We start from the raw sequence: 288,358 nt of genomic DNA, 5'->3' as shown, positions 1-288,358 counted from the left end.
CTAGCTGATTTGACTGGCTAACCTATCCTAACCTAACCTAACCGCGGTTAGGTTAATTTCGCGTTAGACCCGTCTATAAATGTGAATTAATATGAAATGTTTATTTCAAAATCAACAGAAAAAAACATTACAAGCATATGGTACCCAAACAAAGTAATTGCATACGTAGTAATAACTTTTTCATAAATACTAGCTGATTTGACTGGTTAAGTTAAGAGTGGTTAGCATACTCTAGTCTATCGCGGTCTGGCTTTAAATTTATTTCTGCGCTTGGTTAAAGTTTTCCCTTAAAGAGTCAGAAATGTGTCGCATCTGTACGGCTACCATCAGTTTGGCACTGACATAAACGCCATAATTAACTTTCTATACATCTCGCTCGTACTCGCATATTAGTGCGAACGAGATGTATAGAAAGTAAATTACGTTCTCGATAGCGTATATGTCTGTTTTGACACTGTCAGTGACTCATGGTACGGGCTCTGAATGATAAACGGCTGGGTAATTTATAACGTTTTTTATAAATTAGTGCGGTAGGCAACGTAGGCAATCAACACCGGGCGACTGCCGCCGCAAACCTCAGGCGCGGGATGGCATTTCAGACGTCTGTCCGCCTTCTGAAGTGTTATTCTCATCGCTCACTCACAACAAATGTTCAGGAAAACCAGTGATATCCTTCGTTATTTTATTATTTCATGTTCATTATTTTGTCTACTTTGTTTCTTTTTTCGGAAATTTCTGAAATCAGAAGTTGGGTATATGCCTTTTCTTATAGGTTGTCACAGATTCCATTAATCGTCAGCGTCCGCTCGCGCAACCAATGGGAACACTTTTTCCACATTCCACACCCTTGTTTACTCAAATACTTCCACCGTCAACATAGATTCGTACTCCAGCCCACGCATTCATATAATAAAGACATTATTTATTGCGAGTTGTTTCTGCAGGTCGGCTGTAAATCTAAATTTATAGCCACTGACTTCCAACAAGGTTAAAGTGATGGTCATTTCGTTAGCAGGCGTTTGAAGAAATTGCTTCTAAATTATGTTTTTTTATTAGTGCAGTTTGAAGATACAAAGCTTTTTGTGTCAGTTTAGTTAGAGTCTAGAATTTGAGTATTGTCAATGGAGCGATACGACGAAATTGCTCGTAATTCAGTTACACAAAAGTTAAAGTACCTACCGGCATTCTTAATTAATTTCTGTAAACAAATGACGTAAGGCATTAGATACGTGTCCATAATGTACTTATGTAATTTATGCTAACTTGTTTACTTTAGATGGAAGTTAATCTAATGTAGTCATCACATAAATAACCTTGGTTCCAAAACTTTCATTAACGTGGAGCATGGGGTGAACTGTGTAAGCCTATGCTTATCTGACTTACCTACCTTTTGTTGTTTAGACAAAGGTTTAAAACTCTTTATAACGAACTAGCGACCCGCCCCGGCTTCGCACGGGTTGACAACTTACTTATACATAAACCTTCCTCTTGAATCACTCTATTTATTTAAAAAAAACCGCATCAAAATCCATTGCGTAGTTTTAAAGACCTAAGCATACATACAGACAGACAGACAGACAGCGGGAAGCGACTTCGTTTTATACTATGTAGTGAAGTGATTTGCAGCCTCATCTGTTATTTGGTTCAGTTTACCCCGTGATTCGATAACGTAGGACCACTAGGACCTAAACCTTTGACCCCCCTTTGTTTGTTTTTGTTCTTCATTCATGACCAATATCATTGCTAGGTACACCACCTACCTGTACCTAGTATTGAGCGCCGAGGAGGTTTAAATTCACGACCATCCGTGGTTTGTGTTTATTTACATGCTAAATAGCGGTTCGAAAAACTCTAAAATTGCGGTTCGGAAATCGACTTTGATTACAATCTGTTAATTGAATTACAAACATATTTATAATTGTTTGTGTTTAAACTATCATCTATGTTTTTTTTAAACAATAAACACTTTGCTCTTGACCCGAATTGTATCCTTAAAATAATGCAGTGAGTAAGTTCGGCGCATCACCCAATGAGTATAATACTGGGATGTTCCCAGTGTATCGCTAACCAGGCAAACGAGCTTCAATTAACTCTGCCAGTTGTTCACAAAAGGCATATAAATAGATTAGTGGCGTCAACATATGTCCGCTCCAAGCTTTAGTCACAGAGGACTGGGCTAACAGAGCAACATCTTCGTTAAATCGCAACAAGTAGACGAGCGTTTTCCAAAAAAAGTGTACATGTCAATCATGTCTTCAAAATATTGACTTCTTGGGCTCATTTTACTCAGAATCATTTGTACATTCACGCCTCATACATGAAAAAATGTGTCCCAAAGTTTTGTATGAAAAATTTTTTTTCCAGTGCGTCACGTTCATACAAATAAAAAAAAAATCATACAAGAATGTGACGATCAGGAAAGGAAATTTTTGGACACATTTTTAGGGTTCCGTAGCCAAATGGCAAAAAACGGAACCCTTATAGATTCGTCATGTCTGTCTGTCTGTCTGTCTGTCCGTCTGTCTGTCCGTCTGTCTGTCCGTCTGTCTGTCCGTCCGTATGTCACAGCCACTTTTCTCCGAAACTATAAGAACTATACTGTTGAAACTTGGTAAGTAGATGTATTCTGTGAACCGCATTAAGATTTTCACACAAAAATAGAAAAAAAACAATTAATTTTTGGGGTTCCCCATACTTCGAACTGAAACTCAAAATTTTTTTTTTCATCAAACCCATACGTGTGGGGTATCTATGGATAGGTCTTCAAAAATGATATTGAGGTTCCTAATATCATTTTTTTCTAAACTGAATAGTTTGCGCGAGAGACACTTCCAAAGTGGTAAAATGTGTCCCCCCCCCCTAACTTCTAAAATAAGAGAATGATAAAACTAAAAAAAATATATGATGTACATTACCATGTAAACTTCCACCGAAAATTGGTTTGAACGAGATCTAGTAAGTAGTTTTTTTTTATACGTCATAAATCGCCTAAATACGGAACCCTTCATGGGCGAGTCCGACTCGCACTTGGCCGCTTTTTTATGTATGAGGCGTGAATGTACAAATGATTCTGAGTAAAATGAGCCCGAGAAGTCAATATTTTGAAGACATGAATGAAATGTACACTTTTTTTGGAAAACGCTCAGACGAGCTAAGTTCCTGTACGTAATAAACCCCTGACAAGTCACGTGAATGACCAGTTTATATAGATGACATGCAGCTAGTATGCGAATATACCTAACCGATATGTATGTAGTAATAACTACAGGTACAAAGGGCCTAGCCGAGATACAATCGTACATCGACAAACGCCAAACGAATAGGAAAATGTATCGGGATGACAGATGCTACAAATAATCACGTGAATATATCCATACATTATTTAACCTTTTCGCAGCCATAGACTTGATATAAAGTCAGTACATTTCGTCCCCCACACCCCACAGGCCACGACTTGATATGTTAAACGGGTTATCTACGTGTTATTTTTGACATGGCGTTGGTGACATTTTATTACTTCATTGACGTGGCGGCTAAAAGTCAAGTTTCTCTGCCAATTCAGCCCTCTGTACTACCGTGTTACTTATTGAGACGATATATTACATTAGGCCGATACGAACTGAAATAGCAAACATACGGGTGCAATAACGTGCATGCGGCATCCGGCAAACAATGTCGAGGCCGAGGATTACGGGCTCGGGCCCACGAAGCCCCACTCGCAAGGATTATGAAGTAATCCCGATTACAATTCACGTAACGATACTTAATAATAGCCGTTTAATTAAATATCCAATTATCCTTCTTATATTTAACAAGGCCATATGGAGGTAGTCCTTAGAGTCCACTTTTCTTTAAATTTGATTAACATTTAACATGTAAGTACCTACAGGCAAAAAACATCGTTATTTTAAGTTACGCTCCACAAGAAATGATTCTTGGTGGAACTTTGAGCAATTCAGATGTGCAAGTTCACTAGAAAAGCAGGAAGTTTTCATAAGCTCGTGAGACTTTTATTTAAGTCATGCAAAACGCCATTGTTGCTGCAAATATGCGATGAAAACTTTACATAAGGGGTGATTTTTAGTATGTATATTAAAATTAGGTCCCTGTTTTATCGCCCGATAAATCGAATGTCAGAACTGAAAAAGACGATTCATTGTTCGCTCGGAAAAGCCACTGGACGGAGTTGGAAAAACTAGGACTCTGTGATAGATACCGTGCATTTAGTTGTACTACGTTCGTATAGTTTCCTATAATAATTCTCTTAAATAAATGCCGTACTTGAAATTTAGTGCTGGCAGGAATTCGTTTACGTCAGCGGCAGTACCGCTTCCGTTCGTGAGAATTCCTGCTTCCAGGATAATTTACGTTTTGCTTACGATTATATTTAATATGCTACAATGTTGCTAAACTCCCATTTATATAGGCGTTTACAATTCATGGCCTGTTTTAAGCTAACATGGTAATTTTACACTATAAATATTTCCTATGGGAAACGGGGTATTCACGAACTGAAAAGAGTCTATTTCGGCTGTAAATGCGTGAATTGATGATACTGTAAGCAATGTGTGTCGTCAACGTCATCGAGTTCCGAGTGAGAATGCGGACTATACCTACTAGTAGCAGTGACACTGTGTAAAGCAAGCGAACTCGAACAAGAGTAGATCGCTATTATGGCGTGTAGACCACAATTAAACTCGTACCACGTCCGTTACTCCTTGAAGATGGCATGTGCAACTATGTCGAAAAGACAGGAACTCATAAAAAGAAATATACCTATATATATACATGGTAAATACCACGTTTTCAATAGTATTTATAGTCCATGGCTTTTAGTTTTAAAATATGAAATAGATCGATTTACACTCAAACGGAACAATGTTAGTGTTATGTGTGTGTATAATCATAACTTATGATTATGAGCCCTAGGCGACAAATACTATGAGCATAGAAAACTATTAAATAACTTGTAGAACAAATATTCGTTCCTTCGTGAACTAACAAGGTAACAAGTTTCTAAGGGAGGGTCACTACCGACCCGGCTAAAGTGGCACTTTATTGTTTCAAATAATGTAGATCAGTGTGTAAACAAGTTTTCGTTTCGTCCCAAGAGCAAGTGATCCGGGTAATTCATACCTATTCAGGGGGTGGCGCCGTATTTGGCATGTGTCGGAGAACGAGAGGAGGGCCGGAGGTCGCGCGAAAAGGCAACCTAATATGCCCGATATTCAGCGTTTGTGATGTACTTCCGCTTCCACTCATTACATTAAAACACAAATTTCCGGCGCAGAAATAGCGCAACCTTATCTGTCTCCAAGATTTTCTTCCATAAAGCTGAAGCGAAAAAGGGGTTCAGTAATTGACTTCCGTTAAATCCCTGTTAAGCCGAAACATCTGTTTCCCGGCTCAACTTTGCAAGCTTTTCGTCGCAGTTATAATTATGAGTCATAATTTATGACAAAGCGAAATTAACATATCCTAATTGTGTTAGGCGGCCTCGGTGCGGATCGGCTCTTGTCGGCCTACGTCAATTTAGGATTATAATTCAATTTAGTTCGGCACATCACATCAGTCCGTTTACCTACTGGATACAAATTACGTATAAATCGTAGTCGTTTACCTACTTAAGCCCTATTTGGCGAGCCAATTACTCACTCAGCATAGTATTTTGTTTTACACTTAACGGGATGTTTATTTTATTGGTCTCATTACACATATTATAGTAATTGATGTCGCTGCATACTTTTAAAATAGTTTACCTTTTAAGGTTGAACTTGGTAACCGATCTTCCAATACAGATTTGTAGCTTGAAGTCTGGAGTTTGTAGACAGAGATATTTTATTAAGTAATCTCAGTTTGTATTGGGTTAGAAGACAGTTCGACGCTTGGATATTGGATTCCGGTACTCTATACATATTTATACATAAAACCGAGCTTCAACAGTAACTTGGTTTGTTTTCACAGTCCATATATATAGTATTTTGCAACCTCAAACAAATACTTAAAACTTCTAAAATTCTACAAATTAGGAGTGATTGTTTGTCTGTAGCGATATGATGACAATTAAGTTTGCAGGGGTCCGGATAACGGATAACCCATATTTGCTCGAGTTTCCTTTCAGTTAGCATGGCTTTGGCTGTGCTCTTGACAGGGAGCCACTGGAGCGGAATACGGCTGTCTATACTCGTAGGGTAATAATTCTTGTTGACCTACTTTTACTACATTCCAACACAATGCCCAATTAGATCATTTCCACAATAAACCTACTCCACAATTTTATCGTTTACCGATTCCTGAAGTGACGCTTTCAAAATAAATGCGGCTTTTGGTATCCATTTCATAGACAATTTGTTTCGTTAAGGAGTAATAATTTTTGGCAATTAAAGCTAAAGGAGAATTAAAGCTAGTTCAGTCGAGGCTCTTCATTCGGTCCTGCGAATCTGCCGTCGTCTGCTAATGAAAAATTATGCGCGTCGAGTCTGCGACTTGATTAATTTATGTTACGTTAATTGCTCATCTACTTAATTAATTTACATGCGTTCATTTAGTAACCTCACACTTATTGCTTGTGTTTTGAAAGCGGTCCCGAGTTAGAACGTTGGAACTGTAGTGGATATAATATAAAATTTGTTTAGGAACAATAAATAAGTACTAAAGGTACTTATACTGCTTCTGAACACCATAAAAGTAATAAGCCATCGTATGTCAGGCATTGTGTCGATTAATAACAGACTTCGCGATGTTACACTTTTCATGAATCAAAACGGTCGTAAAAACGCTATAACCTCGTTTAATTTGTCGCCAGTAAACCCAGTTGTGGCTGTAAAAATACGCAGTTAAATGAACTCCAGCTAATTTATCACGATTCATAAATAAGTGAATATTAACTTTGTTAGATTACCGTGTAATTAATAAGTATCGACCTATTAATAGGCCCGCCAGGAAGTTGTTAGAGTAACCTTGCGACATAAAAAGGGAAGTTATTAGATTAAGTGAAAACAAACACGAAATAATTGAGTAGGCTCTAATCGATGTTTTCGCAAAAAGGTTTGGTATTAGAGAGGCGTAACAAAGCATAAAATAATTTATTTCCTTCTGTCTGGATTATGAAGCTTTCATCCATTAAGCGCGATGACTTTGCTTTTTATCAATATAGCTGTATTCGTTATTTGGTTATTATTTGCGTATTAAAGCTTTGAATATCCAACGGGGTATTTGACGGGAGAATAATTGGTTTCAAGCGTTGTGCTGAAGTATACCGCTACGATCTTCTCGTAAATACATTGAAAGCATAATAAGCATATGATTTTATGAGGTTTCTGGCTTTTGAAGTTATGTCAGCCGTTTAGTCCGTCGACCTTCGATTGGTCATGGCCAGTCTCGAAATGAAATTGATAGTGCTTCCTTTATGTCTTCAGTGTTTATGAACTTTCTTCGATATTAGGTACATAAAACTATAATGGATGAAGTAGCTATTAGCTATACCTAATAGCTGGCATCGTAAATGCGATCATCGTACTGATATCGGCGGCTTTGCCTGGTATTTAGAGAATTAAAGCGATTATTCCGCGTTAACCTGACCGGTCTGAAGATTTGCAGACCAAGCATCTGTTTGAAATGCTCTGATTTATACGCAGGAAATCGCCAGTTGATAGCGCAGTTTGTTTTACTTACGATTTCTTGATTACATTCTTGTAGTTTAGTTTGAAATTGAGTTAAATAGTAGATCAGATCAGATGAGCGAGGAATCAGACAGATGGATGCAGTCCACCCACATTCACTCACATTGAAACATCTAAGTATCTTCTTCGCGCTTATCAAAATGCACGTTGATTTTACAGTGTGTGTTACAAAACAAATATCTAATTTATTTACTATTGGAATAGTAATACTTTTAGTACCTAACTAGTCTAGTAATCTTGAAAACTTTTAATTTTTGAGATATAATTTTCAGGATTGTAAAACAAGGTTTCGTCCTCGAGTTCCTGATTCATTGACCCAAATTGATGTACCTATAGTTCTACGGGAATGTTCCGGGCTCGTCAGTTAAGTTAATTGTATTGCGTGACGTGTCCTTCGCTGCGTCAATAATAGAGTACCTATCGATATATAACCTGTCGATATATAGGTAACCCCATCAACTTGTCACAATAGTTCCACCGAAATAACGCTTCTTTAACAAAATAATCTTTAATAGAAAAAAACCGACTTCTCTAACTACTAGCCTAACCCACTTAACGGTGCTTATACTTTATTTGGTAATATGTATACATTTTATGGTAATCATAGTGGTTGATTTAGTTTAGGTATCATAGTGGTTTTCCGGGTCAAGGTCCGGGTCTGGGTCCGAGTCCGAGTATGGGTCCGAGTCCGGAGTCCGGGGCCCAATCCAAGTCAAATACGAAATTGAAAATCACAAAACGTGTACTATGCGTCGTTGAGGAGTTCTGTTCTGATCATCATCAGCAGTTCCACTTCATCAAATGCCACAGTTTTTAATGTAAATGCTTGATTTTCTGATGAAAATATATAAAATTCTATACGGATGCCTTTAAGATTTGAGAAGTTCCCTCGATTCCTCATGGATACCATGTTCAGAACTCGAGCTTGACAAAATTGTGGCTTAAAAACTTAACTTGCTTAACAAACATAGCGAAGAGGACAAATCGCCAAACGTGAACTATGCGTCGTTGAAGAGTTCTGTTCTGATCATCATCAGCGGTTCCACTTCATCAAATGCGACAGTTTTTAATGAAAATGCTCGATTTTCTGATGAAAATACAAAAATCTCTATACGCATGCCTTTAAGATTGGAGGAGTTCCCTCGATTCCTCGTGGATCCCATCATCAGAACTCGAGCTTGACAAAATTGTGGCTTAAAAACTTAACTTGCTTAACAAACATAACGAAGAGGACAAATCGTCAGACGTGTGCTATGCATCGTTGAAGAGTTCCGTTCTGATCATCATCAGCAATTCCACTTCATCAAATGTAACTTTTTTGAATGTATATGCTTGATTTGTTGATAAAAATACAAAAATCACTATATGTGTGCCTTTAAGATTTGAGGAGTTCCCTCGATTCCTCATGGATCCCATCATCAGAACTGGGTTTTGACAAAAACGGGACCAATCTGTATGCATATACATACAATCAAAAAAATAATTTTCAAAATCGGTCCAGTAATTACGGAGATATGGAGTAACAAACATAAAAAAAAACAAAATTATTATTTTGCTAATCCGCGAAACCACGACCTTGAAGGTGATGTGTAGCTTCTAAAATAATTGATAACTATATACCTAATCTAACTTTGTTTGGAATTATTATAAAGTCTAGTAAAATGATGAGAATAAAAACTTTGATGAGAAAACTTGTTCGTTAGTTGCTTAGTGGTTTTGTATTTCAGTATTTTCAGTTGAAAATGGTCGATCCATGGCAGCTTGGAACTCCAGGGCTGTCTCACGCGTGTGATTGATATTTTTGTAGGAACAGGTCACCCATTTCTTGAAGAACTTTATAATGTCATTTTTTTAAGGTTTTCCGACTGAGTAGGTAATGTAATGGACCCTATAATGGACGTGGAACCGGTAATGGGACATAAAACCACAAATCCTCTAAAATAAGTATCTAAAAGTAGTTTATGAACACTGGCAATATTTTACCATAAATAAGAGTCATAGAGCTGTTTAAGTTTGAATTTTTATTAATTTCGGTTACTTTTTAAGAAATTGGCGTCAACCCAAAAGTTGTCGTGTCACCGAAAAATATAACTAGTAAGAATTCTTAACAACTTCGCTAAGAGAGGTGAGTTCATATATTAAATTGTAATTAATTATAACTTGGTGTAAACTAGAATGTGTTTTGTTAATTGCATTTACCATGAAATAAGGTATACAACACACTATTTTGTGTCTCTAGAGATGTATAAAAAATAATGGTATTTTGCCCAATCCCATTATAGGAGCTCTAAAACTGCATACCTCCTATGATGGGATAACTTACAATTTACATAATGATGCTTGCCATGGCGTAATTTCATGTTTAAATAATACAGAAGTAGGTATAATGTAGTAACGAACTATGTCAGGAAGTCTTCTCGGACTTCGGATATAGTATTTTATGCAACCGTTGTTTAAGAGGGGTCAAAAAAGGCGAGTGGCGTGAAGCCGAAAATTGTTAATAAAGACGCCACGAGTATTTTTTGACTCGGTTAAACAACGTTGCATACAATACTTTTTCTACGACCAAGCACTTACTTTGAAATGCAATGAAATAATAATAAGAATAGATGATGATGATTGTTTAATGTCCTAATGTGATAGGTTGTTCAGTGCGTGGGATTCTTAAGGGGAACGAAAATTTTATTATTTTTGCGCCACGACGCACGGTTTAGGAGATACAGCCTTATAAATATATATATATATTTTTTGTTTTTTTAATATTAATTAGGGGTTTCTTACAGAGGAATGAACATTTTATTATTTTTGCGCTACGACGCACGGTTTAGGAGATGTAACCCATAAACATTTTTCTTTCTTTTTTTTTTATTTTGTTTTGTTTTTCGTGTTTTTTTAAATATTACTTTGGGGCTTCAAAGGGAAACGAAAATTTGATTATTTTTGCGCTACGACGCACGGTTTAGGAGATACAGTATTATAAAGTTTTGTTTTGTTTTTTTAATTTTTTTTTATAATATTAATTAGGGGTTTCTTACAGAGGAATGAACATTTTATTATTTTTGCGCTACGACGCACGGTTTAGGAGATACAGCATTATAAAGTTTTTTTTTTGTTTTTTATTTATTTCTCTTTTGTGTTTTTTTTTAAATATTAATTAGGAGTTTCTTACAGAGGAATGAACATTTTATTATTTTTGCGCTACGACGCACGGTTTAGGAGATACAGCATTATAATTTTTTTTTTGTTTTTTTTTTTATTATTTCTCTTTTGTGTTTTTTTTATATTAATTAGGGGCTTCTTACAGAGGAATGAACATTTTAATATTTTTGCGCTACTACGCACGGTTTAGGAGATACAACCCATAAACATTTTTCTTTCTTTTTTATAATTTTTTTTTTGTTTTTCGTGTTTTTTAAATATTACTTATGGGATTCAAAGGGGAACGAAAATTTGATTATTTTTGCGCTACGACGCACGGTTTAGGAGATACAGCCCTATAAAGATGAAAACTGATGATGATGATGATGATGATGATGATGATGATGATGTGACCAAAACATGTCTATGGTTCACTCATCTGGCAGAAATGACAATTAAAATTAGGTTGGCAACAATGTATTCCATACAATATTTTTTAAGTGGTGATTACACGAAGTATCGTAAAAGTGCCAAAAAGATACTGCGTGTATGCACAAATACTTTTTTGGGGAATAGACTAAAGACTTGTCTTGACAACTATAAGAGAGGGGTTTAAAGGTGTGTGCACGACCCTTTAAATGACAAATAAAAGTACGGGAGTAGAAAAAATTAATATCGTTTTTACAAAATTTTATTTAACATGCCTGTTAGTGTGGTTCAAATCTTGGAAGTTGAATTTGAGCCACTTTCGGATTTCCGATTGAGTTGAAATTTTGGATACGTAAGCAAATCGGATGACAATGCAATATTATGATAACATGGACCTGATCTCATGATGGAGACAGGAGGTGGCCATGGGAACTCTGTAATAAACGCAACCTTATTGTGTTTGGGTTTGTTAGAATTGTCTTGATGAGTATTAGTTGGCTGTGAAAAGAAAAATACATTCTTACATAAAAGCTTATACCAAATATGACTAATAACTAGTTTTTTGCCAAAAATTTATTCCCTGTTCCAATATCTTATACTGATAGGGTATGTCCATTATAGGGGGCCCATTACTGGATCCACGTCCATTACCGGGGTACCATTACTGGAGCTTTGGTGTCCATGACTGGAGAAAAAAGGCATAGTTTTAATTTGTAAATTATGTGGAAACTAATTGCAGTATCTTTGATATAACACGCCTGAAACATAAAAGATGGATAGGATTTTCATCTAAGCGGGTTTTCCACCGCGAGCGGAGCGGTCTCATTAAGGACTTAGTTTAACTCGCAAGACTAAACTACGTACTTGTGTTTCCACCAACAAATAGTCGAGCGGAAATGACAAAATGAGCAAAAAGAGTTGAAATGAGCTCGCTCAGCTCGTGAGAGCGGAGCGGTGTCATTACGGAGTCCGGTCAACTCGCAATGGTAAATTACATAGGCGCGTTTCCACAGGGAAAGAGGTGAGCGGAGCGAGTCAACTAGTTAAAATGAGCCCGCTGCGTCAAGGTCCGGCCGACTAGTTTGAAAAGGACTCGTTGCTGTCTCCGCCCCTCCCTGCCCGCCGCCGCCGGCACCGAGCGCGCTTTCATATTGCTGTGATTGACTGACGAGTCGTGTTTTTTGGCAATGGAGCGATTTATTGAAGCTGTTCGACAATACCCATAGCAAGTAAAGAATACCGAAACATAGATATAAAGAAAGCTGCATGGAAATCTATAGTTGAAGCTTTGAATTCGGAAGAAATAAAAGAGTAGTCTTTTCAATCAGATGTATTAATTTCAAACACAAGAATCTTGGAAAGCTATTCTACCAGTATTATTAAAATAATCGCTATCACTTGATTCCGTATAGCTCGACATCATGTTCAAACACGACCACACGCAACCAGTTCAAAACTTCAACTGAACTCGCTCTCTGTGGAAATCGACTATTCATTTTCTATTTCTCATTTTCCGTTCAGCCCTCTCCGCTCATTCCTCTTTTTCATTTCTCTTTTGCGGTGGGAATCAAACAACTAAACTCTTTGTTGGTGGAAACGCAAACCTATTTTTTAACAACGAAGTCCGCTCCGCTTAGCCATCTCTCGCTCATTACTCGTTCGCGGTGGAAAACCCGCTTAAGCGGTAGAACTTTTGCCGGTATCAGGGAAATATCACAAATACTCCAAATTTCCTCTTAAATGTCCCATGACTGGTGCTGTTACTATAATGCATCTATACATATAATAAAGCTGAAGAGGGTCGAAAGTCTGTACATGGAAGATATTCGAAAAAAAGTTGATTGGGGATACTTAGAATCGATAACAGAACACGTTCCAACAGTTTTTAGAATTTTTGTCTGTTTGTCTGTTTGTCTGTTTATCTGTTTATTTGACCGCGCATCACGTGAAAACGGCTGTACGGATTTTGATGAAAACTTTACTAATCTGTCAAGAAAATCCCTGGCCATATTTTAGGCTAGAAAACTTCAACCCCTAAAAGGGGGGGTGGCCACTACACTCAATTAAGTTATGTTTGCACCTGAATCTTATGGTGCTAACTTAAGAAAGTGGTGCAAACTTTTTTTTGGGTAGGTACTTTGTATAAAAAACAACATTTTTCTTAATCAATGTCAAACATCTTTGCAAATACATATTAAATCACATTTATAGGCGGGTCTATCGCGGGTCTATTGACAATAATTAACATTATGTGAAGTGGGTGGTTTGAAAATATTATGTCTACCCCAAACTTTTTCATACACTTTTCGTCGGGTAGTTGCACAAATCTCTGTTTTGACATTTTGTTGGGACATCAGTTAGCCGCGACCACGACCAGTGAAACCTGTGTCGAAACGTCGGTAAATAAAGGTAATAAAATAAGTTTCGAGATAGGCCCGTCTATAAATGTGAGTTAATATGTGTTCAAAACGCGAAAGTTTTTAAATATTATATGTCTTTGTAAATGTCAAACAATTTAGGACTTGCAATTTATACTATTGTTCTGTGTTTAAGCACTGACAGCCTGGACACTTCGGGCCTTCGGCCCTACATGGAGCTCGGCCTTCGGCATTCGCATTAGATATCCACACCAAAATTTCACGTAAACCATTGCGGCTGTATCCCTGACATAGCCTTGACATAGCCTCTCTACATTTTTTCTATCAAAAAAAATTCGCGCTCGCTACGCTCGCGTTTTTAATACGATTTTCAAGGTTAAGCCTAATTTGATAAAGGTGGCATTCTGGGCATTCTACCGAGCGACTACTACTACGATTTAAGCACTGACATCCTGGACGCTTCGGGCCTTCGGCCCTACGCGGAGCTCGGCCTTCGGCCTTCGCATTTAGACACTCATACCATTGTTCTGTGATTAAGCACGGACATCCTGGACGCTTCGGGCCTTCGACCTTACACGAAGCTCGGCCTTCGGCCTTCGCATTTAGACACTTATACTATTGTTCTGTATTTAAGCACTGACAGCCTGGATGCTTCGGGCCTTCGGCCCTAGGTGTATGGAGCTCGGCCTGACATAGCCTCTCTCAATTATTTTCTATCAAAAAAATTCGCGCTCGCTACGCTCGCGTTTTTCACTTTTAAAGTTAAGCCTACTTTGATAAAGGTGGCATTCTGGGCACCCTACCGAGCGACTACTACTACGACTTAAGAACTGACATCCTGAACGCTTAGGACCTTCGGCCCTACGCGGAGCTCGGCCTTCGGCCTTCGCATTTGGACACTTATACCATTGTTCTGTGATTAACCATTGACATCCTGGACGCTTCGGGCCTTCGACCCTACACACGAAGCTTAAATCTCTGACACTTATACTATTGTTCTGTGTTTAAGCACTGACGTCCTGGACGCTTCGGGCATTCGGCCCTAAGCGGAGCTCGGCCTTCGGCCTTCGCATTTAGACACTGATACCATTGTTCTGTGATTAAGCACGGACATCCTGGACGCTTCGGGCCTTCGACCCTACGCGAAGCTCGGCCTTCGGCTTTCGCATTTTAACACATACTATTGTTCTGTGTTTAAGCACTGACAGCCTGGACGCTTCGAGCCTTCGGCCCTACATGGAGCTCGGCCTTCGGCTTTCGCATTAGATATCCACACTCCACACCAAAATTTCACATAAACCATTGCGGCTAGGGCTTGCAAATATTCGAAACTTTCAGATATTCGAATATTCGACTTTTTCTGACGACGTATTCGAATATTCGAATAATTATTCGAATATTATAAAAAATAAGAAAAGGAACGAGAAATCAGTTTATTATCGTTTTATTCAAAAGTTTTTTTCACATATTGCTAAAACTAAGGATATTTGGCAGAAATCCACTTAATTGACTAGATTTTATCATCCTACTATTTATAAGATGCCCACATTTATAAAAACAAGTAAAACGCCAAAATTAGACGTATTTAATATTTCCAGATAAAACTTATTATAAATGCGTCGTTGCGTGAAATAATATAACTTTAACCATCCAAACACCTAGGTATGTAAGATATTTTTTCAGTAGGTAATTATTTTCCGATTTAAATTAACTTGTAATCACACAGAGGCCTGTAAAAAGGCCTTTAATTTCATTGTATTTTGAATCTTTATTGACTTTATTTGTTTTGGCAAGTTATTATTCCTAATGGTCGGCTAATTATATAATATTGGAATATTTAGGGAAAAAGTTAGTTGAGTACTGGGTGGATTATTCGTCAGCTAAAGGTGCATGGTTAGATTACCAAGTTGGGCAGGTTTGGTATGATTAAATTTGAGAATTGCGATAAGTGGCAAGGTTTAGACTTCAAAAATTCGCTTAACGTACGCTTGTACTGAATAAACAGAATTACCCTTTAACTTAAAACTTACGCACCGTAAAAATAATATACTTTTTGATTTCGTTTTCTTTTAAATTGAGTTAGGTTTCACTGTATTCACGAAGTCTATCGAGAGAAATACAGTAAAAATATTATTTCCTTCGTATTTGGGTACCTACCGTTCCTCATTCACTGTAAATACCCGTAAAACACACAGAAACTGTAACTACAGCGGATGACATAGATTTTTTTATAGTAATAAAAAATATTCGAATATTCGAAACCTGAGCGGCCGAATATTCGAATATCAAAACAGGTCGAATATTCGACAAATTCGAATATTCGAATATTCGAATTGCAAGCCCTAATTGCGGCTGATCTGACTCATTTTTCTATCAATAAAATTTCGCGCTCGCTACGCTCGCGTTTTTAATACGATTTTAAGGGTTAAGCCAACTTTGATAAAGATGGCATTCTGGGCACCCTACCAAGCGACTACGACCTTTTGAGGGATCTCTTCCAGTTGACCTTTGAGCAGATGAGAGGAGAAAGTGAAAAGAGGGTGACAAATGCAGTAATATTCGACCTAAATTCGAAAGTTTGTTAGGAAGTATGGATTTCTATGTGTATATTTCTTAATTTTTCATGCTTAGACTGATTTGAGGACAGAATTGGATGATAATTATTTGCCATGGACATGATTTGGATAGGTACAGTCAAGTACGTAAAAATACAAAAGTAGTACTGTATTGTCCGTTATACGCCTACTACTCAGTGTCGTTTAAATCACGTCTAATATTGGAATAAGGGCGAAAAAAAACTATTGGTTTTGGAGCGTAGTTTTGTTTAGTGTTTAGTTTACCTACGTACCTACCTAATTGTAAAATATTTCATCTGGACTTCAGTCCGCTAATCGTATCCATCTGTCTACTTTACTTCAATTTCCGCCTCCAGGGAAGAGAAAGAGAAATTAGGGATGAATTAGCTTACTGACACAGACCGAATCCCACGCGGGCGGAGCCGCGGGCACAGCTAGTACTAAATACTTATAATCAGGAATATAAGACAAACTGTTATAGTACATGTTTATATTAGGCATACAAAAATAATTGATTACATAAATCTTAATCAAAGAAGTTATTAATAAAGTCATGCTTAATTTAGTTTAATAACCAGGGTTCCATATTGGGGAAACAACTGAGAAAACAACTGGTAGAAATCGCTAGTTAATTTACTAACTGCCTTTACAAAGTTAATTATAAACAGAGATTTTTTTTAATAAAAATTGTATTAGTTAGCATGTCTTAGTTTTGCATGTACTTCTTTTAGCATAGTTTTTCATGTAAAAGCAGAAGTCTAGTTTTAGAGGATACCCCTAAATTTTATGTTTTTAGCAATTCTGTAGAGCGGTCACCACGACACAGGCCTAGCCTAGTGTGGGATCACTGAGCTAGTTATGTTATTTTATCTTTTTCTTTTAATAAACGATTTTTTATTATTATTTTTTTTTGAGTAGGTAAAAGCGTATAAATCTAGGAGTGAAAAAGCTATAATAAAATTTTGGAACTATAATTGGGTACTATTCTACTAGTCAAATCAGCTTCCTTTTTAGAACCGTCAAGACGATTTGCCAATATGGAATTTACTTATATGAAAACGAGTGTAGTGACGTCACGGTTAACTCGCTATCTATGTTTTTTTAAATAATTATCTGTGCTTTATTTCGTGCACGGTGTGAAATAATTTATTTTAAGTAGAGGAAAGTACCCAATTGAGCCTTTATTCTTATGTAAATGTGTTTTATACTGGTTCCTATTATTTTTAATATGCGCTTAAAATATTTTGGGTATAAAGCTATGAGATCCAACATTAGGTAAGTAATTCAATACACGTTTTACCGAAAGGCCGAAAGTTCCGAAAACCCACGAGAATTATCATACCTATTGAAATGTTTTAAACGAGCGCTGTGTGAGTTTAGCAAGCGAAGTTTCCCCTGATGACATACGGAAAAGAAACGAGGAATCGCTTTTGAATTTGTTTGATTCTCTTAATGTGCAACTATCGTGGCAGATCGTAGAAATTTCTTCAATATAGGTATTAAATGAGCATGAATAATTGTTTCAGATCTGTAGTGGAAGCGACTGATGTACAGTTAAACATGCGCGTGGGGATCCACACGGGGCGCGTGCTGTGCGGCGTGCTGGGCCTGCGCAAGTGGCAGTACGACGTGTGGTCCAATGACGTCACGCTCGCCAACAACATGGAGGCGGGCGGGGAGCCTGGGTACGTGATATAGGTCTGATCATATGCAGTGTTCCTAGCTGGTCGACAAGCAACGACCCTTGGAAGTGTCCAAGCTACACGCGGCATTTGGGCGGCTCGGCCTGAAGCGAAGCGAGCGCGGTCAGCCGTTAGCGCGGTTAGCGGGGAAGGGTTGGCATTAGTAGTGTAGTTATCGAAATTTCTTTTTTAATGAATACTTTTAGGAATAGAAGAGTAATCTTGTCTGTTCGTAGTTCTGAGCGCAGTGATATTAAGGTTTTGTTCCACATGGGTGCCTTGTATTTAATTTCTACCGCAAAATATACCGTTATGTACAGTACAGTACAGTTATATACTTATTCTTTTTTATCACAGTCACTCCTGATATTCAAGCTATATTGATTTAAATTTATTTGATGTAGGCACCTAAGCTTCGTGAAGCCTTACATGAACCGAGGCTACATAATGCCCACGCTTAGTTTTACATCCAGTCCGATCGTTTGACTATCAAACGAAAGTAATACGAGTCTGTAACTAGAAGTCATACAATATTCTCTTGGAAAAAAAGCTGTGTTAAGTTAATCCCTAAAATGTCCTACCTATCATCAAACGAACGAAAAGTAATTTGCTTTATTGCCTTTTAAGTGGTAATGTATTATCTAGAATTTAATAGGACGCCAGGGTATCGTTTTAATCGTTTTAAACTAATCGATGACTAACAAATGGATAAAATATAGGTATGTATTGTTTATGAGTAAATTTTGATGTCCGTAATAACCCTAATTAGAAATAAAACACGATACAAATAAAAATAAACAATTCGAATAATATCCATCATTATTATATTTATAGTATGTATTTTATAAATATGTGGTAGTTTATATATATTTTATTTATTTATGTAATTTATAAGTATAGTTTGCTTTTTTTTAACTCACTCAATATTTTTTCTCTCTCTGCACCAATTGAAGGTATCTCTGTTTGGCCCTATGGTTGACTGGTAGAGAATGCCATTTGGCATTAAGTCCGCCATTTGTACATTGTTGTATATATTTTGTGCAATAAAGTTTAAATAAATAAATAAATAAATAAACACTCACTGTAACGATATATAAACTCCATGATGATTCAGAATATATTTTAATAACAAAGGACTGTATAAAAAAGCTGCCTCTCAACATACAGAATTGAAATGCTCTCAAACAATAATCAGCTCCATCTCTCTCCAGTTCAAGCACTATTTGCATGATCATTATCCTTTTATTTGTGTAGGAGACACTGCAATTGCAGAAAAGGTTAACTTTCTTTTTAATGAACATCGAGTCAAAGTCCCCTTTGTCAGTGACTTTGTAAGAACACGCCTTTGTAATGGAATACGCATTCGCGACTTGAGAACTGCGTATTTTGTGTTACAATAAGACTAGACTTCTAAGTAATCGATATCAGTTAAAAAGAAAACCTTGATTGTGTAAATGCGATTCAATTCAATTCAATTCAAAAATATACTTTATTCATGTAGGCCTAGCAACAAGTACTTATGAATAGTAATTAGGTATTACATAGGTACATATTATCTTAATCTAATTATCAGAGCAATTTATTGATGTTAATATTATTCCATAATAACATTGGATTATCATACATATCAAAAACACTAAGAATTTCACAAAAAGATCGTCAAACATAAAAAAAAAATTATAAAAAATCGGCCAAGTGCGAGTCGGACTCGCGCACGGAGGGTTCCGCACCATCAACAAAAAATAGAGCAAAACAAGCAAAAAAACGGTCACCCATCCAAGTACTGACCCCGCCCGACGTTGCTTAACTTCGGTCAAAAATCACGTTTGTTGTATGGGAGCCCCACTTAAATCTTTATTTTATTCTGTTTTTAGTATTTGTTGTTATAGCGGCAACAGAAATACATCATCTGTGAAAATTTCAACTGTCTAGCTATCACGGTTCGTGAGATACAGCCTGGTGACAGACGGACGGACGGACGGACAGCGGAGTCTTAGTAATAGGGTCCCGTTTTTACCCTTTGGGTACGGAACCCTAAAAATACCAGTCTAGACTGCTTGAAACTGTAATTTTTGCCAAACACCTAATTCAGCTATAGTTAAACGTTGTTTAATGCCAGTCAATTGTAGACCGGCCATGTTAATGAACACATACGAGTTGGTCCTTTGATCTGAAGAATCCATCAACGATTGACATAAGCGTATATTACTTCCTTTCCACGACTGATGTCGAATGTCGATTATAGTTGTGATGTAGGTACTTTAATAGGTAGTACAGTTGTATTATATTATATTATTACCTTTTTGTTACAAGGCGTCATCCAGTCTTTTGATATTTGAGAATATAATTATTATATTAATCAAAATTACAAATATAGGTACTTATTTTACTTTAGTCTTTTAAGGAATTCCCAATAACTTACTCCTACTACTGTATCAAACTCTGTTATGCCAGCGACGACCATAGCTACCGGAGATTATCGTTTATCAACCATCGTTTTTTATATAGTATTAATTGTAGATTTTAGTTTAATAGTTTAATTTTATTGTAACATATGGAAACTATTTCTGGAATAAATAATTTCATTCATTCATTCATTCATTTCATTTCATTCATTCATTCATTTCATTTATACATCCATTCATTCATTTCATTCATTCATTCTTTCATTCATTTCATTCATTCATTATAGTAGTATGTATTAGGTATTCATAATACCTTCGCAGTATTTATTCGGCAGCCGAATCCTAAAGAACAGCTAAATATTTTTGTTAAAGGTTCTGTTTTAGTTAGTTAGAGTAGATTTAGTTATTGATGTCAAGTTATTGCTTTATTTCAGACGAGTGCACGTAACACAGGCTACACTGGAGTGCTTGGGCGGCGCATACGAGGTTGAACCTGGGCACGGTGCCTCGCGCAACGCCTACCTTCGCGACCACTCCATACAAACCTACTTCATCATCCCACCGCCGAGGCGAAGAAAAGTCAGTACACTCTACACCTCTACGTATTTCGTGCCACCAACTCATCATAGCCAGTTAACACTAGGCACCACGCTAATCATCGATTTTAATGTACTTTTTAGCAACAAAGCAGATTTCAATGAGGTCATTCCCGCTATAAAATATGATTCATGCGATCGTTTGGCACCCGAGTATTTAAGTATACCTATGGTGCTAGCGACTGTCATTACCTAAATCCACTTTTGCGTTGTGCCGTGCGTTACCTGCCTTAAACTCGATATGGTCGCAGGAAATATACAGCCATCCTTGGATATAACTGTATAGCAAAATTAACTTTCTAAGAAGACAAGTCTCAGCAAAACTCCCCTAATTTTGTAATATAGACTATTTAAGTATTGAATGTCTATGGTGCATTGCCTGCATGTCGTCTATGCGAGTCCATATGTAAACGTGTTCCAGAATGTTCTCAGCATCATCGTTATCCTCTTGTCTCGGTGTTGCCTTACCTTAACTCTTGGAGCTGTATATAAAATGTATGTTGGTGTAATGTGTTAGAGTAAGGAAGCATTTTGCCGGTTTCCAGATGTGTTTGTCGTCGGGCGTGGGGCTGGGCTCGGCGTCACGACGCAAGCTTTCCTTCAAGAACGTCTCCAATGTCGTCGTTCAGTTGTTGCACTCCATCAAGTTCAACGTGGACGTCCCCTTTTCAAACATGGCCGCCTCGCCACAAGAGCTCAAAGCCAACGCAGCTAGGAAGGTATTTCTTTCTATAACTCTTACAACTTTAATCTGTTTACTGTTACAAACTTCGTCTGACAAATATAGCCTTCAAATATGGCTAGAATAGCCAGAAAAAGTTTGTAAACATGTTCGTACTTTCTTTCACTTTGACGTTTAAAAATTTCGACTGCACTTTACTGGACATGGCTAAACAAAACAAGGCCGGTCTCCGCGGCTTTTCTTATCCTTCAGAATGTTTCGATCGAGTGATTTAAATTCTCGCTTCGGAGGTTCGCTTCTGATTCTTAAAGGTAAGTTGTCTATGTTTCTTAAATTCAATTTTTATTCCCCTATGATCCTATATTTATTTAGCGAAATTAATTAACTCAATAAATAGCATAGAGTGCTAGATTTTTATGAGCAGTACTTTGAATAATCATATCAGGTGCTGGGTCCCATGTGAAGTCATTAAAATTGATGTCTTTAATCGATTGAAGCGCACCTCAACGTGCACCCATTAATTATACCAATGGATGTTCACGTCAAACACTTGAAGTGCATTATCTAGTATCTACTAAAGTACACATTTATTATTGACTATCATGGATCCTATCACCTACACAATAATGTCTACACGATGTGGTAGAAAGAGCATCGCAAAACTTCCCTATTCGTAGTAAGAGTAAAGTTAATTTTGATAGTGTTTATCAATATTTGAATCTCACCACTCACTAGTTCTTGCACCATGCTTTTGACGCATTCTATAATTGCATTTAAAATCAATTAGGCATTGGTTGTAGGCTTCAATGATGTTAATTAGAATTCACAACATTAACCTAAACTCTATACCAGCCATTCACAATCAAATACACTAATTTTAATTTTAAATTTTACTATATATTGTTATTGTCATTTTATGTCCCAATCAATCCATTAACAATTTAAATACATGGCTGTATTTATTGGACCATAAAATTATATTTATTTATATCTGTAGGGAAGAAGGACCAAATGCTCTTTCTCTCATGTAGGTATCGGTGTATACCTTAGCTAAGGTAAAGGTCCCGCTTGTCGAACTAAGGCTTTTGGGGCTACACCTTATGTCGAGCCACTCGACACTTCGATGTTGTAAGCAACGTGTCTCGAAGCTTTTGAAATTGTTTTGCATAATGTGCGGTTCACTGTAAGACTAGTAAATATATCGAGGGAAAGATGCATATGAGCACGTACGGCGTAACATTGAACGGTACGGATTGAAGTTTGTAATATACCGCACATTATCCAAAGGATCGTGAAGGAGGTTGTAGCGGTGTGATCTGGCATGGCAGGTGCTGGACCTGCGGCGCGCGCTGCACGCGGAGCCGGGTTCGGCAGAGGCGCTGCGGCTGGCGGCCATGCGCGCGGAAGACGTGAGCGCGCGGCCCGCGGACCCCTCGCACCAAACCTTCGACGCAGTCATGCACCACGTCCGCTCCACGCACCCCACGGTCCACACGGCCTCATACCTACACACCATGAGCTTATCCACGCTAGCTTTACTTACCTGTGCCGGCTCGCCAATAAACAATGCACTCAAATTATTGAGAATAAATATATCGTGAAGTTGTTTAACTAAATCGCAACCGTTTTGTACTAACTAGATTGTCAAACTCACAATCTACTATCTCGTGAAATATAATAGCCATATAATTCAGCTTTCGAAACCGCTTCACGATGGAACTCCTCAATAACTATTTTTGTATCATATAACTATTTCCTCGCAATTGCTGATAGGTAAGTAATATACCTGGAGAACGCATAAATCTAAAATTGATTGATTATAATCTAAAAATAGCGCAGATAAGCTCGCAAACATTGCATACGTACATCGCACGGAGCGCACAACACGCAAAGGTTATATTTGCCGAGCCTTGTGTGTGCGTTCCGCTCTTGCACCTAGGATTTAGAATACCTATGGTTGGCGATAGGTACTTAGCCGGTAGCCGGTACAAAGACCGTAATCTATTTTCGCCGCGTTTTATGATTTCCCGCTTACGGATAATTATACGCATAACGAGAGTTGACGATCGCGATGGCGTTTGTTTGTGTGAACACATAACCTCGCTTTATGATTTCCAAGTATATAGTTTGGATTTGGATTGATAGATTTCGATAAATTAATGCTGCTTTATCTATTTCAACTTTCGCATTTAAGCTTTTTTGCGAATCTTGCAGAAAATCCTCCTGTGCGGAAATAATCATACTTAAGATAAGTTTGGCTTTGCTTCAAAATAAAACAAGCTTTTGGAAATCCGAGCAGTGCCGGTCCGGGTAGACGTTTTGGAATCCGAGCTTTAAACCCTGTCTCACACTGCACTAAAACTCTGAAAATGTTAGGTAGGTATTCAATGTCACCGGTTAGATCACCATTTTTTTTCTAAATGTCAGCACAGCACAGACGTTTCGTTTTTTCCCCACGTTTCCCCATTTAGTTGCTGGTGTGTTCAAGCTTTCACGTACGTATCTTAAATGTACTTACGCACAAATTGTTAATTCTTCTTTCATGAATTGGCCCAAGAGTGTGAAATTTATTTCCAAGCTCTCATAATGTTATGAAACCAGTATAAAATAGGGGTAGGTACTGTAATGTAATTGTAAGAAATGTCTGGATATACCAGCAACTAATCTGGTACGTCTGCTCGTTGTTTTTCAGATGTTCCGCCCTTGGACATTAGTTCCACAACAGATACTCGCGGGGACAGTAAGCGCACTGTTGTGTATGTGTACCGTTGTGTCACACCTCCACTGGGCGAAGTGCACTTAATTTTCCAAAAGTCTCGATATTGACCTTAAGTAATGTGGTTTCACTTGTTCGGAACACTGAGCGTTGGCACTGTTATAGATAGTCGATGAGGGGAAATAAGAACAAGCTACGTGAGCACTCAAAAATCATTCACTATTCACCATTCCTATTGGGCCTATTTTCTTTCAAAATTGTCGAATTATTATGTGTATTTGAGATAATTTTAAGTTCAGTTTTGTCTGAGAATAAAGCCGAGCGCACTGAACTGTGTTTCACTCGCTGCCCCGACTGCGTAGTCACCCGAGCACTAGAGCATGGCATGACTCCCAACTGTCGACTAAATTGCATGGAGTGCCCTTAATATTAGTGTGTTTCCTATTTCACTTTGTGTTTGGTAATTTTTTCATGAGTGTTCGATTTAGGTCTGATTTTTAGAAGCTAACAGATAAAACGAACTAACAGAGAGATCGCATGTGTGAGAGTAGCATTGAGCTAGAGTTAATGAACTGTCTTATAGCAATTGTTGAATTTAAACGAAACGTGAGTTAAAACGTAAAATTAGTTTAAAATTTTATTAACGGTTGATTAAAAAACAGTCCTTAATAAAGGTGCTCATGATTGGAAATTATAAATCACAAAGTTTTTAGTCTTAAAAATATCTCTCAAAATCCGTCATATATCTATATATCAGTTTGTAACTTCTATAATACGTTACGTTGTCTTTGAGAATTCTTCGTATACATGTTCAGAGTACCTATTCCTCGTAATCGATTAATTCTACAAAACTGTATTTTTGTTTGTAAATACTATGTTTACTTGTATTCTAATGATGTGATGCTGCCTCGGAGCCCGGAACTTTTCCATTCAAAGGTCAGTTGGAGAAATCAGAACGAAGCATCTTGTCGGCATGTGGTGGCCCTGTGTACCCCTCACGACCATCGCCCCGCCCTAACCGTTTGAATGTGCAGTTCCTTCATGTCGCATCATCACATCCCCAAAAGTGACATAATCAAGTCGGTTGCGTTGAACTGGAATGTTTTCACAGAATAAAGTGACGGAAAAGTTCAAGAGGCCGTTGAAAAAGCGTCACTCGTCTGTGTACCACCAGCCGAGCAACCGCGTCAACAAGTACCTGGCGCAGGCCATCGACGCGCGCTCCGTGCACCGCGAGAAGGCCACGCACGTGCACCTGCTCACTCTCTGCTTTAAAGATGCCGCTAAGGAAGGACAGGTACTTATGGCTTATTTTTGTTTCTGATTACAAGTAGGGCGCGAGTTATACCCCTCATCTTTCATTGAGATCTTTAGGTATATTTCGTTATCGAGCGTTAAGATTCACAAGAACCTAGCCGCCGCCATGCCGATGCCGTACAATTGAATCCCTCTCAAAAACGACACACCTTCATTAAACTCGGCATAAACATTCTAGCATAACTTCTATTGTATGGGAGCGCGGCATTTTGGCGGCGGCTACTTGTAACTCTTAACAACTTCTACGTATTTGTATTGACGCTAAAAGATACAAAGTTGAAATGCATAAATAAATAAATAGGAGGTTTGCAGGTAAATATTAGTTCCCTACCTGTCCACTTGCAAAGGTTTATTTATTCAGCTACTATCATAAGGAAGTTGATATCCCCCTACAAACAAGAGTGGGTAAACAGTGGTTGTGGATCCGTGCAAATGTAGTAATTTAATGTATCTAAACTATTCTATGCACGCGCATACATAATAAATTTCTCTCTGGAATAGCATCTTTTACTTCTACGTGTACCTGTCTATCTATTGGTTATCTCGATTGGTTTCTCATTAGAATACGAAACACGTTCGGTGTTGTGTTTCGATACGTGATTGTGGCGTATTGCCAGAATTAAGAGCCAATAAAGTTACGGCGGGCATGTAAACTAGGCTATAACTCAAGAGCGATTCTTCTACGAAATGAACTACTGAGGTATATTATTATGTGCATACGTATCTTAAAAGAGATGTTTATATATTTATACGATTTCTTATGATTGTATCAAGGACGCGTTAGAAATGGTGAGTTGTTTTTGCCTATTTCTACGCTGTGCTGAGTAGGTATAGATTTTCTTAGTAGTACATAATAATGTCAGAGTTGAAAGGCGTAGAATAGAGGTTCGCTCAATTAACAATTAGAGTCTGTGCGGAAAGAGAAGAGTCGTGGAATGTATTGGGCCCCATACATTCCACGACTCTTTCCGAACAGAGTCAAGCTAGTAAATCGAAACTGTTTGACGTATAAATTTCATGCTTTTATTTAAAAAAACTACCTGCATTGTTTGGTACGTGGTCAGCTAATGAAAAAAAAAAACTTCGCCATACATCACTTCTGTCGCTAATTTTCTTCTTTTAGAGAAAATACAAATTACTTCTTAAAATTATTTTAAATATTTAGTTATTAATTATCATTATTAGTCATCATCATCGTTTATATAGGCATACAATCTGCTTCCAACGTTATGTTCTAGTAAAATACAAATCTATAAGAAGACCATATTCGACATGCTTATTTCAACATGACAATCATGAACTTATTTCATGGTGCTTGTAATTCTGATAACATAGGTTAGTCAACTCGGATAGTTTACTCTGACATTGCTTACGATCGACGAAAATTAACTGGTTTTTTTTAACACCATGCACGTTGTGAACCAATTGAGACGTGAAAAATAGTATTTGAATACCATGACTTTGAAATTGTTACAGTATACAACTGTATACTGTAACAATTGTAACAAACAAAATGTGGAAATCTTTCCACATTTTGTTTGCTAAATTTATTTTACGTGGACCGATCCTTATAAGGCCCAGCCTTCATCATCAAGTACATAATACATACAGCAACACCTATACAGGCAATCTAATTTCCAGTATCGTGCATCGACGGACGGTGGTTGGGCGGGCTCGCTCGGCGCGGCACTAGGGGCCGTGGCCGCCGCGGGCGCCCTACAAGCCGCCATACTACCCCGCACCACCATCCTGCTGCTACTCTTCGTCACAGCCTTCGCTTGGTCGGCAGCTGTGCTCGCCCTGACGCTGGCTGCGAGACTGCGGCTCATACCGTGCGATGTCTCCCGTCCGTTCGCCTTGAGGAACGCCATCACAACCTTCACGATTGTGCTGGGATATGCTGTGGGACAGGTCAATGTGGTAAGTAACGTACATCAAAAGGTCACTAAGAACTAAGGGCAACTAGTCTTTTTTACGGTCTTATGGCGTTCCTCATGAACTTTTGTCAAATCTAACAAACCGTTGATGATCGTCTGTTCTCTAATTGATATTTCTGTTTGAAAAATTGTTGTTAGATTGCAAAGTTTTATGAATAAGGAGTTAAAGTGGTCAGCGGGAGTACTCACTCTGCCGCTAGCATCAAAAATTCTGCTTACCTTGAAACATCTGTCATCATTTTGACTTGATAAATGCGATTACTGTTTGTGTATACGATCGTGCTTTACTTGAGAAGAGATTTATTTTCCGATTTCCTCTTCAAACTATTAAAATTGTATTTCAATAATGAATATCTTCTGTTAATTCCAGGTGACGTGTAGAGAGGTAGACGTGTGCCGAAACCTGACGGAGAACGTAACCACTATGGCGGACATCCGAGCTACGTCTGGTGACATAGCCGCCGCGTTATGGAGTAGCACTGATCATCGGGCTTGCCCTGTTCCTCTTTATATCACTTTAGGTATGTAACACACTCTAACGTTATGAGCTACGTTTTCTGGTGAGTTTGGTATTAGGAAGAGTAATGATAGGTAAACTTTGTAATATCAATGTGTTCACCTATTTTATGAGTTGTTGCTAAACATCCAATACGCAAAAATCATCAGTGTGCGGTACAAGTATTTTTGTACTGAATATGTTTGTGCCGTACAGTGTCGCACACTGGTGGAATTCCGCCTTAACACGTACTTATGCGATAAGTATCTAATAGCCGGTATATTAACGAGCACTGTTCTTTAAATGGCTTCAGATGTAGCACCTACAAAAACGTCATTAATTCATAATTATACATTTTAAGTGCATCCAAATAATATAATAATTAAAATTACAGGTTGTTGTCTCAGCATGTTAGCGGTAGCGGTGTTCCTGCGGCTGCCGATCCTGATCAAAGGCATCCTCCTAGCTTTCATGACGGCCGGGTACATGGCCGTCATCATGGCCTACCATAAAGACTTGTTCGACTGCTATGATCTCATGACCGAGTGAGTTGATCGAACGAATGTAAACTACGATTTCAGGCCACCATGGTTATTTAATATTTAACATGTGAAAGTAACTGACAATCTGCTAGCTAGTTATTTATCCACACACCGTAGATATCGTCTACCCTCTTATTGACTTGTTTTTGGGCGTTTTCTAAAATAAATATTGAAAACCCGATTCTCCCAGATCCTGGTGTTTTTGGGTTCTTTCAACTCAGAATCACTAGCATATTCAATCCTGGTGATAAAAAAAGTTGTCCCAAAATTTTGTATGAAAATTGTACATTCCACTAATACGTCACGTTACATACAAGTGAAATTTTTTCTCATACTAAAAACGTGGCGTAATGGAATGGACATTTTGGGACATATTTTTTTAATGGTAGGATGGAGAGTGCTGTCGATTCTGAGTAGAATGAGCCCAAGAATGTCCAGATTTGAAAGAATCGGGTTTTCGATATTTATTTTAGAAAAAGCCCTTTTGCGCTTTAAATTTTACACTGAACACACAACAGAAGTTTCTACCTCTACTCGCGTGTTTTGATTTCGACCTACGAGGGGCGTTCAATATATTCTCGGTATTGATATCTTACAACCTCTTCTAAAATTTCTTTCGTTACTGGCCGCTAAGGTTTATTCATTGACATTAAAAAAAAGTATAATTCGAACCGAGATGTTCTTTTGTTTTTCTGCAATTGCTGAACAAACATGAACATCATGTGGGAATTGACAATGTTAACTAAATTAGAACATCGATGCGTGATAAAATTCTTGACAAAACAGGGTAAAAATCAAAAAACCATAAAAGAGGAAATGGATTGTGTTTACCGTGAGTCTGCTCCTTCTTTATCTACCATTCAAAAGTGGTCAAGCGAGTTTAAACGTGGAAGGGAGAGTGTTGAAGACGACCCTAGACCTGGCCGGCCTGTAGTAGCTACTTCACAAGAAAATATTGATAAAGTGGAAAAACTTATATTGGAAGATGGTCGAGTGAAGGTAAAATCTATAGCACAAGTAACCAATCTCTCTATTGGTACCGTACATGATATTATCCATGACCATCTTAATATGTCAAAAGTAAGTGCAAGATGGGTTCCGCGAATGCTGACTCGGCTTCAAAAAGACATGCGTGTAGCTTGTTGTTCCGATTTTATTGACCTGTGCGGTGAAAATCCTGATGAGGTGCTGCAAAGAATAGTTACTGGAGATGAAACCTGGGTTCATCATTATGACCCAGAGAGTAAACAAGAGTCCATGCAGTGGCACATTAAGGGTTCAGCTCATCCCAAGAAGTTCAAGGTCATCCCTTCAGCTGGCAAGGTCATGGCCACGATATTTTGGGATTGTGAAGGAGTATTACTGATCGATTATAAAGAAAAAGGTGTAAATATCACAGGACAGTACTACGCTAACATTCTACGTCAATTAAAGGATGCAATCAAAGAAAAGAGGCGAGGAAAGTTAACCAAAGGTGTTATGCTTCTACATGACAACGCCCCCGTCCATACTGCTCATATTGCCAAGGCAGCTATTGTTGAATGTGGGTTTGAAACTGTTACTCACCCACCGTATAGTCCGGACTTAGCCCCCAGCGACTTCTTTTTGTTCCCCAATCTTAAAAAGGATCTGCGTGGAAATAAATTTTCCGATGATAAAGCATTGAAGGCGGCAGTGGAGGAGCATTTTTACACCAAAGATAAAAAATATTTTTATGCAGGATTAAAAAAAATAATTGATCGATCTTTTAAGTGTATGAACATAGGGGGGGAGTATATTGAAAAATAAAAATATCAAACTTTTCGTACTTGTTTGTTTTCATTCTCATACCGAGAATATTTTGAACACCCCTCGTACCTTACACATCATTTGTCAAAACACGAGTGCGTGTTATATGCATGTTGCGCGTTGGACGGGAGTTTTTGATACAAAAAGTGCAATCAAATAGTTACGGTTACGAGCATTACAATACAAGTGCGAAAAATAGGAAATTCGAAAGGAGTGGCGATAAATTAAAACCGAAGGGAGTGTTTGAAATCGACACGAGTTGCGAATTGCCTATTCGCACATATATCGTACAACGTTTTACAGTACAGACGGCCGTTTAAATTTTCGACATAGTTGCGTAATGTGCTAATTATCGCACTAGTGCGGTATGTACTGTAAAGAATAGTTATTTTCGATACAAGTGCGAAAAAGAGGAAATGCGAATTATCTATTCGCACGTGTATCGAACAACGTTTTACAGTACATATGGCACTTTAAAGTTTCGAAAACACACGAAAAGTGCTATTTTACGCACTAGTGCGAAAAAGTAGCCCCATATGTACAGTAAAATAATTTATAGCCAATCGAACAATATTGAAACGAATATAGTAATTGCATGGTTTATTCTATTTCAGACCAGGTATAATCGGGTCCGCATACGTGGCGTGTGGTTGGACGCTCGCTCTCGCTCTGGCAGTACTGCTGCACGCGCGACAGACTGAGTGGACGGCGCGGCTAGACTTCCTGTGGCAGGCGCAGGCCAGGGATGAGAAGAGAGACATGGATGCCTTACAAGTATGCCTTATTTAGAAAACTCCCCCGACGTATAAAATACAATACAATACAAATACTCTTTTTTGCACACCCCAGTAAAAGAAAACAATATAAAAAGAAAACAGAAACACAAGCAGAGGTAAACAACAGGCGGTCTTATCGCTAAAAAGCGATCTCTTCCAGTCAACCTTTGGGTAGCGGAAATAAAATGTGTTCTATTCTCCTTCTAACATTCAGAGGCATTGTGACAGGCAAGGAGAAACGAATTATAAGTTATGATATATGCCTCTGAATTTAATAACTTATAATGCCTAATGGAATAAGACAATAATTATGTTAATACTAGCACACGTTTTACACGTGAATCATGAAATGGCGACGTTTCATGATATGCGTAGGAATTTAATGATCTGGCGAATTTTACGATCGGCCGCCGACATAGCAAATCTAGTTAAATGCCGTGTTTTCCATGCGAACGTTTCCTGTTTGCGTAACATTCTTATTGATATTTGTTTTGCCACTCCAGGCGTCAAACAGAAGGATATTATTTAACCTCCTGCCGGCTCACGTGGCGACACACTTCCTAGACAACCAGTTCCGGACCAACATGGTAAGTACTACTCGAGCTTCAATCAAATTGCTATTAACATCCATGCATTTTTTCCATTTGAATGCTTTTTTCATAATTGGTATGTGCTTTCTGTAACATGATGAACTTATTGACCTAGCGAGTTAAACTAGTCGCAAATGTGCCTACATGTGTATAACACTTATATTGATTTAAACTAATACGATGTTGACTCATTACTTGAGTTTAAGTTTATCGCAAGATGAAGTCCCGTTTTACTTATATAAAAGGTCAGATAAATTTATGGTGTTTAATGAATCAAAAAATCAATTCATGGCTTCATCGATATCCATCTTGATTGTGACATTTTATACTTTAATTTTCACTACATTCGCTTTAAGGATAGACATATATAGACACGATGGAATCATGAATTTGCTAATTTTGACTTGTGCTTTTGGTAAATGAATTCACCTTCAGATGAAAAAAATGGGAATATCAGCTTTAAATCATATTTACTAAGTGCATAGTTTTAAAAATATTTGTCTATCATATTTTGCTTCAATGCTTCCTAACCATGGTCTGTGGCTTGCTTATGTGGGGGGGCTTATGCATGTATCATTCACATCTCAGTCTACACGCAACTCATTCATTTTCAATTTTGACGTCATGTTTTAATATGAATTAGTCATGAATCATTCACATTTTAGACTACATGCAATTCATTCCTTGTCATGTTATGATTTATACACGCTGTTCATATTTCACGAGCTGAGGATAATACATTAATGTGCATTTGAGAATTCATTTAATTGTGTACCTTGTTGTCATGGAATAAAGTACACGTTCAATTAGTTTTAGAATGCACATACGGTTGTTTGCCGTGGCAGTACTACACCATCATTCGATGTTAGCTTTTATTATGCTTCGCTGTTAAACAAGCAAGAATAGGGAACAGTGACATAACCATTGGCCGAACTAAAACACGTAAAAATTCAAAACCTAATTACTAACAATTTGATATGAAAACGATGCTGCTATTACATCAAATTCAGTGCGGTTTTAAAAATAACGCACTATTAATTACGAGTATAAAGGCATTCGTTTCAATACATTTTTAATGACCGGATTTTTCAAAAAATGACACTTTTTTAATAAATACACAGCAAGAAGGAAAATATGTATCAAAACCCCGAAAGTTAATATAAATTTATACACGGGGAACACAATAAGCTGACCACAGCCTTAAAACCCCACTCCCCTTCTATCATCCAAACTCTCAGACTCGTAAAATTAACTTTGGAACTGGCCTATGTCACTGCCCTACGCTGGCTTGCGCGCAACTGACAAGTGGCGCCGGCAGGACCTGTACCACCAGTCGTACCAGCGCGTGGGCGTGGTGTTCGCCTCCATCACCAACTACCACGAGTTCTACATGGAGCTGGACGGCAACAACCAGGGCATGGAGTGTCTCCGGCTGCTTAACGAGATCATTGCAGACTTTGATGAGGTAGGTGTATTTTAAAATCACTAGGTAATAGTTTACAATTTGGTGCCGTGACCAGGATATTAGAGCATTTCGCTCACTTCACTTGCATCTAAACCCGTCTATATGGGTGTATACACATGTATGTGTGCGTTTATAATAGTTATAATAGCGATAGTGAAAAAATAAATTAGGGTCACTCAAAGTCAACAACAGATATTAAGGCTGCTAATTGATGTTGGATATTAATACAGATATCTCTTCTTCAGTCGGTCCCTCAATACCGAGGATCGTGACATCATGTCCTTCTGTTGAATACCAGGTTCCTCCATAGGGTTCTGTTCCCCGCCAAGGGCATGGCCTCGTGCAGTTTTAATTGCATAGGTGCCATAATTTGAGAACACCATCTAGTAGGAGGAGAGGCCTGAGGTCTCGAACCTACAGATATAGACATACGCGTAAATAGCTATTTGAATGCTATAATAGAATTACGTGCATAACGAAACACCTCAGTGAGTCAGATTCACTGTGTCTACTACAATATAATATGTAACGAAGAATAAATCAATAAATTAAAACAAAGGATGTTAGTCACGGCCCTGCTGCGGCTTATAGTTTCGTTAGAATTACAATGGAAACGAGTCTAGAATTCGTAATTAGAACGCAATCCAAGGATCTCAGTTTGTACAGGACATGACGACTGATTCAAGGCGTGAACTTGACATTACATATCTCAATGTCGCTTAAAATAGTTTCAAGAATAGGCATTAGTGCAAAAAAACCCTTTTCTAGGCATTTTAAGCATTATTCCGATTGTCTTTCTCCTCCTGCACTTTTGAAAAATGTGTAAACTCTTAATGTAACTTATGTACATAAGCCAACAAAATATGTTATAGTGATTCGCTGTAGTAAATCGAGTATTTCAATCAAACGCCAAATTAATCGATTTATAATAACTTGCAGCTACTGGGCGATGATCGGTTCAGCGCTATAGACAAGATCAAAACAGTGGGATCCACGTACATGGCGGCCGTTGGACTTATCCCTGAGAAGAAGATGTTGGACGACGCTAGCACGCGCAAGCACATGGCCACGCTGGTCGAGTTCGTGTTCGCCATGCGCGACAAGCTCAAGGACATCAACGACAACTCTTACAACAACTTCATGCTGCGAGTCGGTAAGTAACGTGTCTCGTTTGTTAGGCACTTTTGTTGACTCAAGCGAGCTATTCGGCGAACTAAAGTACGAACTTCATGCCTTACGCTGAAAATCTGACATGGATAAGATAATTTCTATAAAAAAGTATAAACAAGACTAAAGCGATGTGAGTAATACAGGGTGTATTAGGTTGAAGGTAGAAGACCTTACCTATATTTTACCGACGGTAATAAAATTGATCCAAGTGTTAAAATAATTAAAAATGTTGTGTTTCTTTTCAGGTCTAAACGTGGGTCCGGTAGTCGCCGGAGTGATCGGCGCGAGGAAACCCCAGTACGACATCTGGGGCAACACGGTGAACGTGGCGTCGCGCATGGACTCCACCGGCCTCCCCAACCACACGCAGGTCACCGAAGAAGTCCACCACTACCTCAAGGACCTGCCCTACCAGTTCGTCTGCAGGGGAAAGGTCAAAGTCAAAGGAAAGGGCGAAATGACAACATACTTCCTGACCGACCGAGCGACGTCCGGCAACGGCACAATCAACCACTCCAACGGTCAACCGCCAAACGGCCCGCCGACCGCCTATGGCGGCGTCGCGACCCCCCTGGCCATGCTGCAGAACTCGGCGAGGAGAGCGGCCCAGCCGAACAGATTGCCGCCTCTGAGGGAGACCTCGGTCGCCGAAAACGAGCCCCTCCTGCCTGGCAACGGACACCAGAGCGACGGGAACAACCACAGAGGCGGCAAGGGCCGCAGGAACAAAGAATCGGAGGAGACTCCCCCCCCGCCTCCCCCGCACGGCGCGTCGGCGAACCCTCGATGGCCGCCGCCCCGGGCGCTCGTGCCGCCGTGGCCGCGCCCGCAGGAGCCGCGGCCCCCCGCGGCGCACAAGCGGCGCCCGCCCGCGCGCCTGCCGCGCCCGCGCTCCAGCGAGAGCCTGCCCCTCGCGCGGAGCCCCCGCGTGCACTCGTCGGCGGACGAGCTCAGCTCCCTCACGCGCTCGCCCAGCCTCAGCTCCTCGGACGAGAGCTACTCGCGCACGACGGACGCGTCGCCGTCGCCGCCCCGCCCGCCGCGCGAGCACCCGAGCCCCGCGTACGACTACCCGCCGGTCCGCTCGAACAGACCGCCCGCCGGCAACATCGCGGAGTTGTACGCGAAGCGCAAGATGGGCCGGAAGCCGTCGCTCGACGACAAGTTCGTCGAGGAGAATATAAATTTCGAGGAGGAGAAGCTTCAGAGAAGTATCATAAATATGCTCGCGTCGGCGAAGCGCGACGGATGCAGTCAGACGGACAAGAAGGATGTGCCCGACCGGCTCGCGCAGCGGACGGGTTCCTTCTCGAGCTCCGGCAGTCGACCCAGTAACTTGAAACATTTGAACCGCGACCGGCAGTTCAGCAAGCGCAGCCCCACCGACGTGGCCTGCGTGCCGCCCTTCGAGAGAGAGATACAGAGGCTGCTCGACGATAAGAGTCTTATCAAACCTAATCCGCCCAAGGCGGAGCGGAAGGAATTGAAATTAGAATTAAGGTGAGGATACTTGCTTCTTGCGTCTGAAACGTTTGCTCATTTCGTTTTAAGACTTGGTAAGGATGCCAATTCACCAGTTTTTGTCGGTTCAATGGACCGCTAATGTTGTTTTCGGAAATGATTTATTTGCTTCCGGTGGTCTAACAATCTAGTGTAATTTTCCTTACCTTTCGCCTTTCCTTTCCTTATCTTATCTTATATTGTCTTATCTTATCTTATTAAATATTGGTTTACTAAAAAAGGTGTAAGTAATATTGTCTTCACTTAGTGCGGCTTTTATTTAAAAATAAAACCCTAAAAAATATATTTTTTACGTATATAATTAAGCTGCGGATGGCTGCGGTCATTAAAAATGAATTCGTAAAAAATGCCGATTGTAATAAGTTTTTGTTATCAAGATAAGATAAGACAAACTTGGTGTCTCCCCTTTTCAGTCAGAGGATACTTTCCAGCCTTGCCGATGAATCTAATTGTATCCTTTCCCATCTTAGAGCGACGAATCCGTGTCTGTCGCCGGTGCGCAGTGTGAGCTGCAACAACAACAGCAGCCCGCTGCGCGCGGTGGGGCTGGCGGCCATCGCGGGGCTGGCGCGCGAGCGCTCCCCGCGGCAGGACTTCCCCGGCGTGCTGCCTACCGACGTGGTGGTGCAGCTGCCCGATCCCATGGACGCGCCGCAGCAAAGGTACCAGGAATAATTTATTTATTTATTTATTTGGAAATTTAATTCAGGCAACAAGGCCCATATTACAAATACCTTAAGCTTTGGATTCCTCCGAAAACGGTGCCGTCATATGACGGCCGTCATATAGCGGCAGCAAAAGACGGCCGTCTTTACGGTGGCGACATGTGGAAAGTACCACGGCGTCATAACACACCGTCATCCACCAAGGTCAAAGCGGCAAATTTGAAAAATGTAGGCGCGATGGGATAACGTCCCATAGAAAATTTGAATTTCGCGCCTTTTCCTACTGACAAGATTTGCTTGATCATCTATAATTTACTTGGAGGATGAAATATCATCAGAAGAGGAAAATAATCGTAGTACGGAATCATTTATTCAAATCTCGTGTCATTTATTCAAAATGGCGTCACCGCTATCTAATAAAACGTTCACGAAACTATCGACACCGTCATGACGGCCGTCATCTTACGTTACGTTGACAATCAACGTAACGTAACGCCGTCTAGGAAACCGCGCCATCTTGTTTACATAGACAACGTTCTAGTAACGTCAGTCAACGCTATATAGCGGCCGTAATATGACGGCACCGTTTTCGGAGGAATCCAAAGCTTTACAGACTAACATACATATGTATTTTATAAACTTAAAACTAAACACTAGCTATTTAGTCGATAAAACGGCGTGGCTCCGTTGCATCGGCTGCTCCTGTGGCGGATAATGTTTCACGCACAATAGGGATGATGACACATGTTGAATTTTATAACAAAGTCTAGTAAAATAGATAGCAAACGAGCAATTTATCACAATAATGTGGATATTAAAATAAAATATTCAAAAATTACAAAAATACAGAACCTATAAGTTTCAACTTTAAGATTTTTGTTAACTTCCCAAAACGATAAAAGTAAGGGTACCATTCGATTCCTTACATTTCATCCAAAAAAATATTGTATAGCAACTATATACATAAACGCAATATTTCACCGACAAAAACGCAATTTTCTTGTTTTGTCCATACTACAAGATGGGCTCCCAGAGACCTTGACGTCACGTTCCCTTGTCATTTTGTATAGGGCGTTTCGCGAGTGAAGTGCGACTGTCGGCCTTTGACTACAATTTTTGACTTTTGTGTTACTTTAATGCAATGGGTCCCATATAGACATTTGATTCTAAAAACAAACCCGATCAATTGATACTGATACCATAAATGAAAATTAGTCATGTAGCCTATTATGTACGTTTCAGCACCTCATACATTAAAATGTTTAGAATAAGCAATATTAAATATAACTAAATAGATATTTTCTCAACTTCTGCTAATCAAACAAATAGTATCCAAGTAAATGTTAAATCGAGTCACCGAATTTAATAAATCTGGTTTTGTTTACAGTCCGCCGTGCGAGAGGAAGATGCCGGCAGACACAGAAGCTCAAAAAGAAAAGCAAGAAAAGGAGATACAAGAGCGATTACACAATCGGGTAAATTACCTTCCATTCAATGACCTATTATTATTTATATTATAAATATAATATCTGGGTGAGATAAAAACTCGAAAATGCGCGTTTTCCCAGAGATAAGATCTAGCTAGATCGATTTTTCGCCCCCGAAAACCCCCATATAGCAATTTTAATCGAAATCGTTAGAGCCCCGAAATATATATACAGGGTGTAATCTAAAACGTGATACAAGATAATCAAACCTGAATCTTTTCATGATTTTGAACAACTTTTATTATGATTTAGATAAGATTTTTTTTTATTGTTAATTTACAAAGTTGACCCAACTTTGTAAATTAACAATAAAAAAAATCTTTGCCATACATTTTTGTTTACCTCTCCTTGACCATTTCTATGGAACAGCTCAATTTTTTTTTAATATTACAAAATTGACCCCATCGTAAAAGTTGTTCAAAATCATGAAAAGATTCAGGTTTGATTATCTTGTATCACGTTTTAGATTACACCCTGTATAAATAAAATACAAGAATTGCTCGTTTAAAGCTATAAGATATATAAAAACTTATACTCACCCAGTACATCAATCCGCAGGTTCCGTTGACGAATCATAGAGACTTAGCTCTGTACGGGGAAAGTCAATCGGAGTGGAGTTCGTCGTGTTCGGAGGGCGAGGGCGACGGCGAGTGCGGTCAGCCCGAGAGCACCGGCTACACCACAGACGACCCCGCGCTAGAGAACGTGTCCATGCTCAACGAGGCCGGCACCGACGCCGAAGCGGCACTCAGCGACGTCAACTCCTGCTACTTCGACCGGGACGACGACGTATCCTCCCGCGCCTCCTCCCGCCTCCTCGACTCCGAAGCCCTGGTCTCGCTGGAATCTCTCAGCGCCATCTACGACTCGGACGAGCCCGCGCACAGGTACCTGGCGAACATTCGCACCGTCAGCGAGTGCATCACGAGGAACTTCGGCCAGCCCACGCACGTCACCGACGGCGAGAGCGACGTCTGATCCCACGTTGGACATTATGTGGCTGGAATTATGAAGCTTCGGGCTTATGTGGATCTTTCGTTTCGACTTATCGAGGAATCTCACTTGTAACTGAACCGTCGTGACATCGAGCGAAAGTGAAGAATGCTCTCTATTTAAAAGTGCTAGTAAAAGTTATTGGAATACTCAAAATACTTTTGTGAATTGTTATATATCGATCGTTTTGAATTTGAAGTATTTGGATGTCGACTTCTAAATATTGCTGACGTGCCTGTTTTAATATATGTATCGTATGTGTGTAAATTGTCAGTATATACCTAACTATTATATCGAGTAAGCGGCGAGAAGCCATGAGATGGCGTCGTTGGGGAGGATGCGATGATCTCTACAATTATAAGGTGCTCTGACTTAGAATAACGTACCTTACTATGGTCTGTCTTGTGATACGTGGTTTAGGAATTTGACTTCGACCGACCAATCTGTGTAAGAGTCAGTGTTATAGACTGCGGGCTGGCCCCTTAACTGTAAATTGTAAGTTGTCTTTCAGTATCAGTCAGTTGTCGGAGGTTAGTACGACTTGTAAATGTGCTTAATATTAAAGTTAGTTATATTTTTTGCATTTCAATTTATAGTAGTATTGTTACCATAGACTGGAAGAATTATTTTTTCTACAATCGTTGTATTGAAGGACTTAAACGTAGATAGACATCATGGATAGTGCCATTGTACCCATCACAATTGTCTTGACCTCTCGTTCATTTAGTTCAGGGTGAGATCTGTTACCGACACCCAAACAACTGTATTTAAAAGCTTCGTCTGGTATGAATTTAAGGTGAGACAGCATTGGCAATTGGCAACAATTGTATCAATTATCCGCCTTGTCGCCAGGCGAATATTCAAAACCAACCCAAACTGCACCGTGGACGAGAGATATATTCGAACCCGAAGGCCACGAAAAATATGCTCCGAGAAAATAGGTACGCTTGACCCTGACGCTGCCAGCCTTCGTTACCATACATCTGTTTTATATATAATTATGTTTGGCGATTGACGCTACTTGCGTCAGTGTTAAGCGTCAAAGATAATTTTATTTGTGGCTGAGGGTGGCTTAAATGTAGCTTAAGTAAAAGAACCGTGAGACTTGACAGTACAACTTATACATAACACCACTAGCGAATATTTGTTGTAGAATATTCTCGTGAACAATCAATTACCTATTATTTGTATAAGTTTCTGTGTCAATTCGTGTAACGATTGTTGTTGACTAGAGTAAACACTGTATAATTATCTGCAATATAAAACTATAATATATAATGTATATTTAGTCTGTAAACATTTGTTTTAGTCGCTTTTCTTGGCTAAGAATGTACTTAAACTATAACGGGCAAGTAACTGCAATATGTGGTGGATTCCGATTGAGGCGATCAGACGTAGAACTAATATTCGGGTGATTGTGGTTTTATTTTCTTTACTCTTGCTTGTATCAAGCACTCGCCTCTCAGGCAGCAACCCGCGTGTGTATTAAAATGGGTAAATTAGAAATGGATTAAGTTTAGTATTCTTTCTAGTTGCCAGAGGTGAACTTTGAGGAATAATAGTGGGCAAACAATCGATTTGTATATAGGAGCACTTGCATCCGGCGAGTCTTGGGAGTTGTTATACTTTGTAAATATTGTTAATCGTCTACATACATATGAAGTGCTATTCCACTTTAAATTACGTAAGTGATATTTTTGCTATTTATATCCTCAGTATTTTCATATTTTTTTGTTATTATGCAGTGCCAAACTATTATTTTTTGTAGTTGCTTGTAATCGACGTTTTATTTATTATTCATTCAATCATGTTATATTTATATGTAAAGGCGATAAAATTTATTGAAAACTAAAACTATACTTACATGAAAAATGAAAATTGAAGATGTTTAAATTAAATCCATAAAATAGGTCTGAACTTCAACATAACTGTAGAATTAGCAAAGTAACAAAAACATAATCAATCCGTTTTAATATGTATCCAAAATATCAAAAATATTGAGAGACAACCGATGACGATTCAAAAGTATTCATTCAAGTAATGGTAAATATTTGAATAAAAAATTCTACTTACTTTTTAAAGTCTTGTTTTAAATAGTATTCAGATTAAAGCTATTTTCTCACCAATGATAGATAATTCATATTATAAATACCTGACTATTATCATATACATAAATACTCAATCATACTTCGTGCACGATTTTTATATCTGGCGTTGATCATATCCTACATATTTAGCTTTAATGTGAATAAATGACAGAGTAAGAAGATTTTAAGTAACTAACGTAATAGCAAATTATAATGTGGTAACTTTTGTGATTATTTATTTGACATTAAATTTTCGCCTTACGTAGAAAGTGTATTGTGTATTTGTTTCAATTCAATTAAGCAATATTAATTACTTGGAATTAAAGTGGTTTACATTACCGGTACTTTATTTTATTTCATGTTTATTAATTATTAACATCTACTTTATGGTATGGGAGCCAATGTACACTTTTGAACCTTATGGTATTGTAATAAGGGTCAAATTGTTTGACATATTTTGTCCTATACTTTACTTTATAGGTACCGTAGCTCATTTATAAATTATAATTTCTTTAGTCATAATTAAGGTTGTCAAGATCCATAGTCGATGGCTAGTGGCATTTTTGAGGTTGAAACTGTTTGTTTTAAGGGACATAGTGAACATGGCGATAATATATTGTTAAATGCATATTGGTATAGGATCATAGAAAGTAAAAAATAGTCACGTGGCAAATTTCACGATATCGCAAGATGTTAATCTTATTATGAGCTCATGAAATCATGAGGTACAAACATCAATGTGCATTTGCGCCGCTGTTCTTTGCCCATTTGCGAAGTTTATTTGCGAATAAGCGGACCAGTACACAAACGTATACCTATCATAACAAAGTTTGGAAAAAACTTTTTTTTCTGACAATCAAAAGATATGCAAAAGATAAATGTGGTAACTATGTAAGTATGGGATACATACACAGTTACTACGTTAGGCTACATACAACTTTGAGTTGGTACCTAGGTAGCAGAGTGAGATAAGCGTTTTCCAAAAAAAAAAGTACATTTCATTAATGTGTTCAAAATATTGACTTCTTGGGCTCATTTTACTCAGAATCATTAGTATATTCACGCCTCATACATGAAAAAATGTGTCCCAAGATTTCCTTTCCAGATCGTCACATTTTTGTATGAATAATTTTTTTATTTGTATGAACGTGACGAACTGGAAAAATAAATTATCCATACAAAATTTTGGGACACTTTTTTTTAAGTGACTATATACGCGTATTGCAATAATTTTTATTAAAACCAATAGCTACTGATTTTTTGTGCTGAAAAAGCAATGGGATATTGATCCAATACCTATGCCAAAATAACTTGCCTGAACAGCGTAGTGACACAACGCATAGGTTCGCGGGCCAGGTACGGCGGGTATGTTATGTTTTCCGCATACTAATGACTTTACCTTGAACCATGAGACGCCATGAGAATATTATCGCGGATGTTTAAACTTGTGTCTCACTTAACACCACGTGGAGTTAACGGCTACCTGAATTTAAACACCATGAACGGTTGGCCAACGAATATTATATTGAGCACTAAGAATTATAGTATTAAAGCACGAGACATTTGAACGGGTGATTCGGAGTACGAGGTAAATGACCATGTGAGATTGAAATCATATATTATACTAAAGTATCAACCAAAACACAGTATTAAGTATTTATAACCCTTAATTAAAGGGGCGTTTTCGTTAAAATGTACTATTTCATGAATCGACTGTAAATATTTCGATCAATGTGGTATCTGAGTAGATTATTTTCAAATTGATAAAACAAATAAAAACAAAGTAGACGTGTGCAGTCTATTTCACAGCATATGTATGCAATTTGATACCTTTGGCCTATTGTAGTGATTCACATTCGATTCGACTATATTTAGGTATTTGATACGCGTGGTGCATTGCATTGTTAAAAATGCAATATGGATGCACTCGGCGTGCTGTTGTTACCTAACTTGATATAGGCAAGTACCTACACTTAGCTCATACTAAGAGTATGTGCTAAGTGTAGGTACTTGCCTCATACTCTGCTAACTTTTATTAAATCAAGGAAGCCAATGAAAATGCAACTTTATAATTACTTATGATGGCGATTAGTTTATGTGTACGTGTACTTAATACTTATATGCAATATTAATTCCAATATATAATAATAATTACTATAATTAGTGCGCCGAGGGCAACAATGGGGGACAATAATTAATAAATATATGTAGGTACTTACATTGAATTCAAAAGAAACCCTTTTATCAAATAATTTGCCTGAAAAAGAATAGGGCAGTTCTCATTGTCATAATGCTTTTTTCTTTTGCACTGTTTCCATCACCCAAAGGTTGTCTGGAGGAAATCACTGTTTTGAGAAACGGGCCGCATTTTATATCTATCAGTTTTATTGTTTAAAGTTTCTTTTACCCATATTACTTAATATTAATTTTATTAGGTACCTATGAGAACTAAAGAAATAAAAAAATAGGTAGGTATGTATTGTGAAATTTGTAGTAGTACTTAGTTATTCGAGAGTTCGAGACTGAAAGGTAGGTCAGAGCTATAAGATGTAAATAAATATAGGTGTTCAGCTGTTTGAGATACCTGCAAGGCGGTTGGCATGGTGATATTGATTAACATTTTGGACCTTGTCAAGGACTAAGCATAGATAATAATCTGCTTAGAAATTGTGGATGAATATTTATCTTTAGTTTTTACATCGAGTTTAGGCTTTTCCGCCAGCAATCAAACTTTAGCTCGAAAGCTCGCGCTTGTGTGGGAGTCGCGTTGATATGACATTCCAACCCTCACACATACAAATACGACAGTTGTACGAGGTGACTGTAGGTTCGTCGAGAAACACCGGTCGGGACAACGCATTGGCAGAGGCCTGACATGGTTTCCTGCGAGTCATGAGTCAGTGCTGCCGTAATCAGGTGCAGTTTCATTCAAAATAATGAGAAATAATCGGTATGTGAGTAAAATAATATGAGTGGATGACGCGGCACGCGGTGGTCACCACCACACGCGCACAGCTGCCTGTCTGACGCCGCCGCCCATTGGCTGCGGGAACCGGTCGCGCCCTCCCCGCCGCCGCGCACCCCTCCCGCGCCCGTCACAACTTACAAACGAATTCTTATTCATATCCCTTGCTACAACCGTTTGAACCGTTGCTGCCGTTGACAGAGCACTCTACGCCCGTATTTCGCGTAATCTTATCGAAATGTGCCCAATGTTGAATGTGATTTGTGTATTCAATCAGTGAATTTTAAATAATCATACAGGTCAGCCGAATTAAGTGTACTGTCTGAATTTTAGCTCTGCGCTATGAAAACGAACAGCCAAGCCAGTGTTTTTGTACTTTTTGTGTCGGTGGTCGAAGAGCGGCTTCGGTGCAGGGTTACCTTTACCATGTGCGTCAGGTAGTGTTTTGCTCGTATTAGTTTGTCCACAAACTAATAATGTTGGCGCGTAGATACAGTGGTGAGCACTGAGTGAGTGAGGCGTGGTGTTTTGGTGATTCATAGTGCGTTGTGAGGATATGAAGGTGACGGTGTGCTTTGGAGCTGTGCGGGTGCTGGTACCCTGCGGCGCCGGCGACCTGCTGGTTCGGGACCTAGTGCGGGAAGCCACTCATCGCTTCAAGAAAGCTACAGGACAGGTCAGTAGCGCTATACTGCTTACGACACACAAGTCTCACAACTCGTCGATCTGGTTCACTTTTTGTACCACGGACGTGTTTTCGCGCGTTTTCCCTCCTTTTGTATTGGTCCGCGTACGATTCGAATTGGCCGTGACGCGAAACGACATAGTAAACAATGCGGGTAGAATGAAAGTTCGAACGTAACGCATTTCCGAATATGCAATCGTCATAGTGAAGTAGAAGTTAAACATACCTACCTGGATATATATTATGAAAAATGTTTGTAATGGAATTTGGTAGTTCCGATGTTAACTGAAAGTAAGTAGTATAGGTATTATGGAAATAGTAAACAAAAACTCAGCATTTAGACACAGGTAGGTACTTTATTTTACATAAATACCGCATATGTCTATACTTACTTAATGACGTGCATAGGTACCTGCATTCCAGTTAGGTTTTGCTCTCATCTAGACCATTGTTTTTGCTTTGCGTAATGATCGTTTGGCTATGGAATGCTCGGTCGTGCCACAAGAACCACTTTCGCGACAATGCAAGTATCTATTCGGAATTATGACTACTCAGAAACGAGAAGGCGATGCGGTCAAACTAGATTGCTGACTAAGACTCCGGTCCATAGATAGACGAGTAAGAAGACATTCACAAATAGTACGTATCTCAGCTACCTGGCTAATTTAATTTCATAATAATGTATAAGTAATGGTTGCAGATGACACACTTTTGAGTCGTTTATTAAGTTATTATATTCTAAGATAGGAGATAGTTGTACGAATTTTACGTAATGCGCGAATATGGCATCTATACTTACATATTTCAAACCTACTCAACTTGTTACTATTTTAGAAACGGTCGTAAAAAATCCGGCTCGAAGGACCAAACCTTTTGACCGGATTTTCAGCTTTATTATTAACACACATTTACCGTTAATTGCAGGAAATATACGCAAATAAACATACCACGTCCTGCTAATGTTGCCAAAGATAGTGAAACTATTTCCTCTTTTCCTATACCTAAGGAATATTCATCCTTGCCATAAATAAGCTTGTGCAAGTTCCATCGGAACTATTCATGCGTGTAACCGATTTAATAAACACTTTAAATAGAAGTCTCTGGAGAGTGGAGCATACTTGCGTATGGTATATAAAGTTGAATTATATGTTCACTACGCAAGTATTAAGTAGGTAAACCAACACGTCTAATACCGTTTGCTTATCCCTAAGGGGCCTAAGAAAACGGCTTCTTATTATCATTTTTATGCTTAGTTATCTTTAAATTACCTACAGTAGGTACAATCTCGCTAAGAGCCGGATTAGTGGAAAATTCGGGATTACTGGTAGTTAAATAGCAAATCTATATAATTTTTATATGTTTTTAATTATGTTTTAGAAATGAGACCGTTAAAAACTTTAGTTAAACTAAAACCTTAATCACTGCCTTACCGCCCTTACCCTTAGGTCACGGTCTCTTACATCATGTTACATAATATATGTTTAACGTCTTCATCAAACAATAACAGAACACTTGTGAGCGTTACGTTCGATTCTAAGACCTTTATCTTCCATCATTAGCAATAGACAATCACTTGCAGCTTGCAGCGCACCTGCCTTCACCGCCACTGGCGTTGCAAAGAAATATGCGATCGTAGGAAGCCCCGACCTTGCGATATAGGTACTGTTGCAGTACTTACTAACGTTTGCATGTTAGGTTAGTGTACGAACCTTACGAGTTCAATGTTTTTACATACTTACTCGTATATCATTATTCGGGAATGTACCTACTTACCGGTATGTAATGTATAACGATGATATAAATTATAAAGTAATACTTACATATGAAATTAGAGATGGGCCAAATAATATGGAGTCTGCCGAATACGAATATTTATCGGTCGAAGTCGGTTCTGATATTACTGAACCGAATATTCGGCCGAATTATTTGGCGTTTGTCGATGTAGATAGGTACGACCAGCATAGACCCCTGGACCACTAGCCGAAGCATCGCACACGAGGCAGAGCCTACCAGCTAGATGGCGGTTATAATGGAGGTCTTACAACTGTTAGATCATGCTTACCAGTTTTATAGCAAATAAGGCTCGCCAGGCTACGGTAAGCTTGTGATTTAAACCTAAATGCTCAAGTCCTAACCTACCTAAATGTTAAAAAGAGTCACGCAACATTTAGTTTCATAATACAAATACCACATCTACCTTCTTACCTGTCGTAATTTTAGAATGATCGCGAACGCTAAATTGCGTTAAGTTAAGGTCCACCTGCTTACTAGTAGCACCAGTTTCCACTAACACGGTTTTAATTTAAACGGAAAAAAAAATAATTGCAGCGGTCGACCAATTTCGAATAGGAGTAATTATTTTAATTCATAATGCATGAATTCCATACATACATCGATTTAGCAACTCAACGTCATCCTTGCGCAAATATGTAGTTAGAATACTTTAATTCGTTTTGGCAAACGTAGCATTTGCCCCTTTCTGCATGATCGGTTGCACCGTTGCACAAGTGACTTCTTTATTTCAAAAAGAACACAAGTGACGGAGACTCCTGTACAGATTTGCGTCGTTTTTGAAGTTGCAGGGCTGAGGTCGACCCGCGACCTAACGAGCCCACTGCCGGTCCACTGGCGAAACAATGTGATAAAATCGACACGCTTCTTAGCAACTTAGCTTAGGAATGTTAGAGTTTAGATGCAACATGCAGTTTACCAGATCAAAGCTGGATTACGCGCCGGAAACCGAAATGTAAAATTATTTTGAGAGAGAGGATTAACTTGAGAAACAAAACATGTTTTCAGGATTTATGTTTAAAGTCACGTACCACGAAAGTTTTGTCATGTTTTCAGTAAGGTAAAAAACCAAAATAAGAAGGTAGACAAAACATTGGTGGGTCTCGCTCGGGGCAAGCCCTGCAGGTATGTGCGGCGCCTTCCTCGGCTATTGTACCGGCACGCGGGACCGGTTCTCAGAAATATGACAGCCATCATAACTCCAACACGTTTCATTTCGGATAATCCATCACTGAAGAGGTATATAATTTGATCTCGTGTCTAGCTTCAAGTTTTACGAGCACTTCTTCGAGAAAAACTATAAAATTGGACACATAACAATAGGACCCATGTGTGATTCGGACGGATTCCTTTAACAGTTTTATTATTCGATAAAAATTTAATGGTCACACATAACAATAGTCCCAGAAACAATAAAATCAACTTCTATAACTTATACTCTTAATTTCAATTTCAAGTTGGAATTTTATTAATAAATACCTATCTGAATCTAAAAGAAACTAAATGATCCATATTAAATCTCAAGCATTCAAAGTGTCCTACAATAAATCTCAACAAGTGATCAGAAAAAAATCTCCGGCCTTGCCGAGCACCATATGTCGAGTTTCCTGTCAGGTCATCAAGTGGATGGATGGCAGGTCTTTGGCCGAACGAAACTCTCAATTTTTTTCTTACGTTTAAGCTGGGCTGATAAAAAACACTACATTTATTAATATTAGCATTCAGTAAAATAGCCTCTACGGCTATCGTAATAAAATGTAACTTGTCGGTAATTATTTTGCTTTCCGACTCGGCCGGTGTACGTTGATAATGGCTTCCACATGTTGCCGTTGTCGGTATATTTTTATTTAAGTGATTTTAAATAACTTAAGGCGAGACTGAAGCGATTCCAGATTTGTGTATCAAAGAAAAAGACAGTCAAGTGTCTTTTTAAGATCTTTATAAAATATTATGCAGCCAAATACAGACCTACACGATGAGTTTGAACGTCGTTTGAACCGGATCGTTTACACCACGCTAAGGTCACTGTACGATAATTAAAGAGGTGGAGGCCATCGATTATTCCATAGGTAAGTTAACTTATCAAGTTATCAAGTAAGTAGGTATACTTGGAGCTACATAATTATGTTAGTTTGCCATTACGAAACATATGTAGTCAGTAGTCAGCTGTGCGATCTAATCTCTACATATTTACATAGAAGTTTGCACTTTGTAGGGCCAGAGTGTTAGTAACTCTGTAGCTGAATAGGTATGTTGTACTTACATATAATGTAAGTACAACATACTTTTCATTACACATAATAGAAAAGTTACATGTTTACATGTAAAGTTAGTTCTAGCCGCGGCCATAAGTAGATAATTTGTCCAAGAAGCCAAATTAGAGCCAATTTTAGTTCAATCATCCCAAATGTCCATAATTTATCATCTTATTAAATTTTGACGATTTTCGCGTATAGTAGAATATAATCTAATAATAGTTTGTGTTGTCTATATAATATATGTATTCGTATTATTCAGTTGAGTTTCAGCAATTTTTAAGATTTCTACCACACTACTTATTCGTTTTAGCGCCACTTGCACCATTCTACTAACCCGGGGTTAACCGGTTAAACCTGACCATGTGGTTACCAGTACAATTTGATACTGAGTTAATGGTTTAACTGCTTAACCTCGGATTAGTGGAATGGTGCCCACATGGGCCTTAGTGTCCGTGCTAGTTCGGCCTCGTTTGGAAGTAAGTACAACGGTCTCTAAAGCCGTTTACGTCTCGTTCGCTTGACCCACAGGACATGCCGCCGCCGCCGCACAAAAACCGATCGTCGTTACAGTAGCAGATGTTGCTCTAATTAGTATACGATAAATGTCAAGCCTTGTTTAGATGTCTCTAATCGTCTTTGCGTTTTACTTCTTAAAGTTTACCATGAGTAAGTGCTGTAGGTATGTAAATTATAACTAGGCGAACTAGAAATTTCAAGAGAACATATAACTGTCGGACGATGGAAAGAGATTTAGGTGTTAATTTGTCTTTCTGGTCCTGATAGTTTAGAGTTAGAGTACTTACGTACTTATTTATCAACATTTTGGTACAGTCCAAGACTACCTCTGAGGTGCGGTATGCTGGAATACACTTTTTACAGCCAATAATAAGTTATACTCGTCCTTATCACTCACAAGAACAGGATAAACCTTAATTAATGAAAGGACGCGGGCGTTTAAATACACATAGGTACCTACTCGTATTTTTGCTAACGCAATTGTATTATTGTTACAAGAGATAAATAGTGGGCGTACCATACATGGTCCTCGTAACTGAGTCATGCACACGTGCAGTGCCGTGTCTTGACTTGTCCAGTAATGCGACAAAGACACCGCACTCGCATTCCTATCACTGCCACCAGATCCTTCGCCGCACCGTTTTGTGTGTAACATTAGACTGGCAGACTTATTGGCATTCCGGGGCACTATTCGTTTAGGAAGTGTTATAAAAAACAAGTCAACTTAATGCTCTCTTTAGACACATACGTGTGCATAGGGGTTCGATTACAGGACTGCTACCAGGGGGCCGATTTTTGAATTTCGATCGCTCGATTTCGTCACTCGAAAATCGGTGGAAAACGGCGAAATGCTAATTTTTGAAATACGAGCGATCGAAATTTGGAATCTATTGGTATTGACCACTCGATTTCAATTCTATTAGTAGAATTTAAATGCCTAGTAGTGGAGATATTAATTAACGAAATACACGAAATCGAGTGGTCGAAATTCAAAAATCGGCCCCCAGAGGGCATGCATATCTGAAAATAGAACTACATGTTTGGTAACAAAAACATGCAAATAATAATGTCATGTCATGTGTATCGCATGCATAACTTACTTATATATCTAAAATCTAAATGTATCTACCGATTATGTATTTACATCGGGTCGCATTTTGAACAAATCTAAGATTTTTTTAACTTTTTGCTGAACGAAAATTCTTGATTAATTTTTGCATTAATATACATATTAGCTATTACCTATCTGTCTTAATTATTTTAAGTTAATTATCTACAAATATATAACCTTTATATAAAGCTGTGGTGGCCGAGTGGATATGACATCCGACTTCCGACCAATGAGTTTTTCAGAACTTATGTACGAAATATCATTTGATATTTACCACTAGCTTTTCGGTGAAGGAAAACATCGTGAGGAAACCTGCATACATCTGCGAAGAAATTCAAAGGTGTATGTGAAGTCCCCAATCCGCATTGGGCTAGCGTGGGGACTATAGCCCAAGCCCTCTCGCGCATGAGAGGAGGCCTGTGCCCAGCAGTGGGACGTATATAGGCTCACAGTATTATTATATAACCTTTAGCATTATTTTACTTTTGACATAGGTAACTGGTAATTTAATAGTTTGATGTGATGTTAGACCGAGCAAAACAGTCGTTAAATATCAATTGGTGCTACTTACCTATAGTGATTCAGGCAGTATGAGTAATTCACGGTCCGGTGTTAAGGAAAACTAACTTGGATTATGCCTACCATAATTTATTATTCACATCGCAGAGCAGAGACACGAAGCTCATGTTTCTATTGTTTTAGTCGAATCGTAACGTAAGCCGATTACAACTTTTGGTCGAGCCGACACCATGAAATTATAATAATTAATAATTATGTATTGGCTAAATTGGCTTACAGATACATATGTTTAGCGATTTATTTATAACTCTTCTTCATTTCTTGAAAGAGAGCTTTCATACGATAAACAAGAAAAATAAAAGGAAAAATGTGTAAAATAGTTTCAAGCGTTCTAATGATTTCATCATGCGGCTCTTTTGAACTTAAATCGCATATCTTTTAGGCATAGCTATCTGACCGATAGCGTATGTAGTAGGTAAATAGGTAGGTAATATAATTTTTTTGAATGTTAAATCCCGTACTCGGAGCAATATTAATAATGGAAACTTAAAACTTTAAAAATATATCCCAAAATGCATCATGAATTGACAGATTTATTTAATCTTTATTGCACATAAGAAAACACACTGTACAAAAGGTGAACTAAAGTAGATTCCCTGTTCTGGAAGTAGGTATGTAACTCCATACCTGATGAAATCCAGACAGGTAACTAGGTAAACAAATTCTGCACAGGCGTTACTTATCTCAAAATCTTTACAAGTTACAAAGCTAATCAAACTTAACTACCGCTTTATATCTTCCAGGTGACCACAAGGAATCAACAGATTCATATCTCAAATTCTCAGACACGTAAAAAAGAAGCAGCAACAATGGGCAATAAAGTGAACAAATATCAACAAAAGTCAACCATTGTTCTTTGAGTGGTTTCCTAAATTTAACATAGAAACACGGTTTTGTCCGGAACCGCTTCAGTTCTCAAGGCCAATTTGTTACGTCGGTCACAGAATAAATAATAGTACTAAGTACAGAACACTCACTCTCTAACAAAACGCGTCTGTTACGATCAGCACAGATATGGCCGCTAGGTGGCGACAGCGCCACGCGCAGCTTATGGCTTTCCCCAAAATTGGGGCTGAACCGATGTACTTTTAGCTACCTGCTGTAGCAAAGCGACGAAATCGCGGAGTGAGACACGCCTGCGTCGGTTTAGGAGTGCTCCTCGCTCTTGTATGCTTAAGAGCCAACAGGAGTGGTCATTTCTCCATACAAACGTACTCGACTGTTTCCTCCGTGGTTTTTGAAGCTAGAGCCATGATTTTTTCAACACAGATAATTATTGTCAATATCTGTGTCGGACCGTTTTGCTTTTTTTGATATTTTTGTTTTTTAAGGCGCTAGAGCCCTTCAAAAATGGGCAAAATGGCCTAATTGACTATGCCGCAATGAGAGGCGTGCTATTCAAAACTGACATCAATTAGTCAAAAAAGCAAAACGGTCCGACACAGATAATGTCATAATCATTTAGATTTCCAAATTTGGTTACGATTGGTTAAGTTTTGGAGGAGGAAACAGTCGAGTACGAAACCTCGATTTTTGATATTTTTACGCAGCATTTTTCGCCTTGTCCTTATCGCACTAGTTTTAGGAGCCGCTTCCGTTAGCGAGACGGGTATATTTACCTAAAATATTTTAATCTTAGCTCCTGTTGGCTCGACCTTATTTCGCCGCGACACGCATTAGCCCTATATTTAAATTGCGTTATTTTAAAGTTAATGAGCTAGATGAGTTCAGGTAGATATGATTTTAACACAATGGACACTCAGCAAACTAATGGCTGTTTGTATGTGTACCTGTCTTTCTCAGGTAGTGGAAATAAGGCTTCCAAGGCCCGCCCTTCGCTGTCGTTAGCGGCCATTTCACACGGAACCTTTCTTTAGGAAGTTTTTTGGATTTTGAAGCGTGATTGTTACAAAAAGTTATCTTTTTTTAACCCCGCTACCAATCCGTCTAGGTCTGATGGAGATTACTTACATTACATCAGGATTCTTTAAAATATTTAGAAAATTTTGATGGGGTAGGTAATGTAAAAACTTGATCACTTGTCTTCTTGTCTATCGTTTGTAGGTAATAGGTAGGTTAAATTCCCTCTCAAAAAATATTAACTTGCACGTATGCTTTATAAACATTTAGTTACCTACCTAATCCTTGTAATTGACCTTTGCCGTATGCAATGCAGATCTAGAATACTGTTTATTATATAAGGTACATGCATACTTTAAAATATTCACGTGTCTGTGTGGTATTTTTAGGGTTCCGTACCCAAAGTGTAAAAACGGGACCCTATTACTAAGACTCCGCTGTCCGTCCGTCCGTCTGTCACCAGGCTGTATTTCACGAACCGTGATAGCTAGACAGTTGAAATTTTCACAGATGATGTATTTCTGTTGCCGCTATAACAACAAATACTAAAAACAGAATAAAATAAAGATTTAAGTGGGGCTCCCATACAACAAACGTGATTTTTGACCGAAGTTAAGCAACGTCGGGCGGGGTCAGTACTTGGATGGGTGACCATTTTTTTTGCTTGTTTTGCTCTATTTTTTGTTGATGGTGCGGAACCCTCCGTGCGCGAGTCCGACTCGCATTTGGCCGGTTTTTTTAAATATATTTATCGAAATAAATAGCGTCTGCCATTCAGTGAAGTTTATTTTAGCGGTCATTTTCATCAAATATGTCGGCGGCCTAATTGCCGCAACCCATACAAAATGAATGAAAAGGGTCGTGGCAATTACACGCAACCGCAGACATATTTTAGAGAATGGCCTTTAGAAGCGTCTCTCATTGCTGAAATTAATAAACTTAAAAGTTTCCATTATTTGAATTACAATTGACTTTCATGAATCATTATTATGTATAACTGTCATTAAATCCACCGCACTTGGTAGACGTCCTCACAGGGCCGGATTAACCCTAAGGCAGAGTAGGCAACTGCCTATGGGCCCCGCCTCGACTAGGGGGCCCCGCCTCGGCTAGGGGGCCCCGGCGGCCCAGCGCTCGTAAAAAAAAATATTTGTTCCAAATAGCCCAAATTCATAAAAAAAAATTATAGTACCTACTCATACCTAATGTCCAATATCAGTTTCTCAGAAACAGAAACATTATATGATTATGAACGTAAATTATTGTTATTTTATAGCTTTTAAAGTCTGTAATGTCGAGCTCGAATTTCAGGCTCACTTTTTACCTCAATTTTTGGTTTGTCTTCGAAATTTCCTCTTCTTCAGCTTCGCCTTTAGCCTCGCTGCGCCAAGCTCGGCCTGCGGCCTCGCTTTTTAATACAATGGACATTGGTTGGCGTCTGTGCTCTAGCTGAGCTTATCCTGAAACACTGCTTTGACCTCGCATGAAGGCACGCCTCACTGGGGAACTTCGGGTTTTTAGGCCCGGCCCGGCCTTTTTAACATGCTTTAAATGCTTTTACAATTATTTCACAAAAAATTTAGCGCTCGCTGCGCTCGCGTTTTTTGCTGCTATTCAGGTTGACTCTGTCCTACATGCTAGCTTCACTGGTGAATGAAGTGTCATTTTAACATGGAAAGTCTATATTATTAGGTTAATTTTAATCATGTGGCTCGGCGTATGGGCTTATGGTCGGACAATCGCTGTTCAGCCTGGCAAAATATTTAACTACCTATTGAGAAAAAAAGGGCTCTCCCCACACTTGACGCAAAAAGGAATCGGCAAAAACTGATGGAAAAAAAGCTTTATGTCCACGCAATAAGAGCGAAAAAGACATCGCTCGGCTTGTTCGGATCGGCTCAACTGACACCTGAAGATTGAAATTAAAATCGCAAACTTACATCCTTGTACTGAACAACTGAACATTATGTATGTAGAATTGACTGTAAGGGGGCCCCGAGCATTGCACTGCCTAGGGGCCCCAACATGCTTAATCCGGCCCTGCGTCCTCATATGATGATAAAACCCAGAGCTGTCTATCATGTTGTGGCGTAGGCGTGGCGAAGATTCAAGGCCCAGATATGCGCGTGGGCATCCAGGGTCCAATTATGAACAACTGACGGTAATCTCTACTTAACCAACTTTGTTGCAGTAGGTTAGGGCTGCCGATTAGCACAACGTGAGCTTTACGATATCCCGTATTATTTCACAAAAGAAATATAATATTTAGCTCTGGACTCTGGTTCGTCTTGAAATAGTGAATACGGGGATTCAGTTCATTTTTCAGGCAGGCAGTAAATAAATGTTATACGAGTAAGAATATCGGGTAAGGATAAACTGCGCATATCGGGTAGACTCTACTCTACCCGGTAGAGCGTTTCACAGTATGACCAATAAGGGTTTGTGCTTGGTTAGGTATATACACAAATTTCTACATGGAAAAGTACTTACATAAGTCTAAGTATATGGGATTTGAACCCAGAAAAAATCATATTCACAAGCAGGATTGCTACCAACTACGCAAAACCGGTACATTTAGTATTTCTCATACATCTAGTGAATCTATCTATCTAATACCTTTAAACGAGCTATTCTTGTTTATTTATTTATATATGTATATGTATATTTATTTATATAAGTATTTATTTATTTATATATACTGGGAAAACGCGCATTATTGAGTTTTTATATGTTTTCCGAGCAAAGCTCGGTCTCCCAGATATTTTATATGAATAAATAGTACAATAAGTATTACTACCTACATATTACCTACTTGTATTATGTGATAATACTAGAAGCTGTATTAATTTTATCGGACATTTTACGATTTACAGCAAAGCAATGAATAATTTAGATAGCCATGATAAGACCGGATTAAACTATATGTAAAATTAATTTTAGTTTCTTAATCTCTAATCTTAATCCTATACGAAATATTTTACGTACCTGGTCTATTTTGTGTAATCCTTTCTTATTCATTAACTTACGCACGTTTTAATTACTAATTACTTTAACACTTTAACCAGTGCTAACTGCAGTAAAATCATTTTATGAGATTAAACCGTTAACTGCGCTTTCTAAAACACTTCTAAAACTTATTTGAAATGTGCCTAACTACCTAGGTATACCTGTAAAAATATCGCTCTCGAAATTAATCTGGCAACGACTCTCTCTAAGTAATTATTTGTATTAATTATTAACGATTATCGTTGTTTTTAGATCAGCAGGGTTAGTTTAGGACTTGGGCCTGGGACCTATTTTTGGGCGCTTTATAAGGTTAATGTACAACCAGCAACAGCTAAAGATAAAAATGTGCTGTTGCTTCAGTGCCTTATCAATCTTATCATCAATGCATTTCAAATTGAAGACTCAGGACAGGAGGCCGTGCCGAACAGCTGCGATCGTGGACATCGTGGCCCACAAAAAATGGACTCGCGGGAAGATCAGCGTCGACTCTTGGGTCAGCATTATGCTGAGGCGAGCCCATTTCGTGGTAAACAATATGTAATTATGTATGTCTAACCCACAAACAAGACATCCTCTAGACTGAGCATAGTAACGCTACCCCCTCTGCCACTCATACGGTAGTTTTACTCCATCTTCGAGTCAATCCCGTGCTGTGATTGGTCCGTGTCTTTGAACGGACCAATCACGGCACGGGACTCGCTCACCTCGTCTCCCCTCACCCCCGTATTTTTGGCAGCATCGGTTTCATGAAATAATTGCTCTAAACTCGGTCTAGAGGATGCCTAGTCTATGGACCTAACCTTATCATGTTACTTTTGTATGTTAAACTATATAGTTTATCACGAAAAATAAATGATTTATGATTTACTCAACCATTTACTGAAAAAAACTAGTTTCAAAATTATTCTACGTTTGCCGAATAATTTCAAGGGGCCACTGGCACCTGTACTCTCTATATTATTTATGAAAACACTGGTGTAAATTGGCAGCCGCGTTTATGATCCAGGAACAAAGCGTGGTCGGCAGCGTTTCAAAACAATGTGAAACAGTGCTGGCGCACACTCCCATTGTTCGGGGTCCTGCGCCGCGACCGTCGGGGTCTACACCTACCACGTAGCCTCGTACGTGCCGACTGGAGCCTTGACAGTCCCAAAACTACTTTAGACATACCACGCGGATCAAATACGAGATAAGTACGACCAAGAGTTTCAAACGGAGTTAAGAATAGTCGTACAGCCTATTCTTAACTCCGTTTGAAACTCTGATGATGAATAAAATACTAGAGCTGAAAAATGTTTCCCAACGTATTTAGGTACATACTTACATACATACTCGAGTCAACTCAATGATACTAGAGTCAATGTCAAGAGTTTCCGAGTGTAAGCAACGTAGATGAGCTTTAATTATTTCGTAAGACTTACGAAATTGATACGTCAACGATAGTCTAGAATCTAGAATTAACTCTTTATTCATAAAGAATGATTGGCGATTACGCCACCGACAAGAGCAAAGCTCTTAAGTTACGATGATGATGATTCATACAAGACCGAAATGATCCCATAAACCTTCGTTAAATTTTGTCCCTTTCTATCAAACACGCGAATGTCAAAATGACAGATAAGGATTAACGATTATCAAGGGCTTGTTAGACTTGACAGGCGTTTATGAAATTTGAAACTGAATTATTAGCAGGGTAGTAGTTCACAACCCGGCAATGTCGCACGGTCCTTTCCGCGAGCCTGGGTGACCTCTTATCGGCATCTAAATTACTTGCTACAAGAAAAAAGTTTGCGCAGACCACTTATCTTATCGCAGCCCATTGTTCGGAGCTTCGCTTCACACTAGATTATGTTCAACGGCAGTTTTGGAAGTTAATTAGGCAATAATAGAAGACGTATGTCGTCTGATAAGTTACCATATTGTTGATGCCCTTGAGGACTTCTTGGCATATTATATTACGAGTATGTACGACAAAGAAAGCAGTGTAACCAGATCCTTGGCAAAATACTTCTCTACTTTTCTTCCGATAAGTGTAGGTAAAGGTCGAAAGTTCATGCCCAAGCGCGTTTTCGTGATAACTGATACTAATATCACGTCTCTTTTGCTGGTAGATTAAAAAAAAATCTGTGTAGTTAACCACAGAATATGTATGGCGAAACCTTTGTAAACCCATAACCATACAATTTTTTTCGGTTGTCAAGTGAAATAAAAAGACATTTAATGTTATCAAATAGGAACAGACACTTGACGCACTCCCGCTTGGTTTATTGATTTTAGTTAATATTTTATTTATCAGGATTGGCCCAATTCCTGATTTGGCGGAATGGCCGATAAGATGAAGTACCTACTTGCCAAGCCAATAAGTTGGTTAATATAACGAATTTATACTTAAACATTAAACTCATTGCGGTCAAGTCGGAGCTGAGGCAAAATGATAACAATGTGCGCACGTGATGACGAAACTCAATTATGTCATGTATTAAGTACGAGTATTAGTAGCCGATTTTGTTCCGTAGTCCTATGTTTGCCTTCGTCGCTCTACCTACAAGTTAACCGACTACCAGGTACCTAATACCTGCACAATTTAATCAGAAGCTTCACTTAAGACAAGCGCTATTTAAAAAAAAAAGCGTTAATACATCTTTGAGAAACAAACGCAAAAACGTAACAGACATAAGTATTTATAATTGCGATCATTAATGGTGCTAACTAGTCAAACATGGCAAGACGCGCCGAGTCTAGTTCTCACTCTCGTTTTCTCCCACGAGCGTCACCCTCGGGTGCGCGTGCGCACCCCACCGAATAAAACTCTAAATAAAATACAGACAGTCGGCAATTACCCACTTTCCGGCCTCCGACAAGGAAAGTGTCCGACATGTGCTTCATTTACATTACCTAAGAGAGTACATAATGCGTCTTTACGTCGAGTTCAGTTTTAGCGGTCAATGGCTAATATATTCTTGAAAAAACTTAGTTTAACTTATATACTTATTTCATAAGTAGCCGAAGAATTTTTCGGTTAAAGATTTTGACATATGTAGTACAGTCGCTGAATAAGCTCATTCACTGTCACTCCTATCATGAGAGTAAGATTTTCCCTAGAAGTCAATACATCTAAAAAAAAAGGTTATTTACAATATTTACGTTATATGTTTCGAAGTGTTGCACCAGTAATATTTGTCTTTTGGTAGGGAGATATATAAGAAGCGACTTCGTCAGTCACCACCAGCCATAGTTTTAGTTTGCTGCGATAGTAAATAAATAATAGGAAACTATAAGTAATAACATATTTATAAGGCAGTGACAAATTATGTCGCCACGTACATAAGAAAAAAAATCTCTTTCCAAAAAAGGCCTGATGAGAGCAACAATCTAAAATAGCATATTTATGCATATCATGCCCACGATGTGGACTAGTTAATCTTAAAAGGCTTTTGCACCGGACTAAGCATGAAAGTTGAGTGATTTGTTACCGTTGCGTTGCGGAATCATAACAAGGTTTGCGTCAACCATAACTTCTCTGCGAATTTCATAACAACTTTACAATTCACAAAAGATGCGCTAACTTCCGTATTTAAAAAAATAGAACTGCTTGAATAAGATCTAAAAAGCCATTCACAGCAAATTTGTTAAGTTGTGTGATGAATTGATGATGAAGTGCTGACCTTGGTCGACAGTATTGTATGACGAAGTTTAATAGTCTAGCACTTCCTTGATGATAGCGATGGTAATACGTAACCAAATGATTTGCCATGAATATGATAGGGGGCCCAAGGCAACGCGTTGGAACGCGAGTATTCTTTTACAGAATGCAATGTATGGTATCATGTCTAGGAGGGTTGAAAGCTGTTCCCACGTAGGTAAGTGCATTATTTTCCAAGCTAATGGAGGTACACAGTACTTCTCCCACAAAAGGTATTAGTGATCGTGTAAACTTTTCTAATTCTTATAATTATGTTTTGTTCATTGTAAAAGCTCGTCATCGTCAGGAACACTATGTACGCTGATGAACATTATGGTAATATTTCATCGAACTATCTCCCATTGTTTCGGAGCGGAACTGATGGGAAAATTAAGTTTCTAATTGCTTTTACAAAGCCGTGGAAATTAAGAAAATAAAAAATAAACAAAACTGGTGTACATTATTTCAAGTTACCAGCGACGTGTCTAAAAATATACTTAGGGGTGGGCTAGAGCTAATTTAATATTTTTTTTTAGTTTTTAACATAATCAGCTCAGTTACTTTAAAAATAGTTGACTATTACTATATATATTATTGCTATATTTTTTTGTGCTTGAGCAAGAGTTCATTAAACACCTCGCCAATGCCAATTACGTAAGCACCTACAACTGAACACCAGCAAAAACGCAAGCTAACATATTTACATAATGCATATTATGGTCGTCAATCTATAAGTAACTGTAGGTACCTACTGTATACGTAGATATATACATATACTGAATATAGCTATTTACCGTATTTTTCGTACACTGTACAACGCATAGAGTACCTTCGCCAAAGTAATCAATGCAATATTTATACGGGATACATAAAATATACACATCAGGTATTTATTATTATAAAATAATCTATTGTCTCTCAATAGCACGGCGAGGCAAGACATCACGTGCGTCGTGATATAGGGGGGAATAATCCCGTAAAAGGCTTTGCCCAATAAGTATGTACAACCACTTAGAGGGCTTCTGGAGATTGACTTTTAAGTGAATTAGTTGTCTATTTATCGATAGTATAAGTAGGAAGGAATATGAAGGTTCATTATAGGATATGCATACCCGATCCCGATGCTACTTTTTATGTTGCTTATTAAATTTATAAGCTAAATATATGTTGAACATGATTTATTTCGACGTAAACAATATATGGAGGAGGCAGTAGGAGTTACATAAAAATATAGATATATTCTCTCTTCGTCTTCACTCTTCAGTATAATTTTCAGTAGAGGATTCCTGCTCCGTCTTCGCATTCAAAAACTTTGATGCGTCGTGTCGTACCTCTGACTCTTATGGAGACAGCTCTTATCACAGAAATTTGGACTGTAACTTTCAGCCAGAAAATTATTTGTGAATATGCCTTTCCCCATTTATCATTCAATTCTGATGCTGTTTTCTTTAAGAAACTTGTATTCAGTCCCTAGGGCTCCGTCGCATGAAATGACTAGTGGTGTAAAAGAGGCTCTTAGGTCCTCTGCTGCTCTGTCGTATTTTAGATGATTCTCTCGGCTGTGTCTTTCTCCAGCTAAATATATACTTTTAGTAACCAGAAGGTATGTTATATTTTTTCAGAACCAGTAGATTTTTGTAATTCCTTGAAAAACTTATCATCAAAATTCAGTCTTGATAAAAGTAGAATAATTTCTAGGGGTAGTTTTGACCATATGGTGAACGATCTATTTAATTTGTTAAAAGATCGGAGTTTTGTATAGGTATGTGAGTACTTAAATCCCATCATTCACATCGAGAATCTCATTTATATGTTCAGATTGATCCTGCGCTGCGTGCGCTAATTTTAGACCTGACTAAAAAGGAATAACTACGTGATCGAGTCATATTCAAGTGAACACCTACATTAGGCACGGCACTTAGTAGAAACGCCGTGGACCTTGAAAACTGCAGTGACAAAGACATTGCGAGTTCACCGGCTACGGCGGTTACAGCTCAGTTAGCATGTGGTGCAGGTGCCCGGTTGTACCCCTTTGTGTGGCAATCGGGACCCCATTCCGACGGTTACCTCCCCCACATGACGCTAATTTTTTGTAGAGCCGACTTACGCCACTACCTTTAGGTTTACAACGACATGTAACTTGACTTTCTAGCTTGCATGACATCTATTTACAAAAGTTGGAACTATGTATGTAAAGGTGCAAACCGATTAGTCAGCACACGGGTAGTAGATTCCAGTAGGTATGCCAAGGAACAAGTTCAGTAATCAGTTAAACGTGTATTGCGTTGTAATAATACCTAACATGTTAATTTCATGCATTCTTATAGTCGTTGAATGCTTCTAAAGCCATCCATCGTAAAGTGTCTGAACTGCCATGTTATGTTAGAGCCGACAGGCATGGCTTAGTTAAGTCGTTGAGCATCTAATGCACGTTCATTAAGCTAGATGGCGCTAAGATGCACGTACAGTTTTGAGGTAGAGTTGGCATAACCATGACCTGCGTCAAACCTGCGTCAACAAAACAAAATTTATTGATACGGAGGAAATGGAAAGTTTAATCTAAAATACCTCTGTAGGTATTGTATTAGGTAACAAGTTGAAGCGACTCTACAATAGAGTCGTATCCCGCATATTTTTGAGCGCCTTCGTATTTATCAAACTCTATTGCCAATTACTATATTGCAGAAACATTGTTGTCATTCGCTAAAGAAGTGATAGAGCCTACATCAAAAGTCCCCAACCTTCTGGTTGTTAAAAATATTTTTACAGTAGATATGGGGCTACTTTTCCGCACTAGTGCGTAAAATAGCACTTTTCGTGCGTATGTCGAAACTTTAAAGTGCCATATGTACTGTAAAACGTTGTTCGATACATGTGCGAATAGGTAATTCGCAACTCGTGTCGATTTAAAACACTCCCTTCGGTCGTGTTTTCATTTATCGCCACTCGTTTCGAATTTCCTCTTTTTCGCACTTGTATCGAAAATAACTATTTTTGTCAATTTTTCCTCTTATCATGAGAACAACACGTATGTAAAAAAATATCATGAGCAATTTTCGTTTTCTTTTCTTAACGAATTTACCACAGCTTTTAGCTTTTACGTCTAAAAAATTACACTATTAAATTTTGTCTTCCCAATGTCCTTGAAATTCGTTTTACTTTAAGGTGGTTGGTCAGCGGGTAGGCACCCCGTTCCGCTAGGTGCGCACGCGTCACGCGTCGCCAAACCTGTGCCGTAACTCTAGTTACAAAACGGCTAAAGTCTCTTTAAACCTCCTACCAAGTTCTTCCCTTTGTTTTGGACTGACAGTGTTGAACCCTCGGTCTTCCGCTCACCATTTCTGCCCACTGCTACACACTTCATTTCGAAATGTAATTATCCACCATGACATTATAAAACACTCTTTTCCGGGACGTTGGTACTTTGGACTTTCCTGAGTTTCCTGTACGATGATTGTCCTGATTTTGTGATCCTAATTTTTCGATGGTTTATGAACTCGGGCGACTGGAAATAAGCTCGCGTCCGCCGTGACTTTAATTTCACCTTTACAGACGTTTCCTGTCGCCTATAATTATTATCTTGAATTACCATCTGAAATGCTAATTGAGTCCTCATATTCTTTTGACATGCGTAAAAATGATTACGCTAATTACGAAATTCACGTGTACTTAACTACTACGAAAAACATAAATATGCATGGGCTCCATGCTCACCAACTGGACTAGATATACCTATGCTAACGAATAATTACGTACGTTTTGCGGAGGCAGTATGGTGACACAGGTGTAACCATTGTTTACATGTCGTTCTAGGTAGTTCGAACACTTCTGAATGGTTCGGTTGGCTACCTCGCGGCCCGGAGGGGGGAGGTGACCTGTCGCCCTCTCCCCGCGCCGCCGCACGCGCAGCACTCCGAACCAGCCAGTTGCTTGCCGCGCAGCCTCCAGTTTGTTTACATCGACAAATTGTGACGTTGTACCATTGTGCAAACCTGTAATTACCTTGTATCGAGTGAAAAAAGTGGGTTCGTTACTGGTGTAGCTCCGGAAAACCTCGTGTTGAAGCTAAAGGTCGTGACACCGCGTTTATTCAGACATTGTAGCAATTGGCTTTTGTTAGACTACATTTGCATACAGTTTGCACCGAATCTGTGAATGCGGCAGCGGCTGAACGAGTAAGAGGTTACTGCATTACAGTTTCCTTGGTATTTCGTTAAAATAAACTTTAAATTGTCATAAATATGTACGTTAATAGTTTTCAAAACATAACAACCTAGAACTTTGCTCTACTCCGGCTCTACCTCAGCTAGAAATAAACAATACAGAATAGAAAAACTGTTTTCCCAGTACCTACCAACAAATTTACCGCATTAATTTTTTGGCGTAGAAATACTTTAGTAATAAAATCAGTTTGTATAAATAAACGTTATAATAGCTGAGCTCTCCGCTGGTGTGTTCAGTGTTGCATGACTGCACGCCAGTCCGATGCTCCTTCATTTGACCCTAACCTAATGAATATTGCAATATACCAAAACACTATAAAACGATATGCAAGTAAAACAAAAGAGCTAAGTACGTCTTTGTTCAGTTTTGCAATAAACCGCTCAACACGAGATAACTTAAATTAATGATTGTAAGTAAGTATACGGAGTATACCTAATATTACGTGCGATAAGCTGTAAGTGGAAGTCCTTTTCCTTTGCACTCGATTGCAAGAATAATTCCAGACTAAACTTGACTGACTAAAACTTCCATGAAACTTTAAGTACCAAAATTTAACGTCAAATATCGTAAAAAAAAACCCAAACCGCTGGTACAGAACACGAGTGCATTTCTAGCTGAATTATTTTATTGGATGACATAGATGTGAGAAGGAAAATACAAGTGATATTGGTGTCATTCCGCAAATGTAGCTGATACGGTATTTCTATGCGCGCTTGTCGATGCTTTTCCTCGCTAATGAGTATCATTGCCACGGCTATACCGTGGCATTGTAGTTTGTAGAGTAAGTAACATAATGACAGTGGCACCGATCTAGATACCCATATCTCTCCGTAGAAAGCAGCTTCGTGGGACCCTCGTTTACATTTACATTATACCTTTTGTGGGAAATGTCCCTCAGCAACATGTGAAACTTTCCTCTAAATATGCTGTTTCACTACCGCCTCATATCAAATTTTCCCTTCGTTGAATAGAGTAACTCCAGCGCTTTAATCGTCAATTGTTTCGTTTGTAACATTGAATACGACCATAATACTCGTATGCTTGGACGGCGCTATCCCATAATGTGCAATTTTTCATATTGTGAACTGCCCCATTGTCTTTTCCGCGCAACACGAGACACTTGTATGCTAATACTTTAATACGCCATTAGTTTTAAATGTCGCATTAATTATGTATTTGCGTTAAAGGCAATGAAGTGATTTCCATAAAGCGTTCTACATCGCTCTGGATCGGGGTGTGTCATTATGAGCCGCGCAATCATCAGACAATACCAAGTGCTGGGCCGAGCCCGTGATTAGCATAGCTGGATTTCAAACCGGCGCCGCTTAGCCATTAGGGGAACAATCACAGACCATATATTTAAATAGACGCAGCAAACTCCGCTTGCGTAGTTATGTTTACCTATTAGTAGGTAAATAGTGCATTGCAGTACACTACTATTTAACCACTTGGTGGTGCCGCGCCGTTCTAACTTTCTTGTCGGAAGGGTTTGCCTCAAAATGACTCATTGCATCATTTTTAACAGAACCATTTTAACTGAGGTTAAAATAGTAATAGGTTATCATTGATAAATTGCTCTCGTCACTTCGGAGTTCTCGCGAACATAAGCTACGTTGCATGAAACTTGCATGCAGCATCGTTTAGTGGACAGATTTGCATGACAGGCATAGTTTTATATGTAGATAAGCTGTACGCAAGCGTGCAGCAAGGGTAGTGACGAAAATGCTACATAAACGAAAAAATCGCCAATCCTGATAGTCCTGATATTCATACTGTTGAGAGTGCTTGCGGCATATAGGTATATGGTCTGTGGAAGCAACGTTTTGCGCGCCACGCGCGCTATGCGTTAATGCCACCATTTTGCCGCCTAATGCGTTGCCGCGTGCGGCAATCATGATGCAAGCCCTTTAACTGGCTGGACAGACCCTCGTAGCTCTTAAAGTAATCAAGGAAATATTTTCAGTTCTAAAAAAACGCTTACACTGCCACACTTGTGCTCATAAGAGTCAGTTCTGAATGATTGTGATGGCTAAATGCCGTTAAATTTTCTGTTCCACCAAATATCATAATTCGCAACATGCATGTCATGTCGTGTTCTTGGTAGCGTAGTTGAGTTAATGGTAACGGGCTGCTGACATGTTCCATCAATAGAGTGAAATTTCATGCAATCCGGGCCGTGAAAAGCAAGAGGAGGCCTTTGGAAATCCTCGAGTTAATGAAATAGAATTTCTATTTCATTAACTATTTAATAGAATATACAAGCAATATCTCTAATTTCTGATGTCATTTCTAATGAGAGATGGTTCTTATATGAAAGTATTAACTACAATTAATAATTTCTGCTGAAATTGACTAATCCTAATTTTTGTAACTCAACTCAACTAGGTATACCTACAGAAAATTTAACGAGATTGCCGATCACTACACTGCAGTTTCACTTTGAGCCAAATTTATGAGCCGTCACCGAGTGTGGGACAAAACACGATGAAACATTGGCAGGAAACGTACACCCAGGCTTTCTTTGTACCACTTGTTCACTGACCATGGTGTGACATGTCCACTCTAATTAATCGCTTTTATTTTTAGAAACAAAATATTGTCATATAGTCAAACGATACCCACTAATCTATACACAAGCGGCACTACTTTCTATTTGCCTAGATAATCTCCTAGCCTAACTGATGTTGACACAAATAAAACGCCTATCAGCATTCGTATTTTAAAACGCCTGCAAGAATGTTTGAAAATTCGAGTAAAAATACCGAACCTAATCACGCCTAAATAATCAATTGAATAAAGCGCACGGCGTCCGCTCACTCACTCCCTTCACTCCTTCGATGGTCATCTAAACTAAGATAAAGTGAACGCACTAATGAAGTAAGAAGCCTGCATGCGAACGATGCATCAGCGTGAAAATTACATCACTTTAGTGCAGGCTCGGCGGCTGGAAGCGATATTCAAACGTGATAAAGCCGTTGCCGAGAATCCCGCGCATTGCAATTTGATCGGATAGATAAAGCATGCAGGCATTGTACGCAGCTATCGTCTAGTCTAGTCGGTGACGGCGCGAGGGGGGCGTGTGATAACGATGGCAGCGATAACGGCGTGGCCGGAGAGCGCGCCGGGTGCTCGCCCGCGGCAGACACCAATTTTTCACCATTTTTTGCGCGTCTAACTGCAAGTGCTAGCGGTATCGTGGTGCGCAGTGTCATAGTGTAATTATGATTTAAGCAGTTCCACAGAAGCCGTTGTCCAATGCGGACACGTTCTTAGCAATTACCCTTAATTGGTAGATTAACAAATTGACATAACTTTTGCTTTCTGGCTTCGTCATCGTCTTGACAGTCGCCGTGTAGTGTTAATGTGTTTTCGGCGTTATTGAGCAAACATTTTAGTGACGTTCCCACTTTTCACTTACATTTTCTGATAAAGTAAACATAACGACTTGTGAAACGGAATCAAAACAGTGCATGAGTCAGTGATTGAAAGTGCGTTACTTAGTTAAGATGAAGGATTCGGCAGCGCGGTGCGAGGACGTGGCGGACAAGCTGGTGCGACTGTTCGGGTGGAGACAGACCTATCCGGTGCAGAAACTGCAGAGGAACATACTGCCGAAGGCTAATGAAGTGGTAAGATTACGGAACATTCTAACATTCCTAAATCTTAATAAAGCTATGTCCCACAGTAAGGTCAATAAGGCTTTACTGTTGTAAATTCATACAATATTTGGTAAATGTAAATTATTTATTGCAATCAGTTTTTTACCCGATCGAAATCAGTTGTTTCTGAAAGGTTCAATTCAACCAAACAAGATTAGAAATATAGTTTGGTCGAAGCAAGTCTAAGACCATTATACGAAATACCGGTGTCCAACTAAGGTAAATACCAAAACAGATACCGTTACGTACTTGCTTCAACCTCTTGATATAATGATGTATAAATTATGCAAATAATTGACTAGTTTTAATACCACATGACTCTTTTGGGGTTAAGGACACATGATGCAAATATATTGTGTAACATTCTAAACAGTGTGAGACAAAGCTTTTTACCACTTTGTCGACGTGATTGATATTTTAATATGTAAGTACACTCATGTCATAGATCGTTTTCTAGTACAGTAAGACGACTTTACCTATCTAAGAACCCACGTAGCCATACTAGCTGTATAGCAAAATAGATACTTATGTTAAGGCACCGACTGTACCAAGGATCACTAGGGCCAGCGGACGACTAGGTGAAACAATAAGGGTTGTTGACATTGCAACTCTAAAAACACGATATGTATACTTGCAATTAGAATCGCCAAGGCATTCACTTTACCATCATGGGCGCCGGCAGCGGGGTGCAAGGGGGTGCACTTGCACCTGTCATGAAAGAAAATACATATAAAGAAAAAAACCGTACAAATGTAGAAAAAACGCCGTCTTCAAAAATTTACCCAGCTAGCTAATTCTTATTGGTCGGAACTATTATTATGACACAAGAGAAACAAATAACTGCATCTCTTACTTCTTTTTCAAATATGCACCTCCCTAAGAGTAATCCTGGCGGCCCCCATGTTTACCATGCTGCATCCTTAGAAACCTACAATGACATTGATTGCAATCACTTACCCAAAGAAACCACGACAAACAAGAACTCTTTTCCGTCACGTCACTTGAAAGATTTATCGCCTTCGTTACCTAGAAAGAAAAAATACATCAATATTAATAACAATCAAGGAAGATGCGCTTCCTAGAGTAAAGTTAGTCTGAATAACAAGGAATTCGAGAACAACAATTATCCACCCATGAGTCTTTCTTGATGTTTATCATGGAATTTAAAAAAAATCGTTCGAAATATTCACTAGGAAATCTTGATCACATCTTGGCGTTTTCCTAGTCGCATATATTATGTATACTAGTGGAGATGGGCGTTTTCCTTTATGTCATTCTTAGTAACTCGAACAGTAAACTATAAGTGCTTAAAGTGATCCGTAAATGACTCTATCAAATGAAGATGTATAACAACTTGAAACGCGTTCTTTTACTTCTTTGATAAAAAAAAAATCTGTTTATTTTCAATCAAGAGGTTAGTTGTTGTTGTTGATGCTTAAGAAAGTATACGATTAATTTGCTTCGAATAAAAAAATATCGCTAGGCAACGACCCAGAAGAAAAAAGGTAAAAGTCACGAAATAAGCTTTTAGTCAGAGCTGGCTATGTGGCCTTTATTAAAGAAGTCGTATGCCCACCATCTTTCAATATAACGCTCGACATATGATAAACATTGATATTAAGATATAACGGTTTTCTTAAAGTTCTTAACCTTTTCACCGCCACGTCAATGAAGTAATAAAGTGTCATCAGCGCCATGTCAAAAATTGCTCGTATACAAACCTGACCAAAACTACGTCTTGATATCAAGTCGTGGCGTGTGGGGCACGAAATGTTCGGACTTCATATTAGACGTGTGCGCCGATTAAAAAATGATCGGCGGCGGGCGGCGTTTGCCAAAAAATCGGCGGCGGCGGCGTGTTTTCGGCGTGAAATCGGCGTGACCTTGACTTTCAGGTTTCTTAAGAAAAATCATTAATTTGTTGTTTTTCTTGAAAATTTGATCATAAATGATCAATTTAGGTTGCTGGTCAGTGAACTACGTATAGTTTTGAATAGACTGTGAGTAAAATAGGGTTTGTAAATGAATATAGCATAGCTGTAATAACTTAAATTTCTCTACTAACTGGCTTGCATTAAGGGATTACCTGGTCCCAATAACCTTCGATCCGATCAGTAACTCTCAATTTTCTTATGATTTCATTGGCTTATCGAGTTATCGTATTAAAAATGACGTACTTTAACAAAACAAAACTCCAAATATCCTTGAAGTTTGCTGTGGACTGCTATGGCTTCTATTTATTGGTTTTCTTGTCGTACAAGCAGTAAGCACCAGGCTCACTGAGACGTATCTTCTTTCTCGTTTTCACATTGCTGAGGATTACGTCCACATGTACTTTATCTCCATTTCGCGTGGTCAGACTGCCGCAATCCGACCTCTTCATAGCGGTCTACGATCTCACACATGCTCCAACTCGAGCACGTTTGCCATTAATTCCTAAATTCATGTGTTTCTCCACATAATGCGTTGGTTAATATGTCCGAAGAATCTAAGGGCTCACCGATGGCATGTTGTGAAGAGCTGAGTGGCGATATTGAGCTCTCTGAGAAATAATGGAGGGGTTTGTTCTTCTATCTGTCCAAGGTATAAGCAGCAGTCTTCGTTAACACTACATGTCAAAAGCGCCAACCTTAACCACGTCACACTTTTTCAGGCTCCACGTTTCGGCTCCATACTGGAATATTAAAAAGACGAGAGCTCGTACCAATCGCACTTTAGTTGCACGTCGAATACCTGTATTCTTCCAGATCTTGTCGAGGCTAACCTTAGCCATAGCATTCTTAGCCATGCCAGCTTTGCGGCGTATCTCGGCGGTGCAACCACCGACACTGGTTATCAACCCAAGTTATAAACTCGCTTTTAATCGCCTTACTTTGGTCTTGGAATGGTTGATCTTAAGACTCCTCTGATAGAACTTTCATCTTAAATTTTCTTCAGAAGAGTCGCCATTTCATGTATTTATTGATGTAAATCCCGTCAGGAAGGCGACAATAGTAGCACAGTTTGTTACAGGAACAATTGCATCGAGTGACAAGATAATGTTGCTTTACCCATTTACAGCTTGCACATTTCCGTGGGGCAAGCATTTGCGCTGTTCGCCAGATTGACAGTGAATCTACAGTGTTGTCACTCTGTCTCGTTCTTCTAGACATTTTTGGCACACGACTTTTTTTAGGAAACCCAGGGTCTCGATAGTTTTCTTACACCAATGTTCTCAGATTTTTGCTTGACTCCACTACATGAGCCCTGTTTTCGTTGCCTAGTTAATTGTAAGTCTTTTCATGATGGAGCATTCTGCCTTCGTATGTGAGGCAATGTGAATTCACAATAAACAGGAAAAAATCCTACTTCATAATTATCGCTCCCTCATCTTTCTTGAATACTTAGGATTACTCAGTTACTTTAATTGGTGTGTCAAATAGTTTGTGCAACTGGCTATTCTGTTTCATTTAATTAATAATTAATGTACCTATATTTGACAACTGTAACATACATTATACAAAAAATCCATATTGTAATCCAAATACCAACTCGGAAATAGCTAGTTAACAACACTCAAGGTCACGCCGATTTTACGCCGATCATTTATCGGCGGCGGCGGCGTGGCAAAAAAACCCGGCGGCGGCGGCGCGCCGGCGCGGCGCACACGTCTACTTCATATCAAGTCAATGGCGGCGAAAGGGTTAAACCCTAAAGTATAGAATATTCTTCTTCGTTGACTAGGGTACAACATTGTACGCAACGCAAGACATCAATACGTCAGTTTCAGTTCCCATTGTCGGCTTCACTTTCTCGCCTTGATCCGAAAGTGTTGGAAAGCACTGCATTAATTCAACTACATCGCAATTATATGACCGTGCTATATACACGCGAGCGGGCCGTTGAACTTACATTATTCAGATTACTTTTTTGTTAAAGTAACATTAGTTTTCCTTAAATGGTCGAGGCAAGTACCTACGTTGTAACATTGTGCATAATTTGTTGCAGCACTATAAATATGTAGTGTCAATAGTAACTTTACTAACCTTACCTAACTCACTGCCACTAAAACTAGAGTAGGTACAATGTACAAAATGTATGTAAGGTTGACACATAGATGCCAGGGGGTCTATTAATTATGACTGACGGTGTGACGTGTCTATCATAATAATTATTTCCAACTTTCTCATAAATCAAAAATGTTGGTTTCTTTAAAAAGTAGCCATACGATACGTCCCTGTCTCTTTGTTTGTTATTTTAGGGTAAATTTCGTGACATGGATCACAAAATATGCCGTGTCACGGATTGTAAGGTTATAATGTGGAATAGTAGGTACCCCACCCTCTATTGCTTTTAACAGGTTTAACGTACCATTACTGCTGTAACTACTATGTAGCCGGTTAATGCATATAGCTGTAGTGAATATTTCCTATTATTAACTATATATACTAAAATAAAATAAAATATTAAAATGTCACCATCTATTATTTTAAATTCCGGTGTAATTAATTAAAGGGGAACCACTTTACAGTTCATTCACTTAACTAAAAGCAGTGACTAAAAGGTTATAATATAATTAAATCGTGACGAGGTAATAGTAATTACTTCAACCTTGAGGTAATCTTCCACATTCCTTAGCGGTATGCTGGCCCACCTACTCAAAAATAATCTAATAGGTTTGAAGTTGAAATGATGATTTGATGTTTTAAGTCTTTTTAAGATGCAATGTCAAAATTGTAGGTAAGTTGGGTCAACTTCGAAAGCAGGATAATTTTGAAAATGGCAAATACCTATAAAACCCTTCTCGTTTCTTCATACTTTAGTACTGCAACGCTACTGCAACGTTTGGCAAGACATCTTGCTTCCTGTTGCTACAGTTGAGAGTGCTTCTAGTTTAGTAGATACATATTTGCCAATTTCAAAATTATTCGAAGTTGCCCCAATGCATTCTTGCATCTTCAGGATACGGAGTTTATATGAGATTTCCTGACATGGCGGGATAATGCCAGTTTTTGTAATAATTTTTAATCGTGGACCATTCATTATTAGGGGGAATTTCATTAATTATGTTATTATTCCTTCCTTCGTTGAGAAAAATTTAGTGTTTACTTACTACCAGTAGGTTTTTAATGGCACATCGCATCGCGACTGAAGCTGTATCTTGTGATTGCGTTTTTGATAGAGTTCCTTGCACCAGTATCTTCTCGGATCAGATAGTCTAGAATTTTCAGCGACGGGCGACCTGGCCCCTATTTCACCACGGTGACAGGTGCGAAAATTGTCGACATCACTGTTACTGACGTCACAGGCCTCGATAGACTACGGTAACCGCTTACCGTCGGAGCGGCGGTGTGCTTGTTTGCCACCAACATATTAATTTTTAAAAAACTCCATTATATCGCCATTAAATAAGTACTTATTTTGCGAAGCTAATGACAATTGTCACAAGAAACACGACAATTGTCACGAAATTCCGACACAGAACTCATTTCGTGTCAAGAATTACCGAAAGTTCTATTAAATCGTGTGACAATTGTCATCATCATCATCATGAACTTCGAAAGAGAAATACCTGTTTTTTGCCTATATAATAAAGTTTCTTTAAATAATACAATGATGGTGGCAAACAGGAATACGCCCGATAGTAAGCGGTAACCGTAGCCCATGGATGCCTGTGACGTCAGCAACAGTGGCATTTGTCGAATTGTCGCACCTGTCGCCGTGGTGAAATAGGGGCCTGATTGTGACCCCATGCGTCATTCGCCATACAACCCGTCATTGTGCGCCCACAAAACGAATTAATTTCCGCTGTACCATCGTTAATGTTCGCTTTATTTGGCCGCGGATCCATCTATGTGTGTCTGGTCAAACTGCAATATATTCTAATAATTAAGAATTGAATAATTTGATAGATTAAAGGTTTCGTCACACAGGCGCGTTATCCAGGCGGCGCGTGAGCGGGACATGAGCGTTTTATATGTAAAGTAAAAGCGGCGCGCCCGCTCACGCGCCACCCGGAAAACGCGCCTGTGTAACGAAGCCTTAAAGACACACTACCAGTAATAAACTGCTACCAGCTACCTATGTACCTTGTAAAAAAATTGTAACTAAGAGGTAATCTCGCACGATATTCGATGCAGATCTTGAAGATCGACCATCGGACTTAAGAGTTTGTGAGTAATTTGCACTGTCGTTTTGCACGGTAAATATCTTCATCTTTAAAGTACTATCCTAGTCCGTTTTTTTAGCATTAGAAAGAACTTGCAAGAAGGTAAGCGATCTTGACATGTCTTTTAATTAAAAAACGCTTTTTAAAAATCGATAGTTATTTGTACAACAAGAGATCAAAGTTTGATATTTCTTCGAGTGCTTATTTTGAGTCCCGTGCAAGCGAAAGATTCTATACTAGATTCACTCGCTACGCTCGTGAATCTAATTTAGAATCTTGAGCGTAGTAAGGGACTCAAAAGCGCACGAGATGTAAATAACTTTGATCTCGTGTAGTTCACAAAACTTTTCACCTCAGCAGTGAGAACATATTAGAGAACCCAAAAAATGTATTCCTTCTTCATCACTTACCTCTATTCACTCATGTTTTCTTAAGATATACCAACAATTAAATTTTCACCTCAGCAGTCAGCAGCTCGAACAAGGGTACTTTGCTACTTAAAAACAGTGAGCAAAATCGTATTTTGCTCACTGGGTGAGCAAAATCGCATTTTGCTCAATTTGTCTCACTCAGTGAGCAAAATGCGATTTTGCTCACTTTTAAGTAGCAAAGTACCCTTGTTCGAGCTGCTGAGGTGAAAAAACTAACTTATGAAAGCAGAAGAATATAAATGATCGTATTAGATTCATAATTGTCACATATTTGCCGTAACTTATTTTTAAAATGTGTTTTTCAATTAAAAGACACGTCAAGATTGTTTACCTTATTTCTAATGCTAAAAAAAACGTTATCTTCTGATAATTGTACAACCTTCTCACGGTTATCGACTTATATCGCTTAGGATTTAGGATCAATAATCGCACATACCTTTATTATTGAATATGGTATTTATGTAACTTACATTACGATTAACAACGGGATTTATCTTTATCATCTATCTCTGATAAGTTTATCTCAAGAATTTACCCCGTTTTAATGGACATTGTTTGTAATTTAGAACTTATCGTTAATTGACAGAACTAATGCATATCTAACAAACGTTAGTCAGAGCTTAGTATTAGACCCAGTTATGTGTTTAACTACATCGCCGCCTAGATTCATATTTGGCTAACAGCGCCATATGTGTTTTTACTCACCTGCCCCCATTAGTATCGTTCATTAGAATGTGTAAGCAAAAGCATTTATAAGGCGTTTGTATGCAGCTTTAACGGTTTTGGTTTTCGGTTTGGTAGCTCAGCAATGTTTGCGTTAAATATCTACGCCTCGCTTTCTGATTGAAAATGTTCTAGACAAAATCTGATTAGTACATGCAAGAGAAGCCCTGTAAACGGCAAACGGCTAAGTATATTAGAAGAGGCTTTTGTAGGCAGGACATCAAGATTAAGCCACTACACGTGTTTAGCAGAGAACATGTTTGAGCCTCAAATTAACCTCAATTAACTCTCCAATTGCTACCTAGACGAGATAGTTATGTTAATTGATCAATAAGTAACAATACGTTTAGGGTTTAGGTAACAAATTTGTCTTAGTTGATGATTTTTTTTATCTGACGAATGCTTATTAAATACATTATTAAACTCACTCACGTGTTTTAAGTCGAAATTTGCACGGCACGTTTTACTCCGGACGAGTCAGTCTGCATCGGTCCGCCAACGCGTGCTTCCGATAGTCCCGATAATGCTTCTCGGTACGTCAGTGACCCGTTATAATATATTTAATATGTCCGTGTCTCGCGGATGTTGTTTTATTAAAACTAGTAATTAAATGTTCCCTGATATATGGCCGTTATGGACTCTGGTTTCCACACTTAGCCCCAAAATATCTGGCCATTGTGGTCCTAAATCCTGCGTCATTTCATTAATTCATTTATAAGATAGAGCCGTTTCGTGTTTACGTTTCGCATGCTTTACAAACCTTGGATTGGAGAAAAAAACCTCAGCAATCGTTTATTTGTATTATGCGATCTTTCTAATGCCGGCTTGGCTTCAGTCATGATGGAGTCGCGCGCGAAGTCGGCCGGCGTGCGGAACGTTCAGTTTTCGAGACTAACGTAAAATGAAGTTTTTAGTCTGCGAAAGGTTTTTGAAAATTTCAGAAACTTACAGAACATTTCGTGCTTTTCGAATAATGGATTTGCGGTGAAATGTGCGGAATGCGTTAATTTGTGAAACTCATGTTAATTTGTGATAAATCCAGTATATTTTTTTGCTATTCAGACAGGGTTATAGAAAACTCCAATTACTTGACTTTGTTTTTGAAGTTGGTACTATGTAGAATTGTACAAAAGTTATATTTTTACCTTGACAGTTATTATCACGCTGATGCTGGTCAAGCTCTAGTGACTTTAAAAAACCGTTTTGCAACGTGAGAGGCGCACTCGGCTGCATTAGCCACACAACCGATATTTGCATAACAATTTCACGTCAAACGGCCTTAAGGCACGTTGGCTTACACTCAACGGCATGTTTGCTGAAATAAATACATGTGACAGAGATTGATTGGCTATATACAACCATGTAGAGATCGTGGGAGCTATTGCTAAAATAACTGAAAGCAGGCTGTTGTTTAAAGCTAATACAATAACATCTGTGTCCTACATTAAGATAAAAAAGTACAACCATCTGGTTGTGAGCGGGTAATTTGTCATATTAGGCGACAGATCTGTTATTAGATAGATTGTACCTACAGTTTTTATTATAAAGCTGTTTCTTATTACCACCTCTATTATTCTGGGTAGCGGTATGGCGTACCGTCAACCGCTACCCAGTAGTTTGATTCTAACAGATCTTAACTATAGTTAGAGTTTATACCTATAGAGTATACTTAGATCATCGATTGTGAAAAATACCCGTTGTAAATGTTAGAGTAAATTATTATCTCCCCCTTTTTTATTAGGTACTTGAAACAAATTTGATTTGATATCTACATAAAGAACATATTACAGGATTAAATTGTCTCATATATAACTAAGTATAACCTATAGTATCTAATTCCTATTTTACTGGAAACTATATCTCTAATCTAATGTGTTTGTAAATCTCTGTGTCAATATTTACAACAGCACTAAGTACAAATATTGGGGTAGGAACACGAACGTATATTTATTCAATAACTTGCCACTTACTTCCAAGTTTAGCACAATGCATACTATGCATAATCGGTCCTTATTGTAACTGGATCAATAAGGGTAACCGGTTAGTATTGACGCATGGCCATCGCTTATCATTCAACGCATAACTCTGCCCATAACTGCATTTCCGCCGCCTTACCCTCTTTGGGAGTGGACAAATTGGAGCCCTTGAATAAACATTACTTAACTAAATATTCCAGTTATAATTAACTGATTTACAAAAAATTGAGGTTTACAATTAGTTACGTTTGTTGTTACTTTAGATTACTTTTCGTCCAAACTTTTTTTATGAATATAAAACATGTAATTTTGAAAGCATCACTAAAATCTCCACTCAACTTGATGTCAAGGTATCTTTCGGGTACCTACATACCTAGACACTGCATGGTCTTCCGTGGATACCAATCCAAGAGATCGCGTCAGTATATAAAATTTGAAAAGTAAAATTGTAGAATATGAACACCCTGTTTTACCAGAGCATCTAATGATGGAATGGAATCCATGAGACGGGTAATTTTCATTCGAAAAGCGTAGCGTCATTTGCGATGCGCTCGGATTGAAAATTGATTTAAACACTTGAATTTAGTTACCGGGTAAAAAATACGAGGTTAATGTTAAGGTAACAGCGGAAGTAAGCATATGTCCGAAGATAGTTCCGAGAAAGCACGGCATCGCGTGCGCTCGCGCAGCTGCTGCAGCGGAATAGACGCGTTCTCGGAATGGCATCTCATGTTGCATGAACTAACATCAATCCACTTCACTGACCATCGGAAGACCTTATGTCTCATTACTATAAGGTTTACTAATGTTCATTTACCTGAGTCTACCACGTAGCATAGCGTGTTAACAGTTTGTTCATGTTTATCGCCGAGAACATTAGACGACATTAACTTTTTTATAGAAAACTTGTCTAAGATTTATCACATGTCTAAGTTTCCGCGCATTCTATTATCGGGGTCATGTTTATACTTTATCAAACCTAAAAAGAGAGAAGTGCTAGATGTTTTATTTATAGCATTGTTAGCTCAGAGCACCTTTGGCCATGAATGGTAGAATGTGCAATTAACCGTACGACAAGTGTATAATATAATGTTAGCAATGAATCAGTTCTTTCAAGAGTAGCATCTGTTCGGAACGATTGACATGGGGCGGTGAAGCGTGAAGGACGAGCTCTAATCCGTATCGGTTAGCTATTCAAGAGTATTTAGGGTACCTATAGGTAGGTTCTGACTTTTAAGGATAGTCCTAATAGCCTAGGCGATAAAATTCAATGTATCATGTAATCCTCTTGCTTCGATACAATAAGTGTTTGATGGAACCAATGATCATTATCCAATGATGAATTGCGCGTTTCACGGCTTTGTGCAAAGTGAGTGAAAACGTGTAGATTACGCAAGTTGAGATTGTCTTGGAGTGTGGTGAAGTGTCGTGGACTGTCGGACGATGTGAACGATGCAGGGGCTGGGCGTGCCCGTGCCCCCGCCGCGGCTCAAGAAGATCGCGCGACTGGCCGCGGCAAGGGAGCGCGACAAACGCAGGACGGTCAGTTGGGTAGGAACACTTTATCATTATAAGTACATACATTGTTGCGATTGTCGCGTGATTGGACGATTGGACACAGCTTGGCGTATCCATTTTAGAAGATGGCACGGCTGACTGGTAGGGTTTGTGCGAGGCAGTGTGACAAACGATTTTATAAAGCAGATTAAACTGCACTATTTGAATACCAGTTTATATCAGCCTGTCAGTTAAACGCAAAGTTCCGAACAACTGACAGGCTTATATCGTCCGGCGGATTGGTAATCTGTGGGCCCCTTTATACACACTATACATTATCAATCAGTAGGTAGATAAATAAAGTTGTTATGTGGCACTACCTAAAAACAGATTAAAAAAGAGTAAGCATGCAATGGCATGTAACTTAATGAAGTTACGTGATATGGTCCGTGTTTCAGATGCTAGTGCCCTTTGCGTTGCATGAAAACATTTTCTCAGTTTCCTGTTACGACTTGGAAAGGGTCTTTGCATAACACGTATAGTGTACTCCTCTAATAGCCAAAAGCCCTCATTATGTGTGCACGTGTAAGCTAGCTTATTGCGAGTATGATCTCGAATTCTCGAACGTCAAAGCTAAAACTAAAACTCTTCTAAAGTACCTAATAGGTAAATATATAATATATAATTTCTGCAAGACAAAGTCGTTAATTTAATTTCTATCAAGATCTCGCCGCTTTTGTGATATCACGGGTGAATGGCTTTGCAAAAAACATCATCGACGCTTCACCGTCTTCGCAATTCAATCCATACATCGCAGATAGATCAATAGATGTTTTCAAATCCGCCTTTTGAGATCATTGGACGGACAAAAGCTGACAAGTGAGACAAAACGAGCGGAGCACGACACAATGTGAGCCCGCATTCACGTCTCTCAATAGGCAGGTGCGTGGGAACGTTCCCGTTCCTGTTTACTAAAGAAATACAGAATTCGAAAACAGACAAACGTACACGTGGCCGTCGGTACTCATACTCACATCAAGAGTTTATCTACTTACTCGTACGTCTATACGACTTGTGTTAAACAGTTGTAAAACCATGCATAGTTCTCAAATGATAACGTGTGGGAACAATTTATCGTAGTAGCGTTTGTAGCTGAACTAGATGGCGCTGTTTATCTACGCCGCCTTACTTTTGGCCGTATGGTAACTAAGAATACGGGCCAATTTAACTCTGTGGTGTGACGTGACGTGGATAGCCACTTTTCTCGTAGCTTATTATGAGCAATAAGGCAAAAGTTTATAAGAGACCTGTCGTTCTGAAGAGGCAAGATTTGGAAACGATAAGCCTGTCAAGCAGCGCCATCTAGTTCAGTTGTCACAGCTATTCTTACAATAACTATGTATTGTATTGTATAACCCCACTCCGTGAGTCTATTATACAACTGTCAATGCTAATTTCGCATTGCTAAAGGTAGACTTCCGAGCAAAGCGGCTCCGGTGTCAATAACGCAGCGACACTGACGCGGCGACAGAGCGATAGTATTATGCAGTATGGAAATGTATGAACTTACTTCCGAGCGCAGCGTCACTGTCGCAGCGACAGTGCCGCCGCGTCGTATCGCCCGGCGATAGGGGCCGTGTTATGTCTGCGCAAGCGCTGTCGCGCAGTCGCTACTATCGCTCGTAGTTTCTTGATGTTTTTGGCGCAAGTTCTTCATGTAACATTGTTAAAATAACTGACAAAAGCTCCTGAATTTTTCATTGTTCTCGTTTAAATAGTTTTTAGGGTTCCGTACCCAAAGGGTAAAAACGGGACCCTATTACTAAGACTCCGCTGTCCGTCCGTCCGTCCGTCCGTCCGTCCGTCTGTCACCAGGCTGTATCTCACGAACCGTGATAGCTAGACAGTTGCAATTTTCACAGATGATGTATTTCTGTTACCGCTATAACAACAAATACTAAAAACAGAATAAAATAAAGATTTAAGTGGGGCTCCCATACAACAAACGGGATTTTTGACCGAAGTTAAGCAACGTCGGGCGGGGTCAGTACTTGGATGGGTGACCGTTTTTTTGCTTGTTTTTTTTGCTTGTTTTGCTCTATTTTTTGTTGATGGTGCGGAACCCTCCGTGCGCGAGTCCGACTCGCACTTGGCCGGTTTTTTATTTATCAAGATGCTATTAGTGCCTTTAACTTTTCTATTTTTGAAAATTGAGTTGGGTAGGCTTCGCTCCATACTATAATAAAAGCGAAGCTAAAAATCGTCATCCTCCTCTTCTTCTAATAATATTTTCATAATTGATCGGTTCATCATATACCAACGCGTCTGCACCAACAACAATAACAACTGCGACTGTCGCCGGTGTCGCGCCGCTCGGAAGTGTATCTGCGTCAGTTACCGCTGCGACACTGACGCAGCGGCTCTGACGCTGCGGCCGTTGCGACAGAGCCGCTTTGCTCGGAAATCCAGCTTAACTGTTGGGTTTTAATTCGTAGCGCGGCCGTTATGCGGTGATTGCACTTGGAGCACGCGATGTCATGCCGAGTGTGTAAATTGTGTAATGATAGGCAATAATAAGTAATCCTCTCGGCAGTGTGAGATTAACGGTATCTGATATTATCCAGTTGGATGACGAATATGACGATACAAACTGGGACAGATCAAAACGCGATTTTACAGCGCAATGTTACAATTTGGCGTTTTCATACAGCAATAGATTTAGATTTATTTATTTCATAATATGAAATTACAAATGAAATACACCCATTAATTACTAATATACCAGTTATTTTATACACATATTGATTGCAGAATTGTTACTATTAAAAAAAAAGAAGAAACATGCATGGAACATGTGGTGTGGTACCCTATATGTTTTTTTTTTCGTCTACTCTAACGTGGTCAAAGGTAATTTACCAAAACTAGCTTAGTGTTAGTATTAGTAGTTCTTTTCATTCCTGTAGACAGTGTAGACATTTCATGTACATATTTAAAACTTACGCTAGTAATTTTAATAACAAAACTTCCGTGAGACAAAGACATAGTAAATATATTAAAAACGGGTCACTCACGTATTTTAAGTCGAAAAACGCTCGAAACATGTCGAGCGTTTTTCGACTTAAAATACGTGAGTGACCCGTTTTTAATATATTTACTTACGCTAGTAGTTAAGGAACCAGATCAAATTGACAGTTGTCATCAGGCGCGTGTGTAACTTGTGCGAGAGTTTCAGCTAACATGTGTTCTCTCTCTCCCAGGGCCCCGAAACATGGGTGGGAGTGCGAGCGCTGCGCGCCAGCTCCGGCGGCATCCTGGACCCGGACGACCGGGTGCGCGACGTGGCGGACGACCGCGAGACGCTCACCGCCGAGTGCGCAGCCCAGGCGCCGGCGCCGCGGGCGGCGCAGGCCGACGGCGCCAGCGGCTCCAGCGCGGGTACCGCGTCCCCGGACATGTTCCGAGTGAGTACACACACATCACTGTCACTATAGGACCTGAATAATATTGTGTGCTAAAGAATAAAGAGAGTGCGAGCGAGACGGCCATCCTATAGTTCGTTTTTTTAGCATTAGAAATAAGGTAAACAATCTTGATGTGTATTTTAATTGAAAAACACATTTTTAAAATAAGTTACGGCAAATATGTAACAATTATGAATCTAATACGATCATTTCTATTCTTCTGCTTTCATAAGTAATAGTTGTTGATTTTTAAAAAGCGTTTTTCAATTAAAAGACATGTCAAGATCGCTTACCTTCTTGCAAGTTCTTTCTAATGCTAAAAAAAACGAACTATAATGAGTAATGATTTACGACTCTGCAAGCAAGTTTACTTAGTTTACTTAGTTTAGTTTACTTTGGCCCCACAATGGCGTACTTACACGACCTACCATCCTTGCCAAATGGCAATAAATCCCTAATCCCTATTAGTTGCTCGAAGGCAGTAACCGTCTCAATCTGGATTAAGGTAAAAAAAATTGAACCATACCGTTCCTACATAAACACAAAAAACAATCAAAAGAATACCTCGGTCTATAAACAATAGAAATTACCTAGAGCCTGTGCGTGCTACAAATAGTTGAATAATACAATAGAGTTCGACCAAGATAAGTCTGCATCGATTTTGATAGCCCACGCAGTGCAAGTGTTATGTATACGCCATAATTTCATAGAAGCTTGACGTTTAAAATAACATTTGCTCTGCGTGGGCTATCAAAATCGCTGCAGACTTTTCCTGGTCTAACTCTATTAAGCTAGGGTACCTATTATACAGTGTGGAAAGATAAGTCGGGCCCTGGAGGGAAACTACCTTAAATCCTTAAGCTGGCTCATTTTACTTAAAGGAGACATTCCTTTATTTTTTAAAAGAAACAAAACTGCATTCAAAGATTTTCTAAAACTCGCTTGCCTCGCCCGGGACTCGAACCGACTAAAAATTCCAAAAAATAAAAACTCGCAATTTTATTCTACTAGTCGATACAGTTAATGTTAATGATAACATTTCTCCAAAAAACATTAGGTCTTAAACTCGTCTGTCGTACAAAATATCCATAAAATGTAATATTTAGTACTCAAGATTTTTTTAGACAAGCCAAATTGAAGAAAAAAAGAAAAATAATTTGAATGCAGTTTTGTTTCTTTTTAAAAATAAAGGAATGTCTCCATTAAGTAAAATGAGCCAGCTTAAGGATTTAAGGTAGTTTCCCTCCAGGGCCCGACTTATCTTTCCACACTGTATATACTTGTCCACACTCACAGTAGGCATCTCGTTAAACGACTACGACTGTAGGTACCTAATATATTTCGTTTGTACAAGAAATATTGTAATAAAATTCAAAAGTTAGTGACAAAAGCATCTTGCGAGTGTTTATTTGCATTCATGGCTCCTCTACAGTCTCTACACGATGGGCCAGCGCCGGCCACTCCAAGGGACGCATTTATGCGTTAGAGGGAGCAAGTGATATTGCTGTCTCATTATACCGCATGGCTGCGTCCCTTGCAGTGGCCGGCGCTGCCCATCGTTTAGAGGAGCCAAAACAATAAATTAAAGTTGTCTCAAAATAATGGGCAAATGACGACGCAATTTACAATTAATCTGTCTCAAGTACGAGAGTAAACTCACAAAATTGAATTTATTATCATAAGACTGTATTCGTAAAATAATATTTTAAATATTGTAATAATGTATCTTAGTCTGTCAAGCCCTGATATGTCAGTAGCAATGTAAAGCAAACAAAAGTATGGTATCCCTAGGAAACGAACAAAAAGCAGTAATGTACATCGAACAACGATGAAATGTAAAGCCCCCTCCAGACTATGCACGCGAATAGCGGTGCGAAGCCGCGAACGTGAGTGTGCAGTCGATTTCGCAGATCTGCGAACTTGACTCCACACGTGCTCCACACTCGCGTTCGCAGCTTCGCGCACGAGTGTAGAGGGGGCTTAACCAAAACAGTTCCACAGATGAGACATAAATGACACGCGATTTTCGAACAATTCAAACGTAGTGTTGCTAACCCACAATTTTTCAAATTTGCCGCCTTTTTCTACTGACAAGATTTGCTTGACCAAGTATATTTCATTTATTAAAGCTTTGGATTCCTCCGAAAACGGTGCCGGCATATGACGGCCGTCATATAGCGGCCGCAAAAGACGGCCGTCTTTACGGTGGCGACATGTGGAAAGTACCACGGCGTCATAACACACCGTCATCCACCAAGGTCAAAGCGGCAAATTTGAAAAATGTAGGCGCGATGGGATAACGTCCCATAGAAAATTTGATTTTCGCGTCTTTTCCTACTGACAAGATTTGCTCGATCATCTATAATTTACTACTTGGAGGATGAAATATCATCAAAAGAGGAAAATAATCGTAGTACGGAATCATTTATTCAAATCTCGTGTCATTTATTCAAAATGGCGTCACCGCTATCTAATAAAACGTTCACGAAACTATCGACACCGTCATGACGGCCGTCATCTTACGTTACGTTGACAATCAACGTAACGTAAAGCTTTGGATTCCTCCGAAAACGGTGCCGTCATATGACGGCCGTCATATAGCGGCAGCAAAAGACGGCCGTCTTTACGGTGGCGACATGTGGAAAGTACCACGGCGTCATAACACACCGTCATCCACCAAGGTCAAAGCGGCAAATTTGAAAAATGTAGGCGCGATGGGATAACGTCCCATAGAAAATTTGAATTTCGCGCCTTTTCCTACTGACAAGATTTGCTTGATCATCTATAATTTACTTGGAGGATGAAATATCATCAGAAGAGGAAAATAATCGTAGTACGGAATCATTTATTCAAATCTCGTGTCATTTATTCAAAATGGCGTCACCGCTATCTAATAAAACGTTCACGAAACTATCGACAAGGTCATTGAAAAGGATGGGACTGGTGGACTGTATTAAATGATAAGATTTTACCTTCGGTAAAGTGTGTTTAATTATTATTTATGTTAATATTTACAAGAATAGAAGACCACAGCGTTTGACAACCAAAAACAAAGAAAAAATAATAAAAACTCTAAAGAGTCTGCAACATCCTGCCCCTCGTGCAGCTAAGCTCTAAGTATTTAAATTAAGCCTTAAGTGGTAATGTTAAGTCTAATTAGTTTTTTGAGGGGACGGCGTAGCGTACCCCCAGCCGTCGCAACGTCCACCACCCTGTTCACGCCATCTCTTCCTGGGAACATATTAGTTACCCTTCCTTTCGGCCATGTTCCTCGCGGCAGGGACTCATCAACTATAATAACTACATCACCTATTTGCAGTTCCTGGCCACGATCTCCCCTTGCATTTAGTCGTATTTGCATTGTTGGCAATACTTCACGCACCCAGCGTTTCCAGAAGTGGTCTGATAACCTTATTGCCTTCTTCCACTCTGAGCGGCCGAACAGGTCACGGTCTTCTAAAGTCGATGGCAGGGTTTGGTTTGATGAACACCCAATTAGGAAGTGGAAAGGTGTTAGGCTGGTTGGATCCTCTGGGTCTGTGGACACGTGCGTCAGTGGGCGAGAATTTGCAATCGCTTCAGCTTCCATCAGCAGCGTTATTAGTGTCTCCTCCTTGGGGAACCTTTCGTTAAGTGTTGCCTTCAGTGCCACTTTTACTGTCCTTACGAGACGCTCCCAACATCCTCCAAATGACGGCGCTGCAGCGGGAATAAAACTCCACCTGATTCCTCTGGTCGCTGCTTCTTGTTGATGATGTATCATCTGAGTAGAATTGACGTAGAATGCGGTTTGCTCCAATGAAGGCGGTCCCGTTGTCTGAGTAAATTGTATTCGGGACACCTCGTCTGGCAATGAAACGTCTCAAACTCATTATGGCGGAGTCTGAAGAAAGGCTGTGTACCAATTCCAGGTGTAATGCCCTTGTTGTGAGGCATGTGTAAAGGGCCACGTAACGTTTCTCATGGCGGCGGCCGACAGTAACATTGACAGGGCCAAAATAGTCTAAGCCAGTAAATGTAAATGCCCGCTGGTGGTGAGCGAGCCTTTGAGGTGGTAGGTCTCCAGTGACAGGGTTCATAGGCTTCGATTTGCGAATCTTGCAGAGTAGGCATTTGTGAGCGATTGATCGGACTGTATCTCGGAGCCTCAAAAGCCAGAACCTTTGCCTTAGTTCATTAATGACGTATTCGTTATTCGCATGACCTGCTCGTCTGTGGTAATACTGTACTAACAGCCGGGCGACCGGGTGACAACCATCTAGTAGGATCGGGAATCGTGATTCAGGGTCGATGTCTTCTACGGCTTTTATCCTTCCAGCCAAGTAAATTAAATTATCTTCTCCCAGAGAGGGCGATAGTTTGATGAGGCGGCTGTTTGAAGGTATCGGTTTCGAGTTGACGATGTAGTTGAATTCTTGAGAGAAACTGTCCAATTGAATCCGTTGTAAAATGTGCCTTTCAGCGGCTTTTATCAGGTCGGCATTCAAGGGTGTGTGAGTGGTGGACGCTGATGAACAGCGCGAGCGGGAGAGAACCGCTCCGCTATTTGATTTCGAATTTCGAATTGAGGCCAAAATGTTACCGAAAATAGCCGCAGCTTGATGTACCCGGGCTGTGGCACGTAACAAACGAAGCCAGTCATTAAAACGTTCAAAATTTGCTGTGACTGGAGTTGGCAAACGTGTATTGATTGAAGTCAGTCCTACCAACTCGTTTGGTTGACATTTAAGTTCTTCGCGAACTGGTGCGACATTAAGTGGCTCTGTGGGCCAATCCTCTCCGGATGGGACTGGTGGACTGTATTAAATGATAAGATTTTACCTTCGGTAAAGTGTGTTTAATTATTATTTATGTTAATATTTACAAGAATAGAAGACCACAGCGTTTGACAACCAAAAACAAAGAAAAAATAATAAAAACTCTAAAGAGTCTGCAACAGTCATGACGGCCGTCATCTTACGTTACGTTGACAATCAACGTAACGTAACGCCGTCTAGGAAACCGCGCCATTTTGTTTACATAGACAACGTTCTAGTGACGTCAGTCAACGCTATATAGCGGCCGTAATATGACGGCACCGTTTTCGGAGGAATCCAAAGCTTTACGCTGTCTAGGAAACCGCGCCATCTTGTTTACATAGACAACGTTCTAGTGACGTCAGTCAACGCTATATAGCGGCCGTAATATGACGGCACCGTTTTCGGAAGAATCCAAAGCTTAACTGGGTTCTCTAATGTGTTATAGGTGAACCAGGATCTATTGAGGGTGCGCCATGTTGCGGAATTTCACTGGAACTAATTTATTCATACTACACTGAATTGTCACCCTATACATGAGTATAACAGCGCCCTCTTGACAATTATCATATATTACTGGTCAGGCTATATTTTCCCAAATTATGGTTGGTTAAACCAATTAGTCAGTAAATAGGAACAAAAAAAAACTATACTTATTCTTTTCATTTGGGCACTAGTACTAGTGTAAGACAAAGATAGTATGATTCTTTCTGTCTATGTTTGAAATGAGACAGTCCTTTGACAAACTATAATAATCTCCCGCGCGTTTAAAAACACAATGCGTGTGACGTGTCTGGCTGTATGGGGTAGTACCATTGCTCCCTCTCTTTACGAAAAAAAATATGTATTAGCGGGAACAGGAGTGGACGCGCGAACTCCTGAAAAATAGTCAGGTTGGAACTTGTTTTTTGTTCGCTGACTAGCAGAATGGTATTATCAACATCGACAAATCATTACGTGTCATGTCAGCAAACAGAAACGAATTCAGGCAATCTTTTTGCTGGAAATTAAATATGGGTTTGTGTTATTCCGATTGTGCTGGTGGGCGTCGTCCACAAGCGGTAAGTTTTAAAATAGTGTGACCCGAAATTGGTTTTCTATAAAATCTACACTTGTACTTCATATTTTTTGCAAATGCTTATCGCATCCCCATATTCATATAAGCATTATGATCATGAAAAATTTAACAATGTCAGTCAAAAAGTACTATATTACGGCCGTAACTAGGTACGTTTTGAAATAATGTATGCCGTTCTACAAGTATGTAATAATTGACTTATAATTAAGTATATTTTTGTTTTGTAAGTATTATCTACAACTATTATAAGTTGGGCACGTCTCATATCAACTATGTATATCACAAATAACTATTTAAATATTCATTATCACCTATATTCGCCGTAGTAATGAATCGGCCGTCGGCGTAGTGAGTAAAACCGTAGATAACGGAAAGTAGGCTAACTGGATTACAGTCGCTCTAGCACGCAGTCGACCGTGTAAGCTTATAATGTACTATTGGAGTTAGGTATAAGTACCAACAAACTACGGATTGGGTAAGCCCAATCCGTAGTTTGTTCATTTTAACTAAACTTGGAGATTGGGTTTTAAATCGCCGCCAGTTACACTGGTTACACTTGAATTATTTGTTTTACTTGCGTAACTAGGGACTTTACAAGTAGTTTATATGATAGAGAGGCTGTAACGAATGAATTGCAATGTTCGCCAATGTTCGCGGTAGGTCCTGAGCAAAGGTCCAGGTGTGTCAGAAGTTTTATTTTAATCTTCTCGAGTTTAATCAAGTCGTTGTACGTTGTACCCAATTAAACCCTAAATTGTTCAAAGTTAAGATAATGAAATTTAAACATTAATCAATCTATATTTTTTTTTCAGGTATATTATATTATTTATTAAAACCACAAACATAATTAATAACAAACTTACAATAAAAAGTAACCTAAAAATAAAACTACCTACAAACCTAAAACTAATACCTAAAAAATAAAAAATAAATAATGTGGGTGACCTAGCCCAATATGTATATATTAGGCTAGATCACCCAGGTCCAGATTATCTACCACACTTTGATGTCTATTTATGATATCACTACCTACACTGAAGTAGACAGCAATTGTTTCTTAATTAACGTAATGTCAGTGTAAGTTAAGACATGTTCATCTTTGTGGCATCCTGTATACAATTTAAATAAGAATTATACTTAGTTACGTACATATATTGTAGTATTGGAATGTTAAGAAGAAAAAAGCCTAAGTAAGAAAAGAGGGAGGTACATTATGTCTGCCGCCGATCTTTTCCGCGTGCCGTATCATTTGCGGTTTAAAATGATATGATGCTTACGAGTCTCGTCAAGCGCGTTAACACACTTAAAACGTAACAGTTAACTAGATTTAATTGTCCGTTGGACGACAGTCGGCGTTGGCTCACAATAAGAAAAACATGTACTTTCTGACTCAGCATCCTAATCTTAGTATTGATCACGTCATCATCACATTTCCTTTTATCCTGTCACCACGTAGGTTAAAAAAGAGCAGTAAATCTTCAGTGTTATCTTATTACTCTTAGTTTATTTCTCTAGCGATTTGTATGTAGTGATTTACGTGCACTTATTGCAACGCCTCAAGCGCATGTTCGAGTTCATTTGTCATATGCAAATCCGTGTAGTTGTTATGTGAAATGGCTCTCGGGTATTTTTGTCACGACAGCTATGAGATATTCATGAGTTTCTTATGGTAAATAGGCTATTTCTGAGTTTGCACTGATGCTCTGTAGTTATTTCTATAGGTAATGTTTTCCTTAATTAGCAACAGATGTAAGCCATTCTTGGTTTATTACGTCGAAATCGAAAACAATTGTTATCCTTCGTTCACTGTAATATGCATTACAGAGTAATCACAGAGTTCCTATACGCCCCAGTAACTGGCTACTGTGCAGTATTGTGCAGTACAAGGTAGTCAATGTAGTCATGCTTGATTTAATATTTGACTATATCTATCAAAACAGCTAAACAGATAATATCGACTTCGAAAATTGAAACCCAACAGTATTTAGGTAAACATGGTGTGTGAAAAATGTAGGTACCTATCTAAATTTTGTAAATTGTTTTTAACGCTACGCTATTTGCAAAAATGAGCACATGGACAGTACACGGGTCTACATAATCTTTATATCCTCAGTATTCAAGAACCTTACAAAATTTCTAGGGCGGCGGCGGCGTCGGCGGCAGTATGCGTGTGCCCAACTCCGAGTCGTGCGTGGAGGTGGGCGCGGCCGACCTCGAGGACGGTGCCAACGGGCTGCAAGTCCGGCGCGGCAGCGAACCCACCCTGCACCAGGACACGTTACCTCCACAACGAACGGTAATAATTATACTACTGTTATGTACCTTTTTTTAAAGAGGGGTAATGCTTTACGCATACCACCCGGTGCGGGGACGGGCCGGGATGGTTATGTGGGACTTCCTGTTGTGGGCTAATGAGACCCACTAAAACCCCTCTGTTGCCGCCTCGCTGCTATACGACCAGGTCCCAGGAACGCCGAAGTACTCTTCCACAACCTCGCCAGCGGCCGTCCGGACTCGGACCCGACTCTTGGGGAAATCACCCCTTCACCTCAGTGACTGTTATGTACCTATTTTAACTCCGAGTCGCGGATGCCTTACCTCAAGTCCGGCGCGGCAGCTAACCCACCCTGCATCAGGACACGTTACCTCCGCAACGAACGGTCAGACAAAAATATTCACCGACATAAAGCGAGCCTTGCAAGCCGTTGCCAGAATTCAGGAGTTGGCATGCTCTTTTTGCTCATCTTTTTTCTCACTAATCGCGGGAGTGGAAAGAATGAGTGGTGACTGCGAAACAGAAAACGGTACAAGATACCCAAACCAGTTAGATGGACAATCTGGTCAAGATTGCAGGAAACAACCAGTTGATATAGAGCTTAACTTGGGGAAACAACAGTAAATCTGTTCTCGAACTACAAAAGTACCAAATTTTATATTAAAGGAAAAAATGGAAAAAGTTTCGCTTTCGGCAGGACTTGAACGCGCATCCTGCACAACCCGTGTGTTGCTCTTAATCAATTGAGCTACGGAAGCCTACCATGCAGGATATCGCAAATCTTTCCATTCCTTCCTTACATAAGTACCTATTATTAAATATAGACTTCCTCTTAACCCTGAGTTTTCATAACATTAAAAGATAACAATATCTCACTTCCAGGCCACAGAGCAGACAAAACGCTGGTCAGCAGCGGTAGTCTGCCGGGAAGACAACAGAACAACACAGAAAGTGCACCCTTTGCCGGATGGTCGACCACCAGACCCTGACAGACTCAATCCCGGACACTTCCAGCGGCAAACCAATAGGCTCTCCATGCAGTTCTCCGGACCTGGGTAAGTGTACCAACATTGTGTCCCATTTTTTTAGTGTTTTTATGCTGTTTGGCAGAAGTGAACACAAGTTCCACTTTATGAAACATTTACACAGGCTGCAAATGCACCAGACATAGGTGCGATAAGTATATTTAGTAAAATACTACATCGCGAGCCTCACTTTAACTTATAGGTTACGTACCTACTAGTAGGTTACCTACCTACTAGTTAAAGTGAAGCTATTTGTCAATTTCACGTCAGAGTAAACCAGACTAAATCCCTTAAGGCCTAGTTTAGCCTCTAGAAAGTCTCGATTTATGCTAGATAATAAATTAATACCAGAAATCACCAACCGCAAGTGTTCTGAAGGTCAACCAATATTTAACCTTTCGTTACAGGAGTGGAATATGGCTAGACGCAGCGGACAGAGTGCAGAGCTACGGCAGCAAGAGCTTACCCCGCGACGCGAGAAGGGAACCCCTCGGGCAGGACACGTCGGGCGACACCCCCCGGGTCGAAGACATGTTGCGATGGGTGTCGGGTGTCAACAACGTCGCCAGCGTTCATCCGCAGGAGCGCCCACTTGATCTCTTACCTGAGGGTATGTTTATGATTCATCTAGAAATTACTAGAGAACCGATCAGCTGCAGCTAGGACACGTCGGGCGACACCCACCGGGTCGAAGACATGTTGCGATGGGTGTCGGGAGTCAACAACGTCGCCAGCGTGCATCCGCAGGAGCGCCCACTTGATCTCTTACCTGAGGGTATGTTTATGATTCATCTAGAAATTTCCATTGCTCCTGAGTTGCCTTCTCTGCGATGTGAGGAGATAATCGATCAGCTGCGGCCAGGACACGTCGGGCGACACCCGCCGGGTCGAAGACATGTTGCGATGGGTGTCGGGAGTCAACAACGTCGCCAGCGTGCATCCGCAGGAGCGCCCACTTGATCTCTTACCTGAGGGTATGTTTATGATTCATCTAGAAATTTCCATTGCTCCTGAGTTGCCTTCTCTGCGATGTGAGGAGATAATCGATCAGCTGCGGCCAGGACACGTCGGGCGACACCCCCCGGGTCGAAGACATGTTGCGATGGGTGTCGGGTGTCAACAACGTCGCCAGCGTGCATCCGCAGGAGCGCCCACTTGATCTCTTACCTGAGGGTATGTTTATGATTCATCTAGAAATTTCCATTGCTCCTGAGTTGCCTTCTCTGCGATGTGAGGAGATAATCGATCAGCTGCGGCCAGGACACGTCGGGCGACACCCCCCGGGTCGAAGACATGTTGCGATGGGTGTCGGGTGTCAACAACGTCGCCAGCGTGCATCCGCAGGAGCGCCCACTTGATCTCTTACCTGAGGGTATGTTTATGATTCATCTAGAAATTTCCATTGCTCCTGAGTTGCCTACTTCGCTTAAAAGCGCCTTCTCTGCGATGTGAGGAGATAATCGATCAGCTGTGGCCAGGACACGTCGGGCGACACCCCCCGGGTCGAAGACATGTTGCGATGGGTGTCGGGTGTCAACAACGTCGCCAGCGTGCATCCGCAGTAGCGCCCACTCCTGAGGGTAAGTTTATGATTCATCTAGAAATGGCCTAGCTCTTTAGGTGCCTATTTTGTTTAACAAGCCTTCTAAATATACCAAGGCAAGTGAAGATAACCCGTTGGGCAGAATACATTGAGCGGAAACTACCAGGTGGAATGTTGTATAACCTAACGATAATGCATGCTTGTAATATCTAGTAAATACCTAAATACCTAATCATTGTAATAAATATGTAATTAATCACATTGATTATTTAGGCAACTTATAAATGTCGTGATGCGTCATATTCAAGATCAGGCATTCACGTAAGGTCGTAGGTCGTAGAGCATTAATGTTGGTATTTTTTAGTATTGAAGACACATAGTTAAATTAAATATTAAGTTTCGTCTGAAAAATACTGCTTACTTAATACACTTAAAGCCCCGTGAGGGCTTAAAATCTTTAAGATCCTATATTTAACCTACCCTTTACCCTTCAGTGGGCAGCACGGAGCGAGCGATATCCGGCCAAGAAGTCCCAGTGAGCCCGAGCAGCAAGCCTGCGACGGCGACGCAAAACGTGTCCGTCACGCTTGTCAAAGGCGAGAAAGGACTAGGCTTCACCATCACCACCAGAGACAATCCTACGGGCGGACACTGTCCCATCTACATTAAGAATATTCTTCCTAAGGTTAGTTGGAAACGTTTCCTTGAAATGGACATTACTATAAGTCACAAAACGTGGCCGTTACGCTTGTCAAAGGCGAGAAAGGACTGGGCTTCACCATCACCACCAGAGACAATCCTACGGGCGGACACTGTCCCATCTACATTAAGAATATTCTTCCTAAGGTTAGTTGGAAACGTTTCCTTGAAATGGACATTACTATAAGTCACAAAACGTGTCCGTCACGCTTGTCAAAGGCGAGAAAGGGCTAGGCTTCACCATCACCACCAGAGACAATCCTACGGGCGGACACTGTCCCATCTACATTAAGAATATTCTTCCTAAGGTTAGTTGGAAACGTTTCCTTGAAATGGACATTACTATAAGTCACAAAACGTGTCCGTCACGCTTGTCAAAGGCGAGAAAGGGCTAGGCTTCACCATCACCACCAGAGACAATCCCACGGGCGGACACTGTCCCATCTACATTAAGAATATTCTTCCTAAGGTTAGTTGGAAACGTCTCCTTGAAATGGACATTACTATAAGTCACAAAACTTCGTGTCCGTCCTTTAAAGCAGGTAGAACCTACACCTACTGCTATCTATTGTCGCTGTCATCGAAGATGTCGTGTATGTCTACATGTGAATGCGATAGACCATAGAACTAGTAATTGCTGCAATTATTTTAATCGGTTCATAGATAATGAAAAATCCAGGTGCATCTCAATCTATGGAATAATGCGCTACTAACGTCAACTATTTGCGAATGGATCGCTAGTTGCTCTCGGGAATTTTGAGAAGAATGGGCGGTTCACATGCAGGGGATGAACGGTTCGCCAGTGTCGTGCTATTCGCCAGATGTTGACAGAGCCTCTTTAATATTGGGTGATACATTTTGGGGAGTGCGCACAAGAACTGCATGACCTGATCCCACCTTCCCCTTTCCATCATCGGACGTCCAGGCGCGGCGAATGCACCCGTTCGCTGTTAATATCCCATTTGTCCGCACAAAACGATTTGCCTCGTCTTTTTTGGTAAGGGCGGCTAGAGAATGGAATGTACTCCCGTCACCTGTATTCCCTGAGAAATATGACCTCGGTCTCTTTAAAGCAAGAGTGAATAGGCTATTACTGAATCGGTGAGCTCTATTTTAGGCTCTGTCTTCACTTTCCATCAGGTGTGACTAGAGCCAATCGCCGATCAGTTTATTATAAAAATAAAAAAACCGGCCAAGTGCGAGTCGGACTCGCGCACGGAGGGTTCCGCACCATCAACAAAAAATAGAGCAAAACAAGCAAAAAAACAAGCAAAAACACGGTCACCCATCCAAGTACTGACCCCGCCCGACGTTGCTTAACTTCGGTCAAAAATCACGTTTGTTGTATGGGAGTCCCACTTAAATCTTTATTTTATTCTGTTTTTAGTATTTGTTGTTATAGCGGCAACAGAAATACATCATCTGTGAAAATTTCAACTGTCTAGCTATCACGGTTCGTGAGATATACAGCCTGGTGACAGACGGACGGACGGACGGACAGCGGAGTCTTAGTAATAGGGTCCCGTTTTTACCCTTTGGGTACGGAACCCTAAAAATAAAGATTTTTTGAATCCACAGGGCGCCGCGGTAACGGACGGGCGGCTGCGCGCCGGCGACCGTCTAGTATCTGTGAACAACGTGTCGGTGTCGGGCCTCACGCAGCAACAAGTAGTATCTCTACTACGGAACACGCCCACAGACTCCACTGTCGACATCGTGGTGCAGCGGCCTGTCAGCAGAACGCAGGTAAGAGGATTCTGTTTTTAGTTAAGAGCCCATCTGGGTGCACACTAGTGCCATTGCTAAATAATCGTGATTATTTAAATTTAACGAAAGATAAACAAACACGGCCGCTTCAACTTTGGACGCATAGATTGACGAATCCAGCAACATAGAAACTAGTTTGATGTATTCAAAAGGTACTTTAATACAAGATACAGTACGTAGCGGTCCCCTTTTTTAAATATCTTTCGTTAAATTTAAATAATCACGATTATTTAGCAGTGGCGCTAGTGAGCACGTTGATGGGCTCTTAAGTATGATACTGGAATTTGATGCTCAATATTGGTCGAACCATCTTCAAAAGGATACCGTTTTCCGTGAGGACATGTTCAGGACGATGCGCTCTCGGCTATTTATAGGCACTGGAAGAATAAAGGTTTTATTTTACTTCTTCTTTCCATATCAAGGTTTTTAGATGTTTCATAGCGTTCATTGTTGTCAACCCTGGACGTCCCGACCATCAGACTTGCAAGACTTACCTTAAAAAGACTATTTATCGTATTCACGGTAACATTTGATTGAGTGTATATTTGTATTAACGTGTAATTAATTATCTTGATTCGCAACTCAAACTTAAACGAATTTGTTTACAGAGGGTTGAGCCCCAGCAGAGTCCACAAAAATACTCAGAAAAGGCGATAGGCATGCCCAACGGCCAGTCCAAACCAGTGGACGTCGGTGACAACGGCCGAGTGTCCAGTATAGTGAACGCCATCAACCACGGTTCGGCGCGGGGCCGGATACCCAAGAGCTCCTCTAAGGACGACCTGATCAAAGACCAGGACAGTTCGCTGCAGGAAGCTCTGAATTCTAGTTCTAACTCTGTAAGTATCCCAAAGCCTGAAGATACTGGAATCTCAGCCTTTATATGACCCACAGTTGAGCACATGCCTCCTCTCATGCAAGAGAGGATGGGGCCATAGTCCCCATGCTGGTCCAAATAGAGTTGAGGGTTGTAAATATCCAACACTTTCCGTTCGTTTTAAGGGAATGGTCGGACATTATATAGATTTGATTAAGTTTCTCTTTTTATCTCACTCTCTCTCTCATCTTAGCATTTATCGTTATCGCATACTTAACTATTCTTTAGGAGCCCAATTCATTGTGGTATGTCCCTCTTTTTATTTTAACTCAATAAACTCAATTATTTTGCAATTATCAGTTTCACAAAGCGACATTTAATGACATTTCTTCATCCTCCCATTTTCAGATCCTTAGTTTAAGAAATCGTCTGATCCTTCGGCTAGACGTACCGGTGCACGACTCGGAGAAGGCCGGGCTGGGCATCAGCGTCAAAGGCAAGGTCACCGTGGGCACGGACCCTCAAGACCTTGGCATCTTCATCAAGTCGGTGCTGAACGGTGGCGCCGCTTCGAGAGATGGCAGGTCAGTACAGATGCAGGTTTTATACTCGTAATAAAATCGTGAATTACGTTTCTTCAGCGGAATCAACAACTGATACAGCAGATACTCTCCGTACATAGCAGATACTCTGCACCATAAGCATAGTCACACTGTGAACGAACGTGAGACCTTTAACCTTTTGGACGCCAATGACCGATATGTCCGCACCGTAGGTCCAACGCCAAAGACCGATTAATCGGTCACAGACCACAGAGCAATATCGACCTACGTGCATATACATAAAGTTCAATTTCAGTTTTGACACTTCAATGACGGGGCGTCTGGGTGACAGCTTTTGTGTTTGACACGGCGTCGAAAAGGTTAAATGGTACAACTTTATCGATTGTTTTAGATTACACACGAACGACCAGCTGCTGAGCGTGAACGGCGTGTCGTTGGTGGGGCAGTCCAACGCCGAGGCCATGGAGACACTCCGGCGTGCCCTGCTGCACGCGAGACCCAGCGTACGTGGCAGCATCTCGCTCACAATCGCCAGGAGAACAGGTAATGTTTCAATTTGGTGCCGTGACCAGGATATATCGTCACATGACAAGCAAAACTCACGAAGTACCACAAGTTCATGGCAAAAAAAAAGAAGTTCAAAAGAAGGTTGATTTTTGTTTAAATATTTTATAGTAATTAGTGACTTTTGCTTGTCACCTGACGATATTTATTTTGCCCCAAAAAGACCTTATAATCAAACGATTGTGGAAGTTGTGGGGAAGTTTTTATTCTTACTATAACTGGTATCCCATGGTATGGCCATGTGTATTTTAAAGGAATAAAGAATTTTGTATTTTTGTATTTGTATTTTGTATCCGTACATAGTTAAGGGCCATCTACATATATATGTTCCCTGTCTCTCTCTCTCTCTCTCTCTCATCGTACATGAATCGTATGAAAACCTTTCAGCGGTCTTAATATGCTAGCGACTTCGTTGCGTTAACATCAATTCCGCGTCCCCATTTTAACCCTTGTCACATCACATCTCATAGCTCATCCTGAATATTCATATTGCAGATAGTATGGACAGCCTAGCTCGGTGGAAAGACGACACGCCGCCCAACGGCAACGAGTCCGGCAACACCACCAACAGCGTCGACAACAACAACAGCTCCCAAAACTTCAACACCGTCATATACAACACCGACAAAGAGAACAAACCCACCGATTACAACCAGAACAAATTCGACAACCACAAAGAGAGAAGCATAGACAACGAACACCGAGGCAGCAAGAAACACGCCTCAATAATCACAATAAATAACAACACGAGCTGGGTCTCCAATCAATCTGACGACAGCAAAGGGTATCTAGAAAGAGACAAAGATACGGTTCCTCACGATCCTAAAAGAGATAGCTTCGAGTGGAGTCGCTTGGACGGTTGGAACCCTGTTATAGATAGACTGACCGGGTTAAGGAACGAGAGCTATTATATGGCGACGCAACTGGACGCGCCGGTGACGAACGGCCATTTTAGGCCTAATGTGGGACATGTGCATATGTCGCGGTCGCCGCCCGCGCACCATAATGTTATTATTGAAGAAGATTATGGAACCACGACGAGGTACTGACATTTTTCTTATACATAGTTTGACCAGGAATTGTCTCATTTCAAACATATACAGAGATAATCGTACTGTCTTTGTTTTACGCTAATACTAGCACCCAAAGAAAGGGATGGGATACAGTTTTTTTCTTATTTACTAAACTAACAAACTATAAAATACTTGCGATCAAAAACAAAAAAAAAACAGTCCTTTTCTGATATTAAATATTAAGAGCCCGCGCAGACAGACAGCGGTCTGGAGTTCCGCGTTCAGAGTACTGCATTCTTTCGACGTGAGTCTTCAGTCTTTACGATAACGCACACAGCAGGTGCTCAGAACGAGGCGGTCAAAGCGGAGTTCTGACCGCCTGCTGTGTGCGTTATCGTAAAGACTCACGTACATTCGAAAGAATGCAGAACTCTATACGCGGAACTCGGAACTCCAGACCGCTGTCTGTCTGCGCGGGCTCTTAATATTTAATATCAGAAAAGGACTGTTTTTTGGTTTTTGATCGCAAGTATTTTATCTGGCAAACCCAGTTTGTTAGTTTAGTAAATAAGAAAAAAATTTGTATCCCATCCCTTTTTTTGGGTGCTAGCATCAGCGTACGATTATCTCTGTATATGTTTGTTTGTAAGTCTCACCTTGTCAGGTTCATAAAGTCTTCTCACGTCGTATTTGGGCGAAAGTGAGGTGACTTTTTACACGATATAATGGCTGTTACAGAGGGAGCACTAGCGGCCCCGGCGAGTCGGGCAGCGAGAGCGGCGCGGGCTTCAGCCGCGACGCGGTGGGGCGCCGCTCCATGTCGGAGAAGCGCCACGCCGCCATGGACGCCAGGACCACCGGCACCTACAAGAAGATCAAGGAGATCAAGGCCATGCACTGTCAGTACACCGAAACACATATTTTATACTCTGGCTAACCCACTTTGTCAGTAGAAAAGGCGCGAAATTCGAATTTTCTATGGGAGGACAACATAATACCCGTAAGATCGGTTTTCCTAGAATAGCGGTGCCGTCATATAGCGGCCGTCTCCATACTAAATAATACGGCTAAATATAGATGTCGTAGTATTTGTATGGAGACGGCCGCTATATGACGGCACCGCTTTCGGAGGAAACCAAAGCTTTAGCGCTTACATTTTTTAAATTTGCCACCTTTTCTACTGACGGAAATGGATTGAAACGGTACTATCGCGTGCGCATACTTTTTTTTATTATTTGGCCTGACATTCCCAACGTGACCGTAGGTTCTAGGTCGCAGGTCGCAGGTGAGGAATTGTATTAACGATTTTTAGCTGCGCAGGATTACAAACTACCCGCACTTAATCTTGATTATTAATTTTTCGCTTGGATCCCCTGTCCCTTTTAGGTTTTATCCAAGTTTCTCCGTTTTACCTATCTATCAATAACTTTTTCATAATAATGAAGCATTGTCAAATGTCCTCCGTTATTAAATTACCTACATATTTATGCATAAATATTTTATTTCCAGCATTACAAGTGGGACCATCACTGGGAATGCGGAAGTCGTCTAGTTTAGAATCACTACAAACAGCGATACAGGAAAACCAAAGGAATCCACGGAACGAGCCGATATACGCGCGTGCGCATCCACGTAAGTATTAATTAATTTTTACGAGTTTGTGAACTTTCCTTTTTAACCATTGACATGGGTCAAATAATTAACTGTCTTAACTATGATATAAATCTTCATCTGGAATAGGTTTAATACTGAATAATGATCAAAATTAATAAAGTTTACAAACTGCTTTACCTACGTACAATACAACTACAACAGTTTGTAACCTGCATGGATAAGTCCATATATTCAATCAATAAGTTTAGATATTCTCGCCTGTTTAAGTAACCGCTTTTCGACTTAAAACCGAGTCTTCATTAGGGGTCGCGACGCAAGCCGCACGTTCTCACCTCTCTCTTTCATATCACTGTATGAGTAATGAAATAGAGATAAGATGTCGTGCTCACCGCCGCGCGTAGTAAAGACGTAGATACCCGGTTTAGTTTATATCGAGTACAGTAAGTGTACTTAATTACCCATATCGCACTACAAGCTGTATCGAAAGGTGGACACTTATAGTTCGTTTTTTTTAGCATTAGAAAGAAGGTAAGCGATCTTGACATGTCTTTTAATTGAAAAACGCTTATTGAAAATCAGTACCTAACTATTGTTTATGAAAGCTGAAGAATATAAATGATCGTATTAGATTAATAATTGTTACATATTTTCCGTGACTTACTTTTAAAACGTGTTTTTCAATTAAAAGGCACGTCAAGATTGTTTATCTTTTTTCTTATGCTAAAAAAAAACAATTATACCTAGCGGCTATGCGGGGTGGGTATTTATTAGGAGAGCTGGTAGTACAGTCGCTGAATCAATAGAGGCATTGTCAAGGCGCCAGAGTGTGTGTTCAGATATTTGTGAGCACCTCGGCCGCTCCGATATATCTGATGGCGACTGTACTACCTCGTACTATAGCTATGTACGTTACGTCAGGCGTGGCTCACTCCGCGATTTCGTCGCTTTGCTATAGGTAGCCAGGACCGGATCTGGGGTAGAGCGAGTGGAGCGGCCGCTCTAGGCGCCGGATGGCAAGGCAAATGAGGAAAAAAAGTGTTAAAAGACGCGAGTGTGGCGAGGGGGGGGAGGGGGGGGGGTAGGAATACGCTTGAAAACTTCAACGAAGGGCGCCAAAACCCGATTTTGCTCTACCCTGATTAAGGGCTCGGGCCGACACTGTAGGTAGCTAATAAATAGTACATCCGTTCCACACCAATTTTGGTGGCTAGCCGTAAGCCGCGCGTGGCGCTGTCGCCACCTAGCGGCCATATCTGTGCTGATCGTAACAGACGTGTGAGAGAGTGAGTCTTCTGTACCTAGTACCATAGAGAAAAAAATACATAGAGTGCTCACTCTATACATCAGTTTTAGTATCAAAAAGACTATTAGCATCTAGCATCGAGTAGCGGAACTATCAGTACTGCTACTTGACAATAGATGTAGCACCGACCGGAAAGTCTTATGCTGTTGAGATAAGACTTTCCGGTCGGTGCTACATCTATTGTCAAGTAGCAGTACTGATAGTTCCGCTACTCGATGCTAGATGTAGACACTGAAATTAATAGTCGGAACTGATGTATGGAGTGAGCACTCTTGTCTTACTATATTTCTCTATGGTCTAGAATAAAATCTAAATGTCAAATAAAAAAAAAACAAAAGGCGCTAGAGTGCGTGTTCAGATATTTGTAAGCACCTCGGCCGCTCCGATATATCTGATGGCGACTGTACTACCTCGTACTATCCATACTAATATTATAAAGGCGAAAGTGTCTGTCTGTCTGTCTGTTACCTCTTCACGCTTAAACCGCTGAATCGATTTTGTTGAAATTTGGTATAGAGAGTTTGAGTCCCGGGGAAGGACATAGGGTAGTTTTTATCCCAGAAGTCATCCTTTAAGGGACGAAAAGGGGGGTGGAAGTTTGTACGGGTAATCGATGAAAAGCAGATTGCATAAAAATAAGCTACCCTAATTACTAAATCCACGCAGACGAAGTCGCGGGCAAAAGCTAGTAGCTAAATATACGTTGCGTGTGTGCAGCGCTGAAGCACTGGCTGACGGAGGGCGGGCGCACGCCGGAGGGCATGGTGCGCGGCTCGCCGCACCAGTCCTCGCTCTCGCACAAGAAGCCCTCGCTGCTTAAATCGCTCTCCAACATGTTAAGGTCAGTCGCTTTTGGAATAGGCTACATGACTAATTTTTTTTATGGTATCAATCGATCGGGTTTGTTTTTAGGATCAAATCTCTATATGGGACCCATTGCATTAAAGTAACACAAAAGTCAGAAATTGTAGTCAAAGGCCGACAGTCGCACTTCACTCGCGAAACGCCCTAGAGTCAGACCAAGAAAAGTCTGCAGCGGATTTGATAGCCCACGCAGTGCAAGTGTTATTTACACGTCATAATTTCATAGTAGTTTGACGTTTAAAATAACACTGGCACTGCGAGGGCTGTCAAATCCGCTGCAGACTTTTCTTGGTCTGACTCTATACAAAACGGACAAGGGCCGTGACGTCATCGCCCATCTTGTAGTATGGACAAAACAAGAAAATTGCGTTTTTGTCGGTGAAATATTGCGTTTATGTATATAGTTGCTATACAATATTTTATTGCATGAAATGTAAGGAATCGAATGGTACCCTTACTTTTATCGTTTTTGGAAGTTAAAAAAACTTAAATTTTGAAACTTTCAGGTCCTGTATTTTTGTAATTTTTCAATATTTTATTTTAATATCCACATTATTGTGATAAATTGCTCGTTTGCTATCTATTTTACTAGATTTTGTTATAAAATTCAACATGTGTCATCATCCCTATTATTGTGTTATAACACTATAAGGTCTTAGTACCTCTAGTTACTATTTTAGTACCTTTAGTTTAGTTTATTTATCTCTCAATACAATGTTCATAGTTAATGTAAAGAATACAGAAGCAATTACTTATCGTATAGCGATCGTTAGATATAAAACAAATAATTCTATTACATTTTATATCATATTCTAGTCTAGGAGTAGTTATATACAGTAGTTTATAATAAAGAAAAAAGTGAACAAGCGCTGTGGTAATTAGCTTTAAGTACGTACTTATTAATTAAACAGCAGTGAGTGTCAAAGAGAGCCAGATTTTTATGTTTTCCGAAATATTTTCCGTTTGTACCTATAATATTAGACTTGTAGCACCTCCTCTATCCATTATTTATACATTTTAATTTAATTACACTAATTAGCTCTTCATTCTAAAAAAGACGCACATTTGACAGCTATTTTTAATTTAAACAGAATCGGCAAACCCCACAAAAAACCGGACACGGAAATATATGGGAGATCTCAGCCAGGGCGAGCTTCGGAAAAGTCGCTATCGAGGGAAGCGCTAGAACGGCACAACCGGGAGGAGAGACTAGATGAAAACACGCACAACAAGTAAGCAAATTAACAATTAAGTAATATATTTATTTATTTATCATACATAAGTCAGAAGTGCATTATACGCATATACATTTTTCGACAAAAAAAACCTGGAGGTTCATAAAATATATATGTAACTGAAAATTGAATAAAAGCAGCCTTGTAAACCTATTCATTGAATATGTACATTGTACAGTCACCTGCAATAATATGTTACCTTTCAAAGGCCGCAAAAATATGTGACAAGCTCTTATGGCTCTACAAATAAGATCGTGTCAGATATTTTTGCGGTTTTCGTTGTGCAACATATTATTGCAGGTGAATGTACCTATTTTTTTCCCTTGTCTTCTTCTCATTAATTGGGGTTGGCTAGATGGATTGGGCGGAATGGACTGAACATTTTGTATGAATACTTACTTAGTCGTATTTTTTTACACTTCATTACAGATACTTAAATACTTAGCATAGACATGTATTAATACTCTATTTATTTTTACATTGTCTTTATCCTGAAAAATTGTCGTCCAGTTTTTAGACAATATTTCGCCACATTTGCCCAGTTGAAGTAAATCCATGTAGTCTGTGCGGAAAGAGAAGAGTCGTGGAATGTATTGGGCCCCATACGTTCCACGACTCTTCTCTTTCCGCACAGGCTCTAATAGTCGATTTAGACTCTCGCGCGAGCCACGAGACGAGCCGCGAGCCGAGCCACGAGACGAGAGTGTAAGCGGTGGGCTCGCGGCTCGTCTCGTGGCTCGCAAGCTCGTCGAGCTAATATAATTTAAACACTAACGGCACGGCATAAGGTTTATAACCGAATGACAAGCCGAACGCGAGTGTAAACGGTGACTCGCGTCTCGTGGCGCGGCTCGCGGCTCGTCTCGTGGCTCGCGCGAGAGTCTAAATAGGCAGTAAAATGTACCTCTCATGCAGGCCCGAGGTGCAGCACTCGCGGCAGAGCAGCGGCGAGCGCGCGCCGCCCTACCGCGCGCCGCCCGCCCGCACCGCGCCCGCACACCAAGTGAGTTCACACACAAACACTCATCTTTAGGCTTAATAAACTTTTCTCTCCCTCTTCAGTCTTTCCTTCCATTATTGATAATATTTAATTTAAGAAATGTGCGATTTGAAAGCAAAGGGTTTTCGGTTATACTGCATTAAACGTACCTTCAATGAGGAATAACCCCTATCGACAACCGATAGTGTAAGTACCCTTTGTTTGTAAACGTCACGAGAAGGTACCTAGTATTCAGATTATCAGTCAGTTTCTAAGTCCCGACTCTTCACGCTTGTAGATTGAGCAATATAACCGTGGTTGTATGTTTTGTAGAAAGTTTAAATTTAATATAACATTAGTTGGTAGTTGGTAGTATTGATTGTGTTGACGACTGTTGTTTTTTAATGACGCAAAATGATTAGGTATATTACAATATGGAATGAAAAAAGAAAACAATGGAATGGTTATTTTTAACGGTATTGCAGACGTATCTGCTTGATGGCTCCTCTACACGATGGGCCAACGCCGGCCACTCCAAGGGACGCATTTATGCGTTAGAGGGAGCAAGTGATATTGCTATCTCATTCTACCGCATGGCTGCGTCCCTTGGAGTGACCGGCGTTGGCCCATCGTGTAGAGGAGCCATGATAATAAATTGGGGCATTATCTATGAAAAGGGACCTTATTGACGATGGCGCTTACGCCGCACAGTGTCGCGCGGCATTGTTCTTATATCGGAGCATCATTAATAATGGCGTAAGCGCCATCGACAAAAAGGTCGCTTTTCATAGATAACTTCACAATTGTTTAATGGGATGGGTTTGTACTATGATGATGATAATAATTTAAATCAGTTTTTTTATTTGGGTTAATCAACTTTTTCTTGTCACACGTTGCTATGGTTACGGTCTCCTGAGTCACTCTTAAAATTCTAGGTTTTTCGTATTTAAATGAACCAAACTTGCATTTTATGGTAGTTATAAGACCTTTCCATAATGGGACATCTACTGAGCATGTTAGTAGAACATGGTACAGCAGTTCTTCTAACAATCTATGCTACTATTGTCTCCTTGCTGATGGGACAGAATAACAACAAGAAATAGTTGATTGACCCATTTGTTAACGACTAACGTTTCTTCTTAAATTCATTTAACGGAACTCTTCAGTTCATACACAAAAATGACACATTAGCACAGAATAAATAATAGTACTAAGTACAGAAGACTCACTCTCTAACAAAACGCGTCTGTTACGATCAGCACAGACATGGCCGCTAGGTGGCGACAGCGCCACGCGCGGCTTATGACTTTCCCCAAAATTGGGGCCGAACGGATGTACTTTTAGCTACCTGTAACAAAGCGACGAAATTGCGGAGTGAGCCACGCCTGACATTAGGTATAGTTTGTTGCTTTCTAATAGAGCCCGAAGGCTAATCCTATTGTCTATTGTTAAGTAAAACCGCTCGTGCCACGTGCCACAACCACCTGCATAAAAAATCGGTACTTCGGTTACTGAGTGCCGGCGAGTCGAACGCTACAGAACCAGTCTAAAATGTGTCATCGAGATGCGTAACAAAGGCGCGTTATCGGAGAGCGCACCTACACTGGTTTTTTGAGCGTTGGACTAGCCCGCGCTCAGGTGCCAAATAGAATAATTAGGACCCTTTTTTGCAGGTAAGTAGCACGTGCGGTTTTACTGAACAATAGACAATAGGATAAGTCTTCGGGCTCTACTAGAAAGCTACAAACTATACTGTTACTCATTCACTGCTTGAACTGGTGGAATGGATAACGTCAGTCCGGCAGTGTGTTGTCACAATTAAATTGTACATTTTGTACAGTTTACATACAAATCAGAGGCATGTATCAATATATTGTCCATATGTTTAAAAAATATCGTTGCGAGTGTGCGCTGTTAATAATAATACGGAACTGTTTTTGACAGCGAAATCTGTGGATGCGGGTTTTTAACTACTCAAGTTTAAGAGCGTTTGTAGAAATTATTTAATATAGCTTTTTGTAGCTTCATCGCATTGTTCAAAATTACATAACGTTAATATATTATATTATTTTGTGTGTAATTTTAAAAGTTACTGATGGGAGCGAATCAAACATTACCAAAGATCAATGCAACACATTATTTTCCTTAATTGTTATTATTTGTTTTTGTCAAACTGTTTCACGTGTGTGTGTCTATCTATACAGCGAAATCTTTTGTAACGTTAAATTCGTTCCCATTTAATTATAACAAAAAAAAAACCGCTGAAATCACCACACATTGAATAGGAACTAAAAACCTAAAGTAATTTACTAACTAGCTGCTAACTAGCGAACCTTAACTAAATATAGTCACTAAAACTTTGCTTATTTAGTATAAACAAGGCTTGCTATATTTTCTACTTTTCACTCTGTTAATATGGCTGACCAATATTATTTTATAAGTAAATATTAAATTTCATGTTTAAGCAAACAATGCTTTTATGTGTTTTAAGAGCGAATTGTTTCAAACAAACTGCATCAAAATGCGTTAACTACACGCATAATTTATTGTTACAAGCACTACCTACCTCTTAACCTTTTGGACGCCAATGACCGATATATCCGCACCGTAGGTTCAACGCCAAATACCGATTAATCGGTCACATATCACAGAGCAACATAGACCTACGTGCATATGCATAAAGTTCAATTTCAGTTTTGACACTTCGGTGACGTGGCGTCAGCGTGACAGCTTTTGTGTTTGACACGGCGTCGAAAAGGTTAATAAAACAAGGTATTTAAAAACACCTCTTAGCTACTAGCAAACCGCGATTTCTCGCTTCGGGTACCTAAAAACGTTTTTCTGAAGTGTAGTTTCAAACAACTCGCTCTGCTAATAATTAGTTATCGTAATATTCATTCTGAACTCGTTTTCGCAGGGAATGGAAAGTGCCTGGGGACCAACGGGCCACTATGTCAACTACGATGAAATCCAACAAAACCTCAAGTAAGTAACCTTAATTATAATAAAGCTGTGTGTATTTACGTAGCCACGTAAAAGTGATTCTTGGTTAAATGTTCTACTTAGTTTATTTTATATTAGGTAGATATAGGAACAGATTTGACTGTCTATAATATTTTAGGCGAATAAAGTCTTTAGAACCTACATTATTTTTGTATCATAACGAAATTTAGGTAAGTACTAAAATGTGTATACTTACCTTAAATTTTTATTGACAAAACCCGAACTCAAATTCAGGCGACAGTACAATACCTAAACAAACCCCATCGGTCCACTAAAAGGTACTAATATTGGAAACATATTTTCCCCATCGTCTTTATTTACTCTTTCGGAGTAAACAAGTCGAAAGAACGCCCTAAGCGCGAAAGTTACAGGCCGTGTAGCCAACATGCCAAACGCTTACGCTCCGTAGCGATCGAAACGCAACTGTCACTGTCGCACTAATATTGAAAAGCGATAGAGAGACAAAGCGTTTCGTTGTCGAAGCGATAGCGATTGTCAGCTTGGCTAGGCCGGTAGACGTCGCTTAGTATGTTTATCTTGTGACGGTTGTAAGTAAATATTGACTGGTGCTTTTGCAGCGCGCGGCGTGAAAAGTTGAGCGAAGTGCAAATAGGGCAGATGAGGCGGCAGGTTCACGCGCAGAGGGCCAAAGTCGAGGAGGAGAGGTAAATATACATACACTTTTACCTAAACGTTTTGAGATATAGGCTCATATAGATACCGAAGATAGGTGCCGTACCTAGGTACTGCGTTAAAATTATACAGATTAATATTTAACCTATTGGACGCCAATGACCGATATAGCCGCACCGTAGGTCAAACGATTAATCGGTCACAGACCACAGAGCAACATAGACCTACGTGCATATGCATAAAGTTCAATTTGAGTTTTGATACTTACGTGACGTGGCGTCAGCGTGACGGCTTTTGTGTTTGACACGGCGTCGAAAAGGTTAATATAAACCAATATTAATGTACGGGACCAAATTTTGAACTTATAGGTACCTACTTTATGACAAGTCGTAGATAATAATTATATTCTCAATCGAACCTAATTTCTTGTTAGTAGGTACCTATGCAAATCTGTGGCAATCAAAAATATCGAGGGCAAAACACATTAATGAAGTTCCCGCAATTTTTAGAAGTTTGCGATATAGACGCCTTTAAGAAGGGATACTCTATATTTACATGTAGGTATAGGTATAAATATAAACAATATAAGTTATAGGTTTCTATTTTGCTAAATTAAAATCTCCATTAAAAATCTGAGAAAGAATAACATAAAACAACTAGACAGATAATACAATTCTTTGTTCATAAGCATAATATAATTATTAGGACCCTAACAGAAATACGACACTAAAAATAGATTTCACTTTGCTCTAAATAAATTTCCTCCATCCAGCACGCTTATAGGCATGAAACAATTATCGCCGTATTACTTTCTTAAACTCGTATTGTATACAAATCTTTTATTCAAATATAAACTCTAAAATGTCCCCGATAAGGTTGCTTTCGTAATGTAGGATCAGAAGAAAATACAAACGCGGTGGGGTAAATGTACATATAACACCCACGTGCAATTAAGCTCGCTCTCGACCGTTTCTATTAAGTTGTCAAGTTAAAAGAATTGTTAGTATTATACTTTGAGCTTACTCGTGTAAACCTGGTGTGACCGGAGCACTTTTCAATGCTCAATGTAGTTTTTCAGGCACGTGAATGTTTTATATAAAAGTATTAAAAAATTGTAACATAACATGTTTAAAAATAATTCTCAGTAGAGATGCTTTGGTACCTTTGGTGCCACCATACATTTCACATTCGGTATGTATCCTACAATATACAATTTTTCTGACGAAAGGTGGTACGAAAGAGTACTTTTTAAAAGTGTAGGAAGAAAAAAAAATACACAGTGAAACGAATGTTACACTTTTTATGAACTTAATAAATTCTAGTAATCGCTGTACCTGTACGTAACCTAAGATGTACTTAATATCTTTATTTACGTTCACGTAATAATTGACAACGCGCTTGTTAGCAATTCTGTGTAATTATTAAGTAATTACGCCTTTTCTCAGTATCTACAATTACCTTAGATTACAATCGGATTCGGGAACTCCCTACGGCTTTTAAATCTAGAAATTCTTACGTACATAAGTACAGACTCATTATAAATCCAGCTATTAGTCCTCGTACTAGAGTAAGACCAAGCTAAGACTGTGCAAGTGTTATTTTTAAACGCCCACTTCTATGAAATTATGTCGTTTATATAACAATATCTGGGAACCAAGCTAGATCGACTTTTAGGCCCCGAAAACCCCCATATTACAAAATTTCATCGAAATCGTTAGAGCCGTTTCCGAGATCCTCAAAATATATATACATATAAATAAATAATTATACAAGAATTGCTCGTTTAAATGAACATTTGCATAGTCTGGGCTATCAAAATCGATGCCAATTTAGCTTGGTCTTAGTCTAACAGAATATTATAGATAGCTACTTAAAGCAGGACGAATACTTTTATGTAGCTATGAATAATTTACATTCATGTTAATGAAATGAAACGAATTAATAAATAAGTGAGATATACGTTTTTTTCTATCTATATATTAAATGATTAATGATTTGTTATGAACATCATAGAATTAATATTATTTGTTTTCCTGCTTCCTAACGACATCGTTGACATTGGTAAGATGCCTTTGCTTTGCTTGTCACACACTTTTTTGCTGACTCATAAAAAAAGTCAGAATACAGAACAGTCCATTCTTAATGCTAAGTAAACACGTTTTGATTAAAAATATTATCACTGTCTAGAATTTAATGTCCCATAACCATCAACATAATCCCGTGCGAAAAGAAACATAAAATTTACGAGGAGTTGGATAAAGTTGAAGACAATATGAGTCATTGACAGTGTCAAAACTGACATATACGCTATCGAGAACGTAATTTACTTTCTACCTATACATCTCGTTTGCACTTATATGCGAGTACGAGCGAGATGTATAGAAAGTAAATTACGTTCTCGATGGCGTTTATGTTAGTGCCAAACTGATGGTACCTAGCCAGAAGTCTTGTCGTTACAATAATCTTGGTAAAGTAAGGAAGGACGCTAATCACTTATACTTACGTACATTGACCTGCCATTTCTTATCTCTATCGCACGCGCATATATGCCTTGCTCGTACGCTGGCATTGACCGGGACAGCAATATAGTTACGCGCGTGCGATAGAGATAGGAAATGGCTGGTCAACGGACGAAATACATCCGTCCCGAAAGCATCCTTACTTTATCAAAAGTTCCCTTGAAGTTCAATTCAAAGGTTTTTCAATATTGATTGAAATATCGAAATAATGGTGTTATAAAATGTGACAGTTATGAAAATTTATAATATTCTCATCCAAGTTGATACCAAAATACCCTCTATTCTTCCTTTTTAGGGTTCCGTATAGTCAACTAAGAACCCTTTCTGTGTCATCTGTGTTATTGGTCAGATTCCGAGCAATTACTATTTCTGCGGTCGGGTATTTTCCAATTCAATCTAATTCCTGTGAACTCATGACTTACCTAATCCGGTGGAGATTTACCGAGATCGAATTAATTCAATTAGATGCCCAGTGACTCATCTGCTCTACTGATTCTTAAGTAGGTAATCACTAATTATGTAGATACGCCATTACCACAGATTCAATAATATTATGGGAAGAGATCCGCCATTATCGAAGAAAATCCTTCACTGAATCATTGCGGTAGGTATACATATTATTAGTAAAACATATCGCAGCCACGATGATGATTTACTTAACTTTTTTTATTTACGTAATTTACTTTCTATACATCTCGCTCGTACTCGCATATTAGTGCAAACGAGAAATAAATTACGTTATAGAATAGAAAGTAAATTACGTTCTCGATAGCGTAAATGTCAGTTTTGTTTGTCAGGCTCAGTTTATCTACTCTATTAGTAGTTTATTTTAATATTAGTATAAACTGTGTAAGTATTTAGTATTCAGGGGTAGTAACAAACATAATATTTTGCACACTTTGCACAGTTTACTAAATCATAAAATTCTTCAATGTATTACAAAAACAACACTGAAATATACGCTAACGTCTACGTAATTTACTTTCTATACATCTCGCTCGCACTGATATATGCCAGTACAAGCGAGATGCGTAGAAAGTTACGTCCACGCTAGCGTTTATGTCACAGTACCAAACTAGTGGTAGCTGTACGGAACCGCGAAAATTGAAGTTTCGTTATCTTTTGAATGATAGGCAAATAGACGAACGATCGAATGAAGGCTCGCGGTAGGCCCTCAAGCACTCGCGGCGGGCAGTGTGTCAGTCGCTCGTCGTGACGTCATGGCGTCATGGCATGCTGTCCGTCGCGGGTGGCGTCTTAAGTAGACCGTACCCTAAGAGGATCTATTAAAGAATCAAGTCCTCCTATCCTATTAAACTTGAGCAGAACTTAGATTAGTTATTTACTTTAGATGACTCATAAGTCGCTTCGGGCGCTTTTTCTTGAAAAGCATTTTGCAAGTTCATTACATAACTTAAATTGCTATGTTATAAGTTCGTTAAGCAACGATATCGCTTTGCTATTATAATATAAAATAAATTATCGCTAAAGTCCGTCGCCATGTCATAGAAGTTATTAAGGCTTCGTCACACAGGCGCGTTTTCCGGGCGCGGCGTGAGCGGGGCGCGCCGCTTTTACATACAAAACGCTCACGCCCCGCTCATGCCCCGCCCGGATAACGCGCCTGTGTGCCGAAGCCTTTAAAGCTATAAAGACCGACGTGGGGTCCCATCGTATGGATAGCTTTATTATAATTGTAAATTAGCTAGTTAATATAATCAGCCTGACACATTTGCAGAGTTGATTAAAAACGGTAAATGCTATATGCTATATTTATTGCATATGGATCATGTCGGTAATAAGTCAGTTTCTTGGAGTAACAACCTTAAACATAGCAAACTGTACTTTATCAACACCTTAGTAGGATTTTACACTTTGTTGCCAATACAGATAAATTGCCAAATTTATTCGTTCTCGAGGTAAACTGGATCCAAGAGATTTTTTTATTGATATAGGAGGAAAACGATCAGACAATCAGACATATCGCCTGATGGTTAGCAATCGCCGTCGCCCATGGGCACCTGCAACACCAGAGGGGTTGCAAGTGCGTTGCCGGCCTTTAAGATTAAACATGACAAAACGGGAACAAAATATCTAAATGATTTTGTAGTAATTCCTTGAAAGTTTTTGTTGTTTCTCAAGAGATTATTCAGCGGAATAATGAAATACGAGTACGTAGGTACCTAGCTATCACATTATCAGACCATTAACACATTCATATCATTATTATTATTATTACGACCGGTCTGGCCTAGTGGGTAGTGACCCTGCCTGTGAAGCCGCGGTCCTGGGTTCGAATCCCAGTAAGGGCATTTATTTGTGCGATGAGCACAAATATTTGTTCCTGAGTCATGGTTGTTTTCTATGTATTTAAGTATTTGTATATTGTATATATCGTTGTCTGAGTACCCACAACACAAGCTTTCTTGAGCTTACCGTGGGGCTTAGTCAATTTGTGTAATAATGTCCTATAATATTTATTTATTTATTTATTTATTTATTTATGATGACATGTAGGTACCCAAGCCTTACGATAAATAAATCATTATGATGCACAACTTCGACTAAATAGGGGGCTAAAAATATGCATCTATCTGCAGTTTATACCCATATGCATAGAGAAAAAAATACATAGAGTGCTCACTCCATACATCACTTCAGACTAATAATTTCAGTGTCAACATCTAGCATCGAGTAGCGGAACTATCAGTACTGCTACTTGACAATAGATGTAGCACCGACCGGAAAGTCTTATCTCAACAGCATAAGACTTTCCGGTCGGTGGCGACATCTATTGTCAAGTAGCAGTACTGATAGTTCCGCTACTCGATGCTAGATGCTAATAGTCTTTTTGGTACTAAAACTGATGTATGGAGTGAACACTCTATGTATTTTTTTCTCTATGCCCATGTCTCACAAATGTTCCTTGTCCACAGTCGGCGGGTAGGCGCTACCACTGGCTACCACTCGCAGCGCTCCTGTAGGGACGCGCCCGCCGCGCGGCCGCAGTCCAACTACTACGAGTACGAGAGCGCGCCGCCCAAACGGCCCGGCAAGCTCTCACACTACCACTGATCATCTGGCTAGTTTTTATAGGCATAAATATACCACTTGAACCACTTCGTCGGTCGATAACGCCCAAAGATCCAATTACAAATAGTCCATTTATTGACAATCGACAAAGTGGTATCGTTGCCACTCTCAGCGCAACGCAGCCCAAGGTACCAGGGATGTTGCGGATGCCGATTTTTTGACATCCGTGGATGCGGATGCGGATGCGGATGCGGATTTTTAAAGGCAGGCAGGCAGGCAGGCGGATGTCAAGATAGTACCATAAAAAACGTCAAATATTACATTTTAGTAATTTTTATTTCAAAAAAACCGGCCAAGTGCGAGTCGGACTCGTGTTCCAAGGGTTCCGTACATTAAGTCCCACTCAGCTTGACTGCTCATTTCTAATAGGTTTTTTTGGTTAATGACTAAATTACCTAGCAGTCTAGCACTTACGCCGATGCTAAGACGTTCCTGTACCGACCTGTTCCACATCCGCATCCGCATTAAATCCGCATCGATTTTATGCGGATCAGGATGCGGATGCGGATGTTGAAAATAATGCGGAAGTTCCGCGGTTGCGGATGCGGATGCGGATATTCGCAACATCCCTGCAAGGTACTACCACAGGGCGGACACGCCATACATCAAAAATCATTTGCGATTATATGTGTGCGCGGCACGTCTGTACACGCGTCATTGTGTATGTGTGGGTAAGTCGCTTTACTGAGAGGACGCCAGAAGTCCGTCAGATTCATGTCGCGGGGCGAGGTAATCCGAGTCGGGGGCGGGGCGGTGCGTGGCCGTTCTGTATGATAATACTATTACTTATTCTGTGGTACTACTAAGGTACTTATTCGTTTTTTTTTTCACAACGATCCGGTAATATCTCGCACTGAACGTATTGTGCAGACATAAGGTACCACATTGTCGGTTGTAAAGATGTCATTGATAGAAAAAGAGGGCTTCAATCAATCGTATTCCAAGGGTGGCCTGAGCTAAGCTTGCAGAAACGCAGTCTCCACTCCATAGGTTAAGATAGCAACATTTGTATTGCTCTCGCATATCGAGCAATACAGATGGAGATATCTTAACCTTCAATCTAGAAGGCATTGAGACATTAAAAACCTGTCAAAGCCTTATTAAAAATGTGTCCTTATTGTCAACCATGTTAATTAATTGCTAAGTATTGAACCCAATATGCTGTGTCTGTATTCAATCTCAGTTACGTTGTATTTTTACCATCTCCTTTGTTTAAGGCAATAATATTTTTTTGCCAAATCGTTATTCTAAAGATCTAAAGGGATATATTTGTGTTGATGTTATTATGAATTATGAATCTGAAACAATAGTCTTCACATAGGTACATAAATACATTATAGTTGATTCCAAGCAACGGCTACTTTCGGCTAGAAGCTCCTGCTACATATTTACAATTGACGATAAAAAAAAGAAGGTACCTTTGCTTGTAAACGACACATTTATTCACAGATATAGGTACATATTATTGATAGATAGTATCATTACTTAATCAATAGATAATTGACTAAAAGTGCTTAGATAGCTACCGCATTGTCATTATGAGAAGCTAAGGAATATTACAGGTAGTAGGTATTTAGTAATCTCGTTTCTAATCTACATTTTGCCCCTTTTCAAAATGGCCACAGATACCTTCAACTTCAACTTCAACATTTATTCAGCAAATAGGCCACAAGGGCACTTTTACACGTCAACATTGAATTTACATACAAGCAAAATAATAATAATAATACATCAACAATTATTAAATACAACTACAACTACCAAATCAAACTAACGTAATACAATTACTTAGAGATGTATAAGGTCTCTTAATGTCGAATTACATAAAAAACTATAATAATAATATTAAAATAAAAACAAAACAGATACATGGAAAAAAATATTTAAACTTATTTAGAGGTGTAAATGTCTCTTAAGTGTCAGAACTAAAAAATAACATAGTTTATCAAATTATCCTTAGAGATGTATAGGGTCTCCAAGAGTCAGAATCCTGTATGATTAACACATTACGAGAAAAAAAAAACATACGAGAACCGAATGAGGCGTCTCATTGCAATTAAATTAAAAAATAAAGTTACTAAATATATTCGTGTTAGCTTAAACAGACCCGTCTCCACAAACAGCACCCATACCGACACCAGTACGGATATGATGGTCGTTCTTGTCTATGTGACAGCGTGATAAAACGGTGTCCGTCACTTTCTTTCCCACGGTGTTAAACAGTGACAGTTATTTTATCACGTGGATAAAGATGGATAAAGCTATCCATAATAGGCTGGCTGATCTCCTTGAACGCTCACGATCGCTAGATCTCGTGATTATCACACGAGCGACAATCCTTTGGGTTTTCCTGCCCGTTGTCTATTATTAAAATGTTAATTGTCACCGTTTATTGATTCAGTGGTCTGCAAACCTGACTTTGAATAAGTATAGTCACATAATGATTATAGGGCGAGGTTAGGCTATTATAAACAGTCATCGTAATAATTGTGTTTTTTGTTCGATTGTTTCAAAGAAATATTATAGGTTTTTAAAATAAGGACATGGAATTGTATAAACAGGAAAGGGCAAGCCTTATTGTCTTTTTAACTTAAAAAAATACGATAGTCTACTTTATTTCCTGAATTCGTTATATGATCACGGCGCTCCTGAGCTATTAAAAAAATAGGCCTACAGAAAGGCATCCTTTTCAAACGCGAACTATTGTTTTTCAACTCTAAGTTACGTTTTCATAGAAAATCTTTTCTTGGTGCGTTATGCGGAATGCATACCATAGAGTTCGTTATGCAGAATGCATTCTGACATGCATAAATGCAATTATGCATATCTATGTCAGAATGCGTTTTTTACCGTAGAGCACCAAGGGCTGGCAAAAAAGTAATGGCGATCTATAATGATCTTCATAAATTAAATTTGTTAAATATTTATGTGTGGAATTTAATAACATTATTTTGTAATTATTTCATTCATTCAATTCCATTCCATACATTCAATAATTTCAAAGATAATTATTATAAGATATTTTTTTTATAAAAACAACGTGTAACTACTACACTGACTAGCCTTTTTTTTAAATCTCTTGTGTTAAAAAATGTAGAGAAAGGCGGTTATCAAACTGAAACTATTTTCGGATGCGGTTAACCGTCTTAATTCTTCAACAGTTGGAAATTTCAGGTTTACAGTCAATGCCAATTGAGACTTTAAAACAAAATATTGTTGTACCGGTCTGTAGTTGTGTTCGCGTTAGTTAAAACATTATTACCACGTCGAACGAAACGACCTCATAAAGTTCGTTACATAAAAATAATATAATATGATCTCCTTATGACCGTAATAACGACGTCGCGTGAGCGCTTCCGGTTAAGGTGACAGTCCATTTCCAACCGCAGCTGCACTACTGTTCATTTTACTATGGAAATTGACAGTAACACCGACGCGTTCAGTACCAGTAGTGCAGCTGCGGTCAGAAATGGAATGTTACCCTTAGACCCGTAGCGAATGTTGACGTCACTGTGATCTTTTATTTATATTTTATTTTTCTGAAAACGATCAGTTCGGCTATGTCCCCATGTAGACATGTTGGTAGTCAAAGCGCTGTCTCCATGGACTAAACATGCTCGAACCGAGCAATAATCTCAAGCAAATTTGTCCGTGGAGACGGTCTTTTGATGTTATGACCTGTTTTAGTCTTCAGGAAGTTCGGTCCTGTCGTTGCTCCTACGAAGCAAGCACTATACCTAAAGTGTCATTCTATGATACTTGCTAACTGCTTATGTTAACAAACCGTCATATTCAAATTGTAAAAAAAATATGGATTTACTAGTGACTTTTGTTTACATATTTAGCAAGTTCCATAGAATTACACTTTATAGAAGCTATGTGCGCATTTAGCCAAGCACTGACCACCTCTGCTTAAACCGACCACAGGACTGATCGTCAGAATTTAAAACCAGCCATATACTTATCTTGCTTGTGGACAATTCGACTCAAGAATCGGAATGATAGGTGTCTATATTTCTTATCAATGGACACTTGGTGCGCCTCGATTTTACTCTGACGGGTCAAATAGCCCCTTAGTATTGTCTCTCGTGGGGACGTAGTACTTATTGCAATATAATAGTAACAGTGATTTTATACCTACGTAAAGATAATCTACTTAGCATAAGTAAGTTAAAAAGGATTGTGTTATTCCATTGCTAACATTCCTAATTAAATGTTGGATATTGATATTTTCTTATCAGTGAGTAAACATAATTTTTAAATGGTTCATATATAAAATACTGTGCAAATACATGAGTGTTTTGCATAATACTCGCTGGTAAGAAATTCATATATGTCACCTACGTTAGTTTACATAGGTAAGTTTTTTATGAAGAAGCTTTAAATTCACGATTAGTCTCCAAGCGAAAGTTTGGAAACGCAATCTGAAACTAAATAGATACATATAATTTGTATGACTGAATAATTTATTTATTTAACTCATATTTTCCATTGATGTATTATAATCATGGTGCGATCGCTTGTAACTACTTACTGACATTCATCGAGTCGACTTGCGTCAACTGACGCTCTTATGTTTAGTACATTGGCCTGATTTCAGCGTCACAGTTTCCCTGTTTTTGTGATATCTTATATGTAGTTCTAGTTATAATAATTTACTTAGACTTAAAATAGTTCGGAGAAAGCTAGACAATTTACAAATTCCTAGTGTTGTATATAATTATGGATTTTTACTGAGATTAAATTGTATATTATAAAGATTGGATTATAATCAATTTCAAAAACGTGACTTGTAATCGTGTAAGAAATATATTATTTGGTATGAATGAGAACAAACTATAGAGATTAGTTTTATTGCAAATGTGTTTGCATCGAAGTGCCCATAATTTTGTACATATAGTAAAACATGTCCTTTGCGTGTTTACGATATCAATTATCATTGTAAATATTTAAGTACATAGCTATGTAGACAATATCATTTTTTAAATTGTTTAATTGGCCATCTTGTACCTTAAATAAAACAAGTACTATCGTCATTATATTTTCTTTTCAATTCCACTCACTAAACCCAAAATCTAAACCTATGTATCGCTTAAAACACTGATCAAATTCTATTTAAGGATAATACGATCATCATCGTCGCGTTCAAAGGGTTAAAACAAGCATCAAAAGCATTTTAGGAATGTAGATACAATTTTCATTTTCAATTTATGGTGGGGAAAAAAAAAATGTGAGACTGTGACAAGGACAAACAATAAAAGCGCTTTCGCTGTTATGTATTGAAGGGTTAACTATACTAAATACAATAAATACCGACATATAAATTATACATAAACATAAATATGCATAAAGGTATACCTTTACATATATGTATACATCATAAATATATATTTACATAAACGCAAGTTAAGGCAGCGAGAGGTAATGTGATTGTGAGTATAGGTACCTACATATACTCACTCACTCAAATATTCTGTTTACTTATGATGATGATGGTATCCTGTGATCCCTCAGGGACATAGGGGATCCTTATGTCCCTGTCCCTCAGAAGGGATTTCCATTTTTCGCGGTCCAGTGCGGCCTCCTCCAGCTCCGCCCAGCCGAGGCCAACTGGTGCAGCCTCCTTTTCCACTGTGCGCCTCCAGGTGGTACGTGGGCGACCTTTCCCCCTTAGTGTAAGGCCTGAGTGGACGCTCGAAGCGGAGCGTTCGGCGGGGCGTGCAGCGTGGCGTCGGGCTCACAAGTGATTTGAGCAGCGTGCACTAAGGCCGCTCCTGTACGCTTGCATTTGTTTAACATGCACGCCGCGCGCCCCGCCCCGCTGCACGCCCAACTCGAGCGTCCACTCAGGCCTTACACTTATTCCGGGAATTTTCCAAGTCAGCCCTTGCTTGGATATGTGGTTGTTTGGCCTTCGTAAAACATGACCTATCCAGCGCCATTTTCGCAGAAGTACCTTCTTAGCTAAAGGGTTTTGTCCGGTCAACTCCCATAATTTAATATTGGAGATGGTCAGTGGCCAGTAGACTCCTAAGATTCGCCGCAGACACTTGTTTACAAACACCTGGAGTCTACTGGTTACACATATATGTACATATGTACAAACACACATATATACGTGATATATACAAAAAAAACAATCCATTAACTTTTCGTAAGTTAATTTCATAAGTAAATAGAATTTTTAAATTATTTATCAAGAAATTATAATAAAAACATGGACCAAACTCATTACATTTTGCGCTGACGGCAAACAGGTGCTTATAAAACAAACTTGTCTACGTAGTGCGTCATAGACGCGTCACATCGAATTTACGACTAAAATATTGTTACATTGTTTTAAAATCTGTCTGAAACCGTCAATTTAATTTCAAAAGAGAATTTAGCTCCGTTTCTGAGCTCATTCTAAATATACGAATTCGAAGAAATACGGAACTTATCGTAGGTACCTAAATTAGTTTCTTTAGGGCCTCGCCTCGGTGAAGAGTCCTCCAAACAAGCTTAAAGTGCGGATTTACACTATCAGAGACGTTATGGTCTATAAATCCATTAGATACTACCTATAAGGAACTTTGATCCTTATCTCGTCAGGTGACAATCAAAACTCACTAATTAGTTACTTCTACAAGTTCAGATCTATAGTGAAATCAAAACAAGGTTGATTTTCGTGATTTTTTTTAGTAATTAGTGAATTTTGCTTGTCACCGAAGTTTGTTTATTCGTTAGACAATAATTTGATTGATTTATCTCACACGGTTTGCTTACTCTAGTCAAATCGATGGATGTATGGGCTATATAAGTTACTTGATTGAAATACGCTAGCCTTCCGAATCCGGATAGCGGATAGAAACGAGGATGATGTCGGATGATGTGAAGCGACTCTAATTTGGTACCTTATGCCGTTTATCTTGACAATGCTAAGCCGAGCGTCGTAAGGAAGGGCAAGGCCGGCGCTCGCGTGCCTGCCTCAGTTATCGCAAATTGTTTTAGTAGCCCCTACCTGCCCTTTGTCGCGACCTTGTTATCTCTGGGTTGTGGCCTTCAGGCCATCCACGTGAAAATTTTACTCTATCCCTTACATATAGGTATAAAATGTGTCTACCCTAAATTAGATTTCCAAGTGTAATTTGGGACGTCGCTGCACAGGCATAAAATAAACATTAAACTTACCTACTTAATTCTTTTCATAAATGGAATAATACGCGAGGTAGAATGATCATGAATTCAGAGAACGGCTTTCAAGGAAAAGTCACTGACAAAAATAAAACTTTTGATTTAGTTTAGACGCCTCGCTGAAGTTTTGTAACTTTCGTCGTGAACTCAAATAAAATCATTTCTTACCTTTGTGCCGTAATACCTTTTCATTAGGATAGCTATATTAATCAAAATTTCTCGTATTTATTCTAATGTAGGTATCCTATGCACACACGGTGTAGCTACCTAACAAAAGTACCTATTAGTGGTTATCCGTTTAAGGAAAAAGAATTGGCAAGATGCGAAGTCGATGGAGGGAGAAGTGGCGCTGATTGTTACAAAGTTCAAAAACACACTTAATCTTATGGAATGACGCACATCAATGCTAGCGATGTCATCGGCATCGGCAGCCGTTTGAATTAATTTTGCTCCACGTTTAATCTTATTAAACGTAGAAAAGCCTACAAAAGGAGGGCACCAGTCGTGCACCTAGCGAACACGAGTACGATACCGACTATGCCCTTAAAAAAACCACCCTTCTAATTGTTACACTCTGTATTATTATATCTGTGCAAAATTCCTTCGATGTCAATGTTTGGATTGTTTGGAGCACCTAAAGTCAGTATACCTACTTAAGTAATGTTGTATTCTTAGTCATCAATCATCATCGCTGATCTGTGTTATCCTTAGCCACTGCTCTGACACTGGGATAGCTCACGATTAGTTCAATCCTCTGTATATTAGACCTAAATCCTCGTAATATCTTTCACAACAATCACAACACATTCAAAGCGGCGGCAAGCGGCCTCCTAGTCTAGTCGGTAAGTGACCCTGCTTTTACGAAGCAGCGGTCCCGGGTTCGAAGCCTGGTAAGGACTTTTATTTTTGTGTTCACGAATATTTGTACTTGAGTTATGGATGTCATCTAAGTAAATATGTATATATCTAAATAAGTATGTATTGTATTTCGTCACCTAATATGTACCCATAATATGTACAAGTTATGCTTCGTTTGGGGCTAGGTCGATCGATCTGTGAAGATTGTCTCCAAAATAGGTATTTATTATTTATAAAGTTGAGAACATTGTGTAGGTCTATCCAGTATGCGCGATATCCGCCTAAGATAGATAGTTAAGTAGTCGGACATGTTGCCTCCGTTTTATTCGACACTATTTAGCTATACATTAATCCTCCACAATTTCGAGAAATAAAATGTACAAGTCGCTAGCAAAAAACCCATGACGTCAATAACAGTGCGTTTATTGCTGACAACCGCAAACTCGCACAGCGATAGCGAATAGCGACGATTAACATTAAGCTAAAGCCTCGAGATCTTTATGATGTAGGCGGCAAAGCGACAACATTACGTAGAAGTAAAACATTAATCCCCTGGAACCCGATTCAGATCTCACAACTTGTTACAGTTTTGATCTTATTTTGATACGACCTTGAAGATGCAGAGAATGCTGCATGTCAAATGCAGAGATGCGCGCCAATCACAAAATAAATAGAATCAACTTCCTGCTTGCAGCACTTAATAAACCTGCAAATTTGTAAAATTGTAATAAATTTAAAAGATGATATCATAAATTATTTCGCAACGTACCTATATTCAACTTTTGGCTTGCGGCGGCGGGCGGTTGCTTAATTTGCGAAAAAACGCTTTACTGGTTTGCGCGACAGATTCCGAATCTATATCTTCTTACAAGGGTACTTAACCTACGTTTTGCTAAGATACTTAAGTCTAGTGTGCAACGATGAGCTTATTGGTAGGCTTAGCACAGCCTTACATTAGCCTTAATACTAGCTTACTTAAACTAGGGGTGTCATAATTACTCAATACTCATATGCGACTTGTACAAGGTATCTGACATTGATTTCATACACGATACTTCAACCTACAGCAAAACTTCTGCAATCATATTCGACCTCATTAGATGCACGCAAGTAGGTGCCGTGATTTATAAAATATCTAGGTACGAGTAAATATGTAGGCAATAATCTTATGAACAATTTTCCAGCCAGCGATTTGGTAGCACGACGAGCAACACAGTTGTAAAGTGCACGAGTTGGAATCTCTCTTGTATATTCGCACCGCACTTGATTGGATTGTCGAACGGACCGAGTATTGCGATGGTTCCAGGTTCCAGGTGTCAGGGCAGGTGAATTAGAGATGAACCGCTGAGCCTTGTGACATTACAGCCGGCATGTTCACTCGTGTGTCTACGCTGTAACCAGGCGCTCAGTTGCTTTACGGGTCCAGTGTGGTTTAGCCTTATAGTGAAACCTGGTTACTTGACACCTGGATAAATGCAAAACCTCAATAATTGCAACCAAAGGTCCGGTCCCGGTCCTTGATACCAAAAGGCCTCTATAATTGAAATTTTGGAACCTCTATAATTGCAATTTAGATTTAATGGCTTTTCGGAATTTTGCCTCTGTAATTGACCACATTGCAACTAAGACCTCTATAATTGACACTGTGCTAAAAATCCGTTATTTTAGCTCTTCTCGTTACCTCTATTATTGAAACAAGTCTTACTTATTACCTCTGTAATTGAAAGAATGTAGACTTGTATAGAGCAGAAACAATATTTTAATAGCAATTATAATTTTATTTTAAATCTTCATCTGGAAGTCAATTTATTTGTTGGCTATCTATCATAGAGTGTAGTAGGTGAAATAGTTTTGATTAAACCAAAAACATAGTATGCTTTTTACATTCCAATTAAACTTTCTTCTACAATTCAAGGGATTTTTTTAAAACCCAAATGACTATAAGAAAATAAAGTAGTCATTAATGTAGTGTAAAAGTGCATGTTACATAATGTATAGACCAGAAACCCAGAATTGAAGCTTGTAAATTTTCTTTCAATTGTTATTTGCACCTCCATAAAAGCAATTTGTCAGAACGCAACCTCTATTAATGAGAACCTCTATAATTGACACAACGATTTTTTGAACCTCGTTAATTGGTACGACCTGCTTAATTGAAAAACCTGGTTAATTGACAAAAAATTGCCGGGCCCTTGAGATTGCAGTTATCCAGGTTTCACTGTAATAGCGGCAGCATGTGAAGCTTCCCTACTGAAAATGTGCCGTAACTCAGTAATTACTGTAATAAATCAATCGTTTTACTTCTAAATTTAATATTCCTCTTACTCTTCTTAGGTAAAAAAAATCGGCCAGGTGAGTATTGAACCGAAACCAACCTCTATAAGGAGGGTTCCGAAACCGGTTGGGTCTTCGAATCCTGGCAAAGGCATTTATTTGAGTGTTTATAATTAATATAAACATATGATATTTATAATATAATACAAATGATATAAACTTTATATCGACTATCAGAGCAATTATTTTTAAAAAATATTGACTGAACCATTTTTTTAGAAACGTTGTTGTGTTTTTGAACATCTCTAGAATGGTACTAGTTTGATAAAAGCCATTTTTATACATTAAGTATTACACATTTATAATATTAATTATATGAACTGTCTGAAATAGCTTCCTAAAAAACTTTATTTTACTAAAATTACCAAGTACCTACAAGATTAAGTAGCGGGATAAAAGCACACAAAACACGCTTCCAGTTAAAGATTTACCTACTTCCAATATTATGCCTAATTATAAAAATTCCATTCCGACGAGTTGTTTTGAAGTCTCCAACTTCTCGCAACTATTATATGTAGGTATATGCTTACCTACTGAATCTGAAATTGACATTTGTTATCAATGCTGGTTTAATATTTTAAGGTGGCCAAGATCAAGAAGCCTAAGATATAAGCTATAAGTATATGTAAAAAAATTACAAAGGTTTGTTAAGCTTTAATGAGGATAGTAGGAATAAGGGGGATAGAAGGGGGCTAGGGGGATAGTTGTTAAAATCTATGAATCTTAAAATACGAGTAAATAGACTCCTAGGTATATATGTCGGCGAAGGATGGTCCTAATGGCGGCGGGCGCGTGGGGGTAGTACCTAGATGTATCACTTCACAGCCAAAATAGTAGGTATGCTACCTACGCATGAAATAAACATTCGGACTCATTAACCATACTAGTGCCTACTATTATTTCAGTACTAAATAATAAAAATAACTAAACGATCTTACGATGGAATCGGAATTCAATAACAATAAAAAGATCACATGAAATCGTTCAAATCTTTATTTAAGTCAAACTAAACCGGTTCCAACCCTACACCTCTGACCCGAGAAGATTTAACCCGGCAACAAACTCGGCGGGACACATCTTTTCAAAACAACACATAGTTTCTTTATTTTACAAAAGTAAGCTTATAATGGCACATAAGAAATCAAAATAACACTTGGAATAAAACACTTAGCTAAACGGTTAAAGAACGTGAGAATCTATAAGCTTTCAGAATAATCCTTCAGGTGTAAGCCTTCAGGAACGTAGCGAATTAGGCACGAGCTTGGCTAACGTCCGATCTCTAGCGCGGTCCGATCAAGAAGACGGAAGCCAGTTCCAGCGGCGGAGCCAACCGCTCCCGCCTCCAATTCAAGTTGGTAAACCTGCCTGACCAGTCTACCAACATAACGACAAAAATGCCTGCTCGTGCCTACCTTCACTCAAGATACACATCTTGACGTTCCAAAGCCTTCTACCTGTCATTTTAGTTCAATAATACGCCAATAGATGGTGGCGTTACTCACTACGCAGCTTCATTATTTCGTTACAAGCAAATAATACATAGTCAAACATTGCTAATCGACTTTTACAGGCGTCTAACTATGAACTGTAATGCTGCAATACGTCTTTCTGGTGTCTCGCTCCGACACGGCCGTCCTGCGCTACACACGTCCTCGTGTGTGGGTGTATGCATTTGATTCTGTAACAAAATACTCAGCACAGTATCTCATCGCTCGGTCATTCCTGACCAACAATTTGGGTCTCACTCAAATTACTATTAAAATCAAACTTTGTTATCAATCAAACCAGAAAAAATAATTGTTCAAAATTACTTTAACAATCCTCAATTCTCTAGTCAAAAATAGTCCATCGAGCAACGACTAAATAAAAATAATCATCAGTAATCATCGCCGCTATCTAACGGATACACTCCAATAATCATCGCCTCCATCTGGCGGATACTCTCAAATTTATGTGAAAACAGAACAATCCCAAACATCAAAAACACAAATCACAACAGCTCTAATTCATTGCTCGACAGTATCACTAGTATCACTACTATTGTCGTCAAACTCGTCAATATCAATTTACGGGGAAATTATCTGGCATTAAAAAAAAAAAAATTAGTCGTATGTGATCTAAATGTTTGTAAGACATCTTAAAATAAATAACATTCTGAATTGATAGTTCCAATTTTACTCATATGAACACAGTACATAAACGGGAATTCATTTTTAACAAAACAACACCAGTCCTTCGGTGCATTGCCAGTCCTTCGGCAGATACCAGACCCTCGTCAGAAGTAACCATCTCAGCTGCGTAAGTGCTACTCCTCGCAAAGAGCATTCTGCACATAAAAAGCAGACCACGTGCACCTCTTACATGCTCCGGCACTTCTGATGCGGTCACTAAAAAAAATACCCAGTCCATCGGGCATACTTTCAGTCCATCGAAAGCAAACCAGTATTGCCCAGTCCATCGGGCGTGCCTTCAGTCCATCGAAAGCATGACAGTATTGCCCAGTCCATCGGGCGTGCCTTCAGTCTATCAAAAGCAAAACAGTAGTGCCCAGTCCATCGGGCGTAATTTCAGTCCTACGAAAGTACAAGCTTTCAGTCCATCGAAAGCACAAAAAAAAATGTTAAGAGTGAATCACGAAAAGAAAATAAACACAGGCGTTACAATCATGTAACTTAGAATTACTGACACTATCAGCGTCAACTGATCGACTGAAACTGAACTTTACTGATCAAAATAACTGAAAATCGCTTTTTACTTTAGCTTTTACAACAGAAACTCGCTCAAGAGTTCTAAACAGATGTAAGACATCTCAAAATAATCCCAACGAAATGGGAACTGCTCACCAGCTTAATAAAGTATGATGCACGCGACCAAGTCAAAGGTGGTGGTGGTGAGGTCCAACCCAAGCACGGAGGCTGATTCTTTCCGCTTGCCGTTGCCGTTGCTGCGGCAGATTGCGAGAGACACGATGTGGTTCAACATAGCTGGCTGTTACTGAAATCATCATTTGCACGGTATCAGGTTTATCATGAATGCAGGCTAAACTCAAAAGGTTTATGAAATGCAAGGTAGCAGACACAAAAAAACATGTTTCCAATGTATACGGGACTTCAAAAATCTCAGAATAAAATTTAAACTTCAATGAGTGCGTTTTATTTAATTCCATGAACAAACAAACACGTGTTCCAAAAATAAGTAACACGGTAAATGGGCCAATACGAAAAGTGACAGCTTATTAGTTACGTTCGACTGTTATGCTTCGCCATTACACTCAAAATAAAATTCACTAATAAACAATTAGAACGAAACCTGTCCTTTTATTTCCAAATTTCCAGCACAGAAGATACTGCACAGCTGCTTCTGTGTCACGGGCGTAATGGTGTCTGCAAGTTCGCTCGGCTCTGGCTGCAGGACACTGTAACATTAATTTTCATATGCGTAGCTCATGTTTCCATAGTATACACGATTTGCGATCTATCACGGCATTACGAGCAATAATTTGTCGCAATTTTATTAATTACTAAACATTACAGGGTAAAGATTACATAATGCTTGCATTGGCAAATCAGCAGGATCAATTTCTAACGGTGCATTGTATTTTTATGAAAAAAAAATATTTTTTGAGGGTAGATGCACAAGTGAGCGATGAAATAATATCACGTCGCGACAGCCAATATTTGATTTTAATTAACAATATGGATTTCACATCAAAATAACTTAAGATCACTTAGATTTCAACGGATTTTAAAAATTAATTGTATTTTCAAATCAATTATTGAGGGTAGATTCACAAGTGAGCGATGAAATAATATCACGTCGCGACAGCCAATATTTGATTTTAATTAACAATATGGATTTCATACCAAAATAACTTAAGATCACTTAGATTTAAATGGATTTTAAAAATTAATTGTATTTTCATGAAAAATCAATTATTGAGGGTAGATTCACAAGTGAGCGATGAATAATATCACGTCGTGATAGCTAATACTTGGTTTTAATTAACAGTATGGATTTCAAATCAAAATAACTCAAGATCGCTTCGATTTAAATGGATTACAAAAATTAATTACAAAGAAACATAACGATCCCAGACATGACGTCACGTAACGACCGCTATGCTCGACTGCCTCAATCATAATTCACAATTTCACAATAATTCTCCCCAAATAACAATGAATTACACTCGCCATTCAATCAAGGTTAGACACGTGAGCTTACCTTACCACGTGTTCAGATTATGGAATGTAGGTCACCAGAAATACACCACGCTCCCAGGTGGCTGTGTAAGCAATACATGAAACTCCGCATCGATCCCACTTGCTGATGTCGGCGAAGGATGGTCCTAATGGCGGCGGGCGCGTGGGGGTAGTACCTAGATGTATCACTTCACAGCCAAAATAGTAGGTATGCTACCTACGCATGAAATAAACATTCGGACTCATTAACCATACTAGTGCCTACTATTATTTCAGTACTAAATAATAAAAATAACTAAACGATCTTACGATGGAATCGGAATTCAATAACAATAAAAAGATCACATGAAATCGTTCAAATCTTTATTTAAGTCAAACTAAACCGGTTCCAACCCTACACCTCTGACCCGAGAAGATTTAACCCGGCAACAAACTCGGCGGGACACATCTTTTCAAAACAACACATAGTTTCTTTATTTTACAAAAGTAAGCTTATAATGGCACATAAGAAATCAAAATAACACTTGGAATAAAACACTTAGCTAAACGGTTAAAGAACGTGAGAATCTATAAGCTTTCAGAATAATCCTTCAGGTGTAAGCCTTCAGGAACGTAGCGAATTAGGCACGAGCTTGGCTAACGTCCGATCTCTAGCGCGGTCCGATCAAGAAGACGGAAGCCAGTTCCAGCGGCGGAGCCAACCGCTCCCGCCTCCAATTCAAGTTGGTAAACCTGCCTGACCAGTCTACCAACATAACGACAAAAATGCCTGCTCGTGCCTACCTTCACTCAAGATACACATCTTGACGTTCCAAAGCCTTCTACCTGTCATTTTAGTTCAATAATACGCCAATAGATGGTGGCGTTACTCACTACGCAGCTTCATTATTTCGTTACAAGCAAATAATACATAGTCAAACATTGCTAATCGACTTTTACAGGCGTCTAACTATGAACTGTAATGCTGCAATACGTCTTTCTGGTGTCTCGCTCCGACATATATATAATAGGTAATTAAGTAAATAGGTAGCTTTTCCTATTTAAAATCCAGTTGTTGTTCATTTCTATTCACTTGGGTTTTTCTGCGTACCTACTTGTTTTCGTTATAATTTTAAACTCCGGTATCGGCACGCCTCAGATGTCCTAAATCTGAAGTACTGCTGAATTGGCTTAATAGAAACGCCCTTGTATTGTATGTTCTATTAAGATCGCTGACCGTGGCTTATAGGCACGAACCATAACTAGGTTCAGCGTTATGTGTGTTACAGAATACGAATGTTATCGTTAAAAACCATTTAGAAACATAGTTTAACCGTTATTAGTAAAAGAAGAAGGTTACATCATGTGCCCAATAGCAGTATTAGCTAAAAATATAAGGTGCTAAATGATGTGAAGGTGAAGTCTTAGACTTCTAAAGCAAAGGTGAATAGGTTCCTATTACTGAACCAGTGAGCTCATCATTATCTCATGTAATGGTCTGAATTGATGGTGTGGTGATGTCGCATCATGAGTAGGTACCATCAGGTATTTGTGTTGTGGATTAATCTTTGGCCAATGACTGATTAAGTCTTCTCTTATACATAGAGGTACATTTAATTTAAGACTGCTAAGAGTAGAAGTAGCTCCAAAATAGGACACAAGATGGCGAAAGTACCGAAGATTAGCACTGGCAGCAGCAGCCGTTTCTAGGGCGTCTGTCAGGTTGTCTGGTGGGTCCAAACGCGAGAGCTTGCCCACCTCAACTCGTCGACGACCGCGGTGGCGCGCCTCGGGCCGCGGCCGGCGCCCTGTCAGTCACGCCAGTGTTGCATCGCCACGCGTTCGCCGACAACGTTCACCGTGCGCAAACGCGAATACCTGCGCTTGGGCATCGCGCGCTGCACAATCAAAAACTAAAACAATATCAAAATAAAAACAACTCAGTTTGGCACGCGAGCCTACAGGCAGTGCGGTTTAGTTCAAACATCATTTGGAGTAGGCATAGTCCACAGTGCGACCGAGTGATCACCGAAGTGGCAAGAGGCTGTGTTGCAGTTTGCACGAGCGAAAGCGGTCAAGCGGGCCGAGTTAACTCCGGCTTCGGAATTTGGCTGTGTAGGTGTTTTCCTTGCAGTGTGTCGCAATGGAAATAAGTGTTAAAATGTCGAAATCTGGTTTATGAGGAGCTTGGTGAACGTGCATATACGGCGGATAAAAAACGGGCACACGTGCTTATGTAAGCCTGATTCCGCGCATCAGACAAGTAAGTAATTTTTGTTTTGTGATGGATGGTACAGAATAAAAACGTCCACTTAGTCGGTTGACAATAAATTCCAAAAAAATATACATTTATCCAAATAAGAAGCACCTTATTCACAATGTATAAAGTGGCCTTTTTTCTCTGCACCATCATTAAATTCATAAATTAATCTAAGCTGGTCGTTTGCGTTACCGGTTTGACGAACGAAGACTCGAAGGTGGTGCTATGGAGCATGATCAATCAGGGCAGGTGCTACCGCCGATACACATCCGGTTTATACATACTTAGTCAACTTAGTGTCGTGTGCCATATATTATTAGGCATTAAGTAATCATAAAATATTCCAATAGGAGAATTTTAACATATATCTTAAATGTGTTAATTAAAAAAAATCCTCACAAAGTGGCCGTTTTCATAGTTCTCGAGTGTTGATCAAATAGACTACGAGTTATACTACATATTAATATTTATAAATTAAAAACCAAAATAAGAAATCATTAAGGTGGTTGGTTATTTTTCTTTTAACATACTTAGGTAACATATAGGCAAAAGAAAAGTGCTGTCTATTCTTTAATCTTCTGGGAAACTTTTGGCTACACGCCAACTGTCTCGATGTCTTGTTTGTGTTTACAAATATTAGTCGTGACGTATACAAACCTTGCCAAAGAGACACATGCCGTATTACCTACTTCCAGGGTATCTTCAAAGAGGTTGTTAAAACGCCTCTCTCTTCTGAGTACCGGCTGGTTCTTACGCCGATCGTTAAATTCGCAATTTTACGAGGGTGATTTACCATCCGGCTTCCACTGACCTTTATTTGAAAACCGTTAAATATTTATTGAGCCCCAGTATTAAAAAACCGGCCAAGTGCGAGTCGGACTCGCGTTTCAAGGGTTCCGTACATTACACAATTTTTAACAATGTATTTTTTATGTGAAACGTGAGTGAAATGTCTATTAAAAACCCGTAGGGGTCGGATCAAAAACGAAGTACCTAATTAAGTCTGACTCACGCTTGACTGCACATTTCTAATAGGTTTTCCTGTCATCTATAGGTAAAGAACTATTTTGTGTATTTTTTTCCAAATTTAGACCCAGTAGTTTCGGAGATAAAGGGGGGGGGATGGTCATTTTTTGCCAATTTTTTTGAATAACTGCTAAACTATTTATCTGAAAATTATAAAAAATGTATTTGAGATTCTTACAATGAGCTCTTTCATTTGATATGTATCACGGTGTCACGATATAGTTTAAAAAACTTTATTTTTTAATTTGCTCATTTACCCCCCAAAAGTGGCCTCCATATTTAAAATTCATTTGTTTACGTTACATGTCCGTTTTTGGGTTACAAACTTACATATATATGATATATGTCCCAAGTTTCAACTTAATTGATCCAGTACTTTCGGAGAAAATAGGCTGTGACAGACGGACAGACGGACTGACAGATAGACGCACGAGTGATCCTATAAGGGTTCCGTTTTTTCCTTTTGAGGTACGGAACCCTAAAAAGTGCCACAATACGAATAACTACGAACTGTAGCCGTAAATTTGATTGAATTTACGTTACGACATTGCTGACAAACTTCGTTAGACAAGCTGTATTTTTTATTTTCCACCCTGATTCTATTAAGACTAAATATAGAACAGGGTTGAATAACCCCGTTTATGTATTAAAGTTTACACAAAGGCGCTGCAAGAGCAATTAACCTTTAAATTAAATTTTAAGTGAAACGCGGCGACCTTTGCGGGTAACTTCATAAAGACAAACGTGGAGTCTAGGCATTGTACGAATAATTTTCCTGCGAGAGAGCGCTGTTAGGTAAGCCTCAAAGGAAAATACAAAGCGTACCAAGCGCATAACTGGGCTTGTGAGAGCCCGCTCTGTCCCCGAACGTCAAACATCACGTTATTTTAACTTAACACGTTCCTTGTTCCCGCTTATGTACATTTCCAAGTACCTATTTATGAAAAACATTTCGCTTTTGATTTTTCCAACAAGAGCAGCCAAACATTAGTTGATTTAAAAGTTGGCAGGAAATATATCTTGAGGATTAATGGGAAAAGTTTTCATTTTATTTATATACCTACCTAACTAATCCTGTGTAGCGTAGAAAACAAATAATATGACTGGTTTGCTTGGTTCCTAAACATTTGAACACGAGCTACTTAATACAATTAATACTTTAATTGTTAGTAGGTAGGTACCAATAAAAAATACATACATACGTACATATCAACCTGCAATCATTTCATTTGCAAACTGACCACCAAAGTTCAGGAGTAAAACTCTGGATTTAGGTAATTTTATAACATTTATCAAGTTAGTAACGTGTATCCATGTAACTCAAATAGCGTTTAGTGCGCATAGATGATGACAAGAGGAGTTTGATTGTATGGTTTAATGGTGGATCTCAAGCCAAGTTAATTAAATAGTGAATTTACGATTATCGGTGTTTTATTGAAAGTAAGAATATCATACTTAGGTTTGTAAACAAAGTCATGTTTTTTCTTAATAAACCTGTAGATACTGCTGGTGGTTCTGACGATGCAATGATTATATGAGGTTGATCGTCTCCGTCTATATAAACCACTGAAATAATTCATATAAAAAACAAAAGGTATAATGAAATTTCTAATACGGGCAAGTGAGTCGCTGGCCTGAGTTAGATATTAGATAAAAGATTCGTTTACATATATAAACCGAACTAACGAACTATAAAGACACAAATGTCACAAAATTAAATCCTTAATAGGTAGGTACCTAGGTGACATTGGGTTTTATTAAAAAGGCCCTTGCTTTTAAAATACCTACCTACCTAAATCGTTAAAATACGTTAGGCAGGTAAGTACGTGACTTACGTGAGTATTGGCTATGCGTAGGGTTTGCAATCCGGATCTGAAATGTATGAAATTATCCGGATCTAGATCCGGATCCGCGGATATTCCCATACATTTCGGATCCGTCGTGCAAACCCTAGCTATGCGCGACTGCAATCGAAGTAATAGTTAAGGTATACCTATTCCGCTTTCCGTCATTCCGTCAAATAGGCTAAAATCGCAGGCGCAACACTCATATTATTAACCAAGCCGCAAAATAAACTTGTCCACAAATCAGCCGCACTCAATAATTCACTGTGGGACAGGCATATTGCAAACTTTCAACTCCCTTTATACCGACTTAACAAGTATAATTTAACATGCAGACCAAGTACAACACTCGTACCTAGATGCCTTGCTAGATTGCTGTTGAATGCAACACGGTAATTGTAGGAGCACTAAAGGCCAAACATAATAACGTGACGTGTAAGGAAGCCAGCGAGGATAACCCTTAAGGTTAGCCGATCTAAGAAGCCTGAGGTTACACAGGGTTAAATAAAGCTCTAACGCCTTCTAGAATGGTTTAAATCGAATGATGGCTTAAATTCTACGTAATAGTCGTCCTTCACTGGATCTTGACATTCTTGACCTCCTCTAAGCTTACATTACCTTTTGTTTAGGAAGCCATTAATATTATTCAAAAACGGAAGAATAACATATACCTATTTGTTTTTTACATTGCCTCAAGAGCAACTCATGGTTTTTGTAAAAAAAAAATAACGATGAATCGGAAAATTTCCCCTAACTTATACCTATTTTACGTTTAATACTTTATATAGGTAATACCAATATTGACGACTTTTAAGTATTTAAATAACCTTTGCTATGCCGATTGATTTGACTACTGTAAAATTATCCATAGACTAGCAACATTCAATTTGGCTTGTATCTTTTACTACGCATTTGGTTTAACATGACTTATATTTGCTTATATAATTAAAAAACTAATGGTAATGAATTACCTAGTTCATTGACGCGCTTGAACTTTATTTACAATTCAAAAGATTTCATTTTGTTTTGTAACATGACGTATAGCTGGGTTGACCTCTTGTTAAATTATTCAATACACCTTCACTGTTGATGACAAGGATTTTTAGTGATGACCAAAATTCCAAGAAAAATATCAGCTAAATCGAACATATAGAATCGAGGTCGTCCATAAGTGTATGTACGTATAACGTTGATTTTAGGTATAGTACCTACACTAAAAGTACATATTGCCTACATTACGTCTGTATTTCGTCATTTTACGCCATTGAATTAAGGTGCATGGGGGTAATTTGGGAAACCACTAATATCTAATATGTATTGGTAAGCACTTGATACTTTGGCAGCATTTTAAGCGACTCTACTGCAAGGCATCCTGCATGCTGTTGCTATAGCAGAGAATGCTTCTAGTTTAGTAGATATTTGATTTTCAAAATTACCTCGTTTTGAAGCTACCGCAATAAAGCCTTAATTAAAAATACATAAGGTAAGGCCTATATAAATTAAATAAGGTGAATAATAAGAATATTAAAGTGAACAAATGTTATATTTTATTAGTCCTTGGCTGTACATAGGATCTATTATTAAAATTTTCTCTTGATAAAATACAATACCTACCCAAATGAAATATTATAGCTTTGAAATGCGACGCTGTGGGACGACGAAACTTCCAGTTTTCCCCCTTTCTGATACTATATAAAGGTACAACAATAAATTATGAAAATCTTTAGTTCAATCATACGCTGGTAATTAGCAATTTGTTGGTAAGTAGGAAATTGAGGAAGTGATATCACAATGCACGTCGTGGTAAAAATATGAAGTTTTGTTGGACTCAATATCTGTACGATTTGACACAAATATTCAATGTCCCACATCCCTACAAATGTCTGTAATCAATGCCTACTACTCAAGTACTAACCTAGTAGATATATCAAAATCATAATTTCGTCGAGTTTTCAATGAAACATGTGAAAATAGATTTCAACTAAAAAGAAAAATATGATTTTTAACCATAATTCTATTCGGATTGCTTATATGTATGTAAAGAATTATATTGTTTTCTTGTCAAATGTCAACTACCGGGACCATAGACTAGGAATTATTTCATGAAACCGATGCTGCCAAAAATACGGGGGCGCGGGGGGACGAGGTGAGCGAATCCCGTGCCGTGATTGGTCCGTTCAAAGACACGAACCAATAACGGCACGGGATTGACTCGAAGACGGAGTAAAACTACCGTATAAGTGGCAGAGGGGGTAGCGTTACTATGCTCAGTCTAGAGGATGTCTTGTCTGTGACCGGGTCTGTGTCATATTTCTACTTCAACAGGCGACAGACAGAAGACAGAATCTCATTACTTGCTACAAAAGATGGTCATTTCCGTTTATGTTCGCTTGTTTCATTACTTATTGCAAAATACATTACTGTTTTTATTTACCTATCAATATCGTAGCAGTTAAATTAGAAGTAGGTACCTACTTGTTTATTATATTCGCATATTATTTCCTTGTAAGTAGGTATTTAGTATTTATATGAAATGTTCAAGTAATTCAAGTTACAGCATTGGGAGATTCTATCTGTATTATAAGAAATACATTTAATGATTGTGTTACAGTACAGTACCTATACACACTAACGTGACGATGATGACGCAGGTAGCTAGAGAAAAAGAAACCAGCATAAGTCTAGCCTGACCGCCGACCGGAGTGAATGCTTTCTTAATTATTATATGGTTTCTATAAGTCTAGTCATTTACGCCGTCTAATTATATCAATCTGTCTAAAATTTTACTAGTGTTTTTAGAATTTCGATTCGTGAGATTTTCGGTATCGTCTTGGGTCGTCCCATTCGTTTTTCGTCAAGTTCTTAAATTAGTCCTATTCTGCTTTCGTCACCCATTCTACATTCGTCACAATCTTCAGTGACTTTCAATGTAGAATGAGTGACGAAAGCAGAATAGGCTAATTTAAGAACTTGATGAAAAACGAATGGGACGACCTAAGTCGATACCAGATTTTCTTAAATGAGAACTTTGCGCTTTGTTAGATCGTTTCTAAAGTTCACGGAGAAGAATGTGAACTGATAAGACAAATGAGACCCGGGAATCCTGACCGACGGGCGCTTATCTCAACCGTTGTTTCCCTTCCTTTCAATGCTGTCCGGGGAATATGAGTAATTGATGACTCTGAAGAAGACCTACTGTCCGTCTGTCCGTCCGCGGCTTTGTTCAGTGGTCGTTGGAGCTAGAAATCAATTTGGCATGGATATACATATATATATATATATATAAGTCAACTAGGCAAGGGGTAAAATAAAAACTAAAAAAAATTGCACTCGAGGTCTCAAATTTGGCTTATTCATTGGGCCAACATCATAAACAAGTCTGCAAAAAATCACAGCTACCGGATTTGACGCAAACGCTAATGTATAAAGTTACTGTATTATAACTATTATAAGGAACATAATTAAAATAGTAGTTTATGCAACAGTGATATAATAAGGGTTCTTAAAATTCAAGGGTCGAAGTTACAAAACGAGACGTAGTCGAGTTTTGTAAAAAAAGACCCGAGAATTTTAAGAACCAATTATGAGCTGTTGCATACATTACTTTTTCTATGACAGCTGCAGCAAAAAAAAAAAAAAAAAGAGTTATTATTAAAAAAAAGAGTTATTATTAAAAAAAAGAGTTATTATTAAAAAAAAAGAGTTATTATTTAAAAAAAATTGAGTTATTATTTAAAAAAAAATAGTTATTATTGTAAATGAAAACATACCTCTTTCAATCAAGATGATCGGAACTTGTATCTTTAAAAAAAATAAAGCAGTTGTATTATACTCATAAGATGACTGCTAGCAGTCATCTTATGAGCCTATAGACAAATCATTCAAATGACATTGCTTTAGATATCACTGTCAGTCATTTAATTGACACATTTAAGTGCTGGAGTAGAAAAAGGTATTTTTTTTCTTATAATGAAAAAAGACTGTCTAGGACACAGGAGCTTCAAGGCTCATAACCAGCACACAATCAAATTTTTAGAATTCATACGCGCCGTATAATTTCGATGTTTGTTTCCTAAAATATGAGATGAACTAGCTTATTAAGTATCTCGCGTTTACTTTGACGTCATTAAGTAGGTTTGCCTACTTTACATGTCTGACAGTAAAACGGGTTTCTGGTAGGTAGGTATACCTATATTAGATAGGTATGATCTAAACTGATAACAATACAACATATGTATCTATAAATCGTGGAAGCTATCAAGAAAACCAGACGATAAGTGGCTAGGTGCCTTTAAGTGGTTAAATGTGAGTGTGAGATTTCTTTAATTTCATCATTGTACGGTCAGCATCGAAATTAGGAAATCATTTTAGTCCATTCCCGTAGAAACTAAAACAAGGACTCCTCAGAAATAGCATTAGATAAGATAAGATAAGCATAAGATTTTTATCGAGCACTTCAAGCGGTAATTATAACAACGAAATAATCATTTTACCGCATAAGTAGGAATTGGAATTGGAACCTCATGCTTAATGCGTTCATAAAGTTAACTTTTAGGTAAATACTAACCACACGAAACATATGTTATACTGTTCCTGTATTAAGTACCCCGTAAGGAAACTATTGTTACATACTAAAGTTTTGGTTTTTATTGTGAATTTCATAATTTAAAAAATATTTAATCTTAATACCATTCCAATTAGCTGACCAAGGGCGGGTTTAAATTCAGCAAGCTGTACCAGCACCTTTTTCATTACTTACACAATTTGTTGCACAATGTTTAGATAAATACTTACCTACTTACTTCATGTACCTAAGATGGACTAATTACCTACCTAACCCTTATATTAAACCTAAGAACTGATGTAAAGTAAAAAAATAATGAAATAAATGCATTTGTATTTGTATTTTAATATTAATACTTATGCAAGTTCTTTCTAATCCTATCCTAAAAACAACAATAGTTTAAATATCTCGAGGTCACAATTTATAAATAGGTATTATCCAAAGACGAATGCTATCTTGCATTGTGTTAGGTTAGGCAATAGGCAGCATTGGAGTAACTTCTAAAGCGGAGTAATATTCATAATGGCATAAAAATATCTATTGAAACTAGAAGCACTTTCTACGGTAGCAACAGTATTGCCTGTAGCCTGTAGCGTAAATGTTACTAAAGTACGTATAAAGTGTCTCTGGTTTTATAGATAATTATTTGCTATTTTCAAAGTTTACCCGCTTTCGAAGTTACCCCAATGCACCTTGAATGGAAAAACAAGCCCTGCGTGCACGCAGCGACCGATTACTTCGTTACGACTACGACAAAAGGACATCACAACTTCAACACAATGCCACAATCGAGATCAATCATGCTCGTCAGCCGGACAGGGGCCGGCGGCCGCCATCAATTGTTTTGACAACTGATTTACGAGTATGTGTAGGTACCCGTAGTCAAGGGTAGAAATATTGATGTGAGCTATTTACCATGAATATGCATGCAATGCAAAACTTTTATGCCTAAATGAAGAACGAGGGTTCTTATTATTTTTGGGATTAGAAATAACTCTGCATAATAATTACTTATGCATGCGGTTTTTAGGGTTCCGTACCCAAAGGGTAAAAACGGGACCCTATTACTAAGACTCCGCTGTCCGTCCGTCCGTCCGTCCGTCCGTCCGTCCGTCCGTCCATCCGTCTGTCACCAGGCTGTATCTCACGAACCGTGATAGCTAGACAGTTGAAATTTTCACAGATGATGTATTTCTGTTGCCGCTATAACAACAAATACTTATGGTGCCCTTGCCTAGAGCACTATTTATATGTGAAATAATACGCGGAGATAGAGATGATGAATATTTACATATAATGAGAGAATATTTACAGCGAATATATTACAATAGGATTAAATAAGATTTAGGCTTCCGTATCAAAGAAGGAAAATTTAGTTGTGTCGAAGTGACATGACTGACACGTTGACGTAGACTTGTAGACGGGTTGTGGGCAGCCAGTATTGTGGTGCGCCACAGGACCCCCCTGAGAGAATCAGAGTCCTGCCTGAAAATGAGAAGGAAAGGTTACTTTCCGGCCAGATCGAGTGGTTCTCACCGGGACAACAGCTTGAGTAGGCTTAGCACTTGTGCCTGTAGGTGAAGCTGTATCGTTCAACATGTAGGCTGGTTTGACACGATCAATGGACACTGTCACTGGTCCTCGTAATAAATCCAATGTGACGGTCTTGTCCGTTCTGTTTAGCACGCGATATGGGCCAGTGTATGGCGGTTCTAGCGATCCACGCAGTGCATCCTGTCTAAGGAAAACATGGCTGCATGAACTTAGGTCCTTATGAACAAATACTGATTTGTTTCCGTGCCTTGATGCGGGGACAGGTCTGAGGTGTGACAATTGGCGTTTCAACTGAGTGACGAAATCATCAGGCTGCAGGGTGTTTGAGGTATGAGAATGAAAGAACTCACCCGGGATACGTAAAGGCTCACCATACACCATCTCTGCAGCTGAGCATTTGATGTCTTCCTTCCACACACTTCTTATGCCGAGTAGGACGATCGGCAACACCTCAGTCCACCTCGTGCTGTTGTGGGCCATGATGGCAGCTTTCAGGGAGCGGTGAAGACGCTCCACCATCGAGTTGGCTTGCGGATGATAAGCCGTCGTGTGACGCAGCTGTGCACCACAAAGCTCTGCCAAGACCTTAAACATACGTGAGGTAAATTGACGTCCTTGGTCAGTAGTTACGGTTTGAGGACAACCAAAACGCGATATCCAAGTGTCGTAGAATGCATGGGCTACCGTTTCAGCCGTGATATCAGACAGTGGCTTTGCCTCGGGCCACCGTGTGTACCTGTCAATGGCTGTGAAAAGGTAACGGAATCCTGATGAAGGTGGCAATGGGCCGACCAGATCAATGTGTACATGACTAAACCTTTCTTCTGGTAATTTGAAATTTCCGAGAGGAGAGGAGGTATGACGTTGTACTTTAGCACGTTGACACGATTCGCACGCACGTACCCAGGTACCGCAATCTTTGCGTACAGATGGCCACACGAATCTCTGAGTTACAAGTTTGATTGTGGATCTCGTACCTGGATGAGTCATGCAATGGATGGTGTTGAATATCTTCTGTCGATGCTGCTTGACGATAAACGGACGTGGCCTTGCTTGAGATGTGTCACAATATAAATAAACATTGGTACCTGGTACGGGTACTTTCTCAAGCTTCAATGACGAAGATCGCTTGGCAAGAAGTTCTTGTAATTCTGGGTCTTCCTGCTGAGCTTGCGCGATGGCTTCGAAGTCCGGTGGCACGGCAATGGCTTCGATACGGGAGAGCGTGTCAGCTGTGATGTTGTCTTTCCCGGAGATATGCCTGATGTCGCTTGTGAACTGCGAAATGAAATCAAGGTAATTGAATTGTCTCGGGGAACATTTCCTGTCTTTTTGCTGAAAGGCGAAGGTGATAGGTTTATGATCTGTATAAATGACAAAATGTCTGCCTTCGACCATGTAGCGGAAATGTTTGACACTTTCGTAAATAGCGAGCAACTCCCGATCGTACGCGCTGTATTGCGTCTGTTGCCGTGTCATCTTCTTTGAGAAGAAAGCAAGTGGTTGCCACTGTCCTTGTACAAATTGTTGTAAAACGCCGGCCACGGCCGTGCTTGAAGCATCAGTAACAAGAGCGAGTTCTGCTTCCATAATGGGATGAGCCAGTAATGTAGAGTTTGCAAGACTAGACTTACAGTTCTGAAATGCCTCTAACTGTTGATCAGTCCAAGTTAGTGGAGACGAACTTTTCAGTTTAGGTCCAGTTAGCATGTCGTGAAGAAGGGCTTGGTGTTCGGCAGCGTGAGGAACGAATCTTCTATAAAAGTTCAGCATGCCGAGAAACCTGCGTAAGCCACCGACGGTCTTTGGAGGAGGATATTCCTGCATAATCTTTACCTTCTCGTCGATGGGACGCGTGCCTTCTTCAGAGACAGTAAATCTGAGAAATGTGACTTCTTTCTGACCAAAAGAACATTTGGATTCATTGATGAGCATACCGTACTCATGGAACCTATCGAAAACTTGCCGTAAATGATCTAAGTGCTGCTCGGCATCTTTAGAATAGATGAGCACGTCATCGATGTAGGAGTACACGAAGTCCAGATCTCTGAGCACCTCATCCAGGAACCGTTGAAAGGTTTGGGCAGCATTTCGGAGTCCAAATGGCATGAATGGGAAGGAGAACATTCCAAATGGGGTTGTAATTGAAGTTTTGCAAATGTCATCTTTGAATACGGGAATTTGGTTGTAAGCTTTAACTAAATCTATTTTTGAAAATATCTTACTACCAGCGAGTCGATGTGCGTAGTCCTCTATGTGGCGGACAGGGTATCTGTCGGGAATAGTGCGTGCGTTCAGCGCGCGGTAATCCCCGCACGGCCGCCAACCGTTGCCTTTCTTTGGCACCATGTGTAGCGCCGACGCCTATGGTGATTCAGCGCATTCCGCTACACCGTCGCGAAGCATCTCTTCAAACTGCTCCTTAGCAATCTTCAGGCGGTCTGGAGCTAAGCGGCGTGGTCTACAGAAGGTAGGAGGACCTGGAGTAGTTCGGATGTAGTGAACAGTGGAATGCTTTACCTTTCGCGGCAGTCCAGATGGTTTCGTTAAGCTGGGATACTCTGCTAGCAAGCGGTGGTACTCACTGTCACCCGAAATTGCCTTAACGCTGGGTTGGTTGCAGTGCTTAAGCTGTCCCGTAGTTGACAAAGTTGTTAAGCTGTCAATAAGTAGTCTTCTATTTCTGCAATCGATAATAATACCATAATGTGCAAGAAAATCTGCGCCGATTATAGGTTTGTTTACATTTGCTACGACAAAGTTCCATATAAAATCTCGGCGTAAACCTATGTCTAACTTTTGCTTGATTATGCCGTACGTTTGTATAAGCGAACCATTAGCGGCAGTAAGTGAATAATTATCAGGCGACTTGCATTTAGGCATAAAATTGCGTGGCAGAACGCAGAGGTCAGATCCGGTATCAATGAGGTATTGAATTTTAGTTACTCTATCTGTGATGAATAGGCGGCTGGTTGTAGTATGACAGTCGGCGGCCGCCACGGTAGACTGTCTTGCTAGTTTTCCGAGTTGCACGGCGGAATGCAATTCCGTGCGTCTGCATTAAAGTGACTATGGTACCAGCACATACCTGATTTGACAGCTCGATACCGACCGTGTGACTTCGATCTGCTGCGACTGCGCGACCTGTTCCTGTTAAAACGCGAACGTCGCTGACCGCTGCCGTTACCGGTGCTTAGCTGAGCAATCTGTTGCGTCATTTCACTCTGGATGCGCGCCGTTATGGATTGCTCCATCTTCTTGAACATGTCTTCGAACGAAGTCATACTTGCAACCTGCTTAAAAGAAGAACAAGGTGTCACGTCGATGATTTGGTCTGCAAGGATCGCGATGTCGTCTAAAGAAGCCGTCTTCTGAGACGCGATGATCGCTTGCACTTGAGTAGGTAGACGAGTCGACCACAAACTTCGGAGAAAATCGTCAGTGACACTATCGCCAGCTAATCCTCGAAGGTGACGAAGGAATTGGCTTGGTTTCCTGTCTCCAAGTTCTTCAAATTGCAGCAACTGACGTCTTTTGTTTTCTTGCGACGTTGACAGACGGTCGATCAATTGTTTTTTCAACTTTTCGTATTTATCTGTTTCTGGGGGCTTCGTTATGATATCCCGTACTTCTCGAGCCGTTTTGGGATCTAGCTCTCTGATCACTTGAAAATATTTGGTAGAATCTGCTTTCACGCCCCAAACGGCGAACTGCGCCTCGACCTGGGCGAACCAAACTTCCGCATCTTCTGCCCAAAAGGGTGGTAATCTCATGGTGAGACGATCAACCGCAGCACTTGATCGTTCGGGCTCTATATTGCCGGTAACAGAATCTTCGAATTCGTCGGTCATTTTTAAAATTTTGAAAGTCGCGGGTCACCAATATGGTGTCCTTGCCTAGAGCACTATTTATATGTGAAATAATACGCGGAGATAGAGATGATGAATATTTACATATAATGAGAGAATATTTACAGCGAATATATTACAATAGGATTAAATAAGATTTAGGCTTCCGTATCAAAGAAGGAAAATTTAGTTGTGTCGAAGTGACATGACTGACACGTTGACGTAGACTTGTAGACGGGTTGTGGGCAGCCAGTATTGTGGTGCGCCACATACTAAAACCAGAATAAAATAAAGATTTAAGTGGGGCTCCCATACAACAAACGTGATCCATTTTTGGGATACATAGCAGAATGTGCAAGTCGCAAAATGAGCACTAGTGCAAATCGCAGAAGGTGCAGGTAGTAAAACGTGCAGATCGTAAAACGAGCAGGTCGCAAAATGTGCAAATCGTACAAAGTGCAGGTCGCGAAATGTGCAAATCGTAAAAAGTGCAGGCCGCATAATGTGCAAATCATAAAAAGCGCAGGTCGCCAAATGTGCAAATCGTAAAAAGTGCAGGTCGCGAAAGGTGCATATAGTAATGTCGTTTGCTTTGTGTGTCGTCCCTAGTTAAACTGCATGGTACAAAGTCCAACGGGCATATTTCAAAGCACTGCCTCATAAATTATTTGCTCATAAAACAAGGTCACGATAAGGTATCAAAATAATAAAAAAGATAGCAGGTTTGTTTCAAAATATTTTAACATTCGGTAATCAACAGAAGCCTTATTGGCAACGATTACGCTTTTTGGACCTGTAGAATCTGAGCTCTATTTCAAAATCTACACATTTGGCGACTTGCTCATTATGCGATCTGCTTGCACATTTTGCGATCTGCTCATTATGAGATCTGCACATTTTGCGATCTGCTCATTATGAGATCTGCACATTTTGCGATCTGCTCATTATGAGATCTGTACATTTTGCGATCTTCTCATTATGAGATTTGCACATTTTGCGATTTGCTCATTTTACGTAGCCTGCACATTTTGCGACTTGGACATTCTGCTATGTATCCGATTTTTGACCGAAGTTAAGCAACGTCGGGCGGGGTCAGTACTTGGATGGGTGACCGTTTTTTTTGCTTGTTTTGCTCTATTTTTTGTTGATGGTGCGGAACCCTCCGTGCTCGAGTCCGACTCGCACTTGGCCGGTTTTTAATTAAACATTTACATTTTCAAAGAAAATAATGTGTATGATTTTTTATAATTTTACCGAGTGAAGGGTCTAATAAAATAACATTCAACACGCTTACTTCTGCAAACATATTTCTAATGTAATAATTAGTGTAGAATTGCTTATTACCTTATAAATGAAGTGGATCGTTGGGATAAAAATCCGAAACAGTAATCAATAATTAGTAGGTAACCTACTCCATAAAAATACCTACCAAAATTTCAAGTCATCATCTCCGATATTGACTTTACGTTTTAACAGATAATCGATAACCAATAAGTACAATTTTTTCAGCAATTATCACTGACTTAATATAAAAGAAATAGACACACAAAGCAGAACAAAAACGTCAAGAAATGTGGATCCCAATGACGTTTCGCACCATTTGCATTGATGATAAAAACGCTTACGTAAATTTTGAGTCAAGATAAATGTTTCGTACAGAAAAGAGCTTAATGTCGTAAGCATTAAGTGTCAAATTTGCAAACATAAGTACCAACACTGTTAAAAAATTTAGTCCGATGGCACTAAACGTAACGTATTTACGTCAAACAACGTCAAACGAGAATAATGAACGAATGGAGTCACTTTGGTACACTTTAATCTGGGGGCACGGTAGTGCCCCCGCCAAGACGAGCAAAGCGAAGCCCAAGGGCACTACCTACCTTTTCTCGAAGCGCTTCGTCGTTTTTTTGAACCCTCATAACTTGGGTTTGGATTATACCAGATAAACAAAATTCTCGGGATATGATGTCAATAGTGGACTTATATAAAAAATTTCAATTGCATAGCTCTTATACTTAAGATTTTATTCATATCTAAAAAAACCCCAATTTCGTCACTGACTCACTCACTCACTGTTGATCATCAAAACCTCTAGGGTACTTCCTGAAGTCCTAGGAAGCTGAAATTTGGTATGTAAGATAGTATTAGTACACAAACAACAAAATAATTCAAAAACTTGAAATTTTTTGCCCCTAAGGGGGGGAAAGGGGGGTGGAATTTTGTATGGGAAATCAATAACCGCTGAACCGATTTAGTTGAAATTTGGTATGTAGATAGTTTTTGTAATGTGGAATGGCATTGAATAGTTTTCAACCCCAAAATCACCCCGTAAGGGTGAAAAGGGGGTGAAAAAGGGCGTTAGGGGAAAAGGAGGGTTGAAGTTTGTATGGGGAATCAGTAAAAAGCAGATTGTATAAAAGATGCCCCGAGGTACGTATTTCAGGATTTTTAATAGTACCTTAAATCACACGCGCAACCCTTTAAATTAGGTGATGGAAGCAACTTACAAAAAGAAGTGAAATCCCACCAAAAACATTTTCATGTAAAATATTGCCAAGACGAAACCATAAGGCTCGCACTGACAAAAAGTTATCAGATCTCTTGTAGAGCCAAGCTTCTAACTCTACAAGTCCTAACTTCACAAACTCTACACCTTAGTCAAAATATGTGGCTTGGCCGTTTCGTTACTCCAAGAACTATTGTATTATAAAAAATAATGAATAGTGAATACATTTTTCACCTTACGTCCATGTGACAGTAGCGAAACGGTCAAGCCACATATTTTGACTAAGGTGTAGAGTTTGTCAAGTTAGGGCTTGTAGAGTTAGAAGCTTGGCTCTACAAGAGATCTGATAACTTTTTGTCAGTGCGAGCCTTATGGTTTCGTCTTGGCAACATTTTACATGAAAATGTTTTTGGTGGGATATGTATTACTGTACAGGAAAACCAATTGAAGTAATAAATAAAACAAATTTAATTTAATCGGGAGCTCAAATAAAATTAATTCGTGGTTCAAATTCAAACAAATCAAATTTTTAATTCGTAAGTATACGTCTTTAAATACTAATATCCTTGAAATAAATTCTACTTATTAAATAACTGTGTATTTAAGATCTACATTTACTCATAGCGGGGACATTTAGATACTGATTGGATTTTTTTTATAAAGTTTACCTATACTTTATAAAAAAAATCCTGTGGTTGTCACTGTGTTCCGACAGGTTTAGCATTTACAGTTAGTCGATATAAGCCCTTATTGGTGGTGTATATGTCGGAAACAGGGAAATGGGCCGAACACACAAGTGCCGTTTTGCCTTGTTTAAAACTGCATCACCCCTATATCTTGCTATAATTAAATAGCAGTCCACTTTGCACGTCGCATAGGTTTTCTTGGAAATCTTGAATTTAAACATAATATTATTTCTTATGATTCCATATAAAAATATAAAAAAATATTGACCTCACATCGACTCATTAGATTTTTGTTCCTTAACATCCCTTCTTTGGTACTAACAAATTAATTTATTCAAAACCTCAAAATAAATTATGTAATGCTATCCAAAGAACTAACCGAAAGAAATACATTCCATCCTTTTTCCTTGTTTTATCATTGTTATTTTTACATATTTTAACGGCACATTTCGTAATTGTTGACAACTTCACATTTGAGCGTTTCAAACAAGACTAAACGAAAAAGTAATGCATGATCTGTTTTGACATCACTTTTGTGGGGCCATTTTTGGCGGCTGATTGGGTATCCAGTTCTTTATACTATATCAATGGCAATTATCCATATTTTGCAATATGTACTACTGTTATATTGAGCAGCTTTTACCATGAAACCAACCACGAAACCGCGAAAAATGCATTGGCTGTTTCATACCAATTTTTGGCAAATCAGATGAATTCAGATTTCGATGTTTTCTATGATTTCAGTGTTTTCTATAGAGCTAAAATTTTGGGGTTGTATATTTAGTAAGTAGGTATGTAGTTAACTACATACTTACTAAATATACAACTTTAAAGTTGCTCAGAATGTTCATGTTAATTAAAAAGTCACCCTGTACTTCTAAAAAACATACAGGATGACTTTTTAATTTTATTTATTTATTTATTTAAACTTCGTTGCACAAAATATATATATATAGTACCGTTCAGGCAATTTTCGAAGGAATAAACAGGTGGCCTGACGTTACATTAAATCCCCAAACTAAACTTGCTAGGCATGAGTTACCCTCCTATCACTGTAATCCATTCTCTTATGTACCTACCGACATAAGTCGCCCATCTTTTTTATAGGTCCTGATGCTGCATGTCCCGCGGTAAACGTTATCGCAATTTCTGATGCGTTTCTTGTTACGGCCAATCAGACATAGCGGAGCTCGCTCCTCGATGCACTTGGCTCGGGCGTTCTCGGCACAGTTCGGCCGAGTCAGCGGCAGTAGAGCCAGTAGCCGAGCTCGCGCGGCACGGAGGGTTACTAGCCTTCCCGCCAGTCCGCCGTCTCGCCTGACAGCCGGCTGCTCGCGTCGGCAGCGCTCGACTTCACATCGTAAACAATAAAAAAAACACTTAACATTGTCAATGAAAACCTTAAAAAATCCAGTCGATAAAAACTTAACTTTAGTCCTCAATCTTAATAACTGCAATAACCAGTAAATCTAGACGGCCGGCCGCAGTGACTTTGGAAATGTAATGTCAAGTGTTTTGGTGATCGAAGTGAAAGGAGTTCTTTCGTATAATTGTGATACTGAAGTGCTGTGTAACTGTGCCGAGCTCGGCCAATGATTAACCATAAGTAGAACAGACTTGGAAGCATGCTCGATGATGTACCGGCACGATAGAAACTCGATGACTGTAATTGAACGCTGTTTATCAATCGAAGTACATTGCTGCACTTAATATTCTACAGTTGATGTTCGTATGAATTGAAGCGTGAGTACCTCAAGATATTTTTATTACATTCTGTGTATTATAGGTATATATAATTTTAATTTAAGCGTCAGTTTTGAAATAAACTTTTAGGTTACATTTTTTGTCAACGGTACCGACACAAAAGAAGACAACTGATAAAAACACATAAAGACACACGCTGGAAACATACAGGAAAATATTTTAATACCTACTACAATGTAGGCAATTTTATTGTTTATTGCAAATGATACGATTAATAAATAAGAATAACATAGGCACCAGAAGTAGTGAGCAGTGAACACCAGCTGTTTTCTTATCAATAAAAACAGTGTTATCTTTTCAGAGCACTACAGTAACGTGTCAAACGTGTCATGCATACAAATTTAAATTAGGTGAGCGGGTATACTGTGCATACCAATGAGACCGAAATCCCCATTTATAGCTATAACATTGAAATTTAGGTACATGTTCGTTAACTTTAACAACGAGTTCGACGCGTGTTACTAAAAGTCAAAGGTTTAAGGTTCCGTCACACAGGCGCGTTTTCCGGGCGGGGCGTGAGCGGAGCGTGAGCGTTTTATATGTAAAAGCGGCGCGCCCCGCTCACGCCCCGCCCGGAAAACGCGCCTGTGTGACGAAGCCTTTAGGTATATTATCGGTATTAGATTGAGTAGGTGGGTAGGTATTAATAGATTTTTCCAAAAACCCCGATATCTACTGACATCTATTTCTCAAAAAAACACCATGGGTTGGTCTCTAAAAATTACATTTATATAATTAGTAATGAAACGTACATGTCATTGTCTGTGTCATATCGGGGATACAGACATTTTTGGACCCCGTTTGCACTCACCTGTATAACATGCATTTTTTAGTTAAAAATATACCGTATTTACAGATACGAGATATTCGTTTTATTTTACAGTTTTCTTCGCTGTCTCAAACTGGAAGAAATGTAGGTTGGTGAGACCTAATAAAACTCGGAGAGTGTGCCAACTCGGTTCTACAAGAAAACTTACTCGCATTATTTCTAGGTCGTTAAAGAAACTTACCAAATTCAATACATAGTAAATACTAGAGATGCCACGAATATTCGGCAACTATTCGGTATAAATAAATATCTGTTGTACCTACCTAAAAAGAAAATTTACTCAATAAAAATAACCAAAAACCAGGTAGGTACCTATATTTAATATTTAAAATGTATTCTTGGACAGTTGTTAAATACGATTCAGACACTTTATTGAGCATTTGTTGATTACAAAATATTTTATTTTTATCATGGGTCTGATTTGATTGATGCTATTAATTTTGTTCAACAAAAAATATATCTTAGCAACATTGTGCTTTGTTGGTGAACATCAGTTTCATAATTTTATTATTGTGACTCAAAATGTTCGCATTTCATGCCGAATATTCGGCGCTTAGGCCGAGAGAGGGCCCAAGTATTCGGTATTTGATTCGGTAGGGGAATCTCTAGTAAATACCTGTCTATAAAGGTAGATTTATAGGAGCTGGCGCGAGAATTGTACTTGAACTTTAAAATTTCCACATAAAATACGCACCAGCTTTCGTGACTCAACCGACACATATAGACAGACGTACCTAGTACTAGCTAGGCTAGTACATAGTAAATACGTGTAATATATTGACTTGAATGGCGAGAAATCCTGATAGTCTCCGTGAATAGCCGTCCTTCGCAGCACCTGTCGCAAATAGACACGATCATATAATACTAATACTACCGCGCTTTTACACTATTGTCACACTAATAGTTTACCGTCGTGAGCTGTAGGTAAAGTTTCAAAGACATTTCATTTAGTTTGACAGCTGCTGTATTGAATTCTACAATTTGGATTGTACGGTTCATTTCGTTCATTCATTTGGCAAGCGTGAGAGATGCAATACTAAATCGCCTTTCTTGGTCTTATATCCTTGAGTCCTACCCTGCACACACAATTGGCACGCAATATTGTAAGCACCCCCCAAATATAGAAGTTGCACATGTTCATCTTACCTATTTGCCACCTGGAACTTCGCATTTACTTATTACCTGGCTTAAAAAACCTATTATACGTGCCATCCACAGAAATTGGGTAAGTAATTGGTTTGTGGACTTTGTGGTCACATCGCATGAATCTAATGGAATAGGTACTGATAAAGATCGGCAGCTCAGTGTATCCTTCTCATTATCTTACCTCCCTTTCATTCAAATTCGTTTCAAAACTGTGTGAGCGTGACAGATAATAAAATATACGGAAACGCATATTTAATGAAATATTAATACAATCATTTAAATTCAAATTAATTTGAAATTATAATAGCACTAGTTAGTAGGCATAGCAACTGTTTGTCGCGTAAAAAGTTCGGCAAGTAGATAGCTACTACTTAGCTATAAAATAAAATCACAATCTTATAGTTGGTCAAACCAATTTGTCAGTCAGTAAGAACCAGCAAAACCATACTCATCCTTTTCTTTTGGGTGTTAGTATTAGTGTAAGACAAAGAGAGTATGGTTCTCTTTGTCTATGTTTCAAATGAGATAGTCCTTTGACAAACTATACTTATAAAACCAACACTCAGTCTGCCCCAAAAGTACGTTAAGCACTTTTACAGCATTTAAGATTAAAACCAACTGTAAGGTTTATTTTTAAGACCTTTACGCGTAGTCCGATCTGCTACTTCTGACGCTGACTGTACCTACGCTAAATTTGGGAGGGTTTAAAAAGTTTATCTGCAGCTGACTTCACTTTGTAAAAGGAGGATGGAAATACTCCCTCGGGTGTTAAGTTCCACGTAAACCACAGATGCGGTAAAAATATCACGTCTGCAGTTAACTAGGTACAAAATGAATACCTAGTAAGTCACTAAACAGATTAATCGTACGTCTGTCTAGACGCTGTTAGTTTTTTGCACGGCTTGATTTACCTGTAAAAAATAACCCGAAACGGAATATTTCATATTTTATGTTTAAATAAATTGGTAAAACCTATTTACTGCTGTAAAATTTAACGTGTAGATAGTATTTATATTCATATATATAGTGTAAGTCGAATTTAGATTAGACGCTTATGTCTGATATTGAGTTGTATTACCTGACGTATTATAATAGTACTATTTGATGCCAATATCTAAAATATACCAGAGTTATTTTATGACCTGACTATTGCCTTATTCCCTACTGGGCTTTAACTATAACTACTTGAGCGGGCTTCATAATTTACAAGTTTGTTTATTATTAAGTTAAGTTAAGATTATTTACATTTTGTCACTCTCTAATGCACAGACACGTTGATGTCTTTTGGCTACCCATTACACTGATTCCAGGGCCCGTACTTTTCATGCCGTTGACGCAAAAATGACGTCACGCTGCATAGAGTATGATCCCAAGTATCCCAAATAGTTTTATTGTAATTATTAATCATTAGTCGTCAATCATGTTAATCATACATGTACAAATTACTTCAATAGTAGTTTGTGTCACACGGTATCAAAATTATTTCGTCTTGGGTGTTAACACTTGAATCCGTACGCTCAGGATTCTACTTTAGAATCCATCGCTTCATGCAGGATTCAATGTACGCCCTTTACGGAAATATTATCATTTTGATCCCTTGTAACACAAACTACTCTTGAAGTAATTTGTACATGATTAAAATGATTGACGACTAATGATTAATAATTACAATAAAACTATTTGGGATCATCCTATATGCAGCGTGACGTCAAATTGATGTCAACGGCATGAAAAGTACGGGCCCTGCTGATTACACACATAACACAAACCTTCTAGGATGTGTTTAACCTTTTCGACGCCGTGTCAAACACAAAAGCTGTCACGCTGACGCCACGTCACCGAAGTGTCAAAACTGAAATTGAACTTTATGCATATGCACGTAGGTTTATGTTGCTCTGTGGTCTGTGACCGATTAATCGGTCTTTGGCGTTGAACCTACGGTGCGTATATATCGGTCATTGGCGTCCAAAAGGTTAAAACCGCAAATTACGGCCAGCCAGCATTAAGATAAAGATTTGTTGTAACTGTTACTCGTACAACAACAACTTTCTTATCTATGAAATAGTACATTACATACCTGGGGAGGTGAATTCGTGAATGCTCCAGATCGCAGGTGTTTGTGGCCCGAATCGAAGGTGAGGGCTATAAATATGCGATCTGGGGCTTTACGAATTACCGCCCGTGGTTTGTCTAAAGTTTTACGTCTTGCCTTGGCCAGGAAGTGAGATTTTCTTCTCGCGTAGCGTAGGTGATGTAAATGTAATAACGTCGATATCGATTTAATAATGACATTCAAACTTCGAACATCTCTGAAAAACAAAGGAATTTGACCACCTTTCTAGTATCAGTCGAGATGGCGTTTTATTGAGTAGGTATGTGATCAAATGCCGCAATGGCGATGGCGGTCGTGACATGCGGTTCCTGAACACATCAGAGAGAGCTTATAATATGTGTGTAGATAAAGTCGTTTTTGTAACTTGGTACATATATAATTAGGCGTTAAAACATTCGCGTGGCTGGTGTCTTTTATTATACGTAATAGTCACATAAACTACTATTAAGAAAACCCGCAAAATTTAAACAACGAGCGAGAGACGATTACGTCGATTAGACAAGTATCACGTCCCTATTTCTGTTATTGTTACTCGTAGTCGTGAGTCATCAGTTGATGTGTAGGCAGGCTGCCATCTGCATCCATCGCCGTCGCAGTTATCATTACAGATAGAGCTGTAAAGATTTAACGCTTGAATCATTTTTAATTCATTAAAGTTATTAATGTTAACTATTTGTATAACTATTCATAACAATTCTTTTAATTATGAGTTAAGTAATCATATAAAAACACTCGATATTTATGTATAAATATCTAAAGCCAATTAAACATGCACGTATTTAGCACGTATTTTTCACTGCTAACTTCCTGGAGGATTATTCAGATTGTACTAACTGGTTATGAATAGTCAACACCCGGCAATCCATCGTGGTTAAATATTTGTATGGTCATATCATTTTGCTAAAAGCAACTACCGAAAAACGTCATGCTCTACGAGCACCCTTTGGACTTTGGCGAAATCATCGTAAATTTGATAGACGCCATTTATTAAAAGATATTGGGAGGAAGAAGGTCAAATTATAACCAGTAATTACAATCTGAATAAGCCTCCTAGGTGCACTTAGAGGATTGGTTCTCGGTTACGTAAAGGTATGTTTCCTTTACCTCAGACAAGAATATTAAATTGCATCGGTTCACAGCGCTCTGTCCATTAAGCCAGTCTCGTAAACATAAAGAAATTTTCTTCCGTAAACTATACAAGAAACTGTTTCTTTGCGACTAACTTAAAACTGTGACTTTTTTAGAACGAAAACATTTACAAATATTTACGTAAATAGTACATTTATGACTCTGTTTAAATCTGAGTACTTTATGAAGCGAAACGCATTGGGATTGCAACTGTAACGTTGTTAACTAGTAGTTGCGTTTTAATTGTACGTCTGAATAAAGAAACTAGTTGTTATTAAAACTGTTATCTGAAGCAGATTCTCAATAAATAAAAACTGTAGGTACAGTCAGCATCAATAGTGGCGGATAAACAACGCGCCAAAAGTATCTGCTACACGCCACACTGGAGTACTTTTCCAAATAGGGATATAGTTATGTATATCTACGGTTCGCGGTTAAAAGTATCTGTAACAGTCTTATTGTTTTCCATATAAAGAATCTACTTTTGTTATACGTTCTTAGAGAATGGTAGATACTTATAACGCGTAGTCTGATCCGCTAATTTTGATGCTGACTGTACCTTTACGTTTCGTGTTACGGAAAACTCATAGCAACCCAGCTCTCAAAGACGCCCATATTAGGTCTGGGAATACAATTTCTCTACGCCAGTGCGCCGCTAGTACCTTGACTCGGTTCTACTTTTATGAGGTCGGTGTAATATGAAGATTTTTATGCTGCAGTTGTAGCCAGTCCTTGACTATCGGTATAATTATTCGCCATTCGCAAGAGGTATTTAACAACCAATCTACGGTTTTGCATAATTATGTGCGTTTGACCAACAACCACCAATCAACAAATCCCATCACAACAAATGAGTTGATTCAAATCATTGTACTTATTCTGTATTCCAATAAAAATAAAACATTATGTTCTTGTTCAGTTGTAAAATAAGATCACTGTTATCTTCATAAAAAAAATTTTTCATGAATTGAATTGTATTTCGATGTTTTTATACAGGCTGTTTAGCGCGAGTTAACTTACAAATTATATGAACACCATGGTTTGTTTGCAACTCTTATAATTTTATTCGTAAATCTGCATTTTAACTTCCTAAAAAATCTAATAGCGTGGCTACATTATTTAGAAATTGTTGAAAACTTTCAAATATAAATTATTGGCACGTCCCTTCATTAAGCCTCATATATATGTATAGTATATATATGTATATGTATAGTAGATATACAACAGGTAATGACCAGCCAGCTTTACTTGTAACCTAATCACCAGCACCGGCATGCCAGTCACGGGGCGAGAGTGCCCGACATGAGTTAACTGGCTACGTGTGGCATACGAATGGCATGCAATGAGCCGTGCAATTCAATTCACAAAAAAACTGTCAGCTACCTAATATAACAGGACCCGGAGATTCACACCAACATCGAATAATGTGAGATCAGTCGTCCACTGGACAGAGGAAATGTGGGGAATAATACCAGACTTCCTACCGGGTTCGTAGTAAATTCCCAATAACATGACAGGAATTTTACGATGTTCTGGAAATGATGGGGCATTACTGGTCGGGTTTGTTGAGATATTTAGTACAACAAAATAAATACTTTGCTTATGTGTGCTTTAAATTAACATACTTTTGACATTTACCTATATATGCATGTTTCGCAGTATAATCAATTAAGACAGGTCATAGCCGAATTGGGTACTATGGTTAGGACCTGACCTGACTACAACGTTTGCCATTTTAGATACTCACTTGTAACAGTTGTAACGACTGCAATTAGTTTTATTACCTGTAAACAAGATAACACCAATAAGACCATTTCGTTAATCGTTTTATCGTTTAATATAATTTTGATATTTTGTATGAAGTCAGATCAGTTCTCTGTATACAATATCTCTGTGTACATGTCACCAACCATATATTATCATGCCGCGATCAGAAAGGGATAACAGATTTCCATACACTTACGTCAAAATCAATATGGATTGACAGCTATCTCAATCCCTTTCTAATCGCGATTCAGTAATAGCATATATACCTATTATGAACAAATGATGCAACATTAGTCAGATGAGTCATCAAAACGCTACAAAAAAAACTTATTAATTATTGTTTTTTATCACGCGACAAAATCTGCCGCTCTAGTTATTGTTTCAGAGTCTAGATTTTTAAAGCCATCCTGGTTATTGTTGTTGTTGTGGTAGACTATAAAGTCTACTACACCTTTTTAAATATTTAAACTTTGAATCCGGAACTATCCATACTTATCAGTGTATGCAAATATTATTTTCGAATTTAAGAAGTGTGATAGGATAAGTAAGCAATCGATATAAAGGAATTAGGTACCTAACTGATAATCTGATATCAACCTATTATTATCTCTTATTCTAATCTAATGCAATGTAAGAAGGGTGTTGACACATGTAATGTAAAAATGGTTATATTACAGATTTGCCTGAAGTGTGTTTTAAAGTCTATTTTTAAATTACAGATTTAATTAACATAATTTTGCCCTATTACATATACATAGTATGCTTCTTCAGATACTGAAGTTAAAACTTAAATTGCCTTATCTACTCGTAACATATTAAACGCAAACTTGTTGCTACACGGTATTGCTTGGTCAGAATTAAATTGGAATCATTCATAATAATTAGGTATAATAAATAACATTACAATAGCATTCATTGAAATTTCGTTTCTCCCATTTATTATAAAAATGCATTACGTAATTAATTAAAAAAAATAAACTGGCTTAGCTTTTGAAAAATCGCGTTGGACGCAGTATTCTGTGCCGATTTCCTTTATATTCTCGTCCTCAGCCCTCAGGCAGCAGATTCTTGCCCATTCTATGCCCACTCCGTGTTTCTGTGGCATTATGTCCTTTGTGCGCAGTGTGTGATGCTGCGATCTCGGGTATTCGGGTCACGGATTATATGCGACTAACTGCTTAATTATGGTGCTTCCAACTTTATTTGTGTCGGCGTTTTTCCTTAACCTAATGCCGTTTTTTACTTTTTGTATGATAAAGTATAAGCAAGCTTCAAGTGCTTACTCCGTCTCCGTACATGATTATCCTTATTTATTAAATAATAAGTTTTAAGTACGGGAGATAGGGTAAAGCTCTCTATTTAAGCTCGCCGGATTTGTTTTAAGCTCACTTAAAACTTATTATAAATGGGTGTCTATTTTTGGAGTGAGCACTCGAAGTGATAACTTGTAAATTTTGTTTTTATAAAGTACATAAATCTTTATTTTATTACCGAATGGAAATATGTATCACTGATTCACAACATTGATGCGATTCATAACCGGTTATCTATAGTGCCATACGTATCGCAATACATCCAAACATACCTACATGTAGCTGGTAAATACGTAACACACAGAATTAATATACGTAAGTCCAAAGTACAAAAGGAGTACTTAATACGTATATAATAATAATAATTCAGCCTTTATACGTCCCACTGCTGGGCACAGGCCTCCTCTCATGCGCGAGAGGGCTCGGGCTATAGTCCCCACGCTAGCCCAATGCGGATTGGGGACTTCACATACACCTTTGAATTTCTTCGCAGATGTATGCAGGTTTCCTCACGATGTTTTCCTTCACTTAATACGTACGTGTAAATAATATTTTGTGTATATTTGAAATCCAATAGCGACTCCTACGTACGTTGTCAGTTGCGAGATGAGATATCGATTCGCTCCCAGTAAATAACAGATTTTATTTGCGTACCTAATACTGTAACGCTTTCATCTAGTGACGAGAAAAGTGCCTAACAGTAACATATCATCCTATTTCAGAACTAAATCTTTGGGTGTTTTATAGAAATTATTTTTATAAACAGAGTTTCTCTTTTAAAATGATAACAATTAGAGTTTTAGTTTAAACATCTATATCAAAATGTTAATTAACTTTTCGAGAACAAAATTGCTTTACCAAAAAACAATTACACTATGAATAGGTACCTACTTTAATAGTTTTATATAAACTACGAAGTTATACGCTCGTATCGTAATCATAATCATGACATGCACACGGGTCGCCTAAATGTGTGTGAGTTAGGACATCGTTAGCAATATTGCGGTCGTAGGGTTTTGCTATTGTCGAATAGAGCTTGTCAATAGGCTCCACGAGATACTCGAAAGTTCCTGTCGCCGCATCCCTACACGCGTGGCCGCTTTTGTTTAGGTACTCACAACGACAGTTTTTTTCTTACGTGACTGGTAGGAAATGGAAAACATTCCTATTTCAAATTCAATTACGCAGAATTTCTTGTGATTGAAATACTGTCCCGTGGATTTTAGCTGCCATTTTCTTAAAAATAGGTACCTGAAATACCTATATATTTTTATTATTTCTGTTTGGCTAGATTATACAGCGTTAATTTTTTGTAGGTATAAAGCTAGTCCTATCATATCAAATATTGACACTTTCATTTCATATCAAAACACGTCTATAATTTCACTAAGTCATCAGCCAAAGTAGGGCGGACATATAACTTTCATTAAACACGAAGAAAATTTTCCAATATATATATGGCCAAGATATGGCTAAATCAAATATCGTAGGCATCTCGGGAGATCGACATCGATTCTCCTCATAAATACATATTGTTAACAGCTATATAATTATATGCAAAACGAGTATTCCTCGGTCCTAGCTAAGCTAACGTACCCGGGGTCCGAGGTCAAGTTATATTTTACAATGTTACATTTTCAAGACAGTTTTAGAAAACACCAAGGAACCTATCACTCCGTACCTCAGTAGACAAAAAACCTAGTCTAGCCAATGAAATCGAAAATCTTTTGACAACATCGAGCTTGTAAAACTACAAAGTTACGACGTAGGTAAATATAGTTGACTGATTTAATTTGCTATATTTAATACGACCATATTAGCAAAAAACAGGACAAGTTTAATAACTCAGTAGCTATCATTAAATTATCTACGCTAGTTATTAGTGTGTTAGATAGGCTTGCAGCTGAAACGTACATTAAAACACGGCTAACTCTATGTTGACATTGAAAATGGCATAATACCTCCATTGAATTCCAATAGTGAGACGTGGTAGCTAAACAAAACAACCATCTTAATTACTTTGAGAAACATAAACACACCGCCTTGTTACCTCCGAGACGCGCCATCAAAGTACCTAATTCGTGTACCTTATGCAAAATGGCGTCCGCAATTGACGTCGTAACAAATTAATATTCCCTTTCGTACCTTTTCATATATCCAATATAATCGGGAGCAATGCTTAATTAACCGTATTTAAATTAAAACGACGACAATTAAATTACGCGACTAAACATTTAATATTAATCTGAGCATTATTTAGTACCCATTCTCTTATTATGATTAATTAATTTAGTAGTAATAGATAACTCTAGGCTAGTAGAAATACATAAACAGAAGGGATGACATTGAACTGATATTCAGCTACGTAATTATCATCAGTCATAACGATAACTTTATATAAAAAAATATCTGAACACGCACTGTAACGCCTTGATAATAGAGGCGTGTTCAGATATTTGTGAGCACCGTGGCCGCTCCAATATGTCGGATGGCGATCGTACGTCAATCAATAGAAAAAAGGGCTGTAGTCAAACTATACCAAATTAACTATATCGAGTTGAGAATAACATTAATGCGTATAGCAAGTCAGATGAATTGTAAGTTAATTACGTACTATAGTGATGGCTAGGACATCAATTTAAAATGAGTTTGTATGAGTACCTCATTTTCTAAAATGAGGTGTTACAATGTCTTACTTCAAATGAGGTGAGGTACTAGTATATTTTCAGCGTCGACTATTCCATTAATTCCAACAGCGACAATTTTTTTAAATGTATATACATATTTATGTATTCATCACTTCCTTTACGCACGCGAGCACCTAGCGCCTCGCGCGATCCAGTGACTCTCTTGCGAGTTGTGAGGAGTGTATGAGTTTTGAGGGTCGCGAGACTCGCGAGTGAATTTGAACGGATAAGAGTTTTTTGAAATTGTGTGAATGAATAGAGGAGTGAAGTAAGACATTTTTGCGGTACGAAGTACTGCGACAAATTAACAAAATGAGTGGTACAAATGAGGTGCCTCACGAGTGAGCGACTCAACACTACGTACTACATACACGTAGCGTAGTTCCTAACCACATTTTTATGATTTATTAACGAAAATACACCGTAACTAAGCCGCGCCAAGCATAAAATACATTTCCAGTTTTATTGAGAAAATCGTTCGATAGATATAAAATTATCTCCGCAAATGGAACACCCACGCGGCGAGCAAGAGTAGGTAAATAATCTGGCGAAATTGATACGAAACCTAATACGTAACGTTTGATTACCGCTGCCGATATTCGCAGACCTCTCATTTCAATAAGCTCAAGGGATTTCGCGTGTTACGATCCCGGATTATTTATCATTCCAGATCTAAGCTAATAATACGCAAATGCGTAGACTATTTAGATTCTCCTTCGATTATAACCCCTGTTTTAAAAATAGTCTTTCATTCTCCGAGCTTAGTGAATTTACACTTGCATAGAATTTCCAGCCACAATCCTATAGTTCGTTTTTTTAGCATTAGAAAGAAGGTAAGCGATATTGACATGTCTTTTAATTGAAAAACGCTTTTTAAAAATCAGTAACTTATACTTATGAAAGCAGAAGAATATAAATGATCGTATTAGATTCATAATTGTTACATATTTGCCGTGACTTATTTTTAAAACATGTTTTTCAATTAAAAGACACATCAAGATTGTTTACCTTTTTTCTAATGCTAAAAAAACGAACTATAGTTATAGTCTGTTCGGAAAGAGAAGAGTCGTGGAATGTATTGGGACCCATACATTGCACGACCCTTCTCTTTCCGCACAAACTCTAGATAATAAATTCGCAGATGAAACCAATTTAGACCAATGACTCGAATCAGATGTGTAGCAACAATGCATACAAATACCGAGCCAGACTGCAGCGCAACCATATTGATTTTTAATTACTCACCACAGCCTGGCATTGATTTGTAATAAAAATTCATAATTTCGGGAAATCGAGGCCATCCGTCTGGTCAGCCGAGACGACCTTATGAAACATCAACTGTCGAAAATGGTGATCATATGCGTTTACCATTTTCGACGATTGGTTACCGCAAACAGTGCATTTTTATCTTTTTTTAAATTGTACAGCCATCACTTGGTAATTACGATTTATTTATATAATCGAATTAACTTGTGTTTACGATTGTCGATTGCCCACGCATGTAAAATGACGTGTATTTGTCATCATGTCATCAAGCTGTGCATACACGCAATACCGACACAATTACACGGGTTAGACAAGTTGCGCTTTTCCCATGCCACTATACGCTTCAATGGTCCATGTGTTTTGTAAATCGGATGAACGTAAGTTATTACAAAACTCGGTGACGTTTGTGACAGGTCACTTATATGCGTAATCGCAGGTTGATGATATGACTTTCTGTCGGTCTGAGCAACTTAATTCAACTGATAATTACAACAGTGCATATACTATTTCCCACGTGCGTGTTTAAATGCTACAATTGTGAATGAAATACTGATAATTTGTTCTAATTTGCACGTATTTTATACCGGCAAACTGAAATTATTAATGTTACCAGACCAACAACATAAGATTCTATTTAAATCAAAGTTATGGATAATATGGATACAAATTCAACAAATTGACACGTTCACACTGTTCACAGCGGCAATTAGTATAACTCGTAATTAAACATATTTTGTATGGGGTCTTATACCGTAGTGAACTTATTAAGAGAACAGAAATTCGATGTCAATTGAACCGACGTGCCCCGACCCAAGGGTGCTTTTGGGATTAAACGCCTAATTTGAAAGTGGAAAGGCAATCTTTTTTCCATTCATTCGATGGGTATAAAGTAATTTCACAAGCACACTAGTCCCACGTGTGTCTTTCAAGCTAAATGTGACCTTTTGATGACAAAAATCGTTCAAACCGCCTGCTTGACTACACGGCAAAGGTCAATGAACATGTCAGCGGTTGTAACGAAACAAGCAAAACTTACGACGTACGCCAAATGACCAGACAGGACGGTTTTCGGTGAACATTCGCCACGTTAATTCAGGCTGTGTACAAAGGTGGAGTTGGGTAAAATAGAAATGAAGTACGTACAGTCAGCAGCAATAGTTGCTAAGCGGGCCAGGTATTCAAAATGATCTTGACGCGACTTTATTGTTAAGAGAATAAGAGCGCGTCAGGTAATTTTGAACACCTCGCCCGCTTAGCAACTTTTGCTGCTGACTGTACCAGGCTTCGTAATTTACGTATCTACTACGTGCATTATAAACCTGGCCGGTAGGTATACATTAAATAGGCACATACATGCATGTGTCTACTTAGCTAATTACTCATAAGTAGGTATGCGTAGGCAGGTATAAAGTCCGTGATGACGTTCATTTTCAAAGTCTTAAATGAATACCAGCAAGCCTTATCAAATTTGAGTACTTAATCCACCATCAATCAATACTCTGCGCTACAAACTCACCGGATATGATTTGGCTTTGGGAGTTCAATGTCGTACAATGTTTTTCTAAAAATGGACGTGAATAACTCGGCTGAAAAATATCGGCACTTAATATTAACGTTTAAAAAGACACCATTTTTTTATCAGACTTTGTTTTTAAATTCTTAAAATAAACTGTATCTACAGACTTCAGTATCAACATAACATTGATAAAGTTTTTAGCAGAACCGCTGCATCCGTTCTACCACTATCGGCTCACGGTTCACAGTTCACACGGCAAGCCAATTAGTCGGCATCTCTAGCGTCCAATTCTATTAAGAGTAGACTGTTCACACTGCGGCAGACAGTAAGCGGCTTCACTGTAAGCCCATCAGTGGTGACTGAAGCCAAGGCATATGTAACAGTATATTTTTAATGTGACCTTGCCATTATATTTCCGCATATGCCTTGTGACCCATAAACAAAAATGGCTGCTATTTAACTGATCACCAGATTTAGTAAAATTTAATACCAAAAAAATGTATTTTACCACCCTAAAATAATAAATGATCACCAAAATTATAACTCCATTTTAATGTGAAATGATAACCAATTTTATTACATTTTACTATCCTATTAAAGGAAAAGACACCAAAGTAATCATTATTAATCCAAAAATAGTAAATGATTACCAAATTTCAAATCCCATTTTAATGTGAAATGATAACCAAATTTTTACAACTTGCTATCCTAATAAAGAAAATGACACCAAAATAATCATTGTAAACCCAAAAATATTAAATGACCACCAAAATTAGAACCCCATTTTAATGTAAAATTATAACCAAATTTTTAAATCTCCAAAATAAACATTGTAAACCCAAAAATAGTAAATGACCACCAAAATTGTAACCACATTTTAATTAAAAATGTGCAAATATTTAATATATCGTTATCCTATTATAGTAGTTTATGCAACAGTGATATAATAAGGGTTCTTAAAATTCTCGGGTCTTTTTTTACAAAACTCGACTACGTCTCGTTTTGTAACTTCGACCCTTGAATTTTAAGAACCAATTATGAGCTGTTGCATACATTACTTTTTCTATGACAGCTGCAGCAAAAAAAAAAAAGAGTTATTATTAAGAAAAAGAGTTATTATTAAAAAAAGAGTTATTATTAAAAAAAAAGAGTTATTATTTAAAAAAAATTGAGTTATTATTTAAAAAAAAAGATTTATTATTGTAAATGAAAACATACCTCTTTCAATCAAGATGATCGGAACTTGTATCTTTAAAAAAAATAAAGCAGTTGTATTATACTCATAAGATGACTGCTAGCAGTCATCTTATGAGCCTATAGACAAATCATTCAAATGACATTGCTTTAGATATCACTGTCAGTCATTTAATTGACACATTTAAGTGCTGGAGTAGAAAAAATTAATTAATCCACTTCGTCACCTTTTTCTAGTAGCATTTTATTTCTGTAAGGGTCGCAGTTCAAACCTAACCTAACCCACTTTTATAGTAGCATTTCTTTTCTGTAAGGGTCGCAGTTCAAACCTAACCTAACCCATTTTTCTAGTAGCATTTCTTTTCTGTAAGGGTCGCAGTTCAAAGTTTGAACTTCAAACCTAACCTAACCCACTTTTCTTGTAGCATTTCGTTTCCGCAAGGGTCGCAGTTCAAACCTAACCTAACTTACCTAACCCACTTTTCTAGTAGCATTTCTTTTCTGTAAGGGTCGCAGTTTAAACCTTTTTTTTTTTTTTTTTTTTGTCGGAGTGGGGAATGCTTTTACGCATCCCCCCCGGCCGTGGGGAAGGCCATAATTGGGGGGGTATGTGGGACTCCCTCTATTCAGCCTCCCTCTCCTAGCGAGAGGGAGTGAAAGAGAATACCCACTAAACCCCACTCCGGCGTCTCACCCTCTCAGACGTTGTTTTTGGGGGGCATCATGGGGTCGCGCATTCATTCTTCCACCATGCCCCCCGGCATTAAGCCGGGGAACCCGCACAAAAGGAGGGGAGAATCAGGGACGCTTCTGATTCTCCCCTCCAGCCAGACAGACAGACAGGGGCTAGTAATTTTGGCATCATTTTACTTTATTTGGTAATATGTATACATTTTTTGGTAATCATAGTGGTTTAATTAGGTGAAAATATCGCATTAATTTGGGCTTCAAGATTTGGTGATCATTAATGATTTTTGGTAATCGTTCAATATATTTGGTATTTGAATACAATTTGAAGTGCAGTCGTAATTAAAACGGTGGTAGTTTTGTAATTTTAGGCCTTACTTTTTTGGTGTTCAGTAATTTTTTTTGGTAAGCATGATTTCTTTATTTAGGGTACCAAAATATTTTTTGGTGGTCATTATATTTGTAGCCAACAAAAATTGTCAACAAAAAAACGCAATATTTTCTTTACGTTCGCGATTGCAGTCTTCAGCAAAATACCTGGAAATATAAGGAAAAATCCTGTAGGTTACCTAGTTCTTATGTACCACCGAGATAACCCTATACCTATGACACCCGGATTTAGTGCAACATATTGCTCATGTAGGTGCGAACATCGTTAATATTAATAGCCTTGCACCCATAATATTATGATTGGTTCAGTGAAGCGGCCGAGTACAGTTTTTGGCCTTAAATAATTTCAGGAATCTATACATATAAATGCACGCGTCCTGACTGACTGACTCATCAACGCAGAGCCGAAACTATAAATGCTAGAAAGTTGAAATTTAGACACTAGGTTGCATTTATAAAATGTATAAGAGCTAAGAAGCGATTTTGAGAAATTCAACTCCTAAGGGGGTTAAAAAGGGGATGAAAATTTGTATGGGGTTCCAATTTTATTTTGAGCTAGGAATTTGAAACTTTATCAAAAGGTACAACATTAAAAAACAAGAAAACTAATTTCAGCGTTTTTAAAAATTCATCCCCTAAAGTGGTGAAAAAGGGGTTGAAAGTTTGTATGGAGAACAAACATTTTTTTTCATTGCGGGACTTGATACTTTATATATGGAGATATTATTAGAATACAAGAAAAGTAATTTCAGCGTTTTTAAATTTTCATCCCGTAGCAGGGTTAAAAAGGGGTTCAAAGTTTGAATCCATTACAAATGCTTTAAAACTTCTAAGAAAGACATAATAGCCAATTACAAAAAAAAAGTGATTGAGACGTTTTTGGAAATTCAACCCCTAAGGGGGTTAAAAAGGGGATGAAAGTTTCACTTGAGGTGCAAATTTTATTTTAAGCTAGGAACTTGAAACTTTGGTATTATATTAAAAAAAATTTGGCCAAGCCCGAGTCATAAGCTCGTGGCATTTAGTGTACCGCACGCATCGTTATATTTTACAGAGATTGTTTCCCTGTTTTTAGATACTAACACATATCCGACAACAACCTAGGAGATAGTTTATCGCTACATAGTATAAAACAAAATCGCTTCCCGGTGTCTGTCTGTATGTATGTATGCTTAGATCTTTTAAACTACGCAACGGATTTTGATGCGGTTTTTTAAATAGATACGAGTAGAGTAATTCAAGAGGAAGGTTTATGTATAATTTGTTAACCCGTGCAAAGCCGGGGCGGATCGCTAGTCTTATTATACACGGAGACTTAAAATCATAGTTAATTAATTATGTTCTAGCAAAATAAATAAATTAAATTGAAATTTATCCAGGATGAATATTGCGTTGTTTATTGTTAGTCACGCTAATTCCGTTCTCCATTCCGCCTGGCGCTAAATTATGCAAAGCAATCCGATTACCCGCCAACCTGGCAAACGAAACGATATTATGAATTTTATAACACCTTTGCCATCCAGCTCGCTTTGTCAGAAATACGCGGCAAAATTGTACCACCAGTAGGAACGAAATATTAGATGGAATTGGTGAGTTGGTTGGTTTGATTCATGTCTACTACTCCATACCATACTCTATATAGAGAAAACAAACATAATTAAGGCCGTGCATCGAAAAATAACAGGATCTTAGAAAGGTGGCAGTGGCTAGCCCCGGAAACAAACAGTAGTGATTTTCGGATATATGTTTCTTGACTATATGATAAGACATTTCGTAGTAGTCGAAACACGAATGCTTAAAATTTTCTCGATAGAAAATAAATCCAAACTTACGTGTTCATTTTTCGGTTTTAGCTTCGTGCAACTAGAAAACACATCCATATCCAGCACAACCCACCTTACAGCAAAGGTTTTCATCTCGTCTTAACTTTCAAAGAACTAAATATTAACTTATTATCCTTTACCGATGGATTTATTATCGATTTTTGATTTTATGAATTCAACAGCAAACGCCCATTTTACGCAGTTCCGTTTCTCTTTCTGTCATGCGTCAAAGTCATAAATGCATCCTTTATGCCAGTAATGTTAGATGGCCGTCGTGCCTCAAAGAGGTAAGACCTATGTCACTTCGCGCAGCGCTCCGAATTACGTAAAATGTTAATATCCAATAAACGTTGAGTCGTAACTCCATTGAGTAGTAACGGAATCGGAGGTAAACCTATGATGGTGCCTTCTTACAGGCCTATACGTTACGCATGTGTGCGTGTTTGCTTAGCTACGTCATGCTACGTCGAAATCTATACCTACTCTTTGTCAGTTACAACGGGTTAGGAAATTTCGACAGATATTGAAATGTATCGGTAGCTGTTTGGTATTTAGCCATCAGAATCTAAGCGTAACTTTTTGCTTTATTTTTGTTTGAAAATAAAATATCTATAAGAATACTTTTTTTCTATTGTAATGATAAAAATAAAACTAGTATGTTTCATGCTCAAATAATTTAAAATAATTGAATAAATATTAAAAACTAATTGATATTACTCGTTTTAATTATTATATTATTAAGTTTGTTTGTATAAAATATTTTATTTCAATAATACGAAAAGTTATTATATTTAAGTACCACTAAAAAAGGTCTCTACTTACAAAAACTCACTTGCACGGGCCGGGGTTCGAACCCGTGACCTCCGGTTTGAAAGTCGCACGCCACTACAATTTCACATAAGTAATTTACAATGACATGATACCGTGGAAAAAGTGAATATTACAATGTACTGTGTTACTATCATTTTATAGTTTATTTTGGCTTGACAAGGAGGAATGAGAAAAACGTGCAGAGCGAGAGGATTAAATCTCTCTGTCCCTTTCTTAAAGTAGCCAATCCTAATTATGACATCTGTTTTGATATTAATTCTTTGAACATAATTTGTCGATGTTCTTTTTTATATCATCGAGAAAGATTTTTATTAAAAAAATGTGTTGAATTTATATGTTTTATTTATGTTTTTTTGGCATAAATTTCATTACTTTTGACAAATTTTGATTGTGATGACAAACGATTTGATGTGATGTGTGAAACGAACCATGTGATCAACGATTTATCTAATAAAACTTCATTTAGTCGAAAAAAATAGTTGTCTACTACCGGGTGGAAAAAAATTATGGGCCCTGGAGGGAAAGTGCCTTAAAACCTTAAGTTTGCTCATTTTACTTAAATGAAACATTATTGTTTTTTAAAGAAACAACTGCATTCAAAGATTTTTGAAGTGAAAACTTCTTTAGCGGCGCTAGGCACTTTATGAGGTGGGGAAAAAATTATAAACTCGAGACAGCGTAAGGCGATCATGTGACCGTAAGGTTTAGATGGCATTTAAATCAATAAAGAAAAACTCAATGACATTACATGAAAAAGGTTATAATCTTGTACGGGCTGAAATACGAGGATCTCACAGTATTATAACTTTATATCACTCAAATATAATTCAATAAAGCTACATCTTGATGAAATCGCTAATAAAAGTGAACTCTAGTACTGGTGAATAAAACTCAAAATATCATGACCAAATAAATAAATTATTATAATTAATAAATTTGATTTTCGAATTTTAAACAAGCTCACTGACCAGCAATTTCGGAACCAAAAGTTTTCAATAGAAAGGAGGATGGGTCAATTATACATAGTGCTGCAGACATTTTGGACTAGTCATTGAGTTTTCACTTCTGTCGGCACTCCCGGAATGCAACACGTTGTTTTTTTTTAAATTCGCTTAATCGCGCCCGGGAATCGAACCTACTTTTTCCACACTATTAAAGAACACAAATGCTTTTCTTCTGGTAACTTAAATGTTCTATCTATCTTGGTGATATGTCAATGCAATCAAATAATCTGAAAAAATAATAATAACCCAATTTATGAATTCCGTTCCTTCAGAAAAATGCGAAATGTACGTACAATTTTTAGGGATATCGTACTTTTCCCAGAGACAAATTTAGTTGGCTAAGACACATTTTCACTGATTTGGGGTCTGTACTAAAAATCTAACATAATATGATAAGGACTTAATCGTTTTAAGCTCAAGAGTGAGTTTTCCTAAAGCTTTTTCTAAAAATTATGTCTTTATTAACGTTAGGAGTGCACTGCAGCATGTCAAATGTATGCCAAAATGTCAAGGGAGAGAACAATAAATTAAGTTTAAATTCCACTTCCACTCATCAGCAAAGTGATATAAGTATATCAGCAGTTTAAAGTTATTTTAGATTACAAAATTAGCGCATCAAAAAAATCAAAGTGCATAGAAAAAAAGTCTCCTGAGTCATAATAAAATTGATGTCTCTTGGGTCACCAGAAAAGTCACCAGGGAGAACGATGACCCAAATCACATTTAAAAGAAAATGTAAATTTTGTGTACTACCTACGAACATTTTTCAAAAAACTATGTTTTTATAACATATTAGACCCAGGATAGATCTAATACCTCTTTTCGTACCCCGGATAAAATGGTCGGCGACTAAAAAAGTAACTGAAACGTTACGTTATTAGGTTCACGATGCCGCGTTGTACCCTTGCCTTCGTTGCGATATGTTTGGTAAGTCAGGAGACTTAAAAAATGAGCCATGATTTTGGGACATATTAACAAATATTTTTTTGAATATATATTAATTTTAGCGGACTGTAATAATTTACCAGTTAAATTAGATGTAAATATCTTTTTAGTTAATCGTTAATATGATATATTAGTAGCAGTAAAACACTTTATTGTACAAAAAGACATATAAAACATGAAAAAACACACATCCTTCGTATATGGTAGAATATATTTTTCACACTTATAAGTAAAAACCAAAACCGATACGCGATTGGGATACGCTCTTTTTGTATGGGATAAAAAAAAATTCTCCTGGGTCACCAAGAAAAATCGACATATTAAAATAATTCAGTTCGTTTTTAAGTTCTAGTCAGATTGACTTTTTGGTTATTTGAGATAAATTACAATAACGCTTAGATTTGAAAAACATGATTTTCTATTTTGTTGCGATCGACCCGGGTAATAAAAATACGGCGAATTTGAACTTTTGTTTGTTGTCGTTGTAAAATGTATTAAAAAATAATGTAGGCACCCCTGACAATTGAAATTCAAAATTATCCAGAAAAAGCGGCCAAGTGCGAGTCGGACTCGCCCATGAAGGGTTCCGTATTTAGGGGATTTATGACGTATTAAAAAAAAAAACTACTTACTAGATCTTGTTCAAACCAATTTTCGGTGGAAGTTTGCATGGTAATGTACATCATATATTTTTTTTAGTTTTATCATTCTCTTATTTTAGAAGTTACAGGGGGGGGGGGACACACACATTTTACCACTTTGGAAGTGTCTCTCGCGCAAACTATTCAGTTTAGAAAAAAATTATGTTAGAAACCTCAATATCATTTTTGAAGACCTATCCATAGATACCCCACACGTATGGGTTTGATGAAAAAAAAATTTTTGAGTTTCAGTTGTTCTAAGTATGGGAAACCCCCAAAAAAAATTTTTTTTTTCTATTTTTGTGTGAAAATATAATGCGGTTCACAGAATACATCTACTTACCAAGTTTCAACAGTATAGTTCTTATAGTTTCGGAAAAAAGTGACTGTGACATACGGACGGACAGACGGACAGACAGACAGACAGACATGACGAATCTATAAGGGTTCCGTTTTTTGCCATTTGGCTACGGAACCCTAAAAATGAGTGTTTCAAAAAGGCACCCTGTATTCCTTACATACCTAAATAATCTCTTATTCAATAAAACATATAATTACTAAACACTGTGATTTATTTCAAATAAATGCAAATCGATCGGATAAAAGATATTAATACCTACCTATACAACAATGAATACGAGTACAGTCAGCTGCAATAATATGTTACACACCGAAGGCCGTTTTGCGGTAGATCATGTTAGATCTTATTTGTAGAGCCATAAGAGCGTGTCACATATTTTTGCGGCCGTCGAAGAGTAACATATTATTGCAGGTGACTGTACCTATGAAAAATTCGAGGGTTAATAAAAAGCATTTCAACCAAAGCATTTATAATAATAACGACCATGGACGCCTGCAACCCCAGGGTTATTGTAACCCCATAACAATAAGGTTGAAATTTGCATTTAGTGACCGCAAAGTCAGGTGAGCGTAATCAAGTAAATCTGTTTTCATCATATTTTATCAAAAATAATCTCTTTTCTGTTCTTGTGCTATTTTCTTATTATCAATACTCTTAACTTATATGCTATATACGCTGCTGCTTCTATGATGTTAACATCTTCCAAAACAACAATAAATATGCAGGTTTATGAATTAATTATTTTATTGTTTGCTATTATGAACAAGTAACAACGCCATCTGTTTCAATTTTTTCCGAATTTAAGTTTCTGGCCGACCGCAGCGACCACGTATAATGGTAGTTAACTTCTGTAACGTTAGATGGTGCTAAAAGGTCACACAAACTTCACGTGCGGCGCGAAGCGTTTCCATGTGTGCGTGTTAGCGGGGAGGGAAGAACTAGCGGGCGTGGTTTACGAAGCGCCAGACGCGGCTGCAGTAGGCCCTTAAACGCATTCCACTTTCTTCATAAGCTTCAGGTACGTATGCATATAGGTTTTCATTTAAGCTTTGAGGGTTCCGGAAACAAAATCATAAGCAGAAATTTCCTAAGAAATATACACTACTATTAGGTATACTTACACTATCTATTAATTCTATTATGTAGGTAAGTACTGTAATATTTTGACACCGCGTATATTATATAATAGCATAGTAAAATAAAAACACATCTTTTATAAGTATAATTAATTACCATGGTGCAAAAAAGCGTCAGGTATGTAGTTTTACTAATGTTCAAATACTTTTGGCCTTAACCTTTTGTATTTATGGCTTATTTAATTTAATACATGATTACGTTAACGGTAAACAAATGAGATTTGTAACTTTCCCGATAAATTTTAATTTCGTCACGCTTTGTTGAGCTTTTGCTACGACTTTTGCGACTTTTTAAAACTTTATTAGCAAGACATGCGTGCCGTTTTAATTAGTTACGAATTGGTAATTAATTTAATACATCTGAAGGTAAACTTAACTTACTTTTTGGACGTGCGACTACGACTCGTACGTCAATCTATAGTCTTTACCGTACTTGTATTACTTACAATAGAACATACTTGTGTATTGTTATAGTTTTAATATAGTACGAAATAGCTATCTGTCTGTATTAAATTATAACAATATTGCAAAACGTGAAAATGGACTCGCAAGTCGCAGCAAACGCCGAACAAAGTTCGCATACAACAACAGAAAGTCAAAGAGTCCGCGTCAAACCCCAAGATCTCTCCCTAGATAAGTAATTCCTAGATGGAGCAATAAAGCACACTTTATCCGGTTATTGACGCGCCGGGGCACGGAGTTGTTATTCTCAAACCAGCGAGAGAACCAGCGAAAGAAAGGTACTCTGATTAAGCATGACCTTAATGATATCATAGTCTCATATTCACTGGTTTGTCTCAGATAAACAGAGGATTACTTAGCGCAGACGAGTTTTAATTTGACTTTAGACCCGTAAAATTGCGTAATGTACCTAAGTAATGTTAATTTAACCTGTAATGGCACAATAGAAAAAGTAGCTATTGTATATTATATACTATAAGTAAGGAACCCAAAACATTTTGAAGTAGAGAACACTCATTGTAGAACCTGTATTGCTTATTATTACGCTTAAAATGGCGTATTCCTATCATATCGGCCAAATGTTCGTACTGCGACCCTTTCCTTTGGTATAGGAAACAAATAGAAATTCAAAACCGTGTTTTTGCTAATGCGTCATAGTCTATTGAATACCTATAGTGTCCTATATTCTACAACAATCGACAGAGGAATGTGGTTGCTTTTTAATTTTTATACTCTTTATTTATGTACCTATGTTTGTGTGTACTTATATACTTTATTGTGCGGAGACAAAGAAACGGTTTTTTTATTTACTTAGCTGCTTCTTAAGAATTAAGCAAATGCGATCACTGGAAATCACAGTTATACCGTTAAACCGGTCGCGAACGGTCGCATTTGAAGTTAATAATAAGCCATAGCAATAGAGGGCCGATCGTAACTTCCACTCAGACAAAGCCTCTCCAGGGGCAGAACCAACTTCGACAACAAAAGTTGTTATTAAGTGAAATGTTGGTTCTAGCCGTTCTAGCGGGACATACAAGGGTAGCTTCTTTTGGGAAATTGTCCCATTTGCTGCGAAGTAGTTTACGATTGCGTTGTTATTCTTCACAAAGTTGGACACTATTTATTGGGCATTATTACGTTATAACGGAAAGCCTCCCGTCTGTAACAGAGGTAAATTAATAATATGAACGACATGAATGTATAAAAATATTTTTCAGAGAGAGCCAGCTTGTAACCTGCTCCGGAAGGCAAAATCCATTAATCATGTTGGTGTGAAAGGACCAACTGTTCCCGTATTTGTTTCCTCGGAACAGCAATCCATCTATATTCTAATTAGTGTCCGACCGAAACATGTTTTTTTGCCGAAACCGAAACCGAAACCGAATGTTCGGCTTTGGCTCTAGTTTCGGCCGAAACCGAAACCGAAACTTTTGTAGACTTGTTAAAATCGTTGAAAAAATGTCATAAAACCGCTTTTACACACATATTATGGGGCTGTCAACACCCAATGTCCTTGAAATTGATGTTACTTAAGCAGTTTTTTATGAAAATTACTAGAGTTAGACCAAGATAATTCTGCAACGATTTTGATAAGTTGATAACACACGCAGTGCAAGTGTTATTTTAAACGTCAAAACTTTTATGAAATTATGACGTATGCTATCAAAATCATTGCAGAATTTTCTTGGTCTAACTATATTCATTCACCAGTCAAGCTAACATGTAGACACAGGGTCAACCAAAAACGCGAGCGCAGCGAGCGCGAAATTTTTTGTTAACAATATCGCAAGGCCGGGTACCGATCTTCACCTGGGCCGAAAAGTCCGAAGTGCCCCATTGAGGCGAACTTTCATGCGAAGTCAAAGCCGTGCTTAAGGCTTCAGGATAAGTAGTTGAGCACAGACTCCAACCAATGTCCATTGTATTCAAAAGCGAGACCGCAGGCCGAGCATGGCGCAGCGAGGCCAAAGGCTAAGCTGAAGTAGAGGACATGTGGAACACAAACCAATGGTAAATTGAGGTAAAAAGTGAGGCTAGTTTTCTTATTATTATCTTGCCCAGGGCCCAGTAACATGCGACAGTGCTATCTCATTCACTTATAGGTATTGACAGCCTCTTAAGACTGCGTCAACCGTCCAGTGGCGCCCTCATTAGTGGAATTGTGTTTTATAATAAACCAATTAATGTCTGTACCTAATATACATGAATCAGTATATGTAGGTATTAATATTGTTGTCCTACTTATTCCCCAACTTTTGGTCTTTGTCCGAAGTACCATTTCGTAAGTTTCGGCCCGGCCGAAAGGTTCGGCCGTTTTTTGGCCGAAACCGAAACTACAGCCGAAACATGATTTTTTGGCCGAAACTGACCGAAACCGAAACCGAACCTTCGGTCGGACACTAATTCTAATTGGTTGCGCGAACACGAGCTAGTAAACTTCGCTTCAACTTCAACTTTATATTTGACGCGGGACACTCCACAATAACAGTCTGAGCAGTACCCTCACCATGAGTTTTACGCCGCGTAAAACTAGGCCGCCTGAACGGTAGCGACTGCGTCAACTCAAACAGTGCAAGGGGGGTCATGGGGTCATGGGCTGGGCCTAGAATTTGACCATGCCACCCCTCATGCAACAAAAAATAACTGACTAGTACGTCCCCCCTAACTATAAAGCTGAATCCGCCCTTGACGCAGTGCATCTCGCTTGCACCAATGTCAGTACGAGGTCAGTGCATTGTGGAAGTTTTCGCAGTCGCTAGCGAATGTCAGTGTCAAACTCGTGGTAAGGATACAGGTCTCACACTCGACACTCCGCGCGTTCAACACAGTGGAAGTACAGGAATTACACGCGTTTGGAATTTACAGAACATTTCTACGCGAGGGGATAGTTGTCGAGTGGGCGTTCACTTTCCTGTGACTAAGAATTATAGAATCGAAATTTCATTTTGGTAGATAATATCTACCTAGGATATACAACGCCACGCTCGACAATTTGATCAACGCCACTCAGCACAGCAGTAAACTCACTGAGTCTTCGCAGACAATAAAGTTTTGCGTTTGGTGCAACCGAACTTATAGTTATTTTCGATACAAGTGCGAAAAAGAGGAAATTCGAAACGAGTGGCGATAAATTAAAACACGACCGAAGGGAGTGTTTTAAATCGACACGAGTTGCGAATTACCTATTCGCACGTGTATCGAACAACGTTTTACAGTACATATGGCACTTTAAAGTTTCGACATACGCACGTAAAGTGCTATTTTACGCACTAGTGCGGAAAAGTAGCCCCATATGTACTGTAAAATCTGTTATGTGCTTTGCCAACCAAATAGAACAGACGCCAGAACCACACCCGATATAGCTTCACGATTCGTTTCGCTTGTGACCTACCGTAACGCAGATTGCAAATAGAACAAGGATTACATAGTTGCAGTCAAACGTACCGCTCCATTCACACCGCTTTCAATTCCGTAAGGCCCACTTGCACCATTTCACTAACCCGGGGTTAACCGGTTAAACCTGGAGTTACCATTGTTACCAGTACAATTTGACACTTGTTTAACGGTTTAATCGCTTAACCCCGGGTTTGTGGGATGGTGCAAGTGGGCCTAAGGTGGGCAACTCACACGTACATATTTGTCCAAATATGCAAGCCGTGATATTTATCTTTCTTGAGTAAAAAATATTTGATGCAGGCCTATATTTCGCTAGATACCATCAAATGAAGTTGCTTGCCTAACATTTCCTAACCATCGGCTATCCCTGAGTCAAAATAAACTCGATTACTCATTTTATGCGTGGTAATAATGAATGTAGCAACAAGAAAACTATTTCAAACCTACTACTTTATAGCCCAGTCACCCTAATATAAACGGGGTCAACCTCGGGATGAGAGATAATCAGCTGGAAATTCGTGTACACCTTAATTACTTATGGCGTTTTATAAGTTGCCTTAAAAGTCACAGAAAATCTCTTATTTATGCACGTCGTAAGTTACTCCAGGTCATTGGTCACAGAAATCGGTTTTTCGCGAATATCATGATTATTATAGCTCCAATGATGTTTACGTCTAGAAAAAAATTGTAGAGCACAAAATTTGCGTCAAGTTATGTTCAGAACATTTTTTTATGCACTCAAGTGTTTTCAAGATACAGAGCACAGAACGCGCAGTGTTCAGCCATACGTTGCTGATAATCTCTGTGAGAAATTCCGCATAGAAAACTTTTAGAACGCCGTAATAAAGGTGTATACGAGTATTACGAGTTTCCAGCTTAATATCTCTCATTCCGAAATGGAACCCTTTAAATTACTGGGTTATTATACAAAGTTGTGTTCTTGGGGAGTTTTATGGCAACGCCTTCGTTTTGTAACAAACAGAGTAGCGCGCACGCGCAGGCAAGTCAATGTTAATGTGTAGTTATCGGTGTAAATTTCATCAGAGTTCTAACACCAAAGCAAACGGAACGAACAAGTTTCTGACCAGTTCGTTTCCCCAGGGCCATCGAATGTCAGCCAAGGTCAACATTACCTAATGACAAACAAAATGTATAGAACCAACCGCAATCGATGTGTTATTTGTTATAATAAGATAAGGTGTTGCATGTATTTAACGTGGCTAGGCTCCTTCGAAATCCCCGCCAGTCCAAGAACGTAAATTAAACAACAATGTAGGTAGTTTACTATATGATTACAAAATGTTCCTTTAACACGCACGTTTCAGTGCCGAGCACGGATTAAGTATTAATTAACCGACCTAATTAATATTTTAAAGCACTTGTTGAACATAATGAAAATATGGAATTATGTTCAAAGAATATACTTGAAAATATTTATTTTAGTTTGCGCCAAACGGTTTGGCTGCTACTTTACAACTGAATTCTTTGAATCCATCCATTTCATTTAGTAATTGAAACTTCTGTATAAAACAATTGGATGTCGGATGATGGACATTGCACGCAGATCACCTGCATATAGGTCACACTGAGCAACTTTTACTATGGGACCAACCCTGTAATCGCGAAAAAAAAATGGCTGTTTCATTCATTTTGGCTGGTCTGATGTTGACATTTTGTATGGGAGAGTAAATTTTTGTTGGTCCCATAGAAAAAGTTGCTCAGTATGACTATAATTCAACCCGTAAATTATTGGAGGTGCCTAAAAAACATCGTGTAGGATACCTTTACGAACATGTACCTACCTAAGAAAAGTTTTAGATATCTAAAGGCAGCTCAAAAATTGATCTGTGTGAAACCAAACACACCGTTACATCATATAAATAAACATCGGGACGAATTGATGAGTTTCTTTTGGGCATAGTGCCTTCACCTCGAGTGCATAGTTAAATGCAGCAAAGTCGGCCGACGACCCGGCCGTGACGTCAATTGGGATGCTGCATCTCTGCTCAGATCGTAATCTTCATGTCTAGCTGTACCGGATTTACTGTTACTGCCTTCGAGAGCTGCGTACTTGGACTAAAATAACCACAATACTGTACTTTCCGACGGAAGCGATTAAAGAACAAAAACTCTAGGTGCGGAATGATCGAGCCAATCTGCTCGAATCTTGACGTGCAACAGTTAATCTCAGATATAGGAATGACGTTTAGAAGAAATGAAAAAATTGTGATATTGCAATCTGCTTATGAATTTGTTACTAACATGTACTTACTCAGAGAGGACATATCTAATACCTTTAAACGAGCAATTCTTGTTTATTTATATATTTTTTTATTTATATTTCGGGGATCTCGGAAACGGCTCTAACGATTTCGATGAAATTTGCTATATGGGAGTTTTCGGGGGCGAAAAATCGATCTAGCTAGGTCTTATCTCTAGGAAAACGTGCATTTTCGAGTTTTTATATGTTTTCCGAGCGAAGCTCGGTCACCCAGATATTTGACATTTTATGCCGCTCATAAATATTACCTAGGTACGTCATGACTTGAAAATTAAGTAAACACTGAAAATGGAGGTAAACACATAAAAATTTACAAGTATACAATATCATTTAGGTACAAAAGCTTAGTTTTTAATTTTTATTTTAAGGGTTTTTATTATTTGTTTTATTACTTTTAGAATTTTAATAAATAAATTTTCATCCATTTTTGGTACAAAACACCGTACCGCGGCCGCGGTCTAATCCTGCCTACATCACAATATATAAAAAAATCCATAAATAAACTGGTAAAACATGATATGTATACAAGGTGTCCCAAGAAGTAGTGATATACTGAAGCTGGGACGTAGAGGACCTAGAGGGCTATCTGAATCACCCCCATGTATGTTCCGCGATTTTTCGTATTTTCGGAGTTATGATTTTTTTTAATTTTTCACCTATCGCCGAGTACGATGAGATTTTTATTTATGGTGACGTGAATTATTGCGGTAGATGCTTTATTTTTTTAAGCGCCCTTGAAGTTGTGAACATCTGGGTAATTTTATCTTTCTTGGCATTAATTTTTTTTTTTAATTCCATTTAAAGATCTAACGATAGTAAATGTTACCATACTGAATTGGCCTATCTATCAGCTTAGCACACAAAAAAATTTCAATATTTACTGTAATATTTCGAAACAAAATCAAAACAAACAACGGGTACTTATGTTATTGACCTTTGATAATATCGATTACAAGTAGGAGTTATCTGTTAGCTTTTATAGGCAAGAGTAAACCCGTATTCTGAAGCGATAAGCCGACGATATTATCTGTAATACGACGATATTCCTCATTGAGGCATATTACGTTTTTCAGAGTTCATTGTGTAATTAACCTGACGATAGAAAATACATTTTACGTATCACGTTTTCCTCGTCCGAACCCGTTGAAACGAAACTGAGTAAATAGGTGAAGGAAAACATTGTTTAAAAATACGTTCCCTACCTACTGACCGAACCCAATTTCAGGGGAGATCGGGTAAACATAGTCCACAATGCCGAATGCGTTTCGTTCCCGAAATACCCGATCCGGGTTCGACGCCCGAGGAAATGGATCAGCGATACGGAACTGAGACGACACGACACGGTGCTCACGCGCAGACACTGTTGGGTTACGTAAAGTGTAAACCATCATTGTAGGTTATACGTTGAGTTGAGGTGTGATGCATCAACGCATCAAATTTAAAATCGATTTGTTCTCGACGCTGTCAGATTTTACATAATATTAAAGCAAATAAGTAGGCGACATATTCTCTCATACAAAAGCTTAAATTTCCATTATCATTTTATCGGTGTAAGAAAATTTACAGTTACTTAACACATTTATTGCCACCCAGCTAAACAAGACATCCGCGCCAGATCACCAAAAATCGTCATATAACTACAAGTTACCACGATCCCGACTATCGGGTCGTTCGGCCTGGGAACGAAATCATAAAATACCCGATAGTCGAGTTTTCGGCACTGAATGTGTTAATTCACACGCTGGGTGCTGACCAAACCTGTCCTGGGGGCTTAGCCAACAAGGCAATCGTACGTTGACAAACGCAAAAGGAAAAAAGTTCGGGATGACAGAAAGAAAAAAATTACGAAAAGTCACGTGACTATTTCCATACATTATTTAAGTTTCGATTGGCGTTTTCTATCAACGATTGTCATCTTGGCCAGACTCCTTAGACTTAGGCGACGTACGAATAGCTGAACTCTTCTTCTTAATATTTCTACAACAGTGTACATCTTCTAGTATTAGGTACCTAATCTGTTTCTCACACCCGTAACTTAAACCATTGTTCGATTACAAATACAAGAGTTTGGTTCCCGTTTACTTAATAGAGAGGATCCCTTATTTACCTCCAACTAAACTAACATAGTTCGCACTTGCAAATAGACTGTTTGCGGTGGAAACTAGGGTGTGCTCCCGGTACTGGTTTTCTATACAAATACAGTACCGTAACCGGGAATTCCCGGTTCTCGCCATTCAAACTCAGTACCGGGAGCAATCCCTAGTGGAAACACTTATATTCCACTTGCACGGATCGGCGGCCGCAAATACTTTCGTGTCGCAAATGGCGCGCTCCACTAACTAACCAGTCTATTGGGTTGCCGTAGAATCCGATTCCCGCTGTTTGGTGTAAAGCATTAGTCATATGCAAACCCCGATCCGCACTATCAATTGTGTAGTTCATTAAAAATTAGGGTTGGCAAAACTTTATATCGTAGAAAACCCTAACTTCGCCTTTCGTTGGTGGTACCCAACTTCGCCCAAGTAAAACATATAGGTAGGTAAAAAAAGAGCTGCTTAAAAATTTTTTTTTTGTTGAGCCATAAGAGTGTGTCACATATTTTTACGGCCTTCGAAGAGTAACATATTATTGCAGGTGACTGTACCTAAGTATTTTTGCCAACCTTCATTTTCAATTATGAATGTTGCAGAACGGGGTTTCGTCATATATAGTACCTACTGGTACTAATAATCTTTACCAAACGTAAGATATAAATTTCTTAGTATCAATTTTGCTAAACTAACTGCTAAGCGAACAACGAAGAATAATATTGACGACTCAAGTCAAAAACGAATTCTCTAATCATTTAATCGAAAGTTCAGTTTTCTTAGCATTGCTGAAAGGGCGTTTTCTAAAATAGATATTGAAAACCCGATTCTCCCAGATCCTGGTGTTTTTGGGTTCTTTCAACTCGAAATCACTAGCATATTCAATCCTGATGATAAAAAAAATTGTCCCAAAATTTTGTATGAAAATTGTACATTCCACTACTACGTCACGTTACATACAAGTGAACATTTTTCTCATACTAAAAACGTGACGTAATGGAATGGACATTTTGGGACATCATTTTTTAATGGTAGGATGGAGAGTGCTGTCGATTCGGAGTAGAATGAGCCCAAGAATGTCCAGATTTGAAAGAATCGGGTTTCCGATATTTATTTTAGAAAAAGCCCGATCAAACTTCAGTCTCAAAATATCTGGTGGGGTTAAAGGAGATTCTTAAATTATTACAATAATTATCAAAGATTTACGAGTTGAAACCTTAAGTGATGATGGAGTATCCACGGTTTTTGCATTTTTAGGGTTCCGTAACCAAAATGGCAAAACCTTAATAGTTTTGTCATGTTCGTCCTTCCGTTTGTCCGTGTGTCCATAACTCCACAGGCAATAATTTACTCTGCAAGTATGTAGTATATTTTAATGAAATTTGGAACGAACGTACAAATTTAAATATATTTTAGAACGTATTGTAAACTTAATCGAGTTCTACGAATTCAGAGTCATAAGACTTTCTAACTCTGAGTAACATGATACCCCTTTGTCTTACAAATTTGCCCGTTTGCGGTTACTTGACTGTTGCTGCTGCTGTAAGATTATTAAACTGGCACATTATACGAAGCAATTAGGCCAGTGGTTCCTAAACTTTTCGGTCCGGTCACCCCTATGACTAACTAGGGAACCTGATTTTACCCCTCCCAATGGTAATAAAAAATAAAACGTGTACGTTTGTTGTATTGTTATATATATTAGGTTAGCTTATTACCCCCGTAAAATACCAGTTTTACCCCCACGGGGGTAATTACCCCCAGGTTAGGAACCACTGAATTAGGCGGATAGGTGTCAGACGGTCCACAAATTAATAAAACCCTTCCCTCGACTCTCAACTCTAGTAGCATCTTAATAAGAGCTATTTTGACTTGTTACAGAATGCCGGCGCTCCGGCTACTGGGGCGCAAATGGCTAGCCGCCTCGGACGATCTCGTGTTTCCGAGCATCTTCGAGCTACTTTGCCGTTTTGTATGGTAAGTAGATAATATATCGCGTCGACTAAGCACTTCGTTTCACCCTCTGGTTTCATTTCACCGACCGGTTTTCACTCGAACATTTTTATTCTCATTTATGTATTTATTTATTTATTTAGAAATTTAATTCAGGCAACAAGGCCCATATTACAAATACCTTACAGACTAACATACATATGTATTTTATAAACTTAAAACTAAACACTAGTTATTTAGTCGATAAAACGGCGTGGCTCCGTTGCATCGGCTGCTCCTGTGTCGGGATTAAGGGATGGACTACTGTTTCTAGCGCTTAAGAGGGGGCTAACGAAGCATCTTTTGCATGAAAAATTCACACGGAATACTATATTATATTTGCAAGGGCAGACTCCAACCAAAACCTTGGCTAGATAGAAAAAATGACGAAAACATATCAAATATTCATCTATTTCCTTATATCGTTACCCTGCATAGTGCATACAGCATATTATGCGAGAACAATTAAATATTCCGAAATTGTTTTTCCGACTTTCATAACCCCGATTTTCATAACCCCGATTTTTTATATGTCCGAAATATCGAAATTACGACTTTGAAAACCACGAAAGAAGAAGAAAGAGAAGTATGGCCTTTTTGTGAACCCGTCTAAGTGCCAAGCTATCGTTATTGGTAGTTCTCGACAGGTCGCCAGACTGGATTTTGACACTATTGCACCAGTAAACTTTAACGGTTCACCAATACTATTTAGTCACAGTGTTAAGGACCTAGGCATTATGCTCGACAGTTCGTTGGATTGGAGAGCGCAGGTTTCTGAGGTCAGCCGAAAAGTTATGGGTTCTCTTCATTCACTAAACAAGCTAAAGCACTTTTTGCCCATTAAGACTAAAATTCTCCTTATAAACACTCTAATTCTACCTATAATTGATTATGGTGATGTGTGTTATCCGGACCTATCTGAAGAACTTCTCAATAAGTTGGATCGCCTTCTCAATAACTGCATTCGTTTCATTTTTTGCCTGCGTAAGTACGATCATGTCTCTGCGTACCGCTCCCAGCTTGGCTGGCTTCCCATCCGTCAACGACGCAGTGTTCGCATGCTTTGCTCTCTATACTCTGTCCTAAACGATCCACTCTCTCCTGTATACCTCAAGTCCCTCTTTCAATACTACGGCGTTTCTCGCGACCGTCAGCTTCGCTCTTCTGGCAATATGTCTTTATCCATCCCTCCACATCGTACTGGCTTCATGTCAGATTCGTTCTGCGTGCAGGTAGCGCGCCTTTGGAACCGACTCCCCCTTAGTATTAAAAATGCCCCAAACAAGTTCGCTTTTAAGAAATCGGTACGTGCTTTCTTTGCTGCTAGAATGAAGGATTCCTAGTTTTAGTTATATAATTTATATATTTTATTGTATATATTTAAATTGTTAGGTATATGTATTTATATTATATGTATCGTGTATATTATGTGTGTAAATTTTTTTAAATTAGCTTTGCGGTTTATATTAAATTTTTGTTAGTAGTAGTAGCAGTTGCACCGCCCACAATCTCTCTGCTTTGCCTTAAGGTTGACTGGTAGAGAATGCTTTTGGCATTAAGTCCGCCTTTTGTACGATAAGTTTTTCTTTTGTGCAATAAAGTTTAAATAAATAAATAAATAAAGAAGAAAATCCCGACTGTGCTATTTCCGAATATTTAAAATCCGATTTTCATATAGACGAAAGTAAGTATAAGTTCCGATTTAGAAAAAATCCGATTTTTTTTCCGAATTTGTCTATTCCGAAAAATCATTGACCGATCGGAAATAAAGTAATTCGGTACTTATTCAGAAATTCGATCTTTTGTAAACTCAGAATTATGAAATTCGTGATTTTATCAAAATAAGACTTCAACGCACTTTTTTAAGTCTAACTAATCAATATCCGAATCGGAGCACCCCACTATCCACGTGGTCTTGTCTGTCCTACCCCTAGAGTGTATGTAAAAAGCCGGAGGCGCGGAGGGGAGCCTCAGCCGCTACGCTACGGCTCACATTGTGCTCTGCGCTTTGATATGCAAGGGCGAAGGGGCTGCTTTTGCCCGTAGCGCCGGAGCAGATGAGGAGCACGAATCGATAAATTCGGTATTAAAAAAATGGGGATATTTATAATAGGAGTCACGTCAAATCGGAATTCAAATCTTCGGAATAATGGCATTTCGGAATTCGTGATTTCAAAAATCGTAAATGTTAAATTCGGTGTTTATCACTATCGGAATTTTTACATTCGGAATTTAAAAAAATCGCCTTGTTTGCTATTCGGAAATATAATACACTTTCATGATTTTCATCGTTCATAATTACGACAGTCGGAATTTTTGTGGGTCGAGCATTAAAAAAACGGAATAATAAAATTCGATATTCTAAAATTCGGCATTAAATATTTCGGAATTATGTAGTGTACCCATATTATGCAGCATAGCAGTATAATTTTAGTATATAATAGCTAGTGATATTCAATTGTTCCTTCTTAACAAGCCAATCACGATCTATTGAAGCTAATACCTATACGCGGAAGTCTCTTGTCAAATCCATTTTGTAAGAAAGAGATATCCGCTAGATTTCTACCTGCCTATCTCTCACCTACGTAAGGTGAGTTCGATACACGACCCGAATATCCCGATCTCATGAATCACGCCGGCGCCGTCAGAACTAATCTCTTTTGGCGTATTTTAGCGCTATCTAAAATGTTTACATGGCGTTGGTTGGTTTGGTAAAATTAATGACGCTTCCCTGGCGAAATTCCCATTTATCGGGAAAAGTAGAACAACAACACACAGCTTGAATTAAATCAGAGCGCCCTGCAATGATGGTAAATAACATTACGCGTTTTAAGGCCAAACCACACTGTATGCCCATACCACACCTGCGTACCTAACTAGTACCTACGCGTAATTAAGTTTTCTTACAGTCAAATTGTATGTTTTAAGTATCGTTAATAGTACCTATATTGCGGAGGATGTCTATGCCAATATTCGAGAACCGATGCTATCCTAACAAACTGCGGCCTAAACTTCCTTCAGTAGAACATTGCTTGCCATTTCCACTATCGTCACCACGATCCGTTTTCAAATCGAATTCGAACTAAATCCACCGACTACCCCAATTTGATTTTCGTCGGAGTCGGAATCAAACGGCGGACTAACTTTATATTCAAATAGGGTAAATTGGAAGATCATTTAGATATTCAGTGCAAATTAAATCAAGAGCGAAAGCTTTGGAAGCTTATTAACTAGGCTAATTAGCTCTGAAACACGTAAATTGACATGAATTAGGCGCGCAGGTTAACTGGTAAACCTAATTATGATTGCTCGGTTACTCGATTTCGGAACAATTAAAATACATAGGTAAGATAACGCTATAAAAATAAAACTTGAATTCTTATTTCATGAATATAATTTTTCTCAGTGTAACCTCCGCTCGGCGGTATTTTATTCACGCGCGTAGCGGAAACCTACAAATCGAGGGGGGGGGGGGGGCTGGTTACTATGTTGTTATCTATTTTAATCTATTCTATATCTATTTTAAGATATACTTATAAAGGTACTTTGAGTCCATTATTAGGAAATTAATTTACAAGATTGTTTGAGAAACTAAGGGACTTTTATGAAATTATTTTAGGCGATTTAGATTACTAAATAGTTATCTTTAAATGGAACCATGGAAATCACTTTGGTTAAGTACTTACCTAAGAAACAAACTGCAACAAAAAAGGCACAATATAATTAACAATACATTTGCGTGAAAAGCACAAGAGCCACAAAATTATCAAGAGGTTAAAAACCTCTGAGCACGAACCAAATGGTGTATAATTTTTGCATGACATTGACAACCATTATGGTTTTGGCAAAAAACGCCTGATTATAGTCGCAAACCAAAAAGACTACGGTATTTTGTCTAGTTTTAAAATGAGTAGGTAGTCATTAGGGCAGGAAACGAGTAGGTAGGTATTTGGCGGAGATTAAAACGACTGGCCTGTTTAATAACAGACAGTTCTAATAGGAATCACAAAATTCTTATAATTCAAACCTTGGGAAAAATTCTGCTTTTCTAAGCCACAAACGGTACTAAATTGTAAATTTTCAAAAAGCCAATACAAAGTTAAAGTAATGAGGGTGAGGTCGTCAAAATCTGCACATGCTCTTGTAGTCCCTTAACAATAAAGGTGTCGGATCATTTTGAACACCTTGCCCGCTTAGCAACTTCTGTACCCACTCTGTCCCTTTAGTTGTCACGATTATTCAGGGCCGTGGTTTCGAATGCTGCTCGTAGATATCGCCTCGCACACGTTTTGATTGTTCATTCAACGATGTTCTTTCAACTGTGAGTGCTGGAACACTCAACTTTGTCTCGCCGACCCTCGCGACCTATGTCAAACGCCGGGTCGGAGCGAATGGGAATACTCTTTAACAATAAAGTGTCGCTTAAACCTTTAAAGTTTATTGTCGACCCTTTTTTATACGGGGAAAAATTGTAAAAAACGCCGCCCTGCGTATTAATAACAGAGCTGAAATGTTTTTACCTCATTCGCTCAAAACCTGTCAGAAAAGTTGGATGTCGGGTCTCGGATCTTGTCGTCAGGCGAATATCCACATCACCATGAGCTTACATCAACTCTCGAATTGATACTACGTTACATGGACAGGCATTTATTGTGTTTAAGAGGATAGTGGGCAGTGAATTCTCCAAATAATCTTAATACTCCTTTTCCTCCCTGGTTGGCATTATGGAAAATATTAATGTACCATTTAATTTATTTTTATTATGGCTACGCAACCTCATTTGATTCTTTGATATTTGATTTAATTAATATAAGAATTAACGCGTATTAAGACTACCTTAATTACCAAATTAAAGCGTGGAGTCAGAAAATTTATGAAAGTGTGTTCGAAAATATTAATTGATTGCTGACTATACGTAGGTACCTACAACAATAAGTACATTCACAGTCAGTGATAAAAGCTTGTTTAAGGGCTAGTAAAATACTACTATTTGACTAAAATGCTTTCACAACGCACAAATATAAGTTGAAATTGAACCGTAAAGTTTCATTTCGTCATGAAGTTTCAAGTTTACGATCGATATCGCCATTCACGTTTTACTGAATGGCGAATGCTTTGATCGCAAGCCCCAGGGCTCTATTCTTGGCGAAGGGTGTTGTATTTTCATGTAAATATAGTTAATAAACGTGGCAAACTCGTGTAAAGATTTATCACGTTTTTATATTGTTTTGGTGGCAAAAGATTGTACGAACCGCTTTGTTATAAATATACGTCGTCGTAGCCTATTATGTGCACTAGTAACTCCTAGAGTGTCCCGTGTGCATTGAAGATTGAAGCATTTAAAAGATTTGCGCTGTCAGTAGAAGTGAGTGCATCCTCGTAAGCTCTGGTAACTTTACATATACCTAATTTGCGCTCGTTCCTTACGGCTTACTTACGCATAATGTCAGAAAATGACTTACGAGTATGCTGTATCATATTATGCCATACACGATATGCGCGACCTTGATACGCCTGCAGGAACACAAGGCAGAATTAAAACAATATATAAATAACGTTACAATAATATTACAAAGTTATTATTAATGTTGTTGTTGTTATTGATGTTACGGTCTTCTGTGAGACACTTCCTCCAGTAGGGTTGCTTCAAATATAGCGAGGTGACATTTCGCTATTTCCTCTACAAAATATGCTAATAAGTTTCTGGGCGATCGATGAATCTTGCTGCTATTTTCATAGATCTGATCTATTTGTTTCAGTCGCGACCCTATTCAGTGGCCGTATTTAAATAGAATTAACTAGCTTATTATTCGGCGATGAGCCGACACACTTAAAACGTTTCCTGGGAAAGTCGCAAACTATGATAGTTCAAACAATGGTACCTTACAATACCAAAAAAAAACTCAATAAAACAATTAGCTGATAGTTGCACCGCCTCAGTTAGTTATTGCGTATTAATGCACATAAGTTATTTAACAGTTCATATGTATCAAATGAGCAGTTAAATACGTATAATATAAACGTACTGTAATGAATGTATGTATGCAGAAATGTCAACGCTATCAGTAGCCAGCAGTGGGGCAAGTCATGCTTTATAGTTCTCCCACTAGGCACGTCAAAGCCAAAGAAACACAAAAATCAATTCATATACTCCATAAACACCTCTTTCACGTCAATCGTGTAAGTAAACCTGTAAAATGTTACCATTTTTATTAACAAGCTTATATTAGGTCGACCTGTATGTAATGGAATATCTAAGGTAACTAATTTAACCATCTTCCAAGGATCGTAGCGTCATGAAAATTGGCAGCTGTATGTAGTTCTGATGACAATACAATAATATGGTACTGTCGAACTGATCTGATGATGGAGACAGGAGGTGGCCATAGAAACTCTGTGATGAAACAACGCAACCTAATTGTGTTAGGGGTTTTTAGAATTGTCTCGATGAGTACCTATTAGTTGTCTGTCGTAAGAAAACTTATTTCTTTTATGTTAATAAAATAAAAGTTACCTGAGCTGTTTTCCAAGGGGCGCTGAACCTTTTTGTCCGCCTCAACGCGTGCATGTTCTGAAAAAACGAAGTAAAGTTATTTATAGGCATATACTCTATCGAATCATGTTACATGTCGCATAGAGTGGGCAGCCCCATGGCCAGGACATGTAGTCTGACGCATATTAGATAAAAACCGACGAAGATCGAGTCTGGCTCGTGCACGGAGGGTTTCGTAGTTTCGTGCCACCAACGTTTTGGTTTCATTTTTGAATCGGGAGTTGGACTTTACAATCCCTCCGTTATGCAGTTTATTTTCTTATATGTATATATCAAGTTTTATGTTTAATTGATAATAAAATAGAGATGTAGTTTAACGTTCTAGACAAAAACACAGACAATTTCCTTTCTGATAATAATTAACTCTTGTTTATGATTATTTCCGGACGGTCATATAGTGAAGTATCACTAGAGGCTCAGTAGAGCCTACACTGCCTGTCATAGGGTTGGTCACGTTTCGAGGACGCAACCCTAAAAGCGCAGGGTTATTTATAAGCACATAGTTTATCGAATCATGTTACATGTCGCATAGAGTGGGCAGCGTACCCCGAACGCGTGAACGTGACGTCACTGCGCATCCCTGGCGGGATGTACTAGCTAATAATATTTGGGAGACAAAAACATATAAAAACTCAAAAATGCGCGTTTTCCCAGAGATAAGACCTAGTTAGATCGATTTTTCGCCCGCGATAACAAATTTCATCGAAATCGTTAGAACCGTTTCCGAGGTCCCCGAAATATACCTATTTATAAATGTATATATTGTATATACAAGAATTGCTCGTTTAAAGGTATAAGATAATCGGATCAGTAGTGCCATTCACAGCACTTACGGACCGCGGACGAGTTGGGCGGGTGTCTACTTAAAAAAAAAACTCGTATCTTGTCAATCAAAACAAAAATAAGATACCACATCTATGTATGGGGTGCATACAGAGTTTCTGCCTTTCAACTTTGAATAGCAGTGTGAGATACGAGATTTTTTCAAAGTAGTGATATTTATCTTATAAAGTAAGTCGGTGCCAAAAACTAGGCCTTCCTTCTATTTTACTGCAGTTATCACTCAGATCGGTTTTATCTCCGTTTTTTTTTTCAAGTAATAACCGATACTTAAATGAATATTGCGCTGACAGTAAAATACCGAATCGTGGCGGTCGTTGTCCATATAATAAAATACACGACAGCAGTTAAGCTCCCCCGTAAATATCCGGACCCTCAGTCCTTGACCCATCGCTGGTCCATTGTGTTTCACACCGCATTTTTGGCAGGCCGGTGCCGTTATGTAACAGGCTATAAGCGCCATTGATTAAAGTTTATAATCAGTTTTACCCTTTTTTGTGCAGTAATATGCAGAACAAAAACATAAGGATAAACGTGTTTACGTAAGCGTATTTTGTGTGCTACTTCCTTTTGTGTTTTATTGAGGTTATTAATAAACAAGATTATTTCTCACTTTGTTACTTGTCTTTAGAGTTTGTTTCAATTTAACAAAACTTGTAATAAGTTATTTGTAACTAGGTATGTATGTCAATTTGAAAACTTGCAAGTAGTTATAGTTAAATATACTAATAGTTAATAATCAGAGATCGGACAAATTTGCGACATTGCTCGCAATAATGTGGACATGACTCCAAAATTGATTAAATAATTAATCATTTAATTAATTTCTTACCTGAGGTTTAATTTTGATTCCTAATCAATAAACACATGAAATGTACACATGAAATGCAATAAAATATATGAGTATGAGTATGAGTATGAGTATAAATAACACAAAGAGTTCTTATAATGTAAATTTATTTAAAAAAATAATCAGTATGTTTTCCAAATTTTCTGTAGGTACTTCTTTTTTTATATCAAAAATATATTTAAGTGCTATTTATTGATTAGGAATCAAAATTAAACCTCAGGTAAGAAATTAATTATTTAATCAATTTTGGAGTCATGTCCACATTATTGCGAGCAATGTCGCAAATTTGTCCGACCTCTGTTAATAATATTAGTTATATGTAGTTAACTTATCATATTACCTACTAGTACTTCTATCGGTCGGATGTATATTTAATTTGACGAGAATCATACACATTCAATGACAACATAATAGCATACATGTGTAGCAACAATGCTTTCGTCAAGTTGAAACTTTTATAATATATAAGAATCTTTTTGTTTATCATCGTGGTATTGTAACAACACCAGGGCGTTAAAATAATCCCGAGTCATTTAACCCTTAAATGCATAGTGATGCATTTATACACACAACATAAACATCAAATGTTATGCATTATTAAACAAATTCTATTTGTTCTTGTTATTATTTCAATAGTAAAACTAATAAATTTTCCGAATTATTACATAAATTTACGCAGTATTTTAATTTATAAAAGTTACATTTGTTTATAGACGAAATGTCGGAAAACTTGGAAAAACCTGGAAGTTGATGATTTTTAGTATGTGATTTTGGGCAGATTTTTCAGGGTTTGTAATTATTTTATATTTACAAATTTTATCATAGGAACATCACAAATAGTGTACCTTTCTGTTGGCAGTTAAGATTTTTCCTATACCCCTTACTAATAGCTATATATTTCCAAAAATATGATTTAGACTATGCAACTTTTAACACTTGATTTCCCAGTGAAAATCGATGATATATTTTTTTTACTATTTTTCCTAGAAACGGCAAACAATTATGTGATATATATATTAATTTCGGGCAAAACGAAAAAATCATGTATTTAAGGGTTAAGGATACGTCTTGTACAGTATCTGAGTAATCTAAGCGTAATAAGAATTCCACAAAATATATATACATACTTCTATTTCTGTGTGTTATTACTTCTGTGCACACGTTATTACCCTATGCTGCCTCAGTAACGAGATTTGTTACTCACTTAACGTACTTTAATATGGCGGGGCAGCATAATATGCTCGTAATGTTATTAGTTATTAAGGTTAAGTAGCTATACACAATTCCCTTTGCGTGTATATTTACATTAAGTATGAACGAACTCATGTCAGCAAAAGTAATATTGCTTAGCGCCATGATGCATACAAAAAATACTTAGTACCTATGCAGAAGGTAACATATACTTAAGAAATATAGTAAAGAATCTTGTCTCTTTATAACAAGCATTTTCACAGTAACGGATAGGAACGAATAATAAAATTATCAACACACACAAAACAATACTTACGGGCCAGTTGCACCATCTTAATACCCGGGGTTAACCGGTTAAACCTGGAGTTATCATGGTTACCAATACAATTTGACACTGAGTTAACAACCGGTTAACCCCGGTATGGTGCAAGTGGCGCTAAGTGCACTTGTCTCGAACAGTAAACAATACCAGCCAAAGAAACACATAGGTGTACGCATGGAGTACGTTATCATATCGCATATCGCCTTTTCCCGCCGTTGACAACTTATTTATAACGGAACAATGTCATACGATACGATTTTTCTTATTTCTTGGCGCCGTTATTGTATCTGCTTCGATATCGCCTGCTAGGTGGTCATTGTTCCGTATTGCTACAATTATTTGAATTAGGTAGTTCTTGTATTCTGCAATGTCTGGATCGATACAATCACTACGCTTGTGGCTTTCACACATACATTAAATAGGTACCAGGTCTACACCATTGCAGTAAAGACATAAACGACATAATGAAGACATGCTTCATAGGCATCTTTAAAGATACATACAAAGCGTAATCCCATATTTAATTGGAATATTTAATCCATAGTTTGACCCAATTAAAGTTTGTCACTGCCAAAAACACCAGCCAGCCAGTTTACTTGCTTTTTTTTAGTTTATTCTTGGTACTTACTTGTTACTACAGCTGGCGATAGCAGAGGAATCGGAATTATTGTCCAAAAACACAAACATGATTTTACAACAACATAACAAGTAAACTGGACACGATATTCTATTTACACACACTAAAACACTTTTTGTATAATCAAAAAATAATGCCTACACATCTAAATTAAAAAAAAACAATAATCAAGATAATAAGAAATCAAAGAAATCTCTCCAAGGAATAACCTGACTGACAGACTATTAAAAACTACAGAACTGTCACATGACAATAACTCTCTTCTTTAATTAAAATGCCGGAATTATTAACTGAAATATGTAAAGAGGTTGCAAGTTACGGCATAAATTTAAAGTATTTAAACCTACATTCATACCAGCAATAATTGGCTAGCCTTGATATACGTAAATAAAGGTATAATTTAGGATTATAATTTTCAATTCAGAATCTAATTGTACTTTGTGGTCATAAGATTAATATTAAAATTATGACCTAATTTTGGAACACTATCCTGACTTGGTCAAATAAATTGACACACATGTCACACAATGTCATCGTCAAATAATTTAAAAAGTTATTAAAGAATGATTAAAGATATATTAAAGATAAATATTGTAAAGATCAAATGGAAACCTAATCAATATTTAATTATATTCATTGTAGGTATTATATTTACATTAACATATAGTCATGCAATACAAAATGGAAATGTAGTTTAAAATACAAAGTCAATGTCAGCCCTACAATAACAGTGTATTATTACGCGACCTTCGTTCGACGGTGCTATTTAAAAGGAATCAGCATCGCATTCGTAGCTTTCAATAAGCAACACGAACCCTAACAGCCCTTCCGCCCAGGGTATTAGGGACTGGAATGTCCACGTTCTGTAATATACGGTTTCGCCGGGAGTAACTGTTGGCTGTCTTCCAAAGAGGTACCTATATATTTTTTTTAGTTTAAAGCCTAATAATATATTCATTGGGTTTCAATTATACACAAGAGTACCTACGCAATAAAATTCTATAAGTACCTACTTATACTTTAATAATAACCTGAGTCTTATAACTTGTTATGCCTAAATTCGTAGTAGGAGGATCCAATTTCAGAGTCAATCTCATAATAGCCTCTCTCCTTAATTACGTAGTGACGGGCGGAGCCCTACGTCAAGGGATTTCCATGAAAACAAATCCTTGTTTTGTTTTTATTATATTGAGTCTATCAATTAAGTCTTAGCAATTTAACTTCCATTAAGTTAACTGCACGTAATTAGTTGAAGTTTAAACCCCGATATCTGTTTATTAGTGGAATGTTATTCATGGGTTACATTAATATTTTTTTACAAAAGGTCAAACCATTAGGTGTATGAATACTGGTTAGGTACCTACCTATAAAGTAGGTACCTACTTATGCAATAATAAACTGACATTATGCAAACTTATGGTATTGTACGTACATGTACTTATATTAGTTTAAAAATTGTCAGAGGCTACTATAACATTTTTCTATGCATATTCTGAAATAACTTAAAAGTTTAAGTAGCCGCTTACTGGCATTTGACCAAAACTGTGTCTATAAATAAAAATGGCTGACCTGCTTTTGGTATTTAACTTCATTTTATGGAGCTTGTATTTTATTGAAAAATGCAGTTGATTCCAATTGAGTTCATAAATTACTACTCAATTCGTGACCGACCTTTAATAGTGGGGTTAAGGATAGATGCGGTAAGTTTACCGTCTTCACTAAAGCCATTGCATTGTCGGCTGATAGATAAACAATAGATAGGTTATACTCATACTTTGAGGAGCACAAAAATACTTCCATATTTATTTCTGTGCCTACGAAGAAATCTGTTATTTTTGATTAATATTCTCATTCCATCCATCTTTGTCACACTCGTTGTTAAACATAAGGTCGTCTCTTTCTCTTTTGGTGTGCTAGCACGTGCACATTTCTCGCTTGTCCACCCGCGACTAAAGGAAACTTGTCCAATTTGTCACAAGGTAAGCGCTTCAATTTTGGAACGCCTATAACCTATCTGATAAAGATGACTCTACCAAATAGCGTATAGTGGTACATCACTTGTTGCGTGGGTACATCAATATGAATGAAGCACTCTATCGATTGGCGCTTTCGGCCGCCGGCCGGTCCTCGGCCTTCCCGCTCCCGACCTTCGCCTCTTCAGCGTGATTGCTTCCTAATGGATTTTAAATTGTAGCGACATCGTTTTAATTGACAATGTTGCTACTACATTATTGAACCCTTCATTTCAACAGATACAATTATATTCTCGACGCGATCTCATCAGTTCTATTTTTCGTGACTCGACACAAGCGTAGGCAAATTCAGGGTTCCAATTTATGAATTCGAATTTGCATATAATTTCATGCGCTCCATTGAATCTTCATTCGTTTCAGAACCGTGTCAGCTAAAGAGTGGGCGTAAAGTGGGCGTTTATATCGGTTTAAATTGTATACAATACCTATAGTTCTTAGCATATTTAATTCACGATCTATTGTTAGCAATTTCGTCCGGGTAATATTCTTTCATCGTACTTTGGTATCCAGATCCACCCCCATTTCACCGCTGTGGGATAAAGAGAACCTATCCTATAAGTACCTAAAGGTTAATCTAGATTAACATCCATCTATCTACCTTTTTGATAAATTTAATTTTAATTCGCTTCGCATATTATTCAGGAACAAGGATACTACATCACATATTTAAAATTCAAAAGCACGGTATGGTGCATTAATGCAATTTTACAAGCTTTTATTTTACTTGCAGTGTACCTACCTATGTAAGTATGTCTATGATTGTACGGGTCAAATCTTGCAAGTTACATTTCACCCACTTCCCGACTTCCAATGAAGCTGAAAAGTTGCATACATATGTAAGTCGGGTGACAATGTAATATTATGGTACCATCTAGCTGATCTGACGATGGAGACAGGAGGTGGCCCATAGGAATTCTGTGGTAAAACAACGCAACCTATTTGTGTTTAGGGTTTTTAGAAATGTCTCGATGAGTATTAGTTGCCTGAGGAAAAAAAAGTACAGTCAGCGATAAAAGCTTGTACGAAAAATGAAATTTTTGCTAAAAACTTATTTTTTATTTAAAAAAACAGCCTAATATGAAATCGTCTTGTCCACAGGCTGGTGCTGATAGCTCTCGTGGTAGAAGTGATATTCCCGGTAACATGGCGATGCCAGTCGGAAGGCTGGCACGGGGGCGCGTTCGTGCGGCTGTACCTGTGCGGCGCGCTGGTGCTGCAAGCGGTGCTGATGCTGCTGCTGGCGGCCCTGGCGCACCAGTCCGCTAGGGGTACCATCACGGAGGTCGACGCAAGGAAGCTCGTCTCCCCGCTCTTGTTGATGAAGTAAGCATAGCTACAACTCTGTTCTTTTTGTAGAACTTACATGAGTTTAAATGTACCTATTACTCGGATTTACACAAAGCTACGTAAATGTTATAATTTAAAATAATATAAATTTTTAATTTATACGTAAATACTACGTAAATAATGTAAATGTTATATTTTTACGTAAATTTTATATAATTTCTGTACCTACACCATCAGGTTTAGGTATTATATTATGAACAAAGGATTTATTAAGTTTTTTACTTATAATTAATACGGTCTCAGACAAATAACGAATAATCAATCAGGCTTGATGTACCTAACAATAAATTGCCTGTGATGAAAACCGACAAAGTAGCCTTCTCGCCTGAAGCACCCAATTTATAAAGGCACTTTGCAAGTTTGAAGTGACGAGTTGCAGAAAGTATTAGTAGCTAGGTAGGTATAGCTTTTCGCGGGAACGATCAATTAATCAAAGCTTATAGAAGTACCTACACAAATGATCTTTTTTAGCTCGACAACGTAAAGCGGCACTTAAATTAATGAATTGATGTATTTATTAGGTATCGTTGGCTGCTTTTTAATAAAACTTTGCCAACCCCTAGCGTATACAGGAAACCAAGTTTTGATAATACATATAGATAGACAAGGGAGTTTTCGCATCCCATATAAGTTTAGTTTCTAAAGTGCAGAGGTTTATTAAATTAAGCATGACTCACGCTAAACCGGGCCGTGGCCGGGCCGGAGCTTCCGGCGCTTCGTTTTCTATTTAAAGCACCACGTGACCACCGATCATCCGTTATAGGAAATTACATGTCGGACGCCTCGGTCCGGGCCCGGACCGGTCTAGCCTGAGTCATCCTTTACACAGAATCCCGTCGTGTGATTCGAATTCGCTATTGCTGAATTGTTTCCGTTTATTCGAGAAACATTATCGCTTGAAAACCGCTTTATTTCAGTATTAATAAAAACTCTAATGGCCCGATTCTGATTTTAAAATAGACATCTATTAGATATCTTTTAGACATCACCAAGATACGATAACGATATGTTTAAGATCTAACCTGTCAAATTTGACATTTGCGCGATTCTGGAGATACTCTTGAACGATTTCCAAAAGATATGACTTAGAGATCCAATTCACATCTAATAGATATCTAACTCTATCTAACGTAAAAGTGACATTGGCTGCCCGAATTGCGCTGCAAAAGAGAAGTAGTTGAAATCTAAACTATAACGTAACTAGAATGGATCTAGTACGTGTCGTCTCTTGTGAATATCTTGAAATTCGAATACGGCAAATTGGTTGCCCGAATTGTGTTGCAAAAGAAAACTAGTTGAAATCTAAACTATAACGTATTTAGAATGGATCTAGTACGTGTCGTCTCTTGTGAATATCTTGAAGTTCGAATACGGCAGTGATTCTCCTACACGCGTAGTAAATGTCGGATATTGATGTATTGCGCAATCGTTGCTTGGCCCCTGGCCAGCGAAAACATTTGTTGAGGAAGATAGATGTTCATTATTAACTGATAGTTATTTTTGAAACTTTTTATCGATGATTAAGAATTGCCAATATGTGTTGAATGAAGTATGCATGAAGTATACATGTCGAAATAATAAATATTTAACTTTCATATATTTTAAGCACACAGTTTAATTTTAGTGGAGATTGAAATTAACTCAGGAATAAAGAAATTACGCGTTATGTGTAAAATTAGTTGACTAAATAATCATGTTAATATTAATGACGATCATAATTTAAATTCATGTAGATTAGTTTAGCATACATTTATAATGTAATTTTATATTATGAGAATAAATATCTAAATCTAAATCAAAAATAATAATACCCAAGTGTACACAGAAAACATTATTTAGAATTTAAACCAGAAACTCCTTCCTCTTGATTAAAATATAATGGACATGCTAATGAGGCTGATATTCCAAAGGCACCCAAACGGCTTTGTAAAAAGTTAAAAACTTAGACCTGGTATCAAAATCGATTGAAAAGAATCCCTCTTCAAACGATATTGCATTTAAAATTCTGAAGTTGATGATAGGTAGTTAGCGATACCGATACACAGGAAAATTAAACCTATGTAAAATGTAGAAGTATTTCTCAAATAAGCGTCTAAATATTATCATTACATTCGAAATTATACATTTGTGACCGCTTTAGCGAGACGCCGGCTTTACGAGTACACACAATACACAAGCCGGCAAATTATCCTTAAAAAGGGGAAATAAATGTCATATACTAAGAAAAAAAAACTCGCTAACTCGGTATCACCTGAAATGATCCAGTTAGAAGGTCAAACCATACTGTTCTACCTTAGAGGTGGCCAGGGGGCGCCATAAGCCTTCAGTATGAAGTGCATATACTTGGAAAAAATCGACCTATGCCGCTGTGGCCCGGTGGCCGAGTGGCAACAGGCACCCCCGCGATAGCAGAGCACGCTGGTTCGATTCCAGCCTGGGGCACTGGAGGCTTGGGTCACTTTTTCTTAGTATATGACATTTATTTCAGTTTATAATTTTTATAGTAGTGTTTCTACCTGAAATAACAACAAATTAAAATATTTTCTGAAAATAATTTAATTTGTTCTAATATGTATCCTTAAGCGGCTTAAGGGGAACATCACATTATGTACCACTCGCGCATTCATACCTAGTAATTATTTAGAAAAGCTCCTATTTCCAGGCTGAGTCTTTAACGATTGTCACCTCAGTTCTACTCACACGATATGCCTGCTAGTCGTTATCGTAATACACGTTAGGTACAAGCATATAAATATTTACCTTTACCATTTTTTTCTTTCCAAAAGCTGAAATAAACTGTGGCGTACCACTTGATATGTTTAGAAGTTATCAAAATTATACGAAACCGTGAAATATGGCTCGCTTAGATAAATAAAGCGTGAATCGGGGCCGCAATATAATTGTGATTTATGACCAAATTTAATATTAGCGCCACAGGCTACTTGTACCTAATTCCATTTTTCTTCGCTTTGTGTCTTGGAAATAAACAATGTGACTTGGTAGTTGACACGTCTTGTCATATTTCGCATAATATTGAGCAATATTCATAAATTTCATAATAATATGATTTACAACATTTTCAATAGTTTTTCAGTGTGGCTTATAATGTATTTCCTTATATTTATGTCGTTAATGTAAGTAAATAAAGTTTTATATGAAAAGGTATTTATTAGGGTGTTTATCTTGTCACAAATTTCAAGATAATTACTGTTAAAAAAAGCGGCCAAGTGCGAGTCGGACTCGCCCATGAAGGGTTCCGTATTTAGGCGATTTATGACGTATTAAAAAAAACTACTTACTAGATCTCGTTCAAACCAATTTTCGGTGGAAGTTTACATGGTAATGTACATCATATATTTTTTTTAGTTTTATCATTCTCTTATTTTAGAAGTTACAGGGGGGGGGGACACACATTTTACCACTTTGGAAGTGTCTCTCGCGCAAACTATTCAGTTTAGAAAAAAATGATATTAGAAACCTCAATATCATTTTTGAAGACCTATCCATAGATACCCCACACGTATGGGTTTAATTAAAAAAAAAATTTTTTTTGAGTTTCAGTTCGAAGTATGGGGAACCCCAAAAATTTATTGTTTTTTTTCTATTTTTGTGTGAAAATCTTAATGCGGTTCACAGAATACATCTACTTACCAAGTTTCAACAGTATAGTTCTTATAGTTTCGGAGAAAAGTGGCTGTGACATACGGACGGACAGACAGACGGACAGACAGACAGACAGACATGACGAATCTATAAGGGTTCCGTTTTTTGCCATTTGGCTACGGAACCCTAAAAAGAGTAAAAGTAGGGTCTTATTGAGCTTACTCCGGGACTAGTCGATTTTATTAAATTTTCAATTTATTTATTTATTTAAGCAAAATGCAATTTTACAGGACTAACCTAAGTCATTACATTTCTTATACCTAAGTTCAATGATAAATTATACTAATAAAAATTTTTTTTTTGGAGTATCCCACTATTCCCACAACAACATTTATTGTTAAACATTAAGATATCAACAGAATGGCAAAAACGTATTTATCTCCGAAGTTATTTTCAATCTTAAACAGTCAAACGTCGAAATGAAATTAAGTACAGAAAATACAAATAATTTAAGAAATGAAATACGTACCTAAATTTCAATAGAATGTAATGGTTCTGTTAATCGTTGCGATTCTTTACCTACTTTGTTAATTGATATTGATACGTATTTACAAAGCTTGAGCATCTCTGACGACCTTGACCGCGTGCCCTTTGATAAGATAACCCAAATGACAGATTAGCCGGGGAAGCGCCCACGTCTGGTAAGTTTGGTCGGCAAACTTTACTCTCATGGAAATTACTTAAGCGATTTTAATCCCTTGGATCTAAGTTTTAAGATCTTTGGCATTGTGTCAGGGTAAGTTTAAGGGTGCTACTTCACTTGTCGTTGTTACATACATTCACAAAGAGTTTTGTTACGGAGAAATGAAGGGTAGAGTGGTTGTTCTAGTTAAAAAAAAAGAATTTCAGAATTTTTCATGTCACTAAAAGAGTACTTGGCATAGTAATGATTTTTCTAAATTTGTTGGTTAACTTTTGGTAAATGATTTTGCATTAAAAAAACCACCATCAGTGTCTTGGCACTCAGCCATGCCAACTTGTCGTAGGTATATAGCTAAGCACCTACTTGATATTTTCAGCTCTCTGACCAATAATGGATGACACGCTAGACCGGGCCGTGCCCGGGGCGAGGCGGCCGACATATAATTTTCTATGACGGCTGATCGATGATCACGTGGTGCTTTCCATAGAAAACGAAGCGCCGGAAGCACCGGCCCGGCCCCGGCCTGGTCTAGCGTGTCATCCTTAACTCCGCTGTAAAAACGGATTAAATCTATTATATACTCTATACTCTCGACTGACTTGGCTGTTTATTCTCAATCGTTGCGGAAGCACGGACTCAAGTTATTTTCTTAATTTAACCAGTGTAAAGGAAACTTGAGATGAGATATTACAATAAGAAGATTTTAAGTCATTTCATATATTTCAGGTAATAAATAACTATTAAATTATTGAGAAAACGTAATAAATCGGAACGACAAAATTTTCAGTATTTAACAAAAAATGCAAAGTGGCTGTTATTTTCACAGTGGGACACAATTTCAGTCATAATCCATAATTTCGTATCGGAATTTCAGTCTTCTCCATTTCGAAAAATATTATTTACTAGTTAGTTTGAGCGATCGACGTGCGCTTCCACAGCAAGTGATCGTAATGACGCCCCTGAGCATACAAAGATTAGGTAACGCTGTCGTTGTCTGCGAATCTCTTGCCATCCACGTAAGTACTTACCATCCACGTAAGTACTTAGTACTTACATTTAGCGCGCGATCATACAATACTGTCAATAAAGCATACGTAAGATGGTTTGGTCACGTTTTAAATATTTGCAAACTAGCCAAATCAAGGCTCTTAAGGAATGAATAGTTTCGTTATTTTGCAAGGAAACAAAAGCCTTTTTTCTAAACGCTTTTCTGCGAATTCGTCATCAGTCAGATACATAACAAACATAAATCTAAACAGGACTTTTCAATGCTTTAAAATCAATTATAGCAATTGAGCAACCTGTACGAGTATTGTACAGAGCAGGGATGTTGCGAATATCCGCATCCGCAACCGCGTAACTTCCGCATTATTTTCAACATCCGCATCTGCATCTGCATCCGCATAAAATCGATGCGGAGTTTAATGCGGATGCGGATGTGGAACAGGTCGGTACAGAAACGTCTTAACATCGGCGTAAGTGCTAGACTGCTAGGTAATTTAGTCATTAGCCAAAAAAAAACTGTTAGAAATGAGCAGTCAAGCGTCAATGGGACTTACAGGGACGGAACCCTGGGAACGCGAGTCCGACTCGCACTTGGCCGGTTTTTTGAAATAATAATTACTAAAATGTAATATTTGACGTTTTTTATGTACCTATCTTGGCACCCGCATCCGCGGATATGAGCCTTTAAAAATCCGCATCAATGTCAAAAAATCGGCATCCGCAACATTCCTGGTACAGAGATATACATATTTGTTGGCGTTTTTTCTCAAATATTTTACTCACAGCTTATCAAAGGATTTTTTAGAGGTTTGATTTTATCTAGTTTATTAAGTTAAAACGTTTTAACAAACATGATTTACTCTATTAAATCCGATCCTAAAATGTCGCTAGTAATTTTTAAAGAGACACTCCTAATACTCACACTCAACTCACATTGTACTCGTAGGTTACCTATCCGATGCGAATGACGTGACATTGACATGCATATTTAATATACTTTACTTTAGAATACATTTTTGTAACGCTGGATTTTAAATATGTACCAATAAATCTCCGAAGGTTAACGTAAAGCTCATTTCACGGTGACATTGGATCCAGAATTCATTATGTATCGAGGTCTGTGTAAATATACAAATAATTTATCGTATTTCAAGTGCCAGCTGCACTGATACGCGTAACTTGTATATTATAAAGAGCATTATACATTTGTGTACAGAGATTTCATGTTTTCATTTCTTTTATGGTTGTTTATAGAGTTTTTGCGCCAATGTGGTGAAAGCTGACAACTTTCACATCTTAGTGTAAGGCCTGAGTGGACGCTCATGTTGGGCGTGCAGCGGGGCGGGGCGTGCGGCGTGCATGTTAAACAAATGCAAACGTATAGGAGCGGCCTTAGTGCACGCTGCTCAAATCACTTGTGAGCCCGACGCCACGCTGCACGTCCCGCCGAACGCTCCGCTCCGAGCGTCCACTCAGCCCTTACACTTAAAGCTTGTATTTTTCTGAACGGGCTGAATGTGACATATTTTTTAAACAAGTGAGGATCATTACCATAAACACGTTATGAAGGACACATGACAAATTTAAATGGTACGCAAATGCGTCAATACTGGGTGCTATACATATCCAAAAATAAGTTTTTTTTTCTTTTCATACAATGTGATGTGCTGATGTGACAACCTTTATACTTTATACATTATTCAAGGAAAGCGAGAAAACGTAATGCTTAGATTGAACAACATCTCCCCCTCCCGCATCTCAACACCTTCTCCCCGCTTACTTTGTTGGGTGATGTTCTTGGAAAGGATCGAAGTAGATGGAGGGATGGATGACTTTAGTTTACCGACAAGAGTAAAGCGTTGTACTGTTATTAAACCAACATAATTATAATGAAATACTAATAGTAGAATCAGAAAACACCTAGAGCTCGCGGAGGAGCTACCTAGTGTCTCTCTATCTACTTTCTGCCTACACTTCTTTCTTTCCTACAGCCAGCAAGAGAATTGGCCAAGCGGGCTATGGGTCCAAAATATCACATGCTTTAACTATCTTAAAAACAAATTGTGTCGAAGTCATTTTCGCCCTCAGCTGTTTTAACACCTCGTCCGCATAATAGCTACTTCTGTTCTGACGTGATTCTATCCGTGCCTTTTTCAATCTTATGAAACATGTATGAAACGGTATTAAAACAGATTTCCTTGGTACAGGGTGCTGCTGGTGTTGCCGGAGATAGCCTTGAACGTGATGGGCACCATGTGGATGTTCTGCGACGTCATAGAGTGCTCGGTCTCCGACAAGTTCTCCAGCGTAGTTATTCAGAGTAAGTCACAGAAAAAGTATCTTAGTTATCTATCAAATTATTCTGTATTTATTTCAGGAACAACATACAACTATTAATTCAACTAGATACTATTTACCTATAGAAAACTATCAATCTTCAAAATAAAAATAAACCGATGAATTATGGATGTAGGTAAATAATTATTTTTCGTTACTCACACCAAGTGCAGTTTTGCAAGGGTTGTCCTAGTCGGCCAAAATGTGACGTTCTGTACAAAGCACCTTTTATTGTCTGGAATATGAAGGTAACCATAAAAAAACTTAAAGATAGATTATTTTGTAAATAGATTATTAAAACCAACAAGTCTTTAGTTTTTTTTTGTAAGCAACATTTTCCTTCGTCCAGGCATAGTCCTTTTCAACTGGGTGCAACTCGCGCTGACGGTGTTCGGTCTGTTCATGGTGTTCGACCCGCTGGGCTCGGTGAACTACGGGGACATGGTGGATACGCCCAACCAGGTGCGGCACCACCGCAAGGTCACCGGCTTGTGGTCGAGGCGGTTCCGCTGGGCCTTTTGCTGGCTCAAGCGAGATGAGCACGGGAAGGAAGCCTTTCAGCAGGTTGCCGGTGAGTGCTAGTTGCTTGTAACTTTATAAGATAAGATAAAAGATAGTTTATTCAAGTAGGCATAATTACAATGCGCTTATGAACGTCAAATAAAGCTAGGTAGACCGGCTCCAACCATACACCTCTGCCCCGAGAAGATTTAAATCCCCCCTCAATTGGAGGAGGGTATCCCAATATGGGACCGGCAACAAACTCGGCGGGACCCATCTTTTCAAAAAAAATTACATTATTATTATTATCTTTAACTTCTACCCGCGTCGTAAAAATGGGAAGTCCTGTAGGAAAGGAAGCAGTATTAAATTAACTTTCCAAATTATCTGTATGTCACCGGCAGGATTTTACTTACAGAACCTGTATGATCTGTAGAACAGACTTTGTTTTATTGAACAAAAACAACTATTACCAGGTACTACAACCAGGGGCCTATTGCATAACATTTTACAACTCATAATACAAGCGGAAGTCTCTTTCTAATAAAAGAGAATGAAAAGAGGCGTCCGCTTATATTATGAGTTGTAAAATGTTATGCAATAGGCCCCAGGTACAACTATTATTAGGTATTAATATCTGGGTGACCGAGCGAAAACTCTTAAATGCGCGTTTTCCCAGAGATAAGACCTAGCTAGATCGATTTTTCGCCCCCAAAAACCCCCATATAGCAAATTTCATCGAAATCGTTAGAGCCGTTTCCGAGATCCCCGAAATATATATATAAATAAACAAGAATTGCTCGTTTAAAGGTATTAGATAAACAACAACAACTTGGCTGTCTCCGCCTAAATCAGAAATATTTTTCCAGCTCTCCTCAGCGCCCTATTCAGATCAACAGACCTAGTCCCGTCCGACGTCGTGGCGGGCTGCGTCCTACTCCGAGTCCGCCAGAAGCGAGAAACACGGGAGATGCGACGCATTCAAATGATCAACGACGAAGAGCCCATATACACCACAGATGTCAACAAAATCTTCTCCGAGACCCCGCCCTGGATGAACCTAAAAGACGCTTTGCATTACCTCAAGCTGTCCATAGCGGCGTATGGGTGGCCCTATGTGTTGTATCGACACTGCTTCACTGGGTTCTGCAAGTTGGCCAGGCACTTGACGTGTTGCTGTTGTCGGTGAGTTTTAAGCAGGTTAAAAAAACGAGGTTATCTGTCCCTTACTTATTAGTGTAAGAATAACAACACCCTGGAAGATGTCTATCCATTTATTTTCTTGTCTTGTTCCAATTCACAATAATCTCGTCTTATAACCACCGTTCGCTAGCACGGCTCAACAACCAAAGAGACCCGTCCGCCAAGTGTTATGTAATAAAAATTCCTTCTTACATAACAACAATATATTTCTTGATCACAATATTCCGTTACAGTTTAATCTCCAATCCTCACTTCACAATCATCCTCCCGTCACCTCTGCCCGTAACCGAATGCCCGTTAACCGCCATGCCAGTCCTTTTATTCTTTCTTCAAACTACCTACTCTTTACAAAGGTCAACTATCAATAACGTTACTTTTAAACTTACTAAATTATAAATTGCCAATGATTATTCAACTCTTTATTTCATTAAATATGCTTCAAATAATTAGTAATTTTAATGAATCTTACATTATAATCATAGGCTTGTAACAAAAAGTAGGTAAACTAAGCTCCATCAGATCTCTATAAGTACATATAACTATAAGTATAATCGATTTCAGCTAAAAGAAAATTACTACATAATACCTACTATTACTATCTAATTATGTCAAAAACAGATCAGTGTAAAGGGAATCGTAAAGCAATTGTTTTATCCACTCCCCTAGTAGCACGGTCGCATTTTTATTGTTTGTTACCATGCCTGTCACGTTCTAACAAGTATGTAAGTGCGAAAGTGACGGGCATAGTGATAGTCGATAAAAATGGAACCGTGCTGAGCCCGGACTGATTACATTAGCGGATATCTTTGTTATTTAATCTAATTATTGCCTACGATATAGCGTACCTACACTCGATTTCATCATTCTTATCTAACAATAATACCTATGCACTTATCGAGTACTTGAGTTAAGTATTTACTGCTACCGTTTTGATAGGTGACGAGCAAATTACATAGTTAATTACTTACTGATCGTGATGATACGTGATCGTGTTCGTTTACATTGAATTAAGATGGCGATGGAATTAAATTAGATACCTAAATATATATTGTGAAGAAGCTTTTCATTATACCTGCCCACACCTGTCAGTAGAATATAAGTATATATTTATATAGTGCTAAAAATAGCTTACTCATTCGTAGGTAGACCAATTTCCATTATCTTTTGTCCTCAACCTTTATTCACTTAACACACGACGTATCGTATTCCGGTTACTTTTACTTGCTCTATAAAAATTCAACTTAGGAACAATGAATTCGTTACCGATCAAGGCATTTTTTTTGTTTGTGCACACTACCCTCTAAGACTTTAACATTCTCACTGCGGCGTCGGCCGAAAGGCCTGATGCTAATATGGTTAACAAGAAATTACACTAATGCGGACGGATGAAACAACGCGGCAAAAGTATATGCCACCTTCTAATACATTTCCAAATAGAGATTTATTTCTACAGTTCGTGTTCAAATGCACTCGCTAAAGTCTAATTGATCTACAATAAAGACACGTTTATCTCAGAATGTCTAGATTTATTTGGCAAACATCAAAGTAACCTCTCTTTCCAGTCCCAAGAACTCGATCGTAACGGACGACAACTGCTGCATGTGTCACTTCGCCGGCGTCAAGTACATGTCCAAAATGGAAGCCGATGACATCATTTTCGCGTCTTTCAACAATCACGTCTTTGAGGTACGTACCTATACCTAAAGTTGACAGTAGGTACGTAACACTTGGTATTTAAGTTCTCTGTACAGGTCGATTCATGAAAAATTACTTCAGAATTAATTAGCAATATAAGGATGAAGAGGAGGAAGAGGGGGGAGGCCTTTGCCCAGCAGTGGGACACAGTGGGCTCTGAATAATAATAATAATAATAACCGCCATGTGGGATGTTGATTCGACGATCATTGTCCCGATAGTTGTATCAGCGAACGGTCTAATAGCGAAGAGTCTCGACCAACATCTTGAGAGACTCTCGCTAGGTGGTTGGATCAAGGGTCAGATGCAGAAGGCGGTGATCTTGGACACGGCGCGGATAGTCCGTCGGTTCCTCTCTCTGCAGCCCTGACCACCGGCAGCTTGGGCCTTGCCCCGCTGCTGGCGGCACCCTAGGTTAGGTTTTTTTATAATATGTTTATAAGTATTTTGTATTGTTTTTGTAAGTGTTTTTGTATTTTATTTTTATATCCATATTATAAATTAACCTAACTTAAGATGATAAATAAATAAAGAGAATAATAATAATAATAATCTCGTAGCCAGGATTATACACCAGCAGCTTGCTCTTCTATACGGCCTTGTGGACCGCGAAGTACCGTACTACAAGTATTCACCTGCGCCAGTTCTCGAGAATGGTCGTGCCACGCTCTATTGGGATCGATCTGTCATCACTGACAGGACTATTGTAGCCAATAAGCCTGACATTGTGATAATAGATCGATCGCAACGCCGGGCCGTGCTCGTTGACATCACCATCCCCCATGATGAGAATCTCGTGAAAGCCGAGAAGGACAAGTCCAGCAAGTACCTAGACTTGGCTCACGAGATAACCGCCATGTGGGATGTTGATTCGACGATCATTGTCCCGATAGTCGTTTCAGTGAACGGTCTAATAGCGAAGAGTCTCGACCAACATCTTGAGAGACTCTCGCTAGGTGGTTGGATCAAGGGTCAGATGCAGAAGGCGGTGATCTTGGACACGGCGCGGATAGTCCGCCGGTTCCTCTCTCTGCAGCCCTGACCACCGGCAGCTTGGGCCTTGCCCCGCTGCTAGCGGCACCCTAGGTTAGGTTTTTTATAATATGTTTATAAGTATTTTGTATTGTTTTTGTAAGTGTTTTTGTATTTTATTTTTATATCCATATTATAAAATAACCTAACTTAAGACCAAAAATAAATAAAGAGAATAATAATAATAAGGATACCTTTTTGGGGATGTTTGTATACGGCTACCGTTTACATTCGGTGAAGGTCTTGTTGGTTTATGGGCTCCTGTTATAAATAGATTACATAATAATATTTATTTTTCATAAATATGGCTGTCGATTGAAAAGTGTTATGGCTAGGTAACTAATTTTCAATTTAAAATGTAAGAGAAAAATATACAAACCTAAACGTAAATTGAGATGGATTAATCGCCTTCAACACCATGCAGAAACAACTTTTAAAGAGCAATTCTCAAAACAGCCGTAGCGGAACCAGCTGAAGCGTAGTTAGATAAGTGGGGTACTTATTCATTTCGAAATGGGTGTTTACAAAGTTTCAATTCGTTCTTCTACAGACAGATAACATGTAAGAGGACCAGTTTTCAGTACTTTAATGAAGGTATGAATATGAAAATAGGTAAAGACCAGATCCAGAAGCCGTGAGTTGAAGTCTCACCCAAGACAGTATTTTTTCAAATTTTAAATTTATTCTAAGCTTAATAGCATCGTTCGCAGACGTTTCTGCGTGTTAAAAATTGAAAATAGGTACGCAAAATCAACTTTCGTAAGATTTCAACCATAGAAGTTAGTTTTTAGTGCCACTTCAATTTTTTTAAATTATCTCACGTATCAAGCTTACTAGTACATACCTACAACGGTTGTAAATGTCAAGCAAAATGTTTTCATGTTTTGTTTACCAGCATCATACATAACACTCGCAGCAAGCCAAAACAGCCGTTGACTTCTAACCAGTGTTGTGAATAACGCTTATTTTTAGGCGTAAATACTCGAGCCCTCAAGACTCGTAAGTCTTGAAGACTCGACTATATTTGAGAATTGTTTTTATTTATTTTACGCGTATGGACGTAAGAAATCGTCTTTGCCGCCTTTGAGCCTCGAGAGTCTTAAGGGTTCGAGTCTTTAAGCCTCGAAATGAGCGTTATTCACAACACTACTTCTAACACATCTCAACAACAATCTTGCCTTAAGTGGATGAAGGTATTTCCTGCCGCCCCATACCCTACTAAAATACGCCCTTTTGTTAATATGTATCATTAAGAGGGATTTGAGAGAAAACTTCCGTGGCGCCACTCTCTCCCCTTAGTTTGTTGCTTCGATATCGCTTGCTGATTAATTAGGTTAAGATGTTGTTAGATACGCAACGGTGAGCAACGCAAATTATTAGAAGGGTAACTTGTCATCCAATTATGTAGTTAGATACCTATTTAAGGTATTATGCGTAGAAATTCAAATGTTTGTTTGCTAAATAATTAAATAGGTACGGTAGGATACATTTATGCTACTACTGATAATTATTTTATTAAGTAGATAGGTACGTGACGTGTGAAATCATTTAATCAACAACACCTCAGATATTTATAAAAAATTTAAAATACTAACTACTTCAATCTTTAACGCGAAGCTAAGAGAATAAGAGGAGAGTCTGATACGGCTGAAACGATACATTAGTAGGTAAATTTAGATAAATAACAGTAGGTGATTATAGTTCGTTTTTTTTTAGCATTAGAAAGAACTTGAAAGAAGGTAAGCGATTTTGACATGTCTTTTAATTGAAAAACACTTTTAAAAAATAACTATTACTTATGAAAGCACAAGACTATAAAAGATCGTATTAGATTCATAATTGTTACATATTTACCGTAACTTATTATTAAAATGTGTTTTTCAATTAAAAGACACATCAAGATTGTTTACCTTATTTCTAATGCTAAAAAAAACGAACTATAGTACGGTGTACACGTTATATTTCGCATACCATTCAGAAGTTTGTTCTCGACTCTCTCGACTATTCGACACCCCACAAGCCATATAGGCAGTCATTTATGGGTCAACAGCATAATGCAGGTCATAGTTTTCTCGGCTCCGGGTTGGCTATCCAAACAATGCATGACGATTACCTAAAAAAAGGGTTTTACGACTGAAATGTATGGTAGATGCATACGACACTGAGTGAGAAAACAATGTGTGAAAATGTGGTAGTAGAAATAGCAAATAAGTAATGTAAACAAACATGGCTTGGCTAGAATTTTACATATACGTCCTCGCGACTAAGGTAACATAATATTTTTCGGGTTTTCGCTAATAACAAGAGTGTAAAGAAAATATGTTTTACATTTGATATATTTTCCTAAATTTTTTACCTAACTTGAAATATCAACTAAGCAGGTGAGTGTTCAAAATGTCCTGTTTAATACTTAAATACTCTGCTGCTGACTGCACAATGTGTATGGGGAAAGCAACCGTCAATTTTATTTACAGTACATATGGTGCTACTTTCCCGCACTAGTGCGTAAATAAGCACTTTTCCTTGCTATGTCAAATATTTAAAGGGGCATATGTACTGTAAAACGTTGTACGATACGCGTGCTAATAGGTAATTCGCAACTCGTGTCGATTTAAAACACTCCCTTCGGTCGTGTTTTAATTTATCGCCACTCGTTTCGAATTTCTTCTTTTCCGCACTAGTATCGTAAATAACTATTTCTGTGGTGTTGTCGAATTCCACAGTTTCGGTGTTCCACCAGGCGTGGCTCACTCCGCAATTTCGTCGCTTTGCTACAGGTAGCTAAAAATACATCCCCAATTTTGAGGAAAGTCATAAGCCGCGCGTGGCGCTGTCGCCACCTAGCGGCCATATCTGTGCTGATCGTAACAGACGCGTTTTGTTAGAGAATGAGTCTTCTGTACTTAGTATTAGTACTATTATTTATTCTGTGGTTCCACACATAAAAAGGAACCATCGGCTAGAGCGCTATCGACAATTACTTTTGACCGGCTGTCAAAATTTATAGTCATAGTCATAGTTTATTCATAAACAATTTTCATTGTGTTTGAAATTAATTTACATATACATTTTCTTAATACACAAATAAATCTTATAATGTCACGAACAATAAATATTGAAATTAAATTTTATTAAAGGAAAATTAAAATATAAAACACAATTAGAACAATATAATAAATTAATAATATTATTTCATTTGTAAAGTCAAAATTTATATTTATTATTCATGTCAAAAATATGAATTAGAAATCTTAAAATATTTACAGACATAATACTTGCATTAATCTAAATTTTTACTAAAATATTCCTCCACAGAGTAGGAGTATAATAAAGGAAGGGAACATTTTAGAAAAGCGTCATCTAATTTATCTTTTACCAGCCATGGCCATTACAATGTCACTAACATATGACATCGTAGAGAATAGAGCCAGTAACTTACACGGTCGACTTAATGAACGCCGCAGTTGAAATGTTAAACTGCAAAGTTTATGCTTCAGACAGTTTTATAACAAGTTTAGTTCAGCTAATGGTGTTTCAGCTTTAGGTATAAAACTATAGAGTGAGTGAATACATGGTACATGTTTTGTTATAGGTAAATGTAGTGCTTTTTACAGTAGGTTAAGATAGAAATATAAAGTATCTGCCAAAAAAAAACTGTTATTTCCGACGCTACCTACTGCGAAAAAAATTGAACTCGTATATACGAGTCTCTTGAGACCATGCAATTTATCGTATAGTCGTCTGTATTTTATTAAATACTAGCGACCCGCCCCGGCTTCGCACGGGTAACAAATTACACATAAACCTACCTCTTGAATCACTCTATCTAATAAAAAAAACCGCATCTAAATCCGTTGCGTAGTTTTAAAGATCTAAGCATACATAGGGACAGACAGACAGCGGGAAGCGACTTTGTTTTATACTATGTAGATAGTTTCAACTGCTATTAGAAATAGGTAGGGTAAAATTAACTTGCATTCTTCATTACATTATTGTTATTTACTTATTTATTTAAAAGATATCATTACCTACTCATGTATAAATATTAAAGTGACTTTTTGTTTTAGTGCATTCATAAGCAACTATGTATATATTGCAATCTTAGTATATTTGGCCGAGCTTTCATATTTTCACCAGGTTCAGTAGGTCGCAAGCTGCACGTGACCTAGAATGCGTAGGATACTTAAATCTCAGTGCACGTACATTAACTTTATTGCAGATCATAAAGCTACGTGTCTAACTAAAGTACTCACTCACACAGAAAACCTCTTAGCGGAGTCACAAGTTCACTAAATACTTATAGCTAGTTGTAAAACTCTCTTTAATAAAACACAGCTATTTTAACCTAACCTATTAGAATATATCTACACACCTATCATTTTCTCTTTATGCCAATAACGTAAATACTCGTAAAAACAAAGATGTATGCGTGCGTACCTACTAAGTTCACAGCCGTGACCGACGTACATGTTTTTTTTTATATTTTTGTAACAAACAAATTGTTAAAGTTAAAATTAACTGTGAATAACATTACCAATTATTGTGTTAAGTAAATATATACCTAAGTTAACACGCGTTTATGAAAAACATGTAAAGTGCCGTATTTGGTCTGTCTATTGGATAATACTTAAACATTTCTTACGTTGAATTTATGTAAACTGTATTTTTTTAACACTCACGTACTCATTGTCAATGTGTTTAGCATATTTGCCTGTAAATGTGTAGGTAAATACGCGCGGGTAACAACAGTCTACAGCTACCTAAAAATAGGTTTGATGGAAATTTTCCCTGTCAGTAGACCTTCGAAAACAACAGCTATAAATGAAATAGGCCTTGTGACTTAATATTATCAAAGTTATCAGCAATTTTATTTAACTGTATGTATTTGAATTTGAGTGCTTCAGTGCACGTAAAAACAAAAAAGGTAGTTTTATAGAAAAATAAATACCTATTTAAAGTTTATTTTATTTTATTTCATGTCAAAAAAATCATATCCGGCTTTGGGTAAGACTTGAAAATTCCGTACCTAGACCTACATTGTTTATTGACGTCTTTTGTCTATCCCAGTGAATACAAGCATCCTGCATGATACGGCCCTTTATTCTAACGCGAAGAAAGAGAAAGCGCGGTGATTTATTACAGACTCTTTTATAGTCATCCTGATTTATCACATCTAATGAGAGAACGCATCCATACCAGGGGGCCCGTTTCTCAAAAGCTTGTTACTTGTAATACACGCGGATCTCACTTTTTGACAGCTTTTGTTAGAAGGGACTTCCACTTGTATTACAAGTTACAAGCTTTTGAGAAACGGGCCCCTACCCTCGAAGAAAGACTGGCATCCCTAGCATCTTTCATTGGCTAGGAGAACACTGGAGTTTCCATTGTCACACGCACTATACGCATTACAAACACAATTTTCTTTTTTTATTTAATAATAATTTAAGTATGTAGTTAACGATCCATTTTTAGGGTTCCGTAGCCAAATGGCAAAAAACGGAACCCTTATAGTCTGTCTGTCCGTCTGTATGTCACAGCCACTTTTCTCCGAAACTATAAGAACTATACTGTTGAAACTTGGTAAGTAGATGTATTCTGTGAACCGCATTAAGATTTTCACACAAAAATAGAAAAAAAAAACAATAAATTTTTGGGGTTCCCCATACTTCGAACTGAAACTCAAAATTTTTTTTTCATCAAACTCATACGTGTGGGGTATCTATGGATAGGTCTTCAAAAATGATATTGAGGTTTCTAATATAATTTTTTTCTAAACTGAATAGTTTGCGCGAGAGACACTTCCAAAGTGGAAAAATGTGTGTCCCCCCCCCCCCCTAACTTCTAAAATAAGAGAATGATAAAACTAAAAAAAATATATGATGTACATTACCATGTAAACTTCCACCGAAAATTGGTTTGAACGAGATCTAGCAAGTAGTTTTTTTTAATACGTCATAAATCGCCTAAATACGGAGTCCGACTCGCACTTGGCCGCTTTTTTATTTTCTTTAATGATTTGAGCATTCGCGCTCTAAAAGAGATGGTGATACGAACCTTAGCTCTACAGAATGATTTATTACAATTTTTTTTATTATATAATAAGAAAATTAACAAATTTACATCAAAAATACATTAAACTATAAACTAAATTAAAACTAAACTCAACAAGGCCATAACTCAGTCAAAAAATTCGTTCCGCGCCCTTCCAGACGCAAAGGTGCCCATCACGCTCGCCGCATTGCCACGCTGAACCGCGATGGACAGCCTCTGCATCAGGAAAGACCCGGAACGAGGGTCATGACCTCTCTCCCTTAAACGCTGCCCTAATTCACCCAAGAATGATTTATTAGTAATGGTATGGTGGTTATTGGTTATTACAAAGTACCTAATTGTTCACAGCTCCCGTTCTGCGTGATAGCTGACCACGAACGAGAAAGTGTGGTGGTGGCTGTGCGCGGCTCCATCTCCCTGCGGGACATCTTCACAGACTTCACCGCCGGTTCCGAGCGGTTTGAGGCCGATGGTAACTATTTCCTAACAGTAGTGCAAATTTAACATTAAACACTCCTCACCATCGGGCGATCTACTGGTGAGTCTAGAAGAGTTTCTCCGAGCATTTCGTTACGAACCGATGTCAGCCCTTAAATAGTGTATTATTGGCTTTATATGTAAATGGTGGTAAGGAGTGTTTAATGTTATATAATAGTGTATTATTTGCTTTACATGTAAAGCCAATAATACACTATTTAAGGGCAGACATCGGTTCGTAACGAAATTCTCGGAGAAATTCTTCTAGACTCACCAGTAGATCGCCCGGTAAGGAGTGTTTAAAGTTAAATTTGTTGTTTTAATGGTGGTTAAAACTCATAAAACTTTGTAAATGTTATAATTGTAATAGAAGCCAGATTCTTAATCTAAATATCCGTACACGGTTGTATAGCCAGCGATCAGACTAGCTTCGTAAATACATATAGGTACCTACTTAGGTAAATACATATACTGCTTATACACATTCGATGTTTAATCGGCATCGGCATTTAAACAAATCTGTAGAATTACATAACTCCTGATTTTAAAATGCACACCAGGCTTCGGGACTCACGGAGCTTTATTTGAATTCGAATAAACCGTTAAGGGTTAACTACCCATTTCTGATTCGTTCACGAATTCGGCTAACGGCATTCGACACATCTGCATGCAGGTTGAATACGTGGAATTTATCCTATTATAATATACGATATGTGGTTTATTTGAATCGTATTTTATATATGTGACTTTAAAATTCTGTTTGATTGCAGGGTTGCCTGAAGGCACGGCAGCGCACAAAGGCATGTCGATGGGCGCCGCCAAGATGCTGAAGCGGCTGATGCCGGTTCTGGACCGCGCCTTCCAGCAGTACCCGCATTACGACCTAGTGCTTACAGGTAAACTAGCGAGTGGATTAGACCTTAACTCTTTCACAGCAGAGCATTAAGAAGTACCGGGCCATTTCAGGCTCGCTACAAGTCTTGTAATATAGAGTCCGTCCAAGGTAACTCTTTTTTAAGGGCCACTAAGCGTCTAATTCCTATGAAAATATTAAGAATAAGAATAAGATTGGTGAGATTTGGCATTTTTAGGTTATACATTTTATGGAGATGACACCTGTCACCCTACCCATCGAGTTTGAAAAATACAGTACTTACATACATATATATATAGTGGCCACACTTTGTGATCGTCTACGGCGCATCACATGTGATCTGAGGCTTTCTATTTACTGCCTGAGGTATGTAAACTATATTTCTGTTTGACGGACCCGGAAAACGGCAACTTCATTTAGTGCAGCGGGCCGAAAGTTGACGCTTTCCGGTTGCAGAACAGAAAAATCATTTTATGTATCAGTTCTTTATGGGATACCGGCAGCCAGTGTATGGATATGGATGGTTACTTTTCATGTTCCATTCGAATTGCCACAGTTGGTACGAATTTTCCCCCCATTTCTCTCTTTATAACCTGACACAAACAAACAAAAAGTTGTGTTATTTTTCCTTTATCGTTTGACTCTAAACATACCTGACCTACTTACTTAATACTACTAAACATTTTCTAGGTCACGTCTCACGTCAGTCTCTTTAATTTCTTTGAAATTTTTTTTATAACGATTTTCACTGGCTCATTGTTTTGCAATCCAGCCTTGTTTTTAATTGTGTTTTTGATTGGCTGTTTGTACTTGGCTTAAAGGTAAGCAGTCTTGTTATGACGTGGGCTTGGATTACGCCTTTGTTTTAAGAACAATATAATATTGTTTTTCTTTCGACGACGGCCGAGTCAAAAAAAAACGGTTATGAGTTTAGGATTAGGAGCGTGTGTACCTGTGTACAGCGAGCTGCAAGAGTAAATACCCACAATTCGATACATAAAGTGGGTATCTACTTTTGCAGCTGAGTGTACCTACATAGGTATGTTTGATTTTATTGAAACGTGCATTACCGTATCATATCGTGCTACTGGAAGTACTGCGGGCTCAGCACGGTTCCATTTTTATCGACTATCACTATGCCCGTCACTTTCGCACTTACATACTTGTTAGAACGTGACAGGCATGGTGATAAACGATAAAAATGCGACCGTGCTACTAGGGCAGGACCTATTAGGTGCCAAGTGCCAATCACTAATTCTCCGGATACGGATACTTCGACCGTTTTAACTTTTTGTATATTTTCAGGTCATAGTTTGGGCGCCGGAGTAGCAGTATTAGTAGCGTTAAAGCTTAGGCCCAGGTATCCACACCTCAAAGTATTCGCGTTCTCTACGCCTGGTAAGTAGTCAATGAGTCAATCATACCTTTTTTTTATTAAATAATATGTTGATGGTAATAATTAAAAATGTCCCTATTCTCTCTCTAAGGAAACGAAAGTGCTTTTTCTTTCCGTAATAAATTTGCTGACATAGGTCTCTGATAGCTTACTTGGCTATTAGAGCTTCTGTCCCGATGTGGCGGAAAACCGCCACCTACTAATCCTGCCCTTCTCGGGGTGTATGGTTTTCTTTTTTAGGGTTCCGTACCCAAAGGGTAAAAACGGGACCCTATTACTAAGACTCCGCTGTCCGTCCGTCCATCCGTCCGTCCGTCCGTCCGTCTGTCTGTCACCAGGCTGTATCTCACGAACCGTGATAGCTAGACAGTTGAAATTTTCACAGATGATGTATTTCTGTGGCCGCTATAGCAACAAATACTAAAAACAATAAAATAAAGATTTAAGTGGGGCTCCCATACAACAAACGTGATTTTTGACCGAAGTTAAGCAACGTCGGGCGGGGTCAGTACTTGGATGGGTGACCGTTTTTTTTGCTTGTTTTGCTCTATTTTTTGTTGATGGTGCGGAACCCTCCGTGCGCGAGTCCGACTCGCACTTGGCCGGTTTTTTTTTTATTACAATAGTCTCGTCAGCCGATTCATCTATCACTTGTCTCATTAGATGTATCTTGCATATAAACCCCTATTGTTTTCCAGCGGGTCTAATAAGCCGCGAAGCCGCCCGCTACACGGAGAGCTTCGTGCTGACGGTGGGCGTGGGCGACGATCTGGTGATGCGGCTCAGCGTGCACAGCATCGAGAACCTGCGCACCAAGGTCATACAGACCATACACGCCACCAAGCTGCCCAAGGTCAGTTACTAGGGTTGCCAGATGGTCGGGATTTGGCGGGATTCTCCCGATTTTTAGCATGTGTTCCCGATTCCCGACCAAGTGCAAATTGTCCCGAAAAACAGGTTCACGTTAAAAAACAATGATTTCAAGTTCCGAATTGTCGGTGAGCGAGCGCGCGGGGCGTGCGTGGCGAGAGATTGTGCGGTGAGATAGCGATGTTATTTTTTTCCCGACTTAAGTCCCAAAATCCCGAAAAAAATATATTTTTTCCCGATAATAGCGCCTTTCGATCTGGAAACCCTATCAGTTACACTGAGAGCTTTGTGCTGATGGCTTACCTCTTAAAACGGTGAATCAAGATCATACCCCGTGATAGCTAGACAGTTGAAATGTTCACAGATGATGTATTTCTGTTGCCGCTATAACAACAAAAACTAAAAAGTACGGAACCCTCGGTGGGCGAGTCCGACTCGCACTTGTCCGGTTTATTCTTATTTGTTAACTTCTAGAGTTTTTTAGATAGTCAGACCGCTCAGACGCACTGTGATGTCTGGGATCTACAAGTAAAAACTTGCACTCAAATATTTGTTTTGTACCGCAATCTAAATGTTATGAAACAATGATAATGATGCTTTCTGCTGAGTTAGAGTCTGTGCGGAAAGAGAAGAGTCGTGGAATGTATGGGGCCCAAATACACATACATACATTCTCTTTCCGAACAGACTCTAGCTACTTACCATACACGTACTACCAAAGTGATCGGTCTAGCAAGAGCGTGAAGTGAGCATGGTTCGTTTCCTAATAGGTTTTGTAATTAGATTACTCAAAATACCTACGCTTCAAATTTACATGCATCATATGAGTAAAGGTAGGTAAAAAATTAACTACAGGGTCTACAGGTAATGTCAATGTCTTGTCTATGAATAAATTATATCGTAAAATTTACCCATGGATTGAAGTGATTCAACGAAACTTATCATAAATTTAAAAGTGGAAAAATTACTGTCTTGGGTGAGACTTGAACTCACGGCCTCTGGATCGATACTCCAGCGCTCTGCCATCTGAGCCACCAAGACCTCATCCATAGCCAGCAAATCTTTCCACCATATTATGGGTCAAGGGGACCGTAGCGACATCTACCGTAAGAGTGTTACACTTCTTAAACGGCTACCGGAGTTCCAAGTCGGAGTTTGCTGGCTATGGATGAGGTCTTGGTGGCTCAGATGGCATAGCGCTGGAGTATCGATCCAGAGGCCGTGAGTTCAAGTCTCACCCAATAATTTTTCCACTTTTAAATTTATTCTAAGCTTAATAGCATCGTTCGCAGACGTTTCTGCTTGTTAAAAATTGAAACTTATCATCTTTTGTTCCAGTACCGAATAATGCTAAACGGGTTCGGCTACGCGTTATTCGGCGTGCCCGCCCGAGACCTGGAGTCCACCTGGCGGCGGCCCGAGGACCTGGAGGCGAACCACTCGGACGACTCCGCGGACGCCCTGCTCGTCCCGGGCGTCTCCACCGTGAGTGCTGTCAGTAACATTTACATACAGGTGTTACAGGTCTCCGTGCTTCTGTGGCTGGTGCCGGCTTGTGTGGTGTGATGCTGTTTTGTTTCACCGATCATTGTTAAGGTGCGATTCCGTTCTAAATCGTTGACTGAGGCTGGAATTGGAATCACACCTTTTTTGTATTTTACTTAAGTGGTTTTTTTTTCATAATAGACTTGACATGAATCATCTGAAATAGGCTTCGCAAATAATTTATACTTCATGCAGCGATTAAAATGTACAAAGAATTGCAACTCTGCTGCATAATATACAACGTGTCCCAAAATTCAACGATAAGCTGGCACCAGAAGATGGACCTGCTCATGACTACTCGAGGAAAAATAAAAAATAAAATTGAAAAAATTGTAGACATGGTCGTTAAAAATACCACTTTTAGAGGTGTCGATTTTAATTTTTTTTTTGTAATTCCATAATAAATTGAGATATATATTTTTTTCTTTTTTTTCCTCGAGTAGTCATGAGCGGGTCCATCTTCTGGTGCCAGCTTATCGTTGAATTTTGGGACACGTGGTATATATTTTTATATAGTTATATTATATAACTCTGGGTATCGCAGTCGAAAGAAATTTGACGGTCGAGAAATAGTTCAAAGTGCAAAATGTACCTATAAGAAATACATAGAAACGAAACCCGTTCGATAAAACAAATTATTAACACAGAATTAGGCTACACGAAATGCCAAATTCATAGTGTGTAGTTTTGATTTATTTAATAGATGAAAATAAACTATACATATTTTAATTTTCTTATGCTCTCTAGTTTCATCGCCAAAATATTTAAGCACTCAGTTCGAAATTAAAGTAAATTGTCCTGTTGTTTACTGGTTGTCATGTCACCCCACTGTCGTAACCCACACTTGTGTGTGCCGCACGCAGGTGAGTAGCTGTGTCTAACCGTCACGAGTGTCTGCACCATCTAGCTAATTATTGTACTATTATACCTGATCACTGCAATTTTAATACATATTTGACTTAGCCAGTACCTACACGAATTTAGTGCCTTTAACCCTTCGTATACCCGAACGTGATTACAATTAAATATTTATCATATAAAAGTTGATTCTACCAGCAAACGTAAAAAAAAACTCCAAATTTGCATTTGATTACTTTGCCTCACATGTTTATAAAATGCATCTTTTGCATCAGTTTTTGAACAATCAAGAGAGCCTTTATCAGCTGGTGAGGTGAAAATAACGATTAATATCTCCATAATTAACTCAATTCAGCGTAAAAGGAAAACAAAAATACTGGATGTTTGTATTGGTTAGCCCAACTAACTTCTTTCGCCACTCTAGTTGGAAACAACCAGAATTTCTTCACTATAAAAATAAATGCATGATTGTTTAAATTTAAATTTAGATCGCGCCAGTGGTGCGCTGGCTACGCGCATGAATCAGCGCACCACTGGCGCACCACAGCGCACCACTGACGGCATTTCCCGTTCCAGGAGGCGGCGCTAGTGTCGCGCAACGTGTTCGTGCGTCGGTTCTCTACGGCGCGGCTGTTCACGGCGGGACGCATCCTGCACATCGTGCGACGCAAGCGCATGGGAATTGAGAAGTAAGTACGATAGCGTCTATTAAGTGCTGCATAGAGTTGCCCTTTGACCGCCAAAGACGTCAAATGACGCGCGCCGCTACAACCCAATATCAGCCTTCGTGCATTCCGACAAGGTTCACAATGGCACGCCGCGCAGGATAGACGTGGCGTTCAAAGGGTTAATTGCATATGTTACCGAATTGTAAAGTTGTATAGTGCCGTCTCTGCTGTAAATTGTGGGCCTAGTTGGTAATAATTAATTATTGTATGTTGTACAGTGTGAGAAAACAAGGATTTGCAATTTTTTTTTTTCGATTATTTTTGACCTGCTAGGGTCCACAAACTAGAGAGTTCAGAAAACAACGTATTGAAAAAAATTCCGTTTTAAAATTTTAACAGTTTGATCAAGTTGAAATTTTAATGACATTATTTGTTAAAAATATATAAAAGTAACCTTGTTCTCCGTAGAAAAAATAGATAATGGGTGGGTGGCACCTATATTAAAATTATGATGACTATACACTAGCAAGATAAACTTTATCTCGCGCATACCTACTGCGTATACCTAAACTGTGCAATGGAGTTTTTTGGCACATTGAAAATCTTAATTTTTTTAAATTAATATTGTACCTACTGCACTGTAAAATGCTTACTACTTGCTTACACGCTTACAAAATAATCAGGTAAATCAGCCTTTCAAAAAACAAATTGAGTATGTATTTTTAATTAGCATATGAGATTTAACTTGTTGGTTTAGGATTATCCAATTCTATGTATCAACTGAGAAAACCCCATGTTTTACAAGCCCGTAAATTGCTGGTTTAAGAGTGATCATCCACCAGACCAATGCGAGGTAGCGTGGCGATATGCGATAACAAAACACTAATGCTTAAAGCAGCTCACGAAAAGGAACCTTAGCGGAGGGCGGCTACCTAAGCTTAGCGGAGTATAGTTTTATATACACAAAACAAAACAAGTGAAAAATGCGATGGACATGTACCCGATCTACGAAATTGGAAATAGAGATGTGTAAATTGTGCAATAGGTAACATGCGAGATTTTCTTTTACCACCCTACCCTCGTTTGAAATTATTTTAAGTATTACTAAGTGTGGTGCAGTCAAGTGCAACTCCTTTCATTAACCTACGCTGCTTAATGGTGCACCTACACTGGGGCATGACTGGGGGTTATATACACATCGCTGCCTAGCGTAGCTCTGCTCAGCTAAATAAATGCTCACACCGTTTCACGCAGCTAATGCAGTTTTGCTACGCCTCGCACAGCTCTGGTGGTTGCCCACCTTAAATAACTGCCTACCAAATAAAACTAATTTTCTTTTCGCATGTCTTGTCAAAGCAATGACGATGAGGATGAAAATGAAAGGTAAACGATAACAGTTATCAGGATATGACTTTCGGTTCTTGATTAGGGATACGTCCTTAAAGCAGATAGAAAGGACAAAAATAAGTAAGTAAGTAGATGCTTACAATGAAATTATATACGAAAATCTGATCCATCTGCTATGAACTTCATATTTATTAATATAAATGTGAAAAACCAAATCAATTCTTTACTTTATTAAATAAAGTACAAGTTCCAGAAGGGTTTCCAGTAACTGTCACGTCTGTAACTATAATATGTAACTGTGCAGTAATGTAGATAATTTTGTGTGCCCACCTCTTTTCTTTCTGCTCTAAGTGAAACGTATAATAAGTAAAAGGCATGCATGGGAAATAATTTTACCCACCGATAAAATGCGAATGATTTTTGTTTTGAGACTTGACTGAAATCATCGATCGATTAGTTGTGGTTCCGGCCACGTGAAAATCTTCAAATGCATGCGTAGTTTGGTGGTGGGTGGTGGTGACCGGTGGGTGGTGGTGGCTGGTGGCCGGTGGGTGGTGGTGGTGGTGGTGGCTGGTGGCTGAAGTTTGAAGTCGGTGGATTGTTGGCAAGATAAAACTTATTGCTACATCTACCTGCCAGGATAGCTTTGTCAGTAGGAAAGGAGGCAGATTTCCTGTAAGGCGAACAATTCGCCTTAGAACTTAAAATCAATCCCTTTCTATAAGATACATTACATCTTATAGAAAGTAGGTGCAGGAAAGAAGGGTGCTTATAAGGGATGCTGGTGAAAGTGGTAAAGGTCTTTTAGGAAAAATCAAACTTAACACATTCACTGCCCCCGACGCACATGTGCGTCGACCGTCATACAAGTTTGTTCCTAGGCCACGCCCCCTGGCATTGAATGCGTTAAATATACTGTAAAATAAAATCCCAGGAACAAAAGACTACAAAATTCTTCAAATGCAGTCTAAAAAAATCGTAATATTTCTCATCATCATTGGCCTTAGCGTCTAATGCAGACGATTTATGGTGTAAACCCGGAGAAATATCCTATTACACCGCCTGGGACGAAATTAAGGAAACGCAGGGATGCCCAGCACCTGCATTACCCTCTCGGCTTCACCGTCTTATCCCACAGGAAAGGCGAGCCAATACGTGTGAAGACAGGTCAGCTGCAGGAATCTGCCGCTTATTTCAGGTTGGACCCTACTCGCGCCTTACGGAAACTCCATTCCGGGTTTTATTTTAGAGTATCCTTCTCCTAGATGGATTGCAAACCAATGCTAAGAAGGACGACCATCTCCCCTGTAACGAAATACCTTCTTGCTTCGTTTGTGGACTTAGTCGCCTCGTACGACACCCTTATCCTATTCTCATAAAGCAATGCATTTACCAGGAAAGTGCGCACCCAAGAGCCAACGTACGAGATGCGATGGGCGTGCGCCGAGGACTTCATGGAGCTGCAGGTGATGCCGCGGATGCTGCTCGACCACCTGCCCGAGAACGTGCACCGCACCATACAGACCGTGCTGGACGAGCGACACACCTACCGCGTCACGCAACACCTCTAGATGGCGCTGTTGTCAATTGTTGGTTTTAAATCTCAACGGAAAGCAGCAAGGCGGTGTAGTGCTTTGCATTTACAACGGTAGGGTGCCACGAGGCAGTGCTTCTTGTGTGGCTGTAATGGTCGAGTTTATCTGTTTTGCTGTGGATAAGACAACTGTCATGTTTTGGGAGAGTTAGTGCGATTGACGCATGTGTTCATTGTGCTATCCACAGCGGTAATCGATAAAACCCGACTAGAGAAAGGGCAAAGTGCCCTAAAGGCATCCTATTTAAAGGCCCAGGATATTATGATATGTGTCAAATCAGAAAAAAGTAACGAGTCTTATGCATAAGCCAAGTTATCGAACAATTTACTTGCCTAGCCACGCGTTTTTATTAAATACACGTAAATGGAACACTTGAACACTAGTAGACTACTATCTAACTAAAATCTCATTTTGATATTATATTCAATAAGATTAATTATTAATAATCAGAATCATGATATATTAACACGGAATACTGTAATGAATCTCTTATAATTGGACATATTGTAAGCTCCGCTTCAGAGCCAACTCATGACACGATGCGTGAATGCATTTCGTTCCTAAACCTATTAGAGAAGTACATGACTCAGATATGAACAATTTCTACGAGACTTTTGTATATATATTTTCAGAATTTATATTGACATACCAGTGTCAAGACGTTTTGTAATTAAAAGAGTTAGTTTAAGTAATGTGAGAAGACTGTGATGATGTTAGAATGAAAATATTGTTAAAGTGTAAGTGAAATGTTAGTATTAGCAAGGATCGTGTGTATTGGTGGGGGTCGGGGCGCTCCCAGGGCGCGCCCTACATTTAAGTGCATTACATATCAACGTTCAAAACGTTCTCATTTCACCGGTCGTTGGTCATCAATTTTCGGCATTTTGTTAATCACAAACCAAAGACAGAAAGTTTGAACATAGTTTAACGTACTCCACTTTAGTTGTTACTCATTATTTTGCTCAAATTAATAAGCAATTTGTATGTCAATGTTCCGTGTCATTACTCTAAAAGTCTTTGCTTCAATTCGAATACACTCTAATACTTAAGTAAGACTTGCAAAGCTACCACTAAGTACAATAACTAGATGATATATAGAGCGTTACCGGAGTCAATTAATATTATAAAAAATACAGCATGTTGCTATGTAGTAGCATAGTAAGTACATAGCGCTGACAGTTCAAAATATTTTTATTGACACTCAGTTTATTCATTGTTTTTAATTCAAGTGGGAAAATAAAAAAATATCTATGTTTCCATTTTGTTCTAACGGGATTTCCTAGCTCCGACAAAATTGTAAGCCGCGAGTTTTAGTCTCGCTAGAACCTAATAGGTTACGTAGATAATAATTAACTTTGTTAAAAATATAAATTACATTCAGTTAGATCACTAAATTCATTAGTGATTAGAGTAATCATTGTGCACGTGGCCAAATCAGTGTTATTAAGTAAACTCACCGTAAATATTATGCAACATCCTTTCAACCATTCTATTAGCATTTCTACAGAATAATTTCAACTTCGGGAACAAGATCTTGATATGAATAAATTTACCTACCTAACATAGAGTTTTTAAGCGTTTTACATGTACATAAAATAGCATTGATTTAAAATTATAATACATTCCAATTTGTATTGAAGTTAGCCCTCAGTCCCTTGCCATTACGTGTCAGGTATGATTGAATACAAATTGACATGAGATGCTTTCCCTATCCTTTATTCTTTCTATACCGATAATAAGACCTGCCAGCCTTGGTAAAAAGGGCCTTGTCGTAATAATCAGTCCGAGTCAGTACACTGACATAGGCCTCTATTAAGATCGGTTTGCCTAGGATAGCGGTGCCGTCATATAGCGGCCGTCTCCATACTATAATACGGCTAAATATGGATGTCGTAGTATTTGTATGGAGACGGCCACTATATGCCGGCACCGCTTTCGGAGGAAACCAAAGCTTTAGGGCACAATTTTCGGCTCTCCTCCAATGTGGAGTGGGCCCTACAAATATAATTAGGCCTAGCACACAGGAGCGGCGTGACAGTATCTCGCCCGCGAGATAGACTACCTGTTTTTTTTTAATGTATTAATTAGAGAGGGACGGGTAGTCTCATCTCGCGGGCGAGATACTGTCGTGGCGCTCCTGTGCTAGACCTACAGAGCCACAAGTAAAAAAAACCAAAGACTGAGTCGTCCTATAAATGTGGCAGATCCACTTATAAAATGGCGCTCAGTTCTCTAACACATACCTAACAGCACACTTTACGTTTTTAGTTATGCTGTTTTATACCAAGAAAGGCAGTAATTAATTATAACGCAAATTCATTAACATGGTTAATGTCGTTAATGATTTAACCTTTTAACCGCCATAGAATACGTCATCGAGCGTGCTCGTGTCGCCGGGGGGTACGAAGTTACACGAAATTTGTCTTATTTATCAGACAGCGGCGAAATGAGCCCGATTTTGTATGTCTTATATATCAGTCTACGGCGGTTAAAAGGTTAATGATAACTGCATGGCAACAAAGTGTAAAGCAAATAAAACCTTGGACCATCACTTCCTTGCCAGCTCCCGAGCAATTTTATATTATTGTATAATCACAGAATATTAATATATTATGACGAAATTTTGACAGTATGAGAGATATTGCTAATCTTCAATGTATAATGTAAATAGTATTAAATCAATTCATGAACAACGCCTAAATTTATAATTATAACTATCAACTTTGTTTTAATGTACAGGATATTACTTTTGTTATTATTTTACGGGGATTTATGTATTATTTTTTGTATAGTTTGTATTTGTCAGACGTTGAGTATCGCGCAGAAGTAAAGAAACGAAAGCCGTGTAAAAAATAGGGTTGTGATACTTGTGATTGTAAACCACTTCCTATTAAATAAGTGCGTGGAACTAAGTGTTGTTGTTGTATTAAATATCGTCACGAACAAAGTGTCAAAAATATGTATAGGTACACGACGTTATTGCCCATATATTATAGTGTATACATATTTTTGGCATTTTGTCCGTGGCTATATTTAATACCTAGACTTTTACAGAATTGAAATGATATTTCGCACCATGCACGAGCTAATAAAGCATTGGAATAATATTGAAAAATATAGATAGACCGCGGATATTTTAGTAATTATCGAAAAGTTTTTTTGGACGTAAAAATGCTCACCATTGGAGCGTTCGCTAAATTTTATTGTATGGGAAGTTTCAGAGTTCTCCGTTGAGTGACGTTGATCAGTCTATTAAGTGTGGTTGTTGCAACTGACCCTAAGTATTTTCAAGTCTAAGTATTGTGTGTTTCATCTTGCCGCTCGTGATGGTAATTCCGTCTCGTTTCTTTACTCCTTCGCCTAATTGGGGCATTATCTATGAAAAGGGACCTTATTGTCGATGGCGCTTACGCCGCACAGCGTCGCGCGGCATTATATTTAAATCAGAGCATCGTTAATAATGGCTTAAGCGCCATCGACAATAAGGTCCCTTTTCATAGATAACGTCACAATTTCGTTTCGACTGTCGGTTGTTTCTTTTTACACAGGTACTGGTCGTTGTTGAAGTATTCGAAGGACTGAGGTTCTTTTCTTTTGTACCCTAAATTAGGGCTCTATTATCTCTCACTTAATGTAGCTCTAGGATAGCCAATGTCTTGTGTTGGGTTTGTGTTAATTTATATTAAAATATATTTTAAGTAAATCTGTTTGTTTCCTATTACAATCCTCTAAATCTCCCTAGTTGCACTCCAAACATTAAGAACACTACGCTTCCATGAATTAGCGTAGGCACTAGTTTTTGCAAAAACAACCCCCGTCTGGTCTAACGTTCGCCCCAGAAAGGAAACCAGGCATATCTAGGGTTTTTAGGCTTAAATAGGCGAGCCAGTTAAAATACCAGTTTAATAAAAAACGCATTTAAGCATCGACTACATTCCATTTAATATAACATTAATATTGCCATTTATGAGTACGGCACTTAAATATAAAAATAATATATTTATAAGTAGATTACAATTTCTGATTTCTTACAAAATATATTACAATCTTATAATCAGTCGAGAATATATCACAGTAAAGACTTAATTTCCTTAAATCTATATACATTAAATTTATAAGTGTTGCATCTGTATTATACTATACTTATCCTTACAAGGAGCATTAAATCATATTATCATTTTTTTTTATTTTTGGTATTTTTATACATAAAATCTGATAGTTATAATAACACAGCTTTGTTAACACACAAGCAAAAATTACAAAATGAATCAATATAATTATCATTTCTCACAATATTGCAATTCTGCTTCAGTTTTTAATTTTGCCTACATCTACATGATTACAGACAGTTCTTCAGAAGACATGTTATAGAAGCATTTAAAGCAAACACCATATATTATATCACTACACATGCACTAACGTTACCTCTTGAACGCCATTGGTCGTATACAAAAACGCACTTCCCAACGTAATTGGTCCAAGTCGGCAAATACAAACGTTAATTTAAACGTTAATACGCACACATCATAGTTTCGCTTGTTTATATCTTCTTTAATTTTAATATTGTTGAAATTGTAATATTAAATGTCTAACTTGTAACATTACCTACGCTTGTAATTGGGAAGGAACTGGCTCTTGAGACACAGGGAAACCTACTTTGAGAGCCAGGAACCAATGTAATAACCCAAAGTTGCAATAAAGCTTTTTTTTTATAATTACGATTTGATGTATATAAAATTGCCCACGTCGCAGTTATTTGGAAGACTGTAACTAAACCTCTTCCAGGCCAAACTAAACAACACACATCTGACTACAATGCCTCAAAGAATCCATAATATATTTCAAACCTTAAGTTTGATGAGTTGAAAGTCACATTTCCCGTATTTCGTAACAAAACATTAATTACCAAACTTACGACGTGAAAAGTTTGGAAAACACTGCGACTGCTGACACTGAGCGAGAAGGAAATAACAATTAACACGCGTTCGACAAGGATGACGGTCAGGGACAAAATGGCGGATTGTCAAATGTGACAGCCCTATCCTGTGTTGCCAGTAGTGTAAACAGAATTACCCGAACGTCTGAAATTTATTTCGTGAATCGGAAGATATTGCTAACGAATAATTAAAAATGACGTGTTATTGTAAAATTTAAGATAAAATACATATAAATGAAAATGATAAAATTATAAAGAAATATTTTAACTTATTAACCATAGATATAATGTATGCAACATGTTATGTTGAAATAAAGTGACAATGTTATTGTGACGTAGGCCTGTGACACTCTGGGAAGAAAATACCATATTTTATTAGACCATGGTGTGAACCGATTAGTTTCTACGGAGTAGGTTACAATGTAAACAATGTTAACCGATTTTGAAAGTAGGGTATTTTTTACGAAATATTCGTAACGGGTTAAAGTTTTTCAAAAACTTTTTGCTTATTATTTATAGGGCGGAGGGCGGTAAATGCTACTTACGGCCATTGGGACGTTTAATGAACAGCTAATACGCATAATAAGAGTATAAAACATTACTCGCACTTCACCGGAGAAGATTCCGGAGCTCTGTCATGGCTGCTTGCGATACGGGACTTTTATTCCGCTCTGTTTTGTATCTGAAAAAGTAGAAATATGTTATGATGTCTTTGAATGCAATTTTGTTTCTTTTTAAAAATAAAGGAATGTCTCCTTTAAGTAAAATGAGCCAGCTTAAGGATTTAAGGTAGTTTCCCTCCAGGGCCCGACTTATCTTTCCCCACTGTATAGCAGAACAAAGACTATTTCCCATACTTGCAATAATGAAGCATTTATCGGACCTCGTGTTCACTCCACTAAGTCACGGCAAGCCAAGCAAGAAGTTGACATTTTAGTTTGGGACAGTGAACGTGTTAATCAGAATGAGATACGGTCTTCTAATCTGACTTCTCTTATTCAGATTCGGTCACACTTTTTTGACGACGTATTCACTCTTCAGTTCGGAACAGGGATGTTGCGGATGCCGATTTTTTGACATCCGCAGATGCGGATGCGGATTTTTAAAGGCTCACAGCCGCGGATGCGGGTGTCAAGATAGTACCATAAAAAACGTAAAATATTACATTTTAGTAATTTTTATTTCAAAAAACCGGCCAAGTGCGAGTCGGACTCTCGTTCCAAGGGTTCCGTACATTAAGTCCCACTCACGCTTGACTGCTCATTTCTAATAGGTTTTTTTGGTTAACGACTAAATTACCTAGCAGTCTAGCACTTACGCCGATGCTAAGACGTTCCTGTACCGACCTGTTCCACATTCGCATCCGCATTAAATCCGCATCGATTTTATGCGGATGCGGATGCAGATGTTGAAAATAATGCGGAAGTTCCGCGGTTGCGGATGCGGATATTCGCAACATCCCTGGTTCGGAATATAAAAACCTGCAATTGCATTCTTAACTTGTCCGATCCCGCGACCCGAAAACTAATTTTGTTGTTGTCTCCCAGTATGGCTCACATTTGAGCCGTGGGAGTTGAAATTTTGAATATCGTGGGAAATCTGGAAAATTTATTTACGGCTCCTATTTGAGCCCTTGGGATATGACAGGTTAAATTGATTAAGGAAGTTACTGACCTGGTAATAAAGTCGTGCGCCACGTCGGGACGATAGGTGGCGCAGTCGCGCAGGTAGGCCTGGTCGTTGCCGAGTGCACGACGATATGCCAGCTCGCGCCACGCCGCCGCTCCGCGGTGCGACAGCAACACCAGGCCTTCCATGAAACTGGAGATAAACAAACTATACTATCACTACATAGTATAAAACAAAGTCAGTCAAAGTCTGTCTGTATGTATGCAGAGATCTTTAAAACTACACAACGGATTTTGATGAGGGTTTTTTAGGGTTCCGTACCCAAAGGGTAAAAACGGGACCCTATTACTAAGACTTCGCTGTCCGTCCGTCCGTCTGTCACCAGGCTGTATCTCACGAACCGTGATAGCTAGACAGTTGAAATTTTCACAGATGATGTATTTCTGTTGCCGCTATAACAACAAATACTAAAAACAGAATAAAATAAAGATTTAAGTGGGGCTCCCATACAACAAACGTGATTTTTGACCGAAGTTAAGCAACGTCGGGCGGGGTCAGTACTTGGATGGGTGACCGTTTTTTTTGCTTGTTTTGCTCTATTTTTTGTTGATGGTGCGGAACCCTCCGTGCGCGAGTCCGACTCGCACTTGGCCGGTTTTTATAGATAGAGTGATTCAAGAGGAAGGTTTATGTATAATTTATTAACCCGTGCGAAGCCGAGGCGGGTCGCTAGTATTAACCTTTTCGACGCCGTGTCAAAAACAAAAGCTGTCACGCTGACGCCGAAGTGTCAAAACTGAAATTGAACTTTATGCATATGCACGTAGGTCTATGTTGCTTTGTGGTCTGTCACCGATTAATCGGTCTTTGGCGTTGAACCTACGGTGCGGATATATCGGTCATTGGCGTCCAAAAGGTTAAATATACCAGGTGTACGGCCTCAGCAGCGAATTTACTAGTAACAGTTCATTGGAAGCATAGATGACAATCATTTCTAAAAATTCAACGTCTATTAAACGGAATCATGTGGCTATGAATAATGATAACAAGAAACTTTTCTATTGTATCTTTTGTTACCATGTTACCTCAAATATTCGGAGACGAGTTTATACATCTGCTCCGTGCTCTTGTTGAGTATGAGTCTTGTGGGCGAGGCGTTGAGCAGCGACATCTGAAGCGCAATGTTCTGCGCCAGCGCCGCCATTTCGCCGGCGAAGCCGGTGCAGCCGCCTTGCAAGTATAGTTCGGCTGCGTCCGTGCTGTGGTTGAGCGCTGTTTCGAGCATCGACCTGCAATAGAAACCACAAACCAGCTAGACAAAGCAACTCTTTTTACGTATTCAAAATTAGCATTCGCGGGCGTGTATGTGAGGTGACCTTACTAAATCACTACACCTTATAAAACAAAATCCCCCGCCGCATCTGTCCGTTTGTGTGTATGTATGTTCGCGTTAAACTCAAAAACTACTAAACGGGTTCTTATGCGGTTTTCACCTATCAATGAATACATGGTATAATATGGTATTCTTGAGGAAGGTTTAGGTGTATAATTTGTTAAGGTTTATGTAACCCGTGCCATAGAGAAAAAAATACATTGAGTGCTCACTCCATACATCAGTTTTAGTACCAAAAAGACTATTAGCATCTAGCGTCGAGTAGCGGAACTATCAGTACTGCTACTTGACAATAGATGTAGCACCGACCGGAAAGTCTTATGCTGTTGAGATAAGACTTTCCGGTCGGTGCTACATCTATTGTCAAGTAGCAGTACTGATAGTTCCGCTGATAGTAGACACTGAAATTAATAGTCTAACTGATGTATGGAGTGAGCACTCTCGTCTTACTATATTTCTCTATGCCCGTGCGAAGCGAAGGCGGGTCCGAAGGCGGGTCGCTAGTATGGAATAAATACAACTTCGAAATTGAGGTCTTGTATTTTTTCATTTCATGTTTTCCTTTTAATATCACTGCAATAGAATTAAATCCAGCAGCAGGTATGTTGTAGATACATACCTGGTTACATTATTGTCGTGTATCATCACCCACACCGGCTGACAATAGCCAACTTCTCCAAGTCTGAGATGAGGTCTAGCGCCTGTTTCCACTTCATACCTAGTCTCATACATGTTAAAGTGGAGCACTATATTTTATATTCACATACCTGGTGACATTATTGTCGTGTATCATCACCCACACCGGCTGACTGGGTTTCCGCGAGCTCCCCTTCGGCGCGGACTCAATAGCCAACTTCTCCAAGTCTGAGATGAGGTCTAGCGCCTGTTTCCACTTCATACCTGGTCTCATACATGTTAAAGTGGAGCACCATATTTTATATTCACATACCTGGTGACATTATTGTCGTGTATCATGACCCACACCGGCTGACTGGGTTTCCGCGAGCTCCCCTTCGGCGCGGACTCAATAGCCAACTTCTCCAAGTCTGCTATGAGGTCTAGCGCCTGTTTCCACTTCATACCTGGTCTCATACATGTTAAAGTGGAGCACCATATTTTATATTCACATACCTGGTGACATTATTGTCGTGTATCATGAGCCACACCGGCTGACTGGGTTTCCGCGAGCTCCCCTTCGGCGCGGACTCAATAGCCAACTTCTCCAAGTCTGCTATGAGGTCTAGCGCCTGTTTCCACTTCATACCTGGTCTCATACATGTTAAAGTGGAGCACCATATTTTATATTCACATACCTGGTGACATTATTGTCGTGTATCATCACCCACACCGGCTGACTGGGTTTCCGCGAGCTCCCCTTCGGCGCGGACTCAATAGCCAACTTCTCCAAGTCTGAGATGAGGTCTAGCGCCTGTTTCCACTTCATACCTAGTCTCATACATGTTAAAGTGGAGCACTATATTTTATATTCACATACCTGGTGACATTATTGTCATGTATCATCACCCACACCGGCTGACTGGGTTTCCGCGAGCTCCCCTTCGGCGCGGACTCAATAGCCAACTTCTCCAAGTCTGAGATGAGGTCGAGGGTCTGTTTCCACTTCATACCTAGTCTCATACATGTTAAAGTGGAGCACTATATTTTATATTCACATACCTGGTGACATTATTGTCGTGTATCATGACCCACACCGGCTGACTGGGTTTCCGCGAGCTCCCCTTCGGCGCGGACTCAATAGCCAACTTCTCCAAGTCTGAGATGAGGTCGAGGGTCTGTTTCCACTTCATACCTAGTCTCATACATGTTAAAGTGGAGCACTATATTTTATATTCACATACCTGGTGACATTATTGTCGTGTATCATGACCCACACCGGCTGACTGGGTTTCCGCAAGCTCCCCTTCGGCGCGGACTCAATAGCCAACTTCTCCAAGTCTGAGATGAGGTCGAGGGCCTGTTTCCGCTTCACGTTGGCCGCCTCCGAGTACATGTTGAAGTGGAGCGCCACCATTATGTACGTGTCGGTGTCACCGGGGCAGTGGGTTTTGAGGTAGTCTAGCAAACCCTGGAAAAAAATGTGGTAAGCATGAATGCAAAATGAATTTTGCTTAGCTAGCTTAGCTGTTTAAATCAGTATCAGTACAATTTTCTTTTTAGCTCAGCCAGATATTGAGCATGCCAGACACGTGCCGTGCATTTTTTACTCTAGAGCAGCGGTCGGCAATCTGCGCCCCGCGAGCCTCCCTGGCTAATTTGTATGTAATATTAACAAACAACAATGTCTAATAAAAAGTCATAAATATTAACAAAGTGCGGCCCGCGTCAACTTCGTTAACTACTATGTGGCCCTTAGCTTTAAAAGGTTGCCGACCGCTGCTCCAGAGGTGTCTGTCGGCGTCTGCAAGGCCATATAGCGATAGATATAAAATACGTTAATAAACACTGCATAAAATAATATTGTTTTGTCTGCCACGCCGCATGTCTGGCACACTCGATGTCTGTAGATATAGTTGTTCAAACCAATTTGTCAGTCAGTAAGAATCAGGAAAACTATACTCATCCTTTTCTTTTGGGTGCTAGTACTAGTGTAAGACAAAGATTCTCTCTGTCTATGTTTGAAATGAGACATTCCTTTGACAAACTATATAAACCGACCTAATACTGCTAACATTACAGACCTAAATACACATAATACGACTAACCTGTTTGAACTCCGTGATCTTCTCCTTCTGCTGTCCCAGCATGAAGTCGAACTGCCCGAGTAGAAACTCGAATTGGTGCTTGTCTCGCAGCACTTGGAACACGTACGCCATCTCGGTGTACCGCGCCAAGCCCGTTAGCAGACGCACCCTGTATATAGATTAGGCACAGTTTCAACAAAAAATAGGGTATTATACTGCATTTAAAATAAATTATTTCACAACATGCATGAAATAAAGCACCAGATAATTATTTGAAAAACATAGATTGCAGTTATTTTTAAACACAAGTTCTATTTAATAGATCGGATAGAAATATAAAAAGTGGGTGAGGTAACCGTGACGTCACGATGTAATGTTTTATATAAATAACATATAAGCAAATCGTTTTCACAGTTATAAAAATAAATGATTTGACTAGTAGGAAAATACCCTATTATAGTTTTAGAAGGACTTTTGAGAACTAAAAGGTATAAAATATTGGTTTCTTTCGATTTCGAGGGCGAGTTTATATTTAGAGATAACTCGCAATCGAATGCGAAAGTCGTAAGAATAGAATCGAATGAGAGATGTTGCGTTTTCAAGGTTGTATTAGGCTTGCCTTACTTATATTATTATTAAGTTGAGCATGTTATGAATGTAAGTACATAGTTTCTTAAGTTAAAAGATATTCTATTGTTGTATAAAATCTACCGCGGATGGAGTATCGAGACAAACCTTACTGGTTTACAGATACTTTTGTAATTAAGCTTAGATATTGTGTTGTAATTACCTGAATAAATAAGAATAATAAATTCGAAGGCCATTTTCTAATTTTTACATGAAAGACAGTTTTGTACGATAATCGCCTAGCGATTGTTTCGGATAAATATATAAAAACGTACTAAAAACACGTTCCATCTAAATACGTCTATGTAATCTTACATGAGCCGCCAGGAGCGCGCCGCGAGCAGCTGCGCCGTGAGCGCTTGCGCCGATCGTAGTACGACCGCCACGCCCTCTGTGTCGCACGCGCAGGAGAAACATTCGTGCGCCACTACCAGCAGCTCGATCGATATTATGTTCACCTACGAATATTACACTTGTCTTAGCATAGACGGAAGAAATGGACAATTTTGCTTAGAGATTAGGGATTACATAGAAAGCTTCAAACTAAATTATGCTATTAAACTAATAGGCTACATGACTAATTTTTTTTTATGGTATCAATCGATCGGGTTTGTTTTTAGGATCAAATGTCTATATGGGACCCATTGCATTAAAGTAACACAAAAGTCAGAAATTGTAGTCAAAGGCCGACAGTCGCACTTCACTCGCGAAACGCCCTATACAAAACGGACAAGGGCCGTGACGGCATCGCCCATCATGTAGTATGGACAAAACAAGAAAATTGCGTTTTTGTCGGTGAAATATTGCGTTTATGTATATAGTTGCTATACAATATTTTATTGCATGAAATGTAAGGAACCGAATGGTACCCTTACTTTTATCGTTTTTGGAAGTTAAAAAAAACTTAAATTTTGAAACTGTCAGGTCCTGTATTTTTGTAATTTTTCAATATTTTATTTTAATATCCACATTATTGTGATAAATTGCTCGTTTGCTATCTATTTTACTAGATTTTGTTATAAAATTCAACATGTGTCATCATCCCTATTATGCATGTAGCTGGAGCAAGCAAAGACGCGGGTTACTTTCGCGAGCGGTATGATAAGTATAGTGTGTCAAAGGACTGTCTCATTTTAAACATAGACAGAGAGAAACATACTATCCTTGTCTTACACTAGTTCTAGCACCCAAAAGAAAAGGATGAGTATAGTTTTTTTGGTTTGACCAACTATAGTGATGAACCGGATACTCGCATGTGGTACAGGTACACGATGAGAAGGCTTTTTACGCAAGCAGCATGCACAAGTTACTTGTACGAGCCCGCGCCTTTATTTGTTTCAACCGCGCAAATGGTTACATTCAGACTTCCTTTTATTGTTTACACGATTTTTATAAAATACGCAAGTACAGTCAGCTGCAGATATAGTTGACCCTCCTGCAAACAAATTTATATGCATGGGGGGTCAGTTACGTATGTAGTCAACAAGCTTTTGCTACGTGTGGAAACAGATAAACCATGGTCTAATAAAACATGGTCTTCTCTTCCCAGAGTGTCACTTGCCTACGTCACAATAACATTGCCACTTTATTTCAACATAACATGTTACATGGGTACATTATATCTATGGTTAATACGTTAAAATATTTCTTTATAATTTTATAATTTTCATTTATATGTATTTTATCTTAAATTTTACAATAACACGTCATTTTTAATAATTCGTTAGCAATATCTTCCGATTCACGAAAGAAATTTCAGACGTTAGGGTAATTCTGTTTGCACTACTGGCAACACAGGATAGCGCTGTCACATTTGACAATCCGCCATTTTGTCCCTGACCGTCATCCTTGTCGAACGCGTGTTAATTGTTATTTCCTTCTCGCTCAGTGTCAGCAGTCGCAGTGTTTTCCAAACTTTTCACGTCGTAAGCTTGGTAATTAATGTTTTGTTACAAAAATGGTTGGCTGCTCTATTCGGAACTGTAAGAGTAAGAGTAGGAGTGAAAAGTGCAGTATAGATATGTTTCTACATGAATAACTTAAAATTAATGCCGTTAAAATAATTTTCACCGTTGGTTAAAATTCTCCCACATTTTAAAATTTGAGAACCTGTAAACAGCATGATGACGTAGGCAAGTGACAGTTAGGTCATTCGCGAATCTCGGAAGAGAGTACCAGGCGGAGTATATTATTATACCATGAGATAAACCATATAATTATTTCTTAAACTTACCTGTTTTGTCGACAGCTTAGCGCCCTTAGTAATCTTCCTAATATTCGACTTGACTTGATACCGAATATGGATATTACTCCTCGAAATCACATCAAACAAGTTCCTTCTAGTATCTTTGGTCATTTTACTTCCAACTGTATAAACAGTTGACACCGTGGAATATACCGACCCCGTCTCAGCCGAGTTTAAAGTACCTCCATCAGTTATAGCCGATTCCACTTCCTCGCTTTCAACGTTCGAATATTCTTCGTCAATTAGCGTGTCTAAGTCCAGACAACTGTCGTCTAAAGTACTCTCAGGGACTGGTGTTGCGCCAGACTTGTAAATCTTTCTAAAAGCCATCAGATGGTCGAGGATAAGTCTTCCGACGTGACTGCAGCAGTCGGGGCGCATGTTGAGGAACATTTCGATGTCGGAGTTGAGGGCGTAGCCCCAGAGCGTGTATTGGAAATGCTCCTTTTGACGGAATGTGGAAGTCTTCACTAGATGGGGGCAGATTATTGCTGCTACCATTTCGTGGCACAGGTATTCAGCGATCTGTAATAACATTAAGCATTATATAAAAAGCCAGCGAGATTTTCAAGCAAATATTGACCGACTTACATCACTGTGTAGCATCACAAAATATATATAAATCATAGAAGGTAGGATCCTATAGAAGTGGTAAACGCGTGCCTCCGTGAGGGACAAAACATACGCAATGCGAATGCGACACTATGATTGGTCGAATTTATTTGTTGCCTACCATAATCCATACTGGTGGGGAATAAAAACAAGTGAGACTGTGACAAGGACAAACAATAATAGCGCTTTCGCTGCTACTCCTACTGAAAGATACATAAGACTATCCCGTTCGGTCATTTCCCCCCACCCCTCATGCCTGGTCCAGTTAATACCTATTAGTATTATGATATGAATACAGCGTTCTCCATTCTTCAATTTAGTCATATTACGATACACATTTATGAATGTAAAAAAACTAGCATCGGTTACATACAGTAAAAAAGCGGCCAAGTGCGAGTCAGACTCGCCTATGAAGGGTTCCGTATTTAGGCGATTTATGACGTATAAAAAAAAACTACTTACTAGATCTCGTTCAAACCAATTTTCGGTGGAAGTTTACATGGTAATGTACATCATATATTTTTTTTAGTTTTATCATTCTCTTATTTTAGAAGTTACAGGGGGGGGGGGGGGGGACACACATTATACCACTTTGGAAGTGTCTCTCGCGCAAACTATTCAGTTTAGAAAAAAAATGATATTAGAAACCTCAATATCATTTTTGAAGACCTATCCATAGATACCCCACACGTATGGGTTTGATGAAAAAAAAATTTTGAGTTTCAGTTCGAAGTATGGGGAACCCCAAAAATTTATTGTTTTTTTTCTATTTTTGTGTGAAAATCTTAATGCGGTTCACAGAATACATCTACTTACCAAGTTTCAACAGTATAGTTCTTATAGTTTCGGAGAAAAGTGGCTGTGACATACGGACGGACAGACAGACGGACAGACGGACAGACAGACAGACAGACATCACGAATCTATAAGGGTTCCGTTTTTTGCCATTTGGCTACGGAACCCTAAAAACCTACATAAGTACCTAAACTACCTACTTTTGTACTCAAAGATTTGTGTAAATATATGAATAGTTTCTAAAAGTAGACAGTTTTCCTAGTAAAATTAACAGTACAAATATGTTCCTTTTACTAAATCATTGTTTACCTGCTTCGAAGGAATGTTGAAAGTCCTGAACACAAGATTCGCCAGCGACATCCGAGTGCGTCCGCTGACCAAATTTATAAAATCCACCGACAATCCCCTGTACTTTAACACTGCAGTATATTGCCAGCCGATATGCAACGCTATACGATAGTAAGCGGCTATGTGCTTGGCAATGGATAGGCCACTACGGGCCGCTAAGGCTTCTAAAGCGGTGAGGCGGTCGGCATCCTCTCTGGCTGCTAGTTGGCAGCCTTCCGTTGTGTTCTCTTGTTTTTCTTGTATGATAACTAGCTCTTCGAAGCTAGCGTCTGATATGCCTGATGCTGGAAAGGAATGATCAGATCAATGTAACGTCGGAATAAACTATCTTCACATATAAATACTTGTTGTAAAATATTTCATGTTACAATCGCTGTTAAAATCTAATTCTGACGGTGGTGTCATCAATAAAAATATAGATATTTAAGAAATGTAGTTCCACACCGACAGGCCGTCACACCTTGAAGCCTTTTGAATATGGTAAATTAAATACGTGACAAAATCTGGATAGAACACGAGTTCTATAGAGGCTGTGTGTTATTTAGGCTACACTCTATAGGAACTTTTCCGATTCGTCAAATTTGATATTAGACTGGACTGGTAAAATGTGTTACTTCGCTACAATAAATTACCTTGAGTTACACTTGGTATGGTAAAACTTAGTAGTTACTCACTGGTCAATTTGTTCTGCAAGTATGGCGACGAGATAACCAATCTCAGTTCCTGCGGCAAATCATACGGCAGACACGTGCCCTCGGCCAACTTCAGACACGTCCGTATTATCTGCACCGGGCACGGCGGACTCCGATACATGTGCTCCGAAGGCGCCTTGAACAACACCGACAGACGAAACGCGTCCACAAGCAACTTCAACTCAAGTAGTTGGTTAATAACCCTTCTCCAATTCTCCACTGCTTCAACATCCTCCAACATAACAACATCTTCAATGTTACCGACGTCAGATTCAACTTCAATCTCTCGCAATTCCATCGAAAAAGGCTTCTCCGTATCAACAACTCCTATCTTCCTCGATAAACTCTGATCTTTCTGCCCGTTCAGTATAAAATGCAGAGTACCCTGGTAACTGTTTAAAAACACCTCGTTTTGGGAATCGCTTTTGAAATAAGCGTCCCACATCAAATGCTCGATGCGCTCTCTTTTCTGGCCGTACTCTAAGTTTTCCTCGAACCAGCTCATGATGATTCTGTATGCGTAGAATTTCTGCACAGTATCATTGATTTCGTTCACGTAATACACTAGGAAGTCTGTAGCGTCGTTGAATGTTACTGCTGCTTTTTTAAAAGCCTCGCTACATTTAGCTATGAAGAGAGTCCATTCCTTGTTGTCTACGGCGTCTTCTTTCATTAAGAGAGTTTCGTGTTTATGCGCCCATTCGGCCATTAAAATGTCGTTGACGGGGACACTGGCTAGCTTGGCTATTTTGAGAGCGACGTCGTATTTTCTGCTGGCGGTGTAACTCTCTACGCACTGGAGCAAGTACTGGCCCGAGTCGTCTTGCAGCATTTTAGACACGTCCACGACTGTCGGCGTCTCCATGGATATTTGTAAGATCTCATGTAATGTTACGAAGTTTGGAGAAGGCACTGAAAGAAAGGAGTTTACAATAGCACTTTTTCTAAAGGGTTATTTTGTTGTAGAAGACATGAAGCGGCTAAGAAAAATCGTGCCGCCTAGTTTGAAAGTTCATATATATGGCGCTGTACTGCGCCATGTTTTGTGGTCACTAAGCATGGCTAAAATGGATAACCTAATGAGTGTAAGGTTTAACTGCTTACCCGAAAATCCCTTCCCAAACTGCGCAACAGCCAAACATTTCAGAAACTCCCTCTGATGAAAGGCGCTATCAAAGCCCTGGCTAAGCGCTATCTTCACCAGCGCCGTGGCGATTCTCTGATAGGCCTCCTTAGACAGCCGGCTGGGCAAACCGTTGGCGTCGACGCTGTACCGCCGCAGGCAGAGTTGGAGGAAGCTGGCTAGTGTCTTGCTGGTCTGGCAGTCGAATATGCGGTGCTTTAGAGTGCGGCAGAGAAACGTTGTCAATAGTGATAAGGGACTTTCCTGCAATAAGACACAGATGTGAGAATTACCCGACTAAAAGAATATTGGATTAGCAGATTATATAGGGATTAGGCTGAACTGAGCCGAATATATGATGAAAAGGTATTTAATAAAACCCAACCAAGTGCGAGTCCGACTCGCGTTCCAAGGGTTCCGTACATTAAGACCGACTCATGCTTGACTGCACATTGCACATTTCTAATAGGCTTTCCTGTCATCTATAGGTAAAGAACTATTTTGTGTATTTTTTCAAAATCTTAGACCCAGTGGTTTCGGTGATAAAGCGAGGGGGGGTCGGACAGACATACAGACGCACGCTATAAGGGTTTCGTTTTTTCCTTTTGAGGTACGGAACCCTAAAAATTGGATCTTTTCGGAAGAAAACCTACCTTCAGTAGAAATTATCATTTTTAGGACTATCAATGACGGATATGAGAATGTGTTATAAACAGCAGCGTTTTGACAGTTCTAGCACCATTGACGTATATCTCAGGACTGGCCTTACGGGCAATGAGAATGGGGTATGAATGGGGCCAGTACAATGTGACACCGCTACAACGCGATTGGTTGATGAGTTCGCATCACGCGCGCGATTGGTCGCGATTAGTTGCGTTAGACTGCACAATTGGCTCGAATTCGTGAGTGACACCGCTGAACTAGTACCATTTTTAGTGCACGTAAGGCCAGTCCTGAGATATACGTCAATGTCTAGCACCAGTCTTACCGGCATAAAGACCAGCATGGCTTCATGTAATGTAGTGACGTAACCCTCTCGCAGACACAGCTCTGCGACCTGTTGGAACTGGTCAGGGGAGACGTTTTGCTGCGTGGCGAGTAGAGCGCTGTCAGGCGCCGGCGTGGCTAGTGAGGAGAGCAGCCATTGCGCCCATAACACGAACACCGCGTTCGGCTGAAACAATTATTCACTTATAAGTACTTTATCGCGGGTGTTTACGTATAAAGACGAAGTTTTTTGTTAGGATTAGACTATTTTTACAAGACTGCGCACTAGTAAGTCTAAGGCCTGAGGCCCTAAGGTCTACGCTCGGAGCGGAGCGTTCGGCGGGGCGTGCAGCGTAGCGTCGGGCTCACAAGTGATTTGAGCAGCGTGCACTAAGTCCGCTCCTATACGTTTGCATTTGTCTAACATGCACGCCGCACGCCCGCCCCGCTGCACGCCCACTCGAGCGTCCACTCAGGCCTTACACTAAAGGCAACCGCATGGAAGACTGAAAGTCCATATTTATGGACATCCATGCGATTCTGCCAATTCTGCGTAGAAATGTTGCATAGCTAAAATATCTCACAACGGACACGACACGACCTTTAGCAATGAAGTATAACGACTAAGAAGCGTATTTTTTTGGTATATTTTATGCAGCCGCGAGCAGCGACAACTAAGGACACAGTACTGACCATCCAGCTAGATGCTAGATACTAATAATGCCTCCACCACCAACCAACTACATCTGTGGCGTAAGCGTAGAGAGTGCACGCTCCTAACGTCCCGAGCATGCGTTTTATGACCCTTGGGTAAGACTTTAGTAAAATATACGCCGTAGGTTTACCTGGTAACAGCCCGCGGGTAGTACGAGTAGAGGCTCGCATCAAAGATTAGCGCGGCATGTGCTCGGGCCACAGGTCACTCCGACAGTATCGGTCACTCCGGGTCGGGCTTTGGGTCACTCCCACAGACACTCACCTCATAACAGCCAGCAAGCAGAACGAGTAGAGGCTCGCATCAAAGATTAGCGCGGCAGGCCACAGGCCACAGGTCACCCCGACAGTATCGGTCACTCCGGGTCGGGCTTTGGGTCACTCCCACAGACACTCACCTCATAACAGCCAGCAAGCAGAACGAGTAGAGGCTCGCATCAAAGATTAGCGCGGCATGTGCTCGGGCCACAGGTCACCCCGACAGTATCGGTCACTCCGGGTCGGGCTTTGGGTCACTCCCACAGACACTCACCTCATAACAGCCACCAAGCAGAACGAGTAGAGGCTCGCATCAAAGATTAGCGCGGCAGGCCACAGGCCACAGGTCACTCCGACAGTATCAGTCACTCCGGGTCGGGCTTTGGGTCACTCCCACAGACACTCACCTCATAACAGCCAGCAAGCAGAACGAGTAGAGGCTCGCATCAAAGATTAGCACGGCAGGCCACAGGCCACAGGTCACTCCGACAGTATCGGTCACTACGGGTCGGGCTTTGGGTCACTCCCACAGACACTCACCTCATAACAGCCAGCAAGCAGAACGAGTAGAGGCTCACGACAGAGATGCGCGGAGCGGATGAGCGCAGCGGGCGGGTCCTCGGGCCCGTGACAAGCGGCCGCCACTTCCCAAAGCTCACGGGATACACCGCGAGACGGGAACTCGAATGTCACACTGCCGCTCGGGCTCTACGACACAAATAAGTTTTTGGCAAAAATTTCATTTTTGGTACACGCTTTTATCGCTGACTGTACTTTTCTTACGACAGACAACTAATACTTATCGAGACAATTCTAAAAACCCCTAACACAATTAGGTTGCGTTGTTTCATCACAGAGTTCCTATGGCCACCTCCTGTCTCCATCATCAGATCAGCTCGATGTTGCATTGTCACCCGACTTACATGTGTATGCAAAATTTCAGCTCAATCGGAAACCGGGAAGTGGATCAAATTTACCTTGCAAGATTCCATTACATAGTTACATAGTTTACATACAGGTCGACCTAATAAAAGCGTGTTAAAAACACTGACTTAATATAAAAGAAATAGACACACAAAGCAGAACAAAAACGTCAAGAAATGTGGATCCCAATGACGTTTCGCACCATTTGCATTGATGATAAAAACGCTTACGTAAATTTTGAGTCAAGATAAATGTTTCGTACAGAAAAGAGCTTAATGTCGTAAGCATTAAGTGTCAAATTTGCAAACATAAGTACCAACACTGTTAAAAAATTTAGTCCGATGGCACTAAACGTAACGTATTTACGTCAAACAACGTCAAACGAGAATAATGAACGAATGGAGTCACTTTGGTACACTTTAATATGTATTACTGTACAGGAAAATATTAAAATTGAAGTAATAAATAAAACAAATTTAATTTAATCGGGAGCTCAAATAAAATTAATTCGTGGTTCAAATTTAAACAAATAAAATTTTTAATTCGTAAGTATACGTCTTTAAATACTAATTTCCTTGAAATAAATTCTACTTATTAAATAACTGTGTATTTAAGATCTACATTTACTCATAGCACGGGTGCACGGGGACATTTAGATACTGATTGGATTTTTTTTTATAAAGTCTACCTATACTTTATAAAAAAAAATCCTGTGGTTGTCACTGTGTTCCGACAGGTTTAGCATTTACAGTTAGTCGATATAAGCCCTTATTGGTGGTGTATATGTCGGAAACAGGGAAATGGGCCAAACACACAAGTGCCGTTTTGCCTTGTTTAAAACTGCATCACCCCTATCTCTTGCTATAATTAAATAGCAGTCCACTTTGCACGTCGCATAGGTTTTCTTGGAAATCTTTAATTTAAACATAATATTATTTCTTATGAATTCCATATAAAAATATAAAAAAATATTGACCTCACATCGACTCAATAGAATTTTGTTCCTTGACATCCCTTCTTTGGTACTAACAAATTAATTTATTCAAAACCATAAAATTACCACCAGATTACATAAATTATGTAATGCTATCCAAAGAACTAACCGAAAGAAATACATTCCATCCTTTTTCCTTGTTTTATCATTGTTATTTTTACATATTTTAACGGCACATTTCGTAATTGTTGACAACTTCACATTTGAGCGTTTCAAACAAGACTAAACGAAAAAGTAATGCATGATCTGTTTTGACATCACTTTTGTGGGGCCATTTTTGGCGGCTGATTGGGTATCCAGTTCTTTATACTATATCAATGGTTAAAAACAAAACATTAGTCACTTAAATTGACATTCGAAAAACTAGATAGCAAAAAGCCAGTTGAATGTATACATACATATTTATACAAATGTGCGGCGCGTCACCGTGAACCTTATCGGAATGCACGAAGGTTGATATTGGTCTGTAGCCGCGCGAGTCATGCAGATAACGTCTTTGACGGTCAAAGGATTAAGGATCTTTTCCTTAACTTTCCAGAAAAGTATGCCATCTTTGTTCAGGAATACCCACTTAGTGAAAACATAAAAAACATCTTGGCTCAACAATACTGTTGAAAGCTAGGTGATGAGATGTGATTTTAAAACTTACCACTTCAGAAGAACTCAGTCTGTTTAATCTCCTTTGCCCATTGGTAGCATTGGTCTTGAAATCCTTCTCTGAGCCTTCTTCCACGTTCCTATTCATCATGATGTACTTCAAATGCTCAGCGTAAGATTTCTGCTCGAATTCTTGCGAGAGCTTCAACATCTGACTCAAAGGGTACCGGAATACGTCGCCGAATAATAAAAAGTTGAACCAAGAGCCGCGCTTTACAAACTCTCGAAGTAAATTTTCGGGCAACGGCAGATTGTGAAGCATTGCGAATTTGATCATCGTTTGGGATTCAAACAGCGCAACTGACATTTCCACTTCACCGTCTACATTTTTTTTACTTTTTAGCGTGTGCATAGTTATCTCTTCAAGGTTCTCCAAAATGTCCTTTGCCGCATCATCGCTGCTTTGTATAAGTTTAGACGTGTAATCGTTCACTGTTTTGTTAGCTTTGTCTTGGTTGTATCCCTTCTGATATATTAAGTACTCTTTTATCATGCGTGCTGCGGTCATGTGAACTCTGCATCGTGTGGGGTTACAGCCGATCATGGCCACGAATGATATGGCGCAGGCTACCATTGCTGGGTCATCCCAGTGCTGTAGTGCTAGAGCGTGCGCCTCGCAGCAAGCGCTCTTTATACTTTTATCTTGCAGGCGATTATATATCTGATACTGTTGAACAACAAATGCCTGACTGGCGTTGCACGGACGGTACTGCTTCAAATAGTAAATGTGGCTCAATTTCGCCACATAACCATATCTTTTCATCAGCTTTTCATTCGCAAAATCCGGCATGTCAACGGATTTTTGTGACAACGCTTTTACGCAACTGGCATTCACTTGAACATCGTTGGCTAAAAGACTGCCCAAACTACGGCGGTCCGCTTTATCACATATTACGGTGGAAGTATTTTGATTTATCAATTGGAATTCGAATATTTTGGATACATCTAAACCGCGGTAACCAGAAAGCAGTTGATACACGCTGACGTCTTTAGACTCGTAAAATGGATTCATATCTAAATATTTCTTATAAACATTGTGTAAATGCGGAAGCTTCTCTTTATAACCTTTATTTGGCAATTTAAAGTCTTTAAATGTAATGAATTCGTCGTTTGAAAACACGTCGAATAGGTTTGCTCCATCTTCAAGGAGGATCATACCGAGGACTAGATGAGGATTGGAGCAAATGTAATTGTCAATGTCATCTTTGGCTATCTGCTGGCAAGTCTTATACACGGGCACTACATGGCTCTGCCTGTCGGAGGTCTGTTCAATGCTTTTAAACAAGAGCCAAAGATTTATGCAGTCCTTTGCCTCCTGCTCAACATTAGAGAGATCTGTGTCAAGTATATTGCCCTCAACACACATCGTCAACACTTTATACAATTTATTTTTCACACAATACTTTGCTAATTCCACATAGAAATGTTGTTTAGTAATATTAGAGCAAGATTCAGTGAAAATATCATCAATAAGTTTCAGATTCTTAGTCCGAGCTAATCTGGCTATTATTTTGTTCAAGTCACTAGTTTCATTGTCATTGACTATGCCATAGGAACACAGTGTATCATAAATACACATTTTAGTGTATTCATAGCAGCTACTGTTAGCAATGCTTACTATCATTTCATCAGTGATGGGCCATTTACGAAAAATCTCATCCAATGTATCAAGAACTTCATCCGGGAAGCCCTTGGTGTCGACATTTAGGAGCTTTTTGACAAAGCTGTCATTGTTAAAGAAATTGTACCGGGCATTCATGTCCCTCACCACCTCAGACATCTGCAAGTTGATCCACCGGATTAAAATCATAGCCTTGTTTTGTTCTACCAGATGATTCCACATTTCTAAAGGTGTTGAGAAATCCAAGAGAGAGAACTCTGAAAAAAGGCATGAATTCAAGTGTTATATTATTAAATTTTTATTTTAACATAATGTGTAAATAATAATTACCGTTATTCATAGATACGGAAGTACGATACTGTGCTGATTTATCATTCTTATCAAAGAACATAGCAACTAATTTATTGACACTGGGTAATTAATCATGTACATAGTAATTAGATAACAAAGTTGGTTGCTCACCAAATGAATCCAGGAAAAGAGCTGAAGCTATCTTGCTCTTCCACTGTGGAGAACAAGCCTGTATTTTCTCTATAGTCAATGCCTTTATCTCACTTTCATTTACGACAATTCTATTTTTACCAACACCAAAGACTTTATTCTGCTTGAAAGTGCCATCCCTTTCAAAGGACTTTTCTAAGTATTGTAGCAACATCCAATGTCTCTTGAAGTCTTGCCACCTTGTTACTGTATCGCCTTTCAAGTCCAGCGATAGTTTGTCTAGATGCTGGACTATAAAATCTCTGTATTCAATTTCTGGTGAAGACAGTGCTAGGTCCATGAGATGTTCAGCTGGATCTATACCAACTTTATTTAAGACATGAAGTACTTTGAATATTTGTTTTCTCAACAGAAGTTGGATTGTCCATGCTCTGACCTAGATGCAACAATGTATGTAGTGAGATAACATCAACGGAACTTAACTACTAGACTATATAATATTTTACACTGAAAATCTTACAGAACAAAATAAAAAATTCAAATGATCCTTATAGAAACTTTGCTAACAATGTCTACACAATAGCTACAGTAACAATACAATACTAGAACAATAGTGTGTTACTGTAGAACAGTTAGTGTGTAGTTAAATAACAATCAGTATAAATGTAATTCTAGACTTACTTCAGCCATAAACCAATCTCTTGCAGTGTCTTCATTCCACGAGTTTTTGTGCATCAAGTATTTTACAGCCAAGTTTATGTGACTGCCTTTATTTGCAGCCTCGCGGACCACATCTCTTGCTGATTTTTCTTCCCAACACGACCAAATAGTTTTCTCATTCTGGGTCAACCCTTCCATTTTCACAAAAACACTGTTAGAGAATCATTAGATTGTGATATACTCTCAACTTCCGTAACTTTAGATAACTTAAGAAACTATATTCTTATTGTAGGTGCTTAGTATGTATATATAACAAAGTAATCAAATAAAATTTGATTTGATACAGATTTTATTTATTTTACTTTACGTCAAAACAAATGTCAACGTTATGTCAGATTGGTTGAGGCGTTTTGTTTACCTTGTTAAGGGGTGGCCAGCCTAAAAAGTACACAATCGATTTGTGAATCGATTTATTTTTTCGCTTGGAAAGGCTACAGACTTCGTAACTCTGCCTGTCTCATTTTGGCTAGGATTTTGGTCTGTAACCTATAATATCTATATGCATCTCTTTCTAATCTTAGATGAAACACAGACAGGAATTTTATAAAAGCGTAGCCTGGCAGTTTAATATGGTTGAACAAAACCAAAGAGTATTAAATCACTACGTTTTAAGAGTCGGCACTCTCGAACAAGCCTCAAACCGAATTAAGAACGTACATTGTGCCAACACACCAAATACATGTCAATACTGCCAACACAAAAAAAGCAACGCTTCCGGTACCTACTGTTTATCGATATCGATAAATGTGCGATACGTGCTGTTGTACTGTACTACTGTAAAAGTAAATTTTGAGAATCAGGTGGATTAATAAAATAAATGCAAAATATATAAATAATTTTATTTTACATAATAAAGATAAGATACTGTTCGCACCTGGCTGTTCTAAATCCGCACTTAAACACTGCACTTTAAGGTTCACTTTCCTATCACTAAGCACTGTTACTTTTACTACTACTATACTTCACTTCACTGTATCACTGTCACTTTATTTTTGGTTACTGACTTGACCATGGAAACTGTTTGACTCCATTGTTTTTAGAAAACATACCGTTAGCTAGTTTGCATTTTAAAAAGAGACATCTAGCGATCAATTCAGTAATTAATTTACAGTATGTACACTTATGCGGCAATTTTAAATCTCAACATCCTCCGCCGCCAAGGAAGTATTCCTTGATCACTAGTTAGGAAGTCGACACAGCTTGGTAATCGGCCGTTGTGAGATCCCGAAAGCTGTGCGAATGTCATACATACGAGTCAATCCATCAGTGCCAGGGTATTTCTTAAGTACTCTGCCTACTCTCCAGTTCGCTGGTGGAAATCTTCCATCTTTGATCAATACCAGTTCTCCAACTTCTAAATCCTTTTTAGGTGTATTCCATTTTGGACGCAATTGCAAACGAGAAAGGTATTCGCTTTGCCATTTAATCCAAAAATCTCGTAACATGCGTTGGGTCAACTGCCATCTCGACAAGCTGGATATGTTACTCTGCTCATTACTGCGATCTGGTAAGCAAATCAAGGGTTCGCCGACCAGAAAATGTCCGGGTGTCAAATAATCTAAATCATCGCCTAATGGAGCCAATGGACGCGAGTTAAGGCACGCTTCAACTTGCGAAAGGACCGTATAAAATTCTTCGAAAGTCAGGGTTGCGTCTTGCATTATTCTTTTCAGATGATACTTCGTCGATTTTACACCGGCCTCCCATAGTCCTCCAAAGTTTGGTGCTCCAGGGGGAATATATCTCCAACGAGTGCCTCTGTCGTCTAAACTTTTGAGCAAGTCTTCTGGAATTTCGTTGCGACTCTGTTGCCACATCTTTAATAGTTCTTTTTCAGCTGCAACGAATGTAGTACCATGATCACTCCATAGTTCCTTGCAATGACCACGTCTAGACACAAATCTTTTGAAGGCAGCGATAAACGCTTCTGTGGTCATATCGCTGACTAGTTCCAAATGTATTGCTTTGGTGGACATACAAACGAATAAAGCAATATATGCCTTGTATGTCTTAGCTCCTCGACCTTTACTCATTCTGCATGTGATGGGACCGGCAAAGTCAACACCGCTTATAAGAAAAGGGCGTGAAGGTTTCACTCGAACTTCCGGTAAGTTTCCCATCAACTGAGTATTAGTTTTCGCATTGTATCTTGCACACGTTATACACTTCTTGTAAAACTGCCTTATTGAAGAACCTCCTTTAATAATCCAGTATTTGCTTCTCAAATATGGTGTCATGAGATGAGGCCCTCCATGAAGAGTGTTTTTGTGAGCATCATCCAACAAAACAGGTAACAATACGTTGTTTTTTGTTATTATAATAGGATGCTTTTGATCCATACTCAACTCTGAGTGTTTCAGTCTTCCTCCTAATCTCAAAAGACCTTTATCATCCAGATAAGGTGTGAATTGCAGTAGACGACTGCTTTTCTTAATTGCTTTTTCACTTTTCAGGTGATCAATTTCTTCAGGAAATTCTATCTCTTGGGACATCTTTAAACACAAGGTAAGTGCTTCATCTTTTTCTTCACAGGTTATATGTTTACTAACATTCTTTTCTTTTTTCAGGATCTTCAGCCATCTTCTACAATATGAAATCACGTCCAGAAGTTTTTGCAGTGACGAGTATTTCTTCAGTAAGGTAAGCTTTTCAGAGTCTGTGTCTATGGTTGTGATCTTACACTTTATTAACAAGCGTTTCTCTAACTCTGTTTCAGGTATGGAGTCGACGGGTATGGTGAAATCAGGTTCACGTAAGAATTCCGGACCATTGAACCATAACTGATTTTGTTTCAGCTTGCTGGGTGACAGACCTCTGGAAGCTGGATCTGCTGGGTTATCCTTTGTATTGACATATAACCAGTGTGTGTCTAAGTTGCTCCTTATGTCAATCACTCGATTTTTGACATAGGGTGTCCATCTGTTTGGATCTCCTTTTATCCAGGCTAAAACCACTTTGGAGTCTACCCACGCGTAGGTTTGTTGCAACTCGATATTTAGAACTTCCATCACGTGTTTCATAAGTTTGCTAAGTAGCGATGCTCCACATAGTTCAAGGCGTGGCAAAGACAGCGGTTTAACAACTGGTGCTACTTTTGTTTTTGCTGTAATTAAAGACACTTGACATTGTGATCCATCTTTGGGTACAACTCGGAGGTACACGACTGCTGCATATCCTGTCTGGCATGCGTCGGAAAATCCATGTAACTCGATCGCTGAATTTTTACTAGAACCAGTCCAACGATCAATCTGTATCGCTGATAACGCAGGTAAGTCTTCTTGGTACTGGATCCATTCGTCTTTTAGATCTGTGGGTAGTTCTTCATCCCAATCTAGCTTTTCCAGCCATAGCTTTTGCATGAACATTTTTGCCTTCATGATTGCTGGTGCTAACCAACCCAACGGATCGAAAAGTGAAGCGATCTGTCCGAGTACATTTCTCTTTGTGACAGGTTTCTCAGTATTGATTTCTTTTTGTGTAACTTTGAGTTTGTCTTCATCAATATTCCAAATTATTCCGAGTGTCTTTATTTGGCTCTTTCTACTCATGTCTACTGTGTTTGAACTCTCTCTCTTTTCAGGTTGTATGGCCGACATAAATTCTCTGCTGTTAGAAGCCCACTTTTGTAACTCAAATCCACATTTGCTCATTACTTTGTTCAGCTCTTCGTGTGCTTCTAATGCTGACTTCACATCATCAAATCCTGTAAGTACATCATCCATGTAAAAGTCTCTGTCTATAATTTCAGATGCTATAGGAAATGCGTCTTTCTCTTCTTTGGCCAGCTGTTTTAGTGTTCTTATTGCCAAAAATGGTGCTGATGCTGTGCCAAATGTGACAGTTAGCATTCTGAAATCTTGAATCTCGTCTTTTGGATCGAATCTATACAAAATTCTCTGATAGTCAGTGTCTGCTTCTCGAACTTTGATCTGTCGATACATCTTTACGATGTCTGCCACAAAACATATCTTGTTTTGTCTCCATCTCATGATGACGTCTCTTAGCTCTTCTAGCAGAGTCGGTCCAACCAGTAGTTCATCATTGAGAGATACTCCATTAGATCCTTTACAGGATGCGTCAAAAACTACTCTCACTTTCGTGGTCTCTCGATCCTCGCGAACCACAGCATGGTGTGGAAGGTAGACTGTTTTCTCATCTTTCTCAGGCTTGCCTACCGGTTCCATGTGTTTTAAGGTAAGGTACTCTTTAATCACGTTATCGTACTCAGTTTTCAATTTGCTGTTGTGTGTTAACTTCCTCTCCAGACATTCTAGTCTTTTGACAGCAATTGAACGGGAATTTTCAGGAACAATCGGTGTATCTCGTACGAATGGTAGTCCAACAATGAATCTCCCATCCTCATCTCTCGCTAGTGTTTTCTCATAAATCTCTTCAGCTCTTTTCTCTAGAGGCGTCAGAGTGTTTTTACTCTCAGTATCTAGCGTCTCCGATTCCCAAAATCTTTGCAGCATGTTGTCTAGGCTCACACTCAAATGCATGCTAACAATTTTTCCATTCTTCCCGTGCTCTTCGGCGGGTGTTCCACCTGATATTATCCATCCGAATAACGTCTGTTGCGCTATCGGTGATCCTGGTTTGCCCTTGATGACTCCACTCATTAAAATGTCTGTATAGACATGCACACCAAGTAACAAATCTATCTCTCCAGGATTGTAGTATGTGGGATCAGCTAACTCCAAGCCATGTAGTTGAGTCCATTGTTCTTTATTGATCTTCGTAACAGGCATTATGTCAGTAACTTCCTTCGTCACGTAGGCGGTGCAGTTTAGCTTGTAGCTCTTGTTTATTCTCGACACAATTTGTATCTCCGCCGCGTGCTTGATCGGAGTCGACATCTTCGCAACCCCTGTCACTTGACCCTCCACCCTTGTTCGTTTGAGTTGTAGTTTGTTGACTGTCTCCTCTGATATAAATGACTCTTCCGAACATGGATCTATGAGTGCTCGAACTACTTGTGCTCCTCTGTATGTCATAATATTCACTAGTGCTGTAGCTAAAAGAGTAACCCGTCTCTGAGAGGCACAGTGAGATACTATGTTGATTGTTGGTGTAGCTTGCTCTTTGTTTTCTTGCTCTGGTTTCTCTTCGAGTGATACAGTGTTAGTTTTAATAACATGCAAAAGTGTGTGATGCTTTCTCTTACAACGCAGGCATGAAGTATTACGCTTGCAAAATCTCACGCTATGTCCAGGCCGTAGACAGTTGAAGCAAAGACTCCTTGTTTGAACCTCCTTGGATCGTTGCTCAGGATCCAATTTAGCAAACTCCTTGCAGTTGTAGATGAAATGATCCTCGTTACAGAAACCGCATTGTTGATTGGAGTCTGTGGTACTGCTAGGCGTAGCAGTTGCATGGAATGTCTTGGCTCTAACTTGAGGCTTCTCTTTTGGGTGCGCAGTTTGAACCATCTCCAAAACTCTAAATCTTCCCTCCAAAAATTTGCTGAATTGTTCCAATGTCGGCAAGTCTTCCACAGATAATGTCTTCAGATCCTCTTCCCAATGCTTGTGTGACTCAGTATCTAACTTGCTCACCAATAGATGTATTATGATTGGATCCCAGTTTTCGATATTAATGTCATTGTTCTTCAAGCTGTTTAGACATTCTGTAGAAATATCCAGCAATTCTTTGACACCTTTGGCAGATTCAACACTCAGTTTCTTTTGACCCAAAAATCTGTTCAAGATTGAGTTAACCATAATCCTCTTGTTATTGTATCTGTTGTGTAAGGTATTCCATGCTACTTCGTAATTTTTCTCAGTAATTTGAATGTGCTTTAGCAGTTGTTCAGCTTCACCACTAAGACTACTCTTCAAATAGTGCAATTTCTGCACTGGGCTCAATGAACTCTGATTATGAATGAGAGATGTATAGAGATCCTTGAAAGTCCCCCAATCATTGTAATTTCCATTGAACTGTGGTATATTAATCTTAGGTAGCTTCACTTCCTGGCTCTGTGGTCTGATGGATTGCTTCTCCGTTCCTTGTGTATGACTCGTTTGCTCGTCTTCTAATTTCGCAAGTATCTCTGCTTTGGTGTCTATATACAACTCTTCTCCATTGTCGTATATCTCTTGTGTAAAATATTCGTGCCTATTTCGTTGTTCTGCTGTCGCTATCTTCACTATCTCTCGGTGTGTGTTTTGAAAAACTTCCCAAAGTTTGTCTAAATTCTGTAGTCTGACTTGCAAGTATGACTTGTTAAGTCTCGCCTTGGGACACTTCTTGAAGTTTGCAGCTGCTTTCTGAAGAAGATGTAAGTTATCCGCTTGAACTACGAATAAGGCTTCCATTTTCACCGAGTTCAAATTCCAAGAATTTTCAAAGTTCCAAACTTAGTGAAAAATATTCTAAGTCTTTGTTAATCACAGAATTTTTCTATGTCCCAAATTCTATGAAAATTTTCGGTTCTGGCCTCGAATGTCCAATTCCTTAAATGTCCATTTTCCTCGAATGTCTAATTTCCCGAATGTCCATTTGCTCGAAGGTCCAATTCCCGGAATGTCCATTTGCTCGAAGGTCCAATTCCCGGAATGTCCATTTGCTCGAAGGTCCAATTCCTTAAATGTCCATTTTCTTCGAATGTCTAATTCCCGAATGTCCGTTTATCGAATGTCCAATTCCCTGAATGTCCATATCACCATGGAAATAGATCTACGGCTACAACAACGGGTACTGGGTTTCACGGAGTCGGATCGGACGTAGTGCGAAACTACTCTAACGGTACCGTTTCAAAAATATACCTAGTATTGAATTTTATTCATTTGTGTACCATTACCAACGGATACCTTTTTAGTTGATACCTTTATTTTACTTACCGTAAAACGGGGTGAGTAGGTTTCGCGGGGAGAGGTGGGTTATGGATGGGGAGAGAAGGTTTGAGAGGGGGGTGAGAAGGGATTTTAAGGCTACTGCTACAAAAATAATGTATTCCAATTTAAAATGGAGCTATAGTAATACGCATAATAAAAAAACATCGATCCAACAATCTTCCAAAATCACCTTTGTATGAAAACCCCTCTAACCCCAAATACGAGGCACTACGGGGTAAGGTGGGTTTTCCTCTTTATCGCCAAAGTTATGAAATGGAACTACCCAAAATAAAATAAAAACTAAAATACAAACGTCCGGAACACTTATTATATACTCCATTCAGTTTTACTACTTCTATGTCTCGGATACTCGAAAACTAGACTATGTTTCAGAACACTACGAAATATTCTAAGTCCCAAATATCACCGAAAATTTTACAAGTCCAAAGCACACTCCGCGAAATTCTACAAGTTTAAATAAACGGAACGATCTTACTCAATTATAGTCCTTAGTGCAATCCGATAGAGTCCACTTTGCACTGCACTATCACTCGCGTCACAGCCTGATCCGACTCGAATAGGACCAAATGTTCGCACCTGGCTGTTCTAAATCCGCACTTAAACACTGCACTTTAAGGTTCACTTTCCTATCACTAAGCACTGTTACTTTTACTACTACTATACTTCACTTCACTGTATCACTGTCACTTTATTTTTGGTTACTGACTTGACCATGGAAACTGTTTGACTCCATTGTTTTTAGAAAACATACCGTTAGCTAGTTTGCATTTTAAAAAGAGACATCTAGCGATCAATTCAGTAATTAATTTACAGTATGTACACTTATGCGGCAATTTTAAATCTCAACAGATACAAATAGTTTTATATTTACGTAGGCATATTACAATACGCTTATGAACGTAAATAAAGTTACAATCTACTTTTAGAGCACTTCTGCAAACACTGAGTCTTGCCTGTGAAGGCTGTGAACTCCAACTTCCCACAAAGGGAAAAAGCTGTCTGGCTTATTTACATTCACTTGTAGATATTCAGAGGTTGGAGTTTCATTCAGCCTTTGTATAGGTAAATATTCCAAATCCTCATTACCTGTTACCTTTACCCATAATCGATATCTGAAATAAAGGGATTATCGATAAGTTGTTCGCACACTATTCGTGTCTTAGGTTACCTAGTTTTTTACAAGAAGAATCTATTCACAGAATGTTTTCATTTTAATCAAGGATTGTAAACGATAAAAACTACTCCAAACTAATTAAATTAGTATCTGGTAACGACTCAAAATGAAAATATCGCACAAAAACATCAGTTTACCGACCTGTTCGAATCAAGTGGAAATCCGGTGAAAAATATATCAGAAGTAAGTTTCCTTACACGCCTGATCCCACAAACTTCACATTTTCTTAAAGATTTGCCCCCCATTTAAATAAAAGCTAAAGTTATTTAGTCTAAACACAAAAATAAACACGTAACATAACCGCTTTCACGACAATTTAAAATGACGGTAGACGTTTTACCGATCATACCAACCTAAAGAAAAGTAGGTATAATATACATGCATATATACGTCTTTGTTTGAAAGTACGGTATATGCTACCAAAATGCAACAGCAGTCATTTTAATTCGATAAGATTATTTTCTATGTCTCAACGTTGGTAACAAGTACGTTCCTAAGTTATCATAGTATGGGGTGTCGATGGGCTGAACAAAACGTAGTGGTTATAGCTGGTCAAGCAGAACTTGTCGGTAGAAAAAGGCGCAAAATTCAAATTTTTTATGGGACGAAATCCCTTCGCGCCTACATTAAAAAATTTTCAAATTTGCCGCCTTTTTCTACTGACAAGATCTGCTTGACCAGCTATATATTCTCTTTGGTTGATGAGTTTTGACCTTTTGACCTCTGTTGTACCATAGCAACGGTTGCTATGCAACTTTCTTTCGAAAGACAACAAACGTTTTTGTGCTTATTTGAATTGCAACGAGGACTGAATTATATATCACTTATATCAGGATATCTAAAATGGCAGAAGAACTGCAAAAAGCTCATCTCTATTACGATGATATAAATAAAATTAGGGTATTAGAACCTACCATACTAAAAGAAACGGAAGATGTGAGAGATACTTGCAAAGATTATGAGACTAGTAAGTAGAAAATAGCTAGCTGATTCTCCTGAAGGTAACGTCTGATAATAAGTTTTTGGCAAAAATTTAATTTTTGGTACACGCTTTTATCGCTGACTGTACTTTTCTTACGACAGACAACTAATACTCATCGAGACAATTCTAAAAACCCCTAACACAATTAGGTTGCGTTGTTTCATCACAGAGTTCCTATGGCCACCTCCTGTCTCCATCATCAGATCAGCTCGATAGCACCATAATATTGCATTGTCACCCGACTTACATGTGCATGCAAAATTTCAGCTCAATCGAAACCGGGAAGTGGATCAAATTTAACTTGCAAGATTCCATTACAATTTAGTTACATACAGGTCGTGTTCCTATGGCCACCTCCTGTCTCCATCATCAGATCAGCTCGATGGTACCATAATATTGCATTGTCACCCGACTTACATGTGTATGCAAAATTTCTGTTCAATCGGAAACCGGGAAGTGGATCAAATTTAACTTGCAAGATTCCATTACATGTTAGTTACATACAGGTCGACCTAATAAAAGCGTGTTAATTAATATATCATTCATGATCATTCAAAGCATAACTTTTATTTTGTAGAGATACAAGTCTTTGGTAAGATAATCAATTCTCTGCTGGCCATGCTCACAGAGCTTGGCGAGAATGTAGAGAAACAGAAAATGGCTGCGATTGGTTCAATGAATCTTCTGCAATCAATCGCTAAAGAAAGGGAAACCGAACAAGCCAAACTACAGGCAAGTTTAATCCTAATTATAGAACATTTTCTGATGCTTTTTTTCTTCACTGAATATATTTTTTACTATAAAAAATGGTTTCAGGCTCAGATAAATGAAAAAACGATCATTCTCGAGCAATTGGACAGTGAATATGACGCCCTTCAGATTCTCGAGGCGACTCAAATGGAAACTATGGAATATTTAACGCAACTACGATAGTATATCGTATAAAAATGTAAGCACTATTTTACCTTATTTAGCAAGAAAAACTAGCAAACAGTCTGTAAAAATGTATTTTCTTCGAAACACACGTGAAATTATATTAATGTAGTATAAATGGGGTTATGAACATAAGTATATAATCCTGCTTCATAAATTAATTAAACAGTCTTTCCTGGTACGATGTATTTGATTGAAAATTAACCCATGATTATCGAACAGTAATTCAGCTAAAACTAAAGCTAAACACCAGGCTACTCAAATGAATTAGGGCAGAACATTTTAATTATACATCGTATGGAATAAATCGTACACCAACTAACCTTACATAGTGCCTAAATGTTGTTTATAAACACCTGTGATTACAAAAATATACTACTTATTATATAAAGCAATTAACAAAGGCAATTGAATTAGATTACGATTGATTTCAATCAACATTTCATTCCAATCCACAATTTATTATCCAAACACCAAAACATGAACATAATTTAGTTTCTTCTAACAATACTTCACATGCTTACGATCAGCATGGTCATTTACATTTTTAATGCATACATTATAAGGAAAGTCCCCGATCACGTCAATCTATTCAAATTACCATTGAAATGTCTATTACATTAAAAACTTGCCTCCTCTAGCGACCAAATAATCATTGTGAAAAAAATATGTACGTAATATTCATCCCAAAATGAATATACATGTTAAATCGTAGATTGAATCACTATTTTAACTTACATTAGCTGCTTACAAGCTACTTGCAATTGTCAATAAGATGCGGATAAAGATCTCAAGTCACTCCCTCGTATTTAAAATTACAATGAAAACGAAATATTACGAGAAAAAGGAAAATTGACACTTTTGCTTACTTTAATCCCAGAACAAGCACCGAATGAGAACTTCACTACATTCAGAGGGAGTGGAAACAAAAATTACCCGTGCTATCAGTTTCTCAAAATAACTGTTTCCAAAACGTCCGTTTCCGCCATTAACGTTTCTTTAGTGACCCATTTCCAAAAATTTTCAATTACCAGGTAACAATTTTTCCCTACTTTTCCTTTTCCTAAAAGATCCGTTCCCAAAACGTCCTATCCTGACATTATCGTTTTCTTGGAAAATCCTTCTCCTACTTCGTTTCCCAAAATATAATGTTACTAAGAAACCCTCACTACCAGACCATTACCATTTTAGGAAACGGCTGTATCACTTTAGTGGTCGTCTGGCGTCTATCAGGACCCGGAGACAATGACAATTGAGAAAGTTTGCGTTATTGGGTCTTTTAGCAACAGGATATTTTGGGAATGGGTGATTCAGATAGTGGACAGAATAAAAAGTATTTTGGCGTAGTGATGTCATGAGAACAGGTTATTTGAAAACATATGTTGTAAAAAACATTAATTATTAGATGACTTATGGCGTCATGTATGATTAACGATCTGGGAAACATGTACCTTGGAGTAGATATTTTGAGAACAGACAACAAAATGATCCAAAACGAAAAATTGATTGAACCGAGTTCAGTTCTGAAAACTGAGAGTTCTACGAGAAGACTAAGATCATTTAAACATAAGAAATTAAATAGCAACAGGCCTTTCAAAAGGCATTCCTTCACTTACAGTCTCAATCAAACAATATCACAATACTATGTGTAGAAAACACTGTCTTACCATAGAGAAATTAAGACAAGAGTGCTCACTCCATACATCAGTTCAGACTATTAATTTCAGTGTCTACATCTAGCATCGAGTAGCGGAACTATCAGTACTGCTACTTGACAATAGATGTAGCACCGACCGGAAAGTCTTATCTCAACAGCATAAGACTTTCCGGTCGCTGCCGCCATCTATTGTCAAGTAGCAGTATTGATAGTTCCGCTACTCGATGCTAGATGCTAATAGTCTTTAAGTTACTAAAACTGATGTATGGAGTGAGCACTCTATGTATTTTTTTTTCTATGGTCTTACACACTGGAGGTCACTTGCGAGCTATCGTCGTCGGTCTTCAGCCGCTTGGAGTCGGGCTGGTCTTCGGCCTCGGCGGAGCGCTTGCGGCCCTCGGCCTGGGCCACGTCGGCCACCAGCCCGTCCTTGAAGCGCACGACGATGGCCGTCATGTTGTCGCAGCCAGTGCCGTCGCCCATCGTGCCCGGCGCCAGGCAGTGATCGAACATCTAAAAGATAAAATATATTTAGTTAGTTTGCTAAGATTAGTAGATTACCTAGTACTGTCAAACAGGTTTGCTTGTTTGTGATTACATTTATTACATTTATAATACTATTTATATTTTTTCGTACAGTAATATAGATTGGTTGTTCATAAACGTTATCACAACGAGATAAGGTCTAGCAGTCAGTGTTGCTGTTATAATTTGGTAAATTGGTTCGTGACACTCCCATGGTCGGCGCGGGGCGCTGGTCGCCGCTATACAAGATATGGTTAACGTTACGGATATGTCTGCCGATATCCTTAAGAAGCGCCAAGCCATAGCACAGAATAAATAATAGTACTAAGTATATACAGAAGACTCACTCTCTAACAAAACGCGTCTGTTACGATCAGCACAGATATGGCCGCTAGGTGGCGACAGCGCCACGCGCGGCTTATGGCTTTCCCCAAAATTGGGGCGGAACGGATGTACTTTTAGCTACCTGTAGCAAAGCGACGAAATCGCGGAGAGAGCCACGCCTGGCTATAGTAGCTTTACCTCTTGCCTATATGTCTGTATCAAGCAGCTGCGGTACTAATACCACGCCGTGCATCATAATGTGGCCTTTGCAATATTCAACAACAATATTTAGCAAAGTAACAAAACTAAAACCGCGTACCTCCTCACAAATTTGAGATAACCGCTCCCTCCCTTCCGCCAGCCTCGGCAGAATGAAATCGCATACATCTTGACTAGACATGAAGTTCCATATTCCGTCGCAGGCCAGAACCATGAACTGATCCTTGATGGGGTCGATGGTTAACGTTTTGACGTCTGGCAGAGCGGTGATCATTTGCTCTTTGGCGTCCAATTCCTTGTTCTGCTTGTAGGAGTGGTCGCCGATGGCTCTGGAGAGGTTTAGGCCGCCGTTAATGCGTCCGTCATTGGATACTTTGCCGCCCGCTTTTGTGATTCGCTCCAGTTCGGGAGCGTCTTCTGGTTTGTGATCTATGGACATGTCGATGGCTTTGCCTTCTCTGCAGATGATGCAGCGGGAGTCTCCAGCGTTCGCGACGTACAGCTCAGTACCTGTAAGGAAGTCAACCAGGAAAGTAATTAATCAGACGCCATGAATGGTTAATGCCATCGAACAGAACCGCGTAAGATTCAAATTCTGAATATTGACCCTAATTGTTATCAGACACCAGTACTCCTCGCGCTGCAATCAGCGTGCGTAACTATGGTTAGTTTTTGCTTGTTACAAAGATTGTACTATTAGTGTGGCATGCATTTTGTACATTATGTTACATGTCTATTATTAGCGTTATTGCGAATTTCCTATTAGGTTAACCCTTAAACCTTTGAACGCCACGCCTAGGTATCGCATGCGGCGTGTCATTGTAAACCTTGTAACACACGAAGCTTGATATTGGACTGAACACGCGCGCGTCAGTCGACGTCTTGAGCAGTCAAAGGGTTAAAAAAGCGGCCAAGTGCGAGTCGGACTCGCCCATGAAGGGTTCCGTATTTAGGCGATTTATGACGTATTAAAAAAAACTACTTACTAGATCTCGTTCAAACCAATTTTCGGTGGAAGTTTACATGGTAATGTACATGATATATTTTTTTTAGTTTTATCATTCTGTTATTTTAGAAGTTACGGGGGGGGGGGGGGGGACACACACATTTTACCACTTTGGAAGTGTCTCTCGCGCAAACTATTCAGTTTAGAAAAAAAATATATTAGAAACCTCAATATCATTTTTGAAGACCTATCCATAGATACCCCACACGTATGGGTTTGATGAAAAAAAAAATTTTGAGTTTCAGTTCTAAGTATGGGGAACCCCAAAAATTTGTTGTTTTTTTTTCTATTTTTGTGTGAAAATCTTAATGCGGTTCACAGAATACATCTACTTACCAAGTTTCAACAGTATAGTTCTTATAGTTTCGGAGAAAAGTGACTGTGACATACGGACGGACAGACGGACAGACATGACGAATCTATAAGGGTTCCGTTTTTTGCCATTTGGCTACGGAACCCTAAAAATGATTCAAAAACTGGTGATACCTTTGAGTAGCGCCACCACAGCAGTGCAGCCGCTGTCATTGCCGGGCTCCTCCGTCATGGGGAGATCCTCCTCAACATCTTCGTCGCTGGATTCTGCGTCGTAGTCCTCCTCCTCCTCTTCCTCCTCTTCGCCTGTACGTAAAATATAACACGTTAATTCCATATTTATGTGGATAAACTGTTTGCTGGATTTGTTGATAGATAGGAAAAGTCAGCATGTAATATAGTTCGTTTTTAGGGTTCCGTAGCCAAATGGCAAAAAACGGAACCCTTATAGATTCGTCATGTCTGTCTGTCTGTCTGTCCGTCTGTCTGTCCGTCCGTATGTCACAGCCACTTTTCTCCGAAACTATAAGAACTATACTGTTGAAACTTGGTAAGTAGATGTATTCTGTGAACCGCATTAAGACTTTCACACAAAAATAGAAAAAAAACAATAAATTTTTGGGGTTCCTCATACTTCGAACTGAAACTCAAAAATTTTTTTTTCATCAAACCCATACGTGTGGGGTATCTATGGATAGGTCTTCAAAAATGATATTGAGGTTCCTAATATCATTTTTTTCTAAACTGAATAGTTTGCGCGAGAGACACTTCCAAAGTGGTAAAATGTGTGTCCCCCCCCCCCTGTAACTTCTAAAATAAGAGAATGATAAAACTAAAAAAAATATATGATGTACATTACCATGTAAACTTCCACCGAAAATTGGTTTGAACGAGATCTAGTAAGTAGTTTTTTTTTATACGTCATAAATCGCCTAAATACGGAACCCTTCATGGGCGAGTCCGACTCGCACTTGGCCGCTTTTTTTTTAGCATTAGAAATAAGGTAAACAATCTTGATGTGTCTTTTAGTTGAAAAACACATTTTAAAAATAAGTTACGGCAAATATGTAACAATTATGAATCTAATACGATCATTTATATTCTTCTGCTTTCATAAGTAATAGTTTTTGATTTTTAAAAAGCGTTTTTCAATTAAAAGACATGTCAAGATCGCTTACCTTCTTGTAAGTTCTTTCTAATGCTAAAAAAACGAACTATAGATAGTAACGGCCACTTTAGCCGTCACTAACTGTTTGAGGCAGACTGTACTAGTGCCATAGAGAAAAAAATACATAGAGTGCTCACTCCATACATCAGTTTTAGTACCAAAAAGACTATTAGCATCTAGCATCGAGTAGCGGAACTATCAGTACTGCTACATCTATTGTCAAGTAGCAGTACTGAGAGTTCCGCTACTCGATGCTAGATGTAGACACTGAAATTAATAGTCTGAACTGATGTATGGAGTGAGCACTCTTGTCTTACTATATTTCTCTATGCTAGTGCCAACGGTATTCACAAAAAGAAATGCAACATCAAGTTACTGCAACTGTCCGAAATATTCAGGCGTCAATATTTTGCACATGTTTTTGAATGCAGAAGATTTAGGTGTTTGGATATTGTCTAGGCGCTATAGACACTAGGGTATCACCTAAGTCTTTTCGTAGACGAGAATCAACATAGCAATAGGTCTCGTAAAAACTGACTGACTGAAAAAAGCGCTGGTGGCCTAGCGGTAACAGCGTGCGACTTGCAATCCGGAGGTCGCAGGTTCGAACCCTGGCTCGTACCAATGAGTTTTTCGGAACTTATGTACGAAATATCATTTGATATTTACCAGTCGCTTTTCGGTGAAGGAAAACATCGTGAGGAAACCGGACTAATCCCAATACGGGCCTAGTTTACCCTCTTGGTTGGAAGGTCAGATGGCAGTCGCTTTCGTAAAAACTAGTGCCCACGCCAATTACTGGGACTAGTTGCCAAGCGGACCCCAGGCTCCCATGAGCCGTGGCAAAATGCCGGGACAACGCGAGGAAGAAGATGAGGTCTCGTAAAAACTGACCTTCATTAGAAGAATCCTCAACACCGTTGACATTCTCTTCATCAGAGGAGTTGATCTCCCCACCCTCGAAGGTCTCATCGTTGGAGTCGCTGTCATCATCATCTTCCTCCGCGGCCTGCCGCATAAGGCTTTCGTACACGGCGGCGGCGGCGCGGCGGAGCTTGGACTTCTTAGGCCTCTCGGGGACTTTGTCTGTGCTCGAGACGGGTGACAGTTTGGCTGGAAGAATCAAAACAACGTTAGTTTTTATTTTTGAGCTCATTCAAAAGATTTTTGTCCGGGTAATCCAAGCCAAGACAATGAGGAAAGAACTAATGAGGACTAGTTGAGTAGCCAGTCAAAAATGTTAGAGGAATATGCTAAGAGCCACTGAACTAGGTGACCCAACGAGAACGGCTTGAGAGGGCGCTGTTATTCTCATGTATAGGATGACAGTTCAGTATAGTATGAAAAAATTAGTTCCAGCCGAGCTAGCACATGATTGGCGCGACAGTATCTCGCGGCGAGATAGACTACCCGTCTCTCTTTTATTGACATAGGTAGAAAAAGACGGGTAGTCCATCTGGCCGCGAGATACTGTCGCGCCAATCATGTACTAGGCCTACAGTGAAATTCGTTTTGTCTCCCATAGTACACTCGTGCTACGATTTTCGAGAGTATCGCGCGTGGAACTGTCATACGACAAAATTATGTCGCTTTGACATTTGTCCGCGAGACAGCGGGTTGTCGCGCGGCTCTTATGCTACCGATTCGCGAGAGAGCTCTATGTCGCGGCGTTTTCTCGCCTGTCGACTGTCGCGCCCATCATGTGCTAGCCGTGCTGGTCAGGCTTTAGAAGACATTCAAAATTCTATCCTATAGCCGAGCTCCTGAGTTTTGTGGTCAGAAGTTACAGGAATGTGCCAAAACAGTTGCAACATGACATCGGGTAAACATGGATAACAACTCAGCGAAAGATGTCGCCACTTACCTTTATTCTTCCCCTTCTGCGGCGACGTGGATCCATTCGAAGACGTAATGTTACTCTCTTCTCCGTCCCCCTGCTTGGAATCCGGGACCTCTCCGTTGCAGACCTCAGCACCGTTGCTGGGTTTGGCGTCCTCGCTCTGGTTGGGCTGTGTGCAGTTGTCCGCAGAGCTGTCCGGAGCTGTGGATTTATCTACTTCCATGGTCTCTTTTGCCGAGTCACTTGTGGAAACCTGTGGAGTGAAAGAGCAATACTAAGGACAACAATTTTTAAAGCAGTTAAAAATTGTATCCCGGTATCTTTGTTGCGCTTGCACTTAACTCTTCCAACGACAAAACAACTTGATAAGTAGCCGATCTGTTATTGAAAAATATGTATCTTTACACTACGTACGAAATAGCACTGACAGCGTTATAGTACATACATTATATACCTAGGGAGGTGAATTGTTTGTGGCCCGAACCGAAGGTGAGGCTTTACGAATCGGGCGATCTGGGGCTTTACAAATTACCGCCCGTGTTTTGTCTAAAGTTTTACGTCTTGCCTTAGCCAGGAAGTGAGATTTTGGCCTAGGGTAACGTAAAATAGTTAAATCCATGGTTTTTTTAGAGACAACACTTTGTATGACTTTCTATATTAAACTCTTGTCTCTATAAAATGAGTCACCTTTCATCTTTATCTTGGTCATTCGGGCTCGTCGACGACACGCCGCCGGTGTCCTCTTCAGGTTTGACCTCAGGCATCAGCATAACAGGCCTTCTACAAGTTCTATAGCAGCACTACAACTCGCTAGAACTCGACGCCCCGAGACCTGAATTGATATGATCAATATGACTCACCTCTCCATTGACGTCTTTATCTTGGTCATTCGAGTTCGTCGAGGACACGCCTCCGGTGTCCTCATCAGGTTTGGCTTCTTCAGGGTTGGAGCATGACGGACCTTCCTCTGCAGCAGTGCTTGACCCAGAGGCCGAGGCACTAGAGCTCGCCGCTCCGAGACCTGAATTTAAATTATAATTTTATTATCCAGGCTTTACATGGCCGATTTTAACGTTTGAGACTACATTGGCACAGAATAAATAATAGTACAGTCAGCGGCAGAAGTTGCTAAGCGGACGAGGTGTTCCAAATTACCTTGACACACTCTTATTCTCTTAACAATAAAGTCGCGTCAAGATAATTTTTAACACTTGACCCGCTTAGCAACTTCTGCTGCTGACTGTACTAGGTACAGAAGATTCACTCTCTAACAAAACGCGTCTATTACGACAGATATGACCGCCAGGGGGCGCAAGCTCGAGCAGGCGTCCGTTCCATAGCGATGCGCGGCAACTACGATGATTAGACACCAAAATTGGTGTGGGCCGTATGTACAATTGTACATGTAGGTACTTGTAGCGACGTGACGAAATTGAATATGTCGTTCTCAGTGAGGATTGTAGGTTACCTAAGGCATATTCGAATATGACTGTTAAAATAGGGACAAAAACCGCGGTTAGCCACGGCATACTTTTGATTGGTTGTTTTTAACTTTAACGCCTGTTAACCTCTACCATGAATTTAACCTGAAATGCTATAAAAACCGGCCAAGTGCGAGTCCGAATAGCGCACGGAGGGTTCCGCGCCATCAACAAAAAATAGAGCAAAACAAGCAATAAAACGGTCACCCATCCAAGTACTGACCCCGCCCGACGTTGGTTAACTTCGGTCAAAAATCACGTTTGTTGTAAGGGAGCCCCACTTAAATCTTTATTTTATTCTGTTTTTAGTATTTGTTGTTATAGCGGCAACAGAAATACATCATCTGTGAAAATTTCAACTGTCTAGCTATCACGGTTCGTGAGATACAGCCTGGTGACAGACGGACGGACGGACAGCGGAGTCTTAGTAATAGGGTCCCGTTTTTACCCTTTGGGTACGGAACCCTAAAAACGACTCTATCAACACACATGTTACGTGCAGTCACATGCGTCACTGATAGACTGTATTAGCAGGGGTCACGTTATTCTGATTTGCAGTCTAGGTAGAGGTAGGTTGACAATGTTGACATCTCCGTTCAAGGTCACGGTCAGGGCCCATAATAACGAATTTATTACCTACTTTATCGTGTACACACGCGGTACCATAGAATTTGAGTAATGCATAATTTGAATTCTACACTTTTATAATACACTTTACTTATCTTCCTCGCGTTGTCCCGGCATTTTCGCACGGCTCATGGGAGCCTGGGGTCCGCTTGGCAACTAATCCCAGGAATTGGCGTGGGCACTAGTTTTTACGAAAGCGCCTACCATCTGACCTTCCAACCCAGAGGGTAAACTAGATCCTTATTGGGATATTTGAGATTAGTCCGGTTTCCTCACGGTTTTATAATACCTACACACTTTACTATGAACAAAAAATTATATAATTGGCCGAACACGTTTTCCAAGTATAAACTTTTGGCAATCAAGAATTACCACATAAGTTGTTATCGGAGCACCAAATTGTTTAGCTGTCATATTCGAAGCGCGAAATTGTCTTAGCATTTTTCAGTTACCATTTAACTCGTCAGATGACTAATCCAACCAATTAAGGTATGGATGAGAATCTTATTATCAATGTAAGAAATCCTATAAGTCTGCTTAACTTGGGACAGAAAAATCGGCTCCTAGACTACATATTATATCTTACTCAATTAGTGCCAATTGCACCATCTGTACTTGACAGACTGATCAACGTCGCTCGACGCGCCCCGGCGGTTTACTATGAAACTTTCCGTACAATAAAATTTAGCGAACTCTGTAACGATGACAGACAGCTTGGTCCAACCAACCGTAAATGTATCTTTGGTAATAGTAAATGACAAGAAATGTTACCTGATCCCCCAGCCTCATCAGGATTCTTCTTGGCGCGCAGGCATGGGGAGAGCGGCGTGGCGGTGTCGCCGAGCCGGGTGCGGTGCAGGGTGCTCAACTTGTTCTCGTATTTAGCTAGGACTTCCTGTGGAATACCAATATATAATAAGGTGCGAAAAGCCTTACGTGCGCATAGCCATAGCTCTTCCTACATATTTGTGAGTTTTAACCCTATGACCGCCAAAGACGCACGCAGCTACAGTCCAACATCAACCTTTGTGTACTGTATTCCGACAAGGTTTACGATGACGCGCCCCGCACATGACAGACCGTTCAAAGGGTTAACAGACCAAAAAACTCAATTCATCAGAATCTTTTTCTTTATTTTAAAAAATGTATCTAATCACTGAGTTCCCCTAAGCTTAATATTTCTCATTTTTATTAATAATGTTCATTTGCTTAGCTTTTGTGCAAAATTTATTATAATTTTTTAAAGTACATTTCAGACCTATCTATGTTTATGTCAAACATACATGTCAGACCAAAAACTCAGGATTCAAATTGCTGAAGTCCCTAGAGAAATGAGATTTTTCCGATTGCTAATTAAGTTTATGGGAGGCGTACTGTGATCCAAAAGCCGTACTTTTAAACCGTTTTCTGAACCTACAGCACCTCAAACAGCCTCTTTCAGTATGCAAAATTAAGAGTGTGGCGTTTAAATTTTTAGTTAAACCAAATAAATATTAGAAATTCCATTATGTTTTACCTGGAGAGGAAGATGTGCTTCTTGATATAAGTTGCTAACATTTTCATCTTCAGATTCCTCATTATCACTGGGTCCTGGTGGATTGATTTCACCTAAAAAACATTTAGTCTATTATATATATAAATCACTAGAAATAACAAATTTTTTATCCAAGTCTCCATCTAGTCTAGCCTATCAGTCGGTCTAGCCAAGATGACAACTGTTGATAGAACTCGCCAATCAAAACTAACAAAATTATGTATGGAAATAGTCATGTGACTTTTATTTGCATACCTAAAAAAACATACATTTAACTCTGATACATTTTTTAGTTTGGCATTTACCGAGGTAGGATTGTCATCTTGGCTAGGATCCTGGTTTGTTTTTTTGGCATTTCTAATAATACCACCAATTACCATACAAATTATCATATATTCAAATCATGATAATCCAGCACTTCAATGATCCGGTACTAAGATATGGGGGTAAGTGGTAGTTTCATGCACAAGTTTACTATCTGTGCTTACACTATAAGTACTATAACAGACTTCTCTTTAAAAACATAGAGAAGTCAGTTGGACCGGAAGCACACAACCTGTGCACATTCACATTCGCAATTCTAACATTTTCTTCATTCTATGCAAATGTGAATATTCGTGACATCCCTACAACATAGAAAACAATCATTATAAGATTCACATACCTGCTAATTCCTTCAACACAGCCATAACCTCTTTGGTAGCAATGTTGGCATCAAATCCCAGGAATGCATCTTCCAGTGCCTTTATCATGTCCCCATTTTTGTATGCCTCAGTATTTTTAATATAGTCCGGGAGATTCTTAGAACAATAAGTTGCCACTTCCGCGCCCCCGTGGCCATCGTATACAGCGAATAGAGATGTATGTTCATCAAAATCTAACACTGTATTGTGTGCATCCTAGGAACAAAGATAACACAATGAAAAGACTGTGAATATAAAAGAGGCTTGATTCTGTACGCGATATATTTCCACGGGGAATACAGCACAAAACAATCTTTGACATCTATCCGTTGACTGGTATTAGGTTATAAGTATGAAAAGGTAGGTACAATAGATGCTAGTATAATAAATTAGACTTAAACATGAAATAGCGTGCAAGGCTTTGTGTAAAACCGAATTTGCAATAAATGAAACATTATTAGTCGCGTGGAGAGACAGTAACAAGAATCAATGATACAATTACATATAATATCCGTACCTCCTGATTGACACGCCATCCCTGCATGGAGCTTGCCCCGCACTCAAGTTTACTGTTTGATTCATCGCTGGAAACTTTTTCAGTAACCGGTTCTGATAAATAAGCACCCATATTGAAATGTCACATGCAATGTAAAACATAAAATAGATGAGGCGCGAAAATCTCCAGGAAATCGCGCAGGCGGCAAGCTATCAAGCCGAGTCAATCAACCGCTTGAACCGCTCTAAACAGGGTTGCCACAAGTGATAAATATCTCTATATATACCAGTGCATTAATTTAAAATACCCCTTTATTTTACAAAATAAACAAAACCAAGTTACAAACCACTCAAACCAGTTAGAAGGAAAAAGCGCCTGATTAAAAATTTGTATGGGAGGATTGGAAGGCCCCTTCGTGATTATTTTACTTTATAAGTTAACAAGTATTATTGATGTGCCCATGCATCATGTTTGAGAATATGTAATAATAACAACTCCAAGGCCGATTTCGGCCATGGCGACTGTTGTCAACTCCGTTTCTGTCGCTGGTGTGCTGTAGTCACTGAAATATGAAACCTAGCTGTAGTAGATTGTATAGTCTAAGAAAAAGTCGTCCCTTTCATAACAAAAACGGTACGACACTACAGTCCTGCCACTTTTAATTTCTACTCTTTTTTGCAGCTATACAGCAAGGGCATAAGCATAAAGCGATCTATTTTTATCGATTTATCTCGCTGCGCTTGGACCAATATGATCGAGGTTAAAAATGGACATTTATGCCAGAGTTAGTTGAGTAGTTAGTAGTGTCCGACCGAAACATGTTTTTTTGCCGAAACCGAAACCGAAACCGAATGTTCGGCTTTGGCTCTAGTTTCGGCCGAAACCGAAACCGAAACCGAAACTTTTGAAGACTTGTTAAAATCGTTGAAAAAATGTCATAAAACCGCTTTTAAACTCATATTAAGGGGCTGTCAACACTCAATGTCTTTGAAATTGATGTTACTTAAGGGGCTCCGCCACGCCAATGACCTTCGATCTGAATCTCTTAGGTTTCTTATGTTTTTTGTAGCTTATCATATTAACAGCAACGGCTTTAATCTGTCAGCTCCCACGGCTCATATATGAGCCAGAACGCTTATGGTGACGTCATATCGTGGGATTCGACAGGTTAAGCAATAAATAGTATTCCATATTTACTTCAAAGTTCATTGTCTTCGAGATATTTGGCATCAAAGTTGAACAATTTTATGTGTCTGAAATTAAAATCAATTTGTCAAAACATTTACCTAAACCGCTAACGAGTAATCCACATTTATTTTTATTTCAATAGTTTTCTTATTATTCCCTTGAGCGCTGGTGGTGGTGGCCTAGCGGTGAGTAAGAGCGTGCGACTTTCAATCCAAAGGTCGCAGGTACAAACACTACAAACCCCGGCTCGTACCAATGAGTTTTTCGGAACTTAAAAAAAAAATGTATGAAATATCATTTAATTGATATTTACCATTGAGGAAGCCGGACTAGCCCGATAAAGCCTAGTTTACCCTCTGGATTGGAAGGTCAGTCTGATGGCAGTCGCTTTCGTAAAAACTAGTGCCGACGCCAATTCTTGGGATTAGTTGTCAAGTGGACCCCATGCTCCCATGAGCCGTGGCCAAAATGCTGGGATAACGCGAGGAAGATGATGAGTTTTCTTATTATTCCCTTGCCCAGGCCCAGTAACATGCGACAGTGCTATCTCATTTACTACGATACAATTAGACGGTGTGCGCGTTTTAGGTATTGACAGCCTCTTAAGACTGCGTCGACCGTTCAATGGCCCCATCATCAGTGGAATTGTGTTTAATAATAAACCGATTAATTTCTGTATACATAAATCCGTAGGTATATGTATTAATACTATTAATATTGTTGTTGTCCTACTTGTTCCACAACTTTTGGTCTTTGTCACATAGTTTAGTTTCATAGAACGAAGTACATTGCGTATGTTTCGGCCCGGCCGAAAGGTTCGGCCGTTTTTTGGCCGAAACCGAAACTACGGCCGAAACATGATTTTTTGGCCGAAACTGGCCGAAACCGAAACCGAAACCGAACCTTCGGTCGGACACTAGTAGTTAGTAGAGTTAGTTGTTATTTTTTCTGCTTTTCCCTTCGATTGTGAGTAAAATATTCAAAAATATCCAATATTTAGGTTATTTTACCGTATTTATTCAAGACTAAAGAAAATTCTACTTGGGCCGGTCGGGGGCGCGGGGCACGCCGAGCGCGAGCGCGCCGGCCGGGGGCGCGCCGGCAGGACTTGCAGTTTGTATGACAGATTTTGGACTTTATTGCTAAGACAGTAAGGGTCGTAATAGATGATTTTACTTTATGCACTAGAGCTAGAGCTTCAAAAGCGATATTATGTCGCTATAAAGTCGAACTTTACGCTACATAAAAATGAAAACTGGAGCATGGACGGAAACTAACGCAATGACCCTATTAAGTGTAACTATTTCCTTGAAACGATAGAATCTATTTGTTTACTGTGCTGTCGGGTCGGGCTTTTATTTGCCTATGTAAGCGCCATTGAGATAAGTTTTGAGATTGTTTAAACAATGCATTACAACATCTTTAGATACACAGATACACATCCACAAATGTCTACTTAATAGGTACATCATACTTACATTTCCTGCTCATTGTTCTTCAATAGTTTTTCTTAATTGTTACTAACCATTATGGGCCATCTTAAATTAAATAGTTGGTAAGAGGTAGGCTTTATAATATTTCGATTTCCAACCGCGACTGAACTAAATTATTGAAATATTATTCTTAACGACGTATTCTTTCATGATTTATCATTTAATGTATATTCAAGAAAGTGTATTGTAAGGTTCTTGCACTTTTAAACACTATAGGTATACTTAATTACTTACACTGTTTACTCATTACTAGTTTAGACTGTCCCAGTCATTCCACAATTTATTTTTTCATCCTTTTAACCCATGTTGGAGTGTAGAGCTCAAATCATATTTTCCATCAACTACAGTTGTATTCAAAACGTATATCTATTAAAAAATTCAATCAAAACAGCATGCAAGAAATGTAGGTGGGAACATATTTATAATAGAGATAAAGCTGTTTATATATGCCTAATGTGTTTGATGAAAACGTATGTTTTATAAGTAACCAGTAACTATTCATTTTCTTGAAGTCTTCTCCTGTGAATACCCGTCAATTACATTATTTGGATATTTATAGCCAATATGGATACTGTTTATGATCGTGCATTATCAGAAGTTGGGGACAATGGTCTATTTCAAAAAAAGTTTGACTTGGTTTATAATATAGTACTTCCATTTTTTTGGATGATGTCGTATAATAACTTATTATTTGTTCTGGCTATTATTCCACATTCTTGTGAGCTTCCAGAAAAACCTACAAATGTAAGTGAACTTGCATGGAAATCGAAATATATACCCACGTAAGTAGTAATTTTACATTTAACTAAATGTTTCACACGTAAAAAGAATTCCCCCTAAACTTCATAAATGCAGGTTTCAGGACACAATAGGAAGAAGCAAATTCAATGATTGTTCAATTTACGTTAATCCTGACGTAAACAATGAAACTAGAAGTAAGTAATGGAACTCTTGGTAAATATCGTTTTATCCTAATAGAAAAAAAAACTAGAAGTAATGGAACTATTGGTAAATATCGTTTTAGTATTAGAAAAAAATCGCCAATTTAGGAATTTAATTTTCAGGCTGTGTTAAATATGCATATGATAAAACTTGGTATGAATCCACGGTAGCTTCCGATAATAATTGGGTTTGTGATGATGAGCTCTATGTGGCAAATGTTTTCTCAATCAGCAAATTTGGAGAAATAGCTGGAGCTTTGATTTTCGGTTGGTTTGGAGACGTGTAAGTAAGGCTTGCCAAAAACTTGTCAGATCAAGACAAGTCTGCAATGGTTAATGATAGCATACGCAGTGCAAGTGTTATTTTAAACGTCAAACTTCTATAAAATTATGACGCGTAATGCTATCAAAATCGTGACAGACTTATCTCCTTCTAACTCTACTTACTTCCATATCATATATGTAAATTTCCTCATATAGGTGCCAGGGTGCCAGTATCTAACCCAATGCTTATTGTTTTCAGATACGGACGTCGAATGACTTATATAATTTCTTTGGCTTTAATAGTTGTTGGAAGGATTGTCTCTCTTTTGGGAAGTCATTCTTTCATTTTCTTTGTAAGTGGCGCTCTGGTCACATGCTTATCAACATGGACAGTTGTGCAAAGTACATATGTGATATCTATGGAAATGTCAGCACCAGATAGACGCGCCGTAGTCACCACTCTTCGGAATACATCGATAAGTGTAGGCATGTGCGTGCTGCCGTTATTGTATTGGTGGCTTAGAGACTGGAAAATATTAATGTCTATTACCACATCGTCGCAATTACTTTTTATGTTTTTTTCTTGGTAAGTAATTAGAAAAAATACACTAAGTACGAACCAGAAAAGAAAATAAGTGTATTAATTTTATTGTTCGCAGGAACATTATAGAATCTCCTCGGTGGTCGTGGCTTTCGGGTAAAATAGATGATTGTATTGTCCATCTTCGGCGGATTGCTGCTACCAATAAGACTACGTTAAGTCCTGAAATTGAGAACGAAATACGAAGAACACCACCAATTGGGAAAATTCACTCGCTAGGCGTGTTTGCTCTGTTCACTCATTGGAACCTGGCTACGAATACCGTTTTACAATTAGTTATATCGTAAGTTCTGATTTGAACAAACATTGTATTCGTATCGTATCATAATGTTTTTTTTTTAATCTAAGCTAATGATATAAATTCTTCGCAGATTGATTGTAACCTTAACGTATACAATTCTTCTTTTCACTCCCGGTGAGAAGTCCGACGGCAATCCGTTTTTGGAAGCCTCTTGGCAAGGTTTTGCAGAATTTCCAGGATACTTTCTAGGCGCCTTGCTGGCAGAGCGTGTTGGGCGCCGTTACACGGGTGCTATTTCCTTTAGCATTTCGGCTCTCATGTGGATCATAGTCGCAATTCGCGAAAATTGTGGGTTTGGAATATATAATACATTGAATAAATAAATATTTACTTTGCAAATGTATTTGATTATATTCAAAGTGCTATTTATTCTTGTTTGTTATGTGATTTTATTATTTTGTATTGTTATTTGTTACTTATGTTATGTTGTTTTAGATTCAAATGGATGGATCCAAAGTCATTGGATCGGAACTTCATTATTTTTTACAAACCGGTTATTTACTACATGTACATATTACACTATTAGTATGTTTAATATGGAATTGTATCCAACGTGTCTGAGGCAATCTGGGATTTCATTGGGAAACGTTATATCTAGTGGAGGTGCAGCTATTGCGCCGTACGTTTTATACTTGGTAAGTCACATTGAAAACAAAATTAATGAATGCAACTAAACTTATGTGTGGGTATGTTATGTGTGTATCGAGGCTGATTGATCCTACTACGGTTCTAGTTGTTTAAATAAATCTCCTTGGAACTAAATGCTATTGCTTAATTGGTATCAAAGTCTTAAAAATACATAGGGATTAGGGAGGTACAAAGTCACAAAGAGGAGTATTTTACAAGAAAAATCAATAGTACTTTGTGTCACAATCACAAGGGAATAAAATGACATATTTACGGCTAAGGCGTACATTGAATCCTGAACGAAGCGGAGGTTTCTATAATTGAATCCTCAGTGTAGTGAGGGATTCAAGTGTTAACGCCCAAAGTGGAAATAATTTTGCTACCATATGTGACTACTGTTTTTCACATCGTGTATGAGGAAAATAATTAAGTCTGTTTCAAAATATTATTTACCTAAACTAAATAAGTGTATGCAAAAAAGAAAAACATGTCCTAGAACAGAAAAGTGCTACTTTGATCCCTTTTAGCAGGAAAGAAAAGTGCCACTTTGATCCCTCCTAGCAGGCAAGCAAAAACCCTTTTCCGAATAGGTGATGTGAAATAGTAGTTTGTGTTACAAGGGATCAAAATGATATATTTCCGTCAAGGGCGTACATTATTTTTTTAGCTTAAATAATCTGTTTAAGCATCAGATTGTGTCAACACTAAGATTTTTTTATTTTCCTCATAGTTGATGTGAAAAGCAGTATGTATCACACGGTATCAAAATTATTTCGTCTTGGGCGTTAACACTTGAATCCCTCATTACGCTCAGGATTCTACTTTAGAATCCATCGCTTCATTTAGGATTCAATGTACGCCCTTGACGGAAACGGAAATATATCATTTTGATCCCTTCCCTTGTAACACAAACTATTATAGCACATGCTATTAGTAAGGGCCCGCATACGAAGAAAAAATATTTAGGATTAAACCCATACCATTTGATTTGAATTTTTTTGGATAAAGTAATATTATTTTTATTTATTACTCTAATTACTTTTATAGAAATTCTTACGTTTACAGGGACGTCACGTAGATTCAAGGTGGCCGGGATTACTCTTAGCTGGAGTCTCTTTAGTTGGAGTTACTAGTTGTCTACTGCTTCCAGAAACTTTAAACGCAAAACTTCCAGAAACTATTGAAGACGCGCAAAATTTTGGAAAAAAATACTCTCTGTTATCAAAACTGTCGTTGAGAAAGCAAGAAGACACTACTGTTGAATAAATCTATACGTACTTATAATATTTTTGTGTTTGTTTTTTTATTTAATTAATTACAACATTATGTACATTGTACACTTGGAGGATACAACTAAACGGAGTAGCCATTAACAGGCTTTCCCCTCTGTCGAAAATAGGCGGCCAACGGACATACACAATGTATGGACTGACGTTTATCTGACATGGCTATTTTTACGTTACGCATACATTTGACGTTCCCCTCCCCCGCAAAAATCGGCAGACTGTTTTGTACAGAAAATTACAGACATGGCGTCTCCGTTTGATTATATCCTCCAAGATTGTACATTTTATAACTATAAACAAACTACAAAAAGTAATCTCAAAAAATATTTTCTGATTGTGTTGCCAGTTTAAATAATTAGGAAAATTTCCGGGTAAATTATGCTTTACTCAAGGTCATCAAGGACATAAAGAGTATACAAGTTATAGTTCTAAAGATGTATTTTTAATTTTCGGCATCCTTCTATTCTATTAAATATCTCGTTAGGTTATTGAAAATAAATACTCGGCGAAGTGTATCTTAATAAAATATCATCTTTTTTAACATTAGCTACCTTTATAAATTCGTTCATAAACAAAAAGAGTGATTGAAATAATAATAGACAAGATAAACCACTTTAATGTCAAAGTGCATGCAATGCATACATTTTATATGCATTTTATGTATTACCTATAAATTTATGAAATATTTATTTAAAATAACTCTTTAAATCGCGCTTGATATTGTTATACTGAGACCTAACTAGCCTTTTTATCGTATTACAGTTAAAATATTGTGAGTTCTTTTATGATCGCGTAGACTACTTCATCAAGTACTTAGGAGTTCAGGACAACTCCTAAAATTGCTCGGCATTTTGTGATCTGGAGATTTGAAATCGTTTCGCTTTGTCTCCGCTGGATACTGACCCGACGGCAAATATGTCGGGTGACCACAAAACCTTGATAAAAGGGAGCCCATCCCAATACGTGAAACTAAATGTGGGCGGGACGTTATTTTATACCACCATCGGAACCCTGACGAAGAGTGATAACATGCTCAGAACTATGTTTAGTGGCAGGATGGAAGTGCTTACTGACTCGGAGGGTAAGTAACATTTTTGTATTAGCAAAAAAATCTATTCCAAAAATCCAAAAAACTTACAGTAACTATTTTATAGATAAGGCTTTAAATGGCCTACATTAGTCATAGTAAAGATGCCTACTTATAAGTGAGTATCGCCTATTTATGTTATGTCGTTACAAAAAATGGACTGTGATGTTAGCTCTACTTTTTGATGTCAGGTTATCTGCTTATTTGGAAAATTAAGAGTCCAATTTTCACCCATATACACCTAGTAATACTGTTCAGCATTGCTTTTTGTATGCATTGTAAGATTAAAGCAGAAAAGCGTATAATTTGCTAAAATTAAATTTTCTCTTTCACATACACATGTGGTTCACATACAAATTATCATTCTCTGCCAACAACCCGCTAGATGGGTTCTCTGTTTGTATGCTGAACTAGCATTTTAGCACCACAGCCTTAATCTAATACCTTTAAACGAGCAATTCTTGTTTATTTATTTATTTATATATATATATATATATTTCGGGGATCTCGGAAACGGCTCTAAAGATTTCCATGAAATTTATTATATGGGGGTATTTGGGGGCGAAAAATCGATCTAGCTAGGTCTTATCTATGGGAAAACGCGCATTTTCGAGTTTTTATATGTTTTCCGAGCGAAGCTCGGTCACCCAGATATTGATTATTATACAAGATAATATACATGGTGAAAAGTGCCTATGGACAGAGAACCCGCCTAGCGGGTGGCTGGCAGTCAATGTGTTAATAGACCTCACCAAGCAAAGCCACTTTCAGAATGCATTATTGGTTTTTAAAAGTAACAACTTGACCAAAATGTAACTTGCAAAATGCTTACAAAAAGTGATTTCTAAAGTCATATTTCGGTACACGGCGGGAAGAAGTTGATAACTCGAGATATTTTATTGAAGAAATTTGAACTTAAAATTAAATTGCACAAGGTTCATATTTCTTCCATTTTTTCCCGCAAGTTATCAACTTCTTCCCGCCGTGTGCGGATTTATTGAATTCTGAAAACATAAAACAATTTCAGTGCCTGAACAAACTTACCTATTAATTTTAGTTCTTGTTGGAATAAATATCCAATATGAATCAAAATTAACTTTCAACACTTTATTTTGTAGGCTGGATATTGATTGACCGCTGCGGGAAGCATTTCGGTACAATACTGAATTACCTGCGCGACGGCACGGTGGCACTGCCGGACAGCTACCGCGAGATCATGGAGCTGCTGGCCGAAGCCAAGTACTTCCTCATTGAAGAGCTGACAGAGTCCTGCCAGCAGGCATTGCAGAAGAAAGAGAGGGAGGCTGAACCTATATGCAGAGTGCCCCTCATCACATCTCACAAGGAGGAGCAGCTGCTTATCATGTCTACTTCTAAGGTAGGTAGAAACTCTCACATGAAGCCACCGCCAAAGAGCGCGTTATGGGGCCCATTTCTCGAACGATATTAGTCTAATATTATTAGTCCACGAACTGTCAAATCGTATGGGTTGCCATGACAACACACTAATAATATTAGACTAATGTCGTTTGAGAAATGGGCCCATGGAATCAAAGTTACACTCTCATTTGAAAACAAATGCTTTTTAAATTAAATTACATGAAACTTTACGTAACATTTTTATATCTGGCTGGTGATTCTGGTGTCTGGTACTAATATTCATTGCTAAGTCTCTGTTATTTCCGTTTCTGATTCTGACTAGGTACATAAGTGACCTAATTTAAATTACTCATACCGTTACTCACTAAATGTCTATGCAACTGATAAGAAGAAATTTGGAGCCAAACTGAGAATCAATTCTAACCCCATAATCAATCAGGCTTATGACTCACAACTCTTTAAAAGTAATAATTTTTTTTAACCCTTTCAACGCCACGCCCATCGTGCACCTTGTCGGAATGTACGAAGGTTGAAATTGGTCTGTAGCCGTGCACGGGCACATTCTTCAGAGCTGATTTGCGCGGGTATTTCTTCGCGGCGCTCATTCTGTGTGAATATGAAAATGTAAAAGCTAATATTTCCTCTTGTTCTTCCAGCCTGTTGTGAAGCTACTAATAAATCGTCATAACAACAAGTACTCCTACACAAATACGTCTGACGATAATCTGCTGAAGAACATTGAACTGTTCGACAAACTCTCACTACGCTTTAGTGGAAGAGTGCTCTTCATCAAAGATGTCATCGGCTCTAACGAAATATGTTGCTGGTCATTCTTCGGACACGGCAAGAAATGTGCTGAAGTGTGCTGCACATCCATTGTCTATGCAACTGATAAGAAGCACACAAAAGTGGAGTTCCCGGAGGCTAGGATTTATGAGGAATCACTTGGCATTTTGTTGTATGAGAGCCGGAATGGGCCGGATCAGGACTTGATACAAGCGACGTCGTCGCGGGGAGCGGTCGGCGGCCTGTCGTGCACCAGCGACGAGGAGGAAGAGCGCTCCGGGCTCGCGCGACTCAGATCAAATAAGCAGAATAATCAATCTTAGCGGTTACAGTCTGGCTTGGCGCGCCTTCGTAGCTCTAAACGGACGAACGTCTGATACCAAGCCGGGTTCTTCTTGCCCTTTTGCTGGCTGCCGTGCTTTGGTCTTTAGGATGTTGTAAGCTGCGCCCGTCTTACGGGCCCTTTCTACACCTTGTGAGCTCTCTTTGAGATGTGAATGCAATGAGGAATGAAAGCAAAAGAGGCAATTATATTCCAAATAAACTGGCAATTATTTGATGGACAACTTTCTGTGTCTACATGTCTTTGTGTTTAGTGAATATAATGTATGAAGAAATAGTATGTGTTATGAAAATATAGTGCAAAAAGTGACATAGACTATTATAATTATTGTAAAGTCCAAGTGTATAGTGTAATGAAATGTCCAGTATACGATTTTAAATAATTATAGTATGAACTGTATGTACCTTTTGTTGGATGCTTTAGTGTGCATGTTTGTTGTAATGTAATGAAATATTCTCCATTTCACTGTAGGTGTTTTAAAGATGTATGTCTAGGTGTGATACCTTGTTTGATTACAGTGACCCAGCAAAAAGGATGGGTGTACCGCTGTAAACGACATTCAACAGTAGTTAACGGTCTGGCGTTTCTGGCTTTGGGAGACGCTAGTGTGCCGTCTCTAATAGTTGTCATCAAATCTACAGTCAACTTCAGATACATTTGACCATACTTGTACAGAAGCATGAAATATGTTGTACAAGCAAAGTTATACCTATCACAACAGTATTGCCAAGCGGCAATAGAAGCTATTGCTTCTTTAAATTATATGTTAAGCTTAAATGTCATTTACACAGCTCAAATGTATTGCCAAATGGATGTTTAGAAAATAAGGTCCCATCCCTGAATTTACTAAGCAACAGCTCACACCTGCACCCAAATGTATGAGCCTCGTCTCCATATCGCGTGGCAAACCATCGAACATTCCGCGCGAGCCAATGTTCGATAGCTTGCCGCGCGATATGGAGACGGGGCTTAAGACGGTTTATGCACTCAAGATAAATAAAAACTGGTAGTTTCGTATATAAATTCAGTGCAAAATGAAACTTTTTTTTAACTTGTCAGCTCCAAACTTGCCAGCCAATATAGGTAATTGACATGATCAGAGCCCGGAATTCTCGTAGCATTTTTGAGCTGTCATAGGGACTTCTCGTTTATCGACTTCCGATTATACATATGTATATCGATAAATACAGAATACAATATGTAAAATATGATTACGAGTAGAAGTAAATAACATGCAGTCTTATCGCGAATGAGCGATCTCTTCGAGATATATACATTGTATATCGCCGCTATACTTACTCAACCTCGTATCTGCAACACTCATTTGATGACAAAAACACCCGTATTCCGAATGAAAGAAAAGCGACATTTCCATCAAATGATTGTTGCAGATATGAGGCTAAGGCCCACTTGCACCATTCCACTAACCCAGGGTTAACCGGTTAAACCTGGAGTTACCATGGTTACCAGTACAATTTGACACTGGGCTAACGGTTTAACCGTTTAACCCCGGGTTAGTGGGATGGTGCAAGTGGGCATAAGTATAGCGGCGATATGTATTTCCTAGAATTTGGTATCCAAAGGTTATCTCGAAGAGATAGCTCATTCGCGATAAGACTGCATGTTGTTTACTTCTACTCGTAATCATATTTTACATATTGTATTCTGTATTTATCGATATACGTATGTATAATCGGAAGTCGATAAACGAGAAGTCCCTATAACAGCTCAAAAATTCTACGAGAATTCCGGGCTCTGGACATTCGATTCTATTCACAAAAGTGTGACAGTGCCAGAGTGATTACTGATTAGTTGTAATATAATATTTGACAATGTTATAACACCCTAAGGCACAATGTTATGGAATAAATACCAACATTACATAGTCTAGTCGATTTTTGTTTCACGTTCTCTGTTTGTGTGCATTCTGGGATGCATGTGTCTCTAAAATTATAGATTGGGTGTTCGGGCGTAGATGCATGGTAGGGGCGCGCACTTTAAAACTGGTTTATCCCTACCTTATGGATGTTTCATAGAAACTGTAGAATCCCTCACGAAATGGCCAATTTGGTTTTCAGCCCAATGGTGTGAAATATTAATCTAAAAATGAGTTCTCTTACTCGGATCTAAAATTAGAATTTTAAAGTGGGTTACACAATAAATGCATTCTACGAATTGGACTTTTCAGTCGAAATTCTTGGTCGGTTGTCAACAAGGACATTATCTACTTGAGCCTGTATGCCTATTAATGTTAACCAAATAGTTGTGAATAGTAGAAGAGGTATAAAATCTAGGAAAATGTGCCTCTAATTTGTGACTGGACGGCCCCTTGCTATGCGGTAGTTTGGTTGAGAGTTCTAATACTACTGCCGCCATCTAGTTCAGCTGTAAAACTCAGGGCCAATTTTTTCGTAGACCTCTTCTACAGTCAATAACTTTCTGGGCTTACTCGAAAAAGTGGTAACTTTTTAGGCTAAAAGGGTCAGATTCTATAAAAATAATGTAAGCTTTTATTTTGTAACTGTCCACACTTGTATAATCTATTGTAATTCCATTGGTGTTCGTAAATTGAAGTATTGTATTGTATAAAACCCATTCTATTTAAAAACCTATTTAATTTTTATGAAGTAATTATATGCTCACTATTTAGATGTGTTGCAGTTTTTTATTTGTTCCTACTATTCCTAGGTTGTATGTTCTTGTCCTCGTATAAGCCATGAATTTGGGGACAATCTTATACAGATCGACCTAGCCCCAAATTAAGCAGAGCTGCAAAGCTTGTACCGGAGAATAGAATGTGTCCAAATTCTCTTTGCTTGTACTATGGTATTAGGCAACGATATACATCATAATACATACATAACATCCACAACTCAAAATATTCATGATTCCCATACTAGGATTCAACATCTGCTGCTTTAGGTACCCGTGCGCTTCAAGTTGGCCGTCAGCGACCATTACATAATAAGTAATAAAAGGACTTAGTTGTAAAGATGTGGTACCAGAGTGCACAGATGCGGGGAAGTGGCCCGGGAGGTAACGGCACATCGTACATCACTTCTACATTTCTGAAAGTTGGAAACAGGTGATGTAAGAGGCAGGATTTTCTATCTAAAATTATTGGGGACAAGAAAAAATTCAAGTGAAACAGGTAATTGTTTTAAACAGCTGTAATGGTAAGATTTCTTTTGTAACATTCCAAACTGCATAATGGAACTCCAGTTTTAGAACAATTATATTTCTTGATGTTCTCACAACCCTCGGCTCCACACCTGACAGGTTTAGGTGGTTCCCTCGGAGGCATAGCTTCAAGTGGAAAAGGTAAACCAGGCGGCAAAGACAATGATATTTCTGTTGCATTATTTTTATACATTATCATGGGTTCTTTACTCTTAGCGGGCTTGCCTTTTTGTGAATTTTTCAGGTTTTTGGAGTCCTGCTTTTTAAGTAGGCGATCCATTGTTTTCTTTTTATCCTTTTCACGTTTTTCATCAGCTAGTTGCTTGCGTTTTTGGGATTTGATGGCTGCCTTTTGTATGGCCTCTGCGGTCATGACCTTCTCTTTGTATCCGGAGGGCAGTGCAAGCAGCACTTCACCTCCTGGACTGGTGTCTTTATCTGTGCCCCTTTCATACATAGCCCTCTGTCTGGCAGTCATCATTTTTGGGTCTTTAGGTTTGATTTTCTTCAGTTCTTCATCAACCTGTGTAGCAAAAACATTGCAACTTTTAAATACCTACTTGAAAGTCCTATGGCTAATCTTTACTTTATGGACCGTCGATTTGGAGGGAGTGTTGGGTATGGGGGGGTAGAGGGTGCAAAGGGCTACCCCCCAGTCCAACCCCCATGGCGCGGAACCCCATGGTTATGGAGATATCCATGGTTAAAGTTTGTATGAAATTACTATGAAATAAAGGAGTAATGTCATAGCAGACGTCGAAAGGTGCCGTTTTGTGTAAATTTATATTACCTTTTATACCACACCACCATCCTCAAGGTCACCAAAATCTCAAGGTCACGCAATTTATAATCACTAAAATCTCAAGGTCACCAAAATTTTTAGTCTCCAGAATCTCAACGTCACCAGAATCTCAAGGTCACCAAAATCTTTGGTCACCAGAATCTCAAGGTCACTTAAAACCGAATCAGAGCACCCCACTATCCACGTGGGCTTGTCTGTCCTACCCCTAGAGAGCAATTCCAAAAACGGAGGCGCGGAGGGAGGGCAGCCCTCGCCCGCCGTGACGGAGCGCGGGAACGAGCGAGGCGAGCGGCTGAGGCTGGTCGCCGAAGGCGACCAGTAAGCCGAAGCTGCAGAGCCGAGTGTAGTGAGCGTGCTTTGTCACGCGAGGGCGGAAGGGCTGCTCTTCCGCAGCGCCGGAGCTACCCAGATCCAACAGCTTCACCGCTGAGGTCGAAGGCTCGCGGAGTAGCCCCGAGGTCAGCGAGCGACCGAGACCAAATAGCGAGCTATGGTCTCGTCAGCTCGCGACCTCAGGGGTGACGAAGCGGGCCTTCGGGCGAAGCGCGCCCCCCCTCACCCCTCACCCCCTCCCCCTTGAAATTATGCTGTATTCCCTTATTTCATAGTAATTCCATACAAACTTTAACCATGGATATCTCCATAACCATGGGGTTCCGCGCCATGGGGTTTGGACTGGGGGGTAGCCCTCTCCCCCCCCTCCCCCCTCCCCCCCTCCGCACCCCAAAAATCGACGGTCCATAAAGTAAAGATTAACCACAGCCAGCAAAAAACTTAAATAAAAATTGTATTTGTCTACAATAAGCATAAATGTCTACATTTGTATGTATGTTGCAATTCATTATAAAGATTTTTACCTCCTCTAGTTTTCCAGATTTAATAGCATCTAGCCATCGTTCTTCCTCACTCGATGTCCCGCTATCCCTTCCTTTTTTTTTCTTTTTAGCAACCACTTTAGGTGGTGTACTTGACGATGAGCCTGGCATGGATTTCCTGGAGTCGGAAGATGACTTCATGGTTTGTGCTTTCAGCAGATCTGCAGCGGACGTTCCCGGAAGGTCTCTGCCGCCCTTCATTTTAGACTTAAAAGACTTGTCCATAACATCTTCGTAAGATACGTCAATTGATGTATCACTGTCGTAATCATTTTCTAGTCTTCGTTTCTTGTGTTTCTTATGCTTGTGCTTTTTATGCTTTTTCAGGGGCGGTGTATCTGAAAATATCGCCTTATTTACATCCTTAACTTAAAGGGCTTTCAAACTTGTAACATGACAAATAGAGAAAACAATTGCTTTACCTATAACGATTTCATCTTCAGTAGTACTTTGTTCGCGTAATCTTCGTACCATGATTAAGTTATTTTACTGCTATGGCTATATAGCGACGCGAATAGAGCTAAAATAAATACACAGAAAATAATATTGCATCACGATTAATATATTATAAATTAAAAGACAAGCACTGTCAACATACTGTCAATTTTCAAATTCAAATGTCAGTTCATTTTTCTGTCAGGTATGTTCGAGTTAGTGTTTTAACTATGAATACACAATAATGTTGTTCTTATAATATAGCCGGTCAAACAAGTTTGTCAGTAGAAAAAAGCCGATTTTCTATAGGACGATAACCCTTCGCGCCTACTGACGGAAATTGCTTGACAGAGTATATCTCACTAACTCCTAAAAGCCACAGCAGACGGGCGGACCGCAGCTTTGGTCCGGTCTGTAGCCTGTTTGATCGCATGGAAGGTAGTCCGCCGTACGTCCGTTAAGGATGCAGTTATAAGTTAGAGCGAGAAAGAGATATTCTGATCGGACCAGGATTACGGTCCCGTCTTTTACAACTTTAACATATAAATATTTGTCCCCCTCGTCGACTCTTTTTATTAAAAGTAACCCTACTTTACTACTCTTTAGAAATAGATACCGACATCTGCTTCTCTATCGCACAAATGAACGTGGAAGCGCGATATACCGAATTCTTCAACAAATTGTAATACATATATAGCTGGTCAAGCGAATCTTGTCAGTAAAAAGAGGCGCGAAATTAAAATGTTCTAGGGGACATGTAATTTGCTTGACCATCTATAGATGGATTATATTACTTTTATCATTAAATCACTCATAAGTTTTATTTTTTAAGCTTTAATGCACGGACTTAGCCCATTGCACGCCTGGATAAGAATGTTCGATTTTTTATTACATTTAGGCTATAAAAATCACCCTGCTGTTCAAAAGTGGAGAGTAGCTAAAAAATCGCCACAAGCTCGTTTTGTGGAAGAAAGAAAAAAACAAATCCAAAATGATATCAGACAGAAAATGGGTTTGTTGGTTGACGTAGTTCGGCCCAACTCAGGAACAACTAATGATGGTAATACTGCCCGTACTGCTTTATCAGAATCAAATCGAAAGACCTTTGCCAATATTTTAGGACTCGAAGAATGGCTTCTTGACGACCTACATACTATTCTAGTGGCATTGTCATGTGGTTTGGAAATAGATTCTATGAAATTTCAGGTATTTTGTAACAATTTGGCTAGCAAATACGTCAAAAAATATGGCTGGTACAATCTACAATATGACCGTCACGGTTCATAAAATACTAATACATGGTGCGAAAATCATAGAATCTATTTCCATACCAATTGGAATGCTCTCAGAACAAGCCGGTGAATCAAGGAACAAATTTTGACGTTATGATCGAGAGCACCATACACGCAAATTAGACCGCAAAACCACTGTCCTTGACTTGTTTCACCGAGCTTTAGAGTCATCTGACCCTCTTTTGTCGACTATGTCTGTTGGCGATAGACAAAGAAAACGAAAACATTCTGCCATTCCAGAAAAAGTTCTGCAACTTTTAAGACCCACCATGGATAACGTACGTATCCATGACGACTCGTCACCGCAAATTGAGGATACTTGTAGTGAATTTGAACGGGACACTGACGATAACGAAGATAACAACATCGTATTATCATCTGAAGAGTTGTATTGTGATGATTGGTCATTAAGCTAAATTTCAGCTAAATCAGTTCAGCCGTTCTTGTGTGATCGAGCAACAAACATCAAAACATACAAGCTTTCACATTTATAATCTTAATAGGATTTATTTTTGTAGTTAGTTTTGGACAACCCTATTTCCATAGAAATTTCTAAAATACTTAGAAACGCTATATCTCTCTACCCCTTCCATTGTCGTGTGTAATTTTTTAGGACACAATAAACAACAATATTGTTCATATTTATAATGAAGAATAAAATGCGACCAACACAAGGTTAAATTAAAAATCAATAATAAGTGAAAATAAGAAAATCTTAAATAATTCTCATAATACTACAGTTACATTTCCTATTTTTTTTATACGAATAGATAATGCATTGTTACGTTACATAAGGTACTAACAATAATAGAAACAATTATATTTTAGGAGAAAAAAAACTTATTATTTTACCTTAAGGTCGTTGACCTTTCACAAAAAAAAATATTACTACAAAAGTATACAGAAATTTACTGTAGGATTTTTTATCAGTTGTTGGCCATATCAAGCTCTTTCGAATAAACATATAAACCCCACTTGGCCGCATCCGGGCCAAAATTACACACTGTGGATAGTATTAGGTTGGTACCTATATGGTAAATGTTTTTTTTTTTTCAATCTGATTTTTATTGAGGCTTTGGACACTCTGATACCAAGCTCTGATAAGTGAACATGCATGTTAAACAGTTTTTTTATCGATGGAAGTGCATGTTTCTTAAATAATGCTTACCGCCATTACCTGTCCAGTTCACTGGGCAGGATTATAAAAGGTCCACCGAAACGCGCCGACTGGGCACCTAATTGAATGGAAATCTCCGTCGAGTACCCTTACGGCCATCTGTTCGCTAAATACTCCGTCTGAACTGTCAACACGGTGTAGTATAACTTGAACCCATGATTCGTAACAACTACGCGCTTAGGGGGGTCAGACTTTACTGGATCTAATATAAAGAAGTGATCTATGTGCGTTGTGAATATCCTAAGCGACAGGATATACGAGGGGTGTTCAAAATATTCTCGGTATGAGAATGAAAACAAACAAGTACGAAAAGTTTGATATTTTTATTTTTCAATATACTCCCCCCCTATGTTCATACACTTAAAAGATCGATCAATTATTTTTTTAATCCTGCATAAAAATATTTTTTATCTTTGGTGTAAAAATGCTCCTCCACTGCCGCCTTCAATGCTTCATCATCGGAAAATTTATTTCCACGCAGATCCTTTTTAAGATTGGGGAACAAAAAGAAGTCGCTGGGGGCTAAGTCCGGACTATACGGTGGGTGAGTAACAGTTTCAAACCCACATTCAACAATAGCTGCCTTGGCAATATGAGCAGTATGGACGGGGGCGTTGTCATGCAGAAGCATAACACCTTTGGTTAACTTTCCTCGCCTCTTTTCTTTGATTGCATCCTTTAATTGACGTAGAATGTTAGCGTAGTACTGTCCTGTGATATTTACACCTTTTTCTTTATAATCGATCAGTAATACTCCTTCACAATCCCAAAATATCGTGGCCATGACCTTGCCAGCTGAAGGGATGACCTTGAACTTCTTGGGATGAGCTGAACCCTTAATGTGCCACTGCATGGACTCTTGTTTACTCTCTGGGTCATAATGATGAACCCAGGTTTCATCTCCAGTAACTATTCTTTGCAGCACCTCATCAGGATTTTCACCGCACAGGTCAATAAAATCGGAACAACAAGCTACACGCATGTCTTTTTGATGCCGAGTCAGCATTCGCGGAACCCATCTTGCACTTACTTTTGACATATTAAGATGGTCATGGATAATATCATGTACGGTACCAATAGAGAGATTGGTTACTTGTGCTATAGATTTTACCTTCACTCGACCATCTTCCAATATAAGTTTTTCCACTTTATCAATATTTTCTTGTGAAGTAGCTACTACAGGCCGGCCAGGTCTAGGGTCGTCTTCAACACTCTCCCTTCCACGTTTAAACTCGCTTGACCACTTTTGAATGGTAGATAAAGAAGGAGCAGACTCACGGTAAACACAATCCATTTCCTCTTTTATGGTTTTTTAATTTTTACCCTGTTTTGTCAAGAATTTTATCACGCATCGATGTTCTAATTTAGTTAACATTGTCAATTCCCACATGATGTTCATGTTTGTTCAGCAATTGCAGAAAAACAAAAGAACATCTCGGTTTGAATTATACTTTTTTTTAATGTCAATGAATAAACCTTAGCGGCCAGTAACGAAAGAAATTTTAGAAGAGGTTGTAAGATATCAATACCGAGAATATTTTGAACGCCCCTCGTACGTATCGATAAATTCAACTGCAAACTGTTTGTTAGGGTTCCGTACCCAAAGGGTAAAAACGGGACCCTATTACTAAGACTCCGCTGTCCGTCCGTCCGTCCGTCCGTCCATCCGTCCGTCCGTCCGTCCGTCTGTCACCAGGCTGTATCTCACGAACCGTGATAGCTAGACAGTTGAAATTTTCACAGATGATGTATTTCTGTTGCCGCTATAACAACAAATACTAAAAACAGAATAAAATAAAGATTTAAGTGGGGCTCCCATACAACAAACCTGATTTTTGACCGAAGTTAAGCAACGTCGGGCGGGGTCAGTA

The 288,358-nt window shown here is 38.7% G+C and overlaps 11 protein-coding genes and 1 long non-coding RNA gene across 19 annotated transcripts in view; 8 read left to right on the top strand and 4 right to left on the bottom strand.

The window, feature by feature from the left end:
• The window catches only part of LOC134648752 (Ca(2+)/calmodulin-responsive adenylate cyclase-like), a 104,906-nt gene extending 65,783 nt beyond the window's left edge, over positions 1-39,123 (top strand). Inside the window, exons 8-23 of one of the 4 annotated variants that reach the window (XM_063503272.1) lie at positions 17,730-17,888; positions 20,725-20,869; positions 21,432-21,605; positions 22,897-22,977; positions 25,459-25,581; positions 27,243-27,521; positions 27,909-28,059; positions 28,429-28,579; positions 30,979-31,138; positions 31,644-31,727; positions 33,049-33,195; positions 34,135-34,348; positions 34,611-35,865; positions 36,357-36,548; positions 37,939-38,026; positions 38,597-39,123. In XM_063503272.1, coding sequence (XP_063359342.1) covers positions 17,730-17,888; positions 20,725-20,869; positions 21,432-21,605; positions 22,897-22,977; positions 25,459-25,581; positions 27,243-27,521; positions 27,909-28,059; positions 28,429-28,579; positions 30,979-31,138; positions 31,644-31,727; positions 33,049-33,195; positions 34,135-34,348; positions 34,611-35,865; positions 36,357-36,548; positions 37,939-38,026; positions 38,597-39,016 — 3,823 coding nt within the window. In that variant the 3' untranslated portion in view covers positions 39,017-39,123. Of the gene's footprint in view, positions 1-17,729; positions 17,889-20,724; positions 20,870-21,431; positions 21,606-22,896; positions 23,056-25,395; positions 25,582-27,242; positions 27,522-27,908; positions 28,060-28,428; positions 28,580-30,978; positions 31,139-31,643; positions 31,728-33,048; positions 33,196-34,134; positions 34,349-34,610; positions 35,866-36,356; positions 36,549-37,938; positions 38,027-38,596 lie in introns of all 4 variants that reach the window. The other 3 variants (XM_063503271.1, XM_063503270.1, XM_063503273.1) reach the window with 3 other exon arrangements.
• A 5,118-nt stretch (positions 39,124-44,241) lies between these two features.
• LOC134649135 (partitioning defective 3 homolog) lies at positions 44,242-91,527 on the top strand. The gene is made up of 5 exons (XM_063503849.1): positions 44,242-44,759; positions 81,487-81,690; positions 89,705-89,860; positions 90,722-90,894; positions 91,272-91,527. The coding sequence occupies exons 1-5, from the start codon at positions 44,640-44,642 to the stop codon at positions 91,525-91,527; spliced, it is 909 nt and encodes a 302-aa protein (XP_063359919.1). The 5' UTR covers positions 44,242-44,639.
• Positions 91,528-92,123: 596 nt separating this feature from the next.
• Positions 92,124-113,067, top strand: LOC134648775 (partitioning defective 3 homolog). The gene is made up of 16 exons (XM_063503329.1): positions 92,124-92,236; positions 92,902-93,092; positions 94,685-94,852; positions 95,482-95,712; positions 96,099-96,274; positions 96,645-96,796; positions 97,313-97,859; positions 98,569-98,729; positions 99,340-99,462; positions 101,465-101,588; positions 102,703-102,843; positions 103,762-103,849; positions 103,962-103,967; positions 106,743-106,810; positions 107,407-107,493; positions 112,917-113,067. Exons 1-16 carry the CDS (start codon positions 92,158-92,160, stop codon positions 113,053-113,055), a joined length of 2,481 nt encoding a protein of 826 aa, XP_063359399.1. The 5' UTR covers positions 92,124-92,157; the 3' UTR covers positions 113,056-113,067.
• A 5,547-nt stretch (positions 113,068-118,614) lies between these two features.
• LOC134649226 (uncharacterized) lies at positions 118,615-119,154 on the top strand. The gene is made up of 3 exons (XR_010096940.1): positions 118,615-118,721; positions 118,924-119,049; positions 119,090-119,154. It is a non-coding gene; the product is annotated as an uncharacterized LOC134649226 (long non-coding RNA).
• A 10,451-nt stretch (positions 119,155-129,605) lies between these two features.
• LOC134648759 (diacylglycerol lipase-beta) lies at positions 129,606-222,411 on the top strand. 5 transcript variants are annotated; one of them, XM_063503298.1, is made up of 15 exons: positions 129,606-129,879; positions 180,553-180,648; positions 194,188-194,412; positions 201,955-202,067; positions 202,434-202,655; positions 203,455-203,770; positions 205,351-205,474; positions 212,915-213,038; positions 213,814-213,939; positions 215,223-215,315; positions 216,012-216,166; positions 217,522-217,668; positions 219,163-219,275; positions 220,611-220,637; positions 221,998-222,411. In XM_063503298.1, the coding sequence occupies exons 2-15, from the start codon at positions 180,554-180,556 to the stop codon at positions 222,170-222,172; spliced, it is 2,055 nt and encodes a 684-aa protein (XP_063359368.1). In that variant the 5' UTR covers positions 129,606-129,879; position 180,553; the 3' UTR covers positions 222,173-222,411. The 5 variants fall into 5 exon arrangements, with proteins under 5 accessions (XP_063359368.1, XP_063359365.1, XP_063359370.1 ...); XM_063503295.1 differs by having other exon boundaries at positions 217,522-217,677; XM_063503296.1 differs by lacking the exon at positions 129,606-129,879 and adding an exon at positions 147,037-147,647 and having other exon boundaries at positions 217,522-217,677.
• LOC134649134 (uncharacterized) lies at positions 141,229-142,715 on the bottom strand. Its single transcript, XM_063503848.1, has 2 exons — positions 142,052-142,715; positions 141,229-141,344 (listed from the first exon to the last, which is right to left on the bottom strand). The coding sequence occupies exons 1-2, from the start codon at positions 142,713-142,715 to the stop codon at positions 141,229-141,231; spliced, it is 780 nt and encodes a 259-aa protein (XP_063359918.1).
• Positions 222,412-227,661: 5,250 nt separating the features above from the next.
• Positions 227,662-246,911, bottom strand: LOC134648771 (spatacsin). The gene is made up of 15 exons (XM_063503326.1): positions 246,576-246,911; positions 245,916-246,330; positions 243,825-245,710; positions 241,798-241,965; positions 240,287-240,472; positions 239,280-239,562; positions 238,158-239,087; positions 237,445-237,767; positions 235,717-236,253; positions 233,799-233,941; positions 232,878-233,025; positions 232,014-232,240; positions 229,847-230,050; positions 228,807-228,953; positions 227,662-227,814 (listed from the first exon to the last, which is right to left on the bottom strand). The coding sequence occupies exons 1-15, from the start codon at positions 246,750-246,752 to the stop codon at positions 227,742-227,744; spliced, it is 5,847 nt and encodes a 1,948-aa protein (XP_063359396.1). The 5' UTR covers positions 246,753-246,911; the 3' UTR covers positions 227,662-227,741.
• Positions 246,912-255,473: 8,562 nt separating this feature from the next.
• Positions 255,474-256,738, top strand: LOC134648748 (intraflagellar transport protein 20 homolog). The gene is made up of 3 exons (XM_063503256.1): positions 255,474-255,609; positions 256,202-256,356; positions 256,441-256,738. Exons 1-3 carry the CDS (start codon positions 255,486-255,488, stop codon positions 256,555-256,557), a joined length of 396 nt encoding a protein of 131 aa, XP_063359326.1. The 5' UTR covers positions 255,474-255,485; the 3' UTR covers positions 256,558-256,738.
• Positions 256,739-258,517: 1,779 nt separating this feature from the next.
• On the bottom strand, positions 258,518-268,670 carry LOC134648747 (uncharacterized). The gene is made up of 10 exons (XM_063503255.1): positions 268,451-268,670; positions 267,915-268,149; positions 267,233-267,324; positions 266,488-266,611; positions 264,469-264,629; positions 263,633-263,861; positions 262,663-262,881; positions 260,775-260,906; positions 259,383-259,792; positions 258,518-258,727 (listed from the first exon to the last, which is right to left on the bottom strand). The coding sequence occupies exons 1-10, from the start codon at positions 268,559-268,561 to the stop codon at positions 258,518-258,520; spliced, it is 1,923 nt and encodes a 640-aa protein (XP_063359325.1). The 5' UTR covers positions 268,562-268,670.
• A 2,946-nt stretch (positions 268,671-271,616) lies between these two features.
• On the top strand, positions 271,617-275,121 carry LOC134649225 (organic cation transporter protein). Its single transcript, XM_063503944.1, has 8 exons — positions 271,617-271,892; positions 271,966-272,045; positions 272,175-272,334; positions 272,575-272,901; positions 272,975-273,199; positions 273,288-273,505; positions 273,653-273,852; positions 274,910-275,121. Exons 1-8 carry the CDS (start codon positions 271,675-271,677, stop codon positions 275,108-275,110), a joined length of 1,629 nt encoding a protein of 542 aa, XP_063360014.1. The 5' UTR covers positions 271,617-271,674; the 3' UTR covers positions 275,111-275,121.
• A 679-nt stretch (positions 275,122-275,800) lies between these two features.
• On the top strand, positions 275,801-279,066 carry LOC134648746 (BTB/POZ domain-containing adapter for CUL3-mediated RhoA degradation protein 3). Its single transcript, XM_063503254.1, has 3 exons — positions 275,801-276,211; positions 277,336-277,595; positions 278,254-279,066. Exons 1-3 carry the CDS (start codon positions 276,046-276,048, stop codon positions 278,704-278,706), a joined length of 879 nt encoding a protein of 292 aa, XP_063359324.1. The 5' UTR covers positions 275,801-276,045; the 3' UTR covers positions 278,707-279,066.
• Positions 279,067-281,880: 2,814 nt separating this feature from the next.
• LOC134648745 (INO80 complex subunit B) lies at positions 281,881-284,140 on the bottom strand. The gene is made up of 3 exons (XM_063503253.1): positions 284,006-284,140; positions 283,566-283,921; positions 281,881-282,429 (listed from the first exon to the last, which is right to left on the bottom strand). The coding sequence occupies exons 1-3, from the start codon at positions 284,055-284,057 to the stop codon at positions 281,887-281,889; spliced, it is 951 nt and encodes a 316-aa protein (XP_063359323.1). The 5' UTR covers positions 284,058-284,140; the 3' UTR covers positions 281,881-281,886.
• Between the last annotated feature and the right edge of the window lie 4,218 nt (positions 284,141-288,358).

This window comes from Cydia amplana, chromosome 6 (genome assembly GCF_948474715.1).
Source record: "Cydia amplana chromosome 6, ilCydAmpl1.1, whole genome shotgun sequence".
In the NCBI taxonomy this organism is placed as follows: Eukaryota; Metazoa; Arthropoda; class Insecta; order Lepidoptera; family Tortricidae; genus Cydia; species Cydia amplana.
This window is presented reverse-complemented; position numbering and strand designations above follow the sequence as displayed.

Bases quoted from the DNA above. Each gene is read 5' to 3' on its own strand.
- LOC134649134 (XM_063503848.1), bottom strand. From the start codon at position 142,715: ATGACCGACGAATTCGAAGATTCTGTTACCGGCAATATAGAGCCCGAA. The intron at 141,345-142,051 runs GTAACGGCAGCG...GAACTACTCCAG, and splicing joins GATTGCTCAGCTAAGCACCG to GTCCTCCTACCTTCTGTAGA.
- LOC134649225 (XM_063503944.1), top strand. From the start codon at position 271,675: ATGGATACTGTTTATGATCGTGCATTATCAGAAGTTGGGGACAATGGT. The intron at 272,046-272,174 runs GTAAGTAATGGA...TTTAATTTTCAG, and splicing joins CGTAAACAATGAAACTAGAA to GCTGTGTTAAATATGCATAT. The intron at 273,200-273,287 runs GTAAGTTCTGAT...AATTCTTCGCAG, and splicing joins GTTTTACAATTAGTTATATC to ATTGATTGTAACCTTAACGT.
- LOC134648759 (XM_063503295.1), top strand. From the start codon at position 180,554: ATGCCGGCGCTCCGGCTACTGGGGCGCAAATGGCTAGCCGCCTCGGAC. The intron at 180,649-194,187 runs GTAAGTAGATAA...TCTTGTCCACAG, and splicing joins CTACTTTGCCGTTTTGTATG to GCTGGTGCTGATAGCTCTCG. The intron at 203,771-205,350 runs GTGAGTTTTAAG...CTCTCTTTCCAG, and splicing joins TTGACGTGTTGCTGTTGTCG to TCCCAAGAACTCGATCGTAA.
- LOC134648747 (XM_063503255.1), bottom strand. From the start codon at position 268,561: ATGGGTGCTTATTTATCAGAACCGGTTACTGAAAAAGTTTCCAGCGAT. The intron at 268,150-268,450 runs GTACGGATATTA...CTTTGTTCCTAG, and splicing joins GATGGCGTGTCAATCAGGAG to GATGCACACAATACAGTGTT. The intron at 264,630-266,487 runs GTAACATTTCTT...ATTTAAATTCAG, and splicing joins TGATGAGGCTGGGGGATCAG to GTCTCGGAGCGGCGAGCTCT.
- LOC134648748 (XM_063503256.1), top strand. From the start codon at position 255,486: ATGGCAGAAGAACTGCAAAAAGCTCATCTCTATTACGATGATATAAAT. The intron at 255,610-256,201 runs GTAAGTAGAAAA...TTTATTTTGTAG, and splicing joins TTGCAAAGATTATGAGACTA to AGATACAAGTCTTTGGTAAG. The intron at 256,357-256,440 runs GCAAGTTTAATC...AAATGGTTTCAG, and splicing joins CCGAACAAGCCAAACTACAG to GCTCAGATAAATGAAAAAAC.
- LOC134648771 (XM_063503326.1), bottom strand. From the start codon at position 246,752: ATGGAAGGGTTGACCCAGAATGAGAAAACTATTTGGTCGTGTTGGGAA. The intron at 240,473-241,797 runs GTGAGTGTCTGT...TAATTGTTTCAG, and splicing joins TGCTTGCTGGCTGTTATGAG to CCGAACGCGGTGTTCGTGTT. The intron at 227,815-228,806 runs GTCAGTAACTTC...CTACTTTTTCAG, and splicing joins GCGCACGACTTTATTACCAG to ATACAAAACAGAGCGGAATA.
- LOC134648746 (XM_063503254.1), top strand. From the start codon at position 276,046: ATGTCGGGTGACCACAAAACCTTGATAAAAGGGAGCCCATCCCAATAC. The intron at 276,212-277,335 runs GTAAGTAACATT...TTTATTTTGTAG, and splicing joins AGTGCTTACTGACTCGGAGG to GCTGGATATTGATTGACCGC. The intron at 277,596-278,253 runs GTAGGTAGAAAC...TTGTTCTTCCAG, and splicing joins TTATCATGTCTACTTCTAAG to CCTGTTGTGAAGCTACTAAT.
- LOC134648745 (XM_063503253.1), bottom strand. From the start codon at position 284,057: ATGGTACGAAGATTACGCGAACAAAGTACTACTGAAGATGAAATCGTT. The intron at 283,922-284,005 runs GTAAAGCAATTG...CGATATTTTCAG, and splicing joins TGAAGATGAAATCGTTATAG to ATACACCGCCCCTGAAAAAG. The intron at 282,430-283,565 runs GTAAAAATCTTT...TTTGCTACACAG, and splicing joins AATCTGGAAAACTAGAGGAG to GTTGATGAAGAACTGAAGAA.
- LOC134649135 (XM_063503849.1), top strand. From the start codon at position 44,640: ATGAAGGTGACGGTGTGCTTTGGAGCTGTGCGGGTGCTGGTACCCTGC. The intron at 81,691-89,704 runs GTGAGTACACAC...CAAAATTTCTAG, and splicing joins CGTCCCCGGACATGTTCCGA to GGCGGCGGCGGCGTCGGCGG. The intron at 89,861-90,721 runs GTAATAATTATA...TCTCACTTCCAG, and splicing joins CGTTACCTCCACAACGAACG to GCCACAGAGCAGACAAAACG.
- LOC134648775 (XM_063503329.1), top strand. From the start codon at position 92,158: ATGTTGCGATGGGTGTCGGGTGTCAACAACGTCGCCAGCGTGCATCCG. The intron at 99,463-101,464 runs GTAAGTATTAAT...GCGTGTGTGCAG, and splicing joins ATACGCGCGTGCGCATCCAC to CGCTGAAGCACTGGCTGACG. The intron at 107,494-112,916 runs GTAAATATACAT...CCTTGTCCACAG, and splicing joins GCCAAAGTCGAGGAGGAGAG to TCGGCGGGTAGGCGCTACCA.